Source organism: Mytilus trossulus, chromosome 3 (assembly GCF_036588685.1).
Source record: "Mytilus trossulus isolate FHL-02 chromosome 3, PNRI_Mtr1.1.1.hap1, whole genome shotgun sequence".
Classification (NCBI taxonomy): domain Eukaryota; kingdom Metazoa; phylum Mollusca; class Bivalvia; order Mytilida; family Mytilidae; genus Mytilus; species Mytilus trossulus.
The window spans coordinates 26239311-26468464 of record NC_086375.1 but is presented as its reverse complement, the minus strand read 5'-3'; the positions used below and the strand labels follow the sequence as shown (position 1 = coordinate 26468464).

Below are 229154 nucleotides of genomic sequence, written 5' to 3'. Positions count from 1 at the left end.
TTACATGGACTTTCTGATAATATAATATATGTGGATATTGTGTTAAACTAGTATCTAACACATGATTTGTTTGCCCCGATAACATTTAATTTAGCAAACTGTACACTTCAAAAGACCACTTTTGAGTTCATTCGTCACCGGAAAAAACTTGCAATATTGTGCATCTTTATGCCGTCCTTTACCAGATAGAGGGGTCGCCTGTATCCCTGCACTATCAACGTCCATCAAGCGTCTAAGTGATCGTCATTGTGCAGGATAAACTAGAAATATTTTTTTTTTTTAAGTACTTAATAACAATTCCCTAATGACAGCAGTGCTGATTGTCATTTATGAGAATTTAGTTTGCTGAATAAATCGTGCAATATAATATTATAATTTTCCAACCACTCGCTCAACGTTGGAATGGAAGTGACGATGACCCTTAACCATAATTTTTGACGGAAATGCATCGAACTCGAAAGTTGTCTATAAGTGCTTGGTTTAGACCGAATAGTTTTGTGAAGTTTTAGTTTTTGTATAGGACAGAAACTTAAGATTTCAATATCCTTTCAAACTTTTTATGCCCTTTTGTCGTAAATAATATTATGCACATTCTTTTCTAAACAGTGTCCTGCTGCTAGTTGAATTAAGGATTTACCCTTATCGGTATGTACGTCTGTCCATACTTACGTCCCGAAATTAATCTCCACTCTCTTGTTTGCCACAACGAAATGTTTTGAAAATTATAAACAATACTTAGTACAAATGTACCACTAAACAAATCCGTTACCAAGTTTGGTGTCGTAAGGTACCCCTCTAGAAATGGACAATTGATGAATTGCTGAGGTAGATAGATACAAGTGATTATTGAAGCAAACATTATTAAAATAGTATATTTCAAATCTGTATACAAGTGTTGACCTTATTTGCACTAAACGGTCAGTGTGATATGTTCATATGAATCTTTGAATCATTAAGAAATTACTTGAACAACATATGTGCCAAAATATTGGTTTTGGTTCAATTCATATTAGTGCACCTTAGGAGCAAATTGTTCATAAATGTTCTTAAAGCTACTGTGTGATCTATGTTTCAAGGTTTTAGAACAGAAACCCTGGTCTTTATCAGGCGTCGGTAGCGTACGATATAAACAACACAAACGGTATAGAACAGTTACCAATACACAATGAAACCGCCCAAAATCAAAACAACCCACCTGTACTGAAACGAGTACATGTGATAGTGTGTGATGCCCAACCGGGTTGAAAAGTAGACAAACACTGGTATCCATAAACAATGATAAGATCACTGAATGTATGTAAGATTTGTAAATGACGCAATGCTATTCAAGATTTTTTAAGAAGAGAAAGGTAGGTAAAAGTTACTCCATACTTAATTATATGTTATGCGAGATTCATTTGTTACCAAAATGATGTGGACAATACATTCCACGCAAAGGTTTGTCAAAATAAAAAGGAAAATTTTACTACCTCTACACTTAAATATAGAACCTGAAAATATATCTGAAGACAATTTAAAATTGGATTTTTTTTGTTTATGTGTATTCAATGTCATCATGAGAATCATGAGCAAATCAACACATCCGATTGAATCCGAATTACAAACTGTGGTTGAAAAAAAATAGGGATGCCGTTGTAATCATAAATTGATGCCTGCATATAAACGAATATCTTTGACTGTTATATTCCATCATAAGACTTGTATCAATTGAAACAGTAAGAACCCTAAACTACGATCGGCTACAAGTACACCTGGTTGTGAAGTTTTCCAAAGTTAATTATTCGATGGACCGTGTTTACCAACTTGCGTAATTGCGTAACTGAAAAAAAAACTTAGCGACTGGAACCATTTTTTTTTAAATTGAATGCTTCTTTTTGTCTATTTATTGGGTTGTAAAAGCGCTTCTTAAATGTGCGCACGGTCAACGCTCTTAAAACCCTATACAAAACTTGTAATTACATTTTTATTTACCTGAACACTGTGTTGTGAAAGCTCGTGTAATCATAAATAATACATTTCAATTAAGAATTAAATGCTTCTTTTTGTAAATTTATTGGGGTGTAAAAGCGTTAACCGAAGTACATTTTGTATGAAGCGCGGAAGCGGAAGCGCTTCATTCTAAAAATGTACGCACGGTCAACGCTTTTACAACCCTATAAAGTTACAAAAAGAAGCATTCAATACTTATAATTCCATTTTTTTTTAGCTAGGATCATTAAAACACGATGTCTATCAAGTTTTTGTTTAATTCACCTGTGCACTTTATTGTGGGACCTAGTATCATCATGAATGATTAAGTTTTATTGAGTGATGCAATTGCTTACGGAATAACATGTGATGTGAAGTTAGCCACGGAATAACGTATTATAATGAAACGTGCATCTAATGTAATTATTTTGAAATGTAGGTTAATTTCAGAATGACGCGAGGTTTATGTTAATAAGTTAGCTAATCAAAATAGCGTATTGTAATGAATATTATATGTAATATAATTTTAATATTGCATAACGAAAACGCAAACCTTATTTTTACCATGGACAATTATTATAAATAGGCATGTAGAAAAAAATAAATGGTTTTAAACTCGTATTCCCGATCGAGAGTCAAACACAACTGTGGTGCACATTGAAATCTTAAGAAGTTTTTGTGACGGGTACTACTTGCGAAACAAAATTGTCTGACTCCTTCAATTCACTTAGTTTCATGTCAATTTCATATATATATATATATAGGGTGTGTGCTTCTCCCGATATCGTACCTTCTAGTTGTTGCTGATGTTGTTTTTTTTTTTTTTTAAATCAAATGTTGTTAAAAATTAATATTCTTACCTACACTTGTTATCGGATTTAACGTCCCATATTCCGACCAAACATGACAGCGTACTTTTTCGCCTCACAGCCAAACGAACGTATTAAGGGAGATGTCCACGGATGAACATATGTCTCTGCCCCACTCAGCCCTTCCATGGTATGCCGATTTATGTTCTGCTTACATGCTTTGTGAGTATTAACCCTAATTTTCATGTCAAGAAGTAATATTAAATTTATAGGAGGTGTGTGTTATCATGTTTTGTTTACATTTCCCGACGGACGTTTTATGGCATACCGATCTTTCTCCATCACGACAGCCGCCAGACAAATGACGATTGTAAGCGTTTCGCAAACCAAACCAATGAACCCAGGGAATATAATCGATGTTTTAGGAATAGTGGAATGAGTGTCTATATACTTTTCGACGAATTTTACCATTGTTCATCCAAAAGTTTTTTTTGATATGCTTCTTTTGAAAATAAGCAATGTTTCACACGTCCAGTTCTAAATTCGAGTATGCCTTGACCGATTAACTTTAAACTTTGCCAGATTATTGGGAATGAGCTCTGAAGGCCTGCACGTATTCATCACATATGGCTTCATTGTTATGGGACGTCTATCTTAATTCAAAATAATTCAGTAAGAAAAGAGAAAAAAGGAACATTACACTTGAAAAGATAGGTAGGCTTCATCATTTAATCTGATGTATGTCCATACTGAATGAATATACTGAAAATATACTAAAATTGTATAAGCCCAGAAACTTTAATGAGTTTTACCAGTATTTAACTAGAAGTGTTTGGTAACAAATAGTACACAAAGATTCTTGCCTGTAGTTTTTAATTCACAGATTTAGCTATCTGTACTTACAAAATTCACGGATTTAGCTATCTGTACTTACAAAATTCACGGATTTAGCTATCTGTACTTACAAAATTCACGGATTTAGCTATCTGTACTTACAAACTTCACGGATTTAGCTATCTGTAATTACAAAATTCACGGATTTAGCTATCTGTACTTTCACGGACGGATTCAGCTATCTGTACTTACAAAAATCACAGATTTAGCTATCTGTTCTTACAAAATTCACGGATTTAGCTATCTGTACTTACAAAATTCACGGATTTAGCTATCTGTACTTACAAAATTCACGGATTTAGCTATCTGTACAATATTTTCTTTTGAAATTCAAACGAGTGCTTTGGGAAAGAAAATAACAACTTCTCCTCCCATATTGTGTATAAGGTAAGTAAGTTAATCATAATATATTGAACGCATAGGTCCCATATGCATTAACATATATACATATTTAAGACTTCCATTTATGTACGATTTAGTTTTGCGAATTGCATTCTAATAAACGAAATACTAGTAAATTATACAACAATCCTTAGTTTGTATCCTTACGTCGTAGTTATCATACTGTAAGAAAACGGTTGATCAGTTAAAAGTGGTTGAATGAATCGCTATATTTACCAGTACATCTCATGTAACGATGTTCGACCTATTTACAAAGTAGGCTTTTATATATGAACGCAAATTTTATTCAAATACAAATCATTTTTTTGTTGTTTAGTTACCCTAGAGTGTGTTGAAATAACCATTGTCAGACATGAATGAAAAGAGAAAAATAAAAACAAGCCAGGACTATGTCTCCTGCATTTAAACGGCACGCAAAACGTAATTTGCAAAAGTATTATACCGAAATGTAGCCTATCCATTTGTAGCAGTGATGGTCGTTTGGATCTGCGTGGTACCATTGTCATGAAGTCATGCAATTTCATTTCTTCCTATCGCTTATACAAAGTGAATATTTAGTATGGCGAATTCTAGTTAATTATTGTAATACCTCCATTGATTATCCCCTATTAATCTGTTAAATTTACACTTTCCAAAAAAATATGCAGAATTTATATTTGTTTTTAATTAAGAGATACTTGGCATGAATACAGTTTTGTCCTGTCCAGTAATATAGATAATACTTCACATGACATTCATTGCATATAAGAAAATAATCATCACTGTAAGTTAAGTAATCAAATGTCCACACCTTTTCCCACTGTATACGAGCTTTAGTAAAAATGTAACCCAGGTTTCCAAAATATTCTATAGAAACACCAAATTAAACATAATGGTGCTGAGAAACACCCAAGATATGTGTTAATGACTCATAATCTGAATATTTTATGAAATTAATCCTAAATTTAATTGCAGTAAAAACTGTCAACTTGTATGGAATATTTTTTTTTGTATGCAACCAGATGAAACGTACTATGGTTTGGTGGTAGAACATTTAAAATAGCTGTACGTTTGGGATAGTGACCATGATGAAGGATTTTTTTTAACCCAGTGCCGTCAAACTCAACTGTAAACCTCGATTGTGCTTATGCCGGTGTCACACATTGGCGTATAGACCGGCGTGGACCAAACGTACAGAGAAAACTGACAAAGTCTGTGTAAGTTAGTTGCACGCCAGAGGAACGTTAAACAATCGTTAAACGCGCGCTGCATAAGTTTGAAGAACATCGAAAAACAAAGATATACGCTTGGTGAATGCTACAACTTCGCTCAAGCATGTGTCTAACGTGTACTTGAACGCTACACACGCATTATACATACGCTACAAGTGAGTTTAAAGCGCTTCAGATAAGTTTGATACACGTTTAAGGCATGCTCAGCCTGTATACGTTTCAAGATCGTTCCACTTTGACTAAAACGTATGGGGTGTGTTTGTAACAAACACCCCATAATAGAACGTCCAAGACACGACCGGGACGCGTCCCAAATATGTTCAAGAAACTTTTTTTCCTTCGTAGCGTCCATTCCAACAACGTTATACAAACGCCAGGCATATGCCAACATGCGTATCTTGAACACCCGATAAAAGCTTCTCGTACGACAAATACACGCTTAAAGCTCGTTGTGCCCGTAATTAAATGACAAAATCAAAAGCCCAAGCTCATCAAGCAAATGGATAACAACTGTCGCATTTCAGACTTTGGCAAAAATAAAGCTACGGTCTTTAAAATCGGACAACTACTGGTTGTGTTGTATTTGTCTCGATAATTGTATTTAAAAGAGAGGTTCAATCGGACTACCACTGTAGTATCGTATTTTACAATTGATACCCGATATAACATAATCGAGTCTCTTGCAATGTTTGCAGATTTTCCAGACAGTAAAACCTACCAAATTACTTAGTAGATATAACCTTTACCAGCACCGTTAACATTATTATAGTCTTTCATGTTACACGTCAAAGTTATTGCAACTAAACCAGGTTTAATTACATAATAGTTCTTGAATAACTGGTTATTATCGTGATATATGGACTGCCCACAGGACAGTGGTATTGACTCGGATAGTGATAATGATTGAGCCAAAGGTCGCTGGTTAGGAATATTTTTTACTAACTAGTGTGAATAATAATATCAAGATTTTCTTTCGCCAATTTCTCCGTAGTAGCATACCATCGATCCCATCTCGTTTACATGTGTACATATTCACATTTTAGGAACTTCATTAATAAAAGTATATACTACACAAAATTCATTTTCAATTTAGTAAATGTCGAAGAACGATTTAAATCGACACTTTTAATTAAATGTCGTCATCACACTGTAGTTTTATGTAGTTAATATGGTATTCTCTGTTTCATGCCAGGAAAGACATGTTTTCGTGAGATACTTGAATTGTCGTCCAGTCCGAATTAACCGATTGGGTCGTATGACCTATCGTAAAATTTAACGTCTGGATTGGCAAGGTGGATTTATCGTGCATAGGAAAAATGCTAACCAGGTCCATGTCGACACGTCCTGTCCTCTTCATCGTTTGGATTTCATGCGATTCCCTTGTTGTTATTTTTTTTTTTTTTTTGGGGGGGGGATGTTTTGAATTGTGTATTCAAAATGGATTCATGAGTTTTGAACATCGGTAAACACTGTTGCCTCATATAATTGGTTGGGTTGAATTAACCTCTTCAAAATGGGCACAAAATAAAAAGTGATTATATACCTATTCATAGAAATAAACAATACAAAACAAACATTCGTTAATTTGTAAATTCATTCATCCATTGCTAAACTTCAACGTATCAGGTATGTTGATAAGTAATGCATGGACGTTTGATATTCATTGTCAAGGGAACTCCTTCCCTCAGACTACCAGTATCAAGTGCTCTCCACGCGGTTTCACATACATTTTTACAACGATATTCTTGCGTGGTGGTATTTAATTTAAGTTGTGTGATGTTCAACTACAAACATATTGGCGTTTTCTCAAGTTGCAGCATATGTTGGTTTTAATTCACTCAACTACATAACACAATATATCTTTGGGGTACACTGGAGGCTGAATGTTTGGAATTTGAAATGTGATACTAGGAACGTTAAAGACAAAGAGTGCATGATGAACGATCAGAATTGAGGTCAAATATGTTAACAACTACATTTTGAACATAAACAGCAGAATGCTCCTAAAACTAAGGAATACTGACAATGGTGTTGTGCTTTGCTTTGCTGTTCCGTTGACTTGATGGGGTACGTCTTGTAAAGTAACGAGTTGCCACCAATCTTAAATCTAAAATTTGTGCAACAGGGACATCGTATACGCATGCAGCTTTCAATATTATAAATGATGTGCCATCCGAGGTACCAATTAAGAACGCATGTTTGATTTTAGTTAAAGTTCATACTAAAACGTCTTAACTTTAATTTAATTAACAAATCATCGATCTAGGCTTGACCAAATTCAGGAACATTTTCACTCACAGACAGACCATCTCTTTCGGTGGAACGTTGATTTTAATATGAATGCAAATAGGTGATTGCTGAATAAGAAAAATACGTTGTTTTAATAAAAACATCTCGATTTCCTATTTCTCGTGATTCCTAATCATCATTTACTGTAAAAACTCTTGAATTTTATGTCAAATTTTCCAGAGTGAAAACTGGGAAATTCTTGTAAAAAACATTCAAAACGTTTGCTGCTCAATCTCCAAACTTCTCTTTTCAGTGAGGCTAGTCCAATTGTCTTAGATTCAAAATTAGCTGTATTTAATTCTTTTTTTAATACCATCATTGAAATGGTTGAGTGTTTAAAATCCAGGGAAAAAACTAGAATTTTTCGTTGTAAAGAGGTGTAAGAACTGTGTTTCACACAGCAAACTGACATATTTTCATTTCTGAACAGTGAAACGTTTGATATATACTGAAACAACTCGGATTATACCACCATAGCTTATGTGCTGAGTGTTTGTACTGTATTTCTGTCACGAAGTGTAGTCATTTTAGCGATATTTTTTTAACATTGCCACATTTTATAAGCGGTTTGGCTAGCCATAAAACCAGGTTTGATCCACCATTTTTAATGAAAATATCCTGTACCAATGATTGTGGAAGTTGTTATCAAATAGCCCGTTTCTAGTTTCTTCATATGTTATCGTTTGTTTTGGCTGAACTTCAGTGTCTCTGTTGTTTCGATTTGGTTCTCTTATAGTTGATGTATATCCCACGGGTTTAGTTTGTAACCCAGATTTGTTTTCTCTCGTTCGATTGATGACTTTTGAACAGCGGTTTATTACTGTTGCCTTCGTTTATGATTGGTTACTTGAAAAACAGGAAAAATGAATTATGCTTCGTTATTACAGCCATATTGAATAGTGGCAGTTTTTTCGATGGAGGGAGAAATAGTAAGATAGGTGCGAGACGACCATTTCATGTTTACAATCAATTGTTATTTTTCAGAGATGTTTTCCCGTATTTTCCAAAACATTTGCTCCTTCATTGTGAAAATCTGACACATATTCAATATTGTTGCAATCACCAAGAAAGGGCCAATTGACTCTTTATCGAAGTTGTAGCCCTTCAAAACGATTTATTGATACATTGTGTTTGAATCGAGTGCCACCGGTGAGTCTTATGAAGACGGAAATAGCGTCTAAGTTACCAAATTATAAACCTGGTATCTTTAATGGGATTTTTTTAGACTTATTGAGCCTTCACGATATTTTTCTGAATTTTTTATACGACCTCTAAAATCTATTGGGATCGTATAACGGTATGATGTCGTCGTCCGAAGACCGATTTGGTTTCCACACAATAACTTTAGTTTCAGTGAATTGATCTCTATCAAATTTTTGGAGAAGATTCAATACCACAAAGGAAATATTGGGATTGCTTTTGGGTATGATGGTCCCAACCATTTAGGAATTAGGGGCCAAAAAGGGGTCCAAAAGAAGGACTTTTTTAGTTTCAGAATAGTTACTTGTGTATAAGTATTTTTAATGCTCTGAAATTGTACTTTAATGTGTAATACCGATAAAGGAAGGTTTGGTTCTATTTTGGGGGTTTGGTGCCAACAACTTTGGAATTCAGGACAAAAAAAGGATCACAAAGAAGCATTTTTGTAGTTTCCGGACAATGACTTGTTTGTAAGTGTATGGATCTCTCTGACATTATACCACAAGATTCCATATCACAAAGGGAAGCCTGGGGTTGGGATTGTGGTATATGGCCCAAGCATGCAGGAATTGGGGGCTATAAAGGGCTAAAATCAAGCATTTTTCTAGTTTCCAGACAAAAACTTGTGTTTAAGTGTATGGATCTCTACAGTACTACAAGGTTGGGATTGAGTTTAGGGGTAATTGCTATAAGGGAGATTCAAAAAGTTGGGGTTGTTTTTTTTTTTTGGGGGGGGGGGGTCCTATGTTTTTATGGAGTTCATATATTTTTTCTTCAAAATTTTCAAATCTCAAATTTTTGAAAAGTTTCAAGAAAATATCTAATTGCTCAGTATTGCGCATTAGATTTGTAAGACGTTGACCACATTTATTTTGTGTCAGAAACCTTTACTATGTCAAAGATCTTATCACAATCCAATTTCAGACAGTATCTTAAAAGCTTTACAATTGTGCCCAACCTTGCCCCAACTGTTCAGGGTTCGACCTCTGAGTCGTATCAATCTGCGCTCAGTGAAGCATTTTAATTCATTTCATTGAATAGATTAAAAAATTGAAATCATCTTAATGGTATGATATATTGAGATTACTGTTAAGTTTAGTTTTGAGGGAATGTGTGGTTATTATATCAGACGCTATGACGTATTTATTTTGATTCGCCGTCCGTCAGTCATCTTGGATTCATATAATTTTTATCGGATTGTAATTTTACTTGAATACATGGTGTTATAATGGTGACATATAAAGAGAGGATAATATCTACTGACTTTGAAGTCACTACGCCTAAGGTCAAGGTCACGGTTGATAGAAAGACCTACCAAATGAAAGGATCTAGAAACTTGCATAGGATTTGAAACAAACTTAAGTGTATGGTCCATGGTCACATACATTAAATGATAGAAAGATAGTTTTCATTTTGAAAAAAACTGTTTCCAGAGTCAAGGTGATGTAATAAGTGCAGAAAAGGGATTGGCGTAAATACTATTTCACTTCGAATTTCGTACATCTTTTAGATACAATTGTTGCACATAGGACTCAGAAACAAGCACAACACGTGCTGAAATAGCAATCGGTCTCTAGAAAGTGATATCTAGAAATGATTTCGACAACTCTCTACGTATCATGTCAAGACAATGGTGTCTAAAGTAGAAAAATATTACTACAGAAAAAGGATTTTTCAGATTATACCTCAAGGGCCTTGCATTTATTTGAAATTTAACTAAAAAAATATGTCAATGGATACATGTGTATAATGATTGGAACATTCTTATTTATGTTGGGACCATTTTGCTCAAGGTCCAGGGAATGATTTTCCGGATTATAACTCGAGAAAATTGCATGGGTTCGGATTACAACAAAACGTTAATGTGTGGTAACATTGACTGAATAGAAGTCATATTTTGAGATACTGTTTCCAAAGTGTTTTAGAAATAGAATGAAATTAGTGCAGAAAAGGTACTTCCGGATAATAATTTGATAACCTAATTCATATGGTATTGCAACGAAACTTGCATACATGGTCACATACAGTAAGAGCAGAATCTTACTTGATTTAAACCATTGCTTCAAAGGTAATTAAAAGCTCAAAAAATACAGACAAGGGGTTTCAAAATAATAAAAGGAACCTTAAATGAAATTGGAACCAAACTTGCATATTTGGTGACTTATAATTCTTCCGTTTCGATTGATAATAATCATGATATTACATGAATATACTGAATCCTAGACTTTGTGAAGAAGAATCTAAAATGTAATCTCATGTTTCTATCTAATTTAACCTGCAAATTCTAAAGCTTAACGCACATTTGTGAAATGTCAATTGCGTGCATTTGCACAGAACATTGGGGATAGGGGTCCTGTCATAGAACGCGTTTAGTCTAGCTTGATTACAATCTAATTAAAATATTGATCTCTGATTACGTTATACTACATATAAATATTGATCTCTGATTACGTTATACTACATATAAATATTGATCTCTGATTACGTTATACTACAAATCAGAGATCAATATTTTAATTAGATTGGCTTGATTAATAAATAATAACAAAAACTTGATCTAACCACACTGATGCTTCATTATCGGAATTGGAGCAATAAATTTTTTGTTAACAGCTGCTTAATCTGCCGAATAATAGCGAAACCAAAATAATATGGCTTCGGACTTTTTGGTTTACTGCAGTTCGCACCTAAAAAATATCGGTACCAACATAGAATTACATATCCAAGTTCACTTTGTGAATGGCAGGACCCACGTCTTTCTGTTCTGTGTAAGTATGTGCCATTGACTGCTATTGACGCCAGATGTACTCTTAGTAACCAGATGTTTCTCCTTAATGAATGACATTACTAGTGGATGGATATAAAAAATAAATATTACAAAATAACAAATAACTTCTTATTGCAAGCATCCATACCCCCATCTTCTCTAGCCAAGGGTTACGATCCACTTCTGTCCTCTCCATCCTTGGCAGATTCAACCAACATTTGTGATAACAATGTTGCGCCATCTATCGGTAGATTAAAGTCACGCTCATTCCGAATACATTATTCTTGACCAATGGTAGCGCTTGAACTCTTCGATTTGGAAGTAAAACACGGTAGCGTCTAGACACACTTGGTAATGCAGGAAACGAAAATAAACGTTGACATTCATACATTTGTGCAAAAAAAACATACGCAGAAACTTCTTTTAATTGATTGAAATCATTCAAATTGTCACTAAATATAGTCGTATGTTTTGGGAAGTAAAGACTTGTTACACAATAAGTACTTGGCAATTGTTTACATATACTTTCTACATTTACATGTGACCATGTTATAAGCGCTTTTTGATTTGATGCAGTGAGTTTCGACTGCAACCAATGAAAGTCATTACCTTGTGTCTCCGAAATTCCATCTCAATCCGCCAAGTCTGAAGATCCCACATCCCTTCCCTTACATATCAGATACGCCGACACGCGATATCTTATAAAAATGTTAACTGATTTTCAATGCCGAACTCTATTTGGATCCTCGTTATTATACATCTTAATTACAATGATAGTATAGTCTGTGTTTGTTGTTGGTGGTTGTTTCATCTAATACCATCAAGAAAAAACAAATTATCATGATTCTAAATCTGATAATCAGTCTTTCAGTCGTGATACATGTATATATATTGGCCCCCAAAAATTAGTTCACATTTTAAGTCGCGACAAAAGCCCATAAATCAATCAATCAATCAAAGTATTTCAGATTATGATTAGTTGATGCATATATTAACATGTTTGCGTTTTTTTTTGTTACATCTTTTACATGCATCGTGACAAATCGTGGTTTTATGTCTTGTGAAGAGTTAGCAGTATATATCACTCGTGGTATTTACACATCATTTCGTCCTGATAGAGGGAACATACTTTAGAGCAATGATATTATATAAGCTATGCATGATGCTTCATATGTTGCCATTTAACCGCACATCCAGCACCTTGGAAACAAACGACAGCCTGTGGAAAGCAGACATTGGACCGTGATCCGCGGGTAGCTAATTACAGTAAAAGTGTATAAAATACCATGGAAATCATCATAAAAGTATGACCGTCCATCGGAAATTCTTGATTGGGTTGAGCTACACAGGGCTATATGTTGCTGCTAACGTCTAAAAGTAAAACTAACTATGAGTGTTTTCCAAACGTTGTGTGCCGTTTGTTTTACTCACCCTATTTGAACAGTCTAAATGAATTCACATGTTGTTGGGGATCACACTTAGAGCGCGGGAAAAGACTTATGTTTAAGACACAAAGAAGGTCATCGCTCTTCTATGTATATATAATTAGGTCTTTCCACTTTTCGTGTATCATCATTAGGTGTTTCAGTTAATGGTTACAGTTAATGATATGATGTGTTTGCCAAATTACTGTTTACAATAAGGTGCAACTTCAACCTATTTAAGTCGAAGTGTTTTGGTTAACCCTTTTAGGAGTTTTCTCCCCTTTTGTATTTGAAATCATTATTTCTGCACAACCATACAAGTGATTGACCTGGGGCCTTCCTATTTGAATTCACTGACCTATGACCTTGAATTTGAGGTCAAGGTTGAAGGTCAAGGTCTTATTCTAAATTTTGGAATTTGCTTGTAATCTATATTAAAAAGAAACTATAACAGTTAATGATACGATGTGTTTGCCAAATAACTGTTTACAACAAGGGGAAACTTCAACCCATTTAAGTCGAAGTGTTTTGGTCAACCCTTTCAGGAGTTTTCTCCCCTTTTGTATTTGAAATCGATATTTCTCTTCAACCATACGAGTGATTGACCTGGGGTCTTTTAATTTGAGATCACTGACCTATGACCTTGAAATTGAGGTCAAGGTCAAAGGTCAACTTGACGTTCTAGATTTTGACCTTTGCTTTAAATTCTTTCTTGTTCATAATAAAATAATTAAGTCTTTTGCATTTACCAATTATTTTTTTTAATCAGTTTGAGGTACTTAATTACATCAACAAGGAGTGAACTTTTCTAACATCTTGTTTAAAATTTCATTCTTAATATCGAGGTGGAAAGACCTTCAATTGTTTTCTGAAGAATTGTTTTTTAATTTTATACTGCACTCGTTCTATTTGAGCAGTCAAAATGCGTTGACTCACTGTATATTTCTATGTCATACACAGTCACTGACCATATATCACTTTTACTCATGAATATTTAAATAGAAATTGCCGAAATTGTAATTAATTATTCATACGACCTATTCAACCTGTTCTTGTTTCCAATGTATACAACGACTAAAACTTATTTCTTTTACAATTTGTAGAAGAAAAAAATATTTCACTAAAATCATTATGTTTTATGCTTATTGTTGATATTTTAGTTAATCTCAAACAATTTCTTGACCATTGAATAAATAAATTTGGTGTATTTACTGTCTTCTGAGTTAAAATTATTAGTTTTATTTTCAATGTTGTCAATTTTTATGGCGACACGTCCACTCTGACGTTGTGTATACATACGCCAACATGTGTGTACGTTGTTATTAGTTATTGTTAATATAAATAATATAAAAAGTTCCTTGAGCATTATTTTTTTATGAAGATTCATTTATAATAAATGGCAATAATTTATTTTGATTTAATTGAACCATAAAACTATTTTTTTACTCTTCACATTTTACATAATCCACTTCGCGGATTATGCAATGAATAAGAATAAGAATAAGAATTTTATTAGTCTAAAATCTAAACAATAGGATTGTTACTAAAAAATACACAACAAAAACAAACAAACAGACAGGCATATTAATTACAAAACGATAGACATCTACAAACATGTAGCATTCAAAGAAAAACAAAAACATAGATTATTAGTATTAATTATAATACTATTTTTGACAGCATGCCTCCTCTTTAAAATTATCAATCAAAATATTATGCTTATGTTACAAAAAATATGTTATTATATATATAACATTATAAGTTGAGCCACAACTACACAGTTCATATATTGACATTATAATTGTTTCTCTCATTATACACTTCACTTATGTAGTTAACAGTGATAAGTAAAATATCACATTCTTCGCAGGAAAATATAAAATCAAATTTGTTTTCTTCACTCATTGAATTAAAACAGGGGACAATACTAGATATTTCATCAAACATTTTGATCCTAGTTTTATTAATTTCTGAACATGTTATGATAAATGTGAAGAGTCAAAAATTAGTTGTATGATTCAATAAATTCAAAATAGATAATAGCCATTCATGAATTAAGGGTTTCATTAGAAAATGTACATTTCATTGTGTTGTATATTTCTCCGCCTGCATGATATTGGGCCTTTTTATAAAAGGATGAGTTTCCCAATAATCAAATCAAATAATAAAATCAACACATTAAACAACACTTGAAAATGTTTTTTTTAGATTGCAGTATAAAGACAATAATAGTGCATTGACTTGACATATCAACCATATAAGTATTCGACACGAAACTGGGAAAATTCTCGGCATAGCCACGCTTTCCCCGTTTCTAAGCCTCATCCTTATATCGTTGATATGTCAAGTCAATGCACTAGTATTGTCTTTATATTGTCATTGCATCGTCGTCATCAGATGAATGTATGTAGGTTGTCATATATTAGGACATTTTATTAAAAAAAAAAAAGTAGGGCAATACCTAAATTTAAATAATTTGTGACATTGTTTTCAATTATGGAAATCATGCAGGAATATGCCTCTTTTTATGTCGGATTAGATTTTTTTAGTAGGAAAAATATGTATAGATAATAAATGCAATGGTCAAGTTAGAAAGAAATGCATGCAGCGTTTGTACTTTCAAACGGCGAACGGCAAACTGTAAACGCATTTTCAGCGAGTGTAAAGTTTGTCAAATGTATGTAAGAAACAAATGATCGAAAAGTGTGCTCGTCAAACCTTTGTATCATTTGTGTTAAAAAGAAATGCACTATATTTTCTAGATAAAATCGATGTATATATCATTGAATGGTATACATTTAAGCGATAGTAATTTAGTCTCATCGTAACATTATATAAACCAGTTAGCTATGCAACTTCATTGGATGCTTATCCGCAATGCCGTATGCTAATCGTACATACATATGCATGTGATCTTGTCAGCAGTACATACCTTCATTAAGAAAGACTCAGACGCAGTATCTGTGCTACATGAGCACCAACTATACATTGTACATTATAATAATATGATATGATGAACGTGCAAATTAGCATTTGGTTATAAACTGCGATTCTTATAAAGAAAACCTGTATTTGAACTCTTCTCACATTTATCATATTATAATTTTTACTAATATCTCTAAATCAAAAGCATTTATAGAACATTCGACACGGTAAAAATAATCAGCGTAACAGGTTCTATTATAACCGATATTTTTTTTTAAATCTTTCTAACTGTCCTGGAGTTATTGCCCCTGGAATTGTTGATTTTATTTCCAGATGAGCTGACAAGGATTACAATCCCGCGGCAGTGACGATGTTAACCATTTTTATAAAGCTTTATATTAAAGAAGGCAAAAAAAATGGATGCTTTATACCTTGCATATACCTTATGTTACGAAGTTTCCATCTGCTCTATGTCTATTGCCTTTGACCTCATTTAAATAGTTCCAACGACTCACTTATTATGAGGATTGGATAACCATAATTGGTATATGGGTTCCTCGCAATGGCTAGGTTCACCTGATCTCGACCTCATTTCATTGAACATTTGACAAAGTTAAAAGTTGGCTGGTCAAGTCCGTATATCAAATGACAATTCTATTTAGTGCACATTTGGATTTGTCTTTTTGTTTGTTGTTGTTGGTTTTTTTTTACTATATGTCATATTTGCTATGTATTTATTGCTTTGCACAGTATGTTTTTGTGTTGTTTTGTTGTACTACTGTCCCATTTTAATATTAAAGGATTAGGCGCCCGCCCAACACTATGATGATTATCACCACCACACTATGTATGTAAATGAGTCAACAGTTGTCTTTCGATTGATATGCTATTTGTTCTCTGTTCATTTTTTTTATAAAAAATAAACCATTAATTTTGTTTTGCAATTGTTATTTCGTTTTTTTTTTTAAATCTGAATAAGAGGAACGCGTTTTGTCAATTGTGGAAGACCATATTGTAACCTATATTTTGTAGCAAGGTTAATCGTGTAAATTTAAAAAAGAATATAAGCATCACAAAAAGTGGCTGTAGCAGCAATAGCTTACTAGTTTGCGTATAAATGGTCCTTATTGGCAAACTGGCGATTTTTTTTTTTTCAGCAGGGGAGCGATACAGGTATATGTGTGATTAATTTTTATGCAACAAAAATACTGCAATCTGAATGGTTAATTACCGCGGTGTAAATAACACCCCACCCTGGTTCACCCCGTTTCTCCGGAAAACTCAAAATAACACAAAAATATATTGATTTTTTTTATTTTTTTTTAATCTGAATTAGCACAAAATATTATAATGTATAAATGGTCAAGAGAACATGCTTTTAAAATTTCATTTTAAATATACATGCCAAGTCACAAACAACATTGCACAGAATAAATTTAATTTTTTAATATTTTTTTTTAAATATTTTTTGACATTAGTAAGCGCATTATCATGACACCTTTCCTGATATAAGACCACGGACAAAAATTTGGCGACAAAAGATGTTTCGTTGAAAAATTAAGTTTTCTTTGTCGCTCGGTTGCTGTTTCGTTGACTTCATCCTCAAACCGAATCCTATTGTGGCTTTCAGTGAAGTGGTTACAAGGATTTTATCAACACCAAAACGTTATATTTATCGAGGCTGTCAGTACCTTGTTTAAGACCATTTTCTGCAGCGCACCTAGTTGGTGTCTCATTTTTTCGTCATTGGTCTTGTTTTTGTGTAGTCTTATAAATGATAGCAGTATGATTTTTTTTATGTTTCGCCTGATGCCATCGATAATTTTTTAGTCTCATTTTGAAAGAACTTAATAAAATTTTGTGACACGAAAAGAGGGATTATAAGGACTCGATTGGCGTACGAGGGTTCGATTCCCTCCCTAAGCTTATATATGGAACATGCTGGGTTGCAAAGAGGGCAGAATGCTTAGTGGCCCCGCGCCAACTGTTGTTTCTTGTCGTCCCTCTTTTCATTACCCTGAAGATTTAAAATGATTGCAATCGTTGCTTGGAACACTGGAGGACAATATAGAATTGGCTTTTGTACATTGCACATGAGAATTGTCAAGACAGTGATTTATTAATTATTGACTGAACCAGGGGAAATATATATACATAAGTTATCGGATAACAGGCTCAACTGTGGTGTCACTGATCATAAAATTTTGATGAACATGAGGTATTTACATAAAGCGCCACAACTCAACAATCACTTTTTAAAAATAATCCTGTTTTTTTAGGTGTTTGTTTTTCATGACATTCAAAAACTATGCAGACATATTGACATTTTAATTGCAGAGGTTTTTTTTTAAAATTGATGTATTTAATTTTTGTATCGGATTTTTCAAGAAAATAGTCTGTTAAATATTTTTACACAAACATGTTTTTTGTTTACAACACATTTAAAAAGCTTTAAATACAGATTTCTTTTCATGTAAAACTGAAAGTGTTGTTTAACCTTTGCAATAACAGACACTGTGTGCTTCATAAGATTCTTCTGATAACTAGTAGCCTTCTTTAAGTATTTGGACATTATTGACTACAACTGTACACAACATTTGGAGTTTTGCGTTCCCCTCATATAAATCCAGAAATCGCGTCGAATGCACAAATATTATAAAATTGTTTTCATTTTTAACCGAATGAAAACATTTTCTTTGTATAAATCCATGCGTTCAATGTGTTTATTCCAATCAAAATTCACACGGAGATGTTTGTCTTGCTGTACTGCACCTTTTCGTCCTCCGATAAAATCAGATAGCGGATTCAATAATAATCAGTTTCTTTTCCGGTTGATAGAATTTAGCTTTAACAGGAAGTATAATAGTTTGTGCACCTGAGAACATGTATCTTTAAACTGCTACATCGATTCTTCAAAATGTTTTCTAAAGTTTCTCTAATGTCCACTGGCGTTTCCGGAAATAAAAAATTAGGGAGGGCGAAGGGTGACAACGAAAATTAGTCTATAAAGTATAATGTAAAAAATCTGAGAAAAAAAACCTGTTTGATAGAATACATTAATGATTTACGGTCTTAAAGACAGGTATCCCTGGATATTCTTGTGTGTAGTCGACATTAACAGTGCAACAGCTTTTTTCTGCAATAAAACATGCCCATATAAGGTTCACGGCTGAGAAAACGCATTCGTATATGGCAGCCATATGTTTATTAAAAAAAAACTACAAATGTATTGTCAAAAATCGCTGAATCTGAAATCAAATATCGTATCAGGACAAACTGCAAAATACGTGATTTTTTTAAAAAGACAGATATCACATAAATATCAACGTAGGATTAAGAGTTTCTTTCTAAAGAGTTTAAATATGTTTCAAACATATTTAAACTATCAAGGGACAATTTAATGGGACGACTTTGTCCTTGCAAGTTAAATAAACACTTTTAGACTATTGTAAATATCATCTTTTTGAGTGACAGTCAAAATATATTTGTCTTTCATTCCATCATTATCCTTTTCACGAACATTAAAAATTAAGAAAATTAGAACTTAGTTCACAATATAAAATTCCCCCAAATCATTTTTGAGTTTCATATTTTTTATTGTTTTAGGGAAACTTAAACATTTTTAACATTAACATTCTATCTAAGAAAAATTTAAAAAAAATGTTTTTAAGAATTGTGAAAGTATTTGTTGTACGAGTAAATGTGACACTTCTTATGCGGAGGGAAATAAAAAAAATCTATTTGTGAATTTATTCAGGCTCCTTGAAGCCTATTTCCTCTATATACGTTGTAACTTTGTTTCTATACGCTAGCTCCATTTAATCATTGTAGATGTTTTGCGTAAATATTTTAAGTTTATAGTATATTATTTTTGCGATTCCGTCTTGAATATTTCAAAATCTAAATAAAAACATCTCGCTTGTTCACTTCGCTTGCCGAATTAATTGCCGTATATTAGCAGTACAGAAGGATATTAACATTTCATTACGATGCTAATAAAATATATTAGATGTGCTAGTTTTTCATCTTTATAACAACGCACTGACACAATCCAGAAAGATTCTTAACCTATTAAGTAATTTTAGAAAAATAAAAATCTAATTGAAAAAGTATACGAGGTGAAAATGATAAGTCTGGATGAGAACTGAGTATTTTACGGCAGTTAATTTGTCGGTGGCTGACAGGTATAGACTAAATTTCCCGTCTTGAGGAAATTCAGATGGTTAACTGGATGATAGGGCCGTAGGTACGTAATGGTTTTGTCTTTCGTTGTGGTCATTAGTGCTTATGATTGATAGTGGTTAATAAATACAAATTTCCATTTGATTTGTTGAATGTGCCTGTATATAAGATGTAATTTAATGAAAGATGAAAGCGTCTGTGGTCTGACTCGAAGTATAACCAGTCGCTATATATTAACACATATCAAACATATGACACACTAATTAATGGCTATTAAAAAAGCAATGCACTTACATTATTTCACGAAGAACACTTGAAACTGTTTACAGACGATAAGACTGATAAGACCCATTTGGCCATGGTCTGAAAATTTCTGTCCGGTCAAGTTCCGTTTTGTGTGTTTTAAATTTTGTTCTTTTTCTCTGTGCAGATTTTATGTAATCCTTTTTGGCTTGACATTCTGATGATCACTACTATGAAATTATCATAGCAAGATTTGTTCATAAAAGGGGTCTATAAAATGATATTGCAGATGGATTAATAAAATTGAGAATGGAAATGGGGAATGTGTCAAAGAGACAACAACCCGACCAAATAAAAAACAACAGCTGAAGGTCACCAACAGGTCTTCAATGTAGCGAGAAATTCCCGCACCCGGAGGCGTCCTTCAGCTGGCCCCTAAACAAATATATACTAGTTCAGTGATAATGAACGCCATACTAATTTCCAAATTGTACACAAGAAATTAAAATTAAAATAATATGTAAGACTTAACCATTTTCTTTTTTTTTTTTTTTGCACTTTTTCACCAAATGCATTTGTGTTGCAGAATTTTAACATTGTCTTTGGGCATTCATTTATTTTCAGCACTTACAATGATCTACAATGTCCTAACACGTTTTTTTCTAATCCTCCCCCTAGCCACTTCGCCAATTGAAAAACAAATATTGAAGTCGAAAATTCGAAGACGTTCTTCGATCGTCTAAATTTTCAAAGCTTTTTGACTTATAATTAGAAATAATGAAAATAAGCTATTTAAAATTAAGAAATGTCACTGTCTACCGCATTTTTCGTTTAAACAGCGGGAACGATTTATTTGTGAATAGATTTATATACATGGTAGTGCCTTTTCTCACGGTAAAACTAAAAATCCATTACATAATTATATACAGCAATATTTCTTAATTTTGCAATCAGAGCTTTATATTACACTTACTGAGAAATAGAAATTTAATTAAATATGTCATGGAGATAATTTTGATAGTCTGATAGCGTTTAAATGTAGTACGAACGAGTTGTCTAAGCATGGAAATATAGACGAATCTTGTATATAGAATGGGACAGCATGGAATAAGACTTTTACGATTGGTACAGAATCACGGCAAATTTCAAATCGTTTTTGTGTTACAGTTGCACATGAGAAATGGTATTACGATTGCGCGAATTTGCCTTTAGTAAACACGAGTTTTTGTACCTGCAATTTTAAGTCGAAATGACAAAATCGTATGTTGACGCCCTATTGGTAGGAGTTATTGTCCTTTAATGACAATTTGACATTTTTGGGGGTCTTATTCGGTAGACAGTAGGGAAAAAACAGTAAAGCAACAAACAAAAAACAATCAAATATGATCAAGAGCAATCGATAAGTCAATTTGATTGAAATCGTCGAACTATTTACTTCTTACAGGAGTTGTTGACCCTAAATCATTAAACTTATGGTTCGTTTGTTGTCTGACTAAAATCTTTGTGAAGAATTCCTGTAATATTATAGAAAGGGTATATATGCATGATCGAAACGATTGAGGATGATTTCATTTTATTCTAAAATGCAGCTGATATTTTAATGTGTGTAAACATGAATAAGTACTGTTCTAACTCGGTCATGTTCTTTCGAGGAAAAACAATTATCGTCTGTTGAAAAGAGAGTTTTCATTATAACTTAGAATACTATGTACATGAAAGAAGAATTTAAAATTGAATTGACTCCTTGTAAGTAGTCCCAATATTTTTAAGAGTAATAAGCTCGAACAAAACGGCCTCATGAATTTACTCGCAATTACTTAATTATTATAATTTCCGAAATATTGCTATTTATATTATTCTTATTCAAAACGATAAGCATCAATAGTTTAAACATATTATCTTACATTACACAGTACACATGTTTTCTTTATCTTAACAATATTGACAGATTCAGATGACCCATCAAAACCATTTATTTTAATACGGCTTATTAATGATTATTTTATGAAAATCAAAACACCTCCAATCTTAAACATAGGCAACGATTAGTAGCTATTAGTAGGTCGTTATGGTTAATGGACAGAGCCTGGGGAGTTCAAAGTATTTCAAAAGTGTTTATACAGATAGAACTTAATTTTCTGACACTTTTATTTCAGAAGAAGCTGACAATCATTTATTTATTTATTGTGGTAAAGTGATAAGAATAAATCACCTTGAAATGAGACAAACAATAATGAAATAGTTTAGGAAATCTGGTCAATTGCTATTTTTAATGTTAAGTTGATGAGTGCATAGAACGAAAAAAACCTTCAGAATGATAAAAAAAACTCCTCTGAAAGTTAAATGAGTTTTTCTTAATTATTTTGATTTATCTAAACGATATTTTCGAAAGCCTTGGAAAAGAAGCGACACAACTAGAACTGTACAAGGCGCATGAGGACATTATTTTTCTTTTTATAGTAAAACAATTTTACAATGACTGAGAGGTATAAAACTCAGAAAACTAAACAGGCTTCTTAATTGAAAGTTGTCATTACATTTTGATACAATAATCTGATCCACAATGACATACCCCTCCAAAATAAAGAAAGTTAGTGTGCGATACTTAAAAGTATACGTTCTGGACAGAAATTCAAATGTATATTTACAAACTGAGTACACTACCGGAAGGTATCAATATACTAGAACAATATACATTGAAAGCAAAGATTAAGAGTTGATTATAATCTCATCCTAAAAGATGCATGACATATTTGCCACTGAACATTTAAGCAACCAACACTCAATCAATTGCCAAATCAAATACAAATTTATTGATATAGATTTTTTTTGTAACGTTATTAGATTATAAAGCTTACCATTCTGTGTTACTTTTAGAAAATGCGTTTAAACGTCTTATCGCAATTAAACGTACTTTAAAACAATGGAGCAATTTCCCCCCCAAAGAATTTATCAAAAAGAATAGTAGACGAGCGTATTCTAAGCAAAATTTGGATTAATATTAGATGTTGGTACTGTAGATATTACTATCAATAATTTTGATTTTTTTTAATGATACAATTAACCAGTCATATGAATATCTTATTGTTGATTGATTGTTGTTTGCTTCATGTCCAGTGGTAACTATTTCATGCGATTCCATGTCATAAGGGAACGAAAATTTAGTCCAGATTTTAACTTTTGAAATGTTTATTTAATTTGGTTAACTAAATTTCTTTAACAGTAAATAGATACAAAACTAGAATAAGTCTAAACATATTTGTTTTATAATTCCATCTGTATTTTTCAAGCCACGAAAGGAAGAGAGACATACAGTATGTAAAAGAAATAATTTAAAAAAAAATCCTAACCAAAGGCAGTATAATATATGTAGCATTTAGCTTTAACACATACATTAATGATTTTGGTTAACGATGTGATTTGATGAAAAGTTTACCAAAACATGTAAATTTGAAATATTGTTTCACAATACCTTTTTAAGCAGCAAGTTAATGCTGACTTACTTTTCAATATCATTTCTTTATTCACAATATTGTAAAAATAATATTGAGACTATTTAATATTAAAATTCTGGTACGTTTCGACACCTTCCCGTTTTTGACCAAGTCAGCGAATCGATTACAAGAGAAATTGATATATCCATTATTCATCTGCTTTAAAAGAAAAAGAAGGAGGAAAAATCCTGTGACTATTGAGCCCATGTATGACTTCAATCTTGGCTTTTCATTTTTCGGTTTCAAGAGTTCTTGGTGGAGGTAAATCCAGGAAAGCGTTTTGGACGCACGAAAATTTAAAATGTTGTTTATTTGTTTTATTCTTATCCATTAAATCCTTAAACTATGAACGTTTATTATCATATAATTACATTAGATGTAAGTTTCATTATAATACGTTATTCTGATTGGCTAACATGTTATTCCGTAAACAATTGCATCAGACAATAACATTTATCATGCATGATGACACGAGGTCCCACAAAAAAGTGCACAGGTGAATGAAATAAAACTGGATAAAAATCGTGTTTTCGTGATTTTAGCTTAAAAATGTAATTATAAGTATTGAATACTTCTTTTTGAAACTTTATAGGGTTGTAAAAGCGTTGACCGTGCGTACATTTTTAGAATGAAGCGCTTCCGCGCTTCATACAAAATGTACTTCGGTCAACGCTTTTACCACCCAATAAATTTACAAAAAGAAGCATTCAATTCTTAAATACATCTCCCATAACCTTCTTGGGCTTTTCTCTGAAAAATCCCATTGAAAACTCTCTTTTTGGGCTATTCGAAGCTACATAGGTGAATTCTATGATTTTAGCAAACTAATTTTGTCTCAAGCATTTGAATGATTTTCCATTTTTATTATTCCAGAAAACCATTTTTCAAATTAAAAGAATTCAGTAAGGCCTATGCTTTGTCCGCACATTACAGTGTATACTTACATATAAAACCAAACAGCCAAATTAACACAGGTGATCCAAAAAAAACGGAAAATATCACCAAACCAATTAATTTAACATTAACTTTTATTTTAATTGACGATGAAGTCTCATCATCATTTACATTTTCGCAACAAAAAAAAAGTTGTAATCGGTTTGCAGGTGGGATATGATCTTTACTGACCCCTGGTTTCATTCACGTGCTCTTACGTTTTATCACATCATTAGCGTCAAATGACATCTGGGCGAACTTGTCAAAATTCTTAACCGTTTTACTACCTTGATAACACTACCACTACGAGAAACAATATATCTCGTTTCTAAGACATTTTTATTCAATGTTATAAGATGACCTGTAAAAAATAAGCGATTAATGATGATTAAATAAGACGGGTAAATTAAACCACTAGGTGGCCATATCACCTGTGTTTTATCGCTGTAACACGGATGCAACATTTTTATCATTTTATGAGGATGATTTAATTTTTTCAATTTTATCTTGGTTAAAGGTGTGTACAATTAGATTAGGAAATTGTTTTGAAAAATTAATCAATTAAAAATAACACAAAATAAAGTCAGTGGTTGTTGATTGTTTTTCGTTCATTTTTTTGTGTACATTAATTAGGCCGTTTGAATTGTTTTACATTTGTCATTTCGGAGCCTTTTATCTATAACTGACTATGCATATGTAGTCTGGGCTTTGCTCATTGTTGGAGACCGTACAGAGAAATGTAGCTGTTTTTTTCTGTGCCATTTGGTCTCTTGTGAAGAGTTGTATGTATCATTGGCAATCACAACACATCTTTTAAATATACCTTCATTTAGAGATTTTGGTTGTTGAGGATTGTGCACGAGAGAAAAAAATAGTGGGGGAGATGAGAATGGATTGAAGATTAAAAAATTCTAACATACTTTTATTCATCTATTTAAATCATAAATCATGCCATTTAATAGTTTTTTCGCTTCTTTTTCAATGCTCATATTTATTGTTAAACTGTAAAAAAAAAATGAATTAAAAAAATAAATAATCTTACATGTCCAGTGCCAACTATTCCATGCATATTCACGACGCTATAATTATTCAAATAATTAAAACACAAAAAAACCTGTTCTTTGGAATATCCATCCGAGGAAAGTTTTGAAGCAATTATTATTCATAAGTGTTGATTAATGAGCTTTTTGGGAGGTATATTCAATATATATTTTTTTCAAGCGTTTTGCATTAAATAAGAGTATGAACCATTTTATTATCAAATTCAATTAATCCAAAAAAACGATAATTATTCCTTTAATATTTATCATTGAATAAGCTTACTTTTATAACCTAATTCCATCTACATAATATACAAATAACAGCTCTAGTCAACAGATGAAGGAGGAGCTTAGAGATTATTTATAGATGCTGAGGTTGTGATGATTTGGATACAAGTTCGTCACAAACTGAAATCTAGTTTATTAAATTCAAAAATGTATCAAGACGGTTGTTATGGATGTAACCAATCTCTGTTATGGCCCGGATATAGAACGTATCCTCGGAAACCGACCTCGTTCCATATTATGGATATTTTACATATTAGACAGGAACAACAAACTCCGTCAGCTTTAGGACCTTTACAGGATTTTTGTAGGACTAAAAGTGTGGAAAATATTGTTTCTCCGATAAATCAAGAACGATTACCGATTATAGGGACACCTAAAGACCTTAAGTTTGGAATTAATCGAATTCTTTCCGAGGATTTTGGACACAAATCGCCAGTAATAAATGGTAAGATAAAAAAAGTAGTTGATATTTTTTTATTTATAAAATTTTAAAATTGTGTTGCTTTAAGGTGTAAATCACTGTTAACTTAAGCGTTTAATTTCATAATTCACAAGAAAATATTATCTTGAGATGGCTTTATTTCGAAAAAAAATGTTTATTTAAAACATGAATTATAAATTAAAAAAAAAAAGATTTCCAACAGATGTCATTGGAACTGTATTTTTTTTTCTTTCAGAAAACAGAAACAAGTTCTCGTTAACAAGGACGTGTGATTGTGGTTCTCCATCTTGCAGTGTTCTTATGTTCTCACAGATGTCATCACACCCTTTTAATTCTCCGCACTATACACTTTATCATTCAGAGACAGAAACTCTTCCAGGTATTTGCAATTTTTCTTTAAAAGTAAAGCTATTTACAAAAGCTTGAATTTAATAAAGGAAACGAAGATGTGTTTTTTTTTTTATTTTGTCAGCAGATTTGAAACAGAATTATTGGCAAATGTATATTCGTTTTTTAAGATTATATATAGCTACTTATAATTTATTAGGGAGTTTTTAACTTACTCTACATGAAAAAAAAGTTACCGCAAAGATTAAAATGTGATTTTTCTTCATCCTTTTCTTTTTCAGTATAATTGAATTAATATTCATTTGTACGAATAATAAATGTATTTAAACAGGTATTTTAAAAGTCTGTAGATTTATTTAAAAATAAAACCCTCAAAATAAGAAAATTGTCCCTGCGAAATATTTTGCTATATGGTTTGCTTGTAAATTATTAATTACAGTTTACTATTTATCTGATCATTTATTATAAATTCTTATATGTATAAAAAAAAAATGGAAATATGCAGATGAAACTTCTCAGGTAGTTTCACGGTGGTATATTGTATATAGAACAGAGAGATGCAAAAAGGACATCTAAGTAAAACGTTGTTTTTTGCCTATACTGCTTACTTCTATAAAATAAGGCACTATCAACACACAATGGTTGATGTCTTATTGCATTTCTATATCCACATTTTATAATGATATGTAATTTTCGATTTTTAAACCTTTTCTGGTACACGTATCTAATAAGGAGATGTTTTAATTTCATTAAATGGGCTCACAAAATTAATATTAAAAAAAAGACATTATTCAAAAAAACCATAAATAATATTAATAATATTATGACACTAAAGTTTTGATATTTCATATTCTAGTTACACTGCATAGCTGTTTTTTGGTGTGGAAAGTATTGTTCGATTTTTTATTTGCTTTAAAATTGAAAAAAAATAAAATAGAATCCATTTGTTGTCTCATAGAAGTTAAAATCTTTCTATTTAAGTTCTGTGGTACTGTCGTGTACTCATTCAGTTTTTATGATTCTTTTGTATGTTATGTATTTTAACAAGACCTCAAGAGAGCTAAAAATCCTTTTGAAATGTCTACTTTGCAGTATATTTTATCAATTTTATTACTATTCCGTGCTTCTTACAAAAGTCAATGTGACAAGGAAATGAGAAAAAAAAATTATCTATCTGTAGTTCATCAACATAGGTATTAAAAATGTCAAGAAAATACAAAAAGACTGCTTTCAATAATACATTGGTTTATTTTGAAAATTTTGACACACAAAAAAAGTCATTGCGTTTTTATCAATATAATTTAATGTTGTAACATAAGAACTCTATTTATGAATACGGTTTTATGAATTGAGAAAATTTTAAGAAACTGAGGTTCCAACTCCTTCAGTAATAAATTAACCATAGATGAATTGGTCTTCCATTTTAGGTTCTTTTTGGCCACACTCTCTTCACATATTTCGGTTGGTTTTTTTTTTACATCATTTGCTTTGAAATATTGAGTTTTGCACATTCCTAATGAATGGTTTATCGAGAAATCCATACAATTTATCAAATGTTATTTTTATCTTTATTAGAAACACGAATAGACAATTAAAAGTGTTCCGAATTGTGTCTCTCCATTAATAATACTTGATTACATAAAATCTTTCACAAACAATTCAATTAAAAAAACAACAAAAAAAAACCAACTTAGTATCCTTAAATATTTATATAACGAATTCAAAAACAATTTATCAAATCACACTTTTTAAATACGCGGCACGATCAGAAATCTTGCCAATAGTAAAAAAGTACAAACATAAACGAAAGTATTGATAAGTTTCACATTTGACTATCACATCGCTGTGTTTCAATATCTCAAGAGTGTTTAAAAAAGCGCTACACCTGCAACTTATCAAACCATCTCTTATTTTCATTGCAACGGACAACAAAATTACAACTTAGAATTTATAACCGTTAGCGAGATAAGAGCACTGGGTCGATTTGTCATTTTGATGTGTTAGCATGGCAATCAAATTCCCATTAATTCTAAGGCATATGTGTGCAATTTTTTATGAACATGAGTTTATTTTTAAATTTTTCGGCCATGATTCGTCGATACCCATGAAAATCAGACATGTCGCAAAATATTATATTTAATAGTTTTTCTCAACGACACCATTAATTATAATTATGTTTAATAAAAAAAAAATTGCAGTCACGTTATTTCAAGATAATAAAAATTTGAAATTTTTTGAAGCGATTTTTTTGTTGCTCTGCAAATATTTTCTTTGGTGATTGAAATACCAAATCATTCAAAAAAATCCTTTTACTGATAATATAAAGGCAATAATAACGACAATGATAAATTGTGTATAATAGGACTCAACACGTAGTTTTGGAAATACTTGTTCCAGGGTGGCGCAAAATACAAAAATGAACAGACTTTCAAGATTTTTTTCTTCTATTTAGTTTTAGTATTATAATTCGTCGTTTCAGAATCTAAAGAATTCTGGATAGTTTCATATTGTTCGTTACCCTAAAATGAAAAATTAAATACACATCATTGGTTGGCTGTTTTTGGTGTTCGCATTTGAAAATATTACCCTGAAGGTATTATATTCTGAAACGGGCCTATAAGAGATAAAGGTTCGTGAAAAGGAAACAAAAATATTGACATGACTTTTAATAATATTTTTGTTTTGTTTTACTAGGCCCGTATTCGATTTTAAATGATGATACCTGTACAAATGGTCAGTCAAAGCGAAAAAGATCATGGTCTAGAGCCGTTTTCTCAAACTTACAAAGAAAAGGTTTAGAAAAGAGATTCGAAGTACAAAAATACGTCACAAAACCTGATAGAAGACAACTAGCAGCTATGCTAGGACTTACAGATGCACAGGTAACCTAAATTGTTTTGAAAAAAAAGCTATTCCAACTTTCTTGAACATGCATGAAATATTTGCCACTGAACATTAGACAAACTCTTCATTCAGTAAGGACATTTTCTTAAAAGTGTATATCAAATTTAATAAAACCCTTTTGAAACTACCAGTACGCCTAAACCCTTTTGAAACTACCAGTACGCCCTCGTAATTCTCATGAATATTTAGAAAGGACAAAACAGCCTAACCCTAACACTGGGACGTTAATACGACGGGGCTTTTTTTTCTGCCCCATAGTAGCGGGGTGTACGTACGTCCCGAAATTGATTTCCTTTACCTAATTTAGTTTTCCTCAACCAAATGCTATGCAATATATCCGAGTGCAATTAAAACTATGTTCTACACTCGATTTGAGAACATAAGAAACAGACATTTTTACTTCTCTCTACTATGATCGAAAGGCACTGAATAAATTTAGATCATGCAAAGTTTCAGCTGTTGTCTGATTGCTTGATTTGTTTTTTATTGTTCATTGTTAGATTCATAAGAATACAAAACAAATATTTTGTTTGTAGTCGCTTCACAACTTGCAGGAGGGAACGCTAGTTCAATGAAACTCAATGGCAGTTCTCTTTTCTGTCAGTGCAAATAAATTATACTTTTTTTTCAAGTAATGTACATATAGTCTTTAAATTATAAATCTAATAGACATATATATGTTATCTACATTCAGTTACCTGGCCTTGTATCTATATCGCTGCTATAATTATGAAAATAATAAATTGCATATTAAAAATCTCCAACTGAGCATTTGCACTAACTTAGCCTCGCTTCAATTTATCTTTATTATATTTTCAATTCATGAAATAAAATTTATTTATTTATTACATAATGTATATGAACTCCATAGCATGGGGCAAATGTATATAAATTAATAAAAACATATTACAGACACATTAAATGAATTGATAACCGCATCTGTCACAACATCTGTGTATCGTACTTATCGTAGATTCGTGTAATAATATGTATTGAAAACACCTGTAAAACACAGGTGATATGTCAAATTGTAATTAGAGAAAACAAATATTTGATTACAACATGCCAAACATGTTACACCTTTTAATTTTTTTACCATACGGAATTTAATTGCATTGAGAAGCATCGTATATTCGATAAAAATGCGTTTTCGCAACTCACCGCAATGAAAACAGACATGCATGTTAGTGTTTCAGTGTTTAAATAAAATGGCGGTTGACTTATTTAAAATATCAATCTCTTATCGTTCACGCTGTTTCATTTTTAACTATAAATTATATCTTTACGTTGGATTGAATGTTTCTTAGCCAATAGATGATATTCTTATGGGAACAAACTGCTCTTCTTCTCGTGATCCGCCGCGATATAGCATTTTTGCGCTCATGCGACGTAAAGCAAACACCAACCAATCAATCAATCTTATCGTGATCGGCCACCGAGTCCTTTATTCGTAGGAGGCAGAATTTATATTAAGTAATCCACCAGAGTACTGATAAGAATCTAATATTATCCCTTTCCTTCAAACGATGAAGTATGCTCATTTATTGTTTCAAAGCTTGGTGACAATTTCGATCATATCTATACCGTTGCATACCATAGACACAGTTAAATCAGTCCAATATATTGGCAAACGTCGTCTATGAATTAAATAAGAGTGCCGGGTTAGAACTTAAATGAAAGATAAAACAGTTTACTAAAAATGTAGATAACTTAAACCTTCTAACTAAATCTCAATAATATGACACTTATAAAGCCAATTATTCCATCCGTTATAAGTCTTATAATTGTACATTTGATTAGAAATGTTCGAAATTCATTTCGCAAGTTCTGTATCTTGACTTTGCTGGGCGAAGGAAGACACAAATAAAGACTTATTATAAAACAAACTTAATAAAATAACTTTCGGTAAAGGTATTTTGGTGTGGCACTCCATTTTGGCATTAATCCAGGACTCGTAGATAATTGTTTGTGTGCTTCGAATTACTGTAGCGAAAATAAATAACGCCATAGTTGGTTATAAAGGTATTCTTGTTCTGCTGTTTCTCCCACAATCGAGACCGTCACATAAATGTTTTATATTTTTGCAAATACTCATTATATTTGTAATGAATGTGTAGTACCATACAATGATTGTAATGCATGTGTAGTACCATACGATAATTGTATAGAATGTGTAGTACCATACGATAATGGCAATGAATGTGAAGTACAATACGATAATGTGTAGTACCATATGATAATGGCAATGAATGTGTAGCACCATACGATAATGGTAATGAATGTGTAGTACCATACGATAATGACAATGAATGTGTAGTACCATACGATAATGGCAATGAATGTGTAGCACCATACGATAATGGTAATGAATGTGTAGTACCATACGATAATGACAATGAATGTGTAGTACCATACGATAATGGCAATGAATGTGTAGCACCATACGATAATGACAATGAATGTGTAGCACCATATGATAATGGCAATGAATGTGTAGCACCATACGATAATGGCAATGAATGTGTAGTACCATACGATAATGGTAATGAATGTGTAGTACCATACGATAATGGCAATGAATGTGTAGTACCATACGATAATGGCAATGAATGTGCAGTATCATACGATAATGGTAATGAATGTGTAGTACCATACGATAATGGCAATGAATGTGTAGCACCATACGATAATGGTAATGAATGTGTAGTACCAAACGATAACGGCAATGAATGTGTAGCACCATACGATAATGGCAATGAATGTGTAGTACCATACGATAATGGTAATGAATGTGAAGTACCATACGATAATGGTAATGAATGTGTAGTACCATACGATAATGGCAATGAATGTGTAGTACCATATGATAATGGCAATGAATGTGTAGTACCATACGATAAATGCAATGAATGTGCAGTATCATACGATAATGGTAATGAATGTGTAGTACCATACGATACTTTGCAACGAATGTGTAGTACCATGCGACAATGGTAATGCATGTGTAGTACCATACGATAATGGCAATGAATGTGTAGTACCATACGATAATGGTAATGTATGTGTAGTACCATACGATGATTGTCTTAACAAGTCAATAATGGATTTTCAATTTTTTTTGTGCGGGACTTTTTTGCTCTTTGACGTGGATTTTTGGTATTTGGCAAAGGTTATTTTATACTGACGGTTACACTATTCACCTATATAGAAGTCTTCTAAAAATTGATTGCTGTGCTGATGTTGTTTAATAAAGCATAAAGTCATAAATTTTGTTTACCTTAAAACCTATATTTTGATATAGCTAATAACCCACCTTACTATACCCTATTTGCAGACAAGACCATTAAACACTCCCGTAGTCGTAAGGTCTCCCAATAACAGAGAATAAAGACAATAGTAAGGTTGAATATATATAATCATGCTTACTTGTGAAAAGTTTGAATTTTGATTGATTGTGGAGCAAAAATAATAATGAATATTTGCAACAAATCTCAGACAAATGCTGTCAACTAAACAGTATTATCACTAATCCAATTCTTATGTAAAAAATAAATGGAAGATAAAGGGAAAGAGAAATCTAGACATATATCATTTTGTCCAAAGTGGACTTTATAGTCAAAATTGTATTATTATGTCAAAACAAACGGTGCAAACAACATCATGAACATCTCAACTGACTTAACTTGATATTTTGGCATTTAATTAACAATTTGATCTTTTCCTGTAGGTAAAAGTTTGGTTTCAAAATAGAAGAATGAAGTGGAGACACATGCAACAAATGAAAGAGAAAGAACTAAGTGAGCAAAAGAGAGACACCACCGACAAACATTGTAGTTCAAAAGAGAAAATCGAAGATTTAGAATCAGATAGTGAGCAATCATCCTAACGTGAAAAATATCGAGAGAGATTCTCATTCGCTGAATTTAATTGTCGGAGTTAGCAATGAAAAATCAGCACGTTGCACACACAATTGATACAATCAAGCACTTCCAGGCTGCTACTGAGTTAAGAGGAATGGTTGTAATATTTATAGTTACTGATATATAAGTTTATATCAATGGATATTATCAAGGTTCAAAGCTTTAAATTAACAATAGCTGTAGCCTATAGATTTTAAAACTGTTTTGTACATACATATTAAATGTTATCTAAATATATTTACACATACTTAGTCATACTCTATGGTCCATACGTCTTTGTTCTAGGTGTATGGACTTGGTTTTGCTCATTGAATTTTCGTTTCCGTTCTCTTACTTGAGTTTGTCTCAACCAAATGTTATGAGACCTATAATCAATGCGTAATGCCACAAAAACACCGATCAAGTTTGAATTTTGGTGTTGTCACTATAATTGATCTAGAGTTATGCCCCTTTATTGGACAGGATAAAAATTTACTCCTGCAAAGTATTCCCTTATTCGACACAAAGATAAATTCTACACAATCTTTTGAAAAGAACAAATTTAACAAAGACTAATAGGGGAAAATCTATGGTGGTATTACACCTCTAGAGTTATGCCTCTTTACAAACGGAAAAAAATGTCATTTCCGTTCTCTAATTTCAGTTTGCCTCAACTTAATGTTGTGGAACTTATATATAATGCTTATTTCAACAAAACACCATATCAAGCATACATTTAGGTAGTCATGGTCACTTTAATCCTTCTAGATTCACCCATATTCTATTGACTCATTCTCCATTTATTATTTATCTTTTTATATAAGGAATTTTAAACAAGACCATACAAAATAAGGCCGTACGGTGACCTATAGTTGTTGATGGTCATTTTGGTCTTTTATGGATAGTTGTCTCATTGGCAATCATACCACATCTTCTTTTTTATAAGGACTATATACAGACATACATATTTTTCTAAGTTTTCATGTAGCTTTTGAAATTAACACGGACTTAATCGTGAATTTCTTTCAGCTGAAGTAAATGTCATATTGATTATGCAGAAACTTTATTAATATTATTTACAAGTATTGAACTTAATTTCAATTAAAAGTATTGACTAGTTATGATTTGATACAAGAATTATTTGGCGTCATGTTACGAATAAACTGTAAAATGCATCTCTCACACGTGTCTTCCGTCACAATGAGTAAAGATCCTTTTACAGAAAATGTGGCACAGTCCTTTATTGCATTACCGGAAACCAGTCTGGTTTTCTTGCCACTGACAGTTACATCAGCTAAATATTCACCGTCAGTGTTGATACCAGTTTTTATCATGTATTGACACTGTGTTGTGAACTGGTTTGAGTAGGCACAGTTACCAGTCAGCATTATTTCAGTACCACAAGAATCATGACGTACTACTACACTACATTCTGGTTCTGAAAAATAATCATAAATCAAATTCTTTTATTATTTCTTTTTTATTTTTAAAATTCCTTTATTTCCATCAGTTGCTTGTTACATTGTCTTCAACAAGTCCAAGCACCTTGTGAAGAATACATATAAATTTCAATTCTATTATATATTAATAAATAAAACATCAATCTAATAAATGTTTCTTAACATTAACTAAAAAATTATCTTCTTTTAACTTCTTTGAATAATACATTCGTTTTGTAAATTCTCTAATGAATAGACAAAAAACATCAAGTCTTTTCATTTTCTGATCAGATCCATAGTAGGATTTATAAATTGAAAACCCAATAATAGTTATAAGAAAGTTAAAGCCAAAGTAATATTTATCAGATATTTTATAGCCAAAAACAATATCTTTCAATGTGACATCTTTTTCTATATTTACTTTTTGCAATAAATTATGAATTTTTCTCCAAAAATCGTGCAAAAAAGAACATGACATAAAGTAATGTTGATAATCTTCTTCAGTAAAGCATTTATTACATAAATCATTGTTTGTGACCTTCCATCTAAATAGTAACTTTTTGGTTGGTAAAATGCTTTGTAAAAGTTTCCAACGATACATCTTTAATTTATTTTCTTCTAAATAGTAAAAAATAAAGTTGTACAATGGTTTCAAATGAAATTCTGTCTGTAATGGTAATACATTTAACCATACATTTATACCAATAGGTTTCACAATTTTTTTCTTTACTAATCTGTTATATAATAACTTATTTGTCAAAAAAGAAATGTCAATATATTTACCATTTATTGACAAACATTGTCTTTTTACATTGACTATACTTCTTGTTGAATTCTCTGATCTAAGACATTGTAGCCAATCTTTTGGAATTGCTTTTTTTTAGGGATGTTAACTCAGCTATCCAGTTGGATTTATTTTCAATTTTTTGCAAAATTACATCTTGTGAAATTTCGCCATCTTCATTTAAAATATCATTTATATAAATTAAATTACCTTTTATCCAATTTTTGAAAAAAAGACATTTGTTATTAAATTTAATGTATTTATTCCCCCAAATAATTTGTTTTCTGATTTCGTAAAAGGTTTTTGGTATATCTGTCTGTCCTCCTCCTAATTCCATCCAGCTTTTTAACACATTTTTATAAAATATTGGCATATTAGGTAGATATTGATCAACTTTATTATAATCCATATTCAAATAAACTGCTAGGCAATTTTTTCCTGAGCATTGTAAATAATTTAAAGGTATAAGTTGCCATCTGGCCATATCTGTATGTAAGATTCTACCTATCCATGATGCTTTTAGTGATTCAAAGTGACTTTCAATGTCAATCATATTTAAACCCCCGATTTCATAACTACCTATCATCGTATTTCTTTTAACTTTATCTGGTTTGTCATTCCAGATAAATTTGAAACATTTTCTTTCTATTTCTTTTTTATATTTTTCTGGACATACGCATGAGCTAGCTAAAAAGGTAAAGAGTGGAATAATTAATGATTTAATTATTAAGATTTTACCTAAAATAGTCAGATTTCTCTTTTTCCAAAGAATAAATAGTTTATCCATTTTATCTATTTTAGTTTCAAAATTTAATTTCTCACATTCTTCATTATTATGTCCAAAATAAATCCCTAACGCTTTTACAGGTTTATCTGTCCAGTTAATATTTGCTATTTTGTCTTTACTATTTTTGAGTTTTCCTATCCATATCCCTTCTGTTTTATTTTTATTTATAATTAATCCGGAATAAGATCCGAAGATTTCAATTTCATTCAATGCTAGTTCGATATCATTTTTATCATTAAAAAATAAAGTTGTGTCATCAGCTAATTGGCTTATTTTAATACAATGTGTTTTTCTATCAAATTTTATCTGAAATCCTTTTATATCTTCGTTATTTCGAAGTCTTAGTGCCAATATTTCAACGGATATGACAAAAAGTAAAGCAGATAAAGGACACCCCTGTCTAATCCCTCTTGAATTCTTAAACATTTCTGAAATCCACCCATTATTAATTATACATGTTTGAATATCAGTATACAAAGTTTTAACCCAATTTTTGAATGATTCATTGAATCCAAAGTGATCTAAAGTGTCTAACATAAATTTCCATTCAAGCGTGTCAAATGCTTTTTTAAAATCGACAAAAACAATAGCCCCTTCTATATTATATATATCTGCATAATCTATAATGTTCTGTATTTGCCTTAAATTAAACCCAATAAATCTATTTTTTATGTATCCAGACTGATCAGTGTTTATGAGTTTTGGTAAAACTTTTTTTAGTCGTTGAGCTAGAACATGGGACAATATTTTAAGATCGACGTTTAATAATGAAATTGGTCTATAATTTTCTAATTTTAATGGATCCCCCTTTTTGAATATTAACGACAAAACACTAGAACGCTGAGAGTAAGTCAATAAATTATCTTCATGACCCTTATTATAAACTTTAACAAGTAGATATTTAAGCTTCTCCCAAAACGTTTTGTAAAATTCTACGGTTAGACCGTCAAGTCCAGGAGACTTGTTTAATTTCATATTGTTTATCGCTTCAGAACATTCCTCAAGCGTTACTGAACCATCACACAATAGTTTTTCTTCATCATTTAATTTATATTCTAATTTTGTATTTTTAATGTATTCTTGGGATAATGTATCATTAGGATTTTGTGATGAAAATAATTTTTCATAGTAGTTTTTAATCTCAAGTAAAATCTTACTTTGATCTTTTAAGACATTGTTTTTTTCATCTAATAACTTATTTATCGATTTTTTAATTTGCCTTTGCTTTTCAAGTCCCAAAAAATATGCATTATTTTTTTCTCCTAATTCAATCCATTTTTCTCTGGCTCTGATTTGTGCACCAATGGCTTTCTCATCATAAATCTTATTCAGTTCTGATTCCAAATTTTTAATACGATCATCCAAATTAGAGTTTAATAAATCTAATTGGTCTCTCTCAACCATCTTTTCCTGTAATTCTTTTTCTAACGTGTGTGTGACTTCTCTTTTGGCTTTAGCTTTTGATTTACAATATTTTACAGTAGCTTCTTTAATTTCAAGTTTTAATATATCCCAAAAAATACGACAGTCTGTATCTCTCTTTTATTATTTCTTGTACTACTCTCAAGATTTTAGCATCAAGTAAAAGGTTTGAAAACATTGAGGTAACAGTGTTAATGTCATATTCCACCGAAAAAAAAGGTACTCAAACTTATCTCTTCTGTACATTGAGTGATTGTCATTTAAAACATTAAAAAATATGAAATTTTACCAGATATAATTAGTGAGCATGGTTACTCGTTTAATTTGAATTAAATAATATTTCATTTTCTAAACACCTTGTACCATAGTATAGTTATGACAGATTCAAGAATATAAATAAAGCATGACGTCATTTTGGGGCCTTATAGAGCTGACTATGCGGCATGGACTTTGCTCATTGTTGAAGGCCCTACTGTGATCTATAGTTTCTGTGTCATTTTGGACTCTTGTGGAGAGTTGTCTCGTTGGCAATCATACCACATCTTTTTTTTTTTTTACATAAATTTAGCATTAGAACTTATATATAGGCATAATAAGGGCCTTATTGTCCCTACTCCTTTGGAGTTTCGAGATACTCATTGTCTTTTGGATTATGAACTTGCAACCTGGTTTGTATATTTAGGATTTATAATAAACACTGTTTTTACCTGGGTGATTACAAGATGGAGATTTTGGCGTTGTTGCTTTACCAGATGGAGGTTTTGGCGTTGCAGCTTCGTCAGACGGAGGTTTGGGTGTTGTAGCTTTATTGGGTGGAGGTTTTAGCGTGGTAAATTCATCCTCTTCATCATTCTGTTCACTGTCATCAATAAATCGCCATGGAGCAGGTGAGGCTGCCAGCGTTGTGGATGCTGCTGTTGGTCGTGGCGTAGGCTCTGTAAAGTTATTTACCGACATTTGTTAGGGTGACAATAGCATAATATGTAAATTATAAATCTGAAAAGTAGTACAACTGATTTGAAGTTGCGAATTTGGAAATTGCTGGCCAAAAGAAAGACCTTAATTATTCAGTTTCTAATGTCACAGTACAGTTATGAAGTAAGGACCTTTAATTAAAGATCTGTGATTGTTGACTACTTTTGTCGTAAATTTCTTTATTAACCAAATTTTATCATTTGAATCACATCAATTATAATGATATTAACACACTTGGTATTAGGCAGATGGTATCGTCGTTGTCTGGTACCTTATTAGTGACCATGACTTAGTGATAGTGATAAAACGTTTTTGATGTGCATCTATGAATTCCAAGAAAATATATATAATTATGGAACGCCATAGCTGTCTTATGTGTCTTTTTTATTGCTTTTCTATTATAAGATGGTGCTTTTCTATTATGAGATGGTGGTTTTCTTTTATAAGATGGTGGTTTTCTATTATAATATGATGCTTTTCTATTATAAGATGATGCTTTTCTATTATAAGATGGTGGTTTTCTATTAAAAGATGGTGGTTTTCTATTATAAGATGGTGGTTTTCTATTATAAGATGGTGCTTTTCTATTATAAGATGGTGCTTTTCTATAATACGAAGGTGCTTTTCTATTATTATACGACCGCAAATTTTGAAAAAAATTTCGTCGTATATTGCTATCACGTTGGCGTCGTCGTCGTCGTCCGAATACTTTTAGTTTTCGCACTCTAACTTTAGTAAAAGTGAATATAAATCTATAAAATTTTATCACAAGGTTTATGACCACAAAAGGAAGGCTGGTATTGATTTTGGGAGTTTTGGTCCCAACATTTTAGGAATTAGGGGCCAAAAAGGGCCCAAATAAGCATTTTCTTGGTTTTCGCACTATAACTTTAGTTTAAGTTAATAGAAATCTATGAAATTTTGACACAAGGTTTATGACCACAAAAGAAAGGTTGGGATTGATTTTGGGAGTTTTGGTTTCAACAGTGTAGGAATTAGGGGCCAAAAAAGGGCCCAAATAAGCATTATTCTTGGTTTTCGCACAATAACTTTAGTTTAAGTAAATAGAAAATAATGAAATTTAAACACAATGTTTATGACCACAAAAGGATAGTTGGTATTGATTTTGGGAGTTTAGGTACCAACAGTTTAGGAATTAGGGGCCAAAAAGGGACCCAAATAAGCATTTTTCTTGGTTTTCGCACCATAACTTTAGTTTAAGTAAATAGAAATCAATGAAATTTAAACATAATGTTTATGACCACAAAAGGAAGATTGGTACGGATTTTGGGAGTTTAGGTCCCAACAGTTTAGGAATTAGGGGCCAAAAAGGGACCCAAATAAGCATTTTTCTTGGTTTTCACACCATAACGTTAGTATAATTAAATAGAAATCTATGAAATTTAAACACAAGGTTAATGACCATAAAAGGAAAGTTGGTATTGATTTTGGGAGTTTTGGTCCCAACAGTTTAGGAAAAAGGGGCCCAAAGGGTCCAAAATTAAACTTTGTTTGATTTCATCAAGAATTGAATAAATAGGGTTCTTTGATATGCCAAATCTAACTATGTATGTAGATTCTTAACTTACATACTTGATGAAATCAAACAAAGTTTAATTTTGGACCCTTTGGGCCCCTTTTTCCTAAACTGTTGGGACCAAAACTCCCAAAATCAATACCAACTTTCCTTTTATGGTCATAAACCTTGTGTTTAAATTTCATAGATTTCTATTTACTTATACTAAAGTTATGGTGCGAAAACCAAGAAAAATGCTTATTTGGGTCCCTTTTTGGCCCCTAATTCCTAAACTGTTGGTACCTAAACTCCCAAAATCAATACCAACTATCCTTTTGTGGTCATAAACATTGTGTTTAAATTTCATTATTTTCTATTTACTTAAACTAAAGTTATTGTGCGAAAACCAAGAATAATGCTTATTTGGGCCCTTTTTTGGCCCCTAATTCCTACACTGTTGAAACCAAAACTCCCAAAATCAATCCCAACCTTTCTTTTGTGGTCATAAACCTTGTGTCAAAATTTCATAGATTTCTATTAACTTAAACTAAAGTTATAGTGCGAAAACCAAGAAAATGCTTATTTGGGCCCTTTTTGGCCCCTAATTCCTAAAATGTTGGGACCAAAACTCCCAAAATCAATACCAGCCTTCCTTTTGTGGTCATAAACCTTGTGATAAAATTTTATAGATTTATATTCACTTTTACTAAAGTTAGAGTGCGAAAACTAAAAGTATTCGGACGACGACGACGACGCCAACGTGATAGCAATATACGACGAAATTAAAATTTGAACCACTTTTTTATTATGTGATGGTGGTTCCGTGATTAACCGGTTGTGTGGGGAAGCACTTATGACAGGACGATTGCCCGGATAGTGACAGGACGGTTGACCGGACGTGATATAAATAGTCATAACTTTTTTGTTATTCGGTAGATTGGTTTAATATGTGTAGACCTTAAAGATATTAAAATGTATTTTAAGAAAAACAAACAGAATTAGTGAAAAAAATATTTTTGAGCAAATAAAGTTGACCGGACGGTATTCACATCCGCCGATATACGCTATACAGATATTCAACCCCTCGACAACAAGTGTTGATATATCTTTTCTTTCACAATATTTGTCCATGAAATTCAGGAATCTGTGAGAATAATGAATATTGGATACGACAATATAAACTTTATAGTAAAAAAAAAAAGTTTGTCTCCGAAAAAAGTTGACCGGACGGTGTTCACAATCGCCGATGTTCGCGTTAATCATATTGAACTGATAAAAAAAGTGTCAATATCTTATTTGATTTACAATATTTTTACTCGAAACTAAGAAATCTACGAGATCAATAAATACTTGATATGAAAATATCAACTTTATAGTAAAAAAAAATGTTTTTCTTAAAAAAAAGTTGACCGGACGGAATTCACATTCGCCGATATATATGCTTTAAATATATTGATGATCGACACAAATGTCAATATCTCTTTTATTTTACCATATTTGTCCATGATATTATACAAATATAGCCTTTGTATGAGGTGGATACAAGGATATATTGACCTTAAAGAAGTATATTGACTGAGGACGAAGTCCGAGGTCGATATACTTCTTTGGGTCGATATATCCTGTATTGACCTCATACAAAGGCTATATTTGTTATATTATTAATTTCCGACCATATTTGTATCAAAATCGTCATTTAGGTTTGTTGGAATTTTATAAATATTACATCAATTTGTCTCCTTGACAATAACAACATATTAGTTGTTATTTAATTTACTTTTTTTTTTACATCTTATGTATTTGAAGATTTTTTCCGTCAAAATTATTGATCACAGAATATCATGTGTTTCAAAACGTTAAACGATATCCTGAAATTCATTACATGACGTCAGAAAGTATATCGGTTTTTATACGACCGCAAATTTTGAAAAAAAATTCGTCGTATATTGCTATCACGTTGGCGTCGTCGTCGTCGTCGGCGTCCGAATACTTTTAGTTTTCGCACTCTTACTTTAGTAAAAGTGAATAGAAATCTATGAAATTTTAACACAAGGTATATGACCATAAAAGGAAGGTTGGTATTGATTTTGGGAATTTTGGTCACTACATTTTTGGAATAAGGGGCCAAAAAGGGCCCAAATAAGCATTTTCTTGGTTTTCGCACTATAACTTTAGTTTAAGTTAATAGAAATCTATGAAATTTTGACACAAGGTTTATGACCACAAAAGAAAGGTTGGGATTGATTTTGGGAGTTTTGGTTTCAACAGTTTAGGAATTAGGGGCCAAAAAAGGGCCCAAATAAGCATTATTCTTGGTTTTCGCACAATAACTTTGGTTTAAGTTAATAGAAATCAATGAAATTTAAACACAATGTTTATGACCACAAAAGGAAGGTTGGTATTGATTTTGGGAGTTTAGGTACCAACAGTTTAGGAATTAGGGGCCAAAAAGGGACCCAAATAAGCATTTTTCTTGGTTTTCGCACCATAACGTTAGTATAAGTAAATAGAAATCTATGAAATTTAAACACAAGGTTTATGACCATAAAAGGAAGGTTGGTATTGATTTTGGGAGTTTTGGTCCAAACAGTTTAGGAAAAAGGGGCCCAAAGGGTCCAAAATTAAACTTTGTTTGATTTCATCAAAATTGAATAATTGGGGTTCTTTGATATGCCGAATCTAACTGTGTATGTAGATTCTTAACTTTTAGTCATGTTTTCAAATTGGTCTACATTAAGGTCCAAAGGGTCCAAAATTAAACTTAGTTTGATTTTGACAAAAAATTAATCGGTAGGGTTCTTTGATATGTTGAATCTAAAAATGTACTTAGATTCTTGATTATTGGCCCAGTTTTCAAGTTGGTCCAAATCTGGGTCCAAAATTAAACTTTATTTGATTTCATCAAAAATTGAATAAATGGGGTTCGTTGATATGCCAAATCTAACTGCGTATGTAGATTCTTCATTTTTGGTCCCGTTTTCAAATTGGGTCCATAATTAAACTAAGTTTGATTTTAACAAAAATTAAATTCTTGATATGCTGAATCTAAACATGTACTTAGATTTTTGATTATGGGCCCAGTTTTCAAGTTGGTCCAAATCAGGATCTAAAATTATTATATTAAGTATTGTGCAATAGCAAGTCTTTTCAATTGCACAGTATTGTGGAATCGCAAGAAATATCTAATTTCACAATATTGTGAAATAGCAATTTTTTTTTTATGAGAGTTATCTTTCTTTGTCCAGAATAGTAAGCAAGAAATATCTTATTGCAAGAATTTTTTTTAATTGGAGTTATCTTTCTTTGTCCAGAATCAACTTAAATCTTTGTTATATACACTATACAATGTATATTCACTTTTTACTACCAACTGATAAATTCAAATGATCTTTACCATTCAGTGATAACAAGCAGTTTTTTTACATCTTAATATTTTATGATGTATTTAAATGAGTAGTTATTGTTGCAAACTCCATTAGAATATTTTAATTGAGATTAGTTTTGGAATAAGGGAAAGGGGGATGCGATTAAAAAATTGGGTTCAATTTTTCTCATTTGAAATTTCATAAATAAAAAGAAAATTTCTTCAAACATTTTTTTGAGAGGATTAATATTCAACAGCATAGTGAATTGCTCTAAGAGAAAACAAAAATTTTAAGTTCATTAGAACACATTCATTCTGTGTCAGAAACCTATGCTTATTAACTATTTAATCACAATCCAAATTTAGAGCTGAATCCAGCTTGAATGTTGTGTCCATACTTGCTCCAACCCTTCAGGGTTCAACCTCTGTGGTCGTATAAAGCTACGCCCTGCGGAGCATCTGGTTAGATATTCTAAAAATAACCGTGCGATATGCATTTTGCCGGTCAATATGCATTTTGCTATACGCCGTTTTCTCTCTACCTTCTAAAATATAGTTTAACATGTGCCTATGCCTAAACGAATCAAATTTGTTAAATAATACGAATTATTAATATTAAGGAATATTTTAAATTTATAAATACGTTATACGAAAATATAAACTTTATAGTATAAAAATTTGCTTTTCCTCAAAATAAGTTGACCGGACAGAATTCATTTGCCGATATATGCTTTAAATATAGTGAACTGATCGACACATGTTAAATATCTCTCCATAAAATTAAGGAATCTGTGAGATTAATAAATTATATATATTATACAAAAATATAAACTTTATAATAAAAACTTTGAGCCCAAAATATTGACTTGAGTAAGTTCACCAGCACACTAGAAGACCTGATATATAAAATATTTATTACATGTATTTAATTAGATTACTATCTAATTTTGACACCTGTCGTAATCACCAATCAACTTCAAGCAAATAATCATGTCATTTAAGTTTTCACAACCTGAGACATAAAATCTTCTTCCTCTTCTTCTTCTCTCCGTATAAGCTTCCTTTATAAGGAACACCAAGGATTATCTACCAAGTTCTGTTCTTCTAATGGTTCGGTAGTTTCTTTCCGAGATCCTTTCAGTAGGATGTTCGGCTTTCCTCTACCTTGGTACAGCAGGGCATTTGGTAGTGACGGTTTTGATAGATTTTGTCCTAACCGATTCCTCGTTATTACCTTAGTCGTATTTTGCCAAGGCATTTGTGGGGCATCCGGGGTGACCCTCTCCCATTTAAAACACACAGATATTAAACTAGAGGCTCTAAAGAGCCTGTGTCGCTCACCTTGGTCTATGTGAATATTAAACAGAGGAAGCAGATGGATTCATGACAAAATTGTGTTTTGGTGATGGTGACATGTTTGTTCATCTTACTTTACTGAACATTCTTGCTGCTTACAATTATCACTATTTATAATGAACTTGGCCCAGTAGTTTCTCTGGAAAATGTTACTGGTAGTAAAAATTTACAAATTTATGAAAAATGGTTAAAAATTGACTATAAAGGACAATAACTCCTTAGGGGGTCATCTGACTATTTTGGTCATGTTGACTTATTTGTAAATCTTACTTTGCTGAACATTATTGATGTTTACAGTTTATCTCTATCTATAATAATATTCAAGATAATAACCCCAAAAAACAGCAAAATTTCCTTAATATTAACAATTCAGGGACAGCAACCTAACAACGGGTTGTCCGATTCATCTGAAAATTTCAGGGCAGATAGATCTTGACCTGATAAACAATTTGACCCCATGTCAGATTTGCTCTAAATGCTTTGGTTTTTGAGTTATAAGCCAAAAACTGCATTTTACCCCTATGTTCTATTTTTAGTCATGGCCGCCATCTTGGTTGGTTTGGCGGGTCACGCCACACATTTTTCAAACTAGATACACCAAAGATGATTGTGGCCAAGTAAGAATTAATTTGGCCCAGCAGTTTCAGAGGAGAAGATTTTTGTAAAAGATATATAAAATTTACGAAAAATGGTTAAAAATTGACTTTAAAGGGCAATAACTCCTAAAGGGGTCAACTGACCATTTTGGTCATGTTGACTTATTTGTAAATCTTACTTTAATGAACATTATTGCTGTTTACAGTTTATCTCTATGTATAATAATATTCAAGATAATAACCAAAAACAGCAAAATTTCCTTAAAATTACCAATTCAGGGGCAGCAACCCAACAATGGGTTGTCTGATTCATCTGAAAATTTTAGAGCAGATAGATCTTGACCTGATAAACAATTTTACCTCATGTCAGATTTGCTCTAAATGCTTTGGTTTTTGAGTTATAAGCCGAAAACTGCATTTTACCCCTATGTTCTATTTTTAGCCATGGCGGCCATCTTGGTTGGTTTGGCGGGTCACGCCACACATTTTTTAAACTAGATACCCCAATGATGATTGTGGCCAAGTTTGGTTTAATTTGGCCCAGTAGTTTCAGAGGAGAAGATTTTTGTAAAAGTTAACGACGACGACGACGGACGACGCCGGACGACGGACGCCAAGTGATGAGAAAAGCTCACTTGGCCCTTCGGGCCAGGTGAGCTAAAAAGGATATTTGATACATAGAAAAAATACACTTTTTATACTTTGAGGACTGAGCGAATCAGGTGAGTGTGTGAGTTCGTATGTTTTATTTTGTTATATTTTATCATGTTTAGGGATGGTTAACTTTCTGGTAACAAGACCCGTCACGGCCTGGCTTGGGAATTGGGTAGGCAAATGCTCACATTAATCTGTACCGATACAGGCTCCAAATGCTTCCTTTATACGCCATAATATATGGTGGTGATCCTAATAAAGGATGCTTATACGGAGACAAGAAGAAGAATACAAAACTGGCTCTCTCTTCTTTTTAAAGATAAAACTAGATAGCTGACATGGATTAAATTAAAGTGAGACCACCAATCTGCCGGTATCAAATCATTTGAAAAAGCAACAACAATGTATTACAATATGACCTTTAGGGAAAACGGTAGTATTTATTCTGCCATAGGCGACAATACTAACATTTTCTAAATTTACCAGTTTTTATAATAAAAACTTGGATAAAACAGTTATGTGTGGTGTTTGTACTTTATTACTGTATTCTAAAAATTGAAGCCAAATAGTATCATGACCAATTTCCAACGGAGCTGGTTTATGTTATCCATGCCCACCGTCATTTTGCACCAAATTTATGAAATTTTGGAAGCCTTTTCAAATAATTCTCTAGAAAATATTTCAATAGGTTTTAAAATTTATATTGTAAATATACAAACTGCAGTTATTCATAGATAAATAAAAAATATATTGTACCCTTACATCCAATCACAGCGCTCATAAGTTGACTTCCTTCACCTGTCTTGGGTACACAAAAGGCCAACCTAATGCTGGGAAAATGTAATACTACCGTTTTCCCTTTAACATCGAAGGAGTAAACTTGCATTCAGTCGTGTTCAGACCCTTTACAATAGAAAATAAAGTACGGGCATCGAACACAAAGTTACCTTTGTATAATACTGCACTGTCACTATACTTAAATTTAAAAGTGAGGCAAAAAATATATTCACCATTAGGTGAGGGGTCTGGCGGTCGTTCAAGACCCCCAGAAGCCTTGAAAAAAATACGCAAAATCGTGCATCCCGAGAGTTTCTCGGACTCTTAGGAGGCACATTTTGAGTGTCCTTTCCCTTGGAACCTCAGTCTCCAAAAACACAAAAACACCAGCCAGGTTAAAGACATCAGCCAAGTTGAAAACACCAGCCAAGTTAAAAATACCTCAGTCAAAGCAAAAAGTTGTATTTACACCGAAATCTACTAAGATTGAGGTATGCTGATAATGGCAGTCAAGATCATCAGATACTTCTTACTGACAGTCAACCTTCTGTGAAGAAAGAAAATCCTGTTAATATATTTAAAACCAAAGACCTAAAATACAATTATAGAGTTGCGAATCTTTTCATGTATCATATAATGTCTCTGTTAAACACATCGGCGAATGTGAATTCAGTCTGGTCATCTTTTTTTTTTTAGCAGAAACACATTTTTTTTTACTATAAATTTATATCTCGTCCGGTCAACCGTCCTGTCACTATCCGGGCAATCGTCCTGTCACTATCCGGGCAATCGTCCTGTCATTAGTGCTTCCCCACACTTCCGGTTAATCACGGGAACCACCATCACATAATAAAAAAGCACCTTATAATAAAAAAGCACCTTATAATAAAAAAGCCCCTCATAATAAAAAAGCCTCATAATAAAAAAGCACCTTATAATAGAAAAGCACCTTATAATAAAAAAAGCACCGTGTAATAGAAAACCACCTTCGTATAATAGAAAACCACCATCTTATAATAGAAAACCACCATCTTATAATAGAAAAGCACCTTCGTATAATAGAAAAACACCATCTTATAATAGAAAACCACCATCTTATAATAGAAAAGCACCATCTTATATTAGAAAACCACCATCTTATAATAGAAAACCACCATCTTATAATAGAAAAGCAATAAAAAAAAGACACATAAGACAGCTATGGCGTTCCATATATAATTCATAAATTAATCATGCTTATATTGGAACATTGGAAACTTGTCTTTCTTTATTCTATAAAAATTTGAGGCAACGACTAGTTTACCGGTTTTCTAATCTTATCAATTCATCAAAAAGATACAATTAAATCAAGGTAAAAAACAATAAAACTGAGGCACATATTCTTAAATTGATAAAATTATTAAAAGTAGATGTTGTAGATGTGGTATGCGTGCCAATGATACAACTCTCCATCAATTTCAAAATTTGTAAAAGAAAACCATTGTAGGTCAAAGTACGGCCTTTGACTTGACACGGAGCCTTGAAAATCTGTAGATCTCAACTTACTTTTACATTGTCGAATACCATCTCCTTCAAAACCTTCGGCACACACACATTTTTGGACTCCTTTCTCAAGTCCACACATTCCATTCGGATGACACTTCATGTTAACTGATGATGTAACGAATATAGATTCACCGTTTCTTGATACACATTGTGTTCTTTTAGTACAGTCATCAGACACGAGTATAGTGTTCAGCTAAAAGAATACAATAGTCTTCAACGGCTTGCTTGTACCATGTATATTCAGGACGAAAACATGTAAACAATTTTAAATATATATACCACAATAAGTGGTTCTGCAAGGTAGGTCGAGGTAATGAGGGGCGGAAAATTATGGTACTACTTGCAAATGTGGTTATGTATCTATGTATGGAAAACCAAAAGCTTCAATGGTATATTTAAACGTGGTATAGAATGTCTCTTGCACACTTCAAGTCTTATAATATCTTCATTTATTTTCATTCTGATAATAACTATGTAACACAGTTTACTAAAAAAAAAAAAATGAAAAGTACACCACAATATTTTAAGCACAAATAGAAGATAAGTGTATACAGTTTGTGTTTTATTCCTTATTGAAGGCAGTTCGATGACACTTTAGTTCCACGTCTTTGTAATTTTGTCTCAGCGTTTCTGTTTCTTTTTATTTATATCACACCCCCATATTTTATCAGTAAGTGATACGCGATTTATTAAAAAGTAAAACTTCAAAATATCAAGGAAATTAAGATTGGAATAAATCTTGCAAACATATGTGTATCGATACCAAAGATAAGACATTTTTCAAACTTACCGGGTAATAATTTCCGTTCCTGATGCACCCACATTCCTTTTCAGGTACGCACTCTCTGTCGCTCAGTACATAGCCAGGTAGACACTCACAGCCTTCCGAAGGTTCATCTTTACATTTATTCGGAGCATTTGGATCTACGCATGTCGCTGGACATCCACTAGCAGCATCGCTATACCTCATATTTTTCTTACATGTTATTGCTATAAGAGTTAAAATGTATATTAGTACTGGATCCTAGTTTAAAGGTTATTGATACTTAAATGCAGGTCCTCGCCGTATAATATTTCAATCGTAAGATTGACTTCATACATTTTAATAAATACATCTTCTGTTATTAAAAAGTTACTCTTATAAGCATTAGAAGTAAAACAATATTCGTGAATATATTCATAAAATAGAGAAAAAGAATCGGAAACCGAAAATACCCATGAAGATTGAAGAATGAAATGACGAACAAAACTACAATCGTGCAGAAAACTTGATCTTTATTTGTCCAATAAATTTATCTTTATTCGTCCCGTATATTTATTTTTTAAAATCTTCCGCATTTTAACGTAATCGTCCCCTGGTTCAATGAGTGAATATTTGATATAATTAAATACCTCTTTGGACGTAGTATAGCATTTTATTTCCATGGGACGAAATGATGGGCAAAATTTCAATTATGATCACTTTTCCTATGCTAACATACAAAACCTTAAAACTTTTTTTTTTTTTTTGTTCTTCTGAACACGCTTTACTTTTTAAGAACTTTCGGAAACACATGAATTTTTTACCCTTCTATATCATTTATAAAATAATTTACATACGGCAAAGGTTAGGTCTTCTCCATTTGATTGTGACACCATGTGTCAAGCATTCCTCAGCAAACGCATTTAGGTTCATACAAACTACTTGTTTAAGTTCATCAATGTTCTTGGAATATGCGCAGGCGTCCATAACACACGATTCCAAGTATTCTTTAGCTGTAGCAGCTATTTTATTTATACACTCTTTAAAGGGTGAGTCTTGGTTTCCATATTTCAATACACCACATTTGTCATTTTGTAGCACTAGTCTCGAAGCATCTGCTGAACATTCCGGCAAATCGTCTGTTGTACTGCAATTTTCACTGAAAAAGATTTTTTTCTTTAATGTTTTTATTTTCCAAATTTTGATAGCTTCTAATTTTTATTTGTTATGTTTTATTTGTTATAACTTAGTCTAGTACAATGTCAAAGTAATTGATCTGGTTTGGAAGATATTAAAAACATTTTTGAGTCTAGAGTTTGATGTACCTGTATGATTTATCACATCAGTTGAAAAATATCGAAAAGACAAAACAAATCACACAAGAATGCAATAACTCCAAAACAAATACAAGATTCGATTCCTGACAAACGATAATTTTGTTAGATATGTTATCAATTAACATAAAGAATTGTTACATTGACATATCTTTTTTTAGACAAGTTTAAATAAACTACCGAAACGACCATCGTACTTTTAATTGAAAGCATAGAAATTAATGTAATCTGGCCAAAGTTTTGATGAACAGAATGAATGGTATCTACGAAAGATCTGCACCCTACTTGTATCAAAATAAGCGGCCCAACATAAGATTGAGAATGAGTCAATTATCGATCAACAACAGCACGGCGTAAGATAGAAACACATCTTAATTTCATTGTATTTCAGATAACAGCCTCAAACAAATTAATTATAAAAATGAAGTTTTTTTTATGAAAAGTGGAATAATCAAAAGCGGAATAACTCTGTTATTAATGCCAATCTTGATTTTTTCACATTCTATTAAGACACAACAGTTCAATTATTTAGACAGTAACTGTTTTGTAGTGTCTTTAAATATCAGTTGTATTTGTACGAGGCTAGGAAACAAGGTGTATGCGAGCTTTTAGCGATAATGAATAAACATTTATTGTCTTTATCCTGATATTAATTCTGTATATTATTTTTGTTTTGAAAGACACAAAAACACATGGTTTGCATTTATTTTCGATTTGAAATTCCTTGAGGCCCGTGCAGTAATAAGATACTGTAATCACACATTCAGTGGAAGATGGGTTCGCAAACAAAAAGAATCTCGAATGGTCAACAATGATACATCGCTGACACAGGCACTTGTCTCAAAAAAATATTCCTATATACCTTAATTAAGGTATACAGGATATTTTTTTTTGAGACAAGTGCCTGTGATCGCTGAATGTGAATAATGATCTATTTTAACATAACAACTAATATTTCAACAGTAAAAACAAATAACAAAACATTATCCAATTTGAAACAGGAGTGCACGAGTTGTCCTACGCTTCAGACTCGACATTCACTAAACATGCATACTGAAACTGACAAGTTTTTTGTTGTTACACATACACATTCAAGCATTGAAATCGATAGTTGTCAGCGTTGAAAAGACTGCTGTTCATGTGTGTATGTTATCAATAAATTGGTGTGATTCTTAGTGTCCTTAAGAAATGTTTGAAAACAAACAGAACGTATAAAAGAAATCGTTAATTCGCAATTAATACGTCATTGGAAAGCGACTGCAATACACATTTTGAGGTCACGCAGGTTCATACAATACTCAGTCCGGCAGTGGGTGGAGCTTCAAAGCGATATCTGTATAGTATACAGATACAGCATAGATATATATGTAGGGCTGTATCTGTGTAGAACACCCAATTGGAGGATAAAGTATTTTAGTTTCCTTGCGACTTCAAAACAATGCTGAGTCATAACAACTTCTAACGATGAACAAACTGTGTCAATATAGTTTCCACAGATATTACCTTTCTAAACCATTATTGGACTTTGAAACTTCATAACTGCTTCCAATCAGCGAGTATGTGTTCTCTTTACTAGAAACGTCAATGCCCTCTCTGGTACGCAAGTCATCTTTTTGACCGTTGCAACTACCGCAAATACCCGTTACCATGGTACCATATTTTTGGGGAATCACCACTCGTACTACGGATATCCCATCCCATAATACACTGATACCACACCTTGAAGATACTTTTAGATAAGTACCACTTAGTGACACAGTCCATTGGTCATTGTTGTTGAATGGAAGGTATTTTACTTCGCCATTTACCTGAAATATATAAAATTCACATTTATACACAAACAATATTTAAAAAAGAGGCCAATTTGATACAAGCTATCTCTTCTTACAACTAACACACGTACATAAGTAACAATTAGTGATTAAATTTTTAATGCTCCCTTTAAATGAAAGTTTACTCATGTTGCTGCTATTCCATAAAAGCGATTAAACATTACTGCAAACAGATAATACTACAGTATATTATCATAAAGAGTTTATATGTACTTACAAACACAGTTTTGCCTTGGTCAAGCTTGATGACTGATTTTCCAAAATGAACCTCAACATATCTGGTGAAAGAAACGGTAGCTGACGCCCTCTTTTTATAATTCTTGACTTGCACATCAAAGTTGCAATCACCCATATCTCTAATGCTTTTTGTAAGTGTATATTTACAATCACCCATGAAATGTATCATCTGTCCATCAAAGGTTCGATAGTGTGGATCACCAGCAGCAGTACATGTACAAACACCTAAAATAAGGAATGTAACGGATTTTTATTCCTGGCCATTACAAACACTGTTCTAATAGTTATTCTGTGCCAATTCTCTTGCCAATAACGTTTTAGTGCTCTTAAATGGTTTATGAATGAATTTTGTAGTTTGACCTTATGTTGTGCTGTTTTACAACTGTCCCCAAAAAGGGGAAGTGTTGATTGCTCTTCTTCATATTTGATCCGCTTGCATTTGTCTGTCCACGCCAGGAGCTGAATATTTAGTGTTTATCGTTGATTTCTGATTGTTTTTTTGTTTGTTTAAGCATATAAGGTGGTTGGTTTTCTTTTCATGTTTTTTACATTTTTTCATTCCGCTTCCTTTTTTTTGGCTTAGGCTTTTTAAGTCATACTTAAACAATTTAAAACTTTCATATCTTGTCCTTGGATAGTTGTATCATTTACAGTCATTCTAACTTTGTTTAGAGGCGTCTAGAAATTGGATTATTTAAACAGCAGCTGCAAAGTTTTTTGAAGACAAGCTGTGATGTAATTATGGGACATATTCACTTCGCGTTGTTAGTTGCTTGAAATAAACTGCAAGTACCTACCTTCACAGGAATTAATTCCATCGCCGTAAAGTCCATTGTTACACACACACTGGCCATTTACGCACCTTGCTCGTTTATTACACTCATATTTCTTGCCACAAAGAGCTAGACGAAGAATAAGCATAATTTTTAAAACAACATTTAAATACACACTGTGAATTATAAATTATAAAAAAAATGAAAAAAGAAAAGAAAATATTTTTTTTTGTGCGAATATGTCACATTTCTTGCATGTAAAAGGAAAAAAAATAAATTGATTCAACAGTTTAAAAACAAATATTATGTTTTCATAGAATCGGAGTCATTTAGTACAACCAGTGTATGATATGTCTCTGAAAGAATATTGAATCATAGCTTCATTTTATTTTGGAAAGCCTACCTGCATGATTATCTTTGAAGCACTAAAAACCTTAAATGAATATTTAATGTCAGTTGTGAACTTGTAAAAATTGAAAACAACATGTTATAAGCTCTTGCATCCTAAACGCTTTTAATAGCTTACCTTCATCATGAATGCCTTTACACATCTCAAGTTTTGTGACATTTTTTGGGGCTAAAATTACGTATGCGTATGTTAATTCGAATGAAAACTGTGTATCCTAAAAGTAATTTCAATCTTCTTCAACAAAGGTTAGCAATAACAACGTTTTTGACATGTACCTTCACATTTCTTGTATCCGTCACCAATGAATCCTTTCTTGCACTGACATGACCTGACTCCATCAGTATCGTAGGTACATAAAGCATTACGATGGCACCTTTTACCCGTGTTAACCTTCACAAAACGTCTTCCCCTTCCCTTCTTTTTACAAACGTATTCTTTCGAACAATCATTGCTTCCTTTTTTGGACCCGATCTGTTTTAAAAGAAATAGAAATAAAACAGGCATATTTTTTTCTAAATTCATAAGCGTTAACAGAACTCAATACTAAATGGAATGACTATATCCTCTAGCTCTTTATCTTGATTGTAACAAAGCAAGGCATTTTTTTAAAACTTCAAAGACGAAATGCATATCCTGCTCTGGTAAGAGGTGCATAATCTTGCATCAGACAGATTGAAAATGAATATTCTGCCATGAAATATGCAGGAAACAAGTGTGTACACAATATACATGAATTTTCGCGAAGCATGTGTAGTGGCAGATGAAAATAAATAGAAAATTTTTTAGTCCCCATATCCCCTCCCTAGAATACCAAATGGTTGCCCCCGTAATAAATTAATACTCTTAAACTTTTTTTATGAAAGAATGTTTCAGAAAAATAATAAAGATCCGACAGTCCTATGTTTATTTTGCGTAAACTGGTTTGTGTTTTTGTTTTAGTTCATGCTCTGTAAAATGTTGTTAGGAAAGAAATAAAAAATAAAAATCTTTTTAATTTCAATGATAAACTATTATAATTTTACTACTTACCGGAAAGTAATCCCCGTTCCTGTCTTTACAACCACACTCACTTTGTTTTATACACTTATCATCGCTAAGAACAAATCCTTGCTTACAGAAACAACCCTCTCTTTCTTCTAATGTACACTTAGATGACGCTTTAGGATCAATACAAGTAGCAGGACAGCCTGAACCAGAGGACTTATAAATCATATTCGGGTCTTTACACTTCAGTGCTGAAATTGAAAATGAATTTTCGATTTACAAAACGTAGTCAGTCTGATACAGAAGGGTTGAGTGTTAAACACCGATGTCTGCTTTCCAGATATATCTTATGAACCGTTAAAAGCAGTAGGAAGTCTTGGGATTAACTTGATGGTGACATTTTTTTATGAAGTCAACTTGCTTTTGTGGTAGGTATTTTTTAAAAGATTAGAGCCTTGCATATACTTTGAAGTCCTAAATGAGATATTGAAGAAAAAACACCATATTAAGATATCAACTTTATTATATGTCACACATATTCATTTGTCGAACATCTTTTGGCAAGCAATTTATTTTACTAATAAATCAATTTCGCTAAACCCCATTTCGTGTTCGAGTATTGATAGAAAATCTGCAAGCATTGAAAATAAAAGTAACATTTTTCTAGTATAGGACTTACGACAAAAGTTATCTGTCCTCCATTTCATAATTATCCCACTTTCAGCACATTCCTCAACAAACGATTCCAAAGAGGAACATTTTACAGTGTTTAGAAGCTTAGGCTCTCCTTCATATGAACACATATCCATTACACATGATCTATAGTAATCCCTGGCAGTCAATGGTATAGTCTTTACACATGCAGCGAATCGTCCATTGACGTTTTGAAGATCTCCACAGATATGGGGCTCGTTAACTAAGTTGTTCATTCTTGGTATACACTGCACGGGTACATCTTCTGTTTCACACCTTTAATGAGCAAACATTGTGATAAATAGTCGTAAGATTGATGCAGAGTACATTCATAGAAATTGATATATTTACTGAAAAATTATTTAAAACCAAGGCCAATACAAAGTAGATTTCACATGTTTAATTCATTCCTGTATATTTACTTTTATTTTCAAACTATCGAATTCAAGCTCTTGTGTTTGTTCATGCCAGTTTATGTCACATTGAAGGAAAAATAAAATAACAAAAATACAGAAGAACTCCGAGGAAAATTCAAAACGGAAAGTCCGTAGTCAAATAGCAAAATCAAAAGCTCAAACACATCAAATGAATGGACAGAACCCTTTTATATTACTGACTAGGTAAGAACATATATAAAACGTATAAAACAACTGAAAGCATAATACTTAAAAAACATGTATGGTCAAAATTAGTGTACCTTTCGTTTTATCAAGATAAGGAAATGAGAGGGAATCACATGAAATGCAGATCGAGACCGGTTGACAGGGTAATCGATTCCTGATAAGCATGATAACCGTCATGGGAATTCAAAATCACTCAAAAAGTCCAATTCAAATTTGATAACAAGAAGCAAGACATTAAGCAAATTTTTTTTTATCAATTTACACTTTGAGATAACTTTCTTAAAAATCTGATATATGATTCAAGAACTAAATATGCAATGATTAAAAAATATTTCTTTCTTTCAGTTTTGATTTAAAAAATCAGAATCCATTGTTAAATGAAATACCTTGTCAGAGGGTCTTCAGAATCATCTGACATCGAATAGCTATCCCCAATCAAGGCAAATTTCGTTTTCTCTTTGGACACATCTTTCCCCTCTCTAGTTTTGAAGTCATCTTTTCTTCCGTTACAGTCCCCACATATACCTTCAAGTTTGCCCTTGAACTTTGGTGGCGTCACCACATACACAGCATGTTTCCCATCAAAATTAACTTTGATTCCACATTCAGTCCAAACCTGTACGAACCTTCCACTACGGAATACTCTAAGTTTATTGTTACTTTCCTGAACTGGTAGAAACTTTTTCTGTCCGTTTATCTGAAACAAATCCAAAGCTTGTTGGTTTGTAGTTTTGTATTAAGAGCCGAGTCTGCTTTTTATTAAGAGTGTCCTGCTAAATGTGAAGGGTAAGAAGCTAAATCTTCAGATTTATTTTTTAAAACTTGCTAATATACAATCGTAATTTAAAATATAAACATAAGAATATATATCAAACTTACTAAAACTTTCCCTCCTTTCATAATTCGAACTGTCTTTTTGTAGATTTTGAGGTCAACAGTTCTTGTATAAGCCACTTTCGTATTTCTTCCACGCCGCTCGTTTTTCACTTCGACACTAAACGCACATTCGTTGTTTTCTTTCGATTTAGTCAGTAAATATTTACATGTTCCCATAAAATGAATCATTTGCCCGTCATAGGTCTTGTAATGCGGATCACCAGAAGCCATACACGTACAAGATTCTGGAACGTAAATTGTATTTAAAAGTTTACTTACGAATGTCTGATGTAAAAAATAGTTGAAATTAAAAATATATACTTGATATTTTTAAAAATAAACATATTTGTTATTGTAATGAGTGATGAAGGAAATCATTCTTTCGGGAAAAAAAGCAACCAAAAACCCCAAACTTTCATTGCGGCTTGCTTGCTTCCTTCTAAGTCATTTTGGTTGATCATCCCTTCGACGTACTTATAAGAGTATTGACTTTAAACATATTGTTGACTCTATAGCATCACTGACGAGAAATTAATTGTCGAAATGCGTTTCTGGTATAGTAAATTAGTAGCGTTTATATTATTCTTGAAATTGATCGTGGTTTTATATATTTGTGCAAATGAATTATATATTTGATCAACGGGTTGAGCAAAATTTTCAGGTTTCGTTTAGATTATGCATGGAAAACCCAAATATGTGTGAAAAAAAGTATACTACACAATAACATTGACAAGAGAGCTATAATAATATGCTTTCAGATAAGAAAAAGAAAACAAAAATATTGTGTAGCAAGAAATTGAGTGCGTTGACCACCACCGAACTAATTGCTTGCTACACAATTGACTAGTTAAATCCCAACACATTCAATTTAAAAATTACTATGTCTGAGGTATCTTCCATTATATCTGACTGAGTCACCTTCAATTATGTGGCAAAGTTTTAAAAAGTGAATCAAACAAACAATTTGTTTTGTAAAGTACAGCCGTAAATATGATTGAACACATACATTTTGTATATTTACACGAAAACTCTTACACATAAATTACATATACTGCTCTTGAAATTCGCACATTTCATTTAAGATTTAGACCAATTGTTATCATCTTTTTCAAAATCTTATCAATTTGTATTGGCTTTCAAAGTATTTAGACTTCATTTTCTATACTTGTTTCCAAAAAAGCTTGAACTACTTTTCTCATCCGCAATCGATTAACAGTTTTCCAAAGAGCCAGATTTAACTTCTGTTTATGTATTCCGTGTAATGAAAACACACTCATTTTTTACTTGAAAATGAGAAATAAAAATCAAATATTAGTATTTTGCTTTTTACAAAACTCTATTCTTTTAACGCGGTATATGTTCCTGAGTGACCATGCATCCAAATTTTTTTGAAATTGATATAGTGGCAGAATAAGTTATGTAAGCTGTATACATACTATCACAAGCATTGATCCCATCGCCATAGTAACCACGTTTACATACACATTTACCATTCCTCAACCGAGCTCTCTTATGACATTTTGGTTTCAAAGTCCTCACTGTGGGTCCAACTACAAATATGAAATAAATCCATAACATCAGGTTTTTTTCAACCAATATAGATTGAAAGCTTCAATTCCTAAGTTATACAACCATAATGAGAACAAATTGTTATTTCGCATGACAGCGAAGCTGTAACAATGTCCAATGATTACTTCTGTTTCTTGTTTCAGCGACCACTTTGTCATCATTTGTATATCTCTCTTAATATCATACTATCTGTATTTTTTTTTATATATATATTTTAAATATACATTGTCCATTATCCTAAATAAATTTGAAAAAAATATATCAGTAATGTCAAATATCAAACTTTGAATGGTCTTATCCAATATAAAAAAATGTCAACAATGATGAACCAGATGGTTGTCGACAAGAGGTGGTTTTTTTGATTACAAGGAAGTATGTATCTACATAGGCGAAAATGGTAGCCTTTTTTGTTTTGTGTATTCACTACCAAAGATCCATTGAAAAAAAAGTCGCATTCTGAATTATGAACACTTTGAAAAAATTGATTTTTTTAAGGGTACTGAACAGTGCCTGAATTTTCAAAATGATATAAATGAAGAATACCCCTTGCTAAATTTGGCACAAAAAATGCTTCTCGTCAAAGACAGTTTTCTCTAAATTTCTCGCTATTTCTGCACCAATGGCCATCACTCATTTCTCACTATTTTAGTTTTGATTTCTAAATTACAAGGCAGCAGAAAATTTTATCCCTAACTTTTATCTTGGGTGTGAAATCAAGGTTGCACCAGTCACTTTTTTCCCTTTCTTTTAACCTTACACTACACTACATCACTTATATTTACCTTTATACACAGAAATCCTCCACACACCACCACATTTTTGTTGTCCATTCCCTACACATGGCATACTACATTCACTCTCTTTTCTCTTTCTCTTTTTATTGATAGAATTACCACAAAAGCACTGATGTTTAAACTAAAAAAGATAAGGCATTTCCACTAATTAGAAAATTGATTACTCTTTATTCGTTGAAAAAAGTAAAATCACAAAAATACTGAACTCCGAGGAAAAATCAAAACGGAAAGTCCATAATCAAATGGCAAACATCTCACTTGAATGACAGTCACTTAAATCTTAATTGAAATTTCTCTTTATTTTTTTGGACTTTTTTGTAACCTTATCGCAACTATTAAATAAGTTTGACTGTCGATACGATATTTGCTGTCAAGTCTAAATTCCCTTGAAACTTACGCCTCATGTAGGGAAGACATCATGCTCTTTGCACGCCAAAGAAAACTGACAACAACTCAAGAGTGGTATGTATATGGCTGTGTATAATTTAACGCAAAATATCATGAGCGCCAGCTACCGTAGACTTTTTTTTAGTTTTGTAGTATGTATTCATGAATTGTAAAAATCTAAGATTTAAAGTCTTAACATATATGTACAACTGTCATGTAGGTAATGCATCGTCATATTTGATCAATTTGTTAAATCCTCAAGTGTCGAAACGTTCATTAAGGTCGTCAGAGTCATCTATTGGTTGTTATGCAGTCCCATATAACAAAAAGAAAACTTTTTCAGATAGAAGCTTTAGTACTATTGGGCCAAAATTGTGGAATGAACTAGGTACAAATGTAAGAAACTCTGAATCTTTGGATATTTTTAAATGTCGGTTGAAAACATTGTATTTCCAAAAATATTTTGAACTTTTCTGACTTTTTTCTTGTGTATCACAGTATAAATTTTCAATTTTTGGTATTGTACATACATATTGTATTTTTGTTTAGTATTTTTTTATTTTATATGTCATTTATGTACAACGCCATTGAATACATATTGTATATGTAGAAATAGGCGTTTAATTAAGTTTTCATGTTTCATGTTTCATGTTTCGATTGTAGACTTATAGAAAATAGGATAAATAGAATACATTTTTGATGATCTTTCAACATTATTTGGTTTATACAAGTTTACCTCAAGACCTGCAAATCTAGTTCTCTTTTTGGCACAAAACCGTAGACATCTTTCTTTGGTCATTTTACTATGTTGCAGAAATGCTTTAAACATCATTCTCGGCTTATGATCGTCAAAGCAACCGACATATCTTGAAACTAAAGAATTCATTAAAAAATTAGTATTAAATTCAAAAGTTGATTTAATTTCCTTTTGATACCTACTACCTTTATTCCAATGAATGTGCTCAACAAACTTTTTAGATAGGCAAATGAACAGAAGTTTCTTTATTAAAACAGTAAACATGTCTTTTGAAACTGTTAGAGGAATTTACAAGAAAATAAGAGGTACCTATTAGTTCTGGTTTGTCCTGAAAAAGACGTACCATTCTCTTTGAAATTGTTGTCATTAGTTTATATCGATCATTTTGGTTCTGAATTAATTTTAAAAAATAATTCAGATCGATTTCGGCTTCCAAATGAAAAAAAAGTTTAATTTTTTATACCTTTTATGTTCTTCTTTGTAGGTTTCTTCTTTGGTTTGATTTCTAGAAAAGAAGTATATATTTCAAACGACAAATTTGGTCATTCTCAAACTCATTAATACTGCAGCTAATATCATTTTATCATTTTTGAAAACTGATTATGTCATCATGGTTTTTTTTATAAGTTGTATTGAACGTAACTATCATACTTGACTTTTTATGCTGATGTATGCAATGTACATGTTTGCATTTTGTTTGATTTGACATAACTATGGGCTCAGGAGGGATTATTTATATAGCCAACTGTGTAACCCTCTTTAAATAAAGTATCGTTGTTGTTGTTGTTGTTGTTGTTGTTGTTGTTGTTGTTGCTGTTGCAGCTAACTGTTTCAACTTAAAGTCTAGAAATTATTTTGGCTGGCTTTTGGTCCCTTAAGGGACAGACTTTCATTTCCTTGCATATTTAAACCCATATTATATATGTAAGCCGAACAAATGGGTAACAATATTGAATAAACAAAGCAATATTTCTACCTTTTTCAACACAGTAAAATTTATTGTCCCTCTCAAATTGTACACGAATAAGAATACTTTTTTTAACAGATAACAAACTATGCAACTGTTGTAAAACTTCGACGGCAACTCCTCCAAACACCACCTGTGTTTATGTAGTTATACATCCGTATCTTTTAATTTCATGTGTGTAAGGTTTCTTTATTAAGGTGAATCCTGAAAAGGGCCTAGGTAGCAACAAATAAGACTAGTGCTTTTCCTTAACATTTATCTATCACTGAGTCGATGACGCTGACGTTTGACTGTTTCGCCGGGTTTTCACTCGAAGCCTTAGCATCGATGACTTTACTGGAATGAAAAGACCTTTATATTTCAAACGTCAAATTAACCTTTTTTCAACATGATTTTAGTATCTATGCAGCTAGTTGTTTCAATTTACACTTTATCCATTATTTTGGTTCACTTTTGTTTCAATTATCTAAATGATTTTAATAAATTACTATGCATTTCATGGGCCCTTTCATTGGAATTAATATCTGATCTTAACTTATCTTATCTTACAGGAGACAAGGCTTTTCCATTTTCTTGCATATTTAACCCTCTTTGTGTTATTTGAAATCATGACTGACTACCAATGAGTCACCAATAGGTTACAACAAACTTTACTAAATCAACTGATATCCACTATCTTTTCTAAACACAGTCAAACTTTTTTTATGTGTGTAAACAGTTATTTGTATTAAGATAAACCGAGAAAGGCGATTTGGCTGAACCAATTTATAAGTGTCTTTTTTTTTCTTTTCTCGCACTGGGTTTGAACCTTGATGGTACTAAGATTGCCAATTCCATAATTTCAGCAATTCATTAATCGGTGCTCTGGTATCGACATGATTCATAGCATACTTCTCCAGTGATGAATTGGAAACTTATTGAAAATCAAAGATTCCGACTCTTTCAGTTAAAAATACCTAAAATGGGGACAGTTTTTCTCTTCTGACCATATAGTAGTAATCTATCGTTTTCTTTCATTTTCTGGTACACAGTTTTGATGAAGGTAAACCAAGAAAAGCTTTTCTAATACCACCTATTTTCATATTTTTCCTCAGACAAAATTGATATATAAGACTTATTGATAATAGAAAAGTATTAAGAAAGTTCAAAAGAAACATTTTTTTAGAAATTGGTTATTGTAGCATTTGTTCACCTTAGAATGTATTTTCTCTATCAATTCTTGAAAAGATTTCGGCTAACAAGTATGAAGAAGGATAAAGTTTATACCTGAGTTTAGACTCTAGACGAATGTTTTTTTTTCAACAGTTGATTTAATTACTCGATTTAATCTGATATTTATATCGTACCTTTTTTGTTCTTCTTTCTTGGTTTCTTCTTTTGCTTCTTTACTGGAATGAAAAAAAACCTATATATTTCAAAATTTAAATTAAACGGTTTTTAACTAGATTTCAGTAACATGCAACTAGTTGTTTCAATTCATAGTAAGACAATTATTTTGGTTGACCCTGGTTCTTAGAAGAGATGGGAATGTGCAATTCTCTAATACATTTAACCCTCTTTATGTCATTAGAAATCATGACTGAGAACCGAAAGGCTACAACAATATTTACTAAATAAAGCAATATTCACTAACTTTTCTATACACAGTCAAAATTTTATGTGTGTAAGCATTCATTGATAAGATATAGGAGAAAATCTATTTTGACTGAACCAATTTATGGTTTGATTTCTTTTTTTCTCGCAATAGGTCGTAACTGATGATGGTGGACTGTCAGTCCCATAAAGTGTAATAAACTCATAAGTCGTTGCTCTGATACAGTTATACTTCTATAGGGATGAATTGGAAACTTATTGAAATCTAAGGTCCGACTCTCTCAGTTAGAAATACCTTAAAAGAGGATAGTTCATCTTTTGATCATATACACAGCTACTTTTTTATCGGTACTATTTCTGTACTAAAAATCTGTAGTACTCGAGATACACTTGTAATATTCAGTACTTTTTTGTTACTCTAAATTTATTGTAAAGTACTTTATTTGAACTTGAAAATTTAGGTACTACAGTTTTTGATTACCACCGTTACATTTTCAGCATTTTGAAAGTTTTTCCATTTCAAATCTCTTAAAGTTATGATTTTCAAACATGGAATATTGTGATCGCTGTTGTGGTGTTTTTTGTACCAAAATATTTAGTACAAATCAAGTACTGTAAAATTCAAGTACCTAAATATTAAAATGATTTTAAAGTAAAGAAATAGTACTACAAATTAAAAGTAAATTTTGAGTACAGAAACAGCGCCTATGAAAAAGTAGCTGTGTAGTAGTTATTCATCTTTTGACTGGTTTGAAAATCTTAAAAAGATTAATTAATTTTGGCTTTCAAAAAAAGCACAAAGAAAGGTTCGTTTGTCCTCTCGTTTAGACCCTGAACAATTGTTTTTTTTCAACTGTTGACATAATTTCTCTGATATTAATATCGTACCTTTTTTGTTCTTCTTTCTTGGTTTCTTCTTTTGTTTCCTCACTGAAATGAAAAACCTATACATTTCAAACGTCAAATCAAACGATTTTCAACCAGATTTCATAATCTATGGCGCTAGTTGTTTCAATCTTTTGTTTCCTTATTCTTTTGGTTGACTTTTGTCCTTATAAGAAACAGGTTGTGTCCTTGCATGGTAAACACTATACATGATATTTGATTTCTTATATTCAAATTGGTTACAATTAATGGGTAAAGTTTATGAGTAAGCATTCGTAAATGTGGAAATTTGTGTTCAAATCACTGATGAATGTAAACCCAGAAAAGCGTAATGATTTGAACACAAGTTTCCACATTTGAAAATGTCAGTACCAAGTCAGGAATATGACAGTTGTTGTCCATTTGTTTGATGTGTTTTACTTTGATTCGGTCGTTTTAAATTTTCCTTGCAGTTTAGTAATTTTGTGATTTGACTTTTTTTCAAAGTTTTTTTTCATAATTTATTAGACAAAACTTATTCTAAGACATATATTGATTTTACAATTCTATTTTTAAATATGTGGTTATTATAAAAAAAGAAACTTGTCGTTCTCTCTGAAATTGGTATTATAAATTAGTACAGACGAATTGGTGAATTTATTTTCGTTCTGAACTTGCAAATATGATAATTTCTGGGAAAACAAAACTGATAGTGTGTACTTTTTAAATTCAATATTCTCTCTAAATTCTAGAAAAATAGATAATGAATTGATATCAGAATACTATTAAAAAGAACACAAATAAAAGATGAGCTTCGCTTGAGTAAATTTGGATTTTAGACGAAGGAGATTTTTTCAACGGTTGACAATATTTTCCGACATATTTTATCAGTGAAATGTTTCCCAACTTTTTCTTTTCTTTTTTTATTGGTCTCTTCTTTGGCTTGATATCTAGACAACAAATTAAAGGATTAAAAAATCATATTTTAATTCACTTATTATTATGCTTATTGTTTTCATTGATAGTTTGAAAACCTTTTGTTAGCTTTTCGCTTTTATATAAGAAAATACTATGCCATATGCATTTCCCTGCAAATTAAAACCCATTATGGTTATCTGAAAAAAATGTCTCACTACATATTGATTACAACAATATTCTGTACCTTTTCTAAACAGTCTAAATATCCTTTCCTTTTTCTAAACTCATTAGATCAATGTTATTGGTATGGGCGTTCCCGATAAAGGTCAATTGATGTGCTTCAGGCGCAACATATCAATAAGAAATATTAACAAAAATTCGAACTCAATTATTTTCCTCTTATAGTTAATGTGTTTCTATCGGTTCGGATTTGCTTTCTCTTAAGCGATTTATAATTTTTAAATACGATATACTACTGTTGCCTATATTTGGCACTGCATTGATACCACTACTGGTGGGTGGTTAGTCCCCATAAATATCATCAGCTCATTAGTCGGATACTTGGTACTGACATGATTTATAAAAAAATTGTAACACACTTCTTCGCTGATTATTTTCGAATTGATTCCAATTGATGAAAAAAATAATAAGGCCCGACTTCCCCAACTCAAGTTGAACTAAGATAAATTCTGTTATTTCTTAAAATTTGAAATTGGTTGGCGAATAGTTGAATTTATTTTCGTTTTGAATTTTCATAAACATATTTTCTGGAAAAACAAAATTTATAATTATATTATAGAAGGTAACTTTTTAAATGCCATTGCTCCCTTAGTTCTAAAAAACTAGAAATTAAATTGATTTTGGTTAACCAACAAAAAACTGCACAAATAAGGGGTGAACTTTGCAAGAGTAAATTTGGATTCTAGACTAACAAGATTTTTTTTAACGGGTGACCCAATCGTTTTCAATTATATTTCATCAAATATGGATATATTTATATCTTACCTTTTCTGTTCTTCTTTATTTGTTTCTTCTTTGGCTTGATTTCTAGCAAAGAAATGTATATTTCAAACGACGAATTGCAAAATTGCAAAATTGCTGCAGCTAATTATTTTAATTTATACTTTGTAGTTTGAAAATCTTGGTTTTTTGTCATTCTCCTTGAAATAATAAAGTATCATAACTTTCAATGTTTTAGAAAAAACATATTTAAAAAATTTTCAATTTAAAATCCACTAATCTCTCAATTTTAGGAAACTACAAATCCAATATATCAAACTAGCATGAAATAAGATGAGTTTTGCTCGAGTAAATTTGGATCCGAGACCAAGGAGATTTTCAACGGTAGACATAATCTTTTTAAACTTGTCAGTTATTAGTATCTTACCTTTTTTGTTTTTCTTCCTTGGTTTCTTCTTTGGTTTGATTTCTAGAAAAAAATCTATATTTTAAAACACAAAAAAACGCTTCTTATTTAGCTGTTTTTTTAATGAAATTTTCTCGATTTTAGTATTTTTTGCACTTATTGTTTCAATTTTAGTTAGCTAACACTAATTTAGATAATAAAAGAAATTATTTGGTTTCAAAAATTCAAAAGCATATGACTCACCTTTTTTCTTATTTATTTGTTTAGGCTTATTTTTCTGCCTTAATATTTTTATCTTCTCTGGTGTGTCCGCTGCAAAGACATATATAAATGCGTCACTAAGTAAATGATGGATAGTTTAATATTAGAGAGGCGAACGACATCAAAGAGACAATTAAACTTATAAGTGGAAAACAAACTGACGACGCCATATTTAAAAAACGAATTTCGGTAAAAGACAAACAACAGAATACAAAACACATTATAGATAATAAAAGTCTGAACAACACAGACTCCATCAAAACCTGGGGGTAAAAAGGGTTATTAATATATATCTCTGTTTTGGTTGGCCAATGTTCATATGGATATATCAAATCACATTATTTTAGAAGCGTTTGATTTTTTTTCATGATTGCGTAAACATCGTCATTTCTATGCGTTTCAGTTTATGAAGTCTTTTGTACAATACCATGCTAGTATTTCCATGTGTATGTTTTTGTTTTTATGCCCCATTTTTGGGCATTATTTTTTCTGGTCTGAGCGTTTGTCCGTTCGTTCGTTCGTTCGTCCGTTCATTTTTCCATCCGTCCGTTCGTCCGTGTGTTCCGCTTCAGGTTAAAAGTTTTTGGTCGAGGTAGTTTTTGATGAAGTTGAAGTCCAATCAACGTGAAACTTAGTCCTCACGTTCCCTTTGATATTATCTTTCTAATTTTAATGCCATAGAGATATTCCCCCATTTTCACGGTCCACTAAACATAGAAAATGATAGTGCGGATGGGGCATCCGTGTACTGGGGACACATTCTTGTTGTTCCTATTTTTTATCTCTTATTTCATATAACATGATAATAGGGTGTCTCTGTTCTTTGAACTGCAATTTTTGATTGTCGGTTGGTAAATTCTAAATGTTACGGACGCCATCACGAGTTGGTTGACCGTTATGATATATCTGTTTCACATATTGTAGCGGATATGTTCTTTATTTCGTAAACCACATTCCCGGTCCCTTTTCAAGAATGTGACTTGTATCTGATTTTTACATATAAAAATAAGATGTGGTATGTGATTGCCAATGGAAAAACTCTCCACAAGAGACAGTCCATTATAGCGTGCAAAGCTTGCAACCGCGACTGTATTGCGATCATGTCTCTATACATTACTTCTTTAGTCAGATAATGATGTTCGTGAAAGCTAACTTAAAAAATAAGTATTCAAATCATATAGTTATTCAGAAAAAAAGACGTTTTAATATCATATAGCGATTATCTAATATACTTACATAATTCCGAAGATTTCTTTTCTGTAGAGTTGTGTCTTTTCGGAGTGCCCTTTTCTTTATAATTTCGTTTCTTTGGATGATATTTTTCTTTTGGTGTTCGCTCCTTAGAATGGTTCTTTTTGGAGTAACGTTCCTTAGATGTTTCTTTCTTTGAATAACTTTTCTTCGGATATTTCTTTTCTTTTGAATAACGTTCTTTTGAATGCTTCTTTTTAGAATACTTTCCTTTCTGAGGTTTTATTTGTTTCGAGTTATATTTCTTTGGAGGTGTTTTGTTAGAAATCTTTTCAATGAGATTGCTATCTTTTGGAATATATTCGCTCTTTTGGACAGTATTTTTCTTTGGAATGGTGTTTCTTTGTTTGGTTTCCTTTCTTATCGGAGATTTTTTTTCTTTATAGCTACGTTTCTTCGATTTATTTTCTTTTGAATAACCTTTCTGTTTTGAATAACCTTTCTGTTTTGAATATCCTTTCTGGGTTATTTTTGTATCTTTTGAATTATTTTGCTTTGAAACATATTTCTTTTTGGAACGCTTCTTCTTTGCTTCGCTGTCTAATAGAATAAACAAACAAAAATAATACGCAGAAAAAGACAGATTCTATTTCAAGTTTTATTTTGAATCAATATTTTTAGAATCAACTACACAAACAAAAGCTATAGTTAGCTTTTAAAATCAAATGAGTGAGGTGTTATGATAAACTATTCAGAAACATAAAAAAAACCCTATAAAAACGAATACACTGTCATACAATTACTTAAATACGGATCTACTTTCAGACCTTTACACTATGAAACAAAAAAACATATGATCCCAAATAGGTTTTGCTCATTGATGGATGCCGTCTATAGGTGTTGCATTCTACGTCATTTGGTCCTGAGGATAGTTGTCTCATTGACAATCATACCACATCTAATGTCTATTTTTTTTTATTCTAATTGGCGCAATCGTAAGTTTTATTTCTGGCGCAAATGAAACCATGTAATTTTAAAACAGGTGGCGCAAACGTAGCATTGGAGAAAAAAGTTGTGGCGCAAAAGGACGCATTTTTGGCACAAACGGATCTCTTCCAAGAGTAATACGTGAATTAATTTATCAGAAACAATTTGAAATCTGCCATAAAAAAACTAAAATCCACTTAAAACAATTACATAAACTGTCAAGATAAGAAAAGATGACATTAACCACGTGTACCATTTGTTCTGTAAATTTGCCCTTTAAAGTTAACTAAACCACGTGTATCATTAATTTCGTAAACTTGCGCTTTTTAATTAGATTAAGCCACATGTACCTTCAGTTCTTAAAAACAATTAAAAAAAAGAACCTCAGAACTGTACACTTACCTTCCACAGATTGACTAGCCGACTATATTTCTCATTGTTTGAGGTCGTACGGCTCTTATAATTGATTACATCTACTTCGAACTTTGTTAGATTGTTATCTCATTGGCAATCATACCACATCTCCTTATTTTTATATTAAACCATCAAGACCTTAGGTACCAAATTTTACCGTCTTAATGTTGATTAAATCCATAGAGATCGCGAATACCATACACTTATTTTCTTCATATAAATGAGATCATGCAGTGCATAAAAAAACGAGCATTTACAGTCTTAAAGATAACATAAAAAGTACAAAACTTTTTACACCATATATCTACCTTCTTTCTGCATTCTGTAAAATAGGCAAAACATTAGTAAAATGTACCTACCTTCTCCATGCAGCAAAATAAGACAAAAAATTATCAGAAAAATGACAGTCAGTCTCATCGTGCTGCTTGAATGGACTGTAGAGTATAATTAATAATTAGTAGTTTTATATATGAAGCTGTTGTTCAGAATATTAATAAATGTTTAATTATAACATAAAACGACAGAAAAGTATCTTTCTTTTATTTAGTGAAAGTAAATATTGGATGTAACAGTTGTCCTTTTTCAAACAATGAAATAAAGATGAAGTATTGGGGATAAATGACATGAACAATGATGATTTTTAATTGATTTATAAAAACAAATAGGAAAATGTAGCAACTGTTCTCCACTTTTACTTACTTGTAACCACAAGTTTTATTAGGAAATACGTCCTTTTTGTGTACTTTTTAAGATGCATCGTATTTCTTTTTCTCAGATTGAAAGACTTTGTTTACAGCCTTAGATACGTTATTTTCTATAAGCCGTTATTGGCTTTGAACTAGCTACCAAGTACTGCGAGTTCACTCAGACCTGTATTTTGTGTTTTTTTGTGTTGTTAGGAATGTATAAATACCTTGCCATATACTACTGTAACATATTATACCACAAAACTTTTCACCATTGGTATATTAATTGTTTAATTTACAATTTTCTTCATAAGGAAATGCATGTACCATGTCAGGAATACGAGAGTTGCTTTCCATTCGTTTAAATTTGATGTATTTAAGCTTTTGATTTTTCTGAATGGACAAGGGTCTTTACGATTTGAATATTAGTATGCTTTAGGTTTGGTAATTTTGTTATTTTACTTTTTTGTTCACTTCAAATTCATACACCACGTATAGTAGACCTAGGTAAAATTGGACCTTATCACAAAACTTTAACTTTGAGCATTGAACCATAAAATGAGGTCGAGCTCAAATGAACCCTACCTAATGGACATGTTGATGTTGCAAGGGATACATATACCAATCTATGTATTACAGGACAGTGTGTGCAAAAAAGGTAAACAACTTTTTTCAGCAGAAAAAAATCAAGTCCTAATAAGATTATTATTGAAGGCCGTACTTTGACATATAATGGTTTGCTTTTTCTTTATAGCTTGCCGTTTAGTATGAGCCAAGGCTCCGTGTTGCAGTTTGTGACCTACTATAGTTTACTTTTTACAAATTGTGACTTGGATGCTTGGATTGAGAGTTTTCTAATCGGCACTCATATCACATCTTGTTATATCTAATATTGCTGTCATTTTATAGTGCGTGATAAAAACTCATTATACATATCAATTTCATTTGATGGAATGTTTTGATAAAGTCAGGCAATTCCATTATTACTACCACTGTATAAAAATGCCATAGCACAGGAACATTCAGTTAAGTTTGTCCTCAGTCACAATTGAGATGAAGCTTACATGCTGCACCATCGTTCTTACAATGCTGTTATTTTCAGAAATGGCTATGGGGTCATGTGACACAAAATTAGGTAAGTAAAACTATATATTTTGTATCTTATAAAAAAATTTTTTTTATATAAAACTACCAAGACATCATCTGAACCAAATTGTTTTTAAACATTGTCGTCGTAAAGTATATTAAGTACATATTGCACGTTATGATGGTCCAACGTTGTATTGTTGAATACTGTATATACATAGTTCAAGCAATGGTCTATTGTTAGAATAATACAGCCTTTGGTGGATTACTGTTGGAGCAACGTAGTACTGTTATACGATGGTACTGTTTTGGTCTGATGTATAAATCGTTCGAAGCAGGGTGCCACATGAGTAACATGATGTTAAATCGTTTGAAAAAACAACTTAACCCATCCCTGCTGTTTGTAAATTGAAATTGTCTTTTTGTATATTATTCCATTTTGTTGCTATATTGATCGCACATCTAGCCCTTAATTTCATTTTTGTTTTGTAGTTTTGTATTCTGTCTCATTAATTCCGTCCGACCTTTTTTTTAAAAGTTTTATTGGTAAATTTAAACTGGCTCTAGATCTAGAAAGAAATATATTGCTTTAGTTCATGATGATCAATTCATTCACATTTGTACGAGACAGAAAAATAACTCGTTGCACTGTATGTTCCAATTTTCAAGTAAGTATAGATGCTCATTAACTCGGCACTCAATACAGAAATATGGGTACAAGTTCGGACAGCTGACAACCTTGATTCGAAATTATATTTTAATCCGTGTCTGCCGCCATTGTTTATATAATTCATTTTCAACAACTAAATTCATGTACTCTTTGTTTTCTGCGTTCTAACGATAGTGTTATCTTACATCGTCATTTGGCTGAATGCATGCTTTTGCTTCAAATTCAAATTTCTGTTCTTTAAAAAACAAAAATATGCTTTCTATTACTATATAAAAAAAAAACCACTTATACTTTGGATTATGTCAAAAGCAAAAAAACGCCTTTAGCATTCTTACAAGTGAATATCTGCTTGTATTTATAAGTTTTATGATAATTGCTATTTTCAGAGTGTTCTCTCCTTGGTGATCTGCTAGAAATGGCAATGAAGCATAAAGGTCAAAGTAAGTTTCATACGTTAAAAAATCATATAGATTTTAATGCAATTGTACTATTTACGCGCAGTAAAAATGCATACAATTGGGATTCATACAGAATAATTTCCAGACAAGTTTTCGAAGACTTATTTCTCAAAAACAAGGACGTGGATATTTCAAATTCGTTTGCTTATTTCGTTTCGTAATTTATATACTATCATTTATAAATCACAATCCTTTAAGGTAGACCACAAGTATATATTTTTTGAGACAGAATTTTATATAATTTGCCAAAATGAAGATTTTACTATGCTCTTTTCAAAAATTAAATAAAAAGTATGGGTCACCGTGCTATTTTTCAAGCAGTGAGCACAGGGACTCGGTTAGCAGATTAAAATTTTGTAAATCAATGTTTTTAATTTATTTTTCATTATAGGTTTTTTCAGTATAAGGATATGGATAGTAAACTGCACATTGCCAGAAAACAAAGAAATAGTGATGGCAACTTTAAAAACGTTAATATAGTAATGCAAATAGACAGCAAATAATGAAAAATAAATTAAAAACATTGATTTACAAAATTTTAATCTGCTAACCGAGTCCCTGTGGCAGTGAGTCGTTGAAAATTGCCAAAATTTGGTTAGTTCATGAAAAAACATATTAGAGTGCATAATAAAAATTCTGTTCGGTGTCTTGTAATCTTGCTACAAGTAAAAATAAAAAATTTCCATATTAGCCCAGTCTAAATTTTGTACTAAAAGAGTTATCTCCCCTTAAATGGTTCATTTAAAAAAAAAAAATGATTTTAAAACCAAAAAAAATGTTATTTGTTAAAATATTTTGTATAATACGATTAATAAGCAAGTTTTCTTTATAGAAAAAACAGTATAACCATTTAATTGCAAATCTGTCTCCAATTTTTTTTTATCAACCATAGTTCTATAGAAGTGGCATATATGAATGAGAGCCTTAATATTAATATTCACGAAAATATTCTTCTTCTTTAAAAGGTTAATAATTTAAGCAATGTTGATAATTTCCAATGTGCAATACATAACTATTGTTTTCTTTTTATTTTAGATAATGTCTGTCAGTGTCTGGGTAGGACCAAGGTCCCAGCCTTTTCATCAATGCTGTCTAAAGCACAATCCCTTGGATCCAATGATGCTATCAAGTTTGACAAAATTGTCACCAATATACGAAATGGCTACAATCCAACCACTGGTATTTTTACTGCACCTGTTGCGGGAGTTTATCAGTTTTCTTATACAGTCCTGACTGGTGATGGAAAAGGACTGGTTGTCTACCTTTCTCATAATAACAACATGCAACAAAGCACATGGCTGTCAGGTTCTAGACATGAGACAGGTACAAACAATATTATACTAAATCTGAAGAAAGGAGACCAAGTTGCAGTTAAGTCACATGGTAGTTATATAGTTCATAGTGGTAGTTACTTGTATAGCTCATTTTCTGGCTATCTCATAGCACAATAAAAGCAATTAAAATGTTAGTGTTTTGCTCTTTTTTAATTTGAAAAGATGGGCGAAAAATATCAAAGAGATGTTCAAAATCGAAAACTTAGTCTAACTTAAATGAAATGGCAAAAACACAACCCAACAGTATTCAAAATACATGAAAGAAAACTAAAGACTGAGCAACACTAACCCACCTTCATTTCAGATTTAATTAACGTTCCAGTTAAGTCCCATGGTAGCTATAGAGTTCACAGAGATGGTAAAATATATAGTTAATTTTCTAGCTTTCTGATAGCACAATAAAAGAAATTATACTGTTTTTTTTTAAAGAGGGGCATAAGATACCGGAGGAATGTTCCAAATTACAAAGTCGAAAACAAACTGACGATGTCATGGCAAAAAAAGGGAAAACTAGAATGGGTCCATAGTACAAGAATGTCCCATTCGCACTATCATTTTCAATGTTCAGTGGACAGTAAAAATGGGTCTTATTTGGCATTACAATTAGAAAGATTATGTCAAAGGGAACATGTGTACTAAGTTTCAAGATGATTGGACTTCAACTTAATAAAAAAAAAAACTACCTTGACCAAAAACATTAAACTGAAGCGAGACAGACCGTCAAACGAACGGACGGACGGACGCACAAACCGAAAAACGTAATACCCCTAGTTATACATAGGTAGGGCATAAAAGACGAACAACATTAAACAAAACACCACCACATAAAAAACTAAAAAACTTAGCAACATTAAATTCAATTTTAATGAAAGTCTATGTTTTACTGGTCAAATTGGTAAGCGTCTGACATTTCAAAATATAAATTGTTTAATTACTTTACCAATTTGCAGTTTTAATACATCTCTTGAAACATATCAACTTGTGAAGCATTTTATCTAATTGCTTCAATATCAAGTTTTAATTGTCAGCAAATGCAGTGAAATAAAAAAAAAAAAAGTTCATATCATGTGATTGACATGTGATTCTGTGTACCTAATTGTACAGAAGTTTGATCAATCAACTTCTAACCTAAAGATAGTGTATAAGTAAACATCTAAATGTTGTTTTCATTATTATGAAAATATTGTCATATGTGCAGGCCGTTGGTTTTCTTGTCTGAATTGTTTTAGATTACGTTATGTAAAGGCCCTTTATAGGTTGCTATGTGTGATTGGTTTTGCTAATTGTTAAAAGCCGAATGGTTACTTAAGGTTGTTAACGTCTTCTTATTTTCTAACAGTATTTATTTGATAGATAAGTGAAGTTTAGAAAATATAAAATAAATTTTTGGCTGATATTGTATATGTTATATGCAATGTAAATTAATTTGTCAGTTTAATGTCTTTAATATCATGAGAATGGTAATGACTATAGATAAAAATATCCATATAACAAGTACACAATAACTTGCTGTTGGAAAACAAAGCAATACTTTATGGACCAACAAAACAATTGTTTCTTCACATATCTGTGAATTTTCAAAAGATAATTTGTCCTTGCATAGGACTAGTTACTATTAATCAATTATTACACTGCATTTGGTTGTAACGACTTTTAATCTAACCTATGAACTTATATATATTACCAGAAATTCAGTTGCAAGAGTTGAACTGAAGCAACAACTACATTAAAGAAAAAATAGGAAATAGGTATTGTAAAAAGAAAAAGCCACTCGAACAAGCACTGTCAGAGATATAGCTCATCGAACTTTCATATTTTCTATCAATATTGATATAGCTTTGTGAAAATACATGAACTTGACAATTGAAACAAGCGGAACAGTAAGCATGTCATTACATGTAGATGTCTGTTTGGCGATGTCCATGACGATTTTCATTTAATTTTATAACTGATAGTAAAATTGATATAACGAACCTAACATTATTTTATTCAATGGCAGTTTGATTTAAAAGGAGTTAAACACGTTGAAGCAAAAAGCCGATTTTCCTGATGCATAAAAAACAATCTCTTTTTGGCTTGACATCAATTTTATTACCGGAATAGATGTATTCATCTTGTTTAAAGTTAACTCGAATAATTCAAGCCCTTACCATATCCGATTCTCTCCACCTTTCAACGTTAATGTTAATGTAGTGATCGATAGGGAGCGTAATGCAACGACTGGATTATCCAGGTTTGTTTAAAGTATAATTCCACCTTATGTAATAATGCTGTATTTTTATTTGGATGAGAACCATGGTATTTTTTACTAATTTCTATGAATTGAGATTTTCTTTTCTCTGCCGGGGTATTTGTCATTAGGGAATTCCATGAGCCGGGGTATTTGCTAGCAAATACCATGGCAGATGGGCAATACCCTAGCAAATACCATGGCAGAAGGGGAATACCATGTCTAAAAATAACTCAATGAATTATTTCTATTCTAATTTGATAAATTCATGGTCATTCTAAATATACGGTTCCAGATGAAATATTAAGGATAAAAAGCATCATTATTGAATGACGTAAAAATTCCGCGAACATGTACTATGACGTCATAAATAAAACTCAACGAAAATGAATTGTCAACCGGTCACATAAAACTGGAATCCACTTGTATTACGTTTCACTCAAACTGATGAACTAAGTGAAGTAGTCAGCCGAGAACCAGCATATTATCATAAAAATGTCAGCTAGTGACTATACATAAAAATATGATAAGAAATGATTATACGGTCAATGCAATTTGACTGCGCAAATATCACAGCTGCAGTGTATACAAACAATATACATCCAAGTAGAAATTCCATATGATACTTGATTACAATAAACTCACTTAGGTGGAACATTCGGTGGAATTAAACAATTATATCATGCTTACAAGGGGTATTTGCCAAAAATACCGGTTTCGAGGTAATCAAATTTCCCTCGCCTATCGGCTAAGGAAATTTGTACCTCTCAACTGGTATTTTTGGCAAATACCCCTTGTAAGCATGATATATTTGTATATTATTTCTGTTCAAAATTGTCTCAAAAAATTGTTCTCATCAGACTTATACATACTAGTATACGTTGCTTCTTTGTTGCAATGCGAATTCCAGTTCCGATAATCGAAGGAAGGGGTGAGTATCGTGTCATCTTCAATAACATTCAATCGATGCTGGTTACTATAAGAATCTACCGAGCTAATTATGGACAATACGAAACATTCAAATAAAAATAGTGTTAACACAAGAGCTGCAGATATAGTATATAATTAGAAGCATATAAATAATTCTCTTCGAAGAAAAAAGTTGTACGTATTCATTTATTTTCGAACTGTATTTAAATTTTGCAATATATCTTGACATCTGAAACTGTTATCTTTTCAAATAAGAAGAAGATCAACTGAATTCAACTTAACAATTAAAAAAATAAAACAAATAAAAAAAAACAGATTTTCAGTCCTCAAATTACAAAAATATGTATTTCAAATTAAAAAACAATTATGAAGGCTAGCGGAGAAAACTGTGTTAAGTTCATACATGTACTATTACCATGAAAAGAGTTTTTTTTAAATGCTGGGCGGATCAATGAGGAACAAACTGTTTTATCGAACAACACTTTTGGGTAAACAGAACCATGTTGCAAAGTATGGCTAATCTCTCTGCAAACAGTTTAATGATTAAATACAAATAAGCATTGTCCATAAACAAGCTGCCACAGTGAGCATCTATTGTTATTTTCATAATTGCATCAATATAACAAAATAGAGGCGTGTTAATGAAAGAACCTACTTTTCACTGATATTTTACGTATTTTGTTATTTTGTAGTTTGCGGGAAATAGATTTTAAAATCAATTATTGAATTATTTTATTGCCGAGTTTTTTTTTATAATCTAAAGTACAGATAGAATAGACTGCACTAACAATTTGTCTCTAACTGGCGTTCATTTCAGAAATTATTTTGGGTGTATTTTAATAAAACGTCTCCTTATAACTATTTAGATGGCTCCCCATATTAACAAGTAAAAAAGAATCTTACTTTAGCTGGGGTCACACATTCACGATTTTTACTGCCGTCCTTGACAGGACCATTCCCGATTAAAATTTGTCATAAGTCTGATCAAGATCCTGTGAATCGTGGATGGAAACTCAAACTTTAATCAAAATTTGTAAAACAAATAATTTAATCACGACAACAATCAGATATTGTTCAGAAAGCGTCGATATTCAACCGTTTCCAAGCGAATTTATCCCGATAATCCCGTTCTCAATCAGCTTCTAATCCAATTTGTATATTTCGCCTGGTAAAATTTGGCCGAGTCTGTCACTACTGCATCCCGATTCTATCGAATGTAATCCGACAGAGATCAGACAGTGACAAGACAGGGAACCGACGCTGTCGGAAGTTATCCGTTCGAAAACTGTCGGCATACTCGGGATCAACCTCCGTACAGTGATCGTTTCCGTTCCGGAACGGTTTCGGCAAAAACGGTTCATAATCGACAAGATCTGGATGCAATCTGGACTCAATCGGCAGAAAAACAGCAATGAAAAATTTCTCCAGATCATCACCGACCACAATACACAGAACATTGTTAGGATTTTGATCCGATACAACAGAATATGTCACGACATGGACACGATTGTAATCCGACTAGAAAAAAATCGGCTGAGTTCCCCCGAATGTTACAGGACGCACCTTATTGTCGGGGTGCTTCGCCGAACTATTCAGACCCTTCCCGACTGCGTTCAGACAATGATTGGATATTTGTCTCGTTAGCCATCATACCTTGCTTATTCTTAAGTCATATTTATGAGCTAAATTCATTTTTAAGAAAATCTATCTCTTTTTGCTGTTTTAAAAGATATGTGTCCTAGTATCCAAACCCTCTGTGTACTTTTAAACAGCTTGAAAATGTACCATTCGTACTTGGCAAAACATATCTATTGTTTTCAAAGACTAAATTGTGATGACAAGGTCATAGGTAATCACGCGAAAGACCGGTGGATAAAAAATAATGTACACTAGTAGAAAAAAAAAATCTCCATATTGTATTAGCTAAATAAATGACTACTGTTAGGTTGTGATTTCGAAGAGGTACCACACATGAACATTCATGGTACTACAGTCTGTCTATACCTGAATTTTGGAATTGCACAAGGTCATATTTTTCCCCCGACTGTAAGTGACGTCCTTACACTAAATCCATTGGATGATGGATGTGTACCGATTGATATTTTAGTCCTATATATGATTTTTTTTGTTAGTTGTTATTGGTCTGAACTAGTTGTTAGTGCGAGTGGTCTCGGATCTGTACTTTGTGTCTTTTTATTTTAAGTAAGGGATGTATGGATAACCTGTCACGTTCGGTCTGTGTTTTTGTTAGATGTTTTTCTGCTTTGTATCGATCGGATGAGACCAGGGGCTGTTTATCGAAGCAGTCTTAGGATAAGGACGTGTCCTGAGACCAACGTATGACATATCTTAGTCCTAAGTGGGTTTATCAAGCATGTTGCAATTTAGGAAAATCCTAGGAATTGTCCTAACTTTAGAATACCAATTGAGATGTCTTAAGATGGTCTTAGGATGGTCCTATCTTTAGGATAAATTTAGAATGGTTATTTTATAAACACATATGGCCTGTATTGGTTGCATTTACTATAGGGAGCTACAATTTGATTTATAGAAGTGGGGGGGGGGGTCAAAAAATTGTATCCTGCATTTTCTTTTTTAATCTCTGTCTTTTCTTTTTATTTTTCACTCTATGCCTCTTCACTCTTTGCAAAGTGACTCATCCTGTCTTTTCTTTACTCCAAACTCCTGTCCAGCCATTTTTTCAAATTTCTTTATTACCTTTAATTTAAAATTTATTTTCATTTTCTAACTATAAATCTTTTTATAAATTATGATTATTGATTACATTTGATACAACATTTTTATTTTAAAGTTGCTATTTTCTTTTACGCCAATATTAAAGACAGCTGACCCCCGCCGGTTAGGACATCCTAGCTAAGATAATTTTAAGATAGCTTCGATGTGCATGCTGAGACATGTCGTAAGTCGGTCCTAACTTTATTCTAATTTCTGTCCGAAGAAATTCTTTGGACCGATCTTTATAGGACAGTTTCGATAAACAGGCCCCAGCTCTTTTCGACTGACTTTTACACTTTTATAAGTTTGTTTTTATGTTGTGCTGTAACACAGGTTAGTGGTGGGTTGAAGACTCACAAACATTCTTAGCCCCGCATCTTCTTTATGTCACTGTCCCAAGTCAGGAGCCTGTAGATCAGTTGTTGTTGGTTGAGTTCTGTCATATCTTTTTTTTTTTTTGGTAAATTGTTTTATTATAGCTAGATAACGCCGTAAGTTTTCTCAATTAAATTTACAGTTTATATATATGAAATCCAATATCATCTAGTTGTAATTGGAATTTAGATTTTTATTTATCAAAATTCAATGCAAATCAAAATTCCAATAGGTATCTACTAGTATAAATTGGTTTATTGCATATTCAATGTGCGCAATGAATATACAACTGCAACTTTGTTTTGTTTCATTCTTTCGCAAGAGTAATATAAACAACAAACAAACAATTGAAATTTGGCTGATTATTTGTCATGGCATTTATTTAACAATATTCAACAATATAAACCAACAAACAACCAACATCAACAAACTGGCCAACAAGTTAAAACTTGATGACAATTGGTCACTGAAGGGAAACCAACTGAGTAAATGCATAACAATTTCTAGCTGCTGAGCCATAACAGCTTAATGAACGATATTTGAATAAGTCACTGCCAGTTGAATCATGCTGATGCTGACATCCAACGCACTTTCCATATTGAACGGAATGCCATGACGATAGACACTCTTTTTTTTATTATTTTATTATTCCTGCAAATTCCTTGAATATTCAGGTTTCATTGGATCTGCCGATGAATATTGAAACGTCAGACACTATTGATGATCTTTGATGATACATGACAATCTAATAGGAACATTCAAAACATTTGGACCTGTTCACCATGTAATCTGAAAAATAAACTAAAAACAGCAGCAATTTTGTTTGTTAAAGGGAGGGATGGTGGGTTGACAACTTGTGCAATCTTGAAAAATACTCGTGGAATGAAAATTTAGCGGGAGCACGTGCTTATATATGACCAAAGTCCACGAGGCGCTTCAAAGCATATTCTTTCGTATGTTTAAATATATGGTTGTAATTATCTAAATGGCAAAACGTAAATAATGGACTGACGTACATTGAAACACAATAAACCACTAAATGTATTTTTAATGCAATAAATCAATTTAATTATTGGATCATTAAATTTTAATATTTAAATTTATCCTAGAAGGTTCCTGGATTGTACTATAATAGATAATTTTAAAAAGACACACTAAAAGAAATATATTTTTTTGTGAAAAAAACTTGTAAAATAAAACTTTGCTACATCAAGAAAAAAATAGGCAGGGTCAATTTCCTATGATTTTATTTTAGTACATATTAATGATAATATAGATTTTATAATTTGGCGGAAAAAAGAAGTGTAATCGAAAACTAATCAGGTTATGAAAGCAAATGCATATTTTTTCCTATTAAGAAAAAATACCATTGTAAAGTAAACATAATTTGCAAATGCATTGTAATATAATGGTAGGGGTGTATTCAACTAATGGTGTGCCTGGGGTATAAATACAGTGGTTTCTTGTTCAACGGAACCACAGTCGACCATGTGGCGAATTATTATAGCAACATGTCTTGCAGCAACTGCAGGTAAGGTTTTAGATACATCTTTACACATGTATAATGATTTTACAGTAAATATTTCAACTGTAAATTCTTGAGCACCGATTTTAACTTACTTTAGTTTTTATTTTATCAACTTCGTTTTAATTTGACTTACCATAGCTAATGTTGTTCTAAAGTATACTAAAAAGATAATTAATAGCTTGTTGTAAATATACCCCCCTACAAACTTTTCTTTTATATTAGTATTAATCTTAAAGATAAGGTTTTTTACATTTTACTATCGTGAGACGCGGGTGCTCCATTGCGGAGGAATCTACGAATAAAATAAGTATAATTTCGTTCCATGTTCAAAATTAACTACACTCTCTTTCTTTATAGATTTGTCCTTTTGTTTTACATATTTTACAATAAGTTCTAGATTTGTTCTTAATGTCTTTACGTACGATATATTTGTTATATACAGTGGTTTGATTCTTTGAGAGATCCTTATGAAATTATTTTCCTTAGTATTATTAATATATAATTAACAAAAGGATGTCAGATTGACAGCAAACCGAAAATTTTGTCCTGCGTGAAATTTTTTACAAATCTGCCCGTATGCTTAAAACCAATAGCTACTTTTTGGAAATTTTGGACCCACAATGCTTTTCAGATTTGAACTTGTTTGGCTTTATAGATATTTTGATATGAGCGTCACTGATGAGTCTTTTGTAGATGAAACGCGCGTCTGGCGTACTTAATCATAATCCTGGTACCTTTGATAACTATTAAGATATCCAACCGTAATACTAATTTATCGTAAGACATGTTGAAAAATCCGTCCTTTCGGAACAAATCTTTACTTATGTAGCTTTATGCATACGGGCACAGGACCCTTAAACAGGATCAATTAAAAAACATAAACAATTCTATATAGGCTAAAATCAATCTAAGTATCACTTTTTGCATCTTAAAGTTCTACAACTCAACAACGATAAAAGCTAAAATCCGGAAAATTGAACTTGACCGTGATTAAGTCACCGGAAAGAACATCCCTATATTTGAAAAGATTTTCAAGTTAGTACATACATGTAGATACTGTTAGGCAAAGGGGAGCCCGGTCGCCATCTATCATAAAATGTATAGCCGATAGGCCTGTAAGAAAAAATAACATTTTGAACATTCTGATAAAATCTAAAAAAAAAAAAAAACTAACTAAAAAATAAGCATTTGCAGTTCAAATCTTAATCTGGTATTCCAGAAATCTTACAAATAATCAAAAATCTGTAGTATCTTGCATCCTCGAATTACCCTTAAATCTCTATTGTAGCGTTACAGTACTAGTACAGTCATACAGATTCGTTTTCAAGAATCCGCATGGTCTAACTGACAGTATCGCGATATCAAAACTCAATGCTTATTTTAGACAGAGCTTTATGTGTAAAGTCCTAAAAGGATAATTGAACTTATTATTATCCAATTTATTTTAAAAGTGAACAAACAAAAAATTAATAAAAATTAATGTAACAAATTAATGTAAAAAATAATTAAAAATGAATGTTACATTTCAAACGGCGAAAGATACAACAGTTTTAAACAGATATTCCATATTTTTGAATTATTTTACGGTGTATCGCAAATTATGCCATATAGTTGTTGTTGAAACCCCTCGGCAACCAATCTCGACTTCGTCTCGTGATGTTCTTGTTGGGGGTTTCAACAAAAGCTATGGCACAATTAACGAAGAACTATCAAAAAGATATGAAATATCTGTAGCATGAAACAAAGGTCAAATAGACAATCACACAACGAAAATTACTTCTTAGATAAAGGCAAAACACAGCATCAACCGCTAATGACATTCCGGCTTAAAGAACTATATTTATACATATTGAAATAGATGTTTGTAAGATGACAACGCAATTATTAGTCAAAGACAAGCAATAAAAACATGAAATCACAGCACTTATACGGCCAAACTTAATAAGAATCTTATAAATTCTCTAATTTTTTTAGCATCTCTAATACCAAACTACAAATCAAACGATGGTTATGGTACGCCAACAGGATACGATGACCATTACGGGAAAATGACACATGGTCATAGCGGTAACACAGATCACGGTGACAGTAACGGAAAAAAAGGATACAGTGACGGTTATAGTAATACAGGTTACGATGACAGTTACGGGAAACATGGATACAGTGACGGTTATGGTAAAACAGGTTACGATAACGGTTACGGGAAAGCAGGAAACAGTGGAGGTAATGCAAACACAGGAAATTCGCTCAACCATATAGCCGAAATTTTAGGTGGACCTCAAAGCACACATACATCGTCCGGTCACGGAAAAGACTATGGATCTTCAGGATATAAAAAATCGAAAAAAGTTGTAGTTGTATCGCACTCTGGAAACACAGGAACTTCGGTCAACCATATAGCTGGAATTTTAGGTGGATCTCAAAGCACACATACATCGTCAGGTTATGGAAATGACTATGGGTCTTCAGGATATAAGAAACATAAAAACGGTGTAGTTGTATCAAACTCTGGAGTAACAGGACATTCAGTCAACCATATAGCCGGAATCTTAGGTGGTGGATCTCAGGGTGCACATACATCGTCAGGTTATGATAATGACTATGGGTCTTCAGGATATAAGAAACCTAAAAAGGTTGTAGTTGTATCAAACTCTGGAAGCACAGGAAATTCAGTCGGTAATCTAGCCGAAATCTTAGGTGGTGGATCTCAGGGGACACATACTTCGTCAGGTTATGGAAATGACTATGGGTCTTCAGGATATAAGAAAAATAAAAAAGTTGCAGTTGTATCGCACTCTGGAAGCACAGGAAATTCAGTCGGTAATCTAGCCGGAATCTTAGGTGGTGGATCTCAGGGTACACATACATCGTCAGGTTATGGAAATGACTATGGGTCTTCAGGATATAAGAAACATGAAAACGGTGTAGTATCAAACTCTGGAGTAACAGGAAACTCAGTCAACCATATAGCCGGAATCTTAGGTGGTGGATCTCAGGGTACACATACATCGTCAGGTTATGGAAATGACTATGGATCTTCAGAATATAAGAAACCTAAAAAAAATGTAGTTGTATCAAACTCTGGAAGCACAGGAAATTCAGCCGGCAATCAAGTCGGAATCTTAGGTGGTGGATCTCAGGGTACAGATACATCGTCAGGTTATGGAAATGACTATGGGTCTTCAGGATATAAGAAACCTAAAAAAGTTGTAGTTGTATCGCACTCTGGAAACACAGGTATTTCAGTCGGCAATCTAGCCGGAATCTTAGGTGGTGGATCTCAGGGTACACATACATCGTCAGGTTATGGAAATGACTATGGGTCTTCAGGATATAAGAAACATAAAAACGGTGTAGTTGTATCAAACTCTGGACTAACAGGAAATTCTGTCAACCATATAGCCGGAATCTTAGGTGGTGGATCTCAGGGTACACATACATCGTCAGGTTATGGAAATGACTATGGATCTTCAGGATATAAGAAACCTAAAAAAAATGTAGTTGTATCAAACTCTGGAAGCCCAGGAAATCCAGCCGGCAATCAAGTCGGAATCTTAGGTGGTGGATCTCAGGGTACACATACATCGTCAGGTTATGGAAATGACTATGGGTCTTCAGGATATAAGAAACATAAAAACGGTGTAGTTGTATCAAACTCTGGAAGCACAGGAAATTCAGTCGGCAATCTAGCCGGAATCTTAGGTGGTGGATCACAGAGGACACATTCATCGTCAGGTTATGGAAATAACTATGGGTCTTCAGGATATAAGAAACATAAAAACGGTGTAGTTGTATCAAACTCTGGAGTAACAGGACGTTCAGTCAACCATATAGCCGGAATCTTAGGTGGTGGATCTCAGGGTACACATACATCGTCAGGTTATGGAAATGACTATGGGTCTTCAGGATATAAGAAACATAAAAAAGTTGTAGTTGTATCAAACTCTGGAAGCACAGGAAATAAAGCCGGCAATCTAGCCGGAATATTAGGTGGTGGATCTCAGGGGACACATACATCGTCAGGTTATGGAAATGACTATGGGTCTTCAGGATATAAGAAACATAAAAAAGTTGTAGTTGTATCAAACTCTGGAAGCACAGGAAATTCAGCCGGCAATCTAGCCGGAATCTTAGGTGGTGGATCTCAGGGTACACATTCATCGTCAGGTTACGGAAATGACTATGGATCTTCAGGATATAAGAAACATAAAAACGGTGTAGTTGTATCAAACTCTGGAGTAACAGGACATTCAGTCAACCATATAGCCGGAATCTTAGGTGGTGGATCTCAGGGTGCACATACATCGTCAGGTTATGGAAATGACTATGGGTCTTCAGGATATAAGAAACCTAAAAAGGTTGTAGTTGTATCAAACTCTGGAAGCACAGGAAATTCCGTCGGTAATCTAGCCGGAATCTTAGGTGGTGGATCTCAGGGGACACATACTTCGTCAGGTTATGGAAATGACTATGGGTCTTCAGGATATAAAAAACATAAAAAAGTTGTAGTTGTATCGCACTCTGGAAGCACAGGACATTCAGTCAACCATATAGCCGGAATCTTAGGTGGTGGATCTCAGGGTACACATACATCGTCAGGTTATGGAAATGACTATGGGTCTTCAGGATATAAGAAACATAAACACGGTGTAGTATCAAACTCTGGAGTAACAGGAAATTCAGTCAACCATATAGCCGGAATATTAGGTAGTGGATCTCAAAGCACACATACATCGTCAGGTTATGGAAATGACTATGGGTCCCCAGGATATAAGAAACCTAAAAAAGTTGTAGTTGTATTAAACTCTGGAAGCACAGGAAATTCAGCCGGCAATCTAGCCGGAATATTAGGTGGTGGATCTCAGGGGACACATACATCGTCAGGTTATGGAAATGACTATGGGTCTTCAGGTTATAAGAAACCTAAAAAAGTTGTAGGGATATCAAACTCTGGAAGCACAGGAAATTCAGTCGGCAATCTAGCTGGAATCTTAGGTGGGGGATCTCAGGGTACACATACTTCGTCAGGTTATGGAAATGACTATGGATCTTCAGGATACAAAAAAACGAAAAGGGTTGTAGTTGTCTCAAACTCTGGAAGCACAGGAAGTTCAGTCGGCAATCTAGCCGGAATCTTAGGTGGTGGATCTCAGGGCACACATACATCGTCAGGATATGGAAAAGACTATGGGTCTTCAGGATATAAAAAATCTAAGAAGGTTATAGTTATACCAAGCTCTAGCAACACAGGAAATTCGGTCGGTCATATAGCCGGAATTTTAAGTGGAACTCAAAGCACAGACATATTGTCAGGTCACGGAAATGACTGTCGGTCTTCCGAATATAGAAAATCTAAGAAGGTTATTGTGGTACCGAACACAAGCACCACAGGAAATTTGGTCGGCCGCATATCGAACATTTTAGGCGGATTTCAAAACACACATACATCTTCAGGCTATGGAAAAGACTATGGGTCTTCAGGATATAAGAAACCTAAAAAAGTTGTAGTTGTATCGCACTCTGGAAGCACAGGAAATTCAGTCGGCAATCTAGCCGGAATCTTAGGAGGTGGATCTCAGGGGACACATACATCGTCAGGTTATGGAAATGACTATGGATCTTCAGGATATAAAAAATCTAAGAAGTTTATAGTTGTTCCGAACACTAGCAACACAGTACATTCGGCCCGAATTATAGCCGGAAATTTAGGTGGATCTCAAAACACACATACTTCTTTAGGTCACGGAAAAGACTACGGGTCTTCAGGATATAAAAAATCTAAGAAGGTCTTAGTTGTTCCGAACACTAGCAACACAGTACATTCAGCCCGAATTATAGCCGGAATTTTAGGTGGATCTCAAAACTCACATACATCTTCAGGTCACGGGAAAGACTATGGCTCTTCAGGCTATAAGAAACCTAAAAACGTTGTAGGTGTATCGCACTCTGGAAGGACAGGACATTCAGTCGGCAATCTAGCCGGAATCTTAGGTGGTGGATCTCAGGGGACACATACATCGTCAGGTTATGGAAATGTCTATGGGTCTTCAGGATATAAGAAACATAAAAAAGTTGTAGTTGTATCAAACTCTGGAAGCACAGGAAATTCAGTCGGCAATCTAGCCGGAATTTTAGGTGGTGGATCTCAAAGCACACATACATCGTCAGGTTATGGAAATGACTATGGGTCTTCAGGATATAAGAAACCTAAAAAAGTTGTAGTTGTATCGCACTCTGGAAGCACAGGCAATTCAGTCGGCAATCTAGCCGGAATCTTAGGTGGTGGATCTCAGGGGACACATACATCGTCAGGTTATGGAAATGACTATGGGTCTTCAGGATATAAGAAACCTAAAAACGTTGTAGGTGTATCGCACTCTGGAAGCACAGGAAATTCAGTCGGCAATCTAGCCGGAATCTTAGGTGGTGGATCTCAGGGGACACATACATCGTCAGGTTATGGAAATGTCTATGGGTCTTCAGGATATAAGAAACATAAAAAAGTTGTAGTTGTATCAAACTCTGGAAGCACAGGAAATTCAGTCGGCAATCTAGCCGGAATTTTAGGTGGTGGATCTCAGGGTTCACATACATCGTCAGGTTATGGAAATGACTATGGGTCTTCAGGATATAAGAAACCTAAAAAAGTTGTAGTTGTATCGCACTCTGGAAGCACAGGAAATTCAGTCGGCAATCTAGCCGGAATCTTAGGTGGTGGATCTCAGGGGACACATACTTCGTCAGGTTATGGAAATGACTATGGGTCTTCAGGATATAAGAAACATAAAAACGTTGTAGGTGTATCGCACTCTGGAAGCACAGGAAATGCAGTCGGCAATCTAGCCGGAATCTTTGGTGGTGGATCTCAGGGCACACATACATCGTCAGGTTATGGAAATGACTATGGATCTTCAGGATATAAAAAATCTAAGAAGTTTATAGTTGTTCCGAACACTAGCAACACAGTACATTCGGCCCGAATTATAGCCGGAAATTTAGATGGATCTCAAAACATACATACTTCTTCAGGTCACGGAAAAGACTATGGGTCTTCAGGATATAAAAATTCTAAGAAGTTTATAGTTGTTCCGAACACTAGCAACACAGTACATTCGGCCCGAATTATAGCCGGAAATTTAGATGGATCTCAAAACTCACATACATCTCCAGGTTACGGGAAAGACTATGGCTCTTCAGGATATAAGAAATATAAAAAGGTTGTAGTTGGATCTAACTCTGGCAACACAGGAAATTCGGTTGACCATATAGCTGCAATTTTAGGCGGATCTCAAAGCACACATACACCGTGGTCTGGTCACGGAAAAGACTATGGGTCTTCAGGATATAAAAAATCTAAGAAGGTTATAGTTGTACCAAGCACTAGCAACACAGGAAATTCGGTCGGCCACATATCCAATATCTTAGGTGGATCTCTAAGCACACATACTACTTCAGGTCACGGAAATGACTATGGGTCTACAGGGTATCGAAAGAAGGTTGACAAGGGAGGTAAGTTATAGTAAAATGTAACAGATCAGAACGATTTATGACCTAGAAAGGTAGGCTTGGATATAGAAAACATAAATCTTTAATTCAGTAAAGCGTTTCTTATAGGAAGTTTCGTAAAAATGTTTAAGCATTCGTGTGAGGCAGAATTAAGATAATGTAAGATTCGCTGTTATTTTGACAAATATAGTTTTTTAACTATTATTTAGGCGTTTTACGATGACAAACATTTTGCTCGTTTCTTTTATGGTTAAATTATGTATTTACATTTTGTACGTGTCCTTGAGTAGCTTGGATCATTTTACAAAGATTGTTCAATATTGTTTGGATTAGTAAATGTAATTTTTTTGGACAAATCTTACCAGAGTTATAAGACCTTAACAGTAACACATATGGAAAATTGTAAATATCTATGGATATTTTCCTGCATGTTTTATGCAATACCATTGTACTGAAAATTTGTTTAAGGTCTTTTACGATGTTCCATAAGTAAAAGCAACAGTAGTAGACCGCTTTTCGAAAGTAATAAATATATTGAGACAAAAATAAATCTGGGTTACAAACTAAGACCGAGGGAAACACATCAACAATAAGAGAACAAAGAAACAACAGAAACACTGAAGTGAACGAAATACGAATGACAATGCAACACACACAGAAACTATAAGAACAACTGCCATTTTCATGTCTTGGTACAGGACGTTTTAAGAAAAAAATGGTGGGTTGAACCTGGATTTGTGAGTAGCCAAACCTTGCACTTGTGCATTCTTATCAATTCTAAAGAACTTCTAGACAATTTTATAGGTCTATTTCTGAAATTAATTCTAACATACATTTGATTTTTAAACCCTGTATGCCATTATTGCCAATGTGAAATTATAAAATTGTTTTGTATAAACATTGAACGACAAAATTTCTTCCTATCTGACGTATAAATTTTCTGACGTCAGACACGCGAAACAATAAATGTGTTTTTTTTGAAAGATGCTTTTGTGTTTTTTGTAAAATTGTCACACGGTGATGACTGATGTACCATACTTTTGACTATCTTATTTATTATGTCTGTTAAGTTCACGCATCGTTGTACATGTAACGGATTTGATTTTGTATTTTTGTCCATCTGATAAGTTAAGGCTTTTTCAACTGATTTTTAAAGTTCGTTCTTATGTTGTACTGTTATAACACTGTCACAGGTTAGGGGAGTGTTGGGATCTCGCTAAAATGCTTAACCCCGCCACATTATTTATGTTTGTGCCTGTCCAAAGCCAGGAGCCTGTAATTGAGTGGTTGTCGTTTGTTTACGTGTTACATATTTGTTTTTCGTTCTTTTTTTTAATATAAATAAGCCCATTAGTTATTTCGTTTGAATTGTTCTACATTGTTTTATCGGGGCATTTTATAGCTGACTATGCGGTACGGGCTTTGCTCATTATTGAAGGCCGTACGGTGACCTATAGTTGTTAATGTCTGTGTCATTTTGGTCTCTTGTGGACAGTTGTCTCATTGGCAATCATACCACATCTTCTCTTTTATATGATGTTTAGTTTACAAATTAACGTATTAAAGCAACGCGTATTGTTCATTCCTGTAAAATGCTTGGGATATTGCAACTTAGATTTCCTTTCATGTACTCCTGTCTACCATCCTAAAAATTACAGAAAATTTAACGTTAACAGAAGACCAGGTAATAATTGATTCATTGATTTGTTGAATTATCACTAATTTCAACATCTTTGTGCTATTTTGGGTCGTACAGTTTTTATTCGTTGAGGAATTCGGAATGCCCGTAGAGAATAACGGACCTGCGGTAGGAAAACTTACAATCCTGGTCAATTAGGATTGGAGTCGAGCGTTGATTCTGACACTTATTTCAACTTCGTACTTTATTTGACCTTTTTAACTTTAATTTTGGCCATTCAAATACCGGTATATTGGTTTTTATTACCATTATGATTCGAAAAAAAAAAGGAAATGAACGCCCACCCATAATTGTTCAGTTATACAATAAAACTGTTACGTATTTTCTCTAATTATAAAATTGAATTGTTCGGTATGTTTTTTATAATTCAATATTACAGAGTGGGTATGTGAGTCTTTTGTAGACAACATAAAAATCAAACCTGGTATCTATGATGAGTTAATTGAAGTATGCTTTAATATTGCCTTAATTTGAATTTCAGGTTATGGTGATGATACAGGGTATTAAAACATGATATGTATACTTGTTTCAATCCAGTAAGTATTACCTATTTTGAACTGAGCGTCACTGATGAGTCATATATAGACGAAACGCGCTTCTGGCGTTTTAAACTATAATCCTGGTATCTTTGATAACTATTTACTTACTTTAAACTATAGCAATCTGAGACTATATATTTAAATGACTTGCATTGCTTAGAACAAGCACCAGATGAAGTGTTTGAAGTAATGATGAATTAACATAGACAATACGAACAACGAAAATTCTTAAAAAAATTTAAGATAATATTTAATAGCTTGAACTGGCATGAGCATTGTCTAGAAAGGATAGTTAAGAATGGTCGCATTTTTCGACTGTATGTCATAATGGGCAATTCACATACACAAAACAATGAATTAACCTTTCCATTCGAACCGGAAATCAGTCTGTATTCACACATTACGTAAGAATTGTTTTTTTTTTTTATCAATACTGAATATCTCCTAGTAAAAAATATATCTTAATTATTGTAATCTTTTTTTACAGATAGCTAGCTTATAGACGAAAATGGACAATGACTACGATTTTGAAGTTCCTCGCACAGTATATAATCAGAATAATAAAATTATAGTTCTTGATATCATTTTTTTTTAGTAAAACCTGTATATAGAAATGAACATCATTGCGACTATGACTAGAGATTGTATGGTACCAAACATACCACACGTTTAATGGGATATGCCCCAAGTTATTATCTTATATATCAATTGAAATAACCGGACCCCATGGAAAACCCTAATACAAACTAACAAACAATAACAAAAGAAACCAATTGAGACAAACAAACAAACAAAATCAAACAAGCAATAACTAAACAAACCAGTTTCATTAAAAAGAAACACAACATAATACAATAAACTGTCAATTGTTCTTGAACAATTGAGAGGTCTTTCCTTTTGTAATGTAAAATACATGTTCCAACAGACGTCGAATGTATTGAAAAGGTCAAGGTCAACCTTAAAAAGCTCGAAAACACACTAAAAATCCTTTATATAAGGTTAAAAACACTAAATTCGCTATTTGGGACATGACCTTGACCTTTGACCTTTTGACCTTTGTCAAGGTCATTACTCCCCAATGCCATTGCTGAAGACCCCATGGGTCTAGGACCTTTGGTTATATAGTAAAAGCTGATTTTGTCTTTCCAGAAACCTAAAACAGGGGTTATGCCCCTTATAGAAAGGTCAAATCTCTTTGGTCAAAATGTAACAAAGTTGCGCCATAATGACCCAAACATTTTCCACCATTTAAAACTTCTGTAAGTATAATGGTTTCTGAGATTATCCCATAACAAGGTGTTAGGTCAAAGGTCAAGGTCAACATACAAATTTGACCTTGAGGTATTTTTTAAAGATACATGAAATGATGATGATTGGTGAAGATCCTATGTGTCTACGACTTACGGTTTCTGAGTTTTGGTGGCCAACCGACACCGGTTAATTTTCATAGGGGCATAACCCTACCAATGAGTCGTTGAATCTTTTCGATCCAAATGTAAGGAAGAACCGGGGTCTGGTCCTGAACAAATTTCACCCTTCATTTTTTTTCTACCTATTACGGTTACGGTGTTGGAACGATAACAAGGTTTTTGGGTTTCGGAGGGATTACTCCGAACCGACAAAATATTTCGACTCACAGGGTGAGTTCCGGATAGGTATTCATGACACCGATACAAAGTGTGAACATGAAAGCGACACGTCTTACGGTTACGGAGGGAAATTTTGTCAAAGTTTGGCGGAACAAGAAGAATAATAATAATAATTAAACTGTCAATTGTTCTTGAACAATTGAGAGGTCTTTCCTTTTGTAATGTAAAATACATGTTCCAACAGACATAGAATGTATTGAAAAGGTCAAGGTCAACCTTAAAAAGGTTAAAAACACACTAAAAACCTTTAAATAAGGTTAAAAACACTAAATTCGCTATTTGGGACATGACCTTGACCTTTGACCTTTTGACCTTTTTCAAGGTCATTAGTCCCCAATGCCATTACTGAAGACCCCATGGATCTAGGACCTTTGGTTATATAGCTAAAGCTGAATTTGTCTTTTCAGAAACCTAAAACAGGACTTATGCCCCTTAAAAAAAGGTCAAATCTCTTCGGTCCAAATGTAACAAAGTTGCGCCGTAATGACCCAATCATTTTCCACTATTTGAATCCTCTGTAAGTATTAAGGTTGCTTAGATTATACCATAACAAGGTGTTAGGTCAAAGGTCAAGGTCAACATACACATTTGACCTTGAGATATTTTTCAAAGTCAAATGAATTGATGATGAATGGTGAAGATCCTAGGTGTCTACGACTTACAGTTTCTGAGTTTTGGTGGTCAACCGACACCGGTTAATTTTGATAGGGGCATAACCCTACCAATGAGTCGTTGAATCTTTTCGATCCAAATGTAACGAAGAACCGGGGTCTGTTCCTGAACAAATTCCACCCTTTGGTTTTTTTCTACCTATTATGGTTATGGAGTTTGAATGATAACAAGGTTTTTGGGTTTCGGAGGGATTACTCCGAACCGACAAAATATTTCGACTCACAGGGTGAGTTCCGGATAGGTATTCATGACACCGATACAAAGTGTGAACATGAAAGCGACACGTCTTACGGTTACGGAGGCTAACTTCATCAAAGTTTGGCGGAACAAAAAGAATAATAATAATAATAATAATTAAACTGTCAATTGTTCTTGAACAATTGAGAGGTCTTTCCTTTTGTAATGTAAAATAAATGTTCAAATAGACGTAGAATGTATTGAAAAGCTTTAAAACACACTGAAATCGTTTAAATAAGGTTAAAAACACTAAATTCGCTATCTGGGACATGACCTTGACCTTTGACCTTTTGACCTTTGTCAAGGTCATCAGTCCCCAATGTCATTGCCGAAGACCCCATGGGTCTAGGACCTTTGGTTATATAGTAAAAGATGATTTTGTCTTTCCAGAAACCTAAAACAGGTGTTATGCCCCTTAAAAAAAGGTCAAATCTCTTCGGTCAAAATGTAACAAAGTTGTGCCGTAATGACCCAAACATTTTCCACTATTTAAAACTTCTGTAAGTATAATGGTTTCTGAGATTATCCCATAACAAGGTGTTAGGTCAAAGGTCAAGGTCAACATACAAATTTGACCTTGAGGTATTTTTCAAAGATACATAAATTGATGATGATTGGTGAAGATCCTAGGTGTCTACGACTTACGGTTTCTGAGTTTTGGTGGTCAACCGACACCGGTTAATTTTCATAGGGGCATAACCCTACCAATGAGTCGTTGAATCTTTTCGATCCAAATGTAACGAAGAACCAGGGTCTGGTCCTGAACACATTTCACCCTTTGTTTTTTTTCTACCTATTACGGTTACGGTGTTGGAACGATAACAAGGTTTTTGGGTTTCGGAGGGATTACTCCGAACCGACAAAATATTTCGACTCACAGGGTGAGTTCCAGATAGGTATTCATGACACCGATACAAAGTGTGAACATGAAAGCGACACGTCTTACGGTTACGGAGGGAAATTTTGTCAAAGTTTGGCGGAACAAAAAGAATAATAATAATAATAATAATAATAATAATCAGAAGAAATACAGTAAGGTCTTTCCCTTTAGTAAAAGGAAAGACCTTAATAATAATAATCAGAAGAAATACAGTAAGGTCTTTCCCTTTAGTAAAAGGAAAGACCTTAATTAAAAACCAATTCTTCAGAGAACAATTGAAGGTCTTTCCACCTCGATAATTAGAATGAAATTTAAAAAAAAAGATATTAGAAAGGGTCACTCCTTGTTGATGTTATTTGGTACCTCAACTGATATAGAAAAATAAGATTAATAGGTATATGCAGAAGACTTAATTGTTTTATAATGAACAAAAACAAATTTAAAGCAAAGGTCAAAATCTAGAACGTCAAGTTGACCTTTGACCTTGACCTCAATTTCAAGGTCATAGGTCAGTGATTTCAAGTCAAAAGACCCCAGATCAATCACTTGTATGATTGTAGAGAAATATCGATTTTAAAAACAAAAGGGGAGAAAACTCCTAAAAGGGTTGACCAAAACACTTCAATTTAAATGGGTGAAGTTGCCCCTTGTTGTAAACAGTAATTTGGCAAACACATCGTATCATTAACTGTTACAGTTTCTTTTGAATATAGATTACAAGCAAATTCCAAAATTTAGAATATGACCTTGACCTTCAACCTTGACCTCAATTTCAAGGTCATAGGTCAGTAAACTCAAATCGGAAGGCTATAGGTCAATCACTTGTATGGTTGTGGAGAAATAATGATTTCAAATACAAAAGGTGAGAAAACTCCTAAAAGGGTTATCCAAAACACTTCGACTTAAATAGGTTGAAGTTGCGCCTTATTGTAAACAGTAACTTGGCAAACACATCATATCATTAACTGTAACAGTTTCTTTTGAATAACGATAACAAGCAAAATTCAAAAGTTATAACATGACCTTGACCTTTGACCTTGACCTCAATTTCAAGGTCATGGGTCAGTGAACTCAAAATGGAAGGTCCGAGGTCAATCACTTGTATGGTTGTGGAGAAATAATAATTTCAAATACATAAGGGGAGAAAACTCCTATAAGGGTTAACCAAAACACTTCGACTGAATAAGTTGAAGTTGCGCCTTATTGTAAACAGTGATTTTGCAAACACATCATATCATTAACTGTAACAGTTTCTTTTGAATAACGATAACAAGCAAAATTCAAAATTTATAACATGACCTTGACCTTTGACCTTGACCTCAATTTCCTTTATATGGACCAAGGACTTCATATCAAAAGACTGTAGGCCTCTACAACTTATACCGTATGAATTAACCCAACATATCGTTTATTTTAAATTTTCAAAGGGAAATAACTCCCATAAGATGTCTTCTGATCACCTCAGTCAAAGTAAAACAAATCATTCTTAAGAGTAGACGAACAATTTGGTGAAAGCAGTTTGTAAAAATCTTTTGCGGTTTTATAGATATAGCGATAACAAGAAAAGGGGGACGCGGGGAGATAACTCCTATAAGAATAAGTGTTCGGTCACACAGGGTGAGTTTTGAAACCTCCATTACTGAACAACATCGTTGGCCAAACATCTATTCGATATGTTGTAAAACAAAAAAGCATCTCAGACGGCAGAAGAAAAAAAAAAAAAAAAATAATCAGAAGAAAAACAATAGGTCTTTCCACGAAAAGTGGAAAGACCTAATTAAACTGTCAATTGTTCTTGAACAATTGAGAGGTCTTTCCTTTTGTAATGTAAAATACATGTTCCAATAGACGTAGAATGTATTGAAAAGCTTTATTACACACTAAAAACCCTTTCAATAAGGTCAAAAAAACATAATCCGCTATTTGGGACATGACCTTGACCTTTGACCTGTTGACCTTTATTAAGGTCAATAGTCCCCAATGTCCTGAACATTTTGCACTATTTACTATTTCTGTAAGTATAATAGTTTTTGAGATATCCAATAAAAAGTGAAAGGTCAAAGGTCAAGGTCAACCTTAAAAAGCTTTAAAACACACTAAAAATCCTTCATTTAAGGTTTAAAACACTAAATTTGCTATCTGGGACATGACCTTGACCTTTGACCTTTTGACCTTTGTCAAGGTCATTAGTCCCTTATGTCATTGCTGAAGACCCCATGGGTCTAGGACCTTTGGTTATATAGTAAAACCTGATTTTGTCTTACCAGAAACCTAAAACAGGGGTTATGCCCCTTAAAAAAAGGTCAAATCTCTTCGGTCAAAATGTAACAAAGTTGCGCCCTAATGACCCAAACATTTTCCACTATTTAAAACTTCTGTAAGTATAATACTTTCTGAGATTATCCCATAACAAGGTGTTAGGTCAAAGGTCAAGGTCAACATACACATTTGACCTTGAGGTATTTTTCAAAGATACATGAATTGATGATGAATGGTGAAGATCCTAGGTGTCTACGACTTACGGTTTCTGAGTTTTGGTGGTCAACCGACACCGGTTAATTTTCATAGGGGCATAACCCTATTAATGAGTCGTTGAATCTTTTCGATTCAAATATAACGAAGAACCGGGGTCTGGTCCTGAACAAATTTTACCCTTTGTCTTTTTTCTACCTATTACGGTTACGGTGTTGGAACGATAACAAGGTTTTTGGGTTTCGGAGGGATTACTCCGAACCGACAAAATATTTCGACTCACAGGGTGAGTTCAGGATAGGTATTCATGACACCGATACAAAGTGTGAATATGAAAGCGACACGTCTTACGGTTAACGCGGCTAAATTTGTCAAAGTTTAACGGAAGAATAATAATAATAATTAAACTGTCAATTGTTCTTGAACAATTGAGAGGTCTTTCCTTTTGTAATGTAAAATACTTGTTCCAACAGACGTAGAATGTATTGAAAAAGGTCAAGGTCAACCTTAAAAAGCTCTAAAACACATTCAAAATCCTTTATATAAGGTTAAAAACACTAAATTCACTATCTGGGACATGACCTTGACCTTTGACCTTTTGACCTTTGTCAAGGTCATTAGTCCCTAATGCCATTACTGAAGACCCCAAGGGTCTAGGGCCTTTGGTTATATAGTAAAAGCTGATTTTGTCTTTTCAGAAACCTAAAACAGGGGTTATGCCCCTTATAGAAAGGTCAAATCTCTTTGGTCAAAATGTAACAATATTTTTAAAGATACATGAAATGATGATGATTGGTGAAGATCCTATGTGTCTAGGACTTACGGTTTCTGAGTTTAGGTGGCCAACCGACACCGGTTAATTTTTATAGGGGCATAACCCTACCAATGAGTCGTTGAATCTTTTTGATCCAAATGTAACGAAGAACCGGGGTCTGGTCCTGAACAAATTTCACCCTTCATTTTTTTTCTACCTATTACGGTTACGGTGTTGGAACGATAACAAGGTTTTTGGGTTTCGGAGGGATTACTCCGAACCGACAAAATATTTCGACTCACAGGGTGAGTTCCGGATAGGTATTCATGACACCGATACAAAGTGTGAACATGAAAGCGACACATCTTACGGTTACGGAGGGAAATTTTGTCAAAGTTTGGCGGAACAAGAAGAATAATAATAATAATCAGAAGAAATACAGTAAGGTCTTTCCCTTTAGTAAAAGGAAAGACCTTAATTAAACTGTCAATTGTTCTTGAACAATTGAGAGGTCTTTCCTTTTTTAATGTAAAGTACATGTTCCAACAGACGTAGAATGTATTGAAAAGGTCAAGGTCAACCTTAAAAAGCTCGAAAACACACTAAAAATCCTTTAAATAAGGTTAAAAACACTAAATTCGCTATCTGGGACTTGACCTTGACCTTTGACCTTTTGACCTTTGTCAAGGTCATTGGTCCCCAATGCCATTACTGAAGACCTTAAGGGTCTAGGACCTTTGGTTATATAGTAAAAGCTGATTTTGTCTTTTCAAAAACCTAAAACAGGGGTTATGCCCCTTATAGAAAGGTCAAATCTCTTTGGTCAAAATGTAACAAAGTTGCGCCATAATGACCCAAACATTTTCCACTATTTAAAACTTCTGTAAGTATAATGGTTTCTGAGATTATCTCATAACAAGGTGTTAGGTCAAAGGTCAAGGTCAACATACAAATTTGACCTTGAGGTATTTTTTAAAGAGACATGAAATGATGATGATTGGTGAAGATCCTATGTGTCTACGACTTACGGTTTCTGAGTTTTGGTGGCCAACCGACACCGGTTAATTTTCAAAGGGGCATAACCCTACCAATGAGTCGTTGAATCTTTTCGATCCAAATGTAACGAAGAACCGGGGTCTGGTCCTGAACAAATTTCACCCTTCATTTTTTTTCTACCTATTACGGTTACGGTGTTGGAACGATAACAAGGTTTTTGGGTTTCGGAGGGATTACTCCGAACCGACAAAATATTTCGACTCACAGGGTGAGTTCCGGATAGGTATTCATGACACCGATACAAAGTGTGAACATGAAAGCGACACGTCTTACGGTTACGGAGGGAAATTTTGTCAAAGTTTGGCGGAACAAGAAGAATAATAATAATAATTAAACTGTCAATTGTTCTTGAACAATTGAGAGGTCTTTCCTTTTGTAATGTAAAATAAATGTTCAAATAGACGTAGAATGTATTGAAAAGCTTTAAAACACACTGAAATCGTTTAAATAAGGTTAAAAACACTAAATTCGCTATCTGGGACATGACCTTGACCTTTGACCTTTTGACCTTTGTCAAGGTCATCAGTCCCCAATGTCATTGCCGAAGACCCCATGGGTCTAGGACCTTTGGTTATATAGTAAAAGATGATTTTGTCTTTCCAGAAACCTAAAACAGGTGTTATGCCCCTTAAAAAAAGGTCAAATCTCTTCGGTCAAAATGTAACAAAGTTGTGCCGTAATGACCCAAACATTTTCCACTATTTAAAACTTCTGTAAGTATAATGGTTTCTGAGATTATCCCATAACAAGGTGTTAGGTCAAAGGTCAAGGTCAACATACAAATTTGACCTTGAGGTATTTTTCAAAGATACATAAATTGATGATGATTGGTGAAGATCCTAGGTGTCTACGACTTACGGTTTCTGAGTTTTGGTGGTCAACCGACACCGGTTAATTTTCATAGGGGCATAACCCTACCAATGAGTCGTTGAATCTTTTCGATCCAAATGTAACGAAGAACCAGGGTCTGGTCCTGAACACATTTCACCCTTTGTTTTTTTTCTACCTATTACGGTTACGGTGTTGGAACGATAACAAGGTTTTTGGGTTTCGGAGGGATTACTCCGAACCGACAAAATATTTCGACTCACAGGGTGAGTTCCAGATAGGTATTCATGACACCGATACAAAGTGTGAACATGAAAGCGACACGTCTTACGGTTACGGAGGGAAATTTTGTCAAAGTTTGGCGGAACAAAAAGAATAATAATAATAATAATTAAACTGTCAATTGTTCTTGAACAATTGAGAGGTCTTTCCTTTTGTAATGTAAAATAAATGTTCAAATAGACGTAGAATGTATTGAAAAGCTTTAAAACACACTGAAAATCGTTTAAATAAGGTTAAAAACACTAAATTCGCTATCTGGGACATGACCTTGACCTTTGACCTTTTGACCTTTGTCAAGGTCATCAGTCCCCAATGTCATTGCCGAAGACCCCATGGGTCTAGGACCTTTGGTTATATAGTAAAAGCTGATTTTGTCTTTCCAGAAACCTAAAACAGGTGTTATGCCCCTTAAAAAAAGGTCAAATCTCTTCGGTCAAAATGTAACAAAGTTGCGCCGTAATGACCCAAACATTTTCCACTATTCAAAACTTCTGTAAGTATTATGGTTCCTGAGATTATCCCATAACAAGGTGATAGGTCAAAGGTCAAGGTCAACATACAAATTTGACCTTGAGGTATTTTTCAAAGATACATAAATTGATGATAAATGGTGAAGATCCTAGGTGTCTACGACTTACGGTTTCTGAGTTTTGGTGGTCAACCGACACCGGTTAATTTTCATAGGGGCATAACCCTACCAATGAGTCGTTGAATCTTTTCGATCCAAATGTAACGAAGAACCGGGGTCTGGCCCTGAACAAATTTCACCCTTTGTTTTTTCTCTACCTTTTACGGTTACGGTGTTGGAACGATAACAAGGTTTTTTGGTTTCGGAGGGATAACTCCGAACCGACAAAATTTTTCGACTAACAGGGTGAGTTCCGGATAGGTATTCATGACACGAATACAAAGTGTGAATATGAAAGCGACACGTCTTACGGTTACGGAGGCTAACTTCGTCAAAGTTTGGCGGAAAAAGAATAATAATAATAAACAGAAGAAATACAGTAAGGTCTTTCCCTTTAGTAAAAGGAAAGACCTTAATAATAATAATAATCAGAAGAAATACAGTAAGGTCTTTCCCTTTAGTAAAAGGAAAGACCTTAATAATCAGAAGAAATACAGTAAGGTCTTTCCCTTTAGTAAAAGGAAAGACCTTAATAATCAGAAGAAATACAGTCAGGTCTTTCCCTTTAGTAAAAGGAAAGACCTTAATAACCAAAACTACCTTAACCAACAAAATAATAAAAAGAGCAAAACATCTTAAAACAAAATGTCGAATCTTTCTCTTTAATAGCCCCTGAATAGCTATTTTACAGACTTTGGTTTGACCAGGAGAGGTTTGAACCAACGATCTTCCACTAGTAAGGTTAACACTTGCTTTAAGAGCACTTAGGAGGCTCATGCAATTCAAGCTATTAAAATTCCTGTCAGGAATATGACAGTTGGTATCCGTTCATTTCTTCATGTGTTTGAGCTTTTAATTAGGAACTTTTCGTTTAAAACTTCCCTCTGAATTCGGTATTTTTGTTATTTCACTTTTTACATTTCTATCTTCATTGCACTTCAAAATCGGGTTATAATTTTGATTACTTTTTGAAAAAGATTATATCATAAAAAATATTTGTACTTGTTTGTCTGTCTGACTTTTTTGATTTGAGCGTCACTGATGAGTCTTCTGTAGACGAAAAGCACGTCTGGCGTCATATATTATTAGTCTGGTACCTTTGAACTAGATATGTATTAAATTCTAAGTTGGTGCGACCATATCTTAATGGTAAACAACCTTATACTAAAACTGTAACATAATATGGAACGGACGCACAGACCGAAACTCTGAAACAGTGGTGACGTTCCTTCGATAAAATACCAAGTAAACGTAGCGTAGCAAGGAGGACATTAGTACTGTTTCAGACCCACACATAAATACCGCCTCTTGGCTATCATAAGCGGAAAAAAGAAGTAACGAAAACAAAATAATAACAATTTTGACACATGTTAAAAGATCAAACAATAACATCCATTCAAGTGTCTTTTTTTACATACTTTACCTGGAAATATTCCGAGAAAATATATGAAATTGTTTTTAAAGTTATGCCTGGAATTTAATATATACTTGAAAAGTATAGACTGAAGTCTTTCACGAAAATGGTATGCTTACCTCAGAAAAAAATACTGTATTGAAAACAAATGCAGAAATCTATTGATGAAGTTGAAAATTGAATAGCCACTTGTTAATTTTTATAAATCAAGTACAGTAATTCATGAGGATTCTAACGACCCTGAATGCACGGTTAGTTGCAAATTTTATTTTATTACTTCATCAGCTCAGTAGTAAATGAACTTGATATAGTTCTAAATTTTAATTGTGATTAAATATTTGACACATCTTTTCCTTTTAGGTGGTATGGTCTAATACCTAAAATCCTAAATGTAAATGCAGGGCTAGATTCAGCATATCACAGAACATGATAACATACTATTTTTTTCACCTTTGATAATATTATAAATAGGCTTTCAAATGTTTAGGTTTGAATGTTTCTGATGAAGGTAAAATTGAAAAACGTGTTGGACGCTTGATTCATATTGAAACCTTATTTTACATTTTCAACTACACACTTACATATTAGACACTTATAATTTCAGCCAAACTCTGAAACAGTGATAACGACCTCATTGTTATGCTACGTCACTGCTGTTCTGACTTTGAGCAACACCAAAGAGTTAAGTGATTCCAGCCAAAAATATCGATACAACTAATGTTTCCAAGGGTCAAACCATTTTAAGAATAATTGATCAAACACTAATTTTGAAATTTTCAGAAACATTGCTGATAGAAAAATAATTTTGAAAAGCTTATCTCATTAAACATTTGACTGCCAAACAATTTGTTTTCTCATTTAGATATAGATATAGAAAGATGTGGTGTGAGTGCCAATGAGACAACTCTGCATCCAAATAACAATTGATAAAAGTAAACCATTAGTACATGGATTAAACTGCCCTCAAAATTACACAATGAATGAGATAACGAATTCCGAAAAGCCAGAAAAGCCATTCGAACACAGTTGAATTCTAATTTGGCTAGTTTCTTTTATCCCCCATGTATTCATATAATTACTCGAGTGTTCAAGAATTTATCAATCATTCTTAATATGACTGTTCTTGGTGGAGGTCAATGCAGAAAAACAGTTAAAATTCATATAGCGATAGTTGTTCTTGTTCTTGTTGATGAATTTATTATTTGATATGAAATTTATATATTTTAGCAAAGAACAATTATCAACAAATATTTCTGCATCTGATTTATCTTGCAGGAAAATTAATACATATACCATGCCATTGTTCAATCGGAAAAAGAAAACCTCACACAGTCATTATTCTCAATGAATACTGAACTCTTTGTTACACGCATAAAAATTTTAATATGTTAATTAAACATTAATTAACTTTGAATTAACCTTAATTTTTTCTCCTTGAATTTAAAAAAAATTCATGTTCTTTAACCGCAGTCTAACACGACCAATAAGTGGAATTAAACCACGTGTTTCTTGAGGTATCCCGCATACCAAGTCATCATCTATATCATTCCATTGTATGAAAATATTGATTGAGTTCTGGGTTTAACTTGCAAGTGGCTGTCAGTCGTGGGAATGTAACACATAAGAAGTAGTAAACTACTATCTCTATGACGGAGTGCACAAAGCTGAGTCTACAAATGTAACGTCTTCAAATTACAAAAACCATTTACGACGTCGGTATTTTCCCTCAGAAAACGTAAGCGTAACAAAAACACTGGACACTTAGTTTGCCACATAATTCTTAACATTCACGTTCAACATATTTTGGTTTTTTTCGAACAAAAATGTGCAGCAAATGCACATTTTGAAAATATAAATAAATATTTGCTACGAGCAGTATAATGGAAATAATTAGCGACGATGTCGTGGATCCTTTACAGAAAACAGCGTTAAAACGACATTTCTTTAGATTGTAACATAATAGCTGGACATTTAAAAAATTCAGGTGTTCAGTCTGGACTATCGAATCATTCATATGTTGCAGATTTTATTAAACCTCTGGTTTTGCACATTTCGAATACCAAGTTATTTTGAAAATCAAAAGATAGCAATTACATATTTTTTCTTACCGATTCTTCCATTTTGATTATTAGTCCTTCCAAATAACTACTTCTTACACATAACGAAGATCATTCCAAGCATATCTACTATGGTCGTTTTTGATTTTTTTGCGGTAAATTTCATATAATGTCAGAGTCCGAATCTATACAATTCTATTATACGAAAATGTGGGATACAATGTTAAAATTGTATAAGTTTTAGGTCAAAAACTCTATTTTATGCTAATTTAATGTTACAAGTTACACCGAATTTTTGCCGTTTTCTATATGTCCGTTTCATGCTTTATAGATTAAATATTAATTTACCTTACTAGTAATGTGGATTCTTATGGCATGCATTCATCATTTTATCTTGAAAAAAAATTCTTCTTCAAAATATTAAAAATACATATAAATATTATTTGTTTAAAGCTATTAAAAAGCGCATTTTACAGTTGCCGTCAACTTTTTGCACGCCGTCTTTATACTTAATTAAATTCTAGGTGATATAGCTGAGTACTACATAGTTAAACCATAACTAAAGAATATGAATGTTAATTACCCCTGTAAATAATCTTATAGATCCAAATTGTATTGACACATTTTACTGTTTTACATAAAACTAATTTTACAAGTTTCTTTTTATTCGTATCCTTTACCATTTTAGATTTTAAATACATATATATATAATTTAATTATGAAACCATATGCTAGCCCATAAAATTTCAACCCATTACTAGTACGGATTAGTAGTTCCTTTCAATTTCCTTTGTTAAGGGGAAGTTAAACAACTGATGATATTATTTTTATCCATTTTAAAATTTTAAGATGTATAGTGTACATACAAGTTCCTGTTTTTAACTAATTTTTAGTTATATCCTATTCTAACTCTGTTACTATTATTTTAAATTTTAACTAGTAGATAAGATTTTAAATAACGCAATTTTAAAAATAAACACAATTTTTAAATGCGGTGACCCTGCAGATAGGGTGGACTTCCTGAAGAAGAAGAAGAAGATAACGACATCATATTGTTTTAAAATTATAAGCCAATGTGACATTGATCAAAACTGCATATTCCCCTCTGAATTCATACGTTACGCGCGGTGAATATACACCACGTTTTACCTAAATAGCTAATAAAGTATATATAGTCATTATCGTGTTCACAACTCTTTCAGATATAAAAATATAACAAAACCAAGAAAATGTCATAGAATAAATAATTAAATCAATGGTCATGAAGTGTTTAATTATACAAACAAGGAAATAAAAAAGTATGTAAATTATTATTTTATGTTCAGAAATTTGAATTTCGTAGGCGGTTAAATGAAACATTCATTTCTCTTGGCTTAGTATGTTTAGAAGATTTGACCACCCTCGAAATGTCATATTTCTCTCTGTGAAAATATGAATGTTCTTTGGTGTGCAAATCTTCATATCACCTTAGGCACGGGAAATAAATGTATAGTGTCTATCCTAACCACGAAACTATGAGAGTGAGGTGTTCAATTCTGGAAGTTCGAACTTTCCCCCTTTGTAATATAAATAGAACATATTTGAAAAAATAAAATAACCTTCTCTATTGAAACTGAACTATTTTCTGCGGTTTTTTTTTGTGTTTGTGTATTTGAGTTGCAGTCGCATTGATAGTGCATATTTTAAACAGCAGGTCATTTATTTCCGTTCTAAAAAAAATCAACGTCCGAGTGTATGGAACATGTCACATAATATAAAAAAGAAGATGTGGTATACTTGCCAATATCCACAAAAGACCAACATGACACAGACTTTAACAACTATAGGTCACCGTGCGGCCTTCAACAATGAGCAAAGCCCATATGGCATAGTCAGCTATAAAAGGCTCCGATAAGACAATGTAAAACAATTCAAACAGGAAAACTAACGGCCTTATTTATGTAAAAATTTTAACGAAAAACAAATATGTAACACATAAACAAACGACAACCACTGAATATACCCTCCCCTAACCTGGGACAGTGGTATAACAATACACCATAAGAACGAACTATAAAAATCATTTGAAAAGGCTTTACTCATCAGATGGACAAAAATAAAAGTGGACGTGGCCGGGTACTTATACATCCCGACACAAAAAGACACAATGAATAGATCTGAGAGTACTCGCAGTTATCTGACAGCTAATTCAAAGCCACTAACAACTAATAAATAAATCATGCATCTAAGACTAAACTATCAATCCGTACACATTTTTTTCTAATTAAAACAGATCGAAACCTTATTGTTTTGTAATTTTAGACATAAAAGATCATAAAACAATATTTAATGAGATAAAACAATAACTGACATCGTCATCTTCTTATAATTTATGTTTTCTGTCCGTTTAAACAATTTAAGGTATTCTTCGGTGTTAAGGGGGCTCGCGGGTCTAAATCATATTTTTTTTATTTAATATAAGATTTCGCTATATTTTTCTATAAATTAACTTTATCTTATACCTAATAGAAAAATGAAATAAAAAAATGGGTTCACCGTTCATTTACGCTCACAATCTGCCTTCGAAAAAAGCATACATTTTTGCTAATGTCCTTTTTTCTGTTGAACTAATAGGAGAAAAAGCGGTAATATAGAAATTTAAAAAGAACTAAATTACAGAAATGGCTATAATTTTACAATTATTTAGTTTATGTACAGCTTTTTCGAAAACAACAAAAAAAAATATAGGTCACCGATGAGTTAAAAAAGATATTTAAATGTTAATGCCAAAAAATGGCATTTTTGCACCCAAGGGAGATAATTTGGAGTTTTTGCAATGAAATCTACATTTTAAAAGTCACCTGGGGCCAACACGTATTGATTTTTAGGAATAATTTTTGTACCATGATAATGGAACAACTTCTTAAGGTAATTAATAAAATTTGTAATGAAAAATAAACGTTTGATATTTTTCTGAAAATTTTATACCCGCAAGCCTCCTTAATGGAATTATTACAAGGTATGCAAATATCCATAGAAAATATACTTAGGCCAGATTTGAAAATGGACAATGTTGGTTGAAATCGTCTATATATCGAGCCTTTCATGATTATTTTCAGATAACAAGAATTCTTAAAAATTTAGATGTTGATGTCTGTTTCAGCCAGCTGTGTTAAACGCATTCCCAGTTTTCTATAATATAAAATTATGCTAAAATAAATAACCATTAAACTCTTATAATTACATTTCATTTTTAAACTAGAAAATAAAGTGTTATTTAAGTCAAACCAAATGTTTAAAATATCTATTGGTACTGTAAAAACATCAATGAAAGAACGTGTGATTAAAATCCTTGAAGGTGTTGCGTTCTATAATAGGGAATTACACACCATGTAATTGTCTGCATGCCGAAAAGTGCAATCCTCATGAAACATCTATGTACTGTTGTATAGAAGTAAACATTTCTTTCTTTAAATTAATTACATATGGTATATTTCACTGCAGTGTATGACAAAGGGGACAACCCTGTGTTATTCCTCACTTGTGGTTAATTATTAAATTATTACACTGATTGATAGTTGGTGGCTTATCATAAAGCAACAAATAATCATGCATTTTCAGGTCAATACACAAAAACAAAAAAAAGATTATAAAAAAGGATTACGCTGGAAAATTATATATAACTTCCGTGCTATAAATGTTACAAAATTATGCACAGGTGTTTTGATGGATTTAAAAAACCTATCATAAATCTGTTTTTCCCCATATAATGAATTTTTGACACAGCTATGTCATGATGAGAAATCGGTTAAATTGAAAGTTTGTGGTTAACCTATAGCTATTTTTTTTACCTATATTGAATCAAATAAGTTATGTAATTTGTAACCTGTCTTGCGGTGCATTTTTAATTCGAAAAGAATAAATTAAGATGCAAATTGACTTTCTGTCGAATGACATCTTGTTTCATCACGGAGATGAGTTGTCGACATTAATTACAACATCCATACAGGTTTGGCAATAATATAACATATCGGCTTAAAAATTTATATTTCAAATTATTATGCAGATATCAATTAAATTTATATCGTTATATCGTGTCAAATGTAAACTTGTCTGATATAAATCAGCTAATATATGTTATCAATCATTGAATGTTTTATGTATAAGCATTCACTTTTCATTCTCAAGGAATATGTGCAGATCTAATTAATTTCTTTGTATAAAGATGGATAAAACTACGGCAGTTGAATGACTACTATAGTGATAGAAATGCCTTTGAAATTATGGAATATAGTATTAATTATCTTATTAATTCGACGCGTTGACAATAGAGCAATGATGATTGAACCACCGCATCGGTCCAGTTTATGGAGATATGACAAGACAGTACCTGTTAACACAAAGGACGATATGCTCAACTGCGGGGGATACGAGGTAAGACAAGCTATTTTACATAAGAATATGTCAGATGTTGTCAAGAGAATGTAACTTAGTGTTATATTTCTTTAAATATGAAATAATATAGATCGTATGAATTCATGGCCGTTATATAAAATTATTTTACAATTAAATAAACCAGATGCCATTGACAAGTTGCTTTATATCAGTAGTAAACATTATATAATAAAACAGAATGTACGAATTTGTAAGTAGGTTTAATGAGTTGAGGTGCCACATCAAACACATAACTTCATTAAAGTAAACATTAGTCATGTAGATGCAATTTTAAGAATTAAAACGCATACGGAATTTAAGACATAGATTTTAAAGTACAGTTGCAAAGAGATGAAAATGGATACAAACTAACAGCTTTTAAAATATTTTGGTTTAAAACATGTTGAGGACTTTAAGTCTACAACTTTTGTCAGGTTTTCGAATCCAAATAATATGGAAACAGTTAAATATTATACAGAATAGCCAAATTTATCAATCGTCAACCTTTCCTGAAGGTGCAAAAATCTTAGATTTTTTGTATGATTTCTTCATCTAAGGAATAGAGATTTAAATAGGTATATGTTTTAAATTTTGTCAGTACCAAAGTTCTGACTACCGAACTTATGATACACTAGGTGACCAAAAGTTTACTAGCAGCGGTATGGACCATATGCTTATCAAAAATCGCTTGATAGATTTCGTTATTTGATCAATGTTTTTATCATCACTGAATTTTGTATAATTCATATGAAATTATTTTAACTTTGGGAATCAGGGAGTATAATTTCATAAAGGAATGATTAAATAAAGATGTGCTATATAACAAGGGAAAAATGTAATTCTGTTTTGTTTTTCAAAAATTATTTCAAGATTATGTCATTTAGTTTTCTTTCTATTAACAAAATAATGCCTTTTCCTTATATAATACTTGTGAAATGTGGTAGTTTTTCACAACATTTAGCTAAAACAAAACTAATGACATATAATACATATTACATTTTTTGACAACAGCACGATATACTAGTAAGCTACATTTGTGCAAAGACTGCAAACATGCTTTGATGTTTTGTTTACACCCAAATACTGATACTATATTAACGCTGGTCTAGCTCTAAATCACCCAAAGTAAAATAATGTTTTGAATCAATTAAATGGAGAACAAGGGACAAATTATCGAAAGAATAACATTTGTTTGATAATATTTGGTCAATAGTGACCTACCATTGTCGAAAGCATTATATTTGTTTGGTATTTTTTGGGGCAACAAAGACCAAACAGGTACCTTGCAATTTAGTGGTGATACATTCGACCCATACATGTATATAGTTTGTCCATTACACATGAACACTTTCAACTTAAATATTACGATTAAAATTGCATATTCACTCTTATTAACCGACCGTGCAAGGGCTGTAGAGCCAGTCAAGGTCGTGGAAAACTTCCATTTGTTGTACACTCTTTAAAAAAGAAAATTACATACACTTTAACACATGAACATTTTTTTTCGCAATTCAGATGGGTGAAAGACAAGGAAATCCGATTTCTTCAAATGTTAATAATACACGACAACTAATCATATTCAAATGTAACAATTGAAGACCCTGGTGATAAAGTACTTAATTTTTATGATCCTCGTGAATTTAAAGTTGTAGCATTTTTCATTACTCGATTATATACAGACATGGTACTGAACAAATGTAATTCAAAGGGTGATACCCCAGATAAAACAAAATCCTCAAAAGAGCAGTAATAAAGTACACTCAACATGCTGCTTATACATTGTACATTGTTCTAGGACGTTATTGGTCATGAATGAAAATGACTGAATAAAAAGGCAACGAAAATTTACTGAATTTTAAGTAAATTTGAATGTGCAAACCTAGAGAAGAAAAAAAATCCGCATGAACTACTAAATCTCGACAGAGACCAGTTGTGTGGACATGTAACCCTGCTATAAAAACAAATGTCACTGTAAAATCTGTTAAAAAATTGGGTCAAATTAGATTAAAGCTTATACTTTCTATATTACCTTGGACATAATTTAAGTAGTTTACTCTAAACAAAAATTCGACATAAACCATAATTAGATTCAAAGCATTTTGTCAGATTATACATGTTAATTTTAAATCATTATATTTGAAAATAAAAATTCTTATCCGCAATCAAATTAAATATGCCATTTTGCATTACGGAAGCACAAAAAACCCACGTAGGACACCTGATAATGTGGTTACCAATATAAGTTAATTACAGTACATAAATGCAAATCAGACAGGTAAATAACTGAACTATCGAAGATTCGTACTTTAAAACAATATTAAAGATATACGTGAATAAATAAGGGAGACATGAATTTCTTGCACAATTACTAAAAGATGAAAATTTAAAGAGATAAAATCAGAACCTAGTTTAGTTTAGTATGATTTTTTATGTTGCGTACAAAGTTATACAGAAAAGGTATCCGAAACTGTCATCAGAGACACTTAAGTAAATTTAGTATTAATGAAAACATAATCAAAAATACCACGCTCGAGTCAAAAAAGTCAAAAGGCTAAATAAGATATGTAGTTATAGACCATAAAGAAGGGCAAGCAAATCGAATAGATTTACCAAATAAAGCGACTGTAATATATTCTTGTGGAAGATAATCTTTACTAAGTCGAGTAAATTAAATTTTGTAAATAGTTAGTTTATGAATATACCAATATGAAATAAAAAAGTTAAGTAAAAAATGATTTTATCATGATAAAACATCCTAAATGGTATATGTATGCTACAATAGTTATCAAATGGTACTAGGATTATAATTTAGTACGCCAGACGCGCGTTTCGTCTACATAATACTCATCAGTGACGCTCATATCAAAATAGTTATAACTCAAACAAATACAAAGTTGAAGAGCATTGACGATCCAAAATTCCAAAAAGTTGTGCCAAATACGGCTACGGTAATCTATGCCTGGGATAAGAAAATCCTTAGTTTTTCGAAAAAATCAAAGTTTTGTAAACAGGAAATTTATAAAAATTACCACATTATTGATATTCATGTCAACAACGAAGTGCTCACTACTGGGCTGGTGACACCCTCACCCATGGCTCCAATTGCTAGAATGATTAGAATTGTGGATTGTAAGTTATATAGATGTATGTAGATCTTGCCTTTATTATTTTTAGAATTGACTTAAAAAAATATCTATAATATTTTGTTTTATCAGTAGGAACACTATACAAAGTGGGAAAGACATGGAACCAACACCAACTTCTCCTTACGAAAAGAATACAAATTAAACTTGTTTTTTTAAGATCTAAACCCTGCCCTCCATTTGTTATTTAATGAAATAATAAATGGTGCATAAAAAACGTCAAATAGACAATATACTAAATAATACAAGAAAACAAAGCAAAACATTAAAAAATAATATCATGTCAAAGATTGCTAGAAATACTGAAATCATTAAAATTGTAAAAATATTTACGTCCTGAAGATACGCTTGTGTTAAGGTACTAACATATAGGGATCTTTACTGAAATAGCTGTACCAGTGAAGAAATCTGTTTAAAGCATGTGATATATTGTTGTTGAATGAAAAAAAAAAATACAGAGAGTGAAAACTGTTTTCGATAGCAATTTTTTAAGAGATTGGTTTTAATAAATGTAAGCCATGTTTAAGTTTACTCGTTTTTATGTTTGAAATAGTTATACTAAGAAAATTTAGTTAAGCTGGAAATGAAATATTTTAAAATCAGCCAGGTATTGCATTTAAATGATGAATTACAAATAATATGGAATATTAATTTTTTGATTGTTTTCAGAAGAAAAAGAAATATGAATCTTTTACGTTAATGTGGTAACCTTGTATGTCCCTTATAGTCTTCAAATCAAAATATTTGATGCGGTTCGACAAAGATATCCTATTTATCAACTCATTTTGATGATATTTATATTAAAATTTTCAAGTTTTCATGAACAAATATCGATAAGTTGCACAATAAATAATTTCAATGTTGCATGCGTTTTATATCAACAATGAATCGTTATACATGTATTGTGATACAAGTACAACTAAGTAATCATCATTAATTTTTATTAATGATGTTAGGCATTACAGTTCAAGTTCAGTCTGTAATAACGATGCAGTTTAACCTTGACCAAATACTAATTTCATAAGAAATATCAATAATATAATGAAATCAAGGTATGAAAAGGTTAACCATTTTAATGAAAAAGTCATAATGTAGAATAATATATAAAAAACAACAACAACAATACTACAATAATTTTAATGGAAATATTCAATCATAAAATATTATGATAATAACATTTGTTGGCAAGAATAATAATTGTTTGATTATTGTAGCTATAAAAATAAATGAATGATTTTATCTATCATTCATGTTGTATACTTGCTATGCATATATTTGTTTCAGGGCATAAATGAAAATTAACCAAATTCTAATTGGTTTACCTTCTTTAAATAAATAACCTATAACCATTATAAGTATTATTATCATCACTTTTATAATAATATCATTATAATTAATAATATTATTAATATATGAAGGTATCAGACATATATCAGGGCGCACAAAGACGCTACTCTGAACAAAATACATAACAGTAAATCTTCCTTCTTTCTCTTGACTAAAGTGCGTATGTCAGGTTGCATAGTTTAAGGTTTTTTTTTGTAATCATGGACACAGATGACAAGTCGTTCATTTTGAAACTGACACTAATTAAATCATTGCTGTCTATCTTGAGCGGAGTCTGTTATTTAATACGTTTTGAATCATGGAAGAAGAACATGCATTTCACAATGAATCATGGGATTTTTAATAAACAAACAGTAGGAACAAACACACGATTTCATTATTGTTAACATATCATTTATAATTGTCATACTGACATTGATTCTTAAATTTTGCCGCCATTATTTTAAGCTGGTGTTAGTAAAACAATTGATGCCTTCTTTTGTCGAGCCAAAAATAAACTAAAACTGTGGTTTCAATGTTCTTTACGTTTTTGATAACTTAGATCGAACATTCAACTTAACACTGTACTTTTTGTTCAGCATTAAGTATAGGAAAAATCGGCATTGTTTGTTGTTTGTTTATGGATGTTGACGTGTCTAGCTTGAAGCTTTTTTTGTCGTAGATACGACTTTTTTTGTTGTGGTTATTGTCTTTTAAATGCATTTTTCTTTGTAGTGACATATGATTTTAATGAACAATATATTTTCATTACCTAAAGTACTTTACAACAGTGATTAAAATGTCATTGATGAGGTTTTTTATGCGTATGACGTACACATTTAAATCCTGGTATCCATGATGAATGTTTACTTAATTAAAAACCAAAATATAGATTTATTTGAAAAATCTGGTTTTGCATGTAAGAATGAAACTATATAAGTGTCTTATTACATACCCAGCTTTCTGCAATTATTATAAATGTTTATGTTTTATACTTGTAATCTTTCTTGTCCACAAGGTGAACTTATTTTAATAGATTATAATCATTATTTTTGTTTTTATCAATGCTTCTGATGTTTTTGTGGGATAATCCGTTAATCAAGAGTTAAAAGCAAATAATTGAAGTTCTGATTTATTCTTTGCATTAAACTTTTGCTTTTGTTAGTTATGTACATTGTTCAAGATTGTATCTTCATGTACTGTTTATGACGTTTTGTACGACATATTCTATCAAACACATCCATCGGCACTGATGAGTTTTTTGTAGACAAAACGCGCGTCTGGCATAAATATGAAATTTTAATCCTGGTATCTATAATGAGTTTATTAGAATGTGAAAACGGCATGGTTTCATATGAGCAGTTTGATTTCTTTGATTATTATTTGAATGATTGTAAGTCTTATTTCATCATTTAGTCTTTTATTAACTTTCTTAAACCAGTCATATAAACATATGCATATCCCTAGTTCTTTCCCTTGTCAGTGGTTGTCATATGTCATAATGTAACAAGCTTTTTTGTTATTTGAAGAATTTTGTGTCTATGTCAGATCTTAAATAGTTTTGTTTTGCCAGTGCTCCAGTATTTGTTTCACTCACATGGTCAACATCGTAAGGGTGTTTAAATGTTTTGAGTATTTTAATGTTAAGTCTGAATAATAGTCTTAAAATGTTCATAAATTGTATATAAACCCATGAAACATAAAAACTATTCGGTGCAGCACATTGCTGTTGAAGGCAATTTTAAAAAAATTGACGAAAACAAGTCCAATTTAACATAGTTTAGAATTTGTTATTTGTATCTATTGACAATACATTACACCATATTAGGTACTTACTTGTTTTAAGACAATTCTCCTTTATTCTTACCACTTCTTTTTTTATCTGTTCTAATAAACATTCATAAAAGATAGACGAAAGACACCAGAAGGACAGTCAAACCCATCAATCCATAACAAACCGACAACGTCATGGCCAAAAATGAAGAAAGACCAACAGAAAAACAACAGCACACACGACACAACATAGAAAACCAAAGAATTAGCAACACGAACCCCACCAAAAACTAAAAACATAAAAGTCCATTTTGTTGCTAAAACTTACAGTACACAAAAAAAAGCATGCTACTGGCTTAATTTCAAACCTATTCATAAAGATTTTAAGAATTCCGGGGAGAAAGAGCTAAATAAATGCAACAGTAGTGTACCGTAGCAAACGCGCGTCTGTCGTATGCGTATTAAAATATAATCCTGGTACCTTTGATAACCAATTAAGTACCGCTGTTCAATAGTCATAAATCGATTAAGCGAAAACAATGGACATTAACGCGCGTCTGGCGTACTTATTTATAAAACTGGTACCTTTGATAACTATTCTAATCATATTTATCTCATAAGAAAGCTCTATTCTCCTGTTATAATTGAAGAAATATCTAAAGATTATTTTTTTTATCAGCTTACCACGGAAAAGGCTTTTTTAATTTCTATTATATGATTAATCACTATCATTTCATTTGAATAAATAACAATAATAATGATAGTATCAGATTATTACATGGCATTTTTCATATCGCACGTATTATCAGCCTTAGGTTCAGTATCAGCCCAAGAACCGCATGGCTCGAGGGCTGATATTGACCGAGGGCTGATAATACATGTGATATGAAAAATTACATGTTATGATATTTTGTATTATTTTACACAATCATACTTTTTAGTATCCAAATAATTGTTTTGTATTCTACTTCCTAATGTTTTTCACTGAAAACGTAGCATTTAGGTGTATTTTTCGGAATCTGCCGAGTATCACTGAAATGCCATGCGATACCGTTACGGAAAGGCATGTGATAACTTTTTATATCAGCCCGCAAAGCACCAATTCGAAAAAAATGAAATTTACGTTAATTTTATGCTATTATCGTACAGTAAAAGTCATATGTTATTTAGTCTAATTATATGATAACAATAATTATAATAAACATAATACTAATCACTTATCATGGTAGAAAGAATATCAAAAATAAGAATAAGAATAATCGTGATAGGTCATTATTGTCATATCATCGTTATCACTATTATTATTTAATCATTATTATTTAATCATTATTATCCTATTATCATGTTGACATTTATTATTTTACGTTAGACTAGACTATATAACATTATTTACATACAAATGTATGACATATGTATTTCCCTATTTGTTAAAACATACTTATAAATCAAACTTTATTAAAGGTACAATGGGAGCAGAATGGTGGAATGTGTGGCGTGTGTGGTCAACCTTTTGATGGCCTCATAGTGAATGGCGCAGAGTACAGGACTGTCAGGTCATATAAACAAGGAGCCTATGTAAATGTCACGGTTGAGGTGAAAAGTAATCTCCTTGGTTTTTTCGAATTTCGTCTTTGTCCTAGAAATGGTTCAAAAGAAACTTTAACCCACGATTGCTTCGAGCGAAACATGCTTTGGATTGAAGAGTCCTGGAGTACTCGCTACTATGTTGGGAGTCAAGGTGGAATTTATGATTTACACGTACGTCTACCAGCAGACATTTCCTGTACGAATTGTGTTATTCAGTGGAAGTTTAGCACAGGTATAAAAAAGGTTTTCAGAATAATAACCTTCTAGCGTAACAAATTTAACAGGCCGATGTCTCTGATCGTGGACATTTATTCCCCGATTGCATCTACATCTTAGTAGTGTAGTCAGCACTTCGTTTCATTTTTCTTATTCATTGGTTAGTCTTATGTTGTCGAAACACTTACATGGCGAAAACAAATATTAGCCTTGTATCTATCGTGTTTTTACTGTTTTGTTTAAGGCTATATCTCTTACCATGATTAGCCCGTACTTCAATGGGGGGGATAAAGAGTTTCAACATACTTTTCGTATAGAAGGTTACAAAAAAAATGAAAAGTTCACACCAAAAATTCATTCTACACATTACTTAAATTTATTCACAGACTGATACAAGGTTTTGTCTATTTTGCGGTTTGTATTTGTTTGATTTACATAATTATACATATGGTTTGGAACGTTTAATGTGACAATAGTTGTGTAGATCGTACTAACAAAAAATGGCGTTCACATTTTTTACTTATAATTTGCATAAATTAAATTACGTCTCATGAATCAGCAACCAAGACGTGACTGTAACTAGATGAAAATTTTATTTTTATAAATGCAACGACATGCACTTGAATTAATAAACTGGTATCCTTTTGTAATTAATATGTTTTCTATTTAATAATTAAATCAATTAGCAAATTACTTTTCATACAAATCTTAATTTCTCTAGTAGTAGCTCATTTAATGGTGCAGCAAATCTTTGAAGTGATGAAGGTTAACTGTTGAGTCGAAATATTTGTTTCTCTGCGCCAATAATTTTAATTATTTTGGTCTATTAATCTTTCTAGTACTGTTGTTCAAATCTTTAAACTAGTACGATTTTTAATTTGCATAAGACTCGTGATATTTGTTTTAAAAGAAAATCGACCAGAACTACTACATTATCTCTTTTAACTTTTTAATGAATTAGTGAATGAACTCCTGAAATGGAAAAAAATATATGAACTTGTTCTTGTGATAATCGTTGTATATAATTCCTTAGAAATTCCTTACAAAATGAATTGTATCTAATTTGATTCCCTTTTCAATTATATCATATAAAAAAGTCAAAAACAAAAAAAAACTTCCAAAATCAAACGCTCAAACACATTAAACGAATGGATAACAACCAACATATTCTTGACTTGGTTCAGGCACTTTCTTATGTAGAAAATGGTGGATTAAACATAGTTTTATAGGTAGCTTAACCTCTCACCTGTATGACAGTCACATAAAATTCTATTACATTGACAACGATTTCTGAACAAAATATAGAGAGCACAGTGTTTTTCAATACCATGGTGTATTGCTATATATTGAAAAACATCGAAAGATTAGGATTTGCAGTTCCCAATATAGTGCTTTTCAATGCCTGTAGCAAGTCAGGAATATGACAGTTGTTGTCCATTTGTTTGGTGTGTTTTTTTCATTTGATTTCGCCATTTGATTAATGGCTTTCCGTTTTGAATTTTCCTCGGAGTTCAGTACTTTTATGATATTACTTTTTTCATACAGCATGGCTAGATATATATTGTGTTCCTCAACACAGTACGTTATTTGGCCTTTTAAAAAAAATTCGAACGTCCCTATTGATTTTCTGTTAGACGAAATGCGCGTATGGCGTAAACTTTAAAGCATCTCTGTTTGTAGTTCCATGTATCCAATATTTTGACATGTTTAAATAGAGGTAATAGTAGTAGACCGCTGTTCAATAATCAAGAATCGATTTAACTGAAACAAATCCTGGTCAAAAACCAACACATTAATTATAAAAGGAAAAAAAGAACAACAAACAACACCGAGTTGCTAACAAACACAACATACATATAGACGGTATCTGTGATAGCAACTGCCATGACTTGTTCCAGGGGTTGAAGTCATAAAACTTTGCTAACTGCTTGGAGCACAAAGATCATGCTCGAAACATGAATTCGACATATTGATAGGTTGATTTTCGAGTACAAGTACAAAAAATGACTCGAAAGTTTTATGACCACAAGGCAAGAGCATTTAAGAAAACAATCAAAGGAATTCCATAATTGATATATAATTATTATTATCACAACTAACACATTAATAATTCTTTATATACTTTGTAGGATATAGAATGGGAGGGATCAACGAATGTCAGTGTATGGGTTGTGGTAGACAGGAAACATTTTATAACTGTGCTGATATTGAAATACAGTCGGATACCTTATTCAGTGATAGAGCTTTCATTTCCACGGAAACTAATATACATAAACCATTATTTTTAATATCTGATAGAAATCTCACCGATTCTAATATAGAACGCTTTCGGCAGAATTTGCCGGTTTACAATAGTCCCAATGCTTATGAAATCCGCAAAGGTGAGAGCTCTAAGCCACAACCTTCTTATAATGACAAATTGCAACAAACCAAAGACATTGCAAAGAAAGTTTCGAATGATGATGTATCTAATGTCAAGGAGAAACATGTACATGTGAATTGGATTAAACCTTTATGGCAGACGGGAAGTCCACACATCAAATTCCAAGCTAACATGACATATCCCCTTAGAATTACTCCAAGTAAAAAGAATGTAGAAAAGAAAAAATCATTTTGGGAGAAAAAAATTGAAGAATCGTCACCCTCGACAACTTACAATACAGTATCGATAAGTTCAAAAGAGTTAACTTTCTGGGAAAAAATCGCGGCCAAAACGACGCCAAAAATTTTGATCAAACCAAAGCCTGGAAATCTTCTTTTAACTAGATTTGTCCCTTCACAGCCAGATATTTACTATTTTCCGGGTAAAAGTGATTCGATAACGTATCCTTTATTTTCACAACCTCGTCAACGTTCATCTACAAAAAAGGGAGAATGTTACTCATCTTCGCCAAATTTCCGGTGCAAAGCAAAAGGTCGATATTCTCATACGCGAGGCATTGACCAATGGTGTCTAAACAACTGCAGGTCTAATCACTGTGTCAAGTTTATGTGTGAATGTGGATGTGATGATGTTGTTGTAGTCCCTAAAACAAAATGTCACGCCGTTGGTGCATTTGAAGATATTTATGGAATGGACGAATGGTGTTCTCAAATATGCTCCAAAAAATCGTGCCCTCCAAATGTATGTAGTGTGAAAGACTGTAGAAAATAGTACCTAAAACTTATGTTCCATTTTATAACAGATATATGATACCTATAACAGTATTATACGTTGAATAACATTTCAATTATTATTATTTTTCATATATGTGTCATCAATTATTTAATTTTAGATTAACAAGGTACTGCAAAAATTTGTTAGATTTTTAATAATACATCTATGTAGATTGTTAAATTCTTGAATTTAACTCGATGTTATATTCATTTCATTTATTTTTTTTTGTAATTAAAGTTATAGAACTGCATAAAATGTCAAAGGGAGACAGAAATCACTAAGGGAACAGAAACAAAATTATGAATAAATAAAATTCTTTCAATACCCTAGCCAAAAGAAGCTAAGACTGAACAAAACGAACCCTAATAAAATATTTGAGGAGGCTAAGTGTTTCTAAAGGGTAATCAGTTGGCTGTTCCACTATTTACATCCTTTGTGTTGTTTATGGTAGGTAAAACCTTCGAAATAAGTATCCCTTAAAAGGTAAAATCACAAAAAAACTGAATCCCGAGGAAAATTCAAAAAGGAAAGTCCTTCATCAAATGGCAAAAGCAAAAGCTCGAACAAATCAATCGAATAGTTAAAAACTGTCATACTAGTATTTCTGACTTGGTACAGTCATTTTTGTATGTAGAAACGGTGGAATACCCATGATAAGTTAGTCATAATATAAAAAGGATCTGATCCATGGGCAATTTCAAATGGAGTATGACCAAAAGAGTAGACATGTTAATCCCCCTTTTATGCATGATTTACCATATTAAAAATCCTATTAGCATCTGTCATAGCCCATCTTCGCCAGCCAAGTATTACGATATCCACTCCCGCTCTCTCCAGATGTGAAAAGAGCGGGAGTGGATCGTAACCCTTGGCTAGCGAAGATGGTCATAACCAGGAACGTGTCAAAACTGGCAATACCGTCACGTGCTGACCATAAACGGTATATTTGATCTATGACAGAACTTGAATGTTAACTATATGACGTCCATTTTTACTGATCTAGTACACATTTTTGTTTATGTGCCTGTGGAAGCCCGCCTCCGGATACAGATTTTTTTCTTTACTTTTGCTCTTTGACATATTCCCCATTTCCATTCTCATGGAGGAGGGTTGAAAAATTTTTGAGGTGATCGTTTCTTTTCTTCTTCAAATTGACCTTTTGGAAAAAAAATTAAAGTTAAGTTAACTTTTATTTGTTGATGAAATCGGGCTTCTGAAATAAATTTCTAGTACTTGTTTTAAACTTGGATATATGAACATCGTAAGTTTTGATGAAATGGTAAATTCTTCTTAAGATAACAATTTAAAAGGTGCAACGTGTTTTTCCCTTTTATTCCATCTTTCTTAGTTGTCCATCATCATATACCGAAGACATTAGAATGTGTGAACTTACAGTTGCTTATTTCGTTCAGGTACAAATTAAGAGTTTGTTGTAGTCCTATTCTCGTCTTTTTTGTATTTTTATAGAAAATAAGTGCAAAACGTGTGGCTTTTGTTGTTTACATAAAAACTTTGAGAGCTATATAGCCAGATTGTCATAAAAAATAGACAAACACATTTTAAAAAGATAAATCTCCGTAAAATTGTCAAAATTTGTTAAATGAAATTCTATCAAAATGTACGTTATTCTGTCTATTACCGAAATATCGACTGCTGAACTGATGGTACGATTATCCGAATGTCGCCCGATTACCTGTAGTTGGTCATATCTTTGTCATATATAGCTAGTCTTTGGTGAATAGATGTCTCAATTGCAATCATTTCACATTCTCGCATTACTATATGATCTGGAGCTGCTCGAGAAGGATGAAATGTAAGTACTTATTTTGACTTCATGCCCAGGTATATGGATAATGTTCACTCACATTAAAATTTTGTGATTATATTTTAAATTGCAACTATTAAATTTAACTTGAAACAAAGGATACCAAAGATAAAGTTAGTTCTGCTTCATATCGTGTAGTACTTAGTATGTTTAGATTTGACAATGAGTGTCGATTGAGAAACTTATTAATACTTTAATAGTCAAAGGTACCAGGATTAAAACTTAATACGCCAGACGCGCGTTTCGTCTACATAAGACTCATCAGTGACGTTCAGATCAAAATAATTATAGAGCCAAACAAGTACAAAGTTGAAGTGCATTGAGGACCAAAAATACCAGAAAGTTGTGCCTATTACGGCTAAGGTAATCTATTCCTGGGATAAGAAAATCCTAAGTTTTGTAACAGGAAATTTATAAAAATGACCATATAATTGATAGTCAGGTCACCACCGAAGTTCGGACTACTGGGCTGGTTACCCTCGTAAGTTATTCATTACTTTCAGTTATATAGTAGAATAAAGAAATTGAAACCCATATACTTTTTGTACATACCCCTTACAATATTTGATGATATGAAAATGTTGACACATTTTTTTCTTGGCGAACAATTGATAAAAAAAAATCTTAAAAATGAAATATAAGAATTTGATATCTAATATTTATTGTATGTATGAACATAATTTTCATCCTTAATTTCTTAAACAGCAAATTTTTTTATAATTGTGTCATTCATTAGTTTCATAACAGAATAAATTTTCGACAGTGGCACGGTCATGTCATTAAACACTACAATTTCACTTTTAGCCATAAATAATCCTCTCTGACATTGCAATATTGATATGTGTTACCCTGAAACCTATTAAAGATATAATTTATGAGAGTATTTGTTTAATAAAATGCTAAGAATGTCATTTCATTTATATTTAAATGGAATTATGATCAGCAGACTGTCTACGTCTTTTCAAATACACATTGCTTTTTATAATTCCATTAGCTTATAACTTTCGAAGAAAGAAACAGTATTGATGTTGACCTGTGTCCTTCGGTCAGACAAACCAGAACAATTGTAGTCCGTTTGAGGTACCTGATAGCCTACCATAAATTATCTCTGTATGTTTATGTATGGTTTCTGAAAGGCTCTAAAAGGTCCTTTTATCTTGAAAGGTTCCTTGTACGATTCTTGCTGATAATCGTCTGAAGCTTTCGAAAGTAACTGAATGCAGAAACTTTCCGCGTTTCATAAGGATGTGCTTCTGTCAATGCTTCTACAACCCAATCAAGTAACAAAAAGAAGCGAACTTCAGATCTTAATGAAATATTCGAAAATCAGTTTGTGGTTGTATCAGCTGAAAAACTGTAAAATATGTTTTTTTAAGTAAATGGCTTAACAACTAAAACCAACTTGATGAATAATAGCAAGTATGCTCAAAAGTACAATTTTTCATAGACTGAACATAAAGCTGCAGATTAAACTCAATGTAACATAACTTCTGACAACTGACATTCAAATGGGAGATTTGGTATCCTTAATAACAGGTAAACGACACATTGTTTGCGGAAAATCAGAACTATGACAGCTTTTTGCACTCGTTGTGGTGGTTGCTGATGTTTAGCTCTTTTATCCGTCTTTTATCTCTTTAACCCGTCTTTTATCTCTTTTATCCGTCTGCTCCACATGTGGAGCAGGATCTGCTTACCCTTTTGGAGCACCTGAGATCAACCCAAGTTTTTGGTGGGGTTCGTGTTGTTAAGTCTTTAGTTTTCTATGTTGTGTCTTCTGAACTGTTATTTGTCTGTTTGTCGTTTTATTTTTAGCCATGGCGTTGTCAGATTATTATCTATCTATGAGTTTGACTCTCCTTCTTGTATATTTCGATCCTCTTTTATGCTTCCCCCTTTTTTAATTTACCTTGAAGTTTGTTATTTTTGTTATACATTTCTCTACATACGTGTATTTAGGTAAAATGGTGCTCGTATGACCTTAAGAACATATTTCTATTTGATAAACTTCATTTAAGATACCAAACGTATAATTTGGTAAACCACGCGTGCGTTTATACGTCTACATAAGACTCATCATTGTTCGAAGGCCAAAAATATCACTAAGTAGAGTTACACTGAAAGGTAAAGATTCCAATATGATGTCTGACTATGGTTATTTATGGCTATGGGTATAAAAGGCGTATTGTTTAGAATGGTTTTAACAGTTTACGAACAGTAACTGACAGGACGAATGATATTTCATTTCAAACCACGAGTGCTGACTACTGGGCTGGTGATACAGTTGCGAATAAACGTTTCCCAGTGATATAATTGGCCTATTGAATGTTAAATTTCATAAAGAATACCAGGTTTAAATATTTGATATGAACTTTGCACGTTTTGTTTAAATAACACTAATATGTAGCACTCAAATTAAGAAGATTCAAAGCGCAATGAAAAACAAAATCCGAATGTTTGTGCTGAATATTGGCATTATAACATTCGAATGAGTTAAAAAAATTATGAAAGGAAAAGGTATACCCATTTTCCCAGAATCTAATTCACACTTGGGATATTTACAAATTCTTTCAATCTTCACTTAATTCACAGTATGGAAGTTTTGAGGTTCTTACACATTTTTTTCGTATTTTTGTGTTATTATTGTCTAGACTTCTTTTATTCGAATTCAAAAAATTTTCAACAACTTTCGGCTTTGGCCCTGAAGGTGAAGTAAATTCATGGAAAGTAACTGTACCCCTTCTAACATAAAATGACCGCACCAACAACATATAATGTCACTGTCGGAATTTTAACTACTAGGGGGTGATATCATCAAAGACGAAAAGTCCATAAGCAGGAATGCTCTTTTCAAAATTTGGTTGGAAGGCCAAAGCTTTTATCATATTTAAAAAAACACAATAATCAATTTCCCATTAAGGAAAAGGTACAGCTGTCATCAATATTAATCAGATAATACTAGTACCAAATGTGTCAATAATGTCTTTTCGTATTTCACTTTCTATTGATGTTTGGTTCCATATTATAAAGTTCTGCTCTCAAAATTGTGCATTCGTTTAGTTTTTTTGTCGAAGTTTTTCTCAATTATGATCATTGAGGTGAACAAACCTTAAACTGGTATATGGGAGGGTGATGCAACACCCTTACACCGGTGTTAGGGAGATGAGATAGCACCTTAAACGTGAAATTTCCAGTAAAACTAATTTTGTCGATAGTTCTAGTTTTGTATTGATGTAAAGATTAATAAGAATTGATTTAGTTTTAAAATATTTATTTATAGTGGATTGGGAAACAAGTTTTGCAACTTATATTAACATGATTAATCCCTTTCCACTTTGCGGGTGCGAGTGCTGCCTTGTAGCGGCATTATCCTACTCTTTTATGAAATCTACAAGGCTGTATTTAACGCGCAAGAGGTATGGCTCTCTCTTAACACGGATCAGCCATTTATCGTCCCCTTCCGACTGACTATCATCGTTTCCTTAAGACGATACTCGCAAATGGTATCAAGAAAGAGCCAAAAATTGAGTTCCTGAAAATTTCATCCCGAACGGGAATCGAACCCCCTTTGTGTTAGTAGTCCGATGCACTAACGACTCCACCACGGCTCTATAGAATTGATGTATGAATGTTGGGGTCTTTCATTTCATGTCGCAACTGTAGATTTTCACTTCGTACAATTCACAATCTTTACACTTACTTAATCTAAATATGTTCGACGATAGTGTTGTGTCATTTCTGGTTTTAGTCAATTATTTTTACAGTAATTTTGATGACAGCTGTTGTTGTGCTTTCAGCTTTCATTTATAGTTGGAATGAAAAAGAAGGAAAGAATACGTTCATAGTAGTTTCATATTTTTACTTTAATATTTCATCCCTTATTTTTATTTACTCTGTATTTTAATTGTATCACAGATCAAATATATTCGCTCTGTGTGTGTTTATTTGTGTCACTTCGTTTTTTTAATGAGTTAAGTCATTCCAATTGATATGTTATTGTGTGTCTTTGTTGTGATGTTATACTACCGTTTCAATGGATAAGGTTTGTTACAATTAAAACGTTTAATCCTGCTACAATTGTTTGCACCTGTCAGTTATCTAATGCTCAGTAGTTGTCGTTTGTTTATGTGGTTCCTAAGTGTTTTTCGTTTCTCAATTTTTTTTATATAGATTAGGCAGTTGTTTTTCCCGTTTGAATGGTTTACCTGACTAGTAATTTTAGGGGCCCTTTATAGCTTGCTATTCAATGTGAGCCTATGCTTCGTGTTGAAAACCGTACATTCACCAATAATGGTTTACTTTTATAAATTGTGACTTGGCTGGAGATTTGTCTCATTGGCACTGACGAAACCGGGTACACTTCTTTTAACTAAGTTAATTTGTTTTTGTTTTTTTCCTTAATAGACTGGTTGATGCATACACAGGCCGTGAATCAAGGGTTACGCGAGCTCCACTCCTGGAGTTTGTTTGGGGAAACGACCAATGTTTAATATCACTCCCCGCCCCAAATCAAGTTCTGTACATTTCACTTTACGGCTGCATAACTGGAATCGAAAATGATGGAGCGGCTAACTAAGGAATTTCTTATCCAAGGCATAGATGGCATAGATTGACTTAGCCGTATTTGGCACATTTTTTTGGAATTTTGGGTCCTCAATGCTCTTCAACTTTGTACTTGTTTGCTTTATAACTATTTTGATCTAAGCGTCACTGATGAGTCTTATGTAAACGAAACGCGTGTCTGATGTATTTCATTGTAATCCTGGTACATTTGATATTTGATTACAAACGATTATCCCATAATACTAAATTGGGTTAATATATTCATCATGAAAAGAGTACAGTTGTCTTAAATGTTCCAATTTTGAATGTGATTTTCATTGAAATTCATTTAACGAAACACTTTTCCGGCCACACTGTCATAAATATGTATACTAGAATTACGTAATAGTTTGCGTGTGAATTTTAAAAAACAAAGAAAGAAAAAAAAATTAATGAAATATCATAACTGTCCAATTTTCTGGTAATTTATGTCAATCAATCAGCTGCACAATCGTGTGCAATATATTAATATTTAACTGATGTATGAGTGACGCGGGGAAAAAAACCCGGATATCCATAAAGTTGATTTGGTGTGCACAATGTGTATATGGCATAGGACTATTTCCATTTATCAAACGGAACATAACCCTGTTTGCATTCGCCAACGCAAATTAATTTAAATTCATTGAATTTGACATCGGTGCTTACATGTATATTGATGTTTAACGGTAGTCTTTTTTAAATAAACCAATTATGTGGTTTCCTATATTTTTTCAAAATATTAATTTACGGTAGTCCTTTAAATAAACTATTTTTGTGGTTTTATATAATTTCTCACAATATTAATTAATTGTATGAATCATAACATTAACCACTAGGCATTTATAATACACAAGGACATACTTTTTTCATTGTTTATCTTCTTCATTTTTAATATTAATCCTTTTAGAAGCGTGCTGATTGAAATTTAAGTCCTTTTTTAAACTTTTGTTCATTTAGGAGGTTCTATTCGGCACCTTAACTCCATTTCAGTGGATATTTCATTTTCAATTTTTCATTAACAATTTTTTATGTAAGCATATTTGTTATGCTCTAATGATCTGAATAACGAGATTTCATGTACATGCCAATGAGACAGCACGCTCTATATCGTCCCTAGTCAAAAATGTGGTTCATAAACTAAACTGAGTACACCCAATTCTCAAAGTTACAACAAATAACGCTAAGATAAGACAACAAACAACCACCGACGTAGTTTTAAATTGGGACACAACAGACAGATGAGCACTTGGTAGGTTTTTTGGCGGGATTTAGTCAGTTTTTGACTGAACTAGTTAACCTAGTTACACTTCTAAATATATAACCCTGTCACATACTAACGTGCTTATAACACGTCAAGAACAGGCTGACAAGTATTACATAAAAACAAAGTTGAGGTGATGTAAAAATTATAACATGATGCATGATAATACAAAAATGTAAATCAAATATACGTACTGCATTAGAATATAATAGAAACAAGAATGCGTGTCTACATGACACCGTGCACTGCTCGTACTGCGGGGAGAAACTGTAATTATGCATATAATTTCATAAGTTCACATCATACTGATCTCCATACTGACATGTGTACTAAGATTAAAGTTGGTGTAAGTGTGCTTGACAATGTCAAATGAATATGAAAATAATATACAATTACTGTCTTTTGACGAGGTAAATATGCGGTTTTATTGACTTTTGAAAAAACTGATATTCACTGAGGCCGACGGTGAATATCAGTTTAAAAAGTCAATTAAACCCCATATTTACCGAAACAAAAGACTATAATTGTTTTATTCCATATTCCGAGAAAAGAAAATGTATTTAATGACAAAAATATACCAAAACTAATTTTACACGGAACATTTTACTTGTACCATAACGTTGCATGTAAAAGCGCGTGACGTTTAGCGTGGTGAATAACACTTTCTCAGGTGAATATGTTTTTTTATTCAAAATGCAATTTATATAGACATGATAGAGAAACCTACTAAAATCATACCAATATAGAATAACAATATTTACAGTATAATGCTCCTGAAAGACTGCAAACAACATTAATACAGACGTGTGAGCTGTTATCCCGTTTTTCATTTGTTAAGAGAAAATTTACCTACAGTCAACAAAAAAAGATCAGGATATGCACCGAGTTTACTATTAGAAGCCTATGATAAACAAAATACTGGCCTTTCAAAAAAAATATATACACCAAGACAACTTTTAATGAGTGTGTACCGTGATATTTTGTCCCCATCAACGAAAAATGTCCAAGGAATGACAAAATCGTTAAAGGAAGGTAATTCAATGTTACATTTTGTGTATACAGACAATATTTCATGGGTAGCGTAATAAAATTTTGTCTTAAGAAATGGAAGGTTTAAAAATTGATAACTTGGACAATGTTGTATTTTATTGATAATAGCATGTTGGCATGTTTCATGCTTGTGTACTATAGATTCGACTTATCTCATGCAGCATTTCATTGTTAGGAAACACATGTTTTGAACAGTCCAGACAAAACGGACTTATTTATGATGTAAACAACCACATTTCATTATTTCAACTGTAGCTAATCTCGTTTTAATCATTACATGAGTGGAAGTACAAAAACATTGATAACTGAGAAACAAGACCCTAACCGTTGACCATTGAACCAGGAAATAAGATTAAGGTCGGATGAACTATGACAGACAAACATGTACACCTTACAATCTTTCCATATACAAAATATAGCGGACCTATATCTGAGAAACAGACTTAACCACGAAAACTAAACGTTAATCCACAAAAAAAGTAAAATAGAAAAATATAAAATATCAAAATTCGAGAAAATTCATCACCCTAAGTCCCTTTTCTGTTCAAATGGCAAAACCAAAAGCACAAATACATCAAACGAGTGGATAACAATTGTCAAATTCCTAAAATATGAATTGCCATTAAGTTAAGGTGAATCTGAAAGATAATCGCTGTCAATTCTATACATCAAATAAGTCTTTGTGTATAGTTATAGAGAAACAGATCATCTACGAGAACTTAACAATTACTTTTGAGGTCAAGCAAAACAGACAGCTGTCAGAAGGAAACTGGAGAACATTAAGTATACAAGAGATGAGATATCTGAAATATAAAGCGTTACAAATAGTTTACATTGTCAACCCTAGATAAGCATCTTAGTCTTTGTGAAAAGTAAAATCACAAAAATACTGAACTTCGAGGAAAATCAATTCGGAAAGTCAATAAGCACATGGCAAAATCAAATAACAAAACGCATCAAAATCGAACTGTCATATTCCTGATTTGGTACAGGCATTTTCAAATGAAGAAAATGGTGGATTAAACCTGGTTCTATAGCGCTGAATAGTTACCAGGATTATAACCCTCTCACTTTAATGACAGTCTCATCAAATTCCGTTATATTTAAATTGATGCGTTAAATTAACAAAATAGTCAAAATATGGGTACATCAGTCATCATCGTATAATAATTTTAAAAGGGACAATTAAAGCAATGTTACAGAGCAGACAAAAAAACAAAACGATTTTCACTGCTTAACATTGTTGTTAACAGTCGAAATGTGTCAGTTAGTTTGAAACAATATTGGAAGGTGTATGTTTTTCGAAAATAAACATATTCAACATCACCAAGACTTTAACAGGGCTCACACTAAATATGACTAACATTTCGCATTGAGAACTTCAAAGGCTATGAAAACATGTCACACCGCCTTGAATAACTAGATGAAGTTTGTTCAATACATATTAAGCTGATAGGAGTTGATGAAAAAAATATGACTATTTCACGTATATGTATTTTTAACATGTTTTGCGTTTGGTGTACATAAAAAACTCAATCCTGGTATCTATGATGAATTTATTTACAACCACTGGTCGATGCCACTGCTGCTGAAGTTTTAATCACCAGCCCAGTAGTCAGCACTTCTATGCTGACATAAATTATCATTTATATGGTCATATTTATAAATAAACTGTTTACAAAACTTTGAAATTTTGATAAACTAAGACTTATCTAATTCAGGAATAGATTACCTTAGCTGTATTTGGCAAAACTTTTAGATATTTTGATCCTCAATGCTCTTGAACTTCGTACATTGGCCTTTTTTTTAAAACTATTTCGGATTAGAGCATCACTGATGAGTCTTTTGTAGTCGAAACCTGTGTCTGGCCTAAACACAAAATTTCATCATGGTATCTATGATGAGTTAATTTACAAGCAGACTATGGGTGTTCATTAAATTTCCACCTTTCTTTCTTATTGTATTTTCATTATTTTTTCTCCAAAGATCCAACTTTCTATACCCCACTTTTTATTATCCCTATTATCCACCTCCCAAATTGATGTTGTTCCCTCCTTTTTTTTTAGGATACTATTAGTTTCTATCTTAAGAACAATACATACCTTGATTTAAAATAGTTTAAGAACAAGATTAAAACTTTCTGTTTATTCATTACATATAATTACTCATTAGTCATGTCATTAGAAATCAGAGGCTTTTTGTAACACCTAAGCACACACATAAAGCTGAGATTTTGTTGATTTTATTTCAAAACACATTCTTGGTTTATTACTTTGTTCTTACACCAATCTCAGATAAGGGAAGGATTAACACATATGTTATCCAGTCACATTCTGTATGTGACTGTTCTAAGCCTTTTATTCAGTGGTTGTTGTTTGTTACTGTATATCACATAGTTGCTTACATCTAACTTTAATTAAGGGTCAGTCCAGTGGTCAAGAAACTGATATTTATATGTTCTATTATTATCAAATGACAAGAAAAATGATAAATTGGCGTTTAAAAGTCCAGTGGTTAGGATAATGATGGTCTGCCTCCATTTGTTATAGCAATGCACTGTCACCACATGTTCAGATTCAAAAAGGAAGGAACATAACTGTCTTCTTTGGAAACAGTATTTTATGATTAAATTTGCATATTTTCATTTGATAAAGACATTACAAACCAATTTAACAACATTAAAAATTATATTAAATGAACCTCAAGAGATTTTACATAAAACATTAATATTATCAATAAGCGCAAATAGGCTGCTTTGCAAATTTGTCTACTTTCAGATGCCTCAATTTTTATAATACTTTTAAAAAAAAAATTTAATCTCTTGTAAGTGTTATGTATTTCTAAATGAAAAAGAATACTAGTAGTTTTATGTTTTTATTTTCCTTTTATTCATATCTCACATAGAAAGAACAATATCACACGACACACAAATATACTACATCTAGACACATCTGTACACACTCAAGACATCATAAGTACAAACACATTTGAACAATAATTTAGTCCTTCCATAAATGCAGTTTCAAAGAAACTATTTATCACTTTTATATAAAGTATAATATAACATATATCTCACTTTCATTACAGATCATAAAACAGGTTCAACACACTATATGTTACTTTCAATAAAATAATAATCACAAATACCTATACAAAGAAACTACACATCACTTTCATTACAAATCCCCCATGTTGAGGACACTTTCAGTACTATGATCACAATACAGATACCAACATAGTGTATATGTCACTTTCTTACAAGATCACAAAAATAGACTTAAATACACCAATATGTTGTAAGGTTGTGATATTCTAAATGCATAGTTATTATTGCACCTTTAAAATGTAAATGTTTTCCTATGTTAAAGTAGAATACGAGTCAGAATTTAATTGATTTTTTTAATAAATTGTCTTAAAGTAGTTTATATCATATTTTTTCCCTAATAATAAAGTAAGTAAGGGTCACAGAGCCTATTTTCAACCTTTGAGTAACATTATGAAATTTTGTATAGATTATACATAAAATAAAAATGTTTTAGAAAATGAACTGAATGATAGAATTTTATAATGACACTTGAGAAAATAATTTTTATAATGTGCTTTCAGAAAATAAAAATACATTTTAGGTTCACCAGTCTCATTTTCTTACTACAGAACACAATGGGTAAATCCCCAGCAAATTCCTTCATAAAAGTAAAATGAGCTCCTCCTATATGGCATTAATTGAAAAGAATTGAACCTCAGTATTAAATTTCTCCTTCAAAATTTGTAATTTTTATGAAAAAAGAAATAATCTAAAAGATCTAGACCCATTGTGTTCTGCTAGTTTACAATTCAAGATGGCAGAACAAACCTGATCTACCTCAAGTAGGAATTTTATTTAATGAAGGAGTCAGTGTTCTCCCTTGGAATTATGATCAAAATAGTAAAATGATGATATATTGCATGAATTGGATGTTATTTGAAATGATTTTCTGATTGTGTTATGGATGTGATGCTATATTTTCTAGAAACAAGTGTATTTTTTTTTCAAAATTCCTTGTTTATTACCTGGAGGTTGTATGAAATGGTTGAGTGAACACTGATTAAGGGCTATTCCATTAAAATGTATGTGGGAGGGTAGGAAAGGACTTTCAAAAAAATCCTACAACCAAGAACCATTGTTTAGATAATTTTGCATGATGGTAATAGACACATACTGAAAAAAGACCCATGACCAACATTCAATAATTAAACTTCCCTTCCTAGGCCACAATTAAAAATATTTTGGTTTGCCCAAACCCTACCCAAAGGTTGAGCAATGGGTAGGTAGGTAGGCATTTTCTTTTTTTTTTCAAAAAAAAAGAAATTGAAGTATCAGATGTTTATTAGTCTTCATGCCTATTTGATTAAAAAAAAACTTCTTCAAATCAGGACAATAAAAGAATTTTAGTAGGCAGGTTTTTTCTGGGTAGGTAGCGTTTGGGCAAACAAACCTATTATTTATTATGGCCCTACCCTCACACATACATTTTAATAAAATAGCCCTAAATCATGTATATATATATATAGATATCATGAAAATAAAATTACAGGGTATAAAATGAACAGCTGCCTTTCTATCTCCACATCAATAAAATGCAAATGATTGCTACCAGGGCCTAAATTAAAGTATTGTTTGTTTCCCCAATCCCGACTGACCCTGCAAAAACTGTCTCATAAAATTTTATTGTCAAAACTAAGTCAAATATTATTTTTATTCATATCTGATTTCAGGCTTGCTGTATCGACCTTTATTGTTCCAGCTTTTTGGAAAAAATCAAATTATTTCCCTGACGTACATATCCACACCCGGCTTTGCAGGGTCTAGATTGGGGAAACAACCAATATAATAATTTAGGCCCAGTCAAATGTAGCAGAAAAAAATATATTACAACAAGTCTGGTATTGAATTTCATCTTGATTAATGTTGCTTTAAAATAAAAATGATCTAAAACCCATTAAAAACATAATACATTACATATGGTATCAGCATTCAAACACTTTTTTCATTATAAAAAATGAACATAAGGTGGGTCTTTGAACAGATAAGTAATGTGTCTGACAAGCTATGAAAATATATTTAGTCTTCAAAACAGAAAGATTCTTCATTTTCATGAAATATTGACATACCATCTGTAACTTACAAAGTTAGAAGAAAGTTAAATATATAAAAAAGTTAAAAACCAATTTTGATTTTGCTTTCGTGTTTTGGCAAATGCACAACTACTCATTTTCTCAAAAGAAATTCACAACATAGGCTGTACAAGGTAAAAATCTCTTTTTCTTATTATCACCAACATAAAAAAAACTAAATTAAAACAATATCATAAAATAAATAAATATATAACTAATTACATAAATAATATCTAATAAATTATCTCTTATGAACAGTCAGATAGTAACAAAAAAACAGTATTAATGTTGATTATATCAAATACAGCACTTAATGGAGAAATTTCAAAAGTTACTAGGGACTAGAATACAATCAAACACACATAAATACACACAAAATAATCATCTCTATAAGTGTATACAGCCCTGTTTTAGTATCAAAATTTATCAAATTGTAAGACTTTCTGCAAAATTTATCAATTGCAAATTCTTAATTTATGTTCATAGACAATAGCCCTTGTTTTGTATCAATATTTATCAAATTGTAAGAATTTATGCCATATTCATCAATTGCAAATTCTAAATTTATGTTCATAGACAAAAAATGACAAATTGTCTATGATTTTTTTTTCTCTTTTTCAGACTGCATATCAGAGCTTGCAAATGAAAACCCCTATTGTATAACTTCCTTTAACATAAAATTCAACAGACCCCCTCCATATACATTTTTCTGAACACCCCTTAAAACATATTAAAATACTGTACTAAACTTTAAAAAACAAAACACAAACAAATGCAAAATATTGAGTACCATCCTGAAAGAGCACAAATTAAAAGAGAAAGAAATTCTAAAATTGACCTTGTAACTTTTGTTGTGAAAATGAATACAATGAGATTGTTTGGCACTGCTTGACAATCTTTCAAACCTATATATCATGGCAGTGCTCCCTGGAAGGAGTTTCATATGCAGATACATATAAGAAGATTGTCTCTAAAATCACATGAGAAAAAAAGAAATTGATATGATGACCCCATGACCCCTCCAATTGAACACTTTTAGCGGTAAATAACTGTTGTGCATTCTGCACATCTAATGCACATAATGCACATCTATCTGTCTATTTGAAAATGGTTTATGTTAACTATTCTCTTTAACCCATCAATCACTTCTGTCAGAACTGTATGGACGGCAATATCTATGACATTTCAGCATTGTCAGTAGTCGAACTAGTAAACGACACTAAATGGCCTCTAGAAGTACAACTCTAGCCTATCTTCAGTCTTATATTGCTTTGCACAATATACATGAAAGTAGCATCAATTTCTTTGGTGAAATCTACTATCTTTATCTTTCAAGTAACACCAATCCACCCGTTGTCTGTCAGGAAACTAATAATCTGTCTCCGATGTGTCTTGTCCAATCCACTTGGGTAGCGGATCTTTATAGGAATACCTTGCCTTCTCTGTAAATAATCCTGAAAAATACATAGCATAAACCTTTTCTCATATGGGCTGTTCAAGATTTAAACATGTAGGGGAATGGACTACACTTTTTTAAGACCTCAACCCACATTTATATTATAAATTTTCATTTATTTTTCTTACAAAATCAAAAATAGAACTATCCACATTTCAAATATTTTAGAACCTTCCATCTCACAATGTATTTAAATCAGGTTCAGTCCTAATGAAGTTTCAACTCATTTTTCCTTTAAATTATATTGCTGCAATTTTTTGACACATTAAAATAAAACGGTTTCAATCTACATGTACTTAGTACTCAAATCAGGACCCTTAAGGTTTTAAAAAGACTAATTTAACCCTGTCCAAAGTCATGACCATGTGGGGGGCTGTCTTTTTTCATAATCTTAATGATTTTATTTGTTATTTGTTTCTGATTGTTCCCAAAGTTATAAATTATTTTTTTTGTCTACCTAGACTTTGGACAGTAAACTGACCTCAATGTGAAATGGGTGATTTAAGAACTATGACAGTTGATTTCCATTTGTTGATAAGTTTCAGGTTTTGATTTCCCCATTTGATAGGACTTTTCTGTTTTCAATTTACCTTTATAGTTTATTTGATATTTTTACTTTTTGATATTTTATTTACCCACAAATTGGTATCATTTATATTATATATATATATACCAATTTTAACATTTGAATAACATTTTACCTTTATTATGCATGTTTTGATGGTTTGGTAGTTGGCATATGTCATTCCAATTGAGCTGCAAAGCTGAAAATAAAATAAAAATTACATTTTAAAGTTTTATAACTACATTACTTATATGTTTCATAAAAATCCATACTTTTTATTGGTTGACAACAAATGAGATGCATTCCAAATTGATCTTTTTAGATGCAAAATTCATGACAGCACATGGTTTCTATAATGATGTCACAACAATATGAAAATTTGATATAACACATAATTGTTGTGGTTGTAGAATATAAGTATAATAATAAGAATTTGTATGCTTTTCTTATGTAATTTTATAGGGTTATACCCATCTTAATCATTTCAATGAAATCAGCGCATAAAAAAGTTTCAATTTGTTGTGGTATGGGCTTTTCTGAAATCCATATGGTGACAAAAGTTTATTTCTCTCTCATTTGGTCTCTTATGAGTTGTCTCATTGGCAATCATACCACATCTTCTTTTTTATATTTACTTTTTCTATTCCTCATGTTACATAGAAAAACTATACGCTTACCCTTCTTTCTCGGTCTGACAACATGTCAAAACCGGGCATATTGCATGCCTCCTTAGGAATATTCTCATTATTTTCATCTTTTAATTCGTCTTCGTCTATAAGTATATCTAATTTTTCTCTGAAATGGAAAATTTTACATGTGATTAATTTTAATTATGATTTGTATGTATGAAACACAACTCATTACTAACACATATTGATACAAAAACATAATAAAAACATTATCACATCTGTGATTCAAAACTATGAGAAGTTTCAAATATTAAAACCATTAAATTCTAACCTGTAAAATTTTCTGAATCTCACGGCAACACTTTTTTGAATTTCATTCTTTTTTTTATTTAGAACTGGTTGACTATTTAAACTCTTGTTTTCAGAAAATTCAGTCTTCTATCATTCTGACACCTGTTACCTTGTAAGCTTAAAGGCTAAAGTTTGACTAGGTCTAGGTAAAAGTAGGGTATTTTGATACCTCATTTTCATTTCTAATATGATGTGCTTCATTTGCTTTGTAAACATTACCATGATAAAATTCTCGATATAGCTATACTTAGAGCAGCTTTTATCTACCAGGGAGTACAACAAAACTGCATTCTACCAAAGCTTCGGTTTTCAAATTACCATATTCTACCTATATTTCATGGGAGCCATAGATATGTTAAAATAAGATATCAAGTAAAACTAACTTACTCTGTAGCGACGGCGGCCTTTTTTGAAGCCATTGAACTTCTTTTTGATAAAGGAGTGATATTTCCCTGTAAAATAGATGTAAAAGTGCTTTTCTAGATTACAAGAATATGAAAGCATATATAAAATACAAATCTAAAATACAATTTACCAAAACTATTCAAAGAACTGATATTTTTAAATATATTCGATGTAAATCTAAGAATTGGCAATGTAATTTTAAGAAGAAAGATCTGCAAAGGTAGATATGTATGGTACAAAAGTAGATATCAACACAAAACTATTCCCCCTTTTAAATCAAAAGATCATAAGTTTGAAAATTTTGGTTGAGTCTAAAAGGAAATTATGAGTGCTAGCTCTAGTTTTAAAAATTGACTCAGTACTCGGATTATAAAATGAGCACTTGAAACACTAAATCCAGATTTTGATTTGTTAAATACTGAGTCTGAGTATGATAATGACACAAATTTTTTGTTAAGACTGCCTAGTCTTCTCTTGGTGAGTTTAAAAAGAAATCTTTGACATTTTGCAACTGAATCATCAAATTTTACTGAATAGTCAGAAGTAAAAAACATGTGCTTGTATTTTGATTGGTTGACATTCTGAGTTTTGAGTACATTAACTGTACTCAAAAAATTTCAGACCCGAATGCCTAATATGGACAATAAATGAAAACAATTATGTAAACAGTCCAATGACAGAAAGGATGATAAATAAATAGCATTGTGATGATAATGTTACATGTGTTGATATTTGTGTGTGCACATTTGATTCAAAGACAACAGTCTTTTCTCATTGTTTTTTTTTCAAGTATGTAAATGATGAAACAACTACTGTAAACCAACTTTAATTTGCAAGCAGTAACTTTTTTCAAGGATTTCTATTGGATAAAAAAATATAACAACATCAAATTACTCTCTGTGAATGAAAAAATCCCAAAACATATTGCAAAGTTCTATCAATACAACGGCATGAACTTCACATACAACGATATTCCCGATAAAAACAGTATTTGAACAAAAGTTGGTTTACAATATAGAATGTCAACAATGTGCATTTAAAATGTTCAAAGGTCAAAGTGGCATGAAAGAAAAATGATGCTCACCATTTTCTTTTTATTCTCTTTCTTTTTATCTCGTTTGTACTTTTCATCTTCAAATACGTCAATATCTGAAGTAGTACAAAGAAGAAATTAAACCATGCACCTCTCCCTCACAAAGCCGTTGCCATGGTTTCAATCATCACATGCATTTTATTTTTGACAAGAAACGGTTACCTTGTTCAAATCCGGAAATTTAGTAAATAGAATATTACCAAACTTTGACCTTCGATTCCGATTCATTAAATTTGTTTAAAAGTGAATGTGCCTTAACCCAGTTTCATCATGCATTCTATTTCGTCTTCCTCTACTGTAATGACACCCAAAACTGTTACAGTAGTCAATAACCTAATAATTTCAAATGGGTTTAATTTGATAACAAAAGATCCAAAGCTAGACCCATAGTTGCTTCAGATAGAAGCTTTTCTTTCAAAAACGTGGAATGTTTTGACAGGGAATATAGAGATGGCATGAAATATATTAGAAACGCACGCACACAAGTATAACTTCAAATTCTCAAATAACCATAACAAACAATTTTAAACAAATGTGTACATGGAACACAGATGCCCCACCCCAATTGTAAATTTACAAATGCAGAACTTTTCATTTATAAAGAGGTATAACTAGACAACAGTGAAAGTGATGTCATCCAAATTAAAACTTGACCCATGTTAGATTGTATTAGCATTGTGTATAAGTTTCATTACATTTGGTTTAGGCAAAATAAAGTTTGCATGCAAATAACGACAAATTCAACAACTTTTTCTTCTATAAAGTGACACAACTCGTGAACTGTGAAAGTGACTACACCCAAATAACAGCTTGATGGGCCTGGTGGTAAAAAGAGTTGTGCATAAGTTTCATAACATTTGGGGGAGAAAAAAAGTTAGTGCGTAGAAACTATTAAAAATAGCTTTTTATCTTTGTTTATAAAAGTGGACATTAAAAGTGATGCTCAATACTTTTTTTTAGGGTTAAAGGCATTGTGAACAGTTTAATAACATGTTGTTGAGGCAACATAGTTAAATAAAGGAAACCACTTTCATGTTATTAGTACAGATGGAATAAGGTAAACCTTAAAAAGTAGAATTTGTACAAATAATCCTATCACTTTAAGTGTCTTAACATCTGGCAAAAAATGTGTCAGGATTTTTATTTTTAACACAACTTTCCTCGTCACCTCTTTATCTTCCTCATTATGTGAATTTATAATTATCAGATCAGGAAAAAGAACATGTATATCAAAAGGCTACATCTAGATAAGTGTTAACTTGATGTGTGAATTATTTATGCCAGTAAAACCAACAGTACAGAAACAAGATATTGCATTCATGTTTAAGACACAGAAAAATGGCATTATCACCAAAAACGTGCTCATTTAGTCAACTGATAAAAAAAATTTACAGTGATTTCCCCCCATAATTTAAACAAACTCATGAGGCAAACTAAAAAAAATACTGCCAAAATCAATCAACCATAAAATGTAGTGACCAAAACAATTTTTTTTTAAAGTATGAAGACTAAAGTTGTGAAAGTTATAATGAACCAAGTACAATAGCTTGTCAGAAATTGACCTCAATAACAATACTACAATGACAATCAAGCACGAAATATATGGAAAGTGATATAAATGTTTTCTAGTACGTGTGTGTTTAAAATATCATTTGCATTATATAGTATAATACCACACGTTTCTTTTTAAAGTGTATGGAAAGAAATTTTTATTCTATATTTTTGTTTTTGCACTGCATGAACGCTTAAAAAAATACCATTAAATTAAGGCAAATAATAATATAAACATATTCCTCCCTCAGCTAGATATGAAACATTCTAAATTGTAAGTGGCAACATTTTTACATACCATCTAGTTTGGTAATACCATGTTTTCTGTATTTCAACAATTCTTGTATTCTTTCTTTCAGATCTTTCTCTTCTATAATAAAAATATATTTTAAATTGAATTTTTCAATCAAGAGCAAAATTAAGTATCTGCTTTTGTTAAAATTTGTTAAAATTTGTTAAACATGTTACTTTGCCCCTAATTCGAAATATTTCATGTTCTGGTTGTTGTTACCATAATCTCCTATTCTTTTCCTGGAATGCGAAATCAATGAATTAAGACTCATCACCAAATTTGTACTTCCATGAGCAACATGATGGGTGCCACATGTGAAGCATGATTTGTTAACCCTTTGGGGGCACATAAAAACATCCACTATTTTTGTTGAGGTTCAAGTTGCTCTTGTTTGCTCAGGCTGCTGTCCGTCTTTGGTTTTTGTTTTTTTACCATGACCTTGAAATCTTGTTTTTTCATATTATGAGTTTGAGAATATTTTGGGTTTCTTCAATCTCTCTTTTTAAAAACATTTGACAGAAGAAAAAAAATCATAAATTATAGACTGTTATGTACACTTGATGAGATGAATATAATTATCCTCTAGTCCCTTTAGCAAATGGGTATTTAAATCATGCTTATGGAATACCTGAGTTTCATGCTGCTTCTTGTGAGACAAAATATACTATATGGTCTTGTATAACTTTTTTGAAGAAAGGTTTGTTTTCAAAAATCAACATAAACAAAACAAATGGATAAATTTTAGTATTGATAACTTCTTATATACTTATACATGTACTGTTGACCATAAATGTCTCAGGAAAAAATTAACATTATATTCTATAAAATGCTTATATCTGTAACTTAAAAGTTAGTTCTTTAATAACCCTGTCAAATCTCTAATTGAATACTAATTACTGATGTACTCTCATTTTGGTGCAAATTTGTTTTAAAAAATATTTAAGACTGGTTTAATAAACAAATGTTATTTACAAAAATCCAATAGTGGCATAAATTGACACAAACCTCTATCATGTCTATATTCTATTGTCTACTATTTTTAATGATAGCAATAAATAAATCTTACTTTGTATATTTTCTAAAAAAGTCTCGTGTTCAGACAGGGTATGAAACTGTGCAAAAACCTTCATTTTATCTTGGAATTCCCTGTAAAATATTCAATACATAAATGCAGCCGTTTTTTTTCTCACAATAATAACAAGATATAGTGATACTCTGCTGTAAAACATTAATTAAACACAAGACAATGAAGACATGTTAAAATGAGGCCAGTCAATAAATTACACAAAGCTGAAAATCGTGTTTTGTACATTGTGGCCCTGATGATATAAAGATCTGATCACTAATTTTTATACAAGAGTTCTTTCTGCATCAATCAAACTGAGATAAACATCACCAATTCTTATGGAGGAAATTCATTTTGAAAACAAATCTAAATAAGTTTCAAGTTTAAAATCTATAACATTTCTTTGTTGAATTCAATACTGTGACTTTGAGCCGAAAAACAGCAAGCTAAGCACTAGTTCTCTGCGATTTGTATTTTCGTTGCTGTGCAGTTACTGCAGTGCATATCATTTGTTATTCTATTAAATATTCTGTACTACTAATATTTCGTAGACAATAAATGGAGTATTAACGCGTAAATTACCTTTCTTCTTTATGAATTCTTTTCTTTGGGGTTTGAGATTTTTGTTTCCCTATAGAAGTAGCACTTTGTAAAAGATTGTATCCTCTTGCAAGTCGTTTTCTTCTTTCTCTTTCTTTTAATCTTGTTCTATATTTTTCTACTTGTGAAAGTTTTACCGCTGAAAAAAAATCAACATTGAAACATTAAACATTGTGATTCATAAAATGTTTCAATTCATAGAAATTGGCATAAGACATACGAAATAAATTGAACATCAAAAGTCTGGGTTTTTTTTCAATACCTGGTTCAATGTTTGTGATGTGTATTAAAATGAAAACTATTTCTATATGTACTGTGTAAGTGACTTGTTTCTTCATGGCTGTTTAAGGTCACTTTTTATGATCCTAACTATATCATGGAGTCAAATTTTCTCATAGATAGTGGAAACAGAAGAATCTAGAGAGAACCACTGACAAAAACTGACATTTGACAGAATAACTAGTAATTTACATGTCAATTTAAATTGGAGTCCAACACACCTTACCACAAGTTGGATCAGAACTCCCAACCTCATAGCTGACGGGGCCAGATCTTTAAATAAACTTCTCAGATTATTAGCTCCCCTTAAAAGTTGCGTGTTTTTAAATCTGCATGCAAGTACAAAGAATTAACCATTTTTAATAAACACATGTATTTTGATAAAAAATCATTTAATTATTTCAACATGCTATTCTGAAAAAGTTTAATTTGTAACAATATTTGAATTGAATTTCTGATGACTTTTCATCATGATTTTTTTGTAACCCTGATAAAGGAACTAGTGTAGACCTTTTTTTATATTAATGTGTATATATTATCTACAAAATAATTCACAACATCCGTAATACTTACCTATATCAATGTCTTCGTCATCATAATTATTGGCTAAACTACTAATTAAAATTTCAGCATCATTGTCGTGTTCCTACAAAATACACAAATTATAAAACATGCAGCACCAAAAAGATGGCAATGTCACAATAAATTACTACAAAATCCTTGAAATTTATATTTCTTGTGATTTAAGAAAAAAAAATTGACAGTTATTGTGTAATCAAATGAAATATGTTTCTATCAAATTCTGTGCAAAAATATAAAAGGTATTTTAAACTATAAATATTATGACAAGAAGTGGACAATGTCCTAACAAGACACTCATTAATAGAGTTTCATTTTGGTATTCAATACACAATTCTACCAAGCCATACTAGAGTATTATATTACTCGTTGCAATCCCTTAATTAACATCAAATTGTGTTTGCGTTGTAAAAATTGGTTGAAATAAGATCTGTTGTTAATTTTATTACTATCAATACTTTTAAAGTTTTTTGTTTTGCAGTTTTTAATAAAAGGCTCGCATTTTTCATACCAGGAATACACCTTCTCTAAAAGTTGTACCTGTGCTGTAGATTCAGCTATTTATTCATAACCTACTGAGTAAATCATTTACGTAATATAACTTCCAACCAACAACAGAAGTAATCCAATGTCAGATATGGACTTGTTAAAATCCTATGCAACTATGCATGCCAGAGTCAATTGCTAAACAGAAAGGAAAAACTACGGTTAGTTTAAAAGAAAAAGTCAAAGATGGCTAAACTCACTCTTTCAAAATCATCCCTAAGAGGCATATACCCAAGTTCTTGTTGTTCGGGAAGACTTAGATCTACAGGTGATATTGGTTGTGTTATACTAGGAGACAAAGGACCTGGAAAAAAAAGAAGTTATTTGAATTAGCTTTTATTTACAAACCTTCTATTGGTCTATATAATTCGCAATCACATATATTTATCATTTTACTGATGTGTTTCTATTCACCTGTAGCATTTTTTTTCCTTCAAAATTCTAACCGAATTCCAATGTGTATCATCAAATCAAACTGTACAGTTTAAGGTAGATTGATGGTATACCACCATCTTGGATTGTACAATCACAGTACCAAATCGGTCTAGTTATTTGCCTTAATCTGCAAATTTGGAAAAAGATTAGCAATTCAATGGTTAGACTGTTTTTCTCTATAAAGAAAACTTGTTAATTAATTGTATTAAACAAAATATTTTAACAAACATCAATTTTTTTGGTTCTAAAGTTATTTTTATCAAATGAACCATTTAAGGGGAGATAACTCTTTTAGTACAAAATTTATACTGGGCTAATTGGGAAATTTTTTATTTTTACTTGTAGCAAGAAAACAAGTTCGGTGACACCATGTTTTCTTTTTATTTTCTTAAAACATATTATGAAACCTATCTTCTCACAATTTATTTCAAAATTCTATCTCAAATTTTTTTTTTATGCACACTAATGTGTTTTTTCATAAACAAAGTAACCAAATTTTGGCAATTTTCAATGACTCATAGCTTGAAAAATAGCACAGTGACCCTTACTTTTTATTAAATTTTTGAAAAAAGCATAGTAAAATCTTCATTTTGGCAAATTATAAGAAAATTCTGTCTAAAAAAAATATACTTATGATCTACCTTAACTGGTCAAAAAGTATAACAAACTGTTTACAAGAAAGTCACAAAAGAATTAAGCATATTTACAATCCTAAACTGTATATTCAGAATTTTTTGCATGCATTTAATGATTTATTATTGCAATTTTGTCATTTAAGACTTAAAAGTCCATTTTAATTTTAGCGATATTAATAAAAATCTTGTTCAATTCATATAGAAATTTTCAAAATGCAAGTTTTAATGATTACGATTAAAACCCTGTTGCATTTTTAGCAATAATAAAAACATTTTGCAATAATTTATTAGTTTACAGTATTAGATATCCATCTACTGTCTGATGTCTGAGTGTTGTTATACATATTGTTACTGTTGTGAGTTATTTGAAAGGTGAGAGGTAGTACTTTTTGAAATGTTATAATAAGTCTTTTATATATGTATATTCTATATTTGTATATTTTGTATGGATCAGACATAAGTTTGAATAAAGACAAGTTATATACAGTAAATAATATGTTTAGTTGCAACATATTGTCGATAAGTCTCTAGGGGGAGATAATCTAATACTTTTTTTCATATTTATTTGACTCACTGTGTTACCTCCCTTTTAGAAGTCAATGAAAAGATATTTTAGTTCAAAATATAATTAAGTTTTTTAGATTTCAATTCTGAGACAGCTTTGAGGCATGTATACAACAACAAAAACAGCATCTAGTAGAAAAATAAAAAACTTCAATCTGACATTATTAAAGTAAATAGTTACAACTAATTTTGCATACTATATACTATCACCAAAATGAAGAGTCCTATATCCTCTATATTTTGATTCTACATACCTCCATTGGGACATGTGTGATCTTTTATTGCGTCTGCAGCATCTGGTCTGATTGTGACTGAAAATTAAAAAAAATAATCTTATACACTTGTTGAAATGGTATAAGTATTTGCATCAACATAATATGCAATGAGTGTTTCGTTTTCTAAATCATGACTGTATGGTATTTAGTAGTTTTTTAGGGTCATAAACCAGGAGTATCATTTTGTATCATGCTTTCAGAGAATATTAACATGATTAAAATGCATGTTCTTTGACCAAAAATGGTTTACATTTTACTAGTTGTGACTTGGAAGTAGAGTTGTCAATGAACAAAGTAAAGATGTTCAACACATTCCTGATCAATTCTGTTGTGATCTTCAATGAAATAAGTAATTAAAACTATGTTAATATTTTTTTTAACAAAAATCCTCATAAAAGCTTTATCATCAGCACTTAAGACAAGACCTATAACTCTTTTTTTGCCCTACATCACAACTTAGGTCTTCTACATATACAAAGTGACAAATTATTTTATTTTTTTACAATTCTGACCATTCTTCTTTGTTTAAGTTATTAAAATTTTCATATTTCTTTATCAGTTTCATTTTCAATTCTTGGCTTTTATACAGTAGAAAAGTTATTTGTCTAGATAACTTAAATAATAAATCATGTTTAATTATAAATACCTTTTCCAACACTGCCTGATACAAAAAATGTTACATAATGGTCTTCACATTCTGTAAGTAAACAAAGAAAATGTTATGGTTTAAAATTTATGGATTACAGACAAGATATATCCACATAACAACATTATAGAAAAAATTATCTGTAATTCGTATATTTTCCCTTTGATTTTACTGCCTAATATTTTCAAGTATCAACGTACTGGTTGTATCACTGAAAATATTAGGCAATACATTGTGTGACGTCATAATTACTGATAAACAGAATAATAGGTAGTTTTGTTTTTGATACCTAAAGGGCTTGTCTAGATATTCCACATGATCTAGTCAGTATCAAAAACGAAACTACCCATTATTCTATATTTATTCATTATCAATCAGATATTTTCAATCTGATCGATACAATCACTGACTGACATAAAAGGTTGATTTCTGACATTGTTTCTACAGAAATTTGAATTTTTGTGTTTTAATAAATTTAAACCTAGCCATTTTGTCCAGCTTTAGTTTAGGCATAGATTACCTTTGACATATTTTGGGTCCTCAATGCTCTTCAACTTTGTACTTGTTTGGCTTTATAACTATTTTGATCAGAGCATCACTGATGAGTCTGAAGATGAAATTTGTGTCTGGCGTTTTAAATTATAAGCCTGGTACCTTTGATAACTATTACATGTAGCATGGCAAACACACCAAAAGACAATTTTCAATAGGAAAAATGCTGATTTTTTTTCTTCAGAAGTTATAACCTTTAAATTTTTTTAAATATAACTGATACTGAAAAAATACAAAATCCCATGAAGTTTTGTGAGTTGTTACATCATGTACATGTATATTCATTATTCAACTACTTTTTTGGGGGTAAATTAATCAATCAGTGATGGATTTCTCTTAAAAGAAATTTAAAGGTTCCAGTAATAGTGATTGTTTATATTCCAAGGGACAAAGAACTGAAGTTTAATATTGACAGGTAAACTGCAAATGTTTCTGTGGAAAGGTTTAATTTCTTTTGTAGATAAAATTTCTGCGACAGCCTTCTATAGTATCTAAATAAGTACCTTCAGCAGTTCTCTTTTCCACATGATTTGCCACATCCTCCCTGCAAAAGAAACAAGCATTTGTTCATAAACTGTAAATAATTCAACATTACAGGGGTTCTAATTAACATTTGGTCATACCTGTCAACTGACCCGTTTTCTGCGGGTGTGACCCGAGATTTTCACAATTCTGAGGGATCACCCGGGACACCCGCCGGGTCATTGAAATAACCCGGGAATTCCGAAAATGACCCGATTTCACCCGTATATCTTAACCTTGAGATTGATTTCATAAGTAATATTCCTTTGAAATACCGGCAAATTCGTAATTCTTCCATGAACAGGAAGTTCATCTAGCTATGTAAACTGTCAAAGTAAGTGACCCATTAAGTGCATGGCTTCATTTGACAGCTTTGGTATCAAACACACTGTTCATTAACACCAATTACCTAAGCTTTAGGTCGTAAATAAATTGCACTATAAACATAAACAAACATATTTCAACTAGTTACTTCCCCTTATTTGTCACCATTCAAAAGTATTCCTTATATTTACGTTTTATGGGTGAAAAAGATTGGATTATGATTTCATTATAGATTGTAAAATACATCTCAGTTTCTGTTTACAAGAGTACAAATGACAAATCTGGTTACTGCTACTGCAAAAGGTGGTAAACACATTCACGTTATTCATTTTAGAAATGCAGTATAAATTAAAATATTTCTACCGAAAATATAACAATACAAATTGTTAATAAAAAAAAACAGATTTTTTTTTAATTTAAATAAAAATCATTTTATTTGTCTGTATATGCCCATCAGATTGAACATCAGAATGAACAAATCATAAATCATAAAAAATATAAAATTCAAATACATATTGAAAAATAACTTTTCAATATTTTTATACCTTTATACAATATTTAAAAAAAAGTTGAAAATTATTTTTTTACATTTATACTTCCTTTTACTGTATTACAAATGTACTATATTTTATCAAACTCTAATTTCCCTTAAAAATGTGAAATGATTTGTTTAAAGTCAACATAGCTAGTAACCTTACACCTTCTAAAATTACAATAAAATATTACATGGAAGTGGTTGATTATTACAAAAAGTAAGGTATACAAGACAGTTACACAAATTTATAAAAATCTCTAAGAGTGCAATGAAACAAAAATTAATAAGATTTAAAATGACTGAACCAAGTGAACATGCATTGATGTTTTGGTATCTTTGATATACATTGTAAGAAAATGTACCATAAATACTGAAATTCAGCTCGAAAAACTTCGTACGCGTTATGACCTGAGATTTGATTCTTCAATGCAGGTCATGACCTGTATTTTCATCGTCACAGGTTGACAGGTATGTTTGGTACAGGAAGGGGCTGTACCTTTGCCCCTTCAAACTGAAAGATCCACAACCCAAATTTCAGGTCCTACTTTTACTTAAAATATTTCAATACTCAGATAGTCTGGCTGACTTGATATGCACATGTACTGAATGGATAGATTTTTTTTATCTGTGAGGCACCTTCATGACTTTTTTATGATATATTATAATACATATTGTTATTTTCTTAAAAATTATGTTACAATGTACTTTTCTTACATATGCTTTGATAAGAAACCAGAATTTAGCTGTGGAGTAATGTTCAACACTAGTAATAGATGTACAAAATGTATTTGCACTTGTATGCAAATTTTTCCGCCATTACGTAAAATCACACAGGTTCCCGTAAACTTTGACAACATAATTTAAAATATTTGACGTCACAATTTAAAAGTGATTGTTGCTTGCCGTCAAAAGGTAGTCGATCTAAGGTCATTCGGAAGCAAGATACAGCTAAATACAGAAAGTGTTAATACATTTATAAAGCTGCTATATACAATTACATGTGTAACAACTAACATCTTTTCATCATCACAGATTAAAGGGAAAATCCATGAAAGACAATACATATGATATAAGAATAGATACTATCCAAATCGTATTCAACACTTTACAACCTACAAATAGAATCTTCAATGACCATAATAGACTAAGCAGAACAAATTTTTTGTTTAGTAACCTTTAATTAGCTTTTACAATTGTCTTGGTAATTTCAATAGGACTCTCTGCAACCTACTTTTAAAACATGCCACCACTGAGGATACTGTACACCAACTAATTTTGGCGAGCGATTTATTTTCATTTTTCAGAGAAGAAAACTATCGCAAATATGTGAAACTTTAATTTTTCTTTACTAAACTACATCAAGTAAATTTAAGAATAGCAAAATTAAATTGCCGCAAAATCGGATAGAAAGGGCTAGACGCAAAAATAAGTTGGTTTAACTTTTACAGTAGTGGTCTGTATTGCTCATTTACTGAAGAATGTCATACAGAAAAGATTTGTTCAAGTGATAACTTACCAGTTGCCAAATCCATACTGTTCCACCGCATCTAAAAGCATTGTTTCTTCTGCCAGAGTCCATGGTGTATCAAGTTCAAAAGCTCCTACTACATAGTCACTCTAAAAAAACAATATTCACAATGCTACTGTTTTGTCAAATCTTTGAAGAAAATCTTCATATGATTAGGGGTTATGTGAATAAAATGCATCTTTCTTAAAATGAAATGAGTGTTTTCAACATGTGTTCAATCAAAACTTATATGGTTTTTATAAATTTCACCTGATAAATGCCATTTTGACTACCTTTAGTGTCCGATTAAGTTAATAAATAACTTAAGAGATTTCAAATCTTCTAACACACAACATTCCAATTTTGCATTTATGAATTAACCCTCTTGCTGCCGACTGTTTTTGAAGGTTGCATTTCATATGCTGGAAAATATGACAGCTAAATGTCTGTGACGTAATGACTGTTACATTTTGGACACATTGGAGAAAAACATAACACTATTTTATTTTTCGGTCTTTTAAATGAAAGAGATACAGCATTGATGAGAAGCTTGCATAGATTTAGCGATCGACATATGTGTCCCTCCGGCAGCAAGAGGGTTAACTGCCCAAGTTGACCTGGGTAAAATATAGCATACATGGGAGATATTTGCAGGAGATGCAGGGATGTCAATAAGATTTGAAGTAGCAGGCTAAATCATAAAAGTAGGAGGCAACAATGTCGGACGGCGTAGCCGTTCGGCGCGACGAGCTTGCTCGTTGCCCTTCACGGCGAGGGGTGTGGGGGCCGCTGAAGGCCCCCAGATTTTTTTTTTAAAATGGTGCAAAATCCTGCACTCTGGGGTGCTCCTGATCTCTAATTTTGTTCTTTGCAAACACCATTTTTATAATGATGATAAGGTAAATGAGCAGCAAGATGGTCATATTTTCTATAAAGTTGATCACATAAATATCATCAAGACTTTCAGCTAACAAGTTACTGAAGTTGTTTGCAGATCTTTGAGGAAAATGATGAAGGCGTTACTCTTTAAGACATGGTGATATTCAGGAAATTTGATTTTATTAGTTGAAAATATTTTTAATACAACTGTAGACATGGTAGACATGCAATTATTCAAATAGTTCTAACCCATAGAAAACATTTTTCAGTATTAATAATTTCAAATACTAATCACAATAAATCAAATGATTAATTCAATGGACTGTTTCAGGCAAAAAAAAAAAGCACTTGGGTTAAATCACAATAATCTAGAATTCAAAATTGATACTATAAGTCAGAAGAGCATTAGTTAAGAAGCAAACAAAAGGAAAGAAAGAAATCTAAGATCTGCTTAAATTTTGGTGTTAAAATGACTTTTTATGAGTTATTAATTGGAGTCTCATATTTAAGAAAGGAAAAATGGGGTCATCATGGTCATGGGTCAACATATTTTACCCTGCACTATCATAGGGGAAAACAACGAAGATCAAACATCTGACAGAAATTCCAGAACCTGGTCAAAGTACATCCTTGAATGAAAATGCAAGGCTTACACTACTTTATAATCATAGGGAGACGTGACTTCTCTTTCTGGAACTGATAGGGAGGAGTGGTGAGATTTGAAAGAGAAGTTCTCCTTCGAACATTGTGCTGCAATGTTTGTTCTTTGCTACCAATATGTATAGTACAAAGGGTCATATGTGAATAATGTTCTTTTTATATTGTTCAATTTATATCTGAGTAAACAATTAAAGTAACAGTCCAAATTCAAAGTTATTTAAGTTAAGGTTCTAGTTAGAAACTACTAACAAGATATAGCACTAAAAAGATTTTTTTAATGACACTGAGAAAGGGAAAGAAATTATAATATAAAAATTACAATTCAATAAGAAAAAAACTCTTGTTTATCATGTTTATGAAGTTCAGTGCTTTTGAAAAATCTAACATAAAAGTCTGTAAAATTGTGTTGAATGCGTACTTTTTCCATTTGGGATAAAATTTCTTCTTTCAGCCAAGGATTTGTATAGTAGAAGTCTAACTATACAAATCCTTGTTTCAGCTGTTCCATTCGAGGGTCGTAGATATGGGCCGTAGTTATTATTGTAAAAGTACGGATTCCGGTCATAGCTGGTCCGTTACCGATCTCTAGTTTACACATTAATGGCGGACGAAGTCCCGGGAAAATTTACAAAAATAAACGATGTTTGACAAGCTTTTTGGAACGGAACAGGACGTTTTTAATGCAATAAATGGATTACACATTAACCGGAGACAATTTTCATCACGTTCAAATGAAGTAACAAACTTATTTTGCCGCCGAAACTTAGATCGATGTACGCTTCTCTTGTTAACAAGTACTGCTGAATCTTGCGGAAGTGATAAAAAGTTGTCTTTTTATAAAATAATCTGCCTCACACTGTAAAGTCAATGCTTAAATCTTTGTTCTTTAGAAAATGAATTGTTTATGTCTTAATTTCTATCATGATCAATTCATGATCGTTTCATCGAAAATTGAATTTTTTGAAAATATTATTTTTGACAATTTTGAAGTAGCCGGCGCCAAAGCAGAAATACCCGGCGCATTTCGCCGGTTGCCGGCTTCTAATGACATCCCTGAGATGTCACATTACTTTTAAGTCACCGCAAGGTTTACTTTTTCAACTTTCTTATTTTTACATAACTGACTTCAGACTTCATAATAAACTTTTCAATCTATAGGCCAGGAGCTCAATCTTAAGAAAAAAGATATATTCTGTTGGCCTTTTGTACGATTTTTACAGTTCTGAAAACTATTTAACAAGTCTTGGCTGCTATGCCTGTGGTTAAGCATGAAGACTGTGACTTCAGCCATGCACATAGCGACACAGTTCTGGGAAATTCCACACTCCAGCAATAGGGTCTTTCCCATAAACAAAAGAACAAGCACAACCTTAAAAAATATTTTCAATTGTCAGAAAATGTTCGATTTCATAATCATAATTATATATATTGTGGAATATAAAAACAAATACAAGTTAATTGCAAGATAATCCCTTTGTTATAAATGACATGATTGTTTGAAGCAGGACATAAAGTTAGGATTTCAAGCATTTCTATTTATAGATGTAGGATCTCCATTGGGTATCCCCAATCACAATGTACATACCACCAACTTGTATTCATGAACTCTTTTATGACCTCCGATCTCAGCACCAAGTGAATAGCACTGAAAAAAAGGAAACATAAAATACAATCTTTGATAATTTTAGGAAAAAGAAAATAATGGTCAACAAAAGAGATTATGTGCATTTGATAGGCACGCCAGTGACGTCATACTCACCTGTAAACAAAGGTCAAAGTCTGTACAATCTGTACACTGTACTCTGAACCCAGAAATTTCAATCTGACAGCAATTACAGCGCACTTTAGACATTTCTTATTGTGGATGCGCGTCCTAGAAATAAGGATGAATAAGACAGACCATACAATTTGCTCTAAATAAGACGCATCTTTTCAAAATATTTTGTGGCGGCTCATCTTTTGTTCCGACTTGCTAAATCATGACGTCAGTTTTCTCCCATGCTTCCTAAGTACTTCCGGGTTATGAAAAAAAGTATTAGCTTTCTGTATAGAGTTAACGTACTTCGTGAAAAACAAATCGCATGAAGCATCATTTTTAAAGAATGCTTTTTAATTTCTCTATAATTTATTATGAAGTTAATAAGGGACATCACAATAAAACGTACATAAAAGCCAACGGTGGGAATGAGACGGATAAAGAGAGATAACTCTATTTTTATCATTGACACTTTTATCAAGTAGAGTGGAATTAACAATTTGACAACAACAATAGCTTCTTCTTTCAAACTGCCTTATTACTATCAAAATATAATCTTCCGGACATCTTTGACAAAAACATTCCAATTCCATCAAAACTTTCCTGGAAGAAATTAGTAAAAACAGAAATCCTCATCCTTCTTGACACACAGACTCAAAGAGGAAGCTCACCAAATGTCTTCTTTAAAATTTTAAACCTCAACTTTGGCAATGCAGACTCAACTCATCCTGTATTGGACTCAGTAGAGCAGAATATGATAGAAATTCGAAAAGCCTCTACTTAAGTAAGGATGCTGACAGGGACCTAAATGGCGCAAGCCGACACACACAAGTTCAGCCAATATACAATTGACCCCACATGCCTTCTATGCCACAGGGAAATAGAGAATATATTGCAAGTTCTTACACAGTGTCCTGTTCTATGCAATGAAAGAAAAGAATACTTCACTCCCATTAAACAACTCGTGACTGATAACTCTCCTCCTAGAACATGGGAACTGTTATTTAATAATAAACTAGCAGTTACGCAACTTGTATTGGATTGTACCAAATATATGAAACAACTTGGATTCAAAGAAGAGTTAATTCCTAAACTGGAAACGCTTACAAGACACTTCTGTTTCAAGTTTCATTACAGAAGATTATCTCTCCTGAAAAAAGTTAGACGGATGACAGTTATCATTAAGATATGGATGCTGAAACACAGACAATGAAAAAGTGAAATAGTAGATAATTTTTTTAAATTATATCATTTTTATCATGAATGTTACTGTATATATATATATCACTGGGGTAAAGCTGATGACCGTCACGGTCATCCCAAGATGTCGGATGAAAAATTAGGTCAGTACTTTTATTTTCTGTTCAGGTGTTTCTACATCATTTTCTTCACAAAGCATACTTTGATACGATGTAAATTCATAAAAGATTCACACGGAAGTCACAAATCTCTACCGAGGAACGTGTATAAAACGGGAATTTGGATATGAAAAAATCGCTAGGATGACCGTAAATCGTAATCGAGATGACCGTAACAGGATTAGCGATTCATAACAAGGCTGACCGTAATTGGTTAAAAGATTACCGTAAATTATTAAGGATGACCGTAACTTTTAAAGGATGACCGTCAATTCTAAGAAATATTCATATTTGTATTCATAACTTTTTGTCGAGTTTGTCTCAATAGGGGTTCGTTTAGCGGTTATAAATATGTTTAATTTATCAGTTTCTTTTCAACTATTTTCAGTATTTAGAGTTTATGACAATGATAGTAAATTGCATATTTCTCGTAAATAATTAAATATTTAAGGAATGACTGTAATATTTTTTCTGTCTATGAAGAAATAACATAAAAACATTTGGTGCAAGTTGAATAACGCGCGTAGCGGGTTATTTAACCCTCTTGCTGCCGACCGTTTTTCAAGGTTGCATTTCATATGCCGGAAAATACGACAGCTCGACGTCTGTGACGTAAATGCCAAACAACGACGTCATTCGATATATGACGTCACGAAATAATGACCATTACATTTCGGACCCATTGAAGAAAACATAACACTGTTTAATCTTCATTCTTTTAGTTGAAAGAGATACAGCATTAATGAGAAGCTTGCATAAATTTAACCATGGACATATGTGTCCCTCCGGCACTGCCGGTGTGGACATATGTGTCCCTCCGGCAGCAAGAGGGTTAACAGTGTGCATCACATTTTTTATGTTATTTCGAATAGACATAAAAAAAAATATGACAGTCATTTCTTATAATTTAATTCTAAATTCCATTTTAAACCATAGAAAACCATAAAAAACGTTGATGACGTCACGGTCACATGACTAAATTATGTATATGGGCTCATAACAAAATAACGCCAGCCAATCAGAAGACGCGTTACATCCAAAATAAAATTTGAATACAAATCAAATATTTTATTTTTCCAATCAGGGTCCCAAAGCGGCATTTAAACAATTACCAATAATGAAAGTATATGCAACAAACATTGAAAATTATATAACGTGACAGATATTATAATAGAAAATTAAAATAAATTTGTTCATCTGTATAGGACTGGAGACACCAATTCAAGGGACGGTGCTGAAGGATATACTGTTGATTGCGATAGGCAATAACAGCAATCCTCTTCGTGTCAGAAGCAGATGAACAAAAATAAATAGAGAAACTGAATCCTGTCACTTAAAAAATGTTTTTTTTTAATAACAACAATAACTGTTTTTGCGAAACATGGAATATAAATCTGCTATTTGCAGTGTTTAACCAGGAATAAACTGTTACATAATTAGTTATCAAAGGTACCAGGATTATTATTGAGTACGCCAGACGCGTTTCATCTACATAAGACTCATCAGTGACGCTCAGATCAAAAAAGTTGTAAAATCAAACAAATACAAAGTTGAAGAACATAAAATTCCAAAAGTTGTTCCAAATACGGCTAAGTTAATCATGTTGGGATAAGAAAATTCTTAGTTTTTTTTAAAATAAAGTTTTGTAAACAGGAAATTTATAAAAACGACCACACAATTGACATTCATGTCAACTCCGAAGTGACTACTGGGCTGGTGATACCCTCGGGGACGAAAAGTCCACCAGCAGTTGCATCGACCCAGTAGTGTAAATAGTTATCAAAGGTACCAGGATTATAAATTAGTAACATATTCTGATGGAAAACAAAGATTTTGTATGATACATTTTTAATTAAATCAATAAATGAACTAATATGATGGCAACCTGCTGCAACAAAAAACATGAATTTATCAAGAAATGTATAGATTAAATTAAAACATGAAAACAATCTCAGTTAGGGGTATTGTATAAACAAGTTGTTTTTAGTTTTCTATAAAATTACTTTTTTGAGAAAATATAGAATTTACTTACATGAGTTTATAATTCAAATTTCAACGGAAGTCTAGACTTTAATTCTTGGTTGTATTGGTATCTATTGTACAGTTTGATTTTTGTTCCTTCATGTCAACCAATATGGGCGCCCTGTCTTATAATAAAACTTAATTTTCTTATATCTCAAAATCATAATAGATGGAGAATATGTCTCAGGAAATCAAAGATCTACCTATTTCTTCTTTCAAAAAATAGAAAGTGATGCTAATGCATGGGGATTTTTGGCAATTTTCTGGTTTTGGTTTTTATCCTCAAAGCTATAATTGAAAGGTAAACTTTAGATGTAGTCCAGTCAAACTAAGATTTAACCTCAAAATTATAATTGCAACAGAAAATATTTAAGTTCGAATCTATAGCATTATGCCCTTTATATACACAGAAAAAAGTCCGATAAATTCTTACTTGAGGAAAACTCAAAATCAGCATTTTAAATTTCCAATGGAAATTAACATTGGAAGGGGAGATAACTCTTGCAAAAATTAGTCTTTTTTTGTCAGTTTTCGGTTGTTTTTCTTGAAATTTATGTAAAATATGATACTTTGATGGGTTATAAGTTTGAATTTGACTAAATTATATAATCTTCTGCTCATAAAATGTACAAAACCAAAGTGTTGTGGGTAGTTTTATTTATTTCGAACATTTTTCATTAAAGAAATTGCAAATTTGAAGCTTTGTATCCATTTTGAAAAAATAATGTGAAAATTTGGTATTTTTTATATTTGTACATTATGTTTTTTCAGAAAATTACATATCTAAAGAAACTTTAAAACACAAAAAAAAGAATATATGCTTAATTATTTTTAATAAATTTGAAATTCTTTACCTTGACATGTTGAAAAAAGGAATAAATGGTCAACTAATAAATTACGAAATCTAGATTATAGCTGTATAAAATATATGAAAACACCTTTAAAGCTGTTTGTTATACTCTAAAGACCGCTTAAAAAAATCAAGAATCAATACATTCTGATGAATAGAAGCGGTAAAGTTATAATTTTCTATCAATTTTTATTGATATTTATGCTTTTTTTGCAAGAGTTGTCTCCCTTTTCCATGCAAATCTCCATAGGAATTTTTTTTTAGTCTTCCTCATGTTAAATTTTATGGGACTTTTTTTCATGTATATTTGGGGTATAATGCTAAAGATTAAAACTTTAAAATCCTCTGTTGCAATTTCTTTCTGGTAAGGGTCAAATTTATGCTAGATTGACTGGACTAATAGCCTTACATTGTTAAAAAGTCATTAATATATATATATATAAATACTGTGATCATCATATTATGCTTTATTCTGTATACATATGTTAGTATGTCACAATCACAAAAATATTGATTCCGAGGAAAATTCGACACGAAAAGTTCCTTATCCAATGGCAAAATCAAATGATAAAACACATCAAACGAATGGACAACAACTGTCATATTCCTGACTAGGTACAGGCATTTTTCAAATGTAGAAAATGGTGGATTGAACCTGGTTTTATAGCACTTTACCTCTCACTTGTACAACAGTCGCATTGCTTTACATGTGGCACCCGTCGTATTGCTCATGTTATTTCAAAGCAGGTAAATAGTCTGATTCGGTAGCTCACATTGGTGAAAAGGGAACAGGATTGTAGTTAGGACATAAGGAAAGTATCCAATATCATGTGTATAACGGATATTCCGTAACAGTCAACCAACTCGTAATGGCGTCCTTTAAATTTACAAATTGATGATTTCAACTTGGTTTAAAAATGAAAAGGTCACAATTGAGAAGCTGAAATCATCTCTTTTATCGTAAAATTTTGTTTTCAACCGACACTCCTAGTCAATTTCTAGATATATGTCCTAATCAAATTGCCAAAAAAATCAAAAGCTCAACTACATCACAAATGGATAACAACTGTCAAAATCCTGACTTGGTACAGGCATTTTCTTGTGAAAAAAAATGGTGAATTGAAACTGGTTTTATAACACTAAACCCCTCATTTGTACGACAGTCGCATCAAATTACATTATATTTATAAAGATGCGCGAACAAAACAAACATAAAAAGGAAAGTTGTCAAAATAGGGATACAGCAATCATCACCATATCACAATCTCAATCAGAACAAAAACAAACAAATATTTAACAAAGAAGCACAAAAAAGATGAATAAGATTAAACAGCCACATGCATTGCTTACTGCTTTTAGGCCTATGTGTAATTAAAATCAACCCAAATATGTGAAGTACTGTGACTGCAAGGTTAACAACAATAAAATTAAGAACTGAAATGAGGAATGTGTCAAAGCGACAACAACCCGACTCTAGTTGAGAGTCGCATGTTTGACGTTAGAATGTAACGTCACACAGGAAGAGATGTAAACTAATTTTGTCGTTCAAAGTATTTTCAATATTATGATAGAGCAATAAGTTAATGTCATTATAATTGACCAATAACACAATGGCGGGGTGTTACGTACGAAACCACTTCATATGTACCAAAGAAACACAAAAGGTTACACGGACATATGTACAAAACATACCAGTAAAACTGAAAGCTATTACAAATATTACATTAACATGTTCTCGTTGTAATGGATATTGAAAATAATGTAAAATTTGAAATGAAAACAAATAATTTAATTGGTCTTCGATATTGCGGTGACTCCATGGTATACACCTCCCCGATACAACTTGTATGTCTTGAGATGAAATTTTATGTTCTAAAAAGCAATCATATGTTTCTTTAAAAAAAAATGCGAAACTGGTGAAAAGTAATAATCAATTATCGGATTTATTTTACAATTCTGGGCATATGATTTTGCACTCGCTCACGATACCATTACAACAAAACAAATTCATTATTGGCATCTACCTTTTCGAAAGGAGACTAAAAGAAATATGAACTTTGATTCTGAGCATTTGAAATACAAAAGGTTTTGCAGAATTCATCTTATTTCAAGGATTTTGTAATGTGGATAAAGATATAAAGGAAACCAGAAGGATTCAGTTTTATTGAGGTATAATAGTTAAAGGTACCAGGATTATAATTTCATACGCCAGACGCTCGTTTCGTCTACGCAAAACTCATCAATGACGCTCGGGTCAAAATGGTAACAAAGTCATACAAGTACAAAGTTGAAGAGCATTGAGGATCCAAAATTTCAAAACAGTTAGGCCAAATACGGCTAAAGTAATCTATGCCTTGGGTATGAAAAATGGTTTATAACATTCACATAAGGTGATCAGAATTGAACAATAAAATATGATTTAAGAAACTGTCTAAGGATTGTGAGTTTAGTCCAGATTTATAAATTGATGACCAGTTGCACTCAGAACTCTGCAGGAGGCAGTAATGTTTGGATGCGTCTACTTTTTGTGTTGCAAATGTCTGGTAATTTAATGTATTTCAGTTGTTTCCTGTTATTATTTAATTCAGTTTTATCATGTACATCTTTTGTATAGTAATTTTATAAAATTTACTGTTTGCAAAAGTATAAAATATTCTAAATAGTAGGGATGTTTTGGTAACTAACAGAAAACCCTGGCCGTTTTTGGCACAACTTTTTTTATCTTTTGGACCTCGATGCTGTTCAACTTTGTACTTGTTTCGGCTTTCAAATTTTTGTATCTGGGCGTCACTATAGTAGGTCTTGTGTGGACAAAATGCACCTCTAGCGTATTAAAATTTTTAACTTGTTGCCTTTTGTTGGCTGTTTTTCGTGTGTTTGTTTGTCAGTTGTGTTCTCAAATTTATTTATATTGTAGTCCTGTGGTGTGGTGTTGTCATTTTGATGTTATATTTCACATGGCCATAAAAGAGGGAGGTTTGGCATGCAACAAAACCAGGTTCAAACCACCATTTTTTCCTTTTAAAAATGTCCTGTAACAAGTCAAGAATATGGCCATTGCTATATTATAGTTCGTTTCTGTGTTACATTTTAACGTTGAGTCGTTTGTTTTCTCTTATTTTTGAGTGTAAATTCACATTGCTATAAGACGTGTCCGGATACTTGTCTATCCCAAATTCATGTATTTGGTTTTGATGTTAAATTTGTTATTCTCGTGGAATTTTGTATGATGCTTGGTTTGTTTCTGTGTGTGTTACATTTTAGTGTTGTGTCGTTGTTCTCCTCTTATATTTAATGCGTTTCCCTCGGTTTTAGTTTGTTACCCCGATTTTGTTTGTTTTTGTCCATGGATTTATGAGATTTGAACAGCGGTATACTACTGTTGCCTTCATTTGGTATATTTGAATTTGCTTTTGAAGGCCTGAAAATTGGCATGTCCACTAATTATATTTGTTTTAGAAAATAATGTATTTATATATAAAAATTACAAATAGTTATGTTAAAAAAGTAAATAAAAAGCAGGTAGCTGTCGCTATATCTACAAATAAACATCATCCATCTTATCAAAGTAAACAGATGAACAAACATTTAAAAATTTAAAAAGTGTTTAATGTCTTTTACCGTCACCGCTGAATCAATATATACATACATGTATATTAGTAGATGTATATACATCAGTGTGAAATTGGGTATACAAAAAAAAGAAGTAAATTGTTTATGGATGTATATTCTCCAAATATTACACACTGCTGTATGGCTGTATGCAAGTGTTTTCTTTTCTAGTTTATATAAATATGTGTAGGAGTGAAAAAGGTTTGTATGTGGATAAATATATATTTACACAAGGCTGGTATCGACCAGTGGACAAAATCTTGGAATAGGACTATTAAACTCTATTATACAATGAGAAAATAGATGGACAATTGAGACATACAAGCATACAACTTGTGGTTACGGGTTTTCTGTTCTTTTTTCTTTCATGACTGATAATAGTATAGATATCTTTATTAATACAACACACTTGCATATATTAACAAAAAAGTCATAAAAAATCAAGATACTAGTAAATAGAGGGTGTATTGATAATTTTGTTCTGACTTTTATCGTATTTGTACTTTCAGTAAAAATGTGGTGTGTCAATATTTTTATTTTTATTTTGTGAAAAAGACATACCACCGAAATGGATGCATCAGAAGCAGAAGCTAATCTGTTAACTCTCCCGGTAGGTGGTTACCAGTAATCAAATGTATCAGACTTCAAATTAGACACGCCATCCACGTGTTTCGTCTGCATAAGACTCTTCAGTGAAGCTCAGATAAAAATTGTAAGAAAGCCAAACAAGTATAAAGTTAAAGAGCATTGACCCAATACTAAAAAAAAATGTGCAAAATACGGCTGGATAATCCATGCTTGGGATAAGAAAACTCTTAGTATTTCGAGCATAAAGTCTCGGCAAATTACTCTTAAAACTGAAATTGGTCTAGTTATTCATCAAACTCAACAAAACGTACAAGTTACAAAACGTACAAGTTCTAAACTATTTTCACATTGGATTCTTTCAAAAGTAGACATGCTAAGAGACAATAACTTTAAACTTCAATTAATTCAGATACAATAGCAATCTGTAAAAAGAATATAATTCAAGACGAATATACATGTAATCTAGTACAGTGAACCTGTGTGAACTAACTGGTCATCTCTTCAATAATTTCTTTATCCTGTTTACTTAATACCAGAAAAAAAACCACTTTTTTTTTTACTCTTAAAACTGAAATTGGTCTAGTTATTCATCAAACTCAACAAAACGTACAAGTTCTAAACTATTTTCACATTGGATTCTTTCAAAAGTAGACATGCTAAGAGACAATAACTTTAAACTTCAATTAATTCAGATACAATAGCAATCTGTAAAAAGAATATAATTCAAGACGAATATACATGTAATCTAGTACAGTGAACCTGTGTGAACTAACTGGTCATCTCTTCAATAATTTCTTTATCCTGTTTACTTAATACCAGAAAAAAAACCACTTTTTTTTTTTATCCTTTTCCTTGTTTCATAGCCAAGCAAATTAAAACGGCAGATAGTTTAGTTTTAGATGCATGATTTTTTTTATAAGTTGTTAATGGCTTTGAACTAGCTGTCGGATAAGTGCGAGTACTCTCAGATCTGTTCCTAGTGTCTGTTTTTTGTGTTGGGATGTACAAAAACCCGGCCACGTCCACTTGAATTTTTGTCCATCTAATGAGTTAAGCCTTTTTCAACTTACTCTTATAGTTCGTTCTTATGTTGTATTGTTATACCACTGTCCCAGGTTAGGGGGGTTGGGATCCAGCTAACTTGTTTAACCCCGCCACATTATTTTGTATGTGTCTGTCCTAAGTCAGGAGCCTGCAATTCAGTGTTTTTCGTTTGTTTATGCGTTACATATCTGTTTTTCGTTCATTAATTTTTACATAATCGTTAGTTTTTTCGTTTGAATTGTTTTACATTGTCATATCGGGGCCTTTTGGAACCTGATCTTCAGTGGTTGTTGTTTGTTTTTGTGGTTCATCAATGTTTCTCGTTCCTCATTTCTTGTTTCATATTGATTAGATCATTGCTTTTCCTGTTTGAATGGTTTTACACTGGTCATTTTGTGACCCTTGATAGCTTGCTTTTTGGTGTGGGCCAAGGCTCCTTGTTGAAGACCGTATTTTGACCTATACTAGTAATTGAATCAATAACATTTACAAAATTTGACTTTGATGGAGAGTTGTTTCATCGGCACTCAAACCAATCTTCTTATATCAATCTATATGTCGTGTTTTGTATATTCTAACCAATTTAATTCGCTTAGAAAGAGACGAAGAATTATGTTTGGTAAATTTAGACTGCGTGACATATATACATAAAAAATGACAGACCCCTCATTTACAAACCAACGGTTTCGGTACTTATACATCCTCAGATTTCAAATGTTTGTCTGTGAGTGTTTCTGATGAAGGTAAATCCAGAAAAGCGCTTCGGACGCATTGAAATTATAAACGTGTTGTTTTCATTTTTTTTTACAAAAGATCGTAGTGAGAAATTTTTGTGATGTAATGCTGTAAGCATAAATACTTAAAAAGAATAATACTTAAAAAGATGTGTGCAATAAACATGGTCTTAACTTAACCTGTTTCCAGTTCTTTATTATATAAAGATGACTTAACAGTATTCAATTGTTTAACGAACTTGTCTTCTTCAGGTCATTGTAAAATCTGACAGCCATACAGGCTATTCCACTGCTCCACTGAGATCCAATTTCACTAACGGCTATACATGTTTGCATACATACAACTTCTTACCTAAACTTTGCAAATTCCTTAACTATCCAATATTAATGATAAAATGTCCAGCTGAGAGAGGACGACCCAATTTTTATTTTACAAAATAAACAGAAAACTCCATAAATTCAGACGGAGCTGAATTACCGTATTATATTGATAAAGTGTTATGGATTTTCCGCCCACACAAAGAAAAGATGTAAAATTTTGAATTCTGAAACAAAAACAAATGGTTTGCAAAAAAGTCCTTTTTGAAATTACAACTTTTGTAAACATATGATGATGTGTTCCGTGTCAATCCCTGAATGACATTTTAAAAGTGTCTCGTGTTAACCCTTGCATGACCTTTACCATGTGCTATGAGTCAACCCAGTGTGCTTACTCCTACATGTACCATACCATGTGGTATTTTTGCTAACCTCTATATGCCCTATACCATGGGATTTTTGTGAACCCCTACTTGACCCGTAACATGTGTTTTTGTGTAACTCCTACATGCCCCCAAACATGTGTTTTGTGCTCACGCTACGTGCTATATAAACCTTACATGACCTTAACTTCTGATTTGTAAAAACCCCAACATTACCTACAACATATGTTGTGTTTAACCTCTTCATAACCTATACGAAAATATTTTTTTAAACATAACATTCTGTACGTTATTCCTTTTTTTACAGCACTTTAACACATGACGCATATCACTGTAACGATAGTTTAGCTGAAGAAAAACATACTCCAAAACAGCGGTATCGTCCTCTTTGTTACGCTACATTGACGTAAATGTGATATTTTATATTTTAAAAAACAAAGTCGCAACTGTTTCGTAGTTAAATAGTTTGATTAAAACAAAATAAAAAAAATAATGATGTATGAGATAAATTGTGAGTGTTTTAATTTGTCAACACTGGATTGGATACACATGATATCTGCTGGTGTTTTGCTGCAGTATATCTATAAAAGATATAAACTGAAATTCTAACGCTTGTAACAAACTTGAGTTTGCATAAATCAACGTTCAAAAATATAAGGCTACTTGCAGTGAAATGAAGATTCAAATTGTAGCCGCATTGTTCTGTTTAATAGTTGTTCTATATTCTGAAGGTAAGTGTATAATTTTAAGGGGAAAACGTGGGTTACAAATATATTATTTCAGCGACGTCAAGGTCAATTCACGTTAACCCTTTGCCTGAAATAGTTGCGTCTTCGCCTCAAAATTTACTCTGAGTAAAGATAAACGTGTGCATCCGGAAAAGTTTAAAGAAATAGATGAAATTCATATGTTTTAGAAAATTTAAATGTACTCAATTTTGCAGTGCACTTTTTCCGTTCCTGTAGAATAGAAGATGATGAAATAAACAAATACTTGAGTTTTACTTGATATGGTTCACTCAGGTACACAGTGTTAATCACCAAATATTGTTAGGTATATATTGTCCATCTATTGTCCATGTCATTCAATCCAGTTCGATTCAATTATCACCTGTTGGGATAATCTCAACCTCTTTCACAACTTTTATTCTAAAACCAATCACGGGTGTCATTCGGTTTAACGAGATAAATGATCGTGAAAGAATATCTAACGGTGGTCAAATATTGCATGATAAAGCTCATGAAGTTCATTAAAGGATCGAAAATAGAAGTTTAATGATAAAACATTTAATTTCATAATCTTTCTGTAAATTGTCCTTTTTTTGTATGAAGGAAGAAAAAAAAAATTTTGTTAATGTAACAAGTGTGGACACAGATGAGTGTGGATAGTATGTTTGGATGTTTGACAGTGTCTAATGACAATAAAGTTCCATGTTTTTCCTATATGGTGTTAATAACTGTGTTGCACGGTGACAACCGATCTGAGCATTAAGAGTGTTATTTATTTGATATTTTTTTATGTTCAATACAGACATGGGGAGACAGTAATTACATTAGTTACCAAATGATTATGATAGAACATGTTCTACATCTTTGGTTTTGAATACAATTTGTAGCTGGGAGAGCAATTGTTAATTTCTGTGTCGATTTGGTCTCTTGTGGAGAATTGTCTCATTGGCAATCATACCTCATCTTTTTTTATATGTATTTGCTTACTATTGGTATGGTTCTATTTACATTACTTTGTGGTGGATCGTCAGTATCATTAGTAAATTTTTTTGTTAAAATGTCGAATTTCTTCCTCAGATTAGAATACATTTATTGGTTTTAAGTAATGACAATGGCTTATGTCTGACATGATTATTGGGGCTAAATAAGATAGGAAGTAAACATCTGTGCTGATTTATATCAATTCTTTATATCTCCTCCAAAGCTGGTCGAAGCAAAGACAAATTTTGACCAATATAAAAATGATTTCACCAAAAGAACCTTTGTGAGCATGCTTCAAAGACTCATAACTGCTCCAAAAGTAATCTGATCGAATTTGAAGCATGTCAAGCAGATATCATCAACATCTACTTAATAAGTCTTAATATGTCTAAATACATAAAAAGCTATTTAGTACTCAAAAGGTATTGCAAAATTATTCCTTTTCATTTTTTGTTTTGTTATATGGATACAAATATAAGCGATACATGTACCAATACAGTATTTGTTGTGGTATGCAAGTGTAGTAATAAACATTTACTGTAACAATGTTAATTCACACAAATTAAGAAATAACAAATGAATGGGACAGATACTCAACAGCTTTATACGACTGCAGAAGTGGAAACCTGAACGGTTGGGGCTAGTATGGACACAACATTCAAACTGGATACAGCTCTGAATTTGGATTGTGGTAAAATAGTTGACACAACATAGGTTTCTGACACAGATTGAATGTGGTCTATAAAGAACTTCAACTTAAAAATTTTAAATTGAACATTTACCTATTTTGGTCCAATATCCAAAATCTAAATACATGGTTAAATTCAGAATATCATAGAACCTGAAGATTTCAATTTTTGATGAAATCAAATAATGTTTAATTTTAGACCCTTTAGACCTCCATGTGGACCAATTTGATAACCGGGCCCAAATATTCAAAATCTAAATACACGGTTAGATTCGGCATATTGAAGAACCCCATATATTCAATTTTTGTTGAAATGAAACAAAGTTCAATTTTTGTCCCTTTGGATCTTAATGTAGACCAATTTGAAAACGGGACAATACTGTGCAATTGAATATTCCTGGCTATTGGCAATACTGTGCAATTGAAAATTTCTTGCTATTGCGCAATATTGTGCAATTAGATATTTCTTGCTATTGTGCAATACAATGCAATTAAAAATTTCTTGCTATTGCACAATACTGTGCAATTGGAGATTTCATGCTATTGTGCAGTACTGTGCAATTGAACATTTCTTGCTATTGAACAATACTGTGCAATTAAAGATTTCTTGCTATTGCACAATACTTAGTATAATAATTTTTGACCCCGATTGGGACCAACTTGAAAACTGGGCCTATAATCAAAAATCTAAGTACATGTTAAGACTCACCATATCAAAGAACCCCAAAAATTCATTTTTTTTATGAAAGCAAACAAAGTTTAATTTTGGCCCCTTATTCCTTGGGACCAAAACTCCCAAAAATAATCCAAACCTTCCTTTTGTGGTCATCAACCTTTAAAGATTTCTATTAACTTATGCTAAAGGTATTGTTAAAAAACCCAAGAAAAATGCTTATTTGGGACCTGTTTTTGGTTCCTAAATCCTATACTGTTGGGACAAAAACTACCAAAATCTATTCCAACCCGCCTTGTGTGGCCATAGACATGATAGACCTTATGTTAAAATATCATAGATTTCTGTTACTAATACTCGAGTTATAGAGCAAAAACCATGAACAATGCTAATTTGGGCCCTTATTCCTAAACTGTTGAGACCAAAATACCCAAAATCAATCCCAGCCTTCCTTTCATGGTCATAAACCTTGTGTCTAAATTTCATATATTTCTATTGACTTTTACTTAAGTTAGAGTGCGAAAACCAAATGTCTTTGGATGAAGACGATGACGCCAACGTGATCCCAATGTACAACCAAAAAGTTTTCAATTTTTGCGGTCGTATAAAAATGATCTCAAATCAAATTTCTAATGGAGTTTGCAACAATAATTATTCAACTACTCATTTTAATAAAACAAAGTATTAAAATATAAATGTCATACAGTCATGGTGATGAAATCAAATAATGTTTAATTTTAGACCCTTTAGACCTCCATGTGGACCAATTTGATAACCGGGCCCAAATATTCAAAATCTAAATACACGGTTAGATTCGGCATATTGAAGAACCCCATATATTCAATTTTTGTTGAAATGAAACAAAGTTCAATTTTTGTCCCTTTGGATCTTAATGTAGACCAATTTGAAAACGGGACAATACTGTGCAATTGAATATTCCTGGCTATTGGCAATACTGTGCAATTGAAAATTTCTTGCTAATGCGCAATATTGTGCAATTAGATATTTCTTGCTATTGTGCAATACAATGCAATTAAAAATTTCTTGCTATTGCACAATACTGTGCAATTGGAGATTTCATGCTATTGTGCAGTACTGTGCAATTGAACATTTCTTGCTATTGAACAATACTGTGCAATTAAAGATTTCTTGCTATTGCACAATACTTAGTATAATAATTTTTGACCCCGATTGGGACCAACTTGAAAACTGGGCCTATAATCAAAAATCTAAGTACATGTTAAGACTCACCATATCAAAGAACCCCAAAAATTCATTTTTTTTATGAAAGCAAACAAAGTTTAATTTTGGCCCCTTATTCCTTGGGACCAAAACTCCCAAAAATAATCCAAACCTTCCTTTTGTGGTCATCAACCTTTAAAGATTTCTATTAACTTATGCTAAAGGTATTGTTAAAAAACCCAAGAAAAATGCTTATTTGGGACCTGTTTTTGGTTCCTAAATCCTATACTGTTGGGACAAAAACTACCAAAATCTATTCCAACCCGCCTTGTGTGGCCATAGACATGATAGACCTTATGTTAAAATATCATAGATTTCTGTTACTAATACTCGAGTTATAGAGCAAAAACCATGAACAATGCTAATTTGGGCCCTTATTCCTAAACTGTTGAGACCAAAATACCCAAAATCAATCCCAGCCTTCCTTTCATGGTCATAAACCTTGTGTCTAAATTTCATATATTTCTATTGACTTTTACTTAAGTTAGAGTGCGAAAACCAAATGTCTTTGGATGAAGACGATGACGCCAACGTGATCCCAATGTACAACCAAAAAGTTTTCAATTTTTGCGGTCGTATAAAAATGATCTCAAATCAAATTTCTAATGGAGTTTGCAACAATAATTATTCAACTACTCATTTTAATAAAACAAAGTATTAAAATATAAATGTCATACAGTCATGGTGATGAAATCAAATAATGTTTAATTTTAGACCCATTAGACCTCCATGTGGACCAATTTGATAACCGGGCCCAAATATTCAAAATCTAAATACACGGTTAGATTCGGCATATTGAAGAACCCCATATATTCAATTTTTGTTGAAATGAAACAAAGTTCAATTTTTGTCCCTTTGGATCTTAATGTAGACCAATTTGAAAACGGGACAATACTGTGCAATTGAATATTCCTGGCTATTGGCAATACTGTGCAATTGAAAATTTCTTGCTATTGCGCAATATTGTGCAATTAGATATTTCTTGCTATTGTGCAATACAATGCAATTAAAAATTTCTTGCTATTGCACAATACTGTGCAATTGGAGATTTCATGCTATTGTGCAGTACTGTGCAATTGAACATTTCTTGCTATTGAACAATACTGTGCAATTAAAGATTTCTTGCTATTGCACAATACTTAGTATAATAATTTTTGACCCCGATTGGGACCAACTTGAAAACTGGGCCTATAATCAAAAATCTAAGTACATGTTAAGACTCACCATATCAAAGAACCCCAAAAATTCATTTTTTTTATGAAAGCAAACAAAGTTTAATTTTGGCCCCTTATTCCTTGGGACCAAAACTCCCAAAAATAATCCAAACCTTCCTTTTGTGGTCATCAACCTTTAAAGATTTCTATTAACTTATGCTAAAGGTATTGTTAAAAAACCCAAGAAAAATGCTTATTTGGGACCTGTTTTTGGTTCCTAAATCCTATACTGTTGGGACAAAAACTACCAAAATCTATTCCAACCCGCCTTGTGTGGCCATAGACATGATAGACCTTATGTTAAAATATCATAGATTTCTGTTACTAATACTCGAGTTATAGAGCAAAAACCATGAACAATGCTAATTTAGGCCCTTATTCCTAAACTGTTGAGACCAAAATACCCAAAATCAATCCCAGCCTTCCTTTCATGGTCATAAACCTTGTGTCTAAATTTCATATATTTCTATTGACTTTTACTTAAGTTAGAGTGCGAAAACCAAATGTCTTTGGATGAAGACGATGACGCCAACGTGATCCCAATGTACAACCAAAAAGTTTTCAATTTTTGCGGTCGTATAAAAATGATCTCAAATCAAATTTCTAATGGAGTTTGCAACAATAATTATTCAACTACTCATTTTAATAAAACAAAGTATTAAAATATAAATGTCATACAGTCATGGTGATGATGCCCCCCCCCCCCCCCCCCCCCCCCCCCCCGCTAGCATATAACGTTAAAAAGGTACATTAAGTGAAGCTGCCAAAAATTGAACTAAAACTGAGTTTAGAGGTAATAAGCATTATATACATAGTTCACTAAATTTAGTTGAGACAAACTTGAGAAATTTTTCCATTTGTGAAAGGGCATAACCCTAGAGTGATAATCAAAGTGCTTGTAATCACTGAATGGCTATTAAAGACTGCTTAAATTTATCAGTTGGTAGTAAAGTGAATTTTGCATTGTATATTGTATATACATGTATAGCATTATTTTAAGTTGATTCAACTACTATTCTGGACAGAGAAATCTAAACTCCAAGAAGATTTCATAAAGCATTGGTTTTAGGTCATTCAACAACCATTCTGGACAAAGAAATAACTCCAATTTATTGTCTGGAATTTACAAAAATGTTTGTTTTTGGCCCTTAATTCCAAGACTGTTTGCCCCATAACCCACAAAATAGACCTCAACCTTCTACTTATGGTATTTAATATTATGGTACAATTTCAGAACAATTAAAATACTTATACACGACTTTTTGTACGGACACTAGATTAATGCTTGTTTTGGTCACCTTTGGAACCCTTATTCCTAAACCTTAGGGACTATATATATAACCCCCCAAAACAATCCCAAGCTTCCTTTTATGATTATAAATATTACTGTGGATTCATAATTATTCTTTGGATACCAATTTTCGTGGCTTTCGTGGGTAGAGTCTAACCACGAAATCAAATGTTCAACGATTAACAAATTTTCTATAGGCTTGTATGCAGACTTTGGCAAAACCACGAAATTAAATATCCACGAAAATGCAAATTTTCTTTAATCCACGAAAATAAATGAATCCACAGTATGTTATAATTTTAAGGCTTCCTTTTTACTTATACTGAAGTTATTATCTAGAAACCATCCGTCTTGGGAAGACGACAACAGGATACCTACATGTATTTCAACTGCAAAAATTTCTGTGGTTGTTTACAAATTTCAAACATGTACAATGAAATATTGTTTTAGAAATTGATAAGCCTAGATATGCCTTATAATTTTCCCCCGCATAGTTGAAGGACCATTTACACTCAGAACTGAGTCATCAGTAGGCAGCTAGTACAGATGTATTAAAACAACCTAGCATCATATTGCTAGTAGTGGTAGTAGCATTCTCGGGTAAATTTGTTCTTTTTTTTATAATATGTTTGGTTCAAATCAAAATAGAATGCTTTTATCTCCCTAATACTTACATTGTAAATAGAGGTGATACTACTTTGACAAATCCTTGTACATGAGAGTTTTCTGTCAAATCTTTATTTCACAAAGAATGATTTGCATAACAATGAACTGAGCTCAAAGCAAAGTATTCAATAATACACTTAGACAAAGAGCTAAATTCAGTGATATACTTTGTACTACAGGTCCTTCATTAACATCCATCGACCAAAACCACATCTCAAAAACATTCCATACTACATGGTTGGATTCAGAAGTCCTGAAAAAGACATGATTTTTTTTATCATATTTTAACTACATGGTTGGATTCAGAAGTCCTGAAAAAGACATGATTTTTTTTTATCATATTTTAAGTATATAAAGTATATATACACAGGTTAAAACTTTCTTGTGGTACAATCATTCCGTATCTACATTGTAGCAACTATCAATTTGCTTCATGCACATATTGATATGTGTTGAGTTTACCTCTGTTGGAAATAAGAACACACAAACCTCCACCTAGTTTTAGTCAAGGGACAAAACATTAAAAACTATAAAATATTATCTAAGACTTGTCAGTGTCTATTTACCATTGCCACTGAATCAGTGATATATGTACACATAATTATGTACATGTAAGACTAAAATTATAAAGTACATAATATATAAGACTAAAACTGACATTCAGTCTTTACGATATCTTCATTCCCAGTCATTTTCAAATCTGACTTCATGGTAAAATAAGATTCCATATCTACAACCAATGAAAAGGAAATATCCCTCTAATAGACTAGCATTTAAATCACAGTTTTCGAAAAATGGAAGCTAGGTCACCGTGGAACCTAGAACTAAAAAAATCGAAACAATATATCTTAAATATTTCAAATGCATGTACATGAAATAATATTAATCTCTAAAATTCACCATATTGTTCCCTTTTTTATCTTCTGTTCGATACTGTATATCCAGTGGCGGATCCAGAAATTTTCTAAAGTGGGGGCCCACTGACTGACCTAAGAGGGGACTCGCTACAGTCACGATTCAGTGATTCCCTATATAAGCAACAAAATTTTTTCAAACGAGAAAACTAACATGTCTGTTTAAGTTTACATCATCAAAATATGTAGGGTAGGTAGGTAGGTCTGTATTTTCTTTTTATTATTTTTTGCGCCATGATTTTGAATTGTGTGGTCCGTCTTGCATGGTCGGAGTTGTCCATAGGGCGAGAGTTCCCCTATTTATAATGATTGGATAATTCCTTACGACGGCAATAAAATGGCTTAGGGTGGGTTCTCAAAATAGGATTGGTCAGGTACCCGTAAACAAACATATATTTTTTTGGCCTTACCGAGAGCACCATTGAAATATATACAAATCACAGATTGGATACGCATCAACTATGTAAGACCTAATTTCAACACCCCTAAACAGTGAATATTTTTATCGCAAACAGTAGAATTTTATTATATAATCTGAAAGCTGAAACCTTGAACTTCACAGGAAAAATACTCCCATTGCTGGGAAAAATCATCTAAAAAGTATCAGTTCAATATGTAAAGCCATTATTATAGCATTTTTTCAACTAAAATAGAATTTTCAGCTAAATGATAGCATCAAAGGCATACACCTTGCTACTTAAAAGTAGCAAAAAGTGGTGTTTTTTTTAAATGTACATGTACTAAATAAAAGATATCATCTAAATCTATTTGTTTTAAGTTTTGAAAAACTACAAAATCCCAAATTGGCGACTAAACCTTGCAAACTGAATTTTCTACTAAAAAAAGTGATTTAAAAATCACTTATTTCAGTAAGTCCCCTGCATGACTGAACATGGCAATTTATGAGCTGCCATTTTATCTCACCAAAACAGACAGATGATAAAAAAAAATGACAATTGTAGGCTACGTTTCTGTAAAATATGATAAAATCATGTTTTTAAATAAATGAATAATACCAAATAGATACACCAAAATTTAAAGCACATTTACAGGAGGGATATACACAATCATTGCTAAACTATACATTTCATACTCTTTGCATTTCAGAGGCGGATTAAGGGGGTGCCAGGGGGCCCTGGCCCCCCCTTTTTGGGAAAAAATTTGGTTTCTTATATAGGGAATCACTGAAGCGTTACTGGAGCGGGCCCCCTCTTATGTCAGTCAGTGGGCCACCACTTATGGAAATTCCTGGATCCGCCACTGCATTTATAAATAAATATTGGTTTAAAAAAAGAAATATTGATGTGTATGACAGTATGATTATCATGCTTATTCCAAATTGATGGTAAATTCCATGTCAGCATTGTATTTTGGGAATTCCCAGGTAAATGCCAAGTCTAAATACAGCTGCTTCATCTATACTATAGCTGTCTGTAAATATATATTCTTCCAATCAAGGCAAACCCAGCTGAGTACGGTGTATAAAAATACTGAATATCCTCCACCAGTATTTACATGCGTACAGTAAATCCGTTAAAGAGTAAACCCCTCCTATCCCCCCTCATTAAATGCACCAAGAATATCAGGGCTGTAATGTAGGTCATTTATACACACCAAAATTGTACAAAAAACTTATGTCATGTTTCTGTATACCAAATTATCATGAAATTGAGCTGTTTCCTTCAACATATACAAATATGTAGAAATTATGTACATCGTTTTCATTAAGATACCAGATACGACTAAACATGTAAACAACCCCTGAACTACAATGTTATATGGAATCGTCCATAATGTAAACCCCTAATATACAATGTTGAATGGAATCGTCCAGGCGAAAGACAGAATTCGCGAATACATGGTTTCCGCTGTTAAGGTTCATCATAACAAATGGAAAAATATGGCCATATTTTTACCTCAAAAACTACTCTGTGTACAGACTTACCTGTGCTGTTTGAAAAGTTTTAATGCCTAGCATCCACTAGATATATAAAAGTTAAATGCATTTTGTGTTTAAGAAAGATCAAATCTTTCTTGGATTTTGCTGGGCATTTTTTTCCTTTCTTCAGAAGGTGCAAAAATAAACAAACACCTGCATTACTTTGATACTGTGATGAGTGTCCACTCACTGACTCAGATAAACTCTTTAACTCACCTATAGTTGTGAAGATACCTGGTGTCTATGGTCAATTAAGGACAATGAAAACAATACAAACCGTTTTTTTACCTGAGGGAGCATCTCATAGTTGTTCCACAACTTAGTCAATTTTCACACCTTTTGCATGAAGGAAAAAAAATGCCCATCAAAATCCAAAAGAGATTTTATCTTTCTGAAACACAAAATGGATTTAACTTTTTTATATCTAGTGGATGCTAGGCATTAAAACTTTTCCAACTTTACAGGTAAGTCTGTACTCAGAGTAATTTTTGGCATGTAAATGCAGCCATATTTCGAATCCGGGTCCGTTCGCACCCATTCATGTTCGCACCCTTTCATGTTCGCCCCCTTTCACTTTCGCACCCCACATGTTCGCACCCCTAGTCCGTTCGCACCCTACATGTTCGCGCCCAATTTTAATTGGTTTTGGGTTTAATAACTTGTAATCAAGATTTGGCAAGTTCTATTCTTTTAAGTATAATTGTTTTCCTTGTCTCAAAATAAAGTTAGGCAGCATTTTTATATTGTGTTGAATAAATCCTAATTATGTTTTGGATAGTGTATTGTTAAAAAAAATATTCCTTTCTAAATAAAATGGGATTCTGTCAACGTTTCATATTGTGTTTAATAACTCTTAATCATGTTTTGGTTAGTGTATTGCTATAACTTTTTTTCATTGACTTGTTTCAAATTGAAGTGAGAATCACAGATTCTGAGGTTGTTTTTTTGTGTGTTGAATAAATTTTATCATGTTTGATCATGTTTTGGTTATAACAGTGTATTGCTATATTTTAATATTTTATCAGAGACATATATATTTTATTGTTTCATTGTTTCAGATCAAAGGGACCAAGCTGTTAAAAACAATTATCTTTTGTGTTTTTCATTTAAAATCTTCAATCTTTTACTCATACCAAGCTATATAAATACAGTCAGTATCTACACGTTAGCAATTAAAAACAACAATCATGATTTTCCAATTATTCAACTGGAATTTGAATTAAAATTGGGCGCGAACGTGTAGAGTGCGAACGGACCTTGGGTGCGAACGTGTAGGGTGCGAAAGTATATTGGGCGCGAACGGACCTGATACCCCATATTTCATGTTTGTCCGTTTGTTACGATGAACCTTAATGCCAGTGTTATCATGACTGACATTAGGGGATGAAATGCATATAGATGACTATAAACAGCTGATAAAGTCTATTCAGTAGTAACTTTTTTGTTCGTTGAAATGTCATCATAACATGTGTCCCTTCGCGGCCTTCAGTTTAGATTATAGACTAGAGAAGAGACCATATGCGTACAAACCTGATGTCAAATGAAGATATACGGAATTTAAATAACGTTGATCCTTTAAATGTACGAAACACCACCACATATGACAATTGTTCACATAAAATAGATAGTAAAATTTTCCAAATGAACGTCCATTAAAATTAAGTCTCTAATGAATATTTCCCGCGCAAATGTCATGGAATAGACCAAAACGAATTTTCGGTGTGTTGTCCTTAAAACATTCGGGTCAACGAACACAGTTAGATTAAATATATAAATATATTAACTATATTTATATTGGTTTTTCAGAAAAGTGACTTTACCAGATTTTTTTTGTGGCAACCAAGGGTAAATAGCCTATATCATCTTGACATGACATATGAAAACCCCTTAAGCATAATGGTGTGTGTATGGAATAGTCCATGGAATTGTCCAAACCGATACAGGTGAAATACGTAGAATAATATTGCCGTGTCTATTGTGGACACAGCAATCAAATCAGATTTAAGATCCTTATGAGCCCGTAGTAAAGTAAAAAATCTGTAAAAAGCCTTATTTAATAAAAGTTGCTCGATTAACCTTGAAGTGAAGACTAATAAAAATTTGCGTGTATAGTGAACCCCCTAAATAAAATAATACTGTGTTCTAGACCACTTCCCCTTTCGGTGATCTACAGAAATGATTTTTTACTATATAGTATGTTAACAAGCAGTGTATGTAAAGTGCAGATCCTAAAATATCATTTTTACTGTATATGCCATAAATGTCTAATGTAGAATGATAAATAAACAGACGAACTTTTTTTAATTTTTGAAGAAAATGAAGAAAATGAGTTAAAATGTTTATGTTCAGAAATACATAATACTAATAAAACAAAGAAAGAGATGCGAGCGGGGTTTTATCGCGCCTAAAGCCATCCATCTGTGAAATATATACCAAAATATGTGAATATTTAGGACATTTCACGAACAGATCGTGCAGGTGCTTTATAACTAACAGGTAAGATGTTGTTGCAGTAAAAAGTATTCATTTTAATACAATTAATAAAGTTGTATAACGTAGAATATGTTTTGTCATTCAGTTTCTTCATATTTAACTAAATTCCACTATGATGCTAGTCATGTTTACTGTCGAATAATGATACTATTCTTTCATTTTCACTGTGGAGCGAATCATTATTATTGTATATGCGGTGTATTTTCACTGTATAATCATTTTTTTTTATCTATAACAACTCATTTCTTTAAGCATGTAGAGCAAGACTTTAGTTGACTTGCTTGCTTTTCTTTTATTGGATAATCATTATGATAACACCCAATTTAATTCAAATATTAATACAGGTTAAACTTTGCCTATTCATATTGTTTAAAAGTGTCAATCTTATTTACAAAGTTTGTATAAACAATTAAACAAACAAAGCAAGCAAGCCAACCAAAGTTTTGCTTTACATGCATTAGGAAATTAGCTGTAAAGCCTTAATTTAGCCGACTTGCTCAAACAATAGATAAAGTAAGAGAAAGATTTGATAAAATTTAACTTACGGAGGAAAGTTTGGGTTTAAAACACTCTAATAAATTTACTAGAAATAACATTTATTTCAAATGTATTCCATTTAGTTTCTGAAAAAGCCAGTGGCGTAGCCAGGGTTTAACTGATGTGCATGCCTTCGCAGAGCGGAGCGAGAAAAATTTTTGGGACTATTTTATGCAGAAAATCATATTTTTTTTCAAACATTGTTCTTTTAAGCACATGTACCCCCCCCCCCCCCCCCGAATCTAACACTGGTTTGATTTTTGTTTAATTTGAAAATACCCACCAATCCATATAATTATATTCCAAACAAAATTTTAATGTTTTTTTCGAAATTCTCGATGTAATTCAAAATTTATTTATTTGATGTAAAAGTTTTCCACTGCAATCTTATATTTGACATCTCATAAACGGTCCCATTGTTCCTTGGTTACATAAAATATGTGCAATGCAGGAGACATACGAACTTTGTTCTTTTATTGAAAATGAAATTAACATGTGGACCTAGAAAAAACCTTGAATTGAATGATCAAACTCTACTATAGATGAGTTTTTTTTCACGTCGTCTTCCATGTCACCGGAACTTGACAATATCAGGATATGGTGGTTTAGTTGTCAGTTATGTTGTTAGTCAGTTGTAGAAGCCATCGCTCCACTAGGCTCAATTTCAGATGAAACATGTCCCAGGATCTGTGCATTGTCCTCTGCACTTGTTGTAGCCGACAACGTAATATTTTTACGAAAAAAAATCAGACTTTTCTGCTATTTATCCATCTAGTTTTATTACATGAACTAAATTGTCCTTAATAAAACACCATGCATACTTCATCGGAAATAATTAGATGTTATCCTCATATCCTAACCCTTGATTCATACGGATACCTCAGAGTTGAACTGCTGTGAACATATCTTTATTTATATTTTGTTCCTGTCAAAATGATGTGGATGCTTGAGCATCTGAGCATATGTATGCAAGCTACGCCACTGAAAGCGTATATGGATCTTTATCCTTATTTTTTTTTATCCATGTCCATGACACTTCACCACTAATTACGAACATATTGATATAGATTGAACCTCTGTTATCCTGTTTGAACGGTTTTACACTGAAGCCGTTTATAACTTGCTGTTCGGTGTGAGCCAAGACTCCATGTTGAAGACCGTATTTTGACGTATAATGGTCTACTTTTATAAATTGTGACTCGGATGGAGAGTTGTCTCATTGTCACATACATGTACGACATCTATATATGGCTCAAAAACGAAACGAGACGGGATAAAGAAAGGATAAAAAAATCCACGCTACTTTTTTAATACATTCATAATGGACTTAATATGAGTCAGAATAGAGTAAAAAAGTGGGTCGCATTTGGGTATAAGCATGACGCCGGATTGCCGATTTTTTGCAAGCGTGACAGGTGAAAGTCAAATGATTGTGTCGTGAAAAACGAGAAATGATGTCTAGCGGGACACGGATAATTACAAAAAATGAGAACAACATTGTATAAGCGGGATACGGGAATCTGACAAAACAATAAGCGGAATACGGGAATCTGCCAAAACAGTAAGCGGGATCCAGGATCAGAACCCCCCAATGAGACCCCAGAATAAGATATTTTTGTATATGCATCCTATTGTTACAGTCATGCCTTCAATATCAAATGTATCCGATGCATGCATTTTTTATATTTTTGGTCCCTTTTTCAATTTTGTGGGGTCCAAATTTATAGACAAAAGTCCTTTAATATAGATATTTGGGATTCGTTGACATGCTGAATCTAACCGTCTATCTAGTTTGGGGATTTTTTGCCTAGGGTCTGAAATAGCCCACATAGAGTTCCAAAGGGTCTAAAATCAACAAAAATGAATTGTAGCATGCATTTCGTGTACAATAACCCAAATGTGTATGGTTTTACCTCTGCGGTAGTATCCATTCGCGGATCTTGAATTTTTCATTTTGCTTTTGTTACAAGTTTGAAAAGCTATATATTTGATGAAGAATGAATGAGCAGTTTGTATTTCAATTTGAAAATACATGTATCATAAATCCTAAAGTCATCAACTAAGTTTTTTCATTTGTTGCAAGTGCATTTATCACATAATTCTACAATAAAAATTCCTCGCATCTTTGAAAATTCTACATTAATAATGACTGCACTAACAGTGATAATTCATCGCATCTATAGTTAAAATGGATCGCTTTCAATAATCGATATGCTATATTAAGATGCTTCTATAACATTTATTTGAACTTTAATGCTATGCTTGTATATTATAAAGACATATCACAATGAAAATATGTTAAAACTTTCCTTCAAATCACTTAACTTGATATTTTCAAAACGTAAACAAATACAGTTTTCCCATGATCCTTTATTCTACAATAGACATACCCGCATATAACAGTAAAAATGAACTAGCTGGATTCGCACTTTATATACACTGACAAGCATATTTGATATTTTTTTCTGTTCTTTAACATAATATCTTATCCATTTGTCAAAAGTTTTTAAAATACTCACAAGCCTGAAACTTGAATGAGAGAAGCTTTAAGCAAAATCAATAGTAAATTTAGAAATAACTTGACATCATTTAGATTTGTCAATTTTTTTTTTTTATAGTTTTATCTTTTAAAGGGGTAATCGCAACAACACGATCGTCTGTCGTACAAAAATGTAAGCATAGCATGTATAATTTGTTAATTTAATTGTAGAACGTTAAAAGGTTAAATTTTGTTAATACAACTTTTTCTCAAACCCCGATTCTTTTTTGGGAGATATATGATATCAAGGATAATTCGATGTGTTGACATGCTGATTCCAAGATATGATCTCGTAGAGACATAACTTGGGGTTATTTCCAATATAAAAACATACTAATGCGGTGAAAAAGATTTCTGTAGTCACTTGATTGTGTGTACTGAAAACACTATCAATATCTTCTTTTTAGGCAATATGTTTATTTCTAACATACAAATCTTTATAGGTAAACCCTATGGCAAACGCAGATGGAAAGGCAAGGCAAGGTACAACTACAAATATGATGGTGAGAAATATGGGTACTATGACCAGGGAAATCAGTGCAGAAGGTGTAAAGGTAAACATGATACAGTTCTAAATTAATAATGGTTTGTTTTGTATTGAATTTGAAAAATTAAGATTTAGTGAATGATGAAACTTTTAATTAACAATACCTAGCCCATTAAAAAAAATATTTTACAGACATTTAAAAACAAATTTAATGTCATTTTTTATGTAATATTTTTAGTTCCAACTCCTATAAATTTCCATAGTCTTCCTGTAGCATTGTTACTTTTACTGTAGACACATTTTACCATAAAATATTATATTAACATTATAATGTTCCTCCTGTCTTCCAAAATATGTTTTGTTACACCTGTTTCTTTTTTCCTTTGATTTTGCATTTTCAATATTATGTTGAAAGAATTTGGTTAGCAGCTTGGATTTGTTACACGTGGCTCTTTTCAGTTGTCAAACATCTACTCCCTGTTTGCCGAAAAGTATGAATACAAATAAGAGTTGCTAAGCACAACGAAGCGTGCATTGTTGTTTTTCACTGTTGTAACTTGATTATTTCTGCAGGGATTTGAATTGATCATACACCGTCTTATCGTCTTAAGCAAGGATTTTGAAGAGCATCTGAGTTGTATAAACCATCTACATGTAGTTTCAATTCACCTTCTGCTGCAGTGTAATGTCTGTTCTATGGTCGGGTTATTGTCTCTTTGACACATTCACCATTTCTATTCTCAATTTTATTAGATGTTGGTACATTTAAAGTTATATTGTCATCACAAAGGTTTTCGAATAATGTTTGTTCCTGCCATATTTTTTTGTTGTTGATACTGTCAAACTGTGTTTCACATAAAAAAAAATATAGCAACATGGGTTTTATTTTTAAAAAAACAACGTTGTCACCATTAAGAAAATCAACATTAAGTCAACATTGAGTGACAGTAAATGTTTGTTGTTGTACCGATATTGAAAGGGACGTGTATTTAAAATTCCTATATGTGCTCTATTTAGTTAATTTGCATAAATATGATTAATGATTAACTGTATTGAACTATTTGCGAACTGATATTGTTTCTGCTTTGGCATCATAGGAAATTTGATTGTCAAATTATATGAAATATTTTATTCTTATTTTGTTTATAGGCCCTTGCAAAACCCTTCCAACCACATGTCCAGAGGGATATACAAAACTGACTAATCAAAGTATTAGTCCAAATTGTTACCTTTTTGGAGGCAGCAATACTGAAAATAGAACAGACTGGCATGTAGCAAATGTGAGTTCTTCATACAGTCCTTTGGTTTTTAATCATCTTTTTTTTGGGAAAATCATTGGCAGCCATGTTTGAAATTGATGACGGTCATTAAGAAATTATGTTGATTATTGGTGATCAATTCAAAATGAAAAAGTCTGAATTTGTAGAAATGTATTTCAATCCTATTTTGCATATACAGTAATGTAAATGTTCTCATGTTTGTTTTTTCACTCGTCTATTACGCTTTTGATTTCTGGATACTACTTAAAGTTCCTATTGATCAAAATCTTTTATGATTTTGAAAAGAATGACATGGACAATAAAACACAAGTCTGTTTCAATTTTCGTGGTAGAGGTATACGCTAACTCTTCATTTAAAAAAAACTTTTTTTTTTTGTTACAAGATGACAATTACTGTAAAAATGAACAAAATCTTTTTTATGTTTAAAAAAAAAAACAATGTCGTGAACAATAACTGTGAATAAGGCATAGCTCACATGTTCTTTTAAGAGTTTGGCATCCATTGAACAGATTATGTTCTGGTTTGGTTCTGGTGGAAACACTTTTCAGATCCATATGACGACTTGCGATTTTTTTCTTGTTTGTCAATATTCTGACATTTTTAACATGATGAATAAACTTTAAAAAAATATTATCATACTCAGTATAAGTCAGTCGGACGATTAGCTGTAAAATTAAATTTCATGTTGCAATCTGGTTTGCATGTTATCGTGTTTTAATTAGTAGTAACACACGGTTTCTTAAACAAAATACTTTTTTTTGTCTAGGCGATATGCACCAGTACTCCTGGTGCTTACTTGTGGATTCCAGAAACAGAAGAAGAGGCTAAAGCAGTTTTAGTCAAATTTGATACATTTGGTAAGCAGTTGTCACATTTTCTATCTCAATGTCAACTTTGTAGTAATTGTATTAGTCTATTTCATAGGTTTGTATATTTATTTTGGTTATTGTATTGTTAAACAGCTATTTCATTGACCTTTTTATCACATTTTCTTTTATTCGTATAATTGAAGTGACCTCTTTTCAACATTATACTTCTGTTTTGTCAAAAAAATTGTCATGGAAAGCTCTCCTTTGCTTTATAACAACTACAGGTATTCCTATTAATATCTCGTTTCCATTGAGAAGGCATATATATGCGTAATAGTCAGTGCAGCTCTTGTCATATCCAACTTACGAAGTAGCGAGGATATTACGTTTGTGTTTACAGGTCCGTCAGACATTTTGGATTCTGGATGTAAGATCAAATACTTGACATCAAGTTGCAACATTACTCAGATATAAAGTTACACATAATTATAGGAAGATCCCACTTGATCTGTTGTTGTCCCATACGGATGTTTCTTTACTCTGTTTCACAATAACCAGCTCTTAAAAAGAGAGCTATGAATTAATAGTACACATATAAAGAAATCAAAAAGCAGAAAAAATAAAGGGTTTTTTGCTCCTTTCCAAGATTAAAAAAATGTTGAAATTTTGCCGGAATTTTCTTGATTTTTCATACAGTTCATATTGACACCTTTTTCCTTTCAAATACATTTGAAAATAACAAAGACTTTGGAAGACTTTTAAATATGGACTTTAATTCGACCTGTTGATACTGTTTATAATGCTTTTTTGTCATTTTTTATTTATATTGATCTTGGCTGTATACCAGCTTTGATTATTTGTAATATCTTCAATTTTTCACTTATTCTTACAACATTTGTATAAACTTCAAGATTATAAAAAAACAGTTTTTTTCTAAAGTGAACATTGATTGGTTAAATATTTCTCAGTGTGTTTGAATTTGTTTGATAGCCTTTTGGTCATGACTGTTTGTCTCTAATGTTTAATTAACTGTGCATTTGTATTCAGATATCGCAGATCAAATTTATTCGTTCTTTGTGTAATCATACGTTTTTTGATTGAGTTAAGTCTGCTAATTGATATTTTATCGTATGTTTTTATATGTTGTGATGTTATGCTATTGTTTCAGAAAAAGGGAGAAGGTTTGGGCCCATTAAAACGTTTAATCCCGCTGCAAATGTTTGCACCTGTCCTAAGTCAGGAATCTGATGTACAGTAGTTGTCGTTTGTTTATGAAATATATACGTGTTTCTCGTTTCTCGTTTTGTTTATATAGATTAGACCGTTGGTTTTCCCGTTTGAATGGTTTTACACTAGTAATTTTGGGGCCCTTTATAGCTTGTTGTTCGGTGTGAGCCAAGGCTCCGTGTTGAAGGCCGTACTTTAAGCTATAATGGTTTAATTTTTAAATTGTTATTTGGATGGAGAGTTGTCTCATTGGCACTCACACCACATCTTCCTATATCTATTAAAATATATGTAAAGAAAACTATTGATAAGTGAAAAAAATATTTAATGTATAAAGATTTAATTGTATATCAAACTGTATCAAATAGACATATACAAGGCAATAGTAATGTTATTAAACCCTTGATGTTTAGAGATAATAAGCATTACGTAAGGTTACTTTAAGCTTGTCCTCTTTACATTAATGCGTATATCATATGTGCTTGCTCACTATAATAACCTTTTTTTATTAGTTTGTGTTTAAAATAGAAAGCTCAACCATTGTCATTTACATATCATTATGTAAGTTTTATGAAGTGTTCTGTTTCTTTTTAAATATTTAAAACTTTCAACGCTTCAGGCTGTAGTAAATACTGATGATTTTTAAAGATTATCTTTATATATTTGCAATGAATTGGTGGCAAGTTTATTAAAGCGAGAAATTTTGTGTCGAAATGATAGCTTCGGTTTAATATCGGAATAGCATATCATGTCCTAGGTTTAAGCCATTGGCCGTATTAGAATCTAAAGCAATTTCATTGTTCATACCCCAAAATGAAAATAACGTCACGTCATTGGTCAAATTTCCATTGTTTATGAAACAGGACGTTTTGATGTGCACTTTTGAAAATTTTTGCCAGAATGCATTCGATTCTGAAACGGCGAATTGTTTACTTCTCTTCAGTTGACTATTTCATTTTTTTTTATCGTTTTACCAATAAGATAAATAAGTTCCTTTTATCACCCTTACATATAATGATCAATTCAAATATACTAGTGGTATTATAGCTACTAGCATTTGAGTTATAAAATTATAAAATTTGACGTTACAATTTGTATAATCTACTACTAAAGTAGAAATACCCGTCAGAGACTTGTAGTAAAAGATTAATGATCAATGTAAAGCAACAAATAAAATTTTATGGACTTTGGAGGCATACAATGGAGCACTTATATATTAAATAAATTAAAAGCACCCGTTTCAAATATGATACAGTGATACTGTAACAGTGAAAGATCACTTTTTACGATAAATGATTATCGTTTGTATTCCAAATAAATATAGAATAATTAATACTGTAAATAAATTATTATCTTTTGCAGGAAAGTTACGAAATTTTGACGTTTTCACTGGAGCAAACAATCTAGCTGACAAAAACCGTTATGTTAATGCAGGAACAAATGTAATATTTGACCCAAACAATCTTCCATTTGGTATACGTATGTATATTGACCATTTTACAGTTTTAAAACTTTTTATTAATACAATTATGTATATCTAGTTTTAAGAATAAAACTAGGTGGGAAATTAATGATATGTGAAATAAAATACATATGTGTATTACTGTTGAGCAGTATATCAACGAAATTTCTTTGTAACTATTAACCAGGTTCAACTCAATATTTTCATGAAAATGCCTGCACCAAGATATTGATAATTTCAATTTGTCCCATATAACGTTTATTTAAGACGGTTTTATTTCCTCTCCGTTTTTCAGTTTAACTTTGTATTATTGTTAATCCTCCTTTTCTGCATATTCTATACCATTCTATACACATTTGTATTTTTTTGTGAAATTCCTTGAAGTTTTGTCTTACCCGATTTTCATGAAACTTCCGATCTACAAAATATTTGATGTATTATAGTTCTTTCATAGTAGCATGATCATCTTAATATTGTGACATAAAAGTTCAAAATCAGAATCTTAAAATAAAAAAAATCATTTGAAAGTAGCCACACAAACTGCACATATTAATGAGATAGTAGAAATTTCATGAAAATTGGAGAAGAAATGAACTGAAAAATCTTTTTGGCAACATATATGTTTTATGTATAATATTAAAAGAAAAACTCAAAGAAAGAATGAATTGTGTTAACAACTTCTATAAATTTCTAAGGGTGCATTCATAGGGTCATGCATTGATATATATTAAAAAATACTTGAAGTAGTACGCAGGGATATATCGCATGGCTAAAAAAAATGATACGAAAAGTCACTTACATATAAGTTGGATCGGATAGAAATCGTCCTTATGCAAATCAATTTAAAAACATCTGTTAAACTATTCAGGTTGACAAAATATTTATGGAATGTTTGAAACTGTTTTGAAATTGAGAATGTTATAGGAAATTCTACAAACAGATTAAAATTGATCTTTTTTTTTTTTTTTTTTAAAGTTCCATAATCAATAAAAGATAAGATCTATTTCTGAAAATTCAATCACGACATTTTTCTATTCAAATAGTTTTCAACATAGCAAACCTCCCTAACTTCATGGTATTCCTCCCTATGTGATCGTTTGAAATTCTTATCCTCCGGAGCACCTGAGATCACCCCCAATTTTTGTCGTGTTGCTTATTCTTTAGTTTTCTATTTTATGTCATGTGTTCTATTGGGTTTTTTTTGTTTTTTTTTCATTTTTAGCCATGGCGTTGTCAGTTTATTTTCGATTTATAAGTTTGACTGTCCCTCTAGTATCTTTCGTCACTCTTTCTCAACTTAGATGACTTCGTATTTTAGCCGATATACATATTTCAATTGTAATTTATTGTCATTCATTATTTACATAAATCATATATAGAAGTTTTTTTTCTATAAAAATTATAATAGTTTTGCTCTTGACATTTAATGCATTTAAAATTTCTTTTAGCATATGGTGATAACCCTCTTTTGAATATTAAAAGTTGTTTCGAACTTGAGTGGGATTTGTTTAAACAAGATTTTGAATGGGACTCAGATTCTTGTACTGGAGATGGAATCGAGGCATATGTTTGCGAGTTTCCTATTGTAAGTTTTTACCATTCACATTATTAATATTATCTCTGGCCGTGGTCATATTCTGTGCTTAGACATGGTTTTTTTACGTTATGCATTATATCATCAATTTATTTCTGTAAAGATTTTACGTCACACAGATTATTTTTATCGAATTAAAACCGGAGAGTTTTAGGTGTTACTAAGTTTTATAAACTTGCCGACCAACTTGTTTCATAGATTTTGCAGACTTTTTTTTTTCTTCCGCCTTCACTTTTTTGGCATGCAGGCGCGTCACTTTTATCAGATTCTTTTTTAAATTTGTATGAAAGTTAACATTCATCGAAGAGTTTGATTATGAAAAAAATAATTTGAAATTAGGTTATTTTTTGTCAGAGAAAGATAAATGTATTTTTTTTTATCCTGGTATCTATGATGAGTTTATTAAGTTAATAGCATTTAGATAAAGGACCCAAAAAGCAGAAAAAAATATTAGGGTTTGTGTGCTTGTATTCGAAACATATGCCATTATAATTTGGTGGATAATGATTCGTCCAGATTATTCATACATTTAATATTGGTACCTTTTTCTTTCATAAATTATTTAAAAAGATTTAAGATTGTAAATAGTTGGGTTTTTTACTATATGTAATACCACTATGAAAATAAAAGCAGGGGTTAGAGGGCAAAGTTAGCGATGGCACTTCATGGATAAAACCAGAGGATTCTTGCAAAAAATCCCAAAACAAGAGGAGCGAACATCTTTAATTGAATTATAAAAATTAAAGTTAGGAATAGTATTTTGCCTGATTTATAAAAGTTTTTATTTATTTTTCTCTGTTGTCATTACTTTTTTTCCATGGCTATTATCTATTATGTAAATTAATAATGTGCATAGGTCTTCAAAATTATGTACACTTCAATTTATTATTTACGATATGAAAATTAATATGCCCACATCTAGAGTACTAGTGTGTACTAACAATTCTAGCTTGACATATGTTTAAAAAACCTTAAAACCATGCATGCAAGTCCTACAACCTGAAAAATGTAAAGAAAATTAAATCCTGATGATATCCACACTTTTATGTAAGGTTTTTACTCTATACATAATATAGCAGTTTAGGGTACGATTTAACCAAACAAACCATGTACTAAAGTTCATGTTGTGCTCAACATCACTGTTTACTAAGTCGAATCTTTGCTGCAATGTATTCGTAGATATAAAGGAAAATCATAATATTCTGGATCACTAGAGTATCAAAATATTAATCTTATATGAAAACGTTTATATGTATGACAAAAAAGATTTTTCTCTCTTTCAGGCTGAAGCATGTTACTAGTTATACAAGAAGAATTTGAAGTTGGACACCTTTTAAATAAAATCATACAAAATACTTTCTTTTACAATTTCATAATTCGTCCTAAATCAAATTGGAAGCCTTTATCTATAACAGGTTCATAATTCCAGAATTGTTATCCAATGTCACGACTTCAGTTTAAGCGTCTCCTGCATGGCATATATAAAAAAAGCTCTGATTCCTTTCGTGGATTTGGCTATACTTTTTGGACATTTTGGATTATAGCTCTTCATCTTTTATATAAGCTTTGGATTTCAAATATTTTGGACGCGAGCATAAAAATGTCACAATCGGGAATATGATACGATCGGCTAACTTATAAATCAGACAGCTATAAAAATACAAGGAGTAAACAAAGACTCACAAAACCAAAGGATATTTACATCAACAGCTATAAATAAGAAATAAGAAACAACACGAACTCCACTAAAAACTGGGTATGAAACACCATGTGTTCCGGAAGGATAAGCATTTCTTGGACCGTATCCGGCACCCGTCGTGTTTGTGTATTGTCAATTTCAGTCGTTCTTCCTGATAACTTTGTTGGAGCAGTTTTTGTGTCAGTAGTAAACCCCCTATAGATGAAGCCATAATAGTACGAATATAAACAAGAGTGTAGTATCAATTTATACATTTGAATGTCTAACGATGGGACAGAGGGTGAGTTACTGGTGAATAGAAAATCATCATGTCCTTAAATCTAGTTTAAGGTCGACCATATGTGTCAATATCAAGAACAAAATATCCTAATTTGAGATAGACTTTCAAGTTAACTAGTATCTTTTTTTCTTCTAAAATTAAGTAGGATATCGGAAATACAAGCATTCACTGAAACATGGTTTGCGTTGTGATATATAGTGTTCCGTGTAGTGTTTGTAGACTGGTATTTGTCTTGAAATTCAATATGGGATTAGGTCTGGTGCTTCGATTTATTGTTTTGAAGGTCCCTTGATTATCTTCTCTCCAATGGGAAATCGTCAATGTTCTTTTTTTCTTTGAAAAGGTTGTGTATAAATTTATCTTTTGCACGAGCATTGTTGAAATATTAATCCACCAAATTCAACAAATATGGTGTCGATCAAAACGAAATAAATTTTGATGATGTCGTCTTCTGTTCATACACTAGTAACATGTTGTTCTCCTTTTGAATGGCTGGGGAGTTCCATATTTCGCGTGTCCTGTTCATAGTTCTTTAATTTTTTACTATGCCAAGGTTCCCGGTTATAACACGTTCAACAGGATTTCTTTTCTTTGTTTGGGACGTTAACGTTGAACAAGAACAAGATGGCAGTTTTGATTCACCATTTTTAAGATCAAGATCTCTTATATCCGCATGTGGTTACAAATGTTGGATGCAATGCGAAAAGGAACTTTATATTACGATTTATCAGGTTATGTTTTACGTATAGATCTTGTTGGTGGAATTTATTGCTCATATTGACTAATATTCGCTATTATTGAAGATAGTGGTTTGATACGGAAGCCGATAAGGGCCATTCAAAAAAAAAATTATGTCGTAATAACGACATAGCATGTCGTAATTTCGACATAACATGTCGTAATAACGACATCGCTATATACATGTATAAAAGAATATGTATTATGATTACCAAGAGACTAAATGGCACAGAAATGAACAACTATAGGTCATCCTTATGCCCCCAATAATAAAAAAAAACTGCCCCCGCATAGTAAGCTATAAAAGAGAGAGGAAAGATATCAGAGGGAGAGTCTCCGAAATGTTGTGCTTCGGACAGTTATTAATTAATTATCAGCTCCCTTAGTTAAACCCCAAATTTCATATTTAATGTATTTCATTGTTTAATAATTTACATGAAGTTTAATGTTTGTTAATTGCATAGCTTTTTCTATTTGAATTCATTGGTTAAAGATATTTATCTATCTTGCAACGTTTATTATTTGCATCGTCGCAAAATCTTTGGTTACCTTCTGTGAGAAACTTATATATTTTATAGATCCTATGTCAGTTTGAAAGGTTACCGGCCGTGGAAGGGCTTTACAGCCAGACTGGTCGATATATCTTGTATATGAAAGAATAATGTATGAATGAATGTGAAGACTGACACTCAGTCCTATCCAGACAAGCCAAGCTCTCCATCTTCCTGTCAATAAGCGCAAACTACATGGCCTCTTGTTTATTTAAAACGCAATTTGCGAAATTTCATCCGCAAAACAAAACAAAAATGTTAGAAAACACGAACCAATATTAAAACAAATTCAATATATGTTTTAAATCATGTTTTTACAACTCTTGATCATACACTAAGTGATATCTAGTATATTTGAGGATTAAAGTAAGAAATCTATGTGAAAAAAAACCGGATGTCCAACGTTACATTTATGAAAAACTGTTTTAACTCTTATGCACAGTGATCCTATTTCTTATTCTCTGATCTTCTTGATTCTTGGCAGAAACAACGACATGTGTTGGTTCGTTGTTGCGTTAAAGCCGTTATTTTGCCAAATTTCATTTGACTCGGTGGCTGCAGGAAATGAATAAAGAGAGTAAGACAATAATTATATCTAACAAAAGTACAAATATTTGCTATAGACTCCGTCCGGGGACATAGGTTCGACACAGGTTAAATTTTGCAGTTTATAGATTTTAACGATTTATTTAAAATAACTGGGAAATGGAGAAAAAATCCCTTTACATGAACTTCGTCCAACTTTTGCAAAGACAAATTGGAGACACCAAGACAGTCCTCTAAATGTAAAATGCGAATTGAAATTTATCTTACGGAAGTACTCCGAAATAGATCATTTCAAGTTGTCACTTCAGTAAGGTGCAATCACCAATATTAAAAGACTTAATTCCAGTTCACGGAATGTTTTACTTCGCGATTTGTCCTGCTATTCATGTTATAACTGTCGTAATGAAATTAATTCTTGTAATAGCGAAGTCGGAACTTTACGTCAATATAAACTTGTGCATGAAATGGAGGTAATCGAAAGACGAATCCCAAACAGCGACGAAAACCGTTTCATCGAATTAATAAAAAAACTGGTATCATATAAGCCGTTTTCGCGGAAGATCCAGGAGTATATTACTATATTTTAAAATGTATATCAGAAGTTAAACACTATAGATGATTTGTGGAAATAATTTTCAAGCCAAGGTTCAAGTAATTGAAGGAGTGTATTCGACAACTTTTGTCCCAGGGAAAATACAATTCTATTCAAATTTAACCAAGGGTAGAAATGTTTGATTTACTTGCAGAGTGTCAGATATATTTGTATTTGGGTTGAATTAAGATACAGAAATTTTACAATGACAGATGATATGCACCTTGAAAGTTAAACATCCTATGATATTTTATAAAAGTTTCGTACATAAAAAAAAATGTTGTATGGAAAACCGTACCACATCTTCCTACATCTACTTCCGTCCCATCTTTCCTTTATACATTACTTGCGACAGTACTGAATTTTTAGTTAGAATAACTTATTAAAGGGTAGACATTATTAAATCGATTTCCACAACGTGAGGTAATATATGATAAAATGACATCACAAAATTAACAGAACCAGAATTATAATATGACGCTCTTCATAAGCTTTGGGTACAAAGAAATGTTCTAATTCAAATAGAACATGGGCTGCACGTGATTGACGTCACAATTGAAATCGCAACGTCAGATGAATTTTGGACAACGCCAGAGATCAAAATGGACATTTTTGTTGGAGTTGCTCGCTAGGAAATTAAATAAAAAGTAAGTTTAAATGTTTCTGTTCTTTTTTTATTGATAAACTGCTGATTTTTTATAACGTTTTTGGTTCATGAAATCAAAATGGCGACATTCTGAGCGTCTACTATAGGTCCGCTTCGAAATGAAAAGGTTCAAATATTTCTATTAGAATCGAAATAATTATATCCTGCTATGCTCTATGCTCATTTTAACATGGTAGGCATTATATTTGTAAACATTTAATACCTCGCTGACGCTCGGTATTAAGATATTAACAAATATAATGCCTACCTATGTTAAATTGAGCATAGAGCATGGCAGGATAGAATTATTTCTTAATCAACCAACATATAAAAAAACGAATAAAACTTGCAAAAATTAGTCGAAGTCAAAAACCCTCTTCGACGCCGCATTTTAAGTGTAACGTCATGTTGCAGGAACATCGTGCCCAACGTTTGACAGTAGAATTAGAGCAATCATTCCTTTAATTTATCCTAGTAACAACAAGCCATGTAATTTGCGCTAAATTAAAGGGAGGTGTGAAACTTCGCTAGCCTTGGAAAGAGTCATTTTTAGTCCTCATATAAATCCTCCCCCAAGAAAAAGGCAATATTAACCTTGACACCTTCCACGGTCGGTAACTTGTGAAACAGAAATGGGATCTATAAAATATGTAAGTTTATCACAGAAGGTAACAAAAGAAGGTGACCAAAGATTTTGCAACGATACAAATATTAAACTTTACAATATAAATAGATACCTTTAACCAATGAATTCAAATGGCAAAACCTATGCAATTAACAAATATATACGTGTTACGCTTCATGTAAATTATTTTTCAATGAAAAACATTAAATATGAAATTTGGAGTTTTACCAAGGGAGCTAATAATTAATTAATAACACTGTCCACCACACAGCATTTCAGGGGCTCCCCCTCGTGTATCTTTCGTCCCTTTTTTATAGCTGATTATGCGGGGGGTCTAATTATTGGAGGCATTATGATATGACCTATAGTTGTTAATTTCTGTGTCATTTAGTCTCTTGGCAATCATAATACATATTCTTTTATATATATAGCGATGTCGTTATTACGACATATTTATGTCGAAATTACGACATAGCGATGTCGTTATAACGACAGGTTATGTCGAAATAACGACATGATATGTCTTTATTACGATATAATTTTTTTTTAATGGCCTTTATCGGCTTCCGTAGTTTGAAACTACGTTTTCTTTATAAAAAGAAAACGGAAGTGCATTAGCCTCTGGAAGAAACAGACGCGAAAGATATTTCAAGGATAGCTAAACTAATAAGTCTAAAACGAACTGGTAATCCTATTTTTAAGACTTTGAAAAGACCCCCAAAAAAAACACACAGAAAACAGCCTACAAAACACGACATAATCAACTAAAGGCTAGACAACACAAACCCCACAATAAACCAGTTATTATTTTAGGTATTCTGGAAATGTCAACAGATCCTGGTTGACTTTTATATTGATCGATAATTGACTCATGTTAAACAAGTTCGAGGACTAAAGATTAAGAAAGTGTTCTTGAGTTCTTGATATGCATCAATTAGAGAACAAGTGTCATGTTTATACAAATTCCATTAAAAATCGTTGATTTTTCAGATCTGCACTCATTATTGGCTTTTCATGAAAAATAGGAAATTAAACACGGGAAAAGTGGTTAAGTATCATGGTATCATAAATAAAGGCAACAAAAGTATACCACTGTTTTCGGAATTCATAAATCGATTGAGAACAAACATATGAGAAGAACATGTCCCGTATCATGCCTTCAACTGGGTTTTGAATAAACGTGTTTATTTTCGTTGCAAAGAACTTATTGGTGAATCAATATTGATACCAACAGATGCCATATTTAATGACCTGACAACAGTATCGATCGTAACTATATCTCTTCTGAATAAGTCTGTTTGAAGGTTTGGTTAACTTATGAGATGAATGTAGACATGATCGTGCTTTGTATATAAAATTGCCATAAACCATTAGATGTACAATACCTAACCACATAAAATAGATATAGGAAGATGTGGTATGAGTGCCAATGAGACAACTCTTAATCAAAGTCATAATTTGTAAAAATAAACCATTAAATGTCAAATTACGGTCTTTGACAAGAATCATTGGCTCACACCGAACAGCAAGCTATATAGACCCCAAAACATAACTAGTGTAAAACCATTCAAACGAGAAAATCAACGGTTTAATCTATATAAAACGTTTGCATGTTACTTGATATTTACGAATTATGTCCTCGTTTAATGATGTCACTAGTTTGTGATATCGAGAAACCAGATGTGATACAATTTTACCAATACAGAGATTTAAATCATAAACGAGAGCATCGAATAAGTTGAGATATACAAACACCATAAGATAATTACGAAGTCGGGCTCCTAAACTTTGTCATCTAAAAAGGAATAATTCACAATAGGAAATTAAAATTCGTCTCTCTTATCGTAAATTTGGGTACTAGGTTCAAATTAATGTTCGGTGGAATTAAACACTTTACTTACATACTTTTGAATGTTAATAAATAAACTAAAGAGAGAAAGAAAAAAAAGAATTTAATCTTCAATTTGAAACACCTACAGCAAAAGATCTGAAGTAATATAAAAATAGTAGTATGATTGCTTTGAGACAACTATACACCAAAGTTCGAATGAAGGGGACCTATTCTATCATCAGCAATTGAACAATAAGATAGATCCTTTCGCATAGTCTTCTATAAAAGGCCGTGATATGAATAGTATGAGACAATTCAACTGAGAAAACTAACTAATCTATATGAAAATCATTTCATTTCATTTACGAAAATCAAATATAGATACGAACCAACGACCCACATTGACCTACAAGCTCCTGACTTAGGACAGACACATTTATAATACGACGAGGATAAACATGTTTTTTTGGCGACAAACTTTCATCTTATCACTGGACAGTGGTGTGACGGTTCAACATAAGAATAAACTCTCAAATCCAATGGAAATGTCATTACTCAATAGATAGAATGCAGAAAAAAACTAACGAACAGAACGTACGTGGCAGGAAATAGTTTCCCTTCATATACAGAAGATACAAAGTATAGATCTAAGTATACTCGCAGAAACCGACAGTTTGTGATTAATTGATTTTCATACGATGAAGACATAATCTTTCTAGATGAGTTTTATTGTGCATATTGCTGTGTGTTTGTTTAATCTACATTGACTATAGAGGTATAGTGAGTGTTGAGATCTCACAAAACATGTTCAAACACGTCTTTTATTCGTTAATCTTTTATGATGTTTAAATTTAGTTGATTTATTTGTTTTGGAGTTAAGTGTGACGTTTGTTTTCTTTTAACAGTTATGTGCAAATGCCAGCTGAATCCCCACTCCGGGTGCTAGCTTGTTTTGCTTTGTTGAAGACCCATTGGTGGCCTTGACCTGTTTTCTGTTCTTTAGGCGGGTTGTTGTCTCTAAGACACAATGCTCATACATTTTCTCAACTTTATTTACTACTATGATGCCTGTGTCATCATGATTTGCATTCGTTATAATAATTATAAGCAGACTTAACCCAATTCTTTCCCTGTCATTCAAATTGTAACTTGTTACATGTTTATATAAACTTCTTCATGAAAAACCACAATGAGTCCGAATCTGAAATGTCAGCAATTTTAAAATCATTTTGATATGGCTCTTGTTCTCTAAGAGCTGCATATCAAGAACTCAGTCGGACACGTTGTCGTAACCTTAAACGTTGTTTTTTTTCATTTTCATTTATCGAACTTGTTTAACATGAGTCAAAGATTCAAGAACCCGACCAAATATCAGACAACTGCACTCCAAATGTGTACATTCAGCCAAAAATAAAAACGTCCAAACAGGAAGCTCACGTTTCTTTTAAAGATATTTTTTGGATATCACATTGAAAAATTGGACCAGAAATGGATTAACGAATTAGCATGTTATGAGTAATTAGCCTGCATTGGCAAATATTTTATGCGTGTTCATGATAAGAATAAATAAATAGTAAAAAATATATGGTAGATGAAAGAATGAAGATGAAGAATACACTTATCCTAAAGTGATGACTTTTAAAAAAGTCTTCTTTAATCATAAATCTGTTATATGAATAGGGCTTCCAATTTGAATTAAATAGAATGTATTATGAAAATGAAGAAGAAAGAATTTTGTTTGATTTTATTTAAAAGATGATATCCAACTTGAAACTCTTCAAATGCATGACTAGTAACATGATTCGGCCTGAAAGAGAGAAAAAGTATGTGTTATAGATATATAAGTGTTTGTATATTAAATTAATTTTTTGATACTTTAGTAATCGAGACAAATATTATTTTCCCGTTCTATCTATGAATAAACTCATCAAAGATACCAGGAATATATATATATATTGCTGCAAACATTCGACTTAGTAAACATCACTGTTGAATACAACTTGAACTTTGATACATTGTTTGTTCGATTAGCCCGAACATTAAACTTGTATATATATCATGTATGGTGGAGGAACCTAGACGAAACGTGTGGATATCATCAGAATTTAATGTTTCTTAGTTATTTCAGGTTGTTGCACTCGCATGCAATGAACTGTTTATAAAAACTAGTGTTTGAAATGTGTGAATATTAAATATCAACTTTGATATGATAAAAGAGGGACGAAAGATACCAGAGGGACAGTCTGGAATATATATATTGCTGCAAACATTCGACTTAGTAAATTATATATTAACAGAATTCATATTTTTGAAAACAGACAAACAGGATTAATGTATATGATAGATCATACCTATGGGATAAACGACAATAGAAAAGATAAAAAAAAACACTTTTGTAAACAAGGCAAAACAAGTATTTCCGATCTTTCATTCCTATTATTCGATTACGAATATTTGCTCCTCTTGTTCTTGCATATTTGAAAGATAAATAATCGAAATGCTGTGGTTTTACCCATGAAGTTCATTACAAACTTTGCCCCTTACCCATGAAAACAATTTCGTTATTCATTTAATATCAACATAAAACAGTCTTCCTTTCTATTGATTTATGACTTTCGAACAACGGTATACTACTGTTTTAAAAAGTTTTGATATTTTGAAACATAGTAGCGATGACAAAACAAGGTATCAAACATAAAATGAATGAATTCGCCGTTTCAGTATCTAATGCATCCTGGGTAATATTTTCAAAAGTGTGTGTCAAAACGTCCTGATTGGTTAAAAATGTCATAAACAAGGGAAATTTAACCTATGACGTGACGTCATTTTTATTTTGGGGTACGAACATTGAAATTACTCATGATGCTTTTGATTCTGAACGGCCAATTGCATTAACTCTAAAAGAAGCGAGACAGAGTATAGCACATGGTAAACGTATCACGGTATCTTGAAACTCCACCATGCTACTAAACAACGCTCAGCCAAACTATCACAATCGGAAACAGGACACATACCAAATATCAAAGTGAAAATTTATACCGCCATATTTATTATGAATTAATTTGATATATTTCTCTCTCGGATTCTGTCTTTCACATAAAATGTCAGATTGGTTTATAATCAAACTCATCGATAACCATAACCCTTCATACAAATTTAAAAAAAAAAAGAATCTTATAAAAATTATTGCGCGATTATGATGACGGGAGAAACAAAACAAAAAAAGAGTCTTCACAATCTATAAAACAAAGATGTAGTTGTACCAGAACAGTTTACAGTAAAAAACGTTATACTTCCGGTCTATACGGTTACTAGATAATATAACAAGCACAGTCAATGATAAGAAAACATGCACCTACAACATCAGTTGGTCGACTAGTTTGTTTATCTAAGTAGCATCTAATACTCTTTGGTTTTATTTGGATAAAAATAATCTACGTGTTGCCATAAATAAAATGATGATCTAATGCATTAAGTAATAAAAAAAATGTCTAAGTTCACGACAAAAAGACATCAAACAATGTTGATAATGTATATGCTTAAAAACTTACAATTGGAAACTCGCAGATATATCCCTCGTTTGAACTTCCAGAACAGGGATCAGCGTCCCATTCAAATACACGTTTTTCCGCATTCCACTCCAGTTCGACACAATATTTAATTTTGGAAATAGGGTTACCACCAGTTGCTAAAAGAAAGTTTGAATGCATTAAATGTAAAGAGCAAAACTTTGATTGAGAAAAAAAACTTTTATATATGATTTATTTAAATATTGAATGACAATGAATTACAAATAAAGTATGTATATCTGTTAAAAAACGAATACATCTAAGTTAATAATATGTCAAATGATTATATTGAGAAGATTGACAGTAAGTTAGGACGGATGGCTATTTTGAAAACTGTTTGAATTTAAAAATGATGCGATTAATGTGTGAGAAATATATTTGAACTTTAATTGATTAAGAAACCTTTAAGTACAACATAGACATATAAGTTTTGGTCTGTTTGTAGATTTTCCTATAACAGCTCAATTTTCAAACAGTTAGAATATTTTATAGATAGTTTGTCAACCTGAAAAGATTAACAGATATATTGATATTCATTTGCATAAGGTCGCTTTTTATCTAACCCGGTTGATATATAAGAGAGTTGATAAACTGACAAATTATTACACCAGGGTTTTTGATACCACAAACTAGTCATAACGTTTACTAATTTTATCTTCAGTACAAGGACATTATTTGAAAATATAAATCAACATGTAAACATCTTATACGTTCAGGTATTTCACATTCAATATTTTATCATAATATTCTTCAGTTAGCAAATAAATGTCGGCATTAATATTGTTTTTATTGGTATAAATATTGATTTTGTTATCGGTAGATTAAAAGCTAACTAAATATTATTAGTTTGTTGTATACATATACATTTTCATGGATCTACAATCTGTCGATACCTGTAACTTGGCATTGCACAAGGTCATGTTTTTCTCTGGCTGTTTATGACGTCCTTACACTAAATCCATTGGTTGTTGGATGTGAACGGATTGAGTGTTTAGTCTTAGAGGCATGATTTTTTTTATTAGTTGTTAGTGGGTTTGAACTAGCTGTCAGATAACTGCGAGTACTCTCAGATCTGTTCATTGTGTCTTTTTGTGTCGGGATGTATAAGTACCCGGCCACGTCCACTTGTATTTTTGTCTATCTGATGAGTTAAGCCTTTTTCAACTGATTTTTATAGTTCGTTCTTATGTTATACTGTTATACCACTGTCCTAGGTTAGGGGGAGGGATTGGATCCCGTTAACATGTTTAACCCCGCCACATTATTAATGAATGTGCCTGTCCCAAGTCAGGAGCCTGTAACTCAGTGGTTGTCGTTTGTTTATTTGTTACATATTTGTTTTTCGTTATTTTTTTTACATAAATAAGGCCGTTTGTTTTCTCGTTTGCATTGATTTACATTGTCTTATCAGGGCCTTTTATAGCTGACTATGCGGCATGGTCTTTGCTCATTGTTTGTGTCATTTCGGTCTTTTGTGGATAGTTGTCTCATTGGCAATCATACCACATCTTCTTTTTCATATTCACCTCTAAACCTAACTAAAATTTGATAAAATTGATAATGAAAATTAAAACTAGGCAAAAAAGACAACGACCAGACCAAAGAGCAGACATCAGCCAAAACAGGAACAGACTTATGAAGGAGGAATATAGTTACGATACTGTTTTCAGGTAATTAAAAACAGCATAATTGGGCTATAATAGTCACTTATTCGTTTGAGTGTTTTGTTATTGATTTTGCCTTGTGATTAGGAACTTTCCGATTTGATTTTCGCCTGAGTTCAGTATTCTCGTATATTACTTTCTATCATGCTTATAATGTCTTTACATCGGAAATAAACAAATTAAAATAGTTGGTAGTACTTTGCTTCATAAAAAATAATGGCCAACGTAGATACAAGTATCTTGTCTTAGGGAGGGATAAATCCTACTTTGTAAAGAATCACTCTGATTCAAACAAAAAATTCTCTGAAACCGATATTATCAAGATGCTTGATTTCTTGATTGACAACTTATTTGTTACGTTCGATGGACGTGTTTTTCAACAGACTGTCGGCATCCTAATGGGAACAAACTGTGCCCCACTACTTGCTGACTTGTTTCTTTATTATTATGAAGCTGACTTCATGCAGGAACTATTTAGGAAGAAAGATAAGAAGTTAGCAATATCCTTTAACTCGACTTTTCCGCTATATAGATGACGTTCTTTCACTAAACAATTCAAAATCTGGTGACTATGTGGAACGCATCTATCCCATCGATTTGGAGATAAAGGATACTACTGATATAGTTAAGTCGGCTTCATATCTTGACTTACATCTATAAATTGACAATGAGGGTCGGTTGAAGACAAAACTTTACGACAAAAGAGATGATTTCAGCTTTCCAACTGTGAACTTTCCATTTCTAAGTAGCAATATACCAGCAGCACCTGCAGACGGGGTATATATCTCCCAATTGATACGATATTCCCGTGCTTGCATTTCCTGCCATGATTTTCTTGATAGAGGGTTACTGATCACAAGGAAGCTATTAAACCAAGAGTTCCAAATGGTGAAGTTGAAATCATCTCTTCGTAAATTTTACGGACGCCATCACGAGTTGGTTGACCGTTATGGAATAACTGTTTCACAAATGATATCGGATATGTTCTTTACGTCGTAACTACAATCCCCTTCCCTTTCATGAATTTGACCTACCTAATTGGACTATTTACCGGATTTGTAATCAAATAAGCAACACGACGGGTGCCGCATGTGGAGCAGGATCAGCTTACCCTTCCGGAGCACATGAGATCACCCCTAGTTTTTGGTTGGGTTCGTGTTGTTTATTCTTTAGTTTCCTATGTTGTGTCATGTGTACTATTGTTTTCTGTTTGTCTTTTTCTTTTTTAGCCATGGCGTTGTCAGTTTGATTTAGATTTAGGAGTTTGACTGTCCCTTTGGTATCTTTCGTCCCTCTCTTCTTAAACCATTATTTTGCTTTAAACGGGATATTTTCTTTTCATATATTGTATGATGGTCTGAAATTAACCCCGAGCGGGTGGGATTGTGCTTGATATTCATATGAGGACGACATGATCTTCAATCAGTTTAATTTTTGTTTGGAGCTTTCATGCCAGTAATTGCTAGTAGTCTTGCTTATGTATGTTGTTACCTATTCGGACTCGGACTGCTTTTAAACTGAGTTTTACCGTGCGTATTGCTGTGTGTTTGATTTTCTAAATTGGCTAGAGGTATAAGGGAGGATTGCTATCTCACAAAGCATGTTTAACATTGCACTTTTGCGTTTGTCCAAAGTCAGTACCCTCTGGTCTTGGTATATTTTTTTAACGTAAGTTCATTTATATATTACGGAGTTTAGTATGACCTCCATTATCCCTGAACTAGTACAAATTTTCATGTAGGGGCTGGCCGAGGCACGCTTCCGGATTTGTGATTTTCTCGCTGTGTTGAAGACCCACTGGTGGGTTTTGGCTGTTTTCTGCTCTCTGGTCGGGTTGTTGTCTCTTTAACACATTTCCGATTTCCATTCTCAATTATATTTGTTAACTTCTCAGAAAGGCGATATATCCTTGCGTACTACTTCTAGTAATCATTTATGTACATCGATGCATAACCAGTTTTTTTACAAATTTCATTCTTGCGGGTTTTTTTTTTTTTTATTTCATATTAAATATAAAACATAAATGATTCCAAAAATATCTTCAGTTCATTTGTTCTCCAATTTTCATGGAATTTTTACCAACATCACATAAATGTCAGCAGTTTTATAAAGCTACTTTCAAATGATTTTGATAATTTAAAGATTCAAAGTTGTAATTGTTATATCACACTATCAAGATAGTCATGAATTAACACATACATATGTGATCTTGTTCTCTTATTCATTCTGGAAAACAAATATGAAAGAACAAGCAAACATCAAATATATTGGAGGTTGGAAATTTCATGAAAATCGGTAAAGACAAAACTTCAAAGTATTCAAAAAACAATTACAAATTTGTTTAGAATGATAGGAAATATGCTGAAAAAGAGGATTGACAATAATGCCGAGGAAAACTGAAAAAGGGTAAGTCCATAAAACCTGCTTTAATGAAACGTTATACGATAGCAACCAATTAGATGAACGGAAAATAACTGGCTAAAAAACTTAGTGCATGCACTTTCGGAAGAAAATGTAAGTTTGAACCTTGTTAATAGTTAGGAAGATATTTTGTGATATGCTCTACATTAGTAATACATATATTTCAGCAGGAACCAGTAAGCCGATTAAGCATTTCATGATGATTGTACTTGTATTGTACATGTTGGTGTGAGCATACACTACCTTTAACTAACAATGTTTTCCTATCATAAATCAAAACTGAGACCCAATAGACGCATGTGAACTTACAGCCGGATGACCACGACGGCCCCAAAAAATGAACTCTTTTATGGTTAGCAGTTAGTATTGGATATTGAATAAAGATCTGTAATTGTCAATGCAGGTATAATTTTATTTAACATTTCATGTATTTCCAAACTAGAAAAATATAATAATGTAAATGAATAATGTTAAAGCTGTAAAATGGTCAATATACATACGTATACCAAATGGTAGATTGTTCAGGTCAAATATACCATTTGTTCCTGCATAAACATAACTGTTTCTGTCAGCTAAATTGTTTGCTCCAGTAAAAATGTCAAAACTCTCCAACTTTCCTGCAAATTATAAAAATTCAATTGGCAGCTTTACTTATTTTTTTTTATCTGGAATACAAGGATACTCATTTATCGTAAAAAAGGGACATTTCTTTGCACCAGATTTGCAACGGGTATTTGTTAATGTAGTTTGAATTATAATTTCTATGTTAAATATACCTCCAAAGTCCTTTAATCTTCTATCAGTTTTTTAAACATTATCCACACGCTTCTACAACAAGTCTTTGATGGGTATTTCTAAATTGGTAGGAGAATATACAAATTGAACTGGTTTTACTTTAATCGTGTATATCTATTATATAGTCATTTTGTAAAAATTACTATTTGCAAAATTATGAATCATTCTAATTAATAAGGATGTTCTTGTCCCAGGCGGAGAGGTCACACGTTTCTGGAACTTTTGGTCCTCGATAATCTTTAACTTTGTTCTTATTATGGCTTTCAAACTTTTTTCATCTGAGTGTCGCTGGTTAGTCTTGTGTGGACGTGGCGCACGTCTGGCGTATTGAATTTTAAGCCTGGTACCTTTTTTTGCTATTTTTCGTTTGTTTCTCTGTCCTACATTTTCTCCCAATTATTTGTATTGTAGTCCTGTCATATTATGTCATTTTAATGTTATAATGATCATTGCCATTAAAGCGGGAGGTTTGGCTTGCCACAAAACCAGGTTCAACCCTCGTTTTTTCTTCTTCTAAAAATGCCCTCTATCAAGTCATGGAAAATGACCATTGATATATTATATTTCGTTTCTGTCTCTGTTACATTTTAATGTTGTGTTTCTGTTGTGTCGTATTTCTCTTATATTTGATATATTTCCCTCAGTTTTTGTTTGTAACCGGATTTGCTTTTTTTCTCTATCGATTTATGAATTTCGAACAGCGGTATACTACTGTTTACTTTATTTATACATAGATTGTAATTTAATTTTCGCACACCTATCCCTTCTTTTCTTTCCATAATTTTATTTTATATATATTTTAATTCTCAATGAAAAATATATTAATAGTAACAACTGTAGTGTTTATAAAGCAAAGTTTTTCCAAACAAATTCTCTGACACAAAAAGTAATGCAAGGGACTTTATATATCAAACCCACAGACACATTGAGAACTGAGCAAAATTAAAAAATTATTAGTTTAAAACAAAAAAAAATTATGTTGAAAGAAGGTCTCAATTATATGAAGAAAGGAAAATGTGGGGAAAAGATCAATGAAATAGCAATATAACAACTCAATTACCAACATAAATATACAAACCTATGTAATCACAAATACTACAAAATGACTTCGAGATAGAAAATTCACAACTGCTTACCAAATGTATCAAATTTGACTAAAACTGCTTTAGCCTCTTCTTCTGTTTCTGGAATCCACAAGTAAGCACCAGGAGTACTAGTGCATATTGCCTAGACAGAAAAAAAACCCAAAATTCACATTTTCAAATTTCGAAACCTTATCTTTTATAATGTATACCTTTTTTCCATTGCAAAAAAGAGCAATTTTATAGTTCTTGAGAGATGACAAATTATATTTCATATTCTAGACAAAAGTACTGGAGAGATTTGTTCATATCTCTTGTACACAATCACACAGCTGTCATGCAGTGCAAAAAAATAAGACCCTCTTGTTACTTTTAATCAGAATAAGAAAATATGAAATTTAATTTTACATCTGATCTACCGAATAATTAATACTGTAATGACAATATGTTTTAAAGTGAATTCAACATGTTAAAAGTTTAAGAATATCGGCAAACAGGCAAAATCTTGTCTAACGGATCTGAAAAATTAAGTACTTCCGTTCAGTAGTTTCAGGAGACATACCATGTAAGTTCATCTGATATTTAAAAGGTTAATATTAACTAACAGTTTTTTGTCTTAAAAATACTAGTATGTTATACGACGAACTCACATTTGCTACATGCCAATCTGTTCTATTTTCTGTATTGCTGCCTCCAAAAAGGTAACAATTTGGACTTATACTTTGATTAGTCAGTTTTGTGTAACCCGCTGGACATGTGGTTGGAAGAGTTTTACAAGGGCCTAAAATTTAAATGTTTCATATGATATGCCATGTTGCCATACCAGAACCAATGTCAGTGTGCAAACAGTTCAATTAGTTAATCACTTATGATATTAAAGCATATAAACTAAACAGAGCACATGAACTATGAACTTTGTTATAGGAATTTAACACAAATATAAAAAAAAGTGTTTATGAGACAAATATCCACACGAAACTATATTAGTCAGAATTAAACAGGTATAATTTACCGTACTACCTTCATCAATGAGCATATATCATACCGCAGAGTAAAGTATAATAAAATTAATGGTACCAATTTTCTTGCACCAGATGCGCTTTTCGACAATACATGTCTCTTCAGTGATGCTCGTAGCCAAAATATTTGAAATCCAAAGTTTATAGAAAAGATGAAGAGCTATAATCCAAAAGGTCCAAAAAGTATAGCTAAATCCGTGAAAGGAATCAGAGCTTTGCATGAGGGAGATACATTCCTTGATTTATAATAATTGCTAATAAAATGCCCCGAAATCACTATTGAAAATTAATTGAAATGAGAAAACTAATGTCTTTTTCAATACCGGTGTCAACTACAAACATTTATGGTCACTTAATGTTGCGTTTCTTAATGGTGATAACTTGATTTGTAAAATAAAAGTCATATTGTTAAAAAAAATATGCAGTTTGACAGTATTAACAACACACAAGAATTACAACAATAAACATAAGTCACAAACCTTTGTGACGACAATACAAATTAAAATGTACACACATGTTTTGAAAATAGATCGTTTATCCAACTCAGATGCTCATCACACGGTTATACAGTAAAAAAAAGAAAGAATGCACGTGTTGTTGAGCTCATCACACCCACATTCGTATTCAAAGTCTAGACAAATAGGAAGTAGATGTTTGAAAATTCTGAAAAGTTCCAGTTGCTAACCAAATGTGAGTTCCCGCTGTTCAAAATAGCCTAAGAAATATTCAACGAAAACGTTTTAAGGAGGCTTGCGGGTATAAGATTTTCGGAAAAAAATTAAACATTTATTTTTCATAGCTGCTTTTATTTATTACCTTATGTAGTTGTTATTTTATCATATGGTACAAATATCATTCCAAAAAATCAATTCGTGTTGGCCCTAGTTGACTTTTAAAATGTATATTTCATTCAAAAAGCTCAAAATTATCTCCCTTTGGTGCAAACATGCCATTTTTGGGCATTAAAATTGAAATATCTTTTGTAACTCATCGGTTACCTATATTTTTATTGCTGTTTTCGATTAAGCTGTACATAAACTAAATAATTGTAAAATTTAATCGATTTCTGTAATTTAGTTCTTATTTTATTCCGATATTACCTATATCTCTCCTTTTAATTCAACAGAAAAAAAGGACATTAACAAAAATGTATGCTTCTTTCGAAGGCAGATTGTGAGCGTAAAGGAACGGTGACCCCATTTTTTTATTTCATTTTTCTATTAAGTATAAGATAAAATTCATTTATAGAAAACTATAGAGAAATCCTACATTAAATAAAAAAATTGATTTAGACCTGCGAGCCCCCTTAAGTTCCTTCCATATAATTTTTAAAAATATATAGTTTAGGCAAACAAAGGAGGTGTGACGACGGAGATATCTGGTGGATGACCAGTGGGACGGAATGAAGGACGAACAATGTTAATGCAATATTTTAAAGTATCGAGTCTTTTCATATAACAATACTAAAAAAAGAATTTAAGAATTCATAGGAGGAAAGCTAACAATATCAGAGTAAAAATAACATTCGTAACTTTGATAAATGTCAAATAATTCTTTAAAAGTGGAAAGATATTGTAGATAAATTTCCTCATTTACTAAATCTTATTTTTTCAACTTCATAACAAAAAAAGATCATTACTAATTTAAAATTGAAACAAGTTACCTTTACATGATCTGCACGGATTTCTATGGTCATAGTACCCATATTTCTCACCGCCATATTTGTAGTTGTACCTTGCCTTGCCTTTGCATTTGCCTTTGCCATATGGTTTACCTATACAGAATTGTACGGTCAAAATAAATATATTGGCGAAAAAGAAGATTTTGAAAGTGATTTCAGTCCATACATAAAATTATTTCTACATATTGGTACATTCTTAACTCAAGACAACCGGTTAATTAACACTTTTGAGTCAAGAAAAAGAAAAACAATTATTTACATTCTACAGGAAAATTAAAAAATCATAGATTCCAGGCTAACAATTTTGTACGACAGACGATCGTTTCGTCTACAAAAATCTCAATGTCAAATATGGTACGAAGTTGAACAGCATGTTGAGCACACATTTTGAAAAGTTTTACCGAAATACAACTTATAATATCTAATTAGTGGGTAGAATTAGTTATCAAAGGTACTAGAACATTCTAAGTTTTTCGAAAAAAAGTGACCTATAATTCAATAATAAAAAGTAAAATAAAAACAAATACTGAACTCCGAAGAAAATTCAACCACTAGCGACGATTCTTTCAGTAGTTTGGCAAAAATTGAACCTAACTAACTACTAATAGAGTATGTTGTTTCAACATTCCGCTTACATAAAACATTTGAAAGAGACAACAAACCGGCCAAAAAGTTTGAGATAGAATGTATTTCTGTGTTGTACAGAACAATAAAGGTTATCTTTATCATTTCCCTCTGTTCTATTACGAATCAGAAGTAAACTTAACAAGATTTTGCAGTATACTTTTCTAAAATAAACTAAATTATGAAAGAGGTTGCGAACATCCCGACAAATAATAACTGAAACAAACTGTATTAATTGACATGGACAATAGATGGACATTAGATACCTGACAATAATTGGTGATTGAGACTGTGTACCTGAGTGGACAAGATTAAGAATAAAACTCAATTTTTTGCTAATTATATCATCTTCTGCACGAACGGGAAAAGTGAACTGTAAAATTCAATTCAGATTTAATTTTATAAGCTATTCAATGAATTCGAATTTTATCTATCTATGCTTTTAAACTTTTCAAGATGTACAGTTTTACCAGTGCTCAGAGTAGATTTTGAAGTGAAGACGCAGCCATTTCGTGCAAAGGGTCCACATGAACCTTAACGTAAAATAATATATTTGTAATCCATGATTTTATTCATTCAACTTAAAGGCTTACCTTCAGAATATAGAACAACTATTAAGCAGAACAATGCAGTTACAACTTCAATCTTCATTTCACTGCAAGTAGCCTAATATTTTTGAACGTTGATATATATGCAAACTAAAGTTTGATACAATCGTTAAAACTTCAGTTTATATCGTTGATATATATATGCTGCGGTGATTGTTTTCAAAAAGGGATAAATCACAAAAAACAAACATTAATGATTGGATGTTTCGTAAGCTATACTGTCACTACAGAGTAATGCACTATGGGTGAAATTGCTAAGCAAAAAAGTAATAACGTACAAAAAAAAATATATTTAAAAACTTATTTTCGTATAGGTCATGTAGCGGTGTAACATGTAACACATGTTATAGGTCATATTGGGGTTGATACAAAACAAAAGTTACAAGTTATGTAGGGGTAATGTAGCATGTAGGGTGTTGACACCACAAAACACATGGCATTGGGCATGTAGGGATGAACAAAACACTTGGTAGGGGAAATGTACGGGTTAACAAAACACTTGTTATTGGGCATGTAGGGGTGAACAAAAAAAATATGGTAGGGGACATGTACCTGTTAAAAACACTTGTTATTTGGCATATAGGGATGACCAAAAATAACATGCTGGTTAGGGCAAGTACGAGTTAATAAAACACATGTTATTGGGCATGTAGGTGTTAACAAAAACATATGGTATGGGACATGTAGAGATAAACACAAGGGGTTGATTCGTAGCACATATCATATGTCATATAGGGGTTTGACACGAAATACATAAGCTTATTTTTATTAAAGATGTAAGTTAGGCCTTTTTCGCTGACTTATTGTTTTTGTTTCCGAATTCTAAACTTCACAACTTTGTTTTGTATGGGAAAATAATCCGGAACCCTTTATTTAATAAGCCAGAAATTCAGCTTCAGAATTTTCTGTTTATTTTGTATACAAAAATTGGATCATCTTCTCTCAGCTGGACATTTCATAATTCATATGGATATTTAAGGCAGTTGCAAAGAATAGGTAAGAAGTTATATGTATGCAAATAGTTATATCTGATCGTGAAATTTGGACTCAGTTGAGCAGTGGAATAGCCGATCTGGCTGTCAGATTTTACCATGGCTTGGTAAAGACAAGTTCTTCAAACATTTGAATGCTGTTAAGCCATCTTCAAATGATAAGAACTGGAACCATTCTAAGTGAAGGCCATGTTTATTCCGTACATCCATATAAGTCTTATTCTTTTTAATTATTCATGATTACAGTATTACATGACGAATTTGAAATTTCTCACTACCACCTTTCCAAAATGAGGGGTGTGTCATTTTATAATGTAAATATGTGTCACAATATAATTCTCAATCTCTCTCGTAACGAATCAAATTGATTAGAATATACAAAGTAAAGGTATATAGATAGATATAAGAAAATTGCTTTGAGTGCCAATTAGACTACGTTCATCTATGCCACAATTTGTTAATGTAAACCAATTACTAGTATATGTCAAAGTACGGTCTTCAACACGGAACAAGCTATTAAGGGCCTAACAATGTACAGTGTCAAAATATTCAAACAGGAAAAACCAACGATCAAAACATAAAACAAAAAACAGAAACGGGACACACTTAATAACAACATCAACAAACGACAACTACTAAACATGAGGTTCCTAACTTAGAACAGGTGCAAACAAATGCAACGGATTAAATTGCGTTAATAGGTACAACCATTCATCCTTACCAAAAACTAAGAGTAACATTTCAAGATAGAAAGACACACTATGAAATATCAATGGAAATGACTTAACTCAATCAGAAGACATACATGTATTAACAAATATAATTGATTATACACTAAAATGTAAAAAAAGGAATAATAGTTATTCACAAGCAATTATACAACCGAGTATCGGCATGCCTAAGGTGTGACAGAAGTAACATTTCTAACTGACTTAAGTTAAAGCTAATACTTCTAATGAACACTGCTCTTTCCTGGATAATGACATATATTTGTGTATTTTTTGTGCTATTTTCACAGTTTCTGACCGGTGTAAGAAAAATATTTCTCCTCACTAGTGAAAAATCTGTTCTCAGCAAATGACTGGTTGAAATTTAATTGTGACGTACAATTTCTTGTTTTCTTCTGAACTTTCTAAGTGTAATGTCATGAAAAAAGACGACCATGTCTGATGACGTCAAATCAAAAGGACACAACTTTCATCAAATCTTAGAAAAGAAAGGATTTAATTCATTAGAGAAACAGATTCCACCGCCGACTGTAACTTTTGTATTACGATATTTCTCCACTCTCAACAGTTAAATTTGAATTATTTAGAAATATCGGTAAGACTGTGCTTTGAATATTAAAATTTAACTGTCTCGAGTGGAGAAATATCAAATACAATTGTTGCAGTTTTATCTATCTATGTGGAATCTATATTTCTTTAACGGGAAGCTTAATTCCAAAATTTACGAGAAAAGAGATGTGTTTTTTTCATTTCCAATTGTTTATTATAAATTTTAAGATGAGGTGTTCTTTTGTCATAGTTTTATGGTAAAATTGAGAATGGAAATGGGGAATGTGTCAAAGAGACAACAACCCGACCATAGAATAAATAACGAAATTGAAGAGTATTGAGGTCCAAATATTCCTAAAAGTTTTGCCAAATACAGCTTAGGTAATCAATACCTATAGAAACGCCTTAGTTATTAGGAAATTTGAGATGAATTTCGACATGCGTTTGCTTTGTATGGAATATTGCCATAAACCATTGGATGTGAAATACCTAAACGCATAAATTAGATATAAGAAGATGTGGTATGAGTAACTATCCATCCAAGTCATAATATGTAAATGTACAAAACTTTGATTTTTTTGAAAAACTATGGATTTTCTTATCCCAGGAATAGATTACCTTAGCCTTATTTGGTACAACTTTTTGGAATTTTGAATCCTCAATGCTCTTCAACTTTGTACGTGTTTGGCTTTATAAATATTTTGATATGAGCGTCACTGATGAGTCTTTTGTAGACGAAACGCGCGTCTGGCGTACTAAATTATAATTCTAGTACTTTTGATAACGGTTCATAATTAATTTTAAATTAAACTTCAGAACTTTAAATTCTGGTTCGTACTAGGATTGTGTCCTTTTTATACATATGTTCGATCTTAAACTTAAATTTATAGAATGATAACTTCATCTTTCTTTTTCTCCGCTGCGTTCCTTCTGTCCCATCATATCATATACAAATGTATAAATTGATTCTATACTCTTGTACATATTTATACTATTATAACCGCAGCCATAGAACTTTACAACTTCTTGGTTGCTCAAATCAGTAGTCTTGTTTTCATTGTTATATTTTGATGAAAACCAGAATATCTGATTAATCAGTTATCTTACCAATCGTGTCATATTCCAGAGTGACATTTTGATTATCATGGTTAGTAATATTTGCACAGAGGAATACACTTATCATGAAGTGGTTACATTAAAAAAGTCTTCTTTAATCATAAATCTGTTATGTAAATAGGGCTTCCAATTTGAATTAAATAGTACGAATTATGAAAATGGAAAAGAAAAAATTTTGTATGATTTTATTTAAAAGATGATATCCAACTTGAAACTCTTCAATCAAATGCATGACTAGTAACATGATTCGGCCTGAAAAAGAAAAAAAAATATTTGCTATAGATATATAAGTGTTTGCATATAAAGTTTATATTTTTGATACTTTAGTAATCTAGACAAATATGATTTTCCCGTTATTTATATGAATTCATATTGCTGTAAACATTCGACTTTAATAGTAAACATTGCTGTTGGTATCATCCGAATTCAATTTTCCTAAAATATTCCAGGTTGTTGGATAAGACAAATGCGCAGAATTGATGTATATAATATATCATGTCCATGGGATAAATGACAATAGAAAAGTTAAAAAAAATTGTAAATGTGGCAAAACAAATATATCCGATCTTTAATTCCTAAAATTCGATAACGAATGTTTGCCCATCTTGTTCTTGAATATTTGCTAGATAAATAATCGAAATGCTGTGGTTTTACTCATCATTATAAACTTTGCCCGCTAACCCCTGAAAACAAGCACACAGACCAGACCCTTTAATTGTTTTTCTAGTTCTTTATCAATTCCGTTATTTATCTAATATCAACATTAAACAGTCTTTCTTTCTATTGATTTATGACTTTCGAATAGCGGTATACTACTGTTGCATTTATTTTAAAAGTTTGTTATTTTGAAAAGAGGGATACCAGAGGGACAGTCAAACTCATAAATCGAAGATAAACTGACAACGCCATGGCTTAAAATGGAAAAAAAAGACAAACAGACAAACAAAAGTACACATGACACAACACTCAGATGCTCCGGAAGGGTAAGCATTTCCTGCTCAAAATGTGAAATAAAGAAGCGATCATATTTAAGTTGACAAAACATGGTATCAAACAAAAAATGAATGAATAGACCACTTTCGAGTTCATCCGTCACCGGCAAAAACTCGTCAATTATGCACGCCTTTATGACGTCATTTACCAGATAGAGGGGGTCGCCTGTATCCCTGCACTATTTACGTTCAACAAGCGTCTTAGTGATCGTCTTTGTGCAGGATAAACTAGAAATAATGGTTGCTCTGTAGGTATTTACTGACAATTCCCTAATGACAGCAGTGTTGATTGTCAATTTTGAGAATTCAATTTGCCGAATAATTCGTACAATATAGAATTATAGTTTTCCAACCACTCGCTCAGCATTGAAGGGAAGTGACGACGCCCCTAAACGCACAAATGATGGTGATAAAGGCGCGTATAATTGACGAGTTTTTTCCGGTGACGGATGAACTCGAAAGTGGTCTATTGCATTAACTCTAAAAGAAGTGAGACAGGGTACACAACATGGTCAACGTATCATGCTATCATGAATCCCCCTGGAATCAACGCTGAGCCAAAATATCACAATCAGGAACCAGACACATATGAAGTATTAATGTGAGAATTTTCTCGCTCGACTTCTTTCTTTAACAAGCAGTTATCAAAGGTACCAGGATAACAAAAAATGATTTTTTTGATATAATCAGATGTATCAATGAGTTTAAACGTTCATACATTTATTTTTAAATTTGATAAAAATGACGGCGCCATTATGGCCACAAAAAAGTGATGATAGACGAAAAATATATGAAACAGAGGCATGTAGTTGAACCCGAACAGTAAACAGTTTAGTATGATATACTTCCGGTCTATACTGTTACTAGATAATATAACAAGCACAGTCAATGATAAGAAAACATTCACCTGCAACATCAGTTGGTCGACTAGTTTGTAAAACTAAGTAGCATCTAATACGCTTTGATTTTATTTCGATAAAAAAAATCTGCGTGTTGCCAGAAATAAAATGATGATCTAATGCATAACGTAAAAAAATGTCGAAGCAAAAAATCAGATCACGTCAATGAGACATCAATCAATGTAAATAATGTGTATGCTTAAAAACTTACAATTGGAAACTCGCAAACATATCCCTCGTTAGAACTTCCAGAACAAGGATCAGCGTCCCATTCAAATACACGTTTTTCCGCATTCCACTCCAGTTCGACACAATATTTACTTTTGGAAATAGGGTTACTACCAGTTACTAAAAGAAGGTTTAAATGGATTACATGTAAGGAGCAAAACTTATATAATGTTGATTGAGAAAAAAAACCTTTTATGTATGATTTATTTAAATATTGAATGACAATAAATTACAAATAAAGTATGTATATCTGTTAAAATACGAACACATCTAAGTTAAGAATATGTCAAAGTATCATATCGAAAAGATTAACATGAGGAAGGATGACTATGCTAGTTTTAAACATATTTATTTATTGTGGGTTGGGAAATAAGTTATTGGAACTTATATTAATCCCTTTCCACTTTGCAGGTACGAGTTCTGCCTTGTAGCGGCATTAGCCTGCTCTTATACGAAATCTAAACGGTGTCTTTTACGTGCAAAAACATCGCTCTTTCTTAACACATTAATCCTCCGACGAACTATCATCGTTTCTCAAGACCATACTCGCAAATGGTTTAAAGGGGGAACCGAAAATTCAGTCCTTGGATTTCCGTCCCGGAGCGGGGATCGAACCAGGAACCTCTCTGTTAGTTGTTCGACTATGTTGAAAACTGTTTGAATATAAAAATGATATGATTAAAGTGTGAGAAATTGATCTGAACTTTAATTGATTATGAAACTTTCAAATATAATAGTTTTGGTCTGTTTGTGGATTTTTCCAACCGTTTAACCATTCTATAGATACTTGTCAACCTGAAAAGGTTAACCTATAGATATAGGAAGATGTGGTGTGAGTGCCAATGAGACAACTCTTCATCCAAATAACAATTTATAAAAAGGTAAACCAGTATAGGTCAATGTACGGCCTTCAACACGGAGCCTTCGCTCACACCGAACAAGCTATAAAGGGCCACAAAATTACTAGTGTTAAACCATTCAAACGGGAAAATCAACGGTCTAATCTATATAAAAAACGAGAAACCAGAAACACGTATATATTACATAAACAAACGACAACTACTGTACATTAGATTCCTGACTTAGGACAGGTGCAAAAATTTGCAGCGGGATTAAACGTTTTAATGGATCCAAACCTTCTTCCTTTTTCTGAAACAATAGCATAACATCACAACATAGAAAAACACGCGTTAAAATATCAATTGGCAGACTTAACTCAAACAAAAAACGATGTAAAGATATTTATTTGCATAAGGTCGATATCTATCCGAACAAGTTGATGTGTGAGAGTTAATTAATTTAAAAATAATTACACCAGGATTTTCAATAACACAAACTAGTCAAAAAATTTACTAAATGTTATCTTCGGTAACAAGGACAACATTTGTAAATATAAATCAACATGCAGACATCTTATATGTTCCGGTATTTCATATCCATTCTTTTATTGTAACATTCATTACAAAGCACAAAAATGTCAGCATTAACTTCTTAAGCTTACCAAATCTTTAATAGAATTGATAATAAAAATGAGAAATATATCAAGAAGACAACAACCCGACAAAAGAACTGACAACAGCCGAAACAGAAACAAATTTATGAAGAAGGAATATTGTTTCGATACTGTTGTCAGGTAATTATTGATGGCATACTTGGGCTTAAATATCGATTCACTTATCGAGTTGTTGGCGTAACACGGTTTATGTTCTTTTCATATATTTTATAATGGTAAGGTACGTTACCCCTAATGGGCGGGATTGTGCTTGATATTCATATGACGAAGACATATTGTTTAATCAGTTTAGTTGAGATGTGGAGCTGGCATGTCAATAACTGCTAGTAGTCCTATGTTAATTGATGTATCATTGTCATTTTTATTAGTTTTTGTTGTTAACTATTCTGACATCGGACTTGGACTTCTTTTGAACTGAATTTTATTGTGCGTTTTGCTGTTTGTATGTTTTTCTAAATTGGCGAGGGAAGGGTTGCGAACTCACAAAACTTTTCGGCGGTTTTCTGCTCTATGGTCGGGTTTTTGTCCCTTTGTCAAATTGCCAATTTCCTTTCTCAATTTTATTTGTTAACTTCTTTGCCAGGCGATATATCCTTCCATTCCACTTCTGGTAATTGTAAAATATACTGATGCATAACCCTAGGAATATTATTAGTTATCTTGGTGTAATGAGGGGTGTACAGAATTTTGCACCGTTGTTGAAATTCATACACCCTGATGCGTGAATAATTTCTTTATTCATTTTGAAACCAGGATGTAAAATTGAAAAAAATGGTAATGAAAAATTTAAAGCGTAACATTTTTTCAATGTACATGTTGCTGCACATTGTTAAATACTTTTTACTTAATTTTGGGGATAATTCAGAAAATGTTTGTGTTCAATGAGTTTTCCGGAGAAAAAAAAGTTTTGGATATTTTTTATTTATTTTTTTAAATTTTTTCTAACATTTTATTTTGTTTTTTCTTTTTTTCTTTATCTTGGCAAAAAAAAAAAAAATTCTGAAATATATTGCAAAATTGTATTTATCCCGGGATGAACCAAGGTGGGGTGTTATTTACACCGGGGTAATTAACCAATCAGATTGCAGTATTTTTGCTGCATAAGAAATAAACTGTTTTACATCTGTAAAGAATGTTTACACAATTCATTCTTTCGTTGGTATTTTGTTTCAAATTATATGTAAAACATAAATGTTACCAACAACATGTTCAGTTCATTTCTTCACCAATTTTCATGAAATTTCGAGTAATTATCTTATAAATGTTTGCAGCATCATACAGCTACTTTCAAAGGTTTTTGTAATTTTAAGATTCCAATTTTAGTTGCTTTGTCGCAAAATCAAGATAGTCATGCATTTAAACATACATATATATTATTCAATTGAAAAAACACTTATGAAGAAACTAGAAAACATCAAATATTTCGGATGTTGAAAAATGCATGACAAACCAAATTTTAAAACATTTGAAAAAAATACACATGTGTTAGAATGATAGGGATTATACTGAAAAAGAATATTGGCAATAATACCCAGTTAAATGAAAAAGCGGGATCCCATAAATCTGCAAAAATGAAACATTATACTACAGCAACCAATGAGACAAATGGAAAATAAATGGTTTTTTTCTATTTTGGTGCAGGCATTTTCCAAAGAAAATTCTAGGTTGAACCTGCTTAATAGCTAAGAAGAAATTTTGTTGATATGCTCTACAACATTAATAAAAATAATCAGCAATTAATCCGATTAAGCATTTCATGATGATGTGCACGATATAGTAACATGTGTATTAGAGTAAACACTACTTTCAACCAAAAATGTTATCCGAACCAAAACCAAAACTTAAACCCAATAAAAGCAGATGGACTTTCAGACGTATGATCAGACTGGCCACGAAAATGCAATCTTTCATGGTTAGCAGTACATAAAATACTATTGGATACTGAAATTAAAACTGCAAAATGGTCAATGTACATACGTATACCAAATGGTAGATTGTTCGGGTCAAATATGCCATTTGTTCCTGCATAAACATAACTGTTTCTGTCAGCTAAATTGTTTGCTCCAGTGAAAATGTCAAAACCCTCTAACTTTCCTACAAAAGATAAAATAAATAATTGACAGCATTACTTATTGTTATTTATTTGGAATAAAAGGTTACTCATTTATCGTAACAAAGCGATCTTTTTTTTGCATCACTTCATCAAATTTTAAACGGGTATTCTTTAATGTAGTTTGAAATATAAATTCTCTATTGTGTATACCTTTAAAGTTCTTAAATCTATTATCGTTTTTTTTTTTTATACCTTACCCACACGCTTCTACTATAGGTTGCAGTCTTGTAATTGACTGCTCCATAGACTTACATGCAAAACAGCTGATCTTTGAAAATAAAAATTAAAAAATGCTACATAGAAAAAAAATCATGTTCATATCATGTATGTACTAATATGAAATTGTGATTTAATCGAGAGAAAAAAGGGGGTCATGCCACGAAGAATAAAAAGTTACGCAATCCTGAAGTCAAAACATTTTTTTCTACTTTCTGTTTGCTATTTTTACTAGGCCGCACCACTTCCAGTAAACATGATATCCTTCCAATTTCCTGAATTGATATCCCCAAAAGATGCAAGATTTTTTTTAAAAGTATAATATATATATGTTTCAATTCAGCATAAACCTATAATCAAACAGAAAAAATTGAGTTCAGAAAAAAATTCAGAAAAAAATGCACTATTTTGTTTCACTCCATGTTTTGACATGCACCAGAAACTGGAGTTGTGACACAAGAGTGGTACCTATAAGTCTTTGGTAGGTATTTCTAGTTTGGTATGAGAATATACAAATTGCTTGAACTGGTTTTATTCATAAAGTGCAAATACAATTTTTGCACACTCTATCCTACTTTTCTTTCCACAATTTTATTATATATACTTTAAAAGGCCATATTTGAAAATCTTATGTTATTGCTAAAAAAATTGAAAAGAAACATGTGCCTATGCTAAATGTATGAAAATCTAGAGAGAACCGTTTTCCGAAAATTAAACAATGGCTTTCATCTTGGAAACGAGCACACGAACCCTTTATCATTTCTGTGTTTGCTTTTATTCCTTTATTTACATATTATAAATTAATACAACATATGCAAAAAAAAGATGTGGTATGATTTATAATGAGACAACTCACGTCAAAAGACCTAATGAAAATAGAAAGTCTTTTCAAAAGCTTTTTATTTTGAAACAGTAGAGAACATCCTTCCTATAATTATGTGTAACCATTTATCTGAGTAGTGTTGCAACCTGATATCAAGTATCTGGTCTTGCATCCGAAAAAAATCAAAGATTCTGACGGACGGATATAAACCTATATATTATATCAACGCTACTTAGTATTTCGATATGATTAGAGCTGCACTGACTTTTACGTATTTTACTTTTACCTTATTCTCAATGTTAAAAAAATAATATAATTAACAACTGTACTGGTTATTAAGCAAAGAAAAGCTTTTGCTGTCAAATTCTATGACACAAAAAAAAATTAAGGGACTTTATATATCAAACTCAAACAAATATGTACAACTATGCAAAATGAAAGACATATTAGATAAAAATGTCATTATGTTTATGTTGAAAAAGGTCTCTAACAATTATATCAATAAAAGAAATGTGGCAAAAAGTCAATGAAAAAGCAATCTAACAACACAATAACCAACATAAATATACAAACCAATGTAATCAAAATTACTACAAAATGACTTTGAGAAAGAAAATTTTACAACTGCTTACCAAATGTATCAAATTTGACTAAAACTGCTTTAGCCTCTTCTTCTGTTTCTGGAATCCACAAGTAAGCACCAGGAGTACTGGTGCATATCGCCTAGACAGAAAAAACAAAATGAAAAAAAGGTTTTTCACATTTTGAAATTTTTTAGACTGAAGAAGACTCTTCGGTGTTGACATGAATATCAATAATGTGGTCATTTTTATAAATTTCCTGTTTACCAAACTTTGAAATTTTTGAAAAACTAAGGATTTTCTTATTCCATGCATAGATTACCTTAGCCGTATTTGGCACAACTTTTTGGAATTTTGGATCCTTAATGCTCTTCAACTTTGTACTTGTTTGGTTTTATAAATATTTTGATATGAGCGTCACTGATGAGTCTTACGTAGACGAAACGCGCGTCTGGCGTACTAAATTAAAATCCTGGTACCTTTGATAACTATCTTGTTTGGTTTTTTTTTTTTTTTTTTTTTTTTTTGTTTGTTTAAATATATACCTTTTTTCCATTCTAAAATATGGCCTTTTTAAAATTCTTGAGAGATGAAAAATTCTATTTAAATCTGTAGTGAAAAGTATAAGTCTAAGATCGATTTGTCAATATCCTTGTACACAGGTATCCGCCTGTCATACAGTGTAAAAAAAACCCTCTTTTTACTTTTAATCAAAATACGAAAATATGCAAACCAAACCAAATTGCAACATAAAATTTAATTTTACAGCTGATCTACCGAATAACTTATACTGCATATGACAATATTTTTTTAAATTGATTCAGCATGTTAAAAGTTTTAGAATTTCGGCAAACAGGCAAAATCTTGTCTAACGGATCTGAAACGTTAAGTACTTCCGTTCAGGAGACATATCATGTTAGTTCATCTGATATTTAAAAGGTAAATTCTAACTAACAGTTTCTTTTGTCTTAAAAATACTAGTATGTTATACGATGAACTCACATTTGCTACATGCCAATCTGTTCTATTTTCTGTATTGCTGCCTCCAAAAAGATAACAATTTGGACTTATATTTTGATTAGTCAGTTTTGTGAAACCCGCTGGACATGTGGTTGGAAGAGTTTTACAAGGGCCTAAAAAGAAAATGTTTTATATGATATGCTGACCAAGTTTCCTATGATGCCATACAAGAAACAATGGCAGTGTGCAAACAGTTTAATTAGTTAATCACTTATGGTATTAAAGCATATAAACTAAACAGAGCACATAAACCATGTTATAGGAGTTTTACACACATAAAAAAGAAAAGATGGTATAATTGATAATGAGACAAATCTCCACAAGAAACTATATAACACAGAGTTTAACAGGTATAATTCACCGTACTACCTTCATTAATGAGCATATCTCATTCCACATAGTCAGGGGAAAAAATCCCTAAATAACAAATGTAAACCAATTGAAACGAGAAAACTAACGTCTTTTTCAATACCGGTGTCAACTAAAAACATTCAAGGTTACTCAATGTAGACTTAATTGTTTTACATTGTCTTATCGGAGCATTTTGGAGCTGACTATACGGCATGGGTTTTACTCATTGTTGAAGGTCGTACAGTGATCTATAGTTGTTTATGTATATGTCATTTTTGGTCTCTTGTGGACAGTTGTCTCACTGGCAATCATACCACATCTTCTTTTTTATATTAGTATGGATTTTTTTAATGGTGATAAAATACATCCATATTGTTAAAGACAAATGTGACACAGTTTGACAGGATTAACAAACACACAATAAAAAAACGTTTATCACAAACCTTTGTGATGACAATATAACTTTAAATGTACATATAATATAATACATGTTTTGAAAATAGATCGTTTCTCCAACTCAGATGCTCATCACACTGTTATTCGTAAAGTAAAAACGACAGAATTCCCGCGTTCTTGAGCTAATCACACCCCATTCGTATTCAAAGTCTCGGCAAAAAGGAAGTTGACGTTTGACATGTTTGAATAGCGCCACGTGTTCAATTCCAGGCTGATAACCAAATGTGAATTCATTCTATTGAAAAATGTACCATAAATAAAACAGTGCTAAAGGAAGAATTTTGGAATGTATATGAGATAAAATTTACAATACTAAAGTAAAAATAGTATTCTAAACTTTAGTAAATGTCTGTCAAATGATTCTTTCAAAACGTTAAGATATTGTAAATAAGAAATTTCATACTAAATCCTCATTTTCAACTTCAAACTAGTAACAAATCAAATCATTATAAATTTAGAACTATAACATGTTTACCTTTACACCTTCTGCACTGATTTCCCTGGTTATAGTACCCATATTTCTCACCGCCAAAGTTGTAGTTGTACCTTGTATTGCCTTTCCATTTGCGTTTTCCATAGGGTGTACCTATACAGAATTGTACGGTCAAAATTAATATAATTTTGTACGCTAGACGACCGTTTTGAAGATCATATCCCTTTAAAAGATAAAGCTATATCAAAAACCAAATGACAAATTTAAAGTTCTTGATATTTTCTCTAGCTTCTCTCCTTCAAGTTTTGGGCTTGTGATGAATAAAATGTTTTAAAAACCTAGACCAAGGGAAAAGATAAAATTATAAAAATAGGAAAAATAATACTTATTATGGTTGTTAGATAAACACATGTTTCTTTTCTTTGTTTAAATTAAATAAACGTGACCGCATTTTTGCTTTCTTGCTTCATACAAACAAAGGACAATTTACAGAAAGATAAAGACATTAAATTGAATCTAATATCTGTCTTTTCATCAAATTTCTGTTTTTGGTCTTGTCATGAACTACATGATCTTTGTAATGAATGATCTAATATCCGTCTCGTCATAAATAATCTCAACTTTGTACTGTTGTCTAGTTGCAATAAACAGATAAGAAAAAATATTGAAATTTCTCCTTATAAATTTTACCATCCCCTTTTCATTGCTTGCAATATTAAGCTTACTGTTATTATATGTGCATATGTATGTAATCAGAAACTTCTATTACTTTTATATCCAGTATATTAAAGGTAAAATATAATTTCGTGTAGGTGTATCCATGAAAGCAATCTGCATTTATTTCTTATAAAATACTGCAACAGGGGCCGGGGGGGGGGGGGGGGGGTCCATTACCATTCAGCAAATCCAATGAAAAGAATATCAATACTCAAAAAGTGTGTATTGCTAATAATGTCCCGTCAGGAATTGAATCAAGTCTGAGTCTCTTTTAAAAAAAAATAAAACAAATAAGTTTAATAAAAACATTTAACAATTCTTAGATTGCATATCTTACATCAATATCATTTAAATAAAATGCTAGTAAGCGTTATATGTCAATGAAACCAAAATAAATCTGCTTATATGGCAACAAACAGTATTATATCTTAAACAGTTGCCTTAACAATATATCCAGCAGACTGAATAGAAATATATACGTTATCTTCATCTCTACTTTCTGTTCTAATCATAATTAAACTTAAGGGGGTACCTAACACTACAGGGAGATAACTCTGTAAAGTCAGATAAACGTTTTAATTACGTTGTGTTGGAAAAGGAATATTAAGCTTCTCAATGATCAAAACTGGTGTTTATCAAACTGCTATATAACCAGTGTATTTTTTCTGACAAAACGGTTGGTTCAAAAAAAATTTAAATTTTTATATTTTTGTTAAAGGGTCAAAGTAAATACTTTGACAAAATTTTATGAAAATTAAACGAGCCAAATTAATTTTAGTGAAAGTGTGGTGTACCACCTTAACAGGATTTTACAGTGAACTTTATACATTTCTCCATCGGAGCTTTAAATAAACTTACTTGTGAAAGAGGTTGAGAACATGCCAACCGTTGGTAATAGAAGCTAACTGTATTAATTGACATGGACAAAAGATGGACAATAGATACCTGACAATAGTTTGGGATTAAAACTATGTACCTGAGTTGACCATTTAAAGTAAAACTCAACTGTTTGTTAATTTTATCATCTTCTGCAGGAACAGAAAATGTGAACTGCAAAACTCAATTAAGATTTATTTATTCTAAAATATACAATGTATTCAAATTTTATTCATCTAGGGCATGCTCGTCCAAATGGTCCACATGAACCGTAATGTAACTAAAATAATATATTTGTAATCCATGATTCAAATTAAAGACTTACCTTCCGAATAAAGAACAATTACTAAGCAGAGTAATGCAGCTACAACTTGGATCTTCATTTCACTGCAAGAAGCTTTATATTTTTAAACGTTGATTAATGCAAACTAAAGGTTGTTTCAAGCGTTAAAATTTTAGTTTATAGATATAGTCTCTCAGCTGGACATTTCATAATTCATTATGGATATTTAAGGCAATTACAAAGAATAGGTAAGAAGATGTATATATATATTTGTATGCAAATATTTCAGTTGAGCAGTGCAAAGGGATTTATGTCAGTTTCAAAACTTGTTTCCCAATCCACTATAAATAAGTATGATTAAACTAATTACCGTTACTCAGTTTCTGAAATGAAATTTATCAACATTACAATTTCTTTACTAAATAGCTATCAAAAGTATCAGGCTTATGATTAAATACGTCAGAGGCGCGTTTCGTCTACATAATACTCATCAGTGACGCTCAGATCAAAAACAGTTATAAAGCTTAAGTAATTAATTAAATAACACATTACATTTTATCATAATTTTATTCAAAATATATATATATAAAATGACTAAATAAATCGTCAACGATCAATCTTACAGGGCGATTGATCATGTAATATGATTCTGTACACTACAAAATATAATATATAACAAGTCAAAAGGGGTACAACATCACCATTAAATAACTATAAAATGAACAATTATTAGATATTTCGGATAACAGATATCCTTCTTCAATAATAGCAAGATGTCAAATGAATCATGTCAATATATTCAAAATGAGAAACTTTTTCTAAATCTTGAATTTATACAATTTAATCGAACACCACAGACGCTGATACAATTTTAAAATTTACAAACACGGCGCAAAGATTACAAAGATATGCCAAATGAAAATAATTATTTTCGATGGAACTGGCAGTTCCAGAGTTTAGATGTTAAAACTGCATTGAGGGCAGTCCTCAAAAAATAAAAAATAAAAAATTGTCCGCTATGAAAGGCTCCGAGATGACAAAAGAAAAAAATTCCAACGAGAAAACTAACTAAAAAAGAAAAAAAAACAAATATGTAAAACATCAACTAACGACAACAACCATTGAATTACAGGATCCTGACTTGGGACAAGCACATACAGTTGTATAAAGCATGTGACAGGGTTACACTAGTCTCGATGAACCAGAATTGTCGTTCTTAGAGCAAATATTAACTATGCATATGGAGCGTCTAGATAATCGAGATTATGGTAACACATGTTAAACGGATCCCCAACCGCCGCCCCAACCTAACCTTGGACAGTGGTGTAACAGTACAACATAAGAACGAACAATACAAATCAGTTGAAAAAGGCTTAACTCATAAGATGAATACATATAGGCAACAGTAGTACTCCGCTGTTCAAAACTCGTAAACCGATGGACAAAAAACTAAATCGGGGTAACAAACTAAAACTGAGGAAACTATAATATTTAGTCCTGGTATCTATGATCACAATGGCGATATTCCTGACTTAGAACAGGACATTTTTTAGGAAAAAAATGTTGGATTGAACCTGGTTTTTGGCATGCCAAACCTCCCGCTTTAATGGCAATCTTAAATATAACATTAAAATGACAACATAACATTACAGGACTAATACAAAAAATAGGAGAATATATTAAACAAAAAAACCCATGAATCATAGCTAATAGAAATACATCTAACAAATGTACGGAGTGGAAGTTGCCGTTTACCTGTATATATCCTAACAACTGAGGCACTTAGTACAGATCTGAGAGTACTCGCAGTTACTGGCAGCTTGTTCAAAGCCAAATACAACTAATAAAATAATCCAGCATCTAAGACTAAATTCTTACCAAGATTTCTGTAAATCGGTGTTGATTGCGACCCACTGGAAAGAAATGCACAATTATTATTCTGTGCAACAGATTGTCATTTTTGCGTCAACCAGATTGATTTCTTGTTTTACTTCATTTGAATTTTTCAAGGGTAAGAAAAAAGTGATTTCTTGTCAAAATTACCGTGTGTTGCACTTGTAAACATTTTTTCCTGTTTTTAAAACATGCTACATAATTACATGATTGTGTAAATAAACATTCTTGTTGTTCGGAGTGAGCCAAGGCTACGTGTTGAAGGCCGTACATTGACCTAAAATGGTTTACTTTTTTTTTAAATTGTTATTTGGATGAAGAGTTGTCTGATTGGCACTCACACCACATCTTCCTATATCTATTCAAACATTAGATGAATTGCATTTATTTCAAACGTGCCAGAAAACATGCACATATTCGAATAAGCTGAAAATAATTCAAGTGAAACAGGGATGGGAAGATACAAAGTACTGTAAAATAAAAGTTAGAGTATCTATATTAATAAACGAGAAGACCTCATTTTGCGTGTGGCTTCTCTTCCTTCTATAATGAATTATTAATCATCATGCCTCTGTGTTCTATATAGGTATAGTCGCATTTGTCATTATATTCTTATGATCATTCAGTTATGGTTATTTTGGGAGGAAAACGAAAATAAAGGTGTCAGACCACCAATTAAAAATCCCTATCTGTTCATCCAAATCTTGCAATTTTCACAGCTGTCTAAATATTTTACCTTAAGTTTAACTACAAGGAAAACAGGTATATCCTGAATTGTACATGTATCACATTTCTACATGCCAATTTTCAACCAATGTTTTATATGAAATTTCTGATCTTGAAAACACAGGTACTAGCAAAATAACTCCCGGTTTTCTGGAAATCTTAAATTAGTTTACTATGTAGCGCATTAATCCTGATTTTTTAACGCCAACTCATAGACAAGTGAATTTTGAATCAAAACGGTCTAAATATATTTTCCTATCACCAAAAGTTTCATTTCTGCAAATTTGTTGGTTAGTTTAAGTAAACCGGATGACATCAAAAGCACTATTTTGTGTCAGAGTAGGACTACGTTCTAAATTGGAGGGAGTAATTGGTGGTCTGACACAAAAAGCGTCCGGATATTGTTTCCATCATTAGACCAACTTTTAAATCATACAAGACTTCCGGTTTAATTTGCACACCTCTTATCCTGGTTCCCGGTACAACGTTCCAGGTATTAGCTATAAGCCATACTCTCTTATGAGTAATGATCGCCGTGGGTAGGAAACTTGGAAATATACTCATCATAGATACCAGAATAAAATTTTGTATTTATGCCAGACGGGCGTTTCGTCTACAAAAGACTCATCAGTGACGCTCGGATCCAAAAAAGAGGTTGAAAGGTCCAAAAAAGTACAAAGTTGAAGAGCAATTAGGACCTACATTCCTAAAAGTTTTGCCAAATACAGCTAAGGTAATCTATTCCTGAGGTAGAAAAGCCTTAGTAGACTTAGTATTGTTGATAGTTAATACCAAATTTACCTTATTTATAATATACGTAATGTTCATAGTATATAAAAACGCGAAAATAATAAAATTTAAAAGAAAAAAAGAAAAAAAACGGACTTTGGAAAAAGGGAGAGATAAAATTGAGAATGGAAATGGGGAATGCGTCAAAGAGACAACAACCCGACCAAATAAAAAACAACAGCAGAAGGTAACCAACAGGTCTTCAATGTAGCGAGAAATTCCCGCACCCGGAGGCGTCCTTCAGGTGGCCCCTAAACAAATATATACTAGTCCAGTGATAATGAACGCCTTTCTAATTTCCAAATTGTACACAAGAAACTAAAATCAAAATAATACAAGACTAACAAAGGCCATAGGCTCCTGACTTGGGACAGGCGCAAACATGCGGCGGGGTTAAACATGTTTGTGAGATCTCAACTCTCCCCCTATACCTCTTACCAATGTAGAAAAGTAAAGAGCTTAAACATTGTCCTGTCTCCAATCACCTATGAATTTTTATACTTTTTTTCTGAATTTCTCCAGACATAAAATTACAAAAATTCTCCCTACAACAGTTTACATACAAGTACTTTCAACCAAGCTTTAAATGCCCGCGATTTCGTGGGTGTGTTCTAGTATGCAGTTATTTATGTAAGGCTGAAGACAAAATCTGTTCTTCAATAACTCTCTTAGAAATAAAAAAAAAATCACTAAATTAATAATCCTAGACAATATGGACATACTTGCATATTTTAAGTATTTCTAAATATTTTCATTTCTAAATATAATCATAGTAAAATGATGGCCATTTGCATGTTGAGTAAAAATCTGTTTCTGGTTTATTTGATGAACTATTTAGATCGGACCTGCTAATTTTCCAACTCTTTACTTCAGTATTATTCCTTATTATATTCGTTTGTAGTATATATTACATGCATTTCTTCTCTTGTTTTTTCGTCATTATCTAATGTACCTTGTGTTTATATTTATATAAGGAGAGGACGTCACTAATGTTGTTATAACTTGTGTCCAATCCCTTTTGCTACTTTTGCCAATAAAATATGTGTAAACTAAACTAAACTAATTTGAGGCCGGAAACTATCTGACACAAATTAAATCAATTATATGAGATCCATAAAGCAACGGACATCAACTTTAAAATTGAGAAAGGAAATGGGGAATGTGTCAAAGCGACAACAACCCGACCATAGAGCAGACAACAGCCTAAGACCACCAATGGGTCTTCAATGTAGCGAGAAAATCCCGCATCCGTAGGCGTCCTTCAGCTGGCCCCTAAAAATATGTATACTAGTACAGTGAAAATGGACGTCATACTAAACTCCGAATTATGCACAAGAAACTGAAATTAAAAATCATACAAGACTAACAAAGGCTAGAGGCTCCTGACTTGGGACAGGCGCAACATTGTATATTTATATAAACGATAATACTTAAACACTATTCATGTAATGTTATCATTTTATATAAAATTATCTTACACTTATAGATATTACACTCGATACATTTCCGTCAGTAAAAACAAAGTTAAGCTATTGTTTGAGTTTAGTCTTTATTTATTGTTTTTGTGATATGTTTTGATATTAGTGGTATCGGATTTTAATATTGCTATGATATTTGGAATACTTATGGTCTTATATTTGTCTTCTTTATGTCGGATATCTTATTTAATAAATCTGAGACAATGATTTAATGTATGTGTTCTATTTTATAATTTGCCATAATTTTTTTCATAATTCTGATTGTCAATATAAAAAAGAAGATGTGGTATGATTGCAAATGAGACAACTGTCCACAAGAGACCAAAATGACACAGACATTAACAACTATAGGTCACCATACGGCCTTCAACAATGAGCAAAGCCCATACCGCATAGTCAGATATAAATGGCCCCGATATGACAATGTAAAACAATTCAAGCGAGAAAACTAACGGCCTTATTTGTATAAAAAAAATGTCAAGTCCGTTTTAACAGCTTACCATTGTCATATAATTGTGTGCTATACGGTTAATGAATTTATGCCATATCTACCTTTATTTTGCAATAGATAAATATGAAAATGATGTTTCAAACTGTTTAGTTATTAAACGCTTTCCTATACTTCCAAGATAAAGAGTATATAAATTTAGGTTGTCGTTTGTTGATGTGATTTATAAGTGTTTTTCGTTTCTCGTATATATATAGATTATATCGTTGTTTTTCCTGTTTGAATTTTTTCACACAAGTTATTTTGGGGCCCATTATAGCTTGTTGTTTGGTGAAGGTCAAGTCTCTGTTTAAAGGTCTTACTTTGACCTATAATTGTTTACCTTCTATACATAGTGATTTTGATGGAGAGTTGTCTCAACTAGAAAGAAATATCGTTAACATAGTCACAGTAATATTTATAACACGTAAATAGATAGCTAAATTCAATTAATAACACTTATAAATTGAAAGCGTATTTGTTTGGTGTCTGATAATGATGAACATGTTCTACCTATTGTTTATAATTCATTTAGTATTTGTAATTATGTGTTTGTTTGTGGGGGAATTCAGTGGTCTGATATTGCTGTCTCTTGTGTTTGTGTGTGGGGGAATTCAGTGGTCTGATATTGCTGTCTCTTGTATTTGTGTGTGGGGGAATTCAGTGGTCTGATATTGCTGTCTCTTGTGTTTGTGTGTGGGGGAATTCAGTGGTCTGATATTGCTGTCTCTTGTATTTGTGTGTGGGGGAATTCAGTGGTCTGATATTGCTGTCTCTTGTGATTGTGTGTGGGGGAATTCAGTGGTCTGATATTGCTGTCTCTTGTTTTTGTGTGTGGGGGAATTCAGTGGTCTGATATTGCTGTCTCTTGTATTTGTGTGTGGGGGAATTCAGTGGTCTGATATTGCTGTCTCTTGTGTTTGTGTGTGGAGTAATTCAGTGGTCTGATATTGCTGTCTCTTGTATTTGTGTGTGAAGGAATTAAGTGGTCTGATATTGCTGTCTCTTGTATTTGTGTGTGGGGGAATTCAGTGGTCTGATATTGTTGTCTCTTGTGTTTGTGTGTGGGGGAATTTAGTGGTCTGATATTGCTGTCTCTTGTATTTGTGTGTGGGGGAATTCAGTGGTCTGATATTGCTGTCTCTTGTGTTTGTGTGTGGGGGAATTCAGTGGTCTGATATTGCTGTCTCTTGTGTTTGTGTGTGGGGGAATTCAGTGGTCTGATATCGCTGTCTCTTGTGTTTGTGTGTGGGGGAATTCAGTGGTCTGATATTGCTGTCTCTTGTATTTGTGTGTGGGGAAATTCAGTGGTCTGATATTGCTGTCTCTTGTGTTTGTGCTCATTCGGTGTTTTTGTAAATAAGCCTTTGGGTTTTTTGTTTTGTTATATCATTTTGTCATGCCGGGCCTTTAACAGCTTACTATATGTTATGGGTTTTGCTCGTTATTGAAAGCCGCATTTTGACTTATGGATGTTTAACTCCTCGTCCTTTGGTTGTTGGCAGATAATTGTCTCATCTAACATTTCCGTGTACTTCATTAACTTGTTCAACTGGTTTTTTTTCGATTACTTTTCCATCAAGTTAGTAATTGAAAAAATATATCTCATGCTAACTGAAACCAGATAAACAAAATGGCTGATGTGAATTCTATACTACTATCAATGCTTATGCTACAAACAAAAGAATAAAAGAATGATGAATCGATTCATTTTATACTCAGTCTTATTTTGGACCCTCTAAATATCGATCACTAAAACCTTCCAAAAGTTTTATGTGTAATCTTGCCTTTTTTTCTAGAATATGTATCCCATGCCGGCAAACTAGGAAGTTGTTTTTTCTCCGCTTCTATCCCTTTATAGTAATAATCCATAAATCGCTCATAATTTCCTCCCTTTAAATAGAT

At 32.1% G+C, this 229154-nt stretch overlaps 6 protein-coding genes across 6 annotated transcripts; 4 read left to right on the top strand and 2 right to left on the bottom strand.

The window, feature by feature from the left end:
* Positions 1–26213: 26213 nt before the first annotated feature.
* Positions 26214–33742, top strand: LOC134710583 (H2.0-like homeobox protein). Its single transcript, XM_063570959.1, has 4 exons — positions 26214–26514; positions 26747–26890; positions 29554–29741; positions 33491–33742. Exons 1-4 carry the CDS (start codon positions 26217–26219, stop codon positions 33647–33649), a joined length of 789 nt encoding a protein of 262 aa, XP_063427029.1. The 5' UTR covers positions 26214–26216; the 3' UTR covers positions 33650–33742.
* Positions 33743–34780: 1038 nt separating this feature from the next.
* Positions 34781–69769, bottom strand: LOC134710582 (zonadhesin-like). Its single transcript, XM_063570958.1, has 23 exons — positions 69757–69769; positions 68093–68515; positions 66839–66907; positions 64336–64377; positions 63201–63242; positions 61351–61392; positions 60867–61003; positions 59732–59864; positions 58817–58930; positions 57384–57625; positions 56891–57201; positions 55868–56157; positions 55234–55439; positions 54480–54675; positions 53820–53924; positions 53003–53247; positions 52457–52761; positions 50477–50778; positions 49668–49867; positions 48878–49070; positions 38802–39029; positions 36624–38129; positions 34781–35100 (listed from the first exon to the last, which is right to left on the bottom strand). Exons 1-23 carry the CDS (start codon positions 69767–69769, stop codon positions 34781–34783), a joined length of 5664 nt encoding a protein of 1887 aa, XP_063427028.1.
* A 1469-nt stretch (positions 69770–71238) lies between these two features.
* LOC134710581 (complement C1q-like protein 3) lies at positions 71239–73799 on the top strand. Its single transcript, XM_063570956.1, has 3 exons — positions 71239–71269; positions 72277–72330; positions 73384–73799. The coding sequence occupies exons 1-3, from the start codon at positions 71239–71241 to the stop codon at positions 73797–73799; spliced, it is 501 nt and encodes a 166-aa protein (XP_063427026.1).
* Positions 73800–81441: 7642 nt separating this feature from the next.
* LOC134710580 (hornerin-like) lies at positions 81442–89210 on the top strand. Its single transcript, XM_063570955.1, has 4 exons — positions 81442–81484; positions 83456–85183; positions 85328–88990; positions 89197–89210. The coding sequence occupies exons 1-4, from the start codon at positions 81442–81444 to the stop codon at positions 89208–89210; spliced, it is 5448 nt and encodes a 1815-aa protein (XP_063427025.1).
* A 19192-nt stretch (positions 89211–108402) lies between these two features.
* Positions 108403–119766, top strand: LOC134710579 (uncharacterized). Its single transcript, XM_063570954.1, has 3 exons — positions 108403–108567; positions 116271–116628; positions 118742–119766. Exons 1-3 carry the CDS (start codon positions 108403–108405, stop codon positions 119764–119766), a joined length of 1548 nt encoding a protein of 515 aa, XP_063427024.1.
* A 15087-nt stretch (positions 119767–134853) lies between these two features.
* On the bottom strand, positions 134854–152594 carry LOC134711048 (transcriptional adapter 2-beta-like). Its single transcript, XM_063571476.1, has 16 exons — positions 152349–152594; positions 152175–152234; positions 149060–149160; positions 146666–146706; positions 145611–145661; positions 144944–145000; positions 143256–143359; positions 142504–142576; positions 141634–141790; positions 141052–141131; positions 139992–140063; positions 138134–138198; positions 137032–137096; positions 136342–136459; positions 135801–135863; positions 134854–135097 (listed from the first exon to the last, which is right to left on the bottom strand). Exons 1-16 carry the CDS (start codon positions 152439–152441, stop codon positions 134975–134977), a joined length of 1323 nt encoding a protein of 440 aa, XP_063427546.1. The 5' UTR covers positions 152442–152594; the 3' UTR covers positions 134854–134974.
* Between the last annotated feature and the right edge of the window lie 76560 nt (positions 152595–229154).

Excerpts from the sequence above, each read along its gene's own strand:
- LOC134710579 (XM_063570954.1), top strand. The coding sequence starts at position 108,403 with ATGCCTTTGAAATTATGGAATATAGTATTAATTATCTTATTAATTCGA. Across the intron at positions 108,568-116,270 it reads TCAACTGCGGGGGATACGAG|GTACAATGGGAGCAGAATGG; the intron begins GTAAGACAAGCT and ends ACTTTATTAAAG. Across the intron at positions 116,629-118,741 it reads TCAGTGGAAGTTTAGCACAG|GATATAGAATGGGAGGGATC; the intron begins GTATAAAAAAGG and ends TATACTTTGTAG.
- LOC134710582 (XM_063570958.1), bottom strand. Across the intron at positions 63,243-64,335 it reads AAGAAAGAAGAACAAAAAAG|TAAAGAAGCAAAAGAAGAAA; the intron begins GTACGATATTAA and ends TTTTCATTCCAG. Across the intron at positions 49,868-50,476 it reads GAGAAGACCTAACCTTTGCC|CAATAACATGTAAGAAAAAT; the intron begins GTATGTAAATTA and ends TAACTCTTATAG.
- LOC134711048 (XM_063571476.1), bottom strand. The coding sequence starts at position 152,441 with ATGTCTAAAGTGCGCTGTAATTGCTGTCAGATTGAAATTTCTGGGTTC. Across the intron at positions 146,707-149,059 it reads CAGTATGGATTTGGCAACTG|GGAGGATGTGGCAAATCATG; the intron begins GTAAGTTATCAC and ends TTTCTTTTGCAG. Across the intron at positions 141,132-141,633 it reads AGAATTCATAAAGAAGAAAG|GGAATTCCAAGATAAAATGA; the intron begins GTAATTTACGCG and ends AATATTTTACAG.
- LOC134710583 (XM_063570959.1), top strand. The coding sequence starts at position 26,217 with ATGTATCAAGACGGTTGTTATGGATGTAACCAATCTCTGTTATGGCCC. Across the intron at positions 26,515-26,746 it reads CAAATCGCCAGTAATAAATG|AAAACAGAAACAAGTTCTCG; the intron begins GTAAGATAAAAA and ends TTTTTCTTTCAG. Across the intron at positions 29,742-33,490 it reads TAGGACTTACAGATGCACAG|GTAAAAGTTTGGTTTCAAAA; the intron begins GTAACCTAAATT and ends CTTTTCCTGTAG.
- LOC134710581 (XM_063570956.1), top strand. The coding sequence starts at position 71,239 with ATGGCTATGGGGTCATGTGACACAAAATTAG. Across the intron at positions 71,270-72,276 it reads GTCATGTGACACAAAATTAG|AGTGTTCTCTCCTTGGTGAT; the intron begins GTAAGTAAAACT and ends TGCTATTTTCAG. Across the intron at positions 72,331-73,383 it reads AATGAAGCATAAAGGTCAAA|ATAATGTCTGTCAGTGTCTG; the intron begins GTAAGTTTCATA and ends TTTTTATTTTAG.
- LOC134710580 (XM_063570955.1), top strand. The coding sequence starts at position 81,442 with ATGTGGCGAATTATTATAGCAACATGTCTTGCAGCAACTGCAG. Across the intron at positions 81,485-83,455 it reads ATGTCTTGCAGCAACTGCAG|CATCTCTAATACCAAACTAC; the intron begins GTAAGGTTTTAG and ends TAATTTTTTTAG. Across the intron at positions 85,184-85,327 it reads CAATCTAGCCGGAATCTTAG|GTGGTGGATCTCAGGGTACA; the intron begins GTGGTGGATCAC and ends CCGGAATCTTAG.